Raw genomic sequence first — 274725 nt, forward strand, 5'->3', positions numbered from 1 at the left:
TTCAGCTCTACTGGTCTACCCCCTCCTGTTCTTAATGTGAAGGGCTGAAATGCTGATTTCACATCCACTGGCTTGTGCTTGCTTCTTTGAGGGCTGTCCCTAGTGACCTGGCTGTGCTGTGTCCTCCAGCTACTCTTCAGTCTCCTTACAGCTGCTGTTTGATTCTAGGCTCTCAAAGCACTCAGCTGAAGCAGCAGTGACTTTGGGAAGATGAAGCTGTAACCTCTGTGAGCAGCTGTGCTTGAGTCTGGTAAAGCTACTTTTGCATCTTGGCTACAGAGTTTTTGAAATTCTCTGGTCCCACCAGCGTGGTGGCATACTCTGATGGCCCCAGCAATGCCATTAACCAAAACAGGCTTTAAGATACCAGCCTGATTAATCTCATCCTATCGCTATCCTATTTGCCTGGGTGTGCCAGGTCCTAAACCTGGGGCCTTTGCTACCTGAGGCTGGCTGTAGGAGTAGGATAGGGCTTGAACTGCCCTGTTGCTGCTTACTGTGATCCAGAGTTCACACTGGTGAATGTAAAGCCTTGTGCTTGTAAAGCACAGCCTTGCACTGTGTTGCTCTTGCTCCTAAATTCCAAGATGAGCCTTCCACTAATTCCCACATAAATACCTACATTCCGTGGTTTTGCTTTTGTGACCTGGTCAGACACGATGATGCAACCTGGGCTATCAAGGTGCTTGATGTGAAGCAGAGCTCTGAATTGAGATGAGCTGCCCTCAGTGGGGCTGTTCCTGTGCGCTGAATTCTGCAAAGGTGCAGAAACAGCGCTGAGAATTCGCACCCTTGGGGAGTGCGTCTGCTCCTTGGGGATGGCTGTCGGCCTATTTAGGCTCGCTCATCTGCATCTCCGAGCAGTTTGCTGCTCAAAAGGAAGGTTTGAAATAGGAAGAGGATAAGATGGGATGTCTCTCTCTGGGTTTAGGGCATTTGGGTGTTTTTCTGTTTGTTTTTTCAAGCTGTAACTGTAGTGGATGATTTTTTATTTTTGTATATGAGGTTTTTGATGGATTCATTGCTTTCTTAAGTTCAAGCTGCTGAGAATTTAAGCTTTGTCAGCACTGTGAAATAGATGTGTAGAAATACTTGCTTTGCTACATTTCCTCACCTTTCATGTGTGTTGGCAGAAGGCTCTCTTGGTATCTCCTGTAGCTGTAAAAAGTTAAGAATGCTTTTTATCCAAGGATCTTTGCTAGATAACTTACAGAGTGCATCGGTCTTATTTCTGTATTTTATTGTTGCATCTCTGCATAACCTGTAACTATAAAGCTTGGAAGGTGAATGTTGAACACTTCAGTGGACATGGATAAAGAAAAAATCAGGGTTTCTTACTCAGTAGAAATTGCCACAATATTGTATGCACCTACACTTGGTTTTAACTGTTTTATTGGAAAAGTCTGAACTCTAAAAGGCTGTTTTAATGATGAGCATGGGAATGCAGAAAGGGATGTTACACTGCTTAAATACCTTCTACCCCTGCACTCATCTATCCCTTGATGTGAAGCACCTTAGCTTTTGAGAAGCTCACTGTTCCAGCTTGATAACCTGTGAACTGCCTGAGGTGAAAATTTTGGACTTTACTAATGGTCTTTACATCTGTAGGCAGTAGAAGTGTTTGGAGACTGCATCTGGGACAAAAATGACGTTTTTTGACCATGAACAGCCCATCTCATACCACTTCCTGCACTACTGGGTCAGTTAAATGTATTTGAGCTTAAACTTCCTGAAAGTCTAAAGTCTATTTGGTTTCTGCAACAAATGTGTAATTGGGTTAAGTTACCTTTTGGAAGGTAGGTAGCTGAACTTGGTGGCTTTCCTTTGCCCTTACCACGTTGTGCTTTTTAATGTGCTTTTAGTCCAGATATTTCTTTTATTTTCATCCTTTCAGTGCAAATGGACACAGCTCAATTTTCAATCTGTTCAGCTTCCTTGACACTTCTGAGCCAGAACAACAAAGATGTAGGTGCTGAGGTGCAAAAACTATGCATCAATACCCAGAAAAAGAAATGGGAAATATAAAAGTTCTGTTTAAGGACAACTGCTTTACGCATTTTAAGCTTTAAATAGGGTTTAATATTAAACTGACTATAACCCCTGCTATTTATGCTGCATGTCTTTCAGGGGGTGATGCCAAGTGCTTGTTTACCTGCACACTCTGTGCCAGTGCAGTGGCCATTGCAAGGGCTACAGCCTACATGTCAAGGCTGCATAAAGCCAGAAAAGGATGTCCTCTGTGGCTGGATGTTGGAACATGAAATAGAAGTCTGAGTCCCTCAGAGAGAGAAAGGAATTAAAATATGTTACACCACATAGGCATGAAGTAAGAGTGTAAGTTATAGTTTTAAGTAAGTAAATATATATCTTAAATGCCTTAAGGGACTGTGTTAGCTAGTGAAAAGCCCTAAAGCCTAGTTTAAATTTCAGTAGTTTACAGAATTAACTTAGTTCTACACACAAAGAAAACATGGCTTGCATTTCCAGATAGAACAGATAGTTATTTGCGCAAACAGATAATATTCTATACGTAGACTTTGGTTAAGAACTGACACTACTTTTGTACTTTAGAATTAAATTCAGACTGGTGTAGAAAGAAGGTTTTAGAATTGTGTTTTTAACTGATTGATTTATTAATGTAATTCCCCTTTATTGGGATGAAAATACTCCAACACTCAAGAAAGAATAAAAAAGGGAGCTGCTGTTGCTCAGAACGACAGGACTTTATGCCAGAACACTTTGAGCACTGACTTTAATACTCTGAACTCTTTGCCTTCGAGGCTGATGCATTCATACAATAAACAACTTTACAACAACCAACAAGTGCTCTTGTCTCCTTGAGACCCAAGATCCACCCAAAACTGACAGATGCAAATGGGCAGAGGAGCTGTGCATGTTTAACCTGGCCTGGGGCAGCTGACCCTGCTCTTGGAAAGGCGTGCTGGAGTTGGCTGGAGCACACAGAGACAGGTCCTGCTTCTGCAGGCAGTAGAACTATGTCTAAGAGAGTAATGAACTGGAAATAGAAATGTTTCTAAGAATAGCTGGGAGCTGTTGTGTATTTTCCATCTGAAAGAGATTTTATTTTTTGAAATATTGAGGTTTATTTTTTAGATTTTGATTTCTCCATTGTCTCTCCCCTGTTTTCTACTATGTTCTAACTGAAAACAATCTGGTACTCAAACAAGGACTTGAAGGGCAAGTACAAACCTTGAACAAACAAGTTACTTCAATATTACATTTGTTCAAAAGCACAAGTTTTTATAGGTAGAGTGGCAAAAAAAAAATAAAATGGAAGCTTTATACCAACACCAGTGAAGGTGTTGTATAAAGTTAGGGAGATTGCTTTTGAATCTGATGTGAATGCCCTAAAAAGCTTCTGAAAATGCTGGAGAATAAAAGCAGCCTCCCCATCCAGTTAACAGTCCAGTCTGATACCTTAAGAAGGAGTGGAGACAGCCTGATAGTAAAATTTGTTTATTTACAGTGTTATGTATTACAGGAAAATCAGTTTAAAAAGTCAATGCTTCTCTTTCTTCAAGTTGCGGCATTTTGAAGATGTTAAGACATGTCTGAAGAATTTTAAACATACCTGATTCCAGCCTTCCTGGCTGATCTGCAAGATCTGAGACCATCTCTGGTTTTTTCCTTTTTTTTTTTTTTTTCTTTTTCTTTTTTTTTTTCCCCAGCCCTTTGAATTTCAAGTAAGGCATTTATTTATTTCCTTTTCTTTCGAATGAGGTTTCAACAAAACAAAAGATAATATCTATGGGTTTGATTGCTGCAGTAAACTTTAACACTTAGCACAGCTGACGCTTTCCACCTTGATAGTCAAATGCATGCTTTGCCATCAAAAGATTATGGACTCCACTCGGCCTAAAATCCATGCTGGGCCACACAACCCTTTTGTTGCCTACCTTGGATTAATAGTCCAGCTCATTGCCTTCCTCACTGTCTTGTCAGCTCTTTCAAATTCCTCTGCCTTTACCCTGGCTTCTGGTATCAAGCTGATTTCTACAATGCTCTGAAGCTCTCCCTTTATGCTGGGCTGTCTAAAACACCCTCAGTCAAACCTGCTAATTTCTTACATCTTGGGATTTTTACAGTACCAGTCAGAAATAAAGGTTCTGGAAGAGCCAGAAGTGAGAAACAGTATATGCATGCAGTGCCCAGGCTTTGTGAATGCAGGGTTCTTGGGTTGTTTTTTTTTTTCTTTTGGCTTGCTGCTTTTCCCCCTTACTGAGTATTAAATACAACAAAACACTGACTTTCAGTTAAGTGAGGTTTCGTGACCAGCTTCATGAAGAGGGGAGCAAATGTGAATGTGCAGCAGCCCAGCTCTAGTTAGTCAGTGTGGTGATGTAAAAGCCTTTGAGTACTGCAGTTGTATTAGTTATCTGGTTCATGATGATGTAGTGCAGCAGCCAGGCTGCTAAGAGGTATTGCTTCTGCTATAGCACCATGGGACGGAATTTCACTTTTCTGCTGGGGCAGAAAAGTTTTGTCCACATTGCAACGGAGTCGGAACTGCCTGGAGACAGATGGCATTCAATGGGACTTTCAAGCACACAGTCAAGCAGAACTGTGACACATGACACCCTTCTTCATGCCATTTTCTCCTTTTGCTTCTGCTGGACAGCCCCATCTGTTCTTCTTCCCCTACTGTACCACTTCCTCACTCCCTTTCCTTCCTCTCCATGAACCCTCAAGGCTGTGGGGTCTCTGGCTGCCCCTGCTGGGGCTGCCTGCTATGAGTGTCCATTCTGCTCCCTAGGACAAATGCTCCTCCTGCCTTTATGCCTGCAGTCTCCAAGAGGCCCCAGTGGCAGACCATCTAAATGGGGATATCTGGAGGGGATAAGTGTCCTCTACAGGTGGAGAAAAATTGGACAGCAGGATTTGGGACAGCCTCTTCTACATCTGAGCCCTCTGTGGCTGCTTGGGCTGTCTGTGCTGGCTGGGTGTGTGTTTTGTCCTCCTCCTGCTCTGGGCCTCTGCAAGGTGACAGGAGTGAGAGGACATGCTTCCTTTACAGAACTGCTTCAGTCCAAGGGACTTGCTGGGCTGGAGTGACTCCAAAAGTTGTTTCTCGAGAGAGAATTTTGTACATGAGAATGGAAGAGATCAGAACTACTTCACTGTGAGGAAAAAAGTCCATGTCTATTTTTAGTAGAGGAAATTAAGTGAACAAAATGAGAAAAGGGTGAGGGCAGACCCATAAAGTTAATCCTGAGTGCTCTTCATTTCTAACCATTTGAGTGGGGGTGAATGCAGTGAACTGAAGCAACAAAGATGGTGATAAACTGTTGGGAGAAAGACACCTTTACAACTACAGACAGCAGCTATCTCCTTGCTTCCCCTCCCCTTCCACCTGCCACAGAAATTCCTATATAACCTGCTGTGCTCATTGCTGAACTCAATTCTCAAATTTTCTGCATCTTCCAGTCTATTAATAAGGGGCATGACAGTTTGCTTTGAATTAGCAGTGTTTGTATAGGATTAACTTTACACACATTTACACTCATTGGATTTATCTTCCTTAAGTTGCTAAGACCCTATTTCTTTCAAAATCCATTTACCTAGAACTCCTATTAATTTAGCACATCCAAAATGATTTGTTTTGTTCTGTGTTCAGAATACTATTCCAGGCAGTGCCAGGGGCTGCCAGCCCAGCCCCTTGAAAGCTCCTGCCAGACTTCCTGGCATTTGAATCAGGTTCCACCTTGTGTAAAGCAAGTGAGCATAGTGCACAACTGCCTGAAAACTATGGGATGGTGCACTTGGGCTCTGCCCTCTGACATGTCCTTTCCCAGGGCTCCCACAGGATCAAAGGGTACCTTGCTGATGTCCACGGGGAGGGACTATGCTTTGGGGAATTGCTGAGAAGAAGAGAAGAGGGGTGTGATGATGGAAAAGGTATGACTCTCACCTTTCCCCCCACCCCTCCTTTATTTTCCTGGCCTTGGCCACAGGTGGATTTACTGGGTGCACTGTGAAGCCTTGCCTCAAGACCTCTCACATGCACAGAAAGTGTTAGTCTGAACAGAGTCCTAACCTTTTGAAGGCATTGATGGATTTATCCATCAAGTGTTTCATAAGGCGTTTTTGTGTCAGCATTAGAGATCAGAAAGGTTTTCTTTTTCATACAAGAAAGATCTTGGCTTTCTTTGTTCTGATGGTGATCTTTGACAAGACAAGTAATTCTACTCATTTTGTTAAAACCTAAATAGCAGTACGTTAATAAGTGTCTGGTACAAAGAACTGATAAATGTAATCAAATAGGTTTTAAGCTAAAGCTTGTAATTCAGTCTTTTTTCTTCTTTTTCTCCTTAGAAAAAAAAACCCATAGGAAACAGTATACTTATTGTGCCTTCTTATTATTCTGCAATCCATTGGCAGCAGCAAAGTAGTCCTTGTGGAAACCATTCTTGATTTCTGTTGTGACAGGGGTTTCCTTTACAGCTGTTCTTGAAGGTGCTTTCCGGTATGTCTATAAAGCAAAATCCAAAGTAAACACCTGGCTTCATTTAGTGCCCGCCAAAACACTGCTTATGCTTAACTGAAAATGGAACTTGTCTGCTGTTGATGCAGATGTATATATTTGTTTCAGACTGCATTAAGACTGTAGTCTTTTCACTGCTGTGGGTGATGTTACTTTACTAGCCTTACTGTAATACTTCTTAATGTCAAAAGAGATTTCAAGCCTTGTACACTAAAAGCTTTATGTATTCAGGCAGGCTTGAGCACTCCCTGCTAAAAGATGTTGAAGTAAACAAGGCAAAGACAGAGCTGTTAGTTTCTTTTCTTTTTCCCCCCTAAGGAGGAGAGAGATTCCAGAATTTGCCTACCAAAGCAAATTCAGACCTCCTATCTACTGAATGCGGTACCTGACTTGCTATACAAGTGCAGAAGAGCTAAGCTGTAATGAGGGGCTCCTCATTACTGAATAATCTCTCTCTCTCTCAGACATGACTGTATCTGTTATTAAGTATTTTAAGACTAAAATGTTTTAAGCACTGACAATCATTCTACATCTGAGTCCACCCAGACTAGACAAAAAGCTCTGTTTTCCCCATCCTTGTCAGAGAGCTCTCAGAAGACTGCTTACCTTAATGTAGAAGTTGATGAAGAGGATGACCAGTGTGGCCATGTAGGAGGACTGGAACATGAGGCAGCCAAATGGGAATCCACATGGCTTCACAGCTGCACTGAGTGTGTGCACAATAGTGAGCAGAAACTGGATCTGCAGAGAGAAGATAATGCAGGAGTATTTGCTGAGAAAGGGTCAGTGCTAGCTAAATCAGACACAGCAATGTCCCCTATCCTGCTCCTTGAAAGTTTGAGTGCTCTTGAACACTATTCCTTTCTAACCTCTGAATGCATTGTGAAGGTTAAGTTAAAACGGTGCTCTTGTGAAATTAAATAAAACCCTAAGGGGTCAGAGGTTTCTAAAAGTAAGTTTATAGGCTTAGTTGACAAAAGGGAAGCTTTCTTTGTCTCTCAGATTTAGTAGGTGCTGCTCTGTCTTCCAGACTTTGTGACAGGTACAGGTGCTGTCTCTGTTACTGGGCAGAAACTGGAGGAAACTCTTCAGAGTCCTGTCAATAGCTTTAGAAGTCTGAACAGAAAATGCAAAGCTCAGGTCCAAGGAGTTCAGATAGGCTATCACTTGCATTAATGAAGTTAAGGAGGGGACGAAGGAAGCAAAAAAGAGACAGGGAAGAAATTGCAGAGACTTGTCTGTATTTAGAACTGTGAGCCACAGCCCTCACTGGTACACTGGTGCACCTGATTCTCTTCAGCTGGGTAAGTGTACAGCTCAATTCAGTGTACTGAGGTGCATTTCCAACAGGGCAGTGTGTTTCACCTGCAGGGATGGTCTCAGCTCAGAGAAGCAGCTTTTTGCTAAGAAAATTTCTACACAGGAATTTTAAAGCTCACTGCAAACATCTGAACTTCCAAATAATATGAACAGACCCTAAGAGAAAAAAAGTAAAAGGCACTTTATTTCATATCAAGCCTTGTATCTTGTTGATAGAAACTTTTGATCTGGCTCAGCTCTTCAGGCACAGCATTCCCATGGAACAGACTTTTAGAAGTCAGTCAATTTCTGTATTGACTAAAGTTTGTTTACATCATTTTGTAGTTTTACCACTGTGTTGTGAGTTAACCTGACTTGGCTGCCAGCTGCCCACCCAGCAGCTTTCTCCCCTCTTCTCCTCAGTAGAGTAGGGGGAGAAAATAAGATGAAAAGAATTTGTGGATTGAAATAAAGGTAGGGAGGGTAATTGACAAAACTTACCTATTACTGTTATAAGCAAAATAGACTTGACTTGAAGAAGATTAATTTCAATTATCAATTATTAATTTCAAGAAGAAAAATTTCAATTGGCAAGATTATTGCCAATTAATAACACAGAAGATGAACAAGAAATAAAATTAAAAACACCTTTCCCTAAGCCCCTGTTTCTCCTCAGGTTCAGCTTCACTTCTGACTCCTCTACTTCCTTCCAAGCGGTGCAGGAGGATGGGGTTTTCAGCCCACATTGCTTTGGCTTTGCTGTTTCTTTCTCCTCACACTCTTTTCCTGCTTCTGTGTGGGGTCCCTCCCATGGGAGAGAGTTTCAGTGTGGGTATTTCCCATGAGCTGCACCTCTTCACAAACTGCCCCAGTGTGGGTCACTTCCACAGGGTCCAGTCCTTCAGGAACAGGCTCTTCCTTTGTGGGGGCCCCTGCGGTCACAGATTCTGCCAGCAAACCTGCTCCAAGGTGGGCTCCTCTCCCCATGGGTCCACAGGAGCCTACTTTTCTGCTGGCTGTCTCTTCCTTCAGGGCAGACGTGTCCATTGCTGCAGAATGAGGTCCTCCATGGGCTCCAGGTGGGTCCCTGCTCCCCAATGGACTTCTGTGGGCTGCAGGGGAACAGCTTCACCAGCATCTTCACCACCGGCTGCAGGGGAGTTTTTGGTGCTAATTCCCTCCTTCTGCTCTGCCCTGGGTATTTGCAGGGCTGTTTCTCTCACATTTCCTGTCTTCTCTCTCAGCTTCTGTGCTGTTTTTCACCCTTAAATAAATATGGTATCACAGAGGTGCCCCCAGCTTTGCTGATGGGCTCAGCTTTGGCCAGCAGGGGAGGTCTGTCTTGGAGCTGGCTCTGTCAGACTTTTTTTTGTGACTTTTAAATAAATTTTTTCCACAATTAAGGAGCAGTCATTTTCTATGCAGTGGTTCAAAACTAACAATTTTGTGGACTAAAGATTTTCTACTGTTTGTTTTCTTCAGAAAACACTTCTGAACATAATTTCCTTTATTAAGTTAAATCAAGCTACGCTAGTGACTTATGCTGTATGATAGTTTTGTTATACTTCAATTCTATCTGGCTTAATTGTGTAAACAACAATGTTTACCTATAGTTCATTTAGTCCTCTCTCACATTTTGAGGGATTTCTGGTAGTTAAAAATGAGAGTAAAGTAGATACATACCAGTTGTGCCTGAGTGAGGTATTTCTTCCACCAGAGATATTTTCTCATAGAAGGGATGACTGACAGTCCATAGTAAGAATACATAAGCACGTGGATAAAGCTGTTCAAAGTGGGTCCAAAGAAACCTATAAAAATCCATTAGGGAAAAAAACCCAATGAAATACCAACTGCTAGAAAGTGAGAAGAAGGCATTATTGCTTGTGATATTGCTTCTATATTGAATCTCTTATACATAATGAGTATTCCTTTCATGCTTATTCCTTGCTAAAGATATTCATGATGTGTAGAGGTCTTCTCCTAGGGACAACTGGAAAACCAAATACTTCCTAGAGGGTTTTTCTCATGCTGAATATTGTATTTTTATCTCATATTTTTCTTCTCCTTCACTTTTTTCCTGTTCTGTAGTTTAGGCTATTTTTCCCCTCTCTTAAAGTTCTTCTTGCTATGAGCCTTTCCATTATTCCTGTGAGCTTTAAACACTGCTGTGGATGACTTTGCTGCTAATATGCAGCTTAGGACCCTGGGAGACACCTGTCTTTCTGCTCTCTGATGCAGTAGCAAGGGCTTTGCTCTGAATTAAACCAACCTCTTGTGGCTGTGTTTGATCATGGCTCTTGTTTTCTTCCTTGGCTCTTCTGCTTGATACACATTTACAAAATTTCATCCCAGCTAATACCTTGCTGCTCTTATTGGTTGTATTTAGAGAATACTAGTTCTAGAGGAAATTAATTATCCTCTACTTTGCAGACTGTGGAGAAGTAGCAGCACTACTCTGTGCTGTGTGCTTCTGTGTTTGGTGGCACTGCTGCAACTACAAGATGGACTCACCAGTTGTTCTGATTTTGCCACTGATTAATTCCTTAGCTACTGATTTAATTACAGTAGAGCAGTGCTAGTGCAAAATGTGGGGACCACATGTTAGGAGGTACAAACCCCCACTGATTTGTTTACACCTCTAGAAATAGCTCCTAACTGCTGTGAAATCTCTGATCCCTGCTTCTACCTCTAGCAGCGATTTACTTTGATTTTGTGCTATCCACAGTTAGCACCAACAAATGTGAATTCTGCTTTTAGGTCTGAAAGAGACCTACAACAAGTTTTTTACAAAATGTTACAATGGGCTGAGGTGACTCCCTCTAATAGGTTGCAAGAAAACTGAGGCTTTTTTATCAACTTTGAAAGCAGTTCCACAAGAAGCCTATGGCTGTGTGAAGCCCTGGAAAAACGTGCCTGTTGTGAGACAGCTGAAATAGTTCTCTGCTGTCTGGACTTACACAAATGCCAAATGACCAGCCTGTGGTATCATAGATCCCTTCCTAACAGGGAAGATGATGACAGTTACTGTAACCTTCCATAAGGATGTATTCTCATATAAAACAGAATAAATTCAAACTTGCATTTTAATTAGTGACTGTGTAAGTAAAGTATCTGGGTAAAGCAGAGATTGATGCATACAAGAGTTGAGCCTGTAAAAAGGCCATTGATTCAATTTGTTGTGATTGATAAAGGCTTTACCAGGGTCATGACTTCTTCCTGCATCTGCTTTTGGAGTAGGTCTTGTGTGTGATGGCTCTTCTGTGCTGCTCAGTACTGCTGTGCTTAAAAGTGGTTTGAAGAGAAGTAAATACATGGGTTTGTGGCAGCTAAGTGAAAAATCTAGGGCCTAACACTCGGGTATTTTTGGCCTGAACTTTTAACCATGCTTTTAACTTTCCAGTGTTCTGCAAGTGGTCAGCATTTCTGAAAGGCTCTGATGATGCCCTCAAATTGCACAGTGACACAATTCCTTTGCACAGCTCCTGGTGATATGATTCCTCCCCACCTGCAGCTGACTTAGACCCGGGGTGATGAAGCAAACAAAGACTTACTCTGCCCACAAGGTATCCAGTTCAGAACACACCACCAAATGTTAAACATAGTGGCATGGTGATACACATGAAGGAAGGTGATCTGGCTGCTTTTCTTCCTCAGTACAAAGAAGATAGTGTCCATGAATTCAATTACTTTGGAAAAATAATACCACCACAGCACTTTGGCTACCTGTACAAGCAAGAACAAAGGAGCAGGAGATCAATATCTGTCCATATAAGTGCTTAAACATTACTGTACTTCTTCACTCCCTAGGCATGCAACTTCCCAGAAGGCATTGATACGATATCAAAGGAGAAGCATGAGCTCTGTCTTCAATTTTATTTTGCTTTTCACTGACACAATGACACACATCTTTTAAGCAATTGTATAAATATATAATTTAAGGAATATAAACTTTGAGGAAGGATTTTCTAATTTTTTTTTCCTGAAGGTGCAGTTTTGTGGGTAGGTTTTTGTTTCATTTTGGGGTTGCTTGTTTTTTTTAAGGGTGCTATCACTTTTCTTCACACTGAACAGATTTCGCTGCCAGATTTTTCTTCTCTAACAATCTAAATCTGATACTCAATACGATGAACTATATCCTCCTCTAGAGCAGAGATATTTTACCAGAGCTCAGGATACGTCCTAGGATGGTTAAAGACAGTTAAAACAGAAAGGATGCTGAGGGCTGAGCTGTTTTTGTCTCTCACCCGGATATCAGCCTCCCCTGCACTGTGGAGGTTCTGGCACTGCAAGTTGTAGCCGCCTTCCCATGTGGCGAGGATGAGCTGGAACAGAAAACAGAGGAATTATGTTTGTGAGCAGATGGAATGGTTTTTCTCCCTGCAGCTGTTCTATCCTTATTGGGTGGGTACCCACTCCTTCCATGAACTGATGCTCTTGAACCAGACAACTTGCTAATATCTTGTGTTTTGAAAGGGGAAAGGCATCAGTTAAGCTGGAGATATGAAATGATGCATTTCTTCTCTTTCTCTGGCTTTAGAGCCTTCAAGGCATCCGTTAAAATCTCTTGTTACTTAACGCACGTCCAAATCCTCGCTCCAAAGCAAACACTGGAATAGTGAATCTTTGTCCTGAAGCAGAATAAGCTTGACACAGCTACTTGTGCAAAGCTGTCCTTGAGAAAAATTCCCTGTTTGCCAAGCAAACAGAAGGCAAAGGCGAAGTAGTGCAAGGGGAGAAATATTTCCTAATGCCATACACGTCTCTTTATCCTACACTGTTAAATGCTGGAGGAAGTGAAGGAGAGCGGGCACAGTGCTGAATGGAGGCGTGAATAGGCACACAAGCAGTTTCTGAGATTCTGCACATGTCACACGGGGAAGCAGGCAGAGCAATGAAATATCAGAGTGCTGCACTGGGGTGGAGCAGGTTTCTAGAAAACCATATGGTAGTTTATTGATATGGAATATTTTTGTAGTAACAGCCACCTCAAGCACTCAGCAGCCCTTTTGCAAGAGGGAGCATCATCTCTTGCTTATACATGCCCTGTGGAAACCATTGATTTTTGAAATGGTCTTGCTTATTCTGAAATAAGTGCAAAGTGGGTTTGGGGACAAACTGAGCAACTCATGTTCTGGGGTCTTTCTCACCCTCTACTGACACTGCAGAGAGTGGGAGTGGGAGAAATGCACTGCAGTGTTATGCTGTAAGCAGACTTGCAAGGTGCTGAGAGAAGTGGGTTGCTTTCAGTTCTGGGGCTACACTCACAGGGATGATGCATGTCAGCACAGAAGGGATGACTTTTCCCTTTAGTTCACACTGAAAAGAACTGTCCTGTGTTGAATCTGTGACAGTCCATACAACAGTGAAGCAGAGAGATTCTCAGTGACCAAACTGAATCAATTCCTAGAGTAAATACATTTAAAAAATTATTATTGATAATAGCTGGAGAATTAAAAAGTAGCCTAGAATGCTTATTCTATATTCATACTAAAATGTGTTGAAACCTGGAAAACCAGAGTCTTCTACTATTTTTCATCTGAATTCAGATTCTGTGATTGTCCCTGTATTATGAACTTAGCTGTTTTAGGTGGCTAAAATAGCCTACAGAAATTGCAGAGAGAGATGACAGTACAATAAATGGGTGTTTTATAGATAACTGATATGTAACAATTGAAACAAACACATTCCTTTACAACCAACTCATTTTTCTGCTTTGCTGAAGAAACTTGACCTCAAAATTTTCTGCTGCAGTAGGTAAAATGTTGATACACAGAAATTTGCCAGGAAAAACATGCAGTTTTCCATATTTTGACTAGTCTATTTTACTACTGTTCCGATTTGTATATCAGTGGATTGATTTTTGAAAAATCTTTTTCATATTGTCTCCTTGTGTATGAAAGGTCAGGAGTGAAGGCCAGTTGATCACCCAGCAGGTCCTGGACAAAGCCCTGAGGAAAGAAGTTGGTGTCTCACCACGTGTCAGGAGCTGCAGTCCTCCCCAGAGATACTCTGGGGATATTTTCAGTCTGGATTGGTCGATACTTGGTTTTTGTTTGCTTTTTTTAACAATCTGGTAAGTAGTAGAGTAAACCTTGCCAAAGGACTCTGTTGTGCTTTCGCTTCTATATTAAACCTGGTTTTGATTATACCTATGCCAGTGATTTGTTAAGTGACCTTAAAACACACATTTGCCAAAAACTGGTGCAGTCAGCGGGTTTGCAAGCAGTATCACTGACTACTTACAAAAGCATGGAAGAAGTCCAAGTCCTAAGTTCTCAGACAAATGGGCTCAGGATAACTGGTGTGATTGGAAAGCTGTGGAGTAACATCTGTAAGTTGCTAGGGGCTGTATAACGGCTAGGAGAAAGTGATTATTGGCAAAATGTTAGGTAACTGTCCAGAAGCTGCCTGCCACTACAAAAAAGATAAACAAGGACTTTAAAGAGAAACAAGGACAGAAAACTGAGATGGAAAGCAACCAAGTTACTACTGCCCTTCAAAATAGAACATAGCTCCAGAGAGACAGCTACAGGAGGAACTGAAAGAAAAACAAAAGTTGAAGTAAAAAGTGGACCTAATGCTTATGTGGGCTGCAAACCCTCCTGACATTGTGCAGATTAGTAAATGAATTGCATCCCCAGAAGACTGGGAGAGTAACATATGGAGTGGTCCCTGGGATAACAGATCAGGGTTTTGCACCTGGGACAGGACAGCCCTGGATGGACAGACAGAGTGGGGAATGAGGGGCTGGAAAGCAGCCCCATGGAAAGAGACCTGGGGGTCCTGGTCGATGGCAAGTTGAACAGGAGCCAGCAGTGCCCTGGCAGCCAGGAGGGACAGCCCTGTCCTGGGGGACATCAGGCACAGCATGGCCAGCTGGGCACGGGAGGGGATTGTCCTGCTCTGCTCTGAGCTGGGGCAGCCTCACCTCCAGTGCTGGGGGCAGTTCTGGGTGTCACAATATAAGAAGGATATAAAGCAATTAGAGAGCCTCCCAAGGAGGGCCATGAGGATGATGAAGGGTCTGGAGGGGAAGCCCTATGAAGAGCAGCTGAGGTCACTTGGTCTGTTCAGCCTGGAGGAGACTGAGGGGAGATTTCACTGCAGGCTAAAATTTCCTCCTGAGGGGAAGAGGAGGGGTAGGCATTGATCTCTTCATTCTTGTGACCAGTGACAGGACCCAAGAGAGCAACATGAAGCTGAGTCAAGGGAGGTTTAGGCTGAATGTCACTAAAAATGTTTTCCCCGAGAGGGTGGTTGGGTACTAGAACAGGCTCCCCAGGGCAGTGGTCACAGCCACCAGGCCCAACAGAGTTCAAAAAGTGTTTGGACAACACTCTCAGGCTCTTGGAATGTCCTGTGCAGGGCCAGGAGTTGGAGTCAACCATCCTGATGAGTTTCTTCCACCTTGATATATTTTATGAAGTTTACCTGCCAGTGCTGAACAGGTGAGTTCAGTAGTATCTCAAAGTTTTGGTTGTTTTCTTTTTTTTAAAAAAAGTATTTAATTCAAAGGTTCCATGTTGGAAAATGAGACAAAAACCCCCTAGAGGCTCATAAAGAAAATATTTGTTTTCAACATTAATATTTCTTTTCATCATCACAATTTTTAAATTTGGTAATTAGGAAATCTGCAACTCTTTACAAATGGTCAGCATGCAAATGGAGAGTAAGCTTTACAGTGAGAATACCACTCTGTTTGACGGCATAGTTTTATCTTATTTCTTTAGTCCATTCATCCATCATTTTAAAAATGCCAGATTTTTCAGATCATTCTGCTTGCTTATTCCCCAGTCATTTTACTTGGCAGAAGAGTTTCCTCTGGTTTATGTCTGCATTCCAAAAGCCAGCAGCTTAGACTGAGCTTAGATGTTTTTTCACTTTTTTTAACCTCAGTTTTTCATGTAGCTCAACATTTCTATTCTCTGTTTTAGGTGCCTTACATACTACTGTGTCTCCTTTAAAGAAAAGCAAATAATTCCCTTTGAGTTTTGACTCCTCTGCTTAGCAAGATAATTTTCAAGATTTCTGGCTATCTTCCTAATATTTTTTTTAAAAAAAAGAAAAAAAAAAAAAGGTTAGTGTGGAAATTTGGAAAGCAGACAGTAATTTTTATGGGATCTTGGTGATCCTAGGCCCCAACTTTCCTGTTGGCTCTCAGTGATGTGGAAGGTAAGCAGCTCACTCAGCGGTGCCAAATTAGCCAGATGCATACCTGGAACAGAAGCTGGCACCTTTACACAGGACATTTTGGTACCAGGTATCTTTTTTTCTGATACCAAACCCATACATTACTTGTCCTGTTTCAGTCATGTTCCCTTTTGTAGACTGAGCAGCCACAACTCTGCAGAGCTGATGCAGTTATTAATCCCTCAGAGATGGTGCAAGTGCTGGATCGATCAGAGAAATGAGAAATCCCCCCTCTCTTTCAAAACACAAATTCTCTCCCACTAGAAAACAATTATTCAAATGATTTGCATTCTTGGTAGCCTATCCTGAAAATAATATTAAAACAAGTATTGTTTGAAGCTATTTGGAAAAACAGATCAGATAAAGAGCAAAGTGCTGCCTGGTGAAAAATTTCTGCTAAGTAGCAACATCCTATTAATTAGCAGAGTTTTCATATTTCGCTGTTTTCCCTAATGTTCTTAACAGATTCCTGTTTTTACACTAATCAATGACTGCTATTCATCTACTCAAGTATAAACAGCATGAGAATTCACATGAGTTGTTTTGCCACATCAGTCAAACTCCTGCCTTATTTTTGTAAATGGGGAATCAAAGTGTTGAGAATGGGAAGTTGGTTCCTTTGTCTGGAGTTTCAGGAGTGGGCAGCAGGTACCAAAAGATGATGTAATCCTCTCACCTCACTGAGTAGCAGACTGAGCTCTAAGACCCTGATCCAGGGGCCTGTGCCCTGCTCATTTCAAGCTTTCAATTTCAAAAATCTCACAGCTGTAGCTTGTTTTTCATCTGTTCCCTATAGGCTAGAAAGGAAAGTGATGTGATTTTCTGAACAGATATTGCCATTTCTACTGACTGCAGGTTCTCTGTGCTCTTTGAATATCAAAAAAGTCTCTGTGTATGGTTGGACTTTCTCAGAGAAGAAGTGCCTAGAAGCAATAAGGTATTCCTCTTTGTCCCAGGGCAGGAGGAAGGCAGAGGGTGAGGCATCAGCATTGGGGTACATCTGGCTGGTGACCGGTCACCGGTGACGTTCCTCAGGATCAGTTCTAGGGCCAGTGCTGTTCAAAATATCTCTCAGTGACCTGGAGGCAGGAACTGAATGCCCCATTAGCAGGTCTGCTGATGGTATGAAACAGGGAGGTGCTGCTGACTCTCTTGGCAGACAAGAGTCCTTGCAGAGAGATAGAGTGGAGCACTGGGCAGTCATCAGTGGGATGAAATTTAACAAGTCCAAATGCTGGATCTGGCTCCTGGGATGGAGTATCATGGGATCAGGTACGAACTAGGGGAGGAATGGCTGGAGAGCAGCCCTGTGGAGAGGGATGTGGGAGTGCTGGTGGGCAGCAGCTCCCTGTGAGCCATCGTGTGCCTTGGCAGCCCCAAGGGCAAACCCCATCCTGGGGTGCATCGAGCACGGCATAGCCAGCCAGCCAGGAGAGGGGATTACCCCACTGCAGCAGCCTCACCCTGAGCACTCTGTGCAGGTCTGGACACACCATTTAAGAAGGTCACAAAGATCCCTGAAGGTACCAGAGGAGGGCAACAAGGGTGGTGACAGGGCTGGAAGCAAGTCCTGTGAGGAGCAGCTGAGGACTTTGAGCTTGTCTAACCTGGAGAGAAGGAAGCTGAGGGGTGACCTCATTGTTCTCTGCAGCTTCCTGAGGAGGGGAAGGGGGGAGGGAGGTGCCGAGCTCTACTCCCTGGGATGTAATGATAGGATGTGTGGGAATGGTTCCAAGCTGCACCAGGGGAGATTTAGACTGGGCATTAGGAAGCAATTCTTTACTGAGAGGGTGGTGAAACCTTGGAAAAGGCTTCCTAGAGGAAGCCATTGACCTTCCTAGAGGGGTGGTCAATGCTCCCAGCCTGTCAGTGTTTAAGGGGCATTTTGTCAATGTCCTTAACAGCATGCTTTAACTTTTTGTCAGAAAAGTTTAATGAAATGCCTGAAATGGCCAGGCAGTTGGACTATAGATGGTTGCTGTGGGTCCCTTCCAAGTAAAATGTTCTATCCAGTATATTGTCTGTCTAGGTGGAAACAGTTAAGGGGGAAAGCTAAAAACTAATAATGGAGTTAGTATTCAAGTAATTAAAATTCTTCTTAAAAGTTCAGAGCAGGAGTATTAGCACCAGAATCCTTCTTGTGAAAAAAAACCAGAGCAAGGTGTTATTATGGGTATGATGTTTCACTGGGTTTTCTAAGGCACTCCAGCCACCAGACCAATTAAAACAACTTGATATGACCACTATTCTCAAGCAACTGAAGTCTCACTAGACTAAGTAAAGGAGACTAATCTACCTGTGTAGCACAAAGAAAATTCTTAACTTGCAGTGCTGTGATTCACTTATTTCCCTTGGCCACTGGAGACTTTTGTTAGCCTTTGTGAATGGCAGCTCCTCCCTGGATCTATAGACTTGGATAAAATAGTCCTGAAAGCAGTTACCTGATGGCCACTTCCCAAGGAAAGGGAGTGACTCAGGGCAGTGTCTCAGGAAGGAGAGAGAAATTATATTTTCGTTTTATCTTAAATTTATTTTAGAATTGAATGCTTGAGAGGATTATCAGTGTCTAAAACCAGAGACCAGATTGATAACCGCATGTGTTCTTCCTTTTTTTGGTTTTTAAAGAGAGAAATCAGCTCCTTGCCTGCTACATGGCCCACTTCCACAAGCATGCAACTGTCTTGCCATGCCCAAGGGGCTGGGGTGAAGCATGCCACAAGGCTACTGAGGCCATCACTTTTACAAGATAACCCAGTGAAAAGAGGAAGATACCACTAATCATCTTTGACTTGTCATTCAATCAGTCTTAAAAAATACCTAGAAAGCTTTAAGGCAGGGCTTTGGGTTTGTTTGGTTTTGTTTTTGGTTTTTTTTTGGCTAAAATATTAAACTGTATAATCATCTGTGAATTGTATTTATTGAAGAATATCTCTCTGTAGAGGTTGCCTATCTTTAGACGGGACTCCAAGAATTGTGACATGATCCCAGATTTTAGATGGATAGTTGAGATGCAGAACAGCCTGTGTTTCCAGATTGATGCCCTTGTGCCTCAAAAATCTTGGATAAGCTGTAGTCTGGCATGAGTAAAAGCCTTTAGGGAAGCAGTGTGGGCTTGATGGTTCAGCCCAGGATGGGGAGATTCCAGAATGTCCCAGCCTTGCCACTTGGTTAGTGCCATGGTTTCCCCACACGTAAAAACTTACTGGTGATGTTGTGCCAAACAAATCCAGGTGCTGAATAGGAAACACTCCACAAGAATTATCACAGTGGAAAAATTTTGTTCCTCTTTATGATGCATTTGAGATACTTTTCATGGGGACAGAACTGTGAAAAGTGTGCTTTGGACTACTGCTTGGTGAGGCTCTCCAGCTCTCCATAGATCTTGTTAGAGGTCAAAAATTTGTGTGCATGGTGTCTCCCCCAAAAAGACTGTCTAATTCTTTAATACACCTACTGGAGTTTGCTATCCTGACCTGCAGCACATACAGCTGGACCCTTAATTGGATGTCTTCTCCAACTGTAGCTAAAAGGATACTGGTTATTCCAGAGCAGAGGAAATATGTGGTCCTATGCTTTCTTCCTGTTTTTAGGTCGGAAAGTTCATGACATGATGACAAAAAATAAGAGCCCCTTCCCAAGTGAAGTTTAGATAATTGTTGGAATTTCTTTTTATCAACAAAAACTCTTTCAAATGTAAAGCCACGTTATTGAGAAATATACTAGCCAGCTCCATTTAATACTCCTTAAGTAAATGGGAGCCTGATAGAAGGATTAGTGAAATAATGACTTCAGAATTACTTGAAATCAGTTGTGAATGGTAACCACTTTGAGTATTGCTGTTGTCTGGGAGAGTGGGATAGGCTAAAAGAAATCCTGTCTAGGTTTATTTTCCATGAGTCTTTGATGACATCTGCTCTGAATAGCTCCCCTATCATATTTTGTGGTACCACTGATGGCATTAGAAGCTGTGCACATATGGAAAACCTCATCATATGAAGTTTTATTCTTGTTTTCTAATAAGGTTCTACTGAATTCTGTTTGAATGTGCATGAGAGATCCAGAGCACTGCCTTTTTCAATGATCATGTTAAATGTTCTACTGAAATGCAGAGCTCAGAAAGGTCAGTGTGAAAGACAAGGAGAGCACAGAGGATGAAAACTGAGATGTGAGGACGACATGCCCAGCTGGAATAACTGCAGGCAAGGACAGCAAAGTCAGCTCCTCAGCTCTCCAAACAAATCATTTGATTAAGACAGAGGAACACCTGGTAATTTCACTCCATTCACACAAAGTTCTTACTTGATCAAAAGAGCTGTTTGCTCTTGTCCTTACATTTTTCTGCTTTACAATGCACTCTCGGTGACCTTTTGCTCTCTAGGTTTTTCTTTTTCCCACTTCTCCTTTCTTCAAATGATAGAGAAGTGCACCTGAACTCTTCAGGTTTCTCACTTTGTTCTTTTTCTCTTGCTGCCCTAAGGTACAAATAGTCTCTCAGTACTAAATAATGGCATCAAAGGAAGCCTTCACCTCAAGCACCAATACTGATGGATCTAGAATCTGTCTGTACTTCTGTACTTAATTTACATTTGTTAACTTCTGAACAATCAATGAAGGAGTAAACAATAATCTACCAAATTACCAAAATTACCAAAGAACCCCCCCAAAAAAACCCCACAAAACCCCAAAAAATCAAAACCACAAAAAACCCCCACAAAACAAACAAAAAAACCAAACCAAAAACAAACAAAAAAAATCCCAAATAAAATCAAAACAAAACAAACACCAAAAGAAAGATTATGTTGAAGGTGGATTTCTACAGTAAAATTCCAAGAAAGTTCAAATTGGTTAGGAAATTTTTTAACCTTCCCCATCGTCTGCACCCTCAAAAGTTTACTTAGAACTTTTGCTACACATGCTCCATCTTTTTAACACTTGCACAGATAGGAAGCAAATCTTTCTGATGTGAGCCATTATAGTGATGGAATAAAACAGAGTTTAAGTGCTCCTTCTATTTTTTGATTTGTTCCTTTTGTTTCTCCCTATTATGCCTAATTCAGGCACTATACTTTCTAGTAATATGTGAGATATAATCTCCGTTGCAGTGTGTAGGGCTAAAAGTGGTGGCTGATGGCCCTGATCCTTCTGGCACTCCTGGGACTCCTCACACCACCTTGGCATCGATGAATATGCAAGCTATGGCTATAATTCAGAAACTGGACTTAATGTGGTTTGAATTCTTAGCTCCTAGAAACAGCTGAAGTGCATTTGACTTACTGCTTTTTATTTTATTTAATCCTGCAAGGCAGAAGACTTTTTTTCTGGCTCCTCTAGAAAGGTTAATGCACTGGGCTGGCAATACTTGTGAGTCCTGCTCTTTTCCCTTTGCTCTGAAACGAGGGGTGCTCACATGCAAGTCCTGCTTCCCCACATGGATGTGGTTGCTTGCTTACAAATCCCATGGATTTGTAATAAGTCTGAGAAGCTACCTGGGGATACAGGCAGCTTGAGACATCACGCCACCCCTCTGCTAATGACACATATCTCCAGATCTCCTTTTTAATCTGACCCAAATGGTGCTAGTGTCCTGGTTTTCTCAGTGCCTGATCAACAGAAGGACTTGGGTGAGACCTTGATGACCAGCTGAGATTTGATTTAAATAGGGCAGAGGTGATACTGCTGGGGAAAGCAGCCTAAGACTGTGGCAGAGATTATGTCTATTCCTATTAGTGAGAGAGAGTATCCTCACCTGAGTAATTTCAGAATTCAGAGATCAGCACCAGTCTCCTGTGTTTCCAGTTTTAATTTGCCACTGAACTTGTGACAGTTTAGCCTCTGGTGCCTCAGTTTGTATCCCTGAAGTTGGTTCGTAAGCACATGAAACAATTTTAAAATATGCACAGATGAGATGTTTTTTCACAGTAAGCTGTGAAAAACTGCTCATAGTTGGTAATTTTAGCATCTTAAGCAAATATTTGTGCAGTGAAAAGACATATATTTCTTAAGGAAAATTGTTAAAAGTTTTGATTTTTGTTAAAGTAAAAAGATGCTAGCTGTTTTTCCTTATACAGAATTTCACAATGTTCTAGAAATTGTTGGATCAGTAGAGTTGATCTGGGTCTATGAGCACTTACTGGTACAGAAAAGTACACAACAATAAACAAACTTTGACGTAAGTTTCTTTGGTAGCAGCAAGGGTGGAAGGAATTGTCTTTTGCCTCCTCGGCAGCCCCCCTGCAGCCTGCCCAGTTTCAGCACAGGACCTTTGTCCAAGCATGAGGTACTTGAAAAAAAAGTGCTCCAAACCCAAGTGCCAACTTCATCATAGTCAGCTGGGGAAGGTGAGCACCCCTGACAACTCCATGGAAATCTATTTGCCTAACAAGTCTAAAGGTCTAACAAGCTGCCCTTCTGGGAGGCCTTCAGAGGCACCTAACTCCTTGTTGACTCAAAACTTTTGAGACACCTCAGCAGGATGAGAGCAGCTGGGCAGAGCTGTTTATCTTTAGACCTTGTCCTTCGGCCGTCGTAGGGGTGTCTGACCTCATGCTAATGGCACATCTTAGAGTTGTCCTGGAGCTGTTCCTCCAAGTACTTTGCGGATTGGTTGACCTCAAAGCTCAGAGATAAAATCGGCTCCCAGATAGTTCATGCCCACAGTGCAGTGCATGGAACTCTGCCTCAAAAGAGGAATCTGCCCTTGCAGACTTAAAACAGCCCTTTTGTTATGACTCTTTGCTGTAACCATCATCTTCTTGCCTTGAGGTTGCACAAATCAACTGTCATGGAGTGCCACCTATAACTAATCAGGAGATGAAGGTGAGGAGATGAAGTACTGAAGCACAGATACCCCCATCAGTAGGTTTACCACGTTTCTCATTCATATACAGCCTGTCCCACATGATGGATTTGTGATACACCCTTTCTTGTGAATGAGATTTTTTTTTTTTATTTTGAATGTCTAAGAAGCAACCCCTACATTCTGCAGCTACTGCAGGAAAGGCTGTGTGGCACCCTATAAACAAAATAATGATGGTTGGTTATGGGGGTTTCTTTTGGTGGGGTGTGGGGAATGTGTTTTATCTCTATTGCACAGCTTCTTATTTTGTGATTTCTCCTCTATACAGAGACAGAGGGGTTTAGATGCAGTGAGAGGACAGAGGAATAAAACAACTGTTGTAGATGTGTCTAACCAGGAATTGATCCCAAATCACAGTCACTGCAAGGATCAGCTGTGTTTACATAAGGAACCACTATGCAGAATGTGCTAAATATAGGTAACTCTGGCCTTAAAGAGCTTACTGTCCACAAAAGACTGAGAGAATAAGGAGCATAGAGAGAAGCTTTGGAAATTAAAGATTTTGAAATCACCATGACTTTATTTGGCAGTGAAGATGATTTCTGCTCTCCCATTTGCCTGTTTTTCTTCAGCAGGGATGTGCAGGCTACCTCAGACTGCAAGTACTAACTTTCATTCTGCTCCTTCACAGGAGAAGCTGTGATAGGAGCCAGGGAAGTAGACTAAGAGAAAATGCAGAGCCAGTATTGTGGAAGTGTGTTTTGTACAGTGTAAAACCAGCCTGGCTGACAGTCCAGAGCTAAGAGTGAAATCTGCAGTAGAACAGCTGGCAGTGCAGATCAGCCATCATGTTCCCTGGGTTCCCAAATTTGCAGAATGTGGAGCTGTGAGCTGGCACTGCCAGCCATGCCCAGTAGCAGTCTGGGAGGTGTAAATCAGCAGCCTCCAGCCTCAGAATCAAGGTCTCAAGGGACTTATCTGAGGACTAACATAACTCAGCGACTGTCTGCAGCAAAGTTGGACTCAGGAAGGATGAAGCAGGAAGACAGCTGAACAGGAGGTAGCTAAATACAGTTCCTACCAGAATGTGAAGGTGGCTAAAACCAAATTTGCTTCATTCATGCAAATGAGACCTGCTAAGATGTCCTTTGTTCTTCCATTTATTTACTTGTGGCAGGCCTAATCAGACTGTAAGGGAAAGGGGGAAGCAGTACAGCAGTATTGTTTTCTAGTCAGTTAATCCTTTTTGCTGAGTCCTGCTACTGCAGCCAGTTATCTGTATACCTTCAAGCAAAATGGGGATTTAAACATCAAAGTACTAATTTAAATTCTGGGGGACAATCACTGTGGAGTCATCAAACCTTCCAGCAATTGTGCTGGTTTCTCCTTTGCTCTAAACCTTATCCTGCACTCCCAGACACCCACAGCAGCCTGCAAAGCCAGCTGGAGCATGGGCCAGGATAAAGCTCTCTGTAACACAATCAGTCCTTTGCACAAAGGCACGAACCTAAACTGCTCCCCAGCTGTTTGATCAGGCCAGACAATTGGTGTTTAGCTCAAATCAATTTAAAACTTGAAATCTTTGGGTGTCCTGTTTGGTTTCTGAAAGGTTTCTTGTCCACCCAGCAGAAAAAGGTGGAAACTGTGGCTGAGAGCCCTGGGAGTGAGAAATGCTGTGAGGCTGCACAGGCAACACAGCAGTGTCAGGCCACACCATGAAATCAAGCACATTCTTCAGCCAAGGCTTCTTATGACCAGGGTCACTTTATTAGGAAAAAGAAAAGAAAAGCTTTTGTGGCTTTTGTCTCCTACTGTTTGTTTTTAAGGGCTTCAATTAATGTATGTTAACACCTTAATATTAAAAGCACCACAGTTATCAGCAGGCTGAGAAGGGGCAGCTCCCAAATAATACCCAAATATTGACTTCTGGCTTCTGTTCTCCTCTGTAGAGGCAAAACCACACATGTCTGCTGAGAGGCACTGTCTGAATCCTCTGCTGTTGAAAAATCATAAGGTGCATTCAAACCTCTCTTCCGGTTCCAAATGGATCCTGAATCATATGAGCATGTTCCTTTCTGATAAGTACTTGGGAAATAATCTGTGTGACCATATGCAGCCTCCAAGCCCCACAGCCCTTGCTTTTGGATGAAGTGGTAAGTTTTTAACATCTGTCTTTTACTGTCTGACTGCATGAGGAAAGCTTCTTAGTCACAAGAGCAGAAAAATAACACAGAACTGCCAATACCATAAATAAATCAGTACTTGCTCTCTTCTATAAATCTATTCATGTTTAAACATGGGGCTGGAAAAATCATTCCACAGACAGTTATACAAATAAAACCCAATTGGGTTTTTTTTTTTATGGCATTTCATGGGTGCTGAAGAACAAGGTTCTCAGGACCTTGAAGAGCACAGTATAGGCACGTTTGAGCTGAGTGACTGCTGCAGATTCAAATTTATGCTTGTGGACACGGTCCTGGTGGCAAAGAGCTGTCCCCAGGTGTGGACTGTAGCTCAGGAAGGACGATCAAAACATGCCAAGATCTAAGATGAGAAGGGACTTTTTAATATTAAATTTATTTTGCTGCTGATTTAAACTTTCCTAGTGAAACCACCTAAGATATTTCTGCTAAGAACTGCATCTTGGTCACCTTCCTCAGCCGTGCTGCATGGAAGAGCACCTACCTCTATGAGCATGTAGAAGGAGAGCAGCGTGATGCCCAGGTTATACACGATGAGGTGAGGCCTGAGAGAGAAAGGAGGCCTGTTCTTCATTAACTTGTTGCCCAGCCATATGCAGAGTAGATATGCTCCAGTAAGGAAAAACGTGGGAAGGTAAGAGTCCAAAAGGAACCATCCTCTAACCCTGGCATCTAAAAAAAAAGAAGCACATGGAGCAGGCAATTAAGAAAGCTATGGTAAAGTACTGCTAATATTAGGCAGAACACATCATGAAAAGAATCTGCTAAAAAGTGTGAGATGGAATCAGCCATTCTTTCCTCACAAGAGCTATCCATTGTTTTCAACTTACTGATATTGCATGCTAAGTCACAGAGAATGTGGGCTGAAAACTGCATGGAATTCCCTATTAATTTAAGGTCACCTATATCCCTCCATTTTAACAGTAAAGAGAAAATGAAATGGAAAACCCTATTCTTATATGCTTTTAAAAATTTTAATTAGTGTTTTAACTTAATGTTTACTTAAATCCTATCTTATTCTGCTCAAGAGACAATTTGCAGATAGTATTAAATACAAAATATGCATGTAATGTTGCCAGCTCACATGTTATTTTAATTCTGCACTTGCCATACAGGTAGGAGGGTGTATATAGCATTGACTAGAAAACATTGATACAAGGGGAAGACTTTTCCAAAATATTAAATATGAAAAGCAAGTGGCAAACATTTACTTTGATGGTTATCAAAGATTTTTGGCTGGTGAGGGCTTGCTTTCTCGCAGTTTCTGTCCCACTTGCCTGGTCCTGAAATGAAATATTAAGGTCAAATCCTGCTTGCCTTATTCACACAAGTAATCCCATTGGCAGTAATCAGATAGTTCAGTGTATATGAGCAAAGCCTAATCCCAGATGCCAAGCTGGAGGCACCGCTTTGTTGTCATACGAGCAACTGGATGCCATGAGTGAAAGGGATGTGCTTTCTTCATTTCTTTTTTTTCTTACTCCAAGATGGAGCAAAATCTAGAGTCAATTTTCCACAGCAAAATTCTTCAGCCATTTACCTATGGAAAGAACAAGGGGGCATCACAGCTAGTAGTTCTTTCTGCTCTTAGAAAGGTGTCTTTGCTCTTAAAAATGTTTTAAATTACTTCATTATTTTTTTACAAAGGCCAAGATTGTGTTAAAAATTGTAAAAGAAAAGCTATTCACAGTGCATGAAAATAAAAATTTACTATTTTTCTGCCTGTATTGAAATTGGAAAAGATTGGGCAATGGATGATGCACCAAGTAAATGTGCCCAAACACACATTTGTAATTATTGTAATTTTGCTGAACTGTATTCTTTCCAAAAATTCCTTCCTCAGAAATACATGCATACAGGTATATGTAAAGTGAAATTTTACATATGTTAGAGTAATAAAAACTCTGCATATGAGGCTTTGAACACCAGCTTCCTTTCTCATTACATTTTTCCTCTGTTTCCCCCCTCGCTTCCACTGCAGTGGCTGTAACATTCGTCTGTTGAATTTGGATTCCACGAGGGTTGCTAGCCCTTCCACAGGAAAGACTTTCAACCAGGCCACCACCACCACGGAAGCCCAATGCTCTCCTGCTTTTGACTCTCCCTCTTGGACTCCCACGAACCTCTAGGAGCAGAGAGGTGTAGGATTAAAGCAGTCACAACAGCACAGTCCTTCCTTTTATGGCAGCCTTGCTTTGTTGTGCGTTACCAAGCTAGAACGCCTGTTGTCTGTCTTCAGATCTCAATGCTTATTTGGATCACCTCAGTGTGAGAAGGAAATACTTCCAACAATCTCTTAGAGCTCACAAGCCACGTGTGAAGCAATGGAATGGATATTTTAGAAGTGATTCTGCTCCCTTATGGGCTCTCAACATGACGCAGGAGTTAAAGGACAGGTAAAGGTTGAGTGTTTAAGTGTTGATGTCTTAAAAGTGTGTGTTTTAGGAGCATAAGGATTTAATTTATTTAATTGGAAACCTAAATGAAGATGTAGAGAGCAGTCATGTTAGCAAGACTGCTATCTAAGGAAAAGTCTCCCATTCGAGGATTGCAAAACTTGATGCATAAAGATTACATACACAAAGGCAAATCGGCATCAGTAGATAACAAAACTGCCTGTTTGCTCAAAGAGGAAAAATATTTAGAAGAGTCCAGAATACAAATTAAACTACAGAAAATAAATTCTGCCCCAGTATGCCCTCAGAAAGTTTTCATTCTGCTGTGAGTGGCCACAAGCATGTGGGCTGATCCACACAAAAGCAGAATTCGTGTGCTTGTTCAGGTCAGCATGTCAAGTATTTTTAAGTTCTACAGTATTCCAGTTTCAAGAGAAATTGTTAAAGCATGTACCCTTCCTGAATATTTCCCACCATGACCTCAATACCTTGAAGAGTAAGAGTTTCTGGCAGAAAGTGGTTTATAAAGGGCAGCCAAGGAACGTGACTGTTCTGTTTCCACTTCCACTTAACCCTGAATGACAAGCAGAGGGAGGTTTTTATGTGTCAAGATGGGGGAGGAAAGGGAATGTATTTCAAAAGAAGTTATCTGAAGAATGAGAGATGAAAAGTATTTCTGTTGACCGACAGTTAAATCCCCGTGTTCAAGTACTATAGAGTTACACTGTCGATAGGAGAAAGGATTATTTTTACAGTATTGAACTTGCACAGCACCTGAAACTGAGACCAAGGCAGTGAACAAAGTCACAGTGGGAAAGCACTGGACTACAGCAAGGGAAGGAACAGGCGCCCACAAGCTCTGATCGCTCCATGAATAAGCTCATTCACAGTCACTGGCCATGATGTGCCAAACCCTTGGGGTGAAATCCTGGCTCCTTCTAAATGAGTGGCAGGCCTCCCAGGCTCTTTAAACATATCAGGCTTTTATCAATGAGGTTTAGAAACATTTTGATTCAAGTTCCTGTATAGCTTTGGCCAGTCAGTATCTGAGTAGAGTCAGTCCTTTTTAAGGAGCAGAGGGTAGATGGCTTTGCCCCAGTGCCTTGATCATAGTCCATTAAGGAAAAGTACTTTTTACTTTATTGTAACTTTAAAAAAATACATCTCGATCACCTCTGCTTCTTTCACAGGTAAAACAAACAACCAGTTAACTAGATTTAGCTCCTGCAATTCAATATTACTTAATTTTGTATAACATCAAACAATACTCTGCAGATGGAGGGTGAGCCTGGAAAAAATACCTCTTAGAGAAGAAAATTGATATTTCACTTGTTCTCAATTTGCCTTGAGCATAAAAACAATATGGACCAACACCAAACTGTAAGACCACCCCTTATTAAGAGACAAAACCCACGGGCAGGAATATGGCTGCTGTTCCCTGATCCAGTGGGTTTCTTCTACTAATTCAAAAGCAGACACAGATGTAAAGTTGTCTACAAAGCCCAGCTGATACCAGTGAATGAAGGTACAAAATATGCTGATATTTGTAAATCAAATTCAGATCTCTGACAGTCTGGCCCTCATTCTAGTCGGGCAGCACTGCAGCTTGTGTTAACCTGGTGCTCCCAATGTGACAGAGATTGCCTCTGGGAACTAGAGCGTGGCTTTCTGTCTCTTCTAGTGCCCTCAGACACAGCTGGTAATGATGACAAAGACCTGCATAGTGATACAAGTATTTCAGGAGCTACAACCTAAAATATAAACAATAAATAGGGGATCATTTTTTAAAATAATAGAGTGCTGTTATCTATCCTTTTAATCCATCTTGCTGCTGAATGAAGTGTGTATTGTGGATGAAAATCAGTAGAGAGAAAGAAGAAGAATGGTTTGTGGGTTTAGATGTTTGGGGAAGCTCTCAAATTCATTAGATATTCATCTGTGGGGTCATTCGATTTAAAACAGATTGCAGTTTATTGTGAATTATTTATGTGAATTATTTATGTGAATTATTTATGTGGATAGACACACTGGAGGGAGATATACTATTCAGGAAATGCATGATACTGTGCCATTAACCACCAGTTAAATTAAAGATCAGAGTGCAGAGGCGTGGACAAACAAAGATATTTCAGTACTGGTATCTGAAGAAGGATGGTGATGTACTTGGCAAGCAATACAAATAATACTTGTTTAATTGAAGGACTTTATTAAAACTTTAAGGGATCTTTGTGCTATTCAGAATTGGATCAGCTATAGCTTATTCCTTCAGACAATTTGTCTGAACCAACAAGGAAAGAGGAATGAAAGAGAACATCATGTCCATTTGGGAAAAAACAAAACACCAAAAAGTAGTGCTTTCATTCTTCTGATCACATTTCTTTGTTAATATTAAATGTACTATTGTAGAAGCCATTAATAAAACTTATTCTGCTTTAACCACTTCTGCTGCAGTTCCCAAGCTGTTCAGTGTTTCTTCACTAGAAATCTTTCTTTCAAACTTCACATCTACTGCAGACATGATGGAAAAGATTTTGTAGCCAGCCAGCCAGCTAAGAAAAATTAGAATTTCTTGTGTTTAAGAACACTACATCTTTCCATTTTCCTTCCAATTAAACAAGAACTGTTTCTGTGAAACAGAAACAGCGAGAACATTACTGCAACAAAATGGGAATCCATAATCAGGCATCCATCAAGCAGCATTTCTGCATTCAACCATGGGTAGAAGTTTGCAAGGCAACTCCTGAAGTTAAGCCCAGCCCTATCAACAACAAGGTGGCCTTTCAGGGACCTGCTTTGAAGACTGTGCCCTGTCCAAGCTCCTGTCTCACCCCTTTCTTATATTTGCTCGGCTCTCTTAACCCTGACTGTGATGCTTCATCGTTGCCTGCAGTCTTATTTTAGGTTTGAGGGGTTTTTTACTTACTTGTTTCAATCCTAGCAAAGCATGAGGCACCTCCAACCAAAAATTATTTAAGTTACTCTTGTTCAAACTGTTCCAGAAAGCAATAATAGGAAGTCAAAAGATGCATCTGTTCTCCCACCCAATATATTAGTTTATTGAAATTTTGTATGTGATCCCGCAGGTTGCTTGGAGCCTTCTGAATTAGGCAATTTAATAAGCAGCTGGACCAAAGAAACTGGGTTACAAATGACAATCAGTCCCAAACCAGATCTTCCACTTTCAGAAAGACCCAGGCTTTCAGGCTTTTTATTCCATGTTAGGATGTAAAATTGACTTTCTCTGATATTCTCAGAAACAAAGGAATCACAAATCATTGCATTGATAGATTTGCTATAATAACTGTGTCTTCCTGATAATACCGTGGTTCTGCCTAGTTTACATTTTTTAATAAGAAGTTGCTCAGCAAATTTCTTAGAAATTTTTTGGGTGGTAATCTCTAGAAGTATTATTTCCTTAAAGGGCTGTAAGTGGAGCAGCTTACCTCGAGGTCCAAACATATAGTCCACAAATGCATTTACTTCCCGGTCAAAAGCTTTCAGGGTCTCCTAAAAAATATGGAAAAAGACATGTGAAAAAGACATTATCTCTGGGTCACAGAGAGAATACAATTAAAAAAAACAAACCTGCAATAAACTTGCAAAAAGTTTGTCATGCACAAATATTTCCAAAGTACGCAATATCATGTATAATGAAAACACCTCAAACCCCTTTAAAAATTAATTTAGGGCAGATTGTGGTCTAGATAACAATACAGGCCTCATTGCTGGAAACTGCCCAAACCAGAACTCTTTAGCAAGGGAAATTAAGGTTTATGAGAATCAGCAAATATCACAGTAAATCTACCTGTGAATAAATTTCAGCACTGAGAAAATGCAGCCAGGCTGAGGAGAGAGATACAGAGTGATGTTGAGCCTCGCTGCAGGGCAGGAACTGCTGTGGGTGCATTTGAATGCTGGGTATCTCCACACCAGCCTGAACTGCAGACACCATTAACAGATTTGCTTTATGAAGAACTATATTTGCACACTGGAAGGTCCAGCCCTGGCCTCTCCATTCCTTTACTGGGACTGAGTTGTCATCTGGGCAGGGACAAGCTCCTGGCACTCCCAAGCCCCTTCCTTGTGTTTCTTCTGCTCTTGATTTTGGTCCTCAGATTGTTCAAAGTGGACAGATTTTCTCTGAACATGTGGTAATGAGAAGTTCTTTCAGCACCTTAGGCTATAAACCTGTCTCTGCAAGATGTTGTTGCATTCATGTTTTCTTGGAGAAAAAGCCAACAGAACCCCCAGAACTAGAAGTATGTATTTTTCTAAACACTCAAACAAAAAGGATTTGCTCAAAAGAAACTGATGGTTCATGACACAAAAAAGTTTCTCATACTTCACAGCACTGAGGAAAATTAAACTAGCTTTTAGGAAAGTGTCCTGGCTACAGCCCATAAAGAAAGGTATTTAATGAATTTCAGACAATTACAGTAGCAGCCTAATGATGGCTTCTGTCACAGGAGATGACTCAATTTCCAGGTGCAGGACCTGTGCAAAAACGTGCTTCCATTTTTATCTCCTTGAGCTACACAGTAGTTCTGTTATTATTTCATGACAATTATCCTCCCTTTTGGGAAATGCCACACTGCTGTTAGTCTGTGATGTGCCCACCTGCTGTATTAATTTGAAACAGACCTACTCCTGTGCTTAATGATTTTGTGGTTAGACTTAACAGGCTGCTTTGGAAAAAAATACTGTAATGGATTTGAGTGACTTGTAGGAATGAGCATGCAAAGTTATTTGCTTTCATGCTTACATTACATAAATAAACCTTACATGTCCAGAACAAAGTAAAACACCATGTACATTCCTTTTATGTTAAAATACTGAAGACAAACCTATTCTCAGCTGCATTGAAATGGAAATTAGCTACTGAATGCTTATAACAGTTAAATGGAGGAAGAGGAATTGTAGAATATTAAGAAGAAAGAGCAGAATAAAAGAAAAGAATCATAGAACTGTTTAGGTTGGAAAAGCCCTTTAAGGCATCAAGTCTAACTGTAAACCCAGCTTTGCCAACTCCACCACTAGACCATGTCCCCGGGTGCCACGTCTACACATCTTTTAAATACCTACAGGGATAGTGATAAAATCACTTCTCCAGTCAGACTGTTCCAGAGCTCAACCACCCCTTCAGTGAAGAAATTTTTCCTAACACCTAATCTAAATGTCCCCTAAACAAATTGAGGCCACTTCATCCTGTCCTGTCACTGGTAACCTGGGAGAAGAGACTGACTCCCACCTGGCTACACCCTCCCTTCAGGCAGTTCCAGAGAGGAATAAGGTTCCCCTGAGCCTCCTTTCTTTGGGATAAACACTCCCAGCTCCCCCAGCTGATCCTCACAGGACTTGTGCCCCAGACCCTTCCCCAGCTCCACTGCCCTGCTCTGGACACGCTCCAGCCCCTCAATGACTTTGCTGTAGAGAGGAGCCCAGAACTGAGCACAGCACTTGAGGTGTGACCTCGGCAGTGCTGAGTTCATGGGGATGATCACTGCCCTGCTCCTGCTGGCCACACTGTTCCTGATCCAAGCCAGGATGGCACTGGCCTTCTTGGCTTCCTGGGCACACTGCTACCTCACATTTCATCTGTCAATTGGTCTAGGTCCTTTTCCACAGGGTGGCTTTCCAGCCGCTCTGCGCCAAGCCTGTAACGCTGCATGGGCCTTGTTGGACCTCACACCACTGGCCTCAACCCATTGATTCAGCCTGTCCAGATTGCTCTGCAGAGCCTTCCCACCCTCCAGCAGATCAGTGCTCCCACACAACACAGGTTACTGCCTTCATTGATCCAACTTGCAACCTCTTACACCTGGTTAGGATGAGCACACAGCATACTGAGTAGATGAGCCAGTCTGAAATTAAATCTACCTCCTTATGAGTGTGCTTAAATGACACAGTGAGGACACGTACCAGCTGACAACCTTGTTCCCATCTATCATAATTAGCACCACAAAAATTCAGTGCCTGGTTTGCCTTCATTGGTAATTTGAGAACAGAACTTTTTCAAAGAGGTACAGCAGGGAAACCAATATTCTTCTTAAGAATGTCCTTTGCCTCTCTTTCAACATTGTACAGCTTATTTTAGTTTACAGGAAGAAAAATAGAGATTTACAAGATACGGATTTGCAAGATTGTTTTAGAAAATATATATATTTATATACCTAAAACCAGTAGTAATAGTTTGGGAAATAAAATTCTTACTTAAAAAAAGGTAGGTAATTTTGTGTGACTAGTCTTGATATCTTCCTGTCAACACTACTACAAGAGACTATACTGTATTTCTGGGTTTTAGAACATGTCCTTAATAGTAGCTCTGGGCACATTAGATGCAAATGTCTTGCTCAACATGATCTGTCACATTTCTAAAGAAAAGTAAATAAAACCAGTCTGAACAAATCCATGTGCTCAGACAACTCACTTCTCTCTGGCAAATCACTGTAACAGCCTTTATCAACGAAGGTATTTGGGTTACAAGGCTAAAGATTAACATGTCTTTCATGTTGTTTCTTCTTTTGTACAGGACATTGCTCTGGGTATTAGCAATGTATATTCCTTGGCAGGATTTTGGACAGATTTGTGGAAGATCTATTTACCTAAACCTATTAAAAAGACAGTAGGTTACCTGAGCAAATCAAATCACCCAAATGGAAAGATCTGGAGGGAGCATAAAGTCAGTGATGATAAAGCAACAGAGATCTCTCTGATGAGATATTTCAGTATTTCTGCACAGAAATGTAAGTAAGGGAATAGGTGGCACAGTGCACATAAGTGAATTAGTTCTCATGCCATTGCACCTAAAACAGAATTTCAAAGTCACCGGGTATGTAAATAATATATCACTTCTTGCTATAGGTTTATAAATCTTTGTAAGTGTTGGTCTTCATTGAGAGACCAATATCTGCTGGTTTTCTAGTAGTTTTAGCATAAGTAGTATAAGCTATGTAAAAATTAGGTAAATGCTATCTAAACAGTGCAGATATCAAAATAACTTTGATTTGTCAGAAGTACCAATGATCTGTCATTAGGCATTATTTATTGTCCACTGAAAACACTGCCTCTAATGATTTAGATTTCCCTTTATATAGCTCTATAAACCAGGCCACCTGGATCCAATAGAAACACAACAAAAGCCTCTGAAGCAAACTTCTTACAGATGAGTAAACTGCATTTAATCTTACTTATGCTATCTGGAAACCTTTTGTATTACTGTTGGTTTGTTTTGGTATTTTTTTTTTAATTCAAAAGCCTTGAATGTCATGCAGCACCTCAAAAATCCGAGATTGCTTGTTCTTACACAGCTACATAGGAATTAGAATACTCTGTACAAAACAAGATCTCATCTCAGACTTAAAGTGCAAATAGGTGCCAGCCTCTGCTCTCTGATACAGCTCCTGGAAGTAACAGCGATATTTTAAACCACCCTGATTGAATATACATACATGATTTTTATTATTTAAATGGTGATTTTTCCTTGATTCCCTGAAGAGTTCTGCTCTGTACATATCCAGTGTCTGAGAAGTACTGGAATGAATGCAAATTTAGCAGCATGTTTAAAGAAACTGGTATTAGATGCTACCATATTAAAGAAGATTTTGTAAATGGTAGTGTTGGCTCTAGAATGGCTGAAATAGTGGATGAAATGAAGCAAAGTTTAATCCAACTCAGAACTGCTTATAGATTAAATTGTTTAGCTTTTTATTGCTTGAAGCATTTAAAATTACGCCTTAACAAAGATGTACAATGAGGGACAATTCTCCATCACATACTGTTTCAGACTACCCTGTAGGGTTTTGTCATCTTTATGATTTGTGTGTTATATCTGTATGGGAAGCAAAAGTTAAGAAAAAAAAATAAAAAAATCCCAAAATAAAGCACTTATTTAGGGATTTACATGTGAACTGCAGAGAAAGTTGAAGCTGAAGGCAGAAAGGTGAGCCACATGTTGGTACGAATTCTATCTTATAAAAAGGGAGATAGTCAATGAAATTGGGAGGCAGGACACCCAGGAACTGACAATAAACTGTTGCTTTGTGTAATTGATATTTAACATATGAATCTCACTGCTAGATAATCTCACAGAGAGTAGGAACAAGCTGGAATGAGCTCTTGAGAGAAACACAACTAGATGGGGCATGAGACTGCTGCTATGGATGCACTGGATGGGAGGGAAAGAATATCTAGATGAGACATTGTCTTAGATCTTCCTTATTAGCATTTTAGATTAATCATTTGAACAAACAGAAACTGGAGTCCTTACTTGACATGGTAATTTCCGTGTCCCACATTCTGGGACGTTCTCTCCAGTCTGGGGGCTGACCAGGATTAGGGACTGTGCCACAAAAGCCTTACCCAGCAGAGAGGTGTTGCCAGAGCCCCTAGAAGCAGCACAGCCCTCTGTGGTAACCTGGGCTGGCTGAAGGGCTCTTCTGCCAACGTAAGATGGACCCATGGGGGAGGTTTTTGCTGCTGCAGCAATCTCACTGCCTGAATTCCTCCTCCATCCCTCCCTCAAAGGCATATAATTTGGTGTGACAGAAGTGACTGAGGCCAAGGGAAGTGAGGGAAGTCCTGCCAGTGGTCTGGGTCTGGAAAGGTGCCCATGTAATAGTGGACAATGTTTGGTAATGCTCCTGCTTTGCAGAAAATAGTGAAGAATAGCTATGAAAAGAACTAAGTGTGAACTACTCCATCTAAATATTTAAGTAATTCTTTTAGAATTCCGAGAAAAGAGAGAGCTGTACCTTTGTTTTGGAAATGCAAGCTGTGTAATACATTTTAATGTAATGTAAAAATCTCTGAAAAATACCATATGGTGGAAAAAAACAAAAGGCTCTTCCAGCTTTAGCATAGAAAATAAAAAATGAATGGTCTTTATATGTTTCTTTTCTCTTCCTATTTCTTTTAAAGGCTTTCACATTAAACTGTATGCACTCCAGGAAAGAAAGATGTTACTGCAGTCAGTAAATAATTTAAAAAACTTTACGAGTATCTTTGAATGTAGCATAGAATAGCACTGTCTGTGTTTGAGAAACACACAGTATTCCTAAAAGGTCTTACTGCGAGCCGTGTCTGGTCTGAAAAATTTTATTTGATTTTCAGTGGTTTTCAACCGGGTCATATTTTACTCCCATTAATTTTTCATACTGTGCAATATGTGATTCATTCCACTGCTAAAGCTTGCATGAATATGTGCAAGTGTCTGGACATTTTCCCAGGTGATATTACCAAATTCAGCACTTTTTGTGACAGTTTTTTTGCAGCTGAGGGTTATTTTTTGCATGTATTCAGAAATGACTGACTGCAGGTTAGCAGCCTAGGTGAGGCTGGGAGCTTGCAGGTCTGCCTGTTTCTGACAAAGCAAACTGGTGGGGGAACTGATGCATCAAATAGGTTGGTTTTCTCTGGAGGGAGTTGAGAACAGCTATTTGAACAGGAATTACAGCCAGAAGGTTCTGAACATCTTCTCATGTGCTGAATTAGTAACCAAAGAGAGAGCTGAGCTGATGATGGTGTTACTGAGGATGTAAAGATATGGGAAAGGTAGCTGCAAAGGGAAGGCAGCTGCAAAAGGAAGGCAGGCTTGCAGGTTTTCCCTGAGTAGCTGCTCAGGTTACACTGCCTGGAAGAAAATGCAGTTTTCAGGGGACTCCTCAATAAGAAGACTGGATAGCCATTTTTGATACGAAAAATGAATGGATGTGAAGCTTGATAAGCATGGAAAGACACATTTGAATGTAGCCAGAGGTTTCATCTGGCATTTGAGCTGTCTAGGTGGCTTGACTTCAGATCCTCTTAGTTTATTGCTACCCAGAGAAATTTTACCACAGGGCTTAGCAATGCCTGAAGGGAAGCAGGAGGCTGCCATTAGTATTGGCATCAAATCTGAAGCAAAAAATTTGACTGCCTGAATTACCAGGAGCATGCTATAAGATGCTCCTTACACCAGCAAACTGAATTTGATTTCATCTTCAATTTTAGTTCTGTGTTCTCTCTACTCAAACAGATCTTTCAAGAAAGAGTTGAATCATCCAAGATGTCTGGGGTGTAGTGTTGCAGTGTGTGCTGCTGAGGTGTCTCGATGAGCTCTGTGGTCCCAAGGGAGATGCATAAGCTCCATATTCAAGGCACAAGACCTGCACTGTGCAGATGGATGGGCTTGGAGAGGGTACAGGAGCTCCCTTTCTGGAGGGTGGTAGGGAAGCTGTAGTGCTTCCCTCTGAGTTGCCAGTGGCTGTTTCTGGAGCTGGGTATCTAAACAAGTATTTCCCCTTGCAAACACAGCCAAGATAAGAAAGAAAGTACCTGGATACATGCAGCAGCCAGCATGCCAGGTGTGCCTGTGATAGCAGTGCTCACACCTGCTCTCTGTTTAATCTGTCAATGAACCTTCAGCTTGCATTCTAAATCTGCCCTGAGCCTCAGACTAGCAGTTAACTCTGGAATTTATTTTTCTGCAACTACAGATTTTGTCTCCCTATGGAAAATTTAAGTATGTGTCACAGCAGGGACTAGAATCCAGATGTTGAGATGAATTACTTCACTTCCAAATTTTCCCTTTTCTTTGATGGTGGTGATGGCTGACTACCCTCAAAAAATCAGGGGAATGTGCAGCCCAAACAGTTAAGAAAGTCATAAAAAGATGTCAGGTATGAGTTCAAGTTAGGTAGATAAGTAATTTGACCTTAAAGATCATTTAGCTCCAACCCTCCTACCACGGACAGGGACCTTCCACTAGATCAGGCTGCTCAAAAAAGAAATCATTCCTCTTGTTAATACGTCTCTGCTCTTTGGGGAGTTAGAAACTGATCTTTTGAAAATGTGCACCTAAACCAAGTTTCTGTGCAGATTCCATGTGTCTCTGGTGAATAAGGTCACCTTTATGCAGTTCCATTTTTGCCAATGATACTTTTTGTGGGTGTTTTCACACCCAAAACAGACCAGAACATTAGGAATAGGAACTGTGGACCCAGAAAATTGGACCCTGTCATTGCCCACGGGAGAAGAAACAGCAGGGTCAAACCAACAGCTCCCACAGGCAGATAGAAACTACCACATTAAAGAGTAAGGCCAGAAGGGACTTGGCACACACCTCCCCTGACTTAATTCCCATTTTCTGCTAAAGCAGCTGGTGGCAGAAAGCCAGCCCCATCCCTCTGTTCCTCTGGTATCTTTCCTTCTGGTGAAAGGGAAGCAGATGACTTTGCAGCTTGAAGGTTGAGAAACTTCCACACTTTCCTCTGTGGAGCGTGAGTTTGGGTGGCCCCCAGATGAGTCAGAGCACATGGCTCTCTTAACAAGCCCTCCTTAGGCGTCTTGTGGCTCCCTGAGTATTACTCACAGAGACCTTTAAGAGAAGCAGTGGCCTACTAAAGGCAGAGCCTTTGCCTTGCTGCCCATGCGGCACTCGTGAGTACAAATTGTGGGTACAAGTGCTTCCTTCCACCCTGAGGAAGCAGATCCCGTTGAGCTTGCTCATTGCCCCCAAAACAGCAAACACGCTCTGCTTCAGTCTCTGAGCTCCAGGCCAGGCTTCAGCTGGTCACCTCAGAATGTCAGAGTCACCCAAGGAGACCTGCTATGCTTGGCCTTTCCCAAAACACGCCTGCACCCCGTCTTGTTCATGGCTGTAACCACAGCGCAGATGCACACCCCACACCAGCTATAATCCCTCTCATCTACAGCTGCAATATACACCTTCACTGCTGCATTTTTTCTTGTCTTTTTACAGGTGTGAATCTATAGACAGCCCTTCCTGCTGCTGCTTGTTTGAAACAACAGCTAAGGGATTGGTAAAACTATCACACACTTAAGGGAAAATGCAATGGATGATAACCCAATGCAATGGAAGGAAAAATAATTCAATTTACTTTTGTGTCTTCTAACACTCACCTTTCTAAAAAAATGTCATACAAAATGAAGATCAGACTGTAAAAGCTTTGCGTTTGTGCTTTCATTCTCTCTTCCTAGCTAACAAAAAATACCCTGCTTTCTATTTTTAGCTTGTTCCTCCAAAAGACTGGGTTTTAACTTGTCTGAGGTATCACAAAGAGAGCTCTTATGGCTCTCTGAAAATGCCAGATTTTAGCTGTAGTGAAGTAGAAGGACGGAATTTGTCTGTCTTGTACTGACAAATTTATAACATTTAATATTTATAACAATGCATGATGAAAGCCCAAAGCCCAGCATGTATTTCTTTAGTGCCATCACATTTGAGAAGTGAGTTGTGCAACACTTTACTTGCTGTAAAACTCCTGAAAATTGATTGCCTGGCTCTGGGGACTGCTGCCCAAAGCAGGCACTTTACAAACACCTCAGTTCTGTTTGACAGCTCTGTACAACCAGGAGATGCTGGAGGAACAGTTCTCTCTCAAGCCTGATCAGTTGTGGGTTGATGGTTGGTGACTCACACTGGAAATGAGAGTTTGAGCTGTTTTCAGCTGGGGAGCCAACATACTCCAGACTTTTAACTTCTGATAAAAGCACACTAATATTTAGCTTCCTCCTGCTTTGGGATTTTAAATTTTGTTTAACAAGAGGTCTATTATCACTTGGTTTTGTAGTCCTTCTCAGTGCTACACCTGCTCATCCCAGACATGGGAATAAGGATGGAGGAATAGGCACTTTATGGTTTCTGTCAGGATTCAAGTCAGCTTAAAACACCATTAATACCACAGGTGAGAAAGCACTAAGAGGCAGAAGAATTTTAGTGAAAACACTGTAAGTATGTGAGCTATTTCAGACATCAGTCTTGTTTCTGGACTATGCAACCTGCTGGGAGTCACAGAAAATATTAACTACTCATACAAAATGAGGCAAGACTTGTTTTACCACTCACGCTACTGTCAGATCAGTTATTGTGAGAGAAATTCCTTTCACAAAATTAATCAAGCTTTTTTTTTTTTTTTTTTTAAAGTACAAGGAAAAGGAATTTCTTGAATGACTGATTGCATGATTTCCCTTCTACAATTTCCAAACTTTTTTTTTCTCTCTGTTCTTTGTGAACACTCTAAGTGGTCACTAAAATAATGCAAGCCAATTTCAGCTCTTAAAATAGATCTTATATGGCCTTAAAAGAAGAGTAAAAAGAAAGAATTGCTGCTGTGGCCCAATTTGCAGTATCTGTCAGTCATGTACGCTCCTGAGAACCGTATCTTTATAATCCATCCTCTTGCTTGTTATCAGAATTTCAAAATGAAACTGTCACCAAAGCAGATCAGTGCAATCCTTTTAAAAGTAATCCTGCTCAATTCTACCTGCTACACAGGGGAACATCAGCTTAACTTGTAATTAAAGAAGATTTCTCTAGGGAGACCTCAGATGTGGCCTGCCAGCTCCCAAGAAAATGGTAGCAATTATTGACCTCATTTTCCTTTGCTCTAACAATCAGATTTAAAATGACAGAATGACCTGAGCTGGACCATAATTCCTGTCTGCGATGATGTGACAAGAATGTATTGGTTGTGAGGGAATAAACAAAAAGGCAATGAGTTAAAAATGAGAGTAGACAAAAATTCTGCCTCCTTCTAACAGCCTGAGTGAATACATCACTTTCTCAAGCAAAGCAACAATCCTTGGGAACAAGTTCTGGCGTGAATAACAGAAAGTTTCCTTTGGAGCAGGCAGGTCTTAAATTTACAAGGAAAGAACCCCAATGATTTTTTTTTAGAAAGAAGTTAATTCTGTTTTGGCTGCTTTCTTAATTGTCTGCTCATCTCTTGTTGACTTTCCAAGGCATTGGGAAGACAGATCAGTGTCAAAATTAATTTTACATCAGCAACACGAAAGCCTGCAGCTTAACTTACCTGCTCCCAAACAGCTAGGCTTGGTAAAGGATACACACCAAACTGTGTATGAAGAACCAGTAAACAATTTGTCCTTATAAAAGTGGAAGACAGCCAGCTGCACTTTGAGAAGCACAGGAAAATAATTCTACCAAAACAAAGGAGGCAATGATCCATTTAAGGCTTTGGATTTGCCAGACTATTTAGTTTTGGAATAGAATATTCCCCAAATATATACTGGGTGTAGAGTGTTTGCCCAAAATTTGCCACATGTGCTACTACATGGTTTTTGCAGCAAATATTTTGCATCCTACATTTAGACCCATACAATAAGTAAACAAAAAGGGCACAGGGAGCAAATGAAATGGTAGGGGAGAATTACAACAACAAGTTTACACGGCAGCTCAGTTTTCTCAGTATGCCATATCTTGATAAGTTTGTTTTCCTCACTATTTGCAGACAGATTTTGTTGCTGCTGAGAAGCTGATTTCCTAAGTTAGTATAATGCATGCAGGACTTTATTTTGTGCTTGGCATACACAATTGGTCGTTCTTTCTGGAGAAAGAAACAGGCACAAGCTGACAACATATCCTTTCTAGTACTGTGAAAATCTCTTCATTTTCTGCGGCAACAAACTTCACTATCTAAGACAAATAGGAGATCTTAAGCCTCTGCACACAATCTCATGTCCTGTTGGACAAAGAACCTTACAAAAAAACCCAAACTAAAACAAACCCCCCCCGAAAAATCCAAAAGCAAGAGCTCTGGTTTTCCCACAATCCTGGCAATGCAGGAGGACAAAGGGCACTCTATGCCAAAGAAGTAGGTTTCTTGGTTGCCGTCCCAGATGTCTGCAACTGTGTCCCCACGGCAGGGATTAATGTGCAAGGGACTGCCTGCCTCTCCTGATACAGGCAGGGCGATCAAAAAGGATTTTATAAAATGTGTTGCCTGTCTGGGGCTTTCCCCCAGTGAACAGTTTTGCTTGAGTTTCTTAAACAGCTTGTACCTTGGGGGGTCCTTGGCTGCTGGCAGGGGAGAACAGGCAGGAGTATTTGTAAATCTGTGTGGGTAGCATTTCTAGTTCCTCTGGGCACACTTAAAAGTAGGGCTGTGTGTTTTTCTCTTTAAAAGACAAGAAATTAAATAAAGTACTAAAATGTAAACATATAAAAATTAAATAAAATACTAGGGTGCTTTTTATATTTTGTAATCTTTGATGGGCAATTGTCAGCAGCCCTTCAGAAAACTGTAAGTCAAAAACTCAACTTGTAAAATATCAACCAAATAATTACTTAATTCTGACTTTTTCCTGAAGTTTTAATTCCCTTTATAGACACACTTCACACTTTTGCTAAGGACAAGAGTGGTAGAAGATTGAATACAGCCTGTGAAGCATGTAAAAAAAAAAAAAAAAAAAAGAAAACTATGAGAGATGTTGGGAAAACTGACAGCTCCCTACATACAAGTAATTAACACTTTTTTCAAACCAGTAACAAAGTCTCATAGTCAGGATGTATGAAGTCGAATGCACTTCTAACATACAAAATGCTACAGGTGCTGTCTGTAAAAATATGAATGAAATGCAGCAGATTTTGTTTGCATCACTTAACCATGTACAGTACACATAGTCAATTTCTTATGAATTTGTGAAATTCACTCCTATTAATTTCATATGCCTGAATTACTTTAAAGTTGCCATAGATATAGAATGTGTACAGAAGCCCGTATTAAATATAAAAGGTTCCATGAGTAAATAGAAAATTGCATCATAGGGTACTTCATTCTTTCAGAAACAAATAATGGCCCTGAAAACATTTTCATCCTCATGAGTAAAAGAGTCTCCAGTTGATGCAATTATTTAACTGCCCTGAGCTCCTTATAAACATGCAGAAAAACTAAGTCAGAGCTAAACATCTGTGGCATTTTAAGTACCATGAAAGCCACTGTGCTGGCTGGAGAGTTGGACTGCCACGCACTGGCTTCTCAGCTTTGCTTCCCCTGGGCTGGGAATGACACCACAGAGCTGCTGGCAGTGCTGGTTCTACAGCTGTTACCTATTTCAGATAAAGGGATTGGTCAATTGAAACTATCTAAACTGGAGCTCTTAAAATACACTGTACCAAGTTCATGTGAGCTGTGCAGGACCTGCTGCAAAGGAATGGTGCTGTGTGCCTGGGAGCTGGCACAGCTAGAACAGGAGCAGAGAGGTGTTCATATCTTTGGCTAGCTTGTGGTGACTTCTTTAGTATAGATCCCCTGAATCAAACCCCCTCTACCCTGCATTTCTACTGAACTTAGCTGCCAAGCTCTTGTTTCCATAATTTTATACAATCTAGTAGTCATACTTTCAAGCTTTGCACTGTAACAGTAAAACTAGAATTATATAAAATAAATACTTCTAAATTAAGATTTTTACTGACCTCTGTAAATTCAGAAAGCTCAGAAAGGAACAAAGTCGGATTAAAACCCACAAATATCTATAATATTGATGAATATTATATATAATAATATTATCTATACATACCTCTAATAATGTTTATGTGTTTGTTTTTTTCCCCCAAACCCCCTACTGAGTCTCTTATTTATACATTAAATCTACTAAGATGAATTCTGCCCAGCTGTTTTTCCTTTGTGGAAAATTGCACCTATAAATACTTAGTCAAACTAGGCTAAGTACCTGCCCAAAGGCAAAATCTACCCTGATGCATACTCTGTCTAACCTGCTCAAGTCATTGAATTATACAAGGACATTAAACATGAATTCCCATCCCCTAGCCCCTGTAAGAAGCAGGAGATTTATGAGATTTATAATTGTTCATAGCACAATTATAACCCAACACATTATGGGCAAGTGCCATGCTGGCTGCTGGAGAGATCAGCAGAGTTCCACACGGATATAACAGTCCCCTGGGCCAGACTCACCGGACCCACTGCTAGGAGTGGAGCCCTTGAACCATAATTTCTCTTCAAAAACAGGGACTGCAGGACTCTGGCAAGATAACTAAGTTTGAGGTATGTGTATGCATGTTTTCTATCTGTTGCTCTCCATGCAGGGACTGGTAACATAGATCATGCTGTATCCTGCTTCAGCCACATCCTCAAAAGTAACAGCAGCTTAAAAGAACTCAGCTGTTCTTGTTCTTACTGGTGGAGGAGATCTGGGTGTGTTCCTTTGCCCACTAGAGAAATGGTTTTTCTTAGTTTGCACTCATTTGCTGTGCCATTTCTTGTAGTTTGTGCCCAAATGGATAGAACCTTTCCTGAGCTATTTATAGTGATGTAAGTTGGAAAAGGGGAAGGAAAAGAATGGAGGAGGGGAGGTGTTTGTAGCATGCTGCTGAGGATTAGAGAGTTCACATCCCAGCTTCTAAGGTTTCAGCCTTAATCTTCCAACACATGCAAAGCCTTTCAATTTCACTTTGAGGTCATTACCCATGTACAAAACTGTCTGTGTGACAAATGCAGGCGCAAAACTCGCTACAGGAAGCTTTTCAATTGGGAGCATAAATTGTTCTGGAAAAGAAGCATGAAGTTTTAGGTAAAAAATATCTACTTCTAAAATCTGTGTGTTAAATTTTAAATCAAGTGGATTTCAAGCTTGTGAGTTGTAATAGACATTTATCTTCTAATTTATCATTTGATGCTAAATACCATTTACCCATAACTGCTGATTGAAAGAAAAAAAAACAAACAAACCCACGAAAAATTCTAAAATAAGTCACACTATCTAATAATATGTAAAGAAAACGTGACTAGAAAACATCCAGTACTTCAGTGGGTATTGCTGGTCCTGCAATACATCTTGTGCCTTTGTGATTATGTCCAGTATTAGAAGATCGGCTTTCTTGGTGGAGGCTTTTCACACAGCTAGCTTTCTTCAGCATTCAGGAAGATCATCTGACAGGATCAGCCTAAGCTGACCTGTAAAGTCAAGCACCAGTGAAGCTGGGAATTTCCATATGACATAACAGCTCCATGAGAGCGCTGCACCGCAGTGGCTGTCACGCCCATCCAGAACAAACACATTGCTTCTCAGAAGAAACAGACATTACAAAGATAGACATGGTTTGGAAAAAAATTGGTTCCCTTGATAGTTAAACAGTGATGAGGTGCAGTGCTGCTCTGTAGTGGACAGATAGCAGGCAGGAGGAAAACAGAGCTGCTGGCAAGGTCAGATGGGAGTATCTGAGACCTGATATACATCACAGGCACTGATCAAGTACCGCTTTCCAGAAAATGAATATCCTCACCAGCTTAGGTTTCCAAGAAGGATAAGCATCACTTCTTACTTTGCATTATACGTGTGTTGTTAGGAATAACTATTTGAAGAGATGACAATTTCTTACAAGTAAACAAAGTAATTTCTTTACAAGTGAAGTTACAAAGTAACAATTTCTTACACGTAAATAAATATGCTTGTTTTACAGGCAAAGTCAGAAACAGCATTGATGTCACTTGCAGCTGATTTAAGTTTCAGTACAGATAACCTTAAAAACAGATAAAATGAGAACCTCCTGTACTTGAAAAAAAAACCTCAAAAATCCCCAACTACGGGAGAAAAACCAACAAGCAGACACAGAATAATTGTTTTCCAGTGAAATGCATTGTCTGAAGGAGTGGCAAAGGTAATAATGGTAAATCCAGTTATTTCATATCATACAGTACTAAGACATTTCAGGCAAAAAAGTAGCACTAAGAAGCTCTCCCCTAGAAAACCAACTATAGCAAAAAATATATACTTCTCTTCAAGTCTGTGCAATCCATAAATGTAGTGAGGGAGTAAATGCATGACAGCTGTGAGAGTTAGGTAAGCATGTAAAATAAAAGAATTCCACGTATCACTGAATTTAAAGAAGATCTACCTATTTAAATTATTTCTTTTATGAAGATTATAAGAAAGAAATCAAGAGGCGATGTCTGAAGATATCCTCTGGTACTTTCCCCAGCTAGGTATAAACACTGTGTTACTTGAGGGTTCTAATTGAAATCAAAAGCTTCCTTCATTCTGACTGTGCATATGTCTCTTTCCTAATTTAAACCCAGTTACCCGCAGCATGAACCTAAGGAGTTCATCAACCGTGTATTGATCAAAATACATCCTAAACTGGCTTATGGGGTCAAATGTATGATCATTTCAGGTAACAAATTCCCAAACCCTATCTAATGCTGGATTGATGAATGGAGTGTCATAGGTATTTAATCATCTCACTTTGCTTTCTACTTTGTTATTGAGTTCAGTGTCCTTAATTTACACTGACTCATTATTTGAATGCTATTGTAACAACCACCTTATTGCATGCAATGAAAGCCTCTGAGAATTAACACTTACACCAGTGTCTTATCAATGCTGTTCATATTTGGAGGTGGAACAGTGGGGGACACCTTCGTAAAAGAAGCAAGAACACACAAAACCCCAAATATGCAAAGACCAGGGGACTGGTATGGGTTTCTCATTTTCAGCTGATCAGGTTGTTCCTTATCCTATTGAGTGCTCAGGAGCTGCTGGGTTTATTAAGTGCTTGCAGTATGCCTGTCAAACTTCAGCAAGACCTGAGGTTTAACAAGCCAGAATAATGAAATGCTCACACTCTTTTAAACTCAGGAAAACACATCTGGGGGAAAAATGGGACAGTGCTGTCTTGTTTCCCTTTTACACCTGTCTTAATGATATTGCTCTCTGTCTTGGCTTTCAACTTTGTACCTTTCCATCAAAACACTTTCTGATCTGAATTCTGGCATCTCCCAAAGGTGTCTGGCAAAAAAGAAAACTACTTCCTGAATGATGACAAAGAAATTATTTTGTGAAAAAAAATATATCAAATGTAGTCCTGGAGAGAAATTTTAGTTATAACAGATTTGAAATAAAACTATGCCACTAATTTAGTAAATGTAAAATGGGGAAAAAATGGTTCTTTTTCTCCAGGGTAGGTTATGAGGGATATTTTTTTGTTTTTCTTGAAGTTATTGTAAGCAAAATAACTCTTATCTAGCCTCTTATCTTTCAAGGGTTTTTGCAGATACTATTAAAATGCAGGCTCACAAAGTCTACAGCAGTAAGGAAGAAATAGCTGCATTAAACCCAAAAGGTTTTCATTTCAGTTTTCACTGAAATGGAGGGGCATTTCTATTTTGCAGAGCAATAAAGCTAAATGCTACCTTTTCTGTTGCCTTGCAGAAATTGCCAGTTTTAAAGACAAGTATCAAATGTGTTTCACCACCAAGAAATCACAAGCAGTAGCTCAGCTTTCAAAGCAGAGCATAAAGATCCTGTGATGCTTTTGACACATATCAGAAAAATAAAAAAATCTTAGAGAGAATGTGCAACTAAATTTTTACCCGAAACCAGAGCCCTGGAAATTGAAAAGAATGCTATAAAATTAGAGATGTGATGTACTTAATTTTTCTTGTTCTGGGGAAGGACTGATTGAGCAGTAGTTTCTCATGGTTTTTAATCATCAAGCTGCCAGATAAAGCAAATAGCTCCATTATTTGAACAGGGAAAATTTCCAAGGGTGCTTTTAAGGGTGAATCCAGTTTCTTCTAACACATTTTTCAGTGGATGTACCTAATTTTTGGGAGATTTGGATTTCTTAGGTAACGCACATAAATAAGCAGTCTACTATTTGGAGAGTGATGATCACTGCTGGCTGGAAGACATCTCTCATTTCTGCTTTCAGTAGCAGCAAGAAGTGGGAAGAAGAAAGGAACCTATAAAGACTTTGCTAATCTGAACCAGTTTCTGATACGCTTGTTTTCTAAGTCTTTGATTTTTCTTTTTCCTCCATTAACTTGAAAATATGAAGGTTTTTCCTGGCTTCATGCATAGTCTTCTGTCAGTATCAAAAGATATGTCTTGGAAAGAAGTCAAGTCAAGGTAAGTGGGTACTCCTAGGTAGGGAGGGCTGATTATGAGATTAAAATACACAGAACAGCCCAGTGTAACAGCAAAGCAACACTGAGATGCTACTCTAGGACCACACATAATACTAACAGCTGAGAGGACAGATGCAGCTGGTTCTAAAAAAATATCCCTTTACATAGGATATTTTTCATATCACACAAGCATCTGAATTTGGGGAGGAGGACAATTTTGAGTATCCAGTCCTAATGCAAATTGTGTAAACCGCACAGTACATAAAGATACTTCAATAATAAATTGGCAAGCATATAAACATAAAAACAAACCTAATGTTTTTCCCCTCTGGAATTGCATGGGCTATTGACAGACTCTAAAAAAAAATTGCACCATGTGCACAATAAAACATGGTTCTGACACAAATACCAACTCCTACCAGATCAGAAGTTGCACAACCTCACAGCTAATCTTTTAAGCTCCAGCAGAAGTAACTTGGCTGGCTGCAGCCTGCAATTGGAGAGAAAGCGGGTATGGATAGTAATATTCAGAACTGCCTTACCAAGAGATGTGCCAATTCCCTGACAAGGAAATCACTCTCGAAAGAGTTTGCCAACCATTTATTCCTTGCCAAATTGAAGGCACTTTGCTTTTTGGAACAGTTTGGAACAGTTTTATCTATGCTTACAGAAAAATGCAAGAAAATGTATTGTTTCACTTTTAGTTGTATGTGAAAATGCAAGTGTAATATAAGGAAATAAGGAAACAGAAGCTGATGCCTGTTTTCCAAAGCGTCACTTGAGAACACAAAACAGCAATTAAAAAGGGAAATATCTTCTTCTGGTAACTGGTCCTTAACTTTTTTTTCTTCCTTGCATTTCTCCCTTAAATCCTTGAGGGCAAAACCCTGTATTTGAAATGCTAATTCATGTTTTGGACTTCAGTCATGTTTAAAGAAGACTGGGAAAGGAGAGGAAAGGAAATGACAGTTGATTTTCAAGCTTAACAAAGAAAAAAACAGAATTTGGAAGTGTCCTTATGTCTCCTCCTCCAAAACAATTCTAAATTTACCTCTTTTAAAACCCTAAATGAACCCTAATGAACTCCAAGGACACCTCTTCTTAAAATTGTATGAAAGCCACATAACAGAGTGCTGTCTGCTGGCACAGGATAAGAGAGTGCACAAGCTAATTAACTCCCTTTCTCAGTCAGCCCCAACAGTGGGTATCCTAGAGTTTAATCCACACATAACTGGAATTTTAAAGCCCAGACTCTTAAACCCATTACACCATGGAAACACCCAGACCGACACTTTGCTCAGAATAAAAATGTTAATGACTGTGCTGCATGGTAATGCCCTAATGATACAAAATGTCTGTAAACTGCATCAGTTATTGTCACATAGAGGAAATAACAACAGCTGCAGAATTTTTATCACGTGTGTAAGTCAATCCCCCTGTTAGGTTGCTGTACCACATTGTCTTCTTTGGCTAAAAAGTGTCATGAATGGTGACTACTGAGTAGCATCCTGTAGGAGGTTCTTAGAGAACTAGGGGAGGAATAGTTTGGTTGTGGCTCTTAATGCTTGGGTTTAGGATATTTATTTGAAACTTGGTCACTCTACTTCTAATTTCCATTTCTTGCTGTGTTTGGCTTTCAAATGATGACACAAAACATGAACTATTTCTTGCTTCATTTCCATATCTGTCCTTAGGGTGGAAAAAATCAAAATCTCTCCAAATGATGATGAAAATTATCTTAATTTTTTATTCTTTAATTAAATATCTTTGTATACAAATTTCTACCAGAGAGGGTTTGATTTCCTTCAGTATGGGGACCTGACCTTTACCACTTTATCACAGTCAGTTTTAACTGAGAAAAAGGAAATTCAGTGCAGTTTCAAAGTCATTACCTAGATGAACTCAATACTTAAAATTATCATTCTGTTGTTGTTAGACTGACATCGAGTCAGAGTACTTTCAGTATTAATGCCAATATAACATTGTCATGTCTTGAAGGTGTAAAGAACTCTAATTACCCTCTGAAATCTGAATTCAACTAGTCCTCAAAAATAAAAATTGGCTTTTGCTGTTAGTCAGGTAGATAAGAAGCCCCACAGAAGCTATAAATATTCACTTCATTTCATACTGTACTTGTCAGCTGTGCAGCAGTCCCGTGGGTAAAGATGCAGTCACTCAGGTATTGTGGCCCATGTATTTACATATGATCAGGCAAGCCATGGAGGGTGTATGCAAATAATGGATTTACAAGCTCCGCTGTTGCCAGGCGCTCACAGATTGGCTGACAAATTTGGTGTGCTCAGTCTGAAGTGTGGCATTTATAATGTGACAGAGCTGCATGTCCTGGGGTGTTACTTCTCTGTTATGGCTGGGAAATTCTCCTTGTACCTTTCCACCACTGCCTCATGGGGCAGGCTCATCCCAGCAGCTCGGGCTGGAACAACCAGGGGTACGCTTAATTCCATCCTCATAATTTCCCTCCCTTCTCCATTACCTTCTTTAATTACAAATCAGGCTGCACTTGTGACACAGTACTTTTCATTGAATACAGACTTCAGACTGTTTGTATGAGGCTCAATAATGCCTCAGCTTCTAAATCAGTTTTACAGGCAGTGTTTAACAAAACTCTCATACAGCATGGCATGAAAGCATCAGGGAGAATCATGATGTTATTATATTTATTTACACTTGAATTTTGCTTAGATCAGGGAATAAATTAGCCCTTTATATTTGCCTTACTTTGGAGTTTACTAATACCTAAAGAAAATACTATTGCAGGTTTTTTTCCCCAACTTTTGATTGAATCAGAGGTTCAAATTTACAGTGTTTGCATATGATTAACCTTTTTCTTCAATAAAATCAAGAGATGCTATAAAGTTATATGAGTGTAAAATTGAGTGCCTGATGAGCAAGAGGAGTGTGCTTTTTTTCCAAGTCAGACTGCTTGTAATGAAGATACAATGATCAGTCTCCAAGAATCAAAGGATCTTCCTAGAGATGAGAGGGATCAACACCAAGGGCAGCATGCAGGTTTTGCAAGCAGGCATCTGTAACTATGCAAATGAATTGGTGGACTCTTAATTCATTTCCTGGAAGGTTTTTTTCCTAATCAATTCCACCATGTGCAAAAGGCTTCAGTGTCTCTTCTTGCGTTTCTGTGCAAGTAGAGTCTATTGTTTCTGTTCTATATGCAGTTTATCAGCATGTTTTCTCATAGCTTATTAATTCTGTGTCAGCTGGCAAACCCCTGCCTTCATGCTCTGGTTCTGGATGGCAGGGCTGCTGCAGTTCATTCTGCTGGGGCTGGAGAGATCTTGTGGGTGCTGTAGCATTGGATGTTGTGTCATCAGGTATTCGTGCTGAGCTGATCTCTGCTGAAAAGCATTCTCTTCCAATCTGCATGTCACTGATCAGGGGCTAGAACATTGTCTTTGCAATACTCTTTCTCGTGCAGTATTCAGAGAAACTAACAAACGCCAATGGACAATGAGACAGGGGGTTATTTTGTTTACTATCAGCAAAGAAGAGACATTTTTCGCTCTCTCTAGGGCACTTTGTGTATGTTCTGCAATCGGTGCATGCCCACACCGAGGTCCATATGCTGATATGGTGGCCTTGATGCTTATGAATGCTTAGAAGAGTTAGGTGTCTTTCTGTGTTGACTTCAGATTACAGGGGTATCAAAGCCTCTGGAGGAAATGAAAACCATATTCTAGCTTCTGTCTCTCCCTCTGCCACTGGGTACTTGAAGAGGTATAGATACTGGCACCTATTAAATACAGTCCTCATGTTTATGCTTACCTTAGTGCTACCTAGTCTGTTTGTAAGCATAAGCTGCCATGACTGCAATGTTATACACCCTCTTATTCCATAAAAGTGGGATTTGACCCCATGGAAAATACACTGACAAATCAAAACGTGTAATCGGTTTAAAGTTCAAGGGTGCAGCCAAATCCTGAGCCAGTGTAATTTGACCTAGATTCACTGAAGCAAGGAGAGCTGCAGTGAACTACATAAACAGAAGAACCAAGCCAACTGTGGTTGCTCTCATACGGTGAGGATGATGAGGAAATACTTAATGGTTTATGATGGCAGTGGTTTGCTGCTTCAGCAAAATGCAATTTCAAAACAAATAAACAAAAAAGTTTTCTTATGCAACTTTCTACAAATATTAGTGATTGTTGAACACCCAGGATGCTGAAAAAACTCTCAGTTGAGTTTAAAGGACACTAGCAACCTACACCTGCTTATCTCTATTTCTATACTAGAAAAGGGAACGCTTAGTCAATGTTCCCACCGCTTGGGCCAAAAATCTGTTTGTCCTACATTTGCTCCAAATACCTTTGGTAGTATACTCCAATGTCCCCATGACCCCGTGCCCCCAAAGCTCCAGGTCTGTCTAGAAATCGATGTGCTGTAACTTTTAACCTGCATTATCATCATTGCAACAGCTTTCATCAATAGCTCAGGTTTTTGTTTCAGTAGCTATTATTCCAAGGACACCCTTTCTGACTTTTGGAGCCAAAGTAACCTTCAGCCTTTATACCACTTCAAGGACTTTCTCAGACTGGCAATTCTTTCTTCATAATGCCTTTATCTATGAGTAACAAAGCTTGAGAAATGTCAAAAACTTTTGAACACTAAGATTTCTGGATATACAAAAGACCAAAATTTACTAATCCAAGACCATGTGTAGCTCTGAATGGCAAGTTCTGGTTATTGCTTCCAGCCATTTCAAGAAAAATGTCAAGGTTAATTGAACAGCTCTAGGAACCAGAAAGAACAGGTGAAGGGTAGGTCTCAGCTATAATTTCCACTGGTATGAGGTGGTCAATGCCTATGTTACCAACTAATTCTTCCTTGATTTACACTAGTATAACTGACTTCATCTCAGTCCTGGAAGGAATCAAAATGAAACATTTTAACTAGTTCAGGATGTTTTACCTTTCTTTGCAGCTGCCTCAGTACTCCTAAGCACCTGGATATTACCTGAACCAATTACTGATAAATAATGCACATTACTTTCTGCAACACCAGGTATCTTTGTAACCTTCGTCCTCTGTCACAAGAAAGATGTTATCAATGGCTGGTATTAACTTAAGCTTTGTGCAGCTATGGTAATTTAGCCATAGCTTTTGTGTTTATATTCCAAATTGATAGGAAACAGGAATTCAATTATGTCACTCTAAGGGGGCTTAGGCAGCATAAACTACTTTACCATTTTACATCTTTTCACTAGGGTCTTCTCACATCTATCATTCCAAAGCTGAGTTGGTGGCAAATAGAATACATAGGAGAAACAGATTCAGACTGACAGCAGGTGGATATGTGACTTTTAGAAAGAAGAAGTTAATTCATAGAATGACTATTTGAATATTATTCATCTCTGGATTTATGGGGGGAGGAAGGGTCTAAACGGATTTTTGTTCAAGGAAGGCAGAATTTACTATACATGGTGCAAAGACTTTTTTTGGGGGAAAAAAGTATTTTTGTTAAATCCTATAAAAAGAAAACTAGGCTCTGTTGTTAGTAGTGTCTCAAGCTTCTGATACAGCAAGCTTTGCCAAATTATTCATCTCAATGTGCTTCAAAATTTAAGGCTGCAAAATACTTCTTTGATACTGTCCTACTTTGTAAGGTCAGCAGTACACTTAATGCATTGCTGTTTATAAACAGGATGAGCCCCTTTGGGAAAGTTACTATGACTGCAAAGACACAATGTGCTACGGGGAACCGGCATTGCTCACTAAATAGGTGACTTTATTGTTCCACTTTAACTCTTCTAAATGCTGATCTGGAATCTAAAACTCCATTGTTCATTCATTACATGGAAAAAAAAAAAAAAAAAAAAAAAAAAAGTGTTCCACTACAGATTGCATGGCTAAAGGAAGAGCTTCTGTTAAGATAGCAAATTAACAGGAATAATCGGTTTATGTAACACGCTCAAACGCACCTCGGAGTAGAGCAGAATGCACCTGCTCGGACCGGGGCAGGGCGCAGGGGGGGATGGATGCCCAGGGGCTGCGCATCTCTTACTCCCTCTCTCCATCCCTCCCTCCACCCAGGACCGCGTTCCTCCACGTGCCTGTCCCCGCTCGCCGCCCGGCTCCCTCTCCCCCATCCTTCCTCCCCCGCTCCCTGAGGTCCGTCTGTCCCTCCCTCCTTCCCCACGATGTCCAAGCTCAGCCGCTGGACCCGACCCGCTCGGGCTGTTCTGGTGCCTCGCGTGGGGGCTGGGGGCATCTGAGGCCATTCCCCGCCTTCCCCCCCGAACAATCACGTCCCGAATGTGGCCCGTGGGAGCGGGAGCAGCGGCGAGGGAGGAGGGAGGGAGGGCAGCGGGGGCTCTCGGCCGGCCCCGGAGCAGCGGGGGGCAGGGAGCAGAGGGGCAGCGGCGGCCGGAGGCGGGCGGCCCCGGGAGGGTGTGTGCGGGCAGGGCATGCGGGCAGGGCATGCGGGCAGGGGATGCGGGCAGGGGATGCGGGCAGGGGATGCGGGCAGGGGATGAGGGCAGGGGATGAGGGCAGGGCATGCGGGCAGGGGATGCGGGCAGGGCATGCGGGCAGGGGATGCGGGCAGGGGATGCGGGCAGGGCATGCGGGCAGGGGATGCGGGCAGGGGATGCGGGCAGGGGATGAGGGCAGGGGATGCGGGCAGGGCATGCGGGCAGGGCATGCGGGCAGGGGATGCGGGCAGGGCATGCGGGCAGGGGATGAGGGCAGGGGATGCGGGCAGGGGATGCGGGCAGGGGATGCGGGCAGGGGATGCGGGCAGGGGATGAGGGCAGGAGATGCGGGAGGGACGCTCACCATGGCGGCGGCGAGGCGCTGTCCAGGGTATCGCCGGGCTCGGCGCGGCTCTGCAGGCGCGGCCCCCGAGCCCTCCCTATAAGGCACCGCCTCCTCCCGGCCCCGGCGAGGGCGGGCACGGGGCGGGGGGGACGGCCGGGGCTCCGCCGAGGGAGGGCAGAGCAAAGAGGAGGGATGGGGAGGCGGTGGGGAGCGGTGTCTGAGCAGGGGGAGCGGCTGTGCTGTGCTGTTCCATCACCCACCCAGCTGCCACGGCAGATGGTGGCCGTTTGCCTTTGTTGGAATCTACCCTGTCGGGAAGATTCCATTCACTGTTCGGGCCGCTCTGGGAGCAGACAGGGTCAATGAATATGTTGCATTCAACTTGGGTTTGGTCTACAAGCTGAACTCCTCTGACCTGAAGCCCTGAATCCTCCACACGATGTGCCAAAGTGAGATCCACCGCCTAATGGTTACTGGTTGGGCTCAATTATCTCAGAGGTCTTTGCCAGTCTAAATGATTCTATGATTCCAAATGTTGGCATCTCCCAGGAGATCTGTCGGTTAGGGAGGGATTGATGAGCAAATGTTTAGGCTGGCTAGAAAGGAAACAAAAAAAATCACACAGAACAGGAGCTACTGATCCCATCACAACTCGGCCACTGATGCACAGCAGAAAAAGAGTCAGGGATAGAAGCGGCTTTATGATTAGAGTAACAAGCACAGAATCTCACACCTTCAAAACTCATTTTTGTGTGCTAACAAAGTCTTACAGCTTTATTTAATATTTATTTAAACTGCCAAAGTTGGTTGAAAGTTTCCTGCTTCTTTATCCCTGCTTTTAATAAAGAAATATTTGGCATGTGAAATCAAAATAATATTTCTTAAAAACTATTAGTATTTTTCATTTTTATTTTATTTTCTACAGGAAAACTTGTCAAGAAATTACATATCCATACATGCACTTCCATGGCTGTCTTCTCACTTCTGTGTTCATAGTTTGGTCGACCAGAGCCCAGAGATGTGTTTCCTTGTTTCAGTGGGACAAACAGTAGGAATAAGTTAAGGAGACTCAATAAGTTAAGGAGTGTGGTGAAGGACTGGTGTCATCTTCACAAGCTAAAGCGTACTTGATCTACAGACGTGCTGTATTTGTCCAGAATGTAGCACTGGTGTTCTGGACCTCGAGATTTCCCTCCCAATTGGCTCTTTGTCCATGTACTACTTCAGCCCTAGCTTTCTCTTGGGTCTAGACACAGAGGTCCACCAAAGGCAGTGAGGATGGCAATTTTTCCAGGGATGCTGCCTGGCCAGAAATGATACTCCCAGGAGACTCACATGAAAGCGTCTCATTATGTAACTTCTAACCCACTTTTACAAACACAAACTTGTTTGTTCAAGCTTCCAAATTCCATCATGTTAATCTACACTAACTCCCACAATTCCTGAGGTTGACCTGCCAGCTTTCCCCCTATTTCATCTTCTTTATAGGTTATTAATTTAATTCTTTGTGTGTCATTACAAACCACCTTGAAATACTGAGGAATACTTTTTCATACCTATTTTGTTTCCAGAGAAATTGTTCTCTAAACAGAAAATTTGCCTCTTTGTCCAAAAAACTCTGCAGAGCAAGTAGAGGTTTGGAAGCTGACTGACAGAGGAACATAGAAGTGACCCAGTGCATTGCAATGCTTTGGCTTCACAATTTTGATTCCAATTTCTTTATAGTCTAAAAAAATCTGGGTTAGTGTGTCAAGCCAAATCTAGACCTAAGTATATGGTAATACAAGGTATTTTTGTCTTTATTCTTGTTTTGCTTTGTCTAAAACAGAAAGGAAATATATATTCAAGTTTGGTAAAGATGTCACATTTCTAATTTCTTCAGTTCTTTGTTCCTGATACATTATATTCATACTAACTGATTTTTTTTTTCCTTAACTATTTCCTTCAATGGTAGCAACGTTCTTTTTTTATAAAAACAATAGTGTCTCCAGTGAAGAATCACTAGGATTCTGGTGGCATCTAAGAGAAGCTGTAATAGCATTATGGATATTTTTAACACCTATCTAATGACCTGAATTTGGAGATTTAAGGGCTGTGGCAGGATTTGGATTCGTATGTTTTGTGGGGAGAGTGATGCCATGCATTTAGTTGTATCCCAAGCAGCAATCACAGCAGACCTCTGCAGCCAGTTTTCAGTGATTGTTGAGCAGCATATTGTCCTGAGATAAAAGGCAGAAAAATAAATGGACATATGAACAAATAGGCTTGCTTAGTTCCAGCTGAAATTCCCTGAAAAAAAGCAGAGTAAGAAGTGGCAATTTAAACAGCACTGCATTCTGGGGCAATGCTGTTACACAACCACCACTGTTCAAAGTGCAATACCACGGGGAGTTAGCTTGAGGACTGCTGGTCCAGGGCTTGTTCTAGGTTGTACTTTATCACAAACTACCTAATTTACAGAATCACAGACTGGTTGAGGTGGGAAGGGACCTCTGGAGATCATCTGGTCCAATCAACCTGCTCAGGCAGGGTCTCCTGCAGCCAGCTGCCCAAAGTGGTGCCCAGTCAGGTTTTGGGTATCTCTGCATCTTAAGGAAAGCACCTTTGAGTTGCAATGACTTCAGAGTTGATAGGTCCCACTTGGCTTGTAGCTGAGTAGGAAACAGAGTGGACAAGGTACCACTGGTCACTCAACTACCACCAACACTCAGCTCCCACTAAGTTTCAATCAGCAGGAGAAAGTTTTAGTTCAGGAAAGTCTTTCTGTCTGCCATTACCATGTCACCTAGTAGCAGTCACTGCTCTTGACCATGACCTCTTCCAAAGTTTGGAATTTAAACTCAGGACTTGCCTGTTTCACAAAATTGTCCTGTCAGCAGCATCTATCTAACTCACTGGCAAAATGTCTCTTCTGTCTCTGAGCATCTAGCTCAGATGAAAGAGGATATATTTCTTCTGTTATCCATTCTTTTTCTAATTTTTTTGGCACGGGACAATGGTTATGTGCCTGCAGATTTTGATTTTGCTAGTGACACCATGGGGAGTTACAAAGTCAGTGTGGCAGAATTTTATAGAATCACAGAATGGTTTGAGCTGGAAGGGACCTTAAAGACCATCTAGTTCCAAGCTCTCTGTCATAAACAGGGGCACCTTACTTTAGATCAGTTTGCTCAAGGCCCCATCCAACCTGGCCTTGGCCTCTGCCAGGGGTTGGGCATCCACAGCTACTTTGGGAAACCTGCTTTCAGTTCCTCACCACCCTCACAGTAAAAAATTTATTCTGAATATCTAACCTAAATTTCTCCTCTTTCATTTAACTTTTGTTAATTTTCATTAATTTTATTAAGTCAGAACTGTCAGTAATAAAACTGCATGGAATCAAATCTGAGTAATCAGGCTGAAGTGAAAATTTGGGAGTTTATTCCCTTGTTTTTCTCTGGTATGGTCATTTCTTTCTAAATGTTATTTTCAGCTTTGAAACTAAACTGGTGTGATATGTCTGTAAAGCTAAAGCTTGTGTTAAATTGCCAGCTGCAAGCAAGTAAAATGAAAACTAAGTAAAAATAAATTTATGCAGGCAGAAGCACTGAATCGAGCAATTGTGGAGCTCTGAAGTTTTTGTAGTAAATATTTTGTTTTAGCACCCTCTCTCGGATACAAACCAGCACTGCTGGTATTTACTCTTAAAAGGCTTGGCTAAAGCTGGAAAGCATTTGCAACAGGAACTCCTTGGCTGCCATCACAGATACAGCTTAGTTATATATTTTTGTATTCTATAAATTAACATAAGTAGAATTTTCTCATCCCTCTTTGGCTTATCATCTTCACACAAATAGTCTGTGCTGTTCACTTAAGTCAGCCAAGAACTGGGGAAAGTATGAGAGCTCAAAAAGCAAATCCTGAAGGTGAGTTGTTACAAAAGACTGTAGTTCTTTGCTGTCTGCATGTCTCTTGTGAGGAGTATTAATTTGTGCGGGTGTTGAATGCTGTGAATTGTGAATTGTGGATGAACCTGAATGTTCTCTCTTACAGCCACGAGTATTTGGTGTTAGGGTAGCTTGTGGAGGTCCCAGCTTGGGACCGTGGTCTTGCTATGTTGAGTCCTGCATCCAAGAGCTCAGGGTGTCATGAGGAACAGTGTAATGCAGAGGGAAAGAGGGGGAAGCTGTTTCTCTGTATTTCCACCTAGAGAAAGAGAAGTGTATTAATGCCAAAAGAAATGGGAAGGTCAACAAGTACATTCTGAAGAGCAGAAGGGGCTACAATTTGCACCTTCTCCATGAACTATACCTACCTGGCTGGCTTCTGGGGTACAACTGATAGGCAGTCAAGTTCCTATACATTATTTTGGCTCCAGTAATTGATATGGTTGCCAGTTATCTTCAGAGATACTGTATGTGCCAAGAGAAGGATTAAAAAATTAGGACACTGTAGAGCAAAAACCACCTGGATTACTTTAACTTGCTCTTCCTGCCCATATTAATTTTACTAAGCCTTATTTGCAATAGCTGTCGGCGAGGCTCCCACTTCATCAATGCAGGGTGCGCATGATAATAAACAAACAGGAGGCCATGAATGACGCAAGAATCTGGAAAAGGACAAAAAAACCCTCAAAAACCAAGTGGCTGAAATTCTTTTTCAGGACAATAAATGCCTTATGTAGAATAGTTTCTATGGTTTTTACATGTAAGTTTTTACAGCTAGTCAATGATGTAATTTTTCCTTCTGCTGTCTCCCCCTAGGTAACCAAGCGTGAGTTTGTTGAATTGCTGAGCACTTGCAGCAGTACCCGACAGCAGCAAAAGCTGTGCTACAAATAAAGGGAGGCATGATATTTTCCCCACAAGCCAGCTCAAGAGCAGGCCAGAAGGGGCAATCAAAAATCAGTTGATACTTCAAATGTGTCTGTCTGTCTCAGCCCTCTCCCAGGTGAAGGAAGAATAATAAGATCCCTCCCCTTGTCTTGCTATGCAAACACAAACAGTGGTTAACTGGCTGCTGTGAAATAACTGGTTGGTCTAGATGCATCAGCTCTCACACCCTGAAAATAGGATTTGTGCCCTCAGCATCTGCACCCCTCTTCCCTGCGCTAAAGAGTCTTTAGCTCTCTAATTCACAGCATTGTGGGGCCTTGCTGCTTTGAGGAAACGTGTCAAAAGCTGCTGCTGTGAGCCAGCCCATGGTTTGGTGCACTGCTGGACAGAGGCCCCCTGAGTGCCCCCTCACCAGTCTGGTGCTTCAGTCCTCTGCTGCCTGATGGCCTGAGCATCCTCTTTTCCATCCCCACAAAATATATCTCAGTGTGTCTGTGGTTGTACATGCTGAGAGAAGATGTGGGATAATTGATCAGTGTTGAGCATCACAGGAAAAAGTGTTCAATGTAGACTATCAATAGTATTCAGTGAGCATGTAACAAGAGGACAGCTAAAATGTCATAATGTCATGAGTGAGATTTTTCCATCCTCCTCAGGGAATGGATGAGCTATATTTCATTCTGTGACTCTGTGTCACACATAGACACTTAAGGAACTCGGTACACCAAGATTAGATTTACCAAGATTACATCAACCTTGCATCTGAACTTCAGTGAATAGAAAACCTGGTCACACATGTGTCCAACAGTAGTTCTGTTTTCTTTCGTGTGATTTAATGTGGTTTTGACAAAAAACAATATTCACATGGCAGCTCACCTATCCCAAGTGCATCATCATTGCTATTGTACAGATTTTGGCACATTAGAGCATGAAATGATACCTAGTAGGATAGAAGTGTATTTATTCATGTCATTTAACTTTCATCTGAAGAAAAGTCTTAGGTAAAATACACATAATATGTTTGGGTTTTTTCATTCAGATGGAGATCTGCATATAAATCTTAACTGACACAAAGTGGCTCAAAAGAAACGATTTATTTCATGCATTGGGAAATATAGAATAACAATGACTGTGCTGACCAAATGGCTGGAGGAGGAAGAGTTTATTCTTGTATCTCATGGCTTGGTTATGGCGTAACACTCACAATTACCTATAGATCTATCTCCTACTGAAGTGGCCCAGCCATTATGCCAGAAAGCCCCTTTTTATGTCTGTCCTGAGGACAATTTCAGTAGTTCATCCATACTGACATTTTCAGTCTCAGGCAAGAGATTAAAGTCTGGAGGTAGGAAGACTTATCCTTAGTGGAGCAGGACCAGGTTAGGGGACACTAAAACAAAACTGAAATAGCTTAAGTTCACAGGGCCTGAGAGGCTGTGTCCTCAGCTGCTGAGAGAGCTGGCTGATGTCACTGCAAGGCCACTCTCAACTAGCTTTGAAATACTGGAGACTGGATGAAACCAAGCATCTCTTCTGTCTACAAGAGGAGCAAGAAGGAAGGTCTGGAGAACTACAGGCCAGTGACCCTCATCTCAGTCCCTGGAAAAGTCATAGAGAAAATCCTCCTGGAATTCATGTGGCCTCTGAAACCATGAATGTCAAGGTAATTGTGACTAGTCAACACAGATTTATGGAAATTATGCCTAACTCACCTGATAGCCTTCAACAAGGTGACAAGACTGCTGAATGAACTAGAGAAAGGGACACCTAAATAAGTAAAATTAAGGTTTTCCAAACTGAATATACATTGATTAGAAGGCTTTTACCTGTACAGAACATAGGATAACTCTAATTGCTACGTGTTTTCATTTTTTACTTCCTAGTCTATTAGAATAATAGAATATGCTGAGTTGGAAGGGACACATCAGGATCATCGAGTCCAACTCCTGGCCCTGCATGGGACACAGGACCCAAGAATCACTGTGTGCCTAAATTCCATATAGCCTTGAGCAGTACTATATATGTTTGATCATGTATGTGTGTGTATATATATATATGCATGTATATTCAAGGCCTATATACATTGATCACATATATTTATTGCTCCAAAATAACTTGATTCCAAGATTAATTATTTCTTCAGTTCCGAATGCTGTGTGGTTCTGCAATGCTTGGGGATGTGATGTGAATTTATTTATTATTATTATTATTATTATTATTATTATTATTATTATTATTACTACTACTACTACTACTACTACTACTATACCAGTTTGGAACCATAGGATGACATATTTGGAATATTTTAATAGCTCTAAAACATGACAGCTATTTTACAGAAAAGAGAAGGTAGCAGTCCCATATCCAGAGAACTTACTCTAACTGCAGATGATAAGCAAAAAATCAGAACAGTGCAGCTAGGAGGAAGCTTATTTTTAAAAAATGATATGGTAGCAACTGTTACTACTTTGCTTTGTTTGCAGTACAAAAGAAACCTTGCTTAAGTATATGTAACAAGTACTGAGGCGAGACTTGTGATAACATTTACAGATTGGGAGTCATGTCAAACTTAAAACTCGGAAAATAACAGAAAACATGTTTCAAATTAAATGATACTTGCAAAAGACATGCTAAGTGGTTTAACACTCCAGGCAGAGGATTAAACAGGGCTTGGAATGTTGGGAAAAGACGGCTAGGATGAGAAAGAAAGAACTCTAGTTTTAGTTCTTGATGAAGTGACAGCAAATTTAGGGATGTGTATGTGGGACTGCATGTGCAGGTAATTTTGGTTTACAGGTAGGTTGAAAGGAGGATGCATGTGGCATGCTCAGAGTCCAGGAAAACAATGAATTTTTAGTTTTGCTTAAACAGGGAGTTCTTTAAATACTACATAAAAGAAACTAAGAACTGGACTAGCTTTCTCCAACGTGTCACTACAATGGTGGCATGCCCATGGGAAACTAAGCTTCTGTAGTACTGGATTTACACACGTTTCCAGTAGCTTTAGAAACATTAACCAGCACACTACCGAGGAAAGCTGTAACTTTTTTCCAGTGCTAACAGCAAAGTCCGTATCACAATCAAGATTATCTCACAGTTCTGAGAGATTCTATTTCCTCAGATTTAAGTGGGAAGGGCCAGCTTTGATGTGCCACCATCACGTCAACAGAGGGCAAGAGCCAAGGTCAGGTGGAGCTCGAACCACGCCGAGGTGTAGAACTGCTTCCTTGACTGAGGCCTGGATACTCCTGTTGTCCCTTTATACGATCCTGCTGGGGGGACGCAAGGACAGGAATGGCAAGAGGGAGAAAGAGGATTAAGAGATCACTTTGCCCCATCCCTAAATCTAAGTCATAGAGTGATGGAATCATAGAATGGTTTGGGTTGTGAGGCACCTTAAAGATCGTCCAGTTCCACCCCGCTGCCCTGGGCAGGTCCACTTTCCACCAAACTGCTCAGAGCCCCGTCCAGCTTGGCCCTGAATCCCCACCCCACCGTGCGTCCTACGGGCTCTCTGCCCCGCTCTGGGCTCCAGCCGCCGCCCCTGGGCTTTACCACAACAGCCTCTCCCCGTGCCCTCACACAGCCCTCACCGCCCCCCGCCATCACCACCGCGGGGCACACCGGGACTTGTAGTCCTCTCTGGCGGGGATCCCCCTTCCGCTCCGGCCCCTGAGGCGGAAGATGAACTACAACTCCCAGCATATCCCGCGCACCGCCCCGCGCCAGCGCGATGCCCCGGGAGCCCCGCCCCGCCTGCCCGCCGGCTCGATCGGCGGCGGCAGGAGGATCGGGAGCGGGGCTGCCGCGGCCGCCGGCCCGGCCCGGCCCCTGTCGGCTTCCCCCGGCCGCGCCATGTGGCAGAGCATCGGGCTGACCCTGTTGGTGATCGTGGCCACGCTGGCCTGCGTGCTGCTCTTCATGCTGTGCGGTGAGAGCCGGGGCGCGGGGGGGCGGCTGCTGGCCGGGCTGCGGCGGGCGGTGCTGGTGCTCCCCGGCCGCCCTCGCACCGCCGCGCCGGGCTCGCAATCTGTGGTGGTTCCCCTTGGCTCCGATTGACTGAGGGAAGGAAAAGGGCACCGTGCCCCGGCGTGTGGGGGAGCGTGTGTGGTGCGCAGCGCCCTCTTCTCTTTGTTCCCCAGACACTTCCAGCCTTGATATGCTGCCGGAACCTTACTTCGGTATTTAATTCGGCGTTTCCTCTGAAACTGGGGGCTTTATTTAGTGATGGGACTCCTGAGCAGTCACCCTGTGCGGATTCTACCGGTCTGAAATGACAGTGATTGCCGGAAGTAAACTTGGGACTGGCATCCCTCAGCTTGTGAGATCTGCTTGCTAGAATGGATTAAGGCAGCTCTTAGGAGGTTTTCTCCATCTGCTGTGCCTGCAGTGAGAGGCCAAGGGGAAATGGCCTTGAACTGAGACAGGGGAGATTCAGATTAGATATGAGAAAAACATTTTTTCACTGTTAGGGTGGTCGAGGATTGGAACAGGTTGCCCAGGGAGGTGCTGGAGTCACCATCCCTGGAGGTGTTCAAGAGGTGGATGTGGCTCTGGGTGATGTTTTAGTGATTTAGGGGTTACAGTGGCAGTGTTGGGTGAATGGTCGGACTGGATGATCTTAAAGATTTCTTCCAACCTTGATGATTCATCCAAGACTTGCTTTGTTTGTTTTATTTCAATGGGAGGGTTATTTCAATGGGAGGGATGGCTTGCAGGTCTGTTGGAGTTCTTAGAAGGTATCAGCAGTGCAGTGTGTGAATGTTGTGGCCAATATGTGGAACTTGGAGCTCTCAAAGCAAACAAAAAACACGCCAGTGAATTCAAACTATGCCATAATATGTGATGAGAGTCTTGTGAGACTTAAAACCACTTAGAATCCTACCTGGCACCTTGCTGACAGGTGGGTTTACAAGTGGTCTCTGAAAAACTGAGGGAGCAAAATGAAGACTGATGTTTAATAGTTTAAAAACTGCTAATTGTTGTCAAAAGACAAAGCATTGTGAAAATATTTTGCATTATCAAGGAACTGGATAGTGAGATGGGAAGTGACACCCAGTATTAACATGTATGAAGTAAGGCACATAGAATGTGTGACATGTATACACATGTATTTTGTGTGGAGAAATATAATGGAATCAAACTGAGTGGCTATTATCCCAAAGAAAGGATAAGCTGAAGTAATTGCAAGCATTTTTCCAAAATATCTCTGTAATGCTTTTGTAGCTAGCAAACAGGCAAATCAAACATTAGAAGCCTGAAACAGAAGAGAAAATGTCATTGTACTGCTATAGGAATCATCTTGGTGCATGTGTCTCACCCAGTGTATTTTCTTGTTAAAGTGTATTACCTCATTAAAAAATTGAAATCTTAGTTTCTTTTTAAAAAGACAGTGTTTCCTTAGCAATTCTTTGTTGAGAGCTGTGAAATTATTTCTGCATGAAGAAACTCTAAACAGGTTAGATCTGTCAAGACTGGAATAAGAAGAGTTGGAGTACATGAAGTTAAATGGTCAAGCAACAGGCTGAAAACAAAAAAATTGTCCTTTACACAATGGGAAAATAATTTGTAAGCTCATTAACAAGGAATATATTGGATGCTGAAACTTCTGTCATTTAAAGTTCCTGGAAGAAAGGTCAGCATCTTGGTCATTATCTTGGGTGAGGAAATCTGTGAAATACTGATAACTGGAACGGCAAGGCTATGCTTTGCTTGGTCTTGTGCTCTTTTCCTGCATGTCCTGTACTGTCTGTTGTTACAGACTAAACAGTGACCTAAGTAGATCTTTATTCAAGTTTCTCTACCCTCATTAGGTATTGACTGGCCACTTTTCAACTTTTAGAAGATGCAGCACGGTAATTGCTAGGGTTTTTATATTTAAGTGCTCATATAAGATCTTAGTATCTTGCTGAAAGAGTATTACAATTTTGCAACCTGCTGTTCAAACTCAGAAACAAGCATCATTTCCCTCAGGCCTTTTTGGTTTTGTCTGTATATGACAAATGGAATTGAAATGCTAAGCACTAAATTTGGCTGCTAGCATAATCATTTGCCTAGTGCTTTCTTGGTTAAAGAAAGCAGAAGTAATTAATAACTTTAAGTGGCTTGTAAATACCTAACTGTTTGGAGTTACATATTGGATATTCATTTTGAACTCCATGAATACTTTGCTTTGAATCCTTTATTATATTTTACTTTAATCAGTGTCAGACTTTATAAAATATTGCTTAAAAGTCACCTAGATTTCAGATGTACTGAACACAGGAAGGTTGTGACACATTCATTGGGTTTTTTGGGGAGGAATTTGAACCATTACCATGTTAGAAGTGTCTCAGTGGGATTTGATAGTGATTTATAGTATTTGTAATTATTTTTCCATCACTCAGCATTTATTAATTAATTCATATTGGTTATACACTTATACTTCTCTTGCCATGGAAAATATTCAAGGAAAACAGTGTCAAGATCACTACTAGGGAAAAAAAAAAAGAGTACTTTGAACTTAATTGTTTATCTGTGCCAGTGACAGGCAGTTTCCCTGGGAAGGCTGGAAAGAATAGTGACTTGTTGGTAAGAAGGTGGAGAAGAAGCTGCCTAAGTGCTGTGTGTGACAGGATATGAGCAAAGGCCAGCCAGTGAGACATACAAATTAATGTACAAATCTGACATAGGAAGGGCTGGATATAATCTGGACTAAGTCTGATCTGATGAAGAGAATAATTTCCAGACATCTGACAAGAGGTGTTGAAACAGCCTTATGAGAAGAGGGGTAAAAGTGTAAAGAGGTGGGACTTGGATTTTGAGTGGCTCATAAGAGGACTCATGGTGTGATTGCCTGCAGAGAGTAATAAATTTAAATATCCAGGAAACATCCTGGGATCATGTGGGTTTCTGCCCATTCACATATGATGTGATAAGTGCTATCAAAACTTAAATAATGAGAAAAAACATTTACTTTACCATATTTTTTCAAAGTGAAAAGACAAAATCCTGAGCACAAATTATCAGAAGTTACTTTGGCTGGTTCTTCAGCAGTGTGAATTAGGCATTTATGTCTGTAAATGTAGTTTGAATAAATGACCTGATTTCCTTTTCTTTAAAACATGTCTGGATGCTGGCAACTGCTACTTTCAGTGTTAATCTGAATTAGTTAAGAAGCAGGGAAGCTTGCAGCTAGCATTTGTAAACTGATCACATCTGACATAGAAACCATTGAGGTACTGTAAACACAGCAAATTTTCAGCTACTCTTTTAAAAGTGGGACTAAGATAACTTGCTCCTTTTTTTATTCCTACCTTTTCTGATTTTCTGGTGGTCTTATTGCTGCTTTCATGTATTCCATGTACTTCTGAGATGGGAGGAACTTGTACATAGTCAAGGATATAGGATAAAATAAAATACCAGCCAAGGTGAATTCTAGTGCTGCTTACCTCTGTGTATTTGTTTTATTTTCCCAGTGTAGTAATGCATGAAGCCAAGTGAAATTGCCAAAGTACTTTCACTGGAACAGATGGAAACATTCATCTCATTTGGCAAAAGAGGCTAATGAAATGCAGATTGAGACATACAACCTTAAAATAAAAAATCATGTAACTCTTAAGTGCTGAAATGGATGTGTGGTTCACTTCACAAGTGTGAATTCAGTTGCAGATGGGAAAACGTTTCAGCCCTAAATTCTGATTGAATTACTTTTCTTTAATGCTTTGTTTAAACAGTTTTGTAACTATCTTCAGTGAGTGATTCTTGGGAAATACCTTAACAGATGAGGAAAGCCATGCTTGATTAGACCATTTATAAAGAGAAAATATCCTTTAATTTGAAGTTGAGTTTTGAAACTGTTATAAATGGGAGATGAGAAGAAAGCAAGTTTCCTTTTGCTCAGTCAGCAAGCAGCAAGTGGTAGTGTTGCATTAAATGGGAGCAGATTTAAAGAACTGTGCAGAGCCAAGCACCATCTCACCCAATGTCCTCTGTTATCCCAGTGTCAGAGTGCTTCCTTCAGGCTGATCCTCTCCATAGCAAAGCTATCCACTAGGGCAGTCAGTATACTAGTGTTGCACTTTTTCAGAGATGTGGATGAAGTGGCTTGTGCATGGTTGCTGGAGTTGTCTAACAGAGCTCAGAGAAGAACCCTGTTCACCCAAATTTCAAGTTAGCATCCCTAGCTCCATACTCATTTTTTTGCAGCTGTAGCTGCTTAGGATTTTCTGTGATGGACATTTCAGCATTTGAATATAGGCAACATTCACCATGGTGATACCCCAATTCTAAATTAGTACCCATGTTCTGGCATGACAGAATCCTATTTTCAAATCAGTAGGGACACAGAAGTAAAATCATCTTGCAAGGCTGCACAGGAATTCCTCAGCAGGGTCAGAACTGAAAGCTCAATCTTCTCTGGGTTGTGCAGTTATTGCATCACCATCCTGCCTTTCTTGGTTTCATTTGTGTTTCACATAAGAAAAATCAAGTTGCTTTTCCCCAGCACTCCATATTAACCCTGGGGTTTTCTTTAGCTTGCCTTTCCTGATTCAAATGGAAGAGGAAAATGTGCTCCAATACAGAAAACTCTGTTAGCTGTTTCATACAAGCCAGTGAACTGTGATTGAAATAGATGGGCCTGAAACTTGTTATCCTTCACTTTTGGAGCAGGAGTAACTGTAGTTGGATCACTGTTTCTTCCTTCCCCATTACAAAGAACCAAGAGCTGATGTGGGAAGGAACAGAAAAAGTAGTTTTGATGAAGTCTAGTCAAATCATAAGATCTGTTTAACATCTGAATTGCATGGATGTTACACACATCCTCTGTGTTAGTCAAAGGCTTTGACTCACAGCCCCATCTTCACAAACACATTGCATCGTGTTTTGTTAGAGAGGGGTTGACATACTGATGGCACGGTACCAGGTGTGGCTTACATGTCTTTGCATGGCATCTGGCTGTGGCATTTTTAAGTGAGATGCTGGCTCCCAGCTTTTAATGAGTACTGAACTCTATAAAGCTGTTTGCCTAGCTGCAAAACAGTGGAAGATTGCAACACTGGATTCAGGTATGTGCTACATCAAGAGCTGGATCCCCTGCTTTGTGCTGCGCTGATGTGCGTTTGACCTGGCTTACTGCTTTGAGAGGCAACTTCTTTCGCCAATTAGTGTAGAAATATGTATCATAGTCTGCATGTCATCACTGCTTGTTTGCTGAAGGCGTGTTGTGGGTGTGCTGTTTGGCTTCCACAGCCTGATTCCTTCAATCAAGCTAAAGATGATTTTAAAAGGTAAATCAAATAGCTAAAGAAAATAAAGCAAGCCCTGAAAGATTAATTCTAATAAAATGTTTTGTGTGTGGTGAAGCTAAACCAGTAGGACTTCTCTGAGAGCAGCTTGCCTGAACAGAGTGGAGGTGTTAGAGATGCAAACCAATGGTGTCAGTAACCTGTCCAGGAAGAGCTCTACAGCAAAAAAAACCTGCAAAGGTAAACTGAGCTACAAACTGAGCTACATATAGGCAAGAATGCCTAGAGATGCCTATTTTCCTTTTTTTGTGTGTGTATTTTAAATTAGTTTACTTTTTCTTTTTAAACACAGTTCAGTATGGTACAGTGCTGGGTGTTACCATTTTGCAATGTTCTTAAGAGAATGAGAAAGTAATAGAAAATGCATTGCCTTCTGATCAGAGACAATATGAATCTTCTTCCAGGCTTTGTGTTTGTGTGTGCGGTTTTGTTTAATGATGTATTCAGCAGATACTGTTGCTGGAGAGATTTTTTTTCTTACCCAGAATGACTTATTCTTTAGTAGTCTGGTTATTTCCAATGAAATTCTTATTTATTTAGTAACAGTGAGGTGACAGAGAGGCTCAGCTGAAGAGGCAGTCTTGATTTGGACAAGTGTGTTTGTTTCGGGATTAATTTTTTTTTTTTTTTTTTTTTAACTTTTCATCCAAGCTGGCACGGTAACTAGAGCAAGTGAAAGAAAGCAATCTTTCTACTTTGATTACTTTGTACATAAACATTTCTGACACTGGCTAGGAGACCTTGTAGGGTTTTTGAAATTCTGGTTTTCAAGCCTGATTGCCCTCCCACTATTACCTTTGGCTAAGCCTGTTGCAATTTTCTTTTCACCCTGGTGCACTGGTTTGTTTCACCTGCCTGTTACCACTGGTCTCTTTGTTTGCTTGCTAGAACCAATCTTGCTGGCTGATTATTTACACTGTCTTGTTTGTAGTCTGTGGCTAGAGAGGTCCAAAGTCTATTTATGGTACTTGGGGTTTTGGATACTTAGACCATTCTGCTCTGCTCTCTAACTCAGACCAAACACTGAAAAGAAATTAATGCTGTTTTTCTTGAGAGTGTGAATGAAGTTTGTTCATTCTTTAGTTAATTTCCCCAACACACACCCTGTAGTAATTCTGGGTATTAAGTAGTCTGTTTGCAGTGATAGAGGAATCATGTGGTTCACTTTATTTAGCTTAAGTTAAAATACATCCCTTAATGGAATATTTATGTACACCAAATATACTCAAGTCATGCTTCTGTAAAGGGCCCTAAAACCCTTCTTGGGAACGCCCTGAATTTTTTTGGCTCATCCTCCTCCCTCTCCCCTTGCAGTGGAAGCACCTTTTGAAGAGCTGCTACCTCAAATTTTACTTCTGAAAGAAAAGAGAAGCCAAACTCAGCCACCTACCATCTTTTTTTATTTTTTTTAGGTGCAAGAGAATGTAATGCATTTGCAGGACGTCAGATTCAATTTAATCACAAGTCATTTAATGGCTTAGGTACTCATGGGAAAGGAAGTAGTTGTGTAGGCTCTAGGAATTAATTTAGATTATGAAAGGTTGTCATATAAAAGCTTGCCTTCAGTTTCCTCAGGAGAAGAGGTTACTGAAGTTAAAGAAACTGCAGGATGTGTAAAGTATTCCAGGAAGGAGGAGAAGGGTGTGATCTTGTTTTTATCATAAGGAATAAATTGCCTGTATTGACTGTAATTACAGAGGAAGAAGAAATACAGAGGTGCTGTGGTTATATAAATGTTGTTTATTTATTAGTTAGTTAGGCTTTCTCCCCCATTTCTAATATGTTCTGTTATCCATTCCCAGAAGTCTACTTCTGCTGGAAGCTGTGTAATTGGGAGGACAGTTTTTCCCTGTTAAAATAGGGCTCTTAATATCTGAATAGGTCAGCAGTATAGGCTTAAATAGCTGGCAAGAACCAAACTGAAAATGGGACTATTAATATATAAACCTGTGCAGGCCAGATGAGTGTTGGTGTTCCAAGCAATGTTTGTATAGCATTTGTTTTCTATGTGCTGTTTAAATTTTGCTCCACTTAACTGTATTTCACAGAGAAGTTGTATTCCTGTTTGGTGGGTTCTCTTATAATGGAGATTCTGGCTTAGGTTTAGATATATTTATATCTGCTTTTTCAAGTTTTTTTAGTTGCCTGTTACAGAAACATTTAGACAAGACAGAGGAGGAGGAGCAGCATAATTTTAAAGATAGATTCTAGAAATGTGGCCATCTCAGCTCTTTATTTGCATAATTTTGGGACCTGGAGTATTTTAACAGTGGAGCAGAACATAGTTTGACCACAGAGCATTCATTTTATTTTAGTGGGATTTAGGCATGATGAGGGATATCACTGAATTTGGGGAATGTGGTTTTCTAGTGAATATAAGGAAGATCATGTCCATTTCAGAATGGCTTTATTATAAAAATAATAAATTACTATCTATAATTTTATTTATCATTTTATTTATAATTTAATTAAAATATGATACTAACTTGAAGATATGAGCAAGTGTACTTAATAGTGATTATTTAAAATGTAATTTCTTACATTTTAATGTAATTTCTTTACATTTAAAATGTAATTTATTACATTTTAAATGTGATTTCCAGGATGGAGTGTTTGCTGAGTGAAATTCTAGTGCTTTCACAGTGCCTTTGCAATGAATCCTTGAGTCCTTGTTTGAGATCTAACCGCGGGACTTTTCCTGACAATTAAGACCTTTATATGTGAGATGGCGATGGTGAGCACTCACCCACTTGATGTGGCAGTTCAGTTTGGAATGTGTAGGGCTTTTCCTGGAGCTTAAATGTTGCTTCTGGATGAGGAGGAACTTTATGAAGTTGAGTTGGTTTTTATAGGACTGTAAAAAGGAGTGGATGTGTTGTGGAGCGCTGTTGGGGTTGGCAAATAGAGGATGGGAGCAGATCAAAATTTTTTTCTATTTTGTGATAAATTTTGCCGGAGAGCTGACTATCAATTTGTATGAAATAACTAAGCACTACCTTTTTTCTTTCTTCTGCAGGATGGTATGTGGTCTGGCAATTGTTTTTGTCTAAATTCAAATTCCTGAGAGAATTGATAGGTGATACGGGGTCCCAGCAGGGGGACAACGAGCCTTCAGAAACTGAAACTGAACAGGAAACTCCGCCCTCTCATCAGAGAGGGAGACAGAAATCGGCTCGGCAGCGAAGGGCACCTACGGAAGACACGACTTAAAAGTACTCCGCTGAACTTCTGAGTAACTGTGAATGGTTAACACCTCTGCACTGCATCCTCCAGTGGTGTGATCGCACTGAGAGACTGACCTGAGGTAACATTGATCCCTGTGAACCTGTACTTCTGAGCTACCGATGGATGATGCTGCTGCGGTAGAGGTTCAGGGGGGGCTTCAGCAGCAAGTCACAGAATACTGGAAGAATAGAGGGGTGGAGAGAAATCTCCATCACAAAAATGCTGAGCTCCTGTATCTCCCGTCTAAGCACGCAGAAGAACAGGTTCTGGACCATAGGCTTAGCCTTTACATTAGTCTGAACACAGTAAACATTTCAGACTTGAAATAGTTTATAAATTATTTTTTCTTTACAGCACTGTAACTACATATAGTGAAACTGAGTTTTATTTCCTTAGCTGTATATGAATATATATATATATTTTTTCAACCTTGGGAAAGCACGTGAACTAAAAAATCAGTTGAAAGAATATCCTGCTTTAGAATGTATTCGAAAGTGAGATTTTAGTTAAGTTCTTGTATATATAAAAAGTATAAATGAAATATGAAAAATCCTGTTAGGTGCACATGATTTGGAGGTTTTTATTTTCTCCCCCTTTTTTAAAAAAAAGGAGATGCAAAGAAATCAATTGGATGACAAGACCTGTTTTCTTGGTTTTGATATATAAGAAGGATTTTAAGTTAAACAGTCCTACTAGGCTTCTGAATGTTTTTCCTGAACCTTTTACTCCAAGTCCAACCTATGCTGGAGACGGGAAGGTACCTGGGTTATGCACTACTCACTGTTTCAAATTCTGAAGTGTCATCTTTGATATTTGGATACTGAGCACTTCTCTTAACTCTCCTTGTACACCTTTACATCAGGTATTTGGTATCTAACATAACTTTTCTCTAGAAGCAGTTAAAACTCTCTTACAAGTTTGTCAGACATCGCTGGGACCCTCTGACAGTGTTCCAGCAGGGAGTTCAGTACCTCATATTTGCTGGAGGACTTACAGATTTTTACCAGTAATCAGCAGTTGCTCCTGTTTTCTCTGAGGATGAGTTCTACAGCTATTTTGACATCTCACTTCAGAATGAAGAGCTCCACTTCTGTTTATCTAGCAGCTCTGAAGATTGATGCATGAGATTTTGGAAAGAGGAGGAACATGCATGTACCACCTCTGATGTGTGTATGAGAGAGAACGACCAACAGTTCTTGTCTTGAACAGCTTCAGTTTTCTCTTGAAGTTTGGATATGTGGTAGTGTTTGGATCACTGTTCCATGTATAAAAACTTAATCAGGACTTTAAAATTGGTCTTGTATTTTCAGCTGTTAAGAAGCTTAAACCTATGGCTTCCAGATTGTGGTTTTGTTCAGTTATATGGCTAAAACCAGCAGCATTTAGGTTCTTCATCAGCTAGGCCTACATCTGGGAAAAGAGCACTCTGTTAGTGCCTTTATGTTTTAGTTTGTCAGTTTTGAACAGTGATCAAAACCCAATAGGGGCATTAACTTGGTAAAATTATTTGGATGTTTCAGTATTAAAATATATAAAATAAGATCAGCCCTGACTTTCCGTTGGAATCTAGAAGACTTTGTTTCATTTGCTAGCTTGTATATATTAAGCATAAGGTTACATTTTGAAGCATGGTTAGGCAGTGCTGTACACATATCCTGTAAACACATGTTGAAATACTGATTGTCTCCTCCTCTGCCCTGTGTGCTGGCAAGGGAATGTCTCATGATGGTTGATTGTTTTTTCTTTTTTTGTCTCTTTTTTAGTTAGTAAAATTCCCATTTATTCAAACTGAGCAAAAGCAATCACATTCTATTCCCTGCTGCTTTCAGTTTGCCTCACACAACTTAATGCCACAGTTTTCTTGTGTGCTTTGTCTTGTCACCTGGTGAGACTTTCGGTCTAGCAGTGCTAATCAAGTACTGAGACATTTTCTTAAGAAATTAACATCTTTGTCTTAAGCTTTGCTAATATAGTAAGCTTTGCTAAGATAGGCTTACAAATAAAGATACTTACTCTGTACTGACATAGGATATTGACACTTCACTGCACTGCACTTTACCTGGACTGTAGTGCACAGAAGACAGCAAAAGGCTGATGCCTGTAGTGTCCCTGGCTAAAAAACAGTAACTTAGTCCCTGCTTCTAGGAGCTGTGAAGAAATGTGAAATTATGGCAATATACATGGCTAGTTCAGGGTAGCTCTGAAGGTGCAACAATTAAGACTCTGGAGCAATATAATGAAGGAGAAATCCGAGTGGATTTGAATGCGGACACCAATCAAATATGCAATAAGATGGATGTGGAACCTCTGGGTAGCTCATCTGCTCTAGCCAAACAACTTCTTTCTCCCTTACGTGCTGTCTGTAGGTGTACATTTCACTCCCCAAAGTTATTTTCAGTCTCTTTCTTTTTTTTAAACAGCTGATGCTATTTTTTTTAAAGTTTTTGTGATGTATCTGCCAATAACACTGTCTGCCTAGTGTATAGCTTTAATGATCTTACTAGTAGCAGGCCAAAGGTATATTATATAATGTGGTTTGGAGGACTTCTGAAATGCTAATGTCTTCTGTCAATGCATAATTTTTCTTGAAGGAAACTGTAGTGAAATCTTTGTACAGGGCCCTTCATGCAAACATGTAAGAGCGAAGCTGTGTGTATGGGATGCATACCTGTGATAAGACCTGGGTTGTGATTGCTGGCAGTCACTCATGTCTTCAGGTGTTCTTACCAGTGTCCTTCTGAAATGTTAGTGGTGGGTAAGCACTTAAACTTTAATTCACCCGTCCAAGTCTGAAACCTTATGAAGGCAACAGGTGACACAGTTGGTCTTGCTTTGTTCAGTGGGATCTGTTTTTAAAACTATTGCCTTATTGTTGCAGCCATTATCTTGAATGTATTTTGGGTTCATATTTTAAATATATCATCTTTGTTGCAGGGGCTGTGTAATTTGGATTAAGCAGTAATTTCCTGTGTTGTATGTGACAGTGTTGCAATTTGTGATCACATTGCTGCTTAATACCAGGTTTTACACTGAACTAGACCTGTGTATGTCCTTACTGTTTCATTTGGAAATGACCAGCATAAAGAATGTGTTCAGTGTGGTCATTTCCTTCTTCAGTGTTACAGAACTGTACCTAAAGATTCTGTGGTTGTCTGTTTTCGTCATTAACTGTTCTTTTAACTGACTGCACAGATGAAAAATAAAGTAACCAAACTTGATATGAATATTTGACTTGAGTGATTTTCTGATTTCCTTTTTTAAATGGACTTTTGTCTGTAGAATTAGACTGCTTGTTAGAGTGTGAAACACTACAAAAGAGGACTTATCAAAAGTCACATTCTAGCTGGTGTAATACCTGCATATGACTTCATTGTAAAGGGCAGGTTTGTGTATATGTTTGTTGTTAGTAAAGGTGTTTTTTCTGCCTTGTATCTTGAAAGTTGTAAATTCATTTTAGCAACTAAAAAACCCCAAACAAACAGCAAACCCCAAAGAAATCAAGCCACCTCCCCACTCTGCTTTTTTTGATCTTTCTGAGATTGGTTGTAGACTCTAGTTTTTCTAAAATAAGTGTCTTGGTGAAGTAGGAAGTTCTTATTTTGGAAGTGAAGATGTACAGGAGTACATCTGAAGTGAGAACATACTTCATCCCTTACTGCTTCTGTTAAGTAAAATGCATACATTGTATCCTGGGTTATTTTATTTAATAAATAGACATTAAAAGAAGATTTTGAAGAAAAATCTTAAATCTCTTGAGAAAACAACTGTTTTGCTGTTGTCCTACTCTTCTCACTTGCAAAAAAAGGCAACTAATGGAGTGCAGCAAAATGTCATGGTGTTATGTGACGTGAGCACCTGGGTCTTTTCACCTCAGAAAATTGGATTTTTATGTGATGGTGTGTGTTGGGGGCTAATATTAGTGAGAACCATCAGTGATGGGCAACTGGTGTCAGGTGCATGTGAAACATGTGCTTGCTTTTCTGCTTTGGCGCTGATCCCGAGGAACCTCTTTGTGGTCCGTTCCAGTGGGATGAATAAAGGTGCTGTTGTACAAGTTTGCCCCATGTTAGTTCCATCAAAAGCTGTTTTAACTGGTACTAAGCCTTCCCTATGGGTGCCTGTGTACTATCAGGGGTCTCCTGTGGCAGTGAGTCTCTGTGATTAAAATACACAATCTTCAAAAAATACAAACAGTTTTAAATCTTGCTTGGGTTATACTTACATGAACATTTTTTATCCGTGATCAGACTGGAAGTTGGCAGTATGTGAATATGCTGGGCTTTATGTTCAGTGTTTAAGACGTGAATATTGCTGTGTTCTTCATGTTGACCAGAAGCTCTTACGTTTTGATCATCCATGGATGTTTGTAATCACAGTGTTATCTCTGAAAGCTGGATGGAAAGGAGACTTTTTGGCACTGCTTCACAGCGTCTGGGAAAAGGCTCTCATGTGGTCTGGGGCTAATGTTGACATGTAGCAGTGTTGGACTCCAGGCAAAAGAATTATTTTCACACAGGGGGATACTGCTATCAAATATGTCTTGGGCTCTATTTTCCATATGTTTCCATTCACAGGGCTTTTCAGTTTCCATACTATGAAATGAGTAGCACAAATGTTCCTTTAACTTTGGTAGCTGAGAGACTCTAATATATAGGGAAAGATGGGATAGGACCATAATGTGGCCACTGCAGTCGCTGTCAAAGTATTGTACACGTACTATTTGTGGTGTACCTGCCTCTGCTGGCTTGTTTTGTGTGTACTGCCATCATGACTCTCCCCAAATGCTGGCAGTGTACTTGAACTGAGAAGGGGAAGAAAAAGATGTGGATCGTGGCCTGAGAGGTACGTACCTCTGAATCCTTCTCCCTGGGTCTGGGTGTGCTGAACATTTCAGGCAGCTGACTTCTGTCCACACTACTAAAAATCCAGCCTTCTGAGCTGGTCAGTGAAGTTTCAGAATGAGAAGCTGCATGAAACCTGTGTCTTCCTAAGAGCACTGCAAAGGAGAATACCTTGTTCCATGTCATATCTATTTCCTCTCCTCTGCACTAGAGTATTTTAACATCTTCTATAGGGAGTTGAAAGCCTTTTGCCAGCAACTTTGTTTGTTCATAAGTAACACAGGCTGGGGCTTAAAGCAGGTTTTGCTACTGCTGTGTTCTGAGTTGAACCACTGGGGCTGTGTCAATGCTGAATTTTTGTTAAACTCAATCTTTTAACTTCCTAGCACAGTACCCTGCTCTTTCTTATTTAAGGACTTAATCAGGAACCTTCTGTCTTTGTGAGAACTTCTTGTTTATTTTGAGTTAATTGCAGTTCCTGTGGCAAATTAGTCTTTTGATGCCAGATGCTCAGCTGTTAGCCCTTGACATGTTTAAAAATGTTAGGCAATTTCTGGGCCATGGTGGAATGCATCAAAATCTGTCTCCTGCAGACCACTTGTTTCCAACATGACTGGTCTCAGTTTTTATAAACATAAAGAGTTGCTCCCCTCAGATTCTGGAAAGACCCTGCTTTGAGAACATCCTCAGGAGAAGCAAGAGATGCTGCCTGGTGACCTGGGTGGTTGCAAGAGGGCTGAGCTTGGTGCAGGGTGCAGGTGCCTGCAAGGCACAGGCAGAGGATGTGCTTAGCTTGGACATGCCAGGTCTGCAGCATCTCTGCAATGATGATAATCCCCTAAAGCCCTCTCGTGTTGGTGGCTGGGTGATGCCACATCTGCTGTGACTTCTGATCCTGGCACAACTTGATTTTTGGTTTTCCAAGAACAGAAGCAGTCTGATCAACCTCTGGTGTCACTGGCTTGGGGACACATTGTCAAAACACTAACCAGCATGGGTACTACAGCCATGTGGGGAAACCTTCATCTTTCCTCCAGGCCAGCACAGAGGGAGATCCCTGCCAAGGCAGGGAGCCGTGTATTTCATTTTGTAGCATATTTTTTTTTTTTTAGGTCTTTTACTGAGTTTCTGTGTTAGCCTCTTTATTTTCCAAAATCACAGAATCACAGAATGGTTTGGGCTGGAAGGGACCCTAAAGATCATTAGTTTCAACCCTCACTGACATGGGCAGGGACACCTGCCACTAGACGGGGTTGCTCAAAGCACCATCCAACCCAACATTTTCAAGGACGGGGTATCCCCAGCTTCTCTGGGTAAAATCACGAGGTTCATTTAACATTTGTGGCACTGAAGTATGAGCAGTGACACTTATTGCAGCCTTAGTTTTTACATTTTCCAAAAGATTTACATACTGAGAGTAGACCTGATTTTGCTTCTCCTTTTTCCCTGCTTCCAGGATGTCCTCACGTTTCTCCTGAGCGCTGAAGTGATGTCACAGATAGGGGAAAACGCTTATCCCTGAACCGGACACTGCAGAATCGGTCTGAAATACTAAATAAAGAAATAGAGAGTAAAATCCTGGAGGGTTTTAGTATCCAGTTTGGGTGGGAAGGGCGTGTGTCACCACTAGATGGCACGGGCCGCCAGGCTTTGGGGATGCTGCTGAGCTCCTTTGCAGTGCTGTCGCGCTTATTATATTATTTTTTTATTTCTATTAATAATAATTCTGCTGTTCTTTAGTGGGCTTGGGAAGTACAAGGGCAGCTGCTTGTAGGAACTGAGCCTAGTTCTTGTTTGGCTGTATATTGCATGCCAAAAATTCTGTGGGAATGTATGGAGCCTTGTGTCTAGGGGCAGTGGTGCAGTGCTTTATTTTGTAAAGGAAAGTGACCTCAAACTATCTGCTTCAGGAAGGGAGGTCTCAAAAATGCCAAGAGAAGTCTGCTTTTCTTAACTCTCACTGTGCTGAAGAAAAAAAAAAAAAAAAAAAGCAAAAAAGAAGCCTACAAAACACGACAGCAGCACTTCTTAGAGTTACAAACATACTGTACCAGTGTTTACAGCAGCTTAAGAAAAGTATTGGTTTTGTGGGGGTTTTCCCCAGTCTGATGGCAAGGGCAAGCTACCTGCTGTCCAGATCTCTTCAAAACCAGTTCTTGACAGTGCATCCTCATGCTTCTCACAGTTGAAATGTGATATGACATTCAATCCCATCAAAGCTGGTCTAAATCCTGCTAGTTACTGAGCAGGTAAAACAAGGACTCATGATCAGCTTACTTTAAAATCTTCTCCCAAAGTCTTATATTAGTATTAGTCCAATAGAAGCCTACTATTAATATAAAATATAATATTAATAGCACAATATTAATATTAGGCTTGGGGACAGAGAGCCTGTGTAACATCTTCCATGCACTAAAGACCAAAATTCTCTGAAAAAAATAGTTTTTTTCAAAGGGGATAGAGATATGGTGGGAGCCTTGTTGAGTTACACTGGTGATGACTGTATTTAGGCTAAGGGAGGAGGAAGCACTTTGTTGCACAGGGCTTTGGAGAAACCTATTTTCCCTTTATTGAGTCCCTCATTTATTACTCAAGACTTATAGTGAGTCCCCATTAGCAAATGTAGCATTTACACTAAGACATTTGCTGGCATTAAAAACAAATAAACAACTTTTTTTTTTTTAGTCTCTGTAGCTTGCCAGGGAAATTCAGGCTTATTCCAGCTGTGCAGGTGTGGCTTGAGGAGTCTTTGTCTGCTGTTTGGATCTGAAGGGCTGCTGCTCTTGTGTTAGTGATCTCTAGTGCTTGTGAGACTGTGGAAGTCAAAACTGAGATCAAATGCTAGGATTAAAAATTGGGTTGTCTGTAACACCAAAGTAGGGTTGAGGGAGGCACTGGCTCTTACACCACTCCTCTGCCTGGCAGCAGGCAGCTCCATGGGGAGCACAAATGCCACTGAAAGTAGGTGCTTGCCAATGCTCTGGACCACTGCAGCTGTGGCCACCCACCCATCCTGCTTGGGCAGGAGGAGGAAGCCTCTGCCCTGTGGCCAGCAGGAGGAAGAGCTGAAGCCAACCTTTTGTATGTGTGGTGCTTAAGGCTGGAAAAGATAGGGCTTCTATCTTTCTCTTGTCCAGCCCATGGCTGACTAGCCAGGATCAATCTACAAAACCAGGAAATGCTTAAGTGATGCTGTATTTTGTCCCTTCTCCAAGACCCTTGCTCTCAGTTCATGTTAGGGGAGATGTGCTCATCATCAACACTTTAACCAGGACTGGAGGATGCTTCAAAAGTAATTATGATGGACAGCAGGGTGAGCCTGTCCTAAGGAAAGGAAGGAAGTGCTAGGATGAGAGGATTGTGGTGGGGGTGGTGGGTTCAGTGCATGCTTCCTGCTCAGGAAACTACACAGCAGACTAAGGACACTGTCTCAAGGTACAGGTACATGACAGGAGCAGTGTCTTTTCTAGGACCACCAAGCACTTACTTCAATGGTGGCTACAGCAACACATTTCGTGGGATGCCTCACATGTAGGTAAACACTTGACATTTTAGATAAAGGAAGTCTGCAATCTACTGCCAAAGATATAATAAAGATAAGGTTGTGAACCTGCAGACACCAACTAATGGATACTTCCATGGGCAAATCCCAAGTTCATGGGATAACGAGAGGTTTAGTCAGTGCTGGGTTTCCGAACATCCGATATCCAATGATTGTGAGCACTAGGGAGAGTTGGCCTGCAAATGTATCCTAAGCAGACCCACCTGCCCCTTCAGAAAGAGAATATGGAGCTGTGTGCTCCATGGTCTGAGCCACCTGGGAAGTTCTTCCTCTCTTAAATGTTGTCAGGCTGATAGCTAGAAATGCCCAGAGAATAAAACGAATGGAATACATACACATCCCCTCAACTGAAAAGGTATCCAACACTGAGAGGGAAGAAAACCCTTCCTTTGTTTCACAAGCAGCTGTCATATTCACTGCTATGAACAGTCATTAAGAAGCCAGCACTCAGTGCAGCACATGGGAGGAGATGGCAGCCTTTCCTCCTCGGGATGCCCTGCACATGAGTAGGACCAGCAGAGATCCAAGCTGGGCTCTGCTTTTGGGCTTTGAGCTGCAGCCAGCAGGTATGAGGCTGTCCCACCCTCCTGTAGCTGATTTCATCTGTGTAAGGAAGCTGTGAAGACTTAATGAGTTCCTACTTGCTCAAAAGGTATTATTTGTTCTTCACCTAAAATACATGAGCTAGAGACAAATCAGGCCTGGTGGACTTGCTGCTGTGTGTGTGGAGAGAGAGCTTTAAAAATAGATATCAGCTGGTGATGGAGCCACAGCTGTGGCTTTTGTGTATGTAAGGCTTGCGTCTTCATCATTGAGCCTGTGGACAAGCAGCATTGCTGAGGAACAGAGCTTGCTTAAAAAACCTTCTAGCTGCTTGTCACACAACGTTCTCCTGGGAAACCATGGATGCATTCATGTAGGAAACATTGAATTTCACTTTTCTACTTGATTGGCTCTTTTATAGGATGAGAAACTGAGCAATGATCACAGGCCATGGAGATTTTATGCTCTGTTGCCTTGCCTGGAAGTAGAGGTTGGCATTTTCTGCTGAAGATATTACTTGTGAATAACTTATATGGATCAGATAGGTTGCTTCAAAGATTTTGGTTTGCTGTAGAAGAGATGCTACTCTAGGTTCCTGTTTCTGCCTATTATGGGAATTTCAGCAGAAAAACTTAACTGTAGCAGGGGCCCTCTGATAAGCAGCTGATGAGCTGTAATGGCTCCATATGAAATGTATGAATTATGGGATTTCCCCCCCCTGCTAGAACAGCCTGAGGCAGAATCACTTGCTGGAAAACTGGTCAGCTGCAATGCTCTGGATTGTATGGTAATACCAATATCCTGTGTTGGCCTCCAAGTGGGTGCTTTTGTTTTATCCAGTAATGTGTTGTTTGTTTGTGGGGCTGAAGTAGCTTAGGAGTATCTTGACTCTTCTCTATCTGGTTAACAGCTAATGAGCACAGTGCCTAAATACCTCTTTATTCCTGTGCTGCCACTGCAGGTCACAGCATAGGCAGTGCTTGGCTAATACAAGGCTTTACTTGTGTCAGTAGATACTGCATCAAGAATAAACTCTTTAGAAGGCTGTTTTTTTTTTCCTCTCAAATATTGTGAAAAGGAAAACAAAAATGTGTAATCTCTTTCAGCTGGATCTACATACTAACCATGTAAGGTACTTATTATCTGCAGTTGTGTCCTCCTCATTCCCATATGAGGAGAAAACCAGGCAAAAATGGGATGAGGCATACGTGCTGGTAAGTGGAGAAGCAGTCAGAGTAAGTGCAAAAATACTTACACAGAGCGTTTCTAACTAGAAAAAGAAAGCAAATTCACTTTGTCAGAAAATAATTTTGAAACCAACACTTTAAAACTAAAGGTTGTTCTATCATTTGACTCTCCTTTAGCTTCTCAGTGATTCCACCCTTCCTGTGCCAAAGGCCACTTAACCTGGCATCTGGTGTGTGTTCTTCCTGGAAATGAGTGTCTGACTGCATGTTACACTTTTTCAGCAAGGCAGAGATATATACGGATTGCTTATGGAGGAGAGCTAAACCTCAAACTTCACCTACCAAACAACTCTGTGGTCTTAAGGAAATCTGCCTCATTTTCCTCTTCTCCTGTGTTTCTCTGCTCTAGTACCATGAAGAGCAACCTAACCCAGGAATCCTTCTGGCTGGGAGCTCCTAAGCAAGGAGCTCTGTAGCCACCTGGACTTTGCACTGCTACAAGAGCAGAGCTGGTAAGAAAACTGCTGGAGAGTGGAGGCATGGAGGTGTGAGTTACCTGCATGTCCAGCTTCTCCCCCATCTGGCACAGAGCATGTTTTAGTTGATGGGACTTTAGAGCCAGGGCTGGTTACAAAGCCTGGAACCATCTGGTGGGGGAGGTGGCAGGACTGGGGATACTCAGTTTGGATGTGGGTTGTGACATTTTCTGGCTTAGGCTCCAAGAGTGGCCCGACTTGCTGAGCCCTTAGGACCAGTGCTTTGATGGTACCAGCTTCAGGCTTGGTGGGCTGGGGGGAGTCCATGAGTTTGTACAGTGTTTTAGTGTTCAAGAGCTGTGCATGTGGCCCCACCAAGCTTCAGGAGGTGGGTCTCCAGGTAGTATTCATCATCCTCAAAATCTAGGAGTGTGTAATGTGGTCATTTGCATGTGAGCTGCTTGTCTTGGTTGCCCTTGAAGATGTAAGATGCAATTGATCATTGGAGCCCTTTGAGGATATATCTCATCCTAAAGTAGATTTAATCATATAGATTGGACTCTAATCAGCTTAAAGGGGGATCTGATGATATTTCACATGCAAATGTCTTTAGGTAGGCAGGGAGGATGAATTGCATCTGAGGTGTCCCACACTGAGAGTAGATACAGGCTAATCCAAATTGAGGCATTTCTGAACATCACCACCCCCACGGAGAGAAAAAGAGGGAATGAGGAAGAAGCTTTCTTATTTGTGTGTCTTGGTGTCTTGGGCAGCTCTGCTTCTTGGATGGAACCAGTGGTTCTGTGTAATGCCTGCATTTGAGGTACCTGTGGGTTCCCACCTTCTCAGGAGCAAAGACAGTTCCACCTGCTGCTGTCTCAGGGTGCAATGAGGTGTCCTGTACACTGTAGTTCTACTCTAGCAATGCCCATTTGGTCAGTGTAGCAATTCTCATGAGAGTGATACAGGTTTCCTGCTGGGCAGTTGTGCTTATTCCTTTAGTACATCTGTGAGCAGACAAGTGAAAGCTGTGTCTAGAGCAGCAAGGCCTGAAAACTAACTGCAGGTCAAGCACTGCAGAATGCACATGCTCATCCATCAAAAATTAATTTCTCTTTTTAATGCCTCATGAAGAAAAGGTAAGTTAACTTCTCCCCTTCTGGAATGCAAGTTAATTGCAGGTACCTGTTTCCAGCTCGTCACCTCCTGAGATAAAAGGCTTTTGGGTGGGCTGCTTCTAACATCCTTCATAAAACAAAGCATAGAGTGAAAAAACAGTAAAAGTCTATTTTTTCTTTTTCATGTTCATGGCTACTCACCCTTGTGGCTTTTTCTCTTTGAGCTTGACTGGGATAAAGGAGGACTTGAATCACTGTGCAGGAAAATGCTCTGGGGTCCTCTAACTGCACAAAAAAATGTAAGATTTACTTTGATTCCTTTCTGTAAGAAAATTTAAAGCTGGAGCAGGTTTTTTCTTTTTCTTTTCTTGTCCTCTGCTTTCCTCCAGATTTGTCTGCTTGTCCTTCACTGTAACTTTCATTTTACCATGGTTGAGTCTGCCTTCATATAAATAGCAGATGCTTCTGGGACATTGTTATTGTGCTTTCCTGGTTGGCAATGGTTTGGGCAGCCCTGGCTGCAGTGTTGAGCAAGATACAGCTGGCTAAGTAGGAAGCTGTGAAGGACCTCTTGAATCTGGTTTCCTGCAGCTTCACATCAAGGAAAGGGCCATGATCACTCTTTCTGTAATTAAGGGAAATTACATGTAAGGAGAAAAGTGTCCTCCTGATCTCAGAGGACAACTCCCCCCATGCAGCAGCAGGATTTTGACATCCCTCCCTTGGCTGCCAGGAGCCAATACTCTGTGGGCACGAGCCTGCACAGAACCAGTGAGCTGTGATTTTTGCCTGGCCTTATGGAATGTGTAACCCTCTGGGAGCTCACTGCGGGCAGGGGCGGCAGCTGCTGCTGCTCCTGCTGCAAAGCCGAGGCAGATGAGCTGAGCTTCGTGGATCGCCTGGAGACCTGAGACTTTGTGCTCCCAGCTCCTGGCTTTACCACAGTCAGCCTGGTGCATCGAATTGCTGCAGGTACAGAAGGAGCTATCCTTTCCCTTGGTGTTCAGCAGAGATAAAGAAACCCCTGTCAGGGCGGTGGTGCGGATGCCGGGCCCATTGCAGCTGCAGCAGTGCTTAGGCACTTGTTTCCCAGGCTCTGGGCTTCACCCTCAGCAGGGATTGGGAGCACTCACATGGAGATGGAGAGGCCAGTAGCAACAAGGTGAATTCCTGTGAGGAGCATTGACTTGGTGGACTTTTCCTGTGGGGCCAGATGTTAAACCCAGAGAGGTGCAGAAAGAAGAAAGCAAAGTGCAGCTGGATTGTGGGTTGAGCCAAGCCTGATGCTGTCTGCTGAAAATACAGAACTGCAGCACAAACTGCTGTGAGGAGGTTACTATTGCAAGTTAAACCCCAGGAGAGATGGGAAAGTGATCTGCTCATCCCTGCCTCTCCCTCTGAGCATTGCAGCTTCTGTTCAGCAGCCAACATCTGAGAGACAAGAGTTTATCAGGAGGCACAAAGAGCTTTTGCTTATGGGATGGGCAACTACTGATTTTCTTCTGCTCTCAGGGCTGAAGAGGAGGCCTCTACAGCAGCTGGCAGTGTGCATGCCCAGACTATGCCCTGAAACTTTGATCTGAAACTAATCCTTGTTGGTCCTTTGCTCTGGGAAGCCATCCCTAAGTGGTCCTAGCCACTGACCTGGGAAGTGGGGGGATGAAGAGCACCCTGATCTGAACCCAGCAGCTTCCCAGGAGATCAAATGAATGCCCTGAGGAGGTGTTTCTTCCAAGGCCAGGCAGCTGACTGCCTGTTTCATACCCTGCATAACACACTGGCACTGAAGGCTAAATATTTGAGTTTTGAATAGAGTGATGTACTTGGGTTTCCTAAATGAATCCAACAGCTGGCATGGTCAGGCCTTGCTCATGATGTGAACTCCACTCCAAATTTAGCTCTAATTAAATCAAACTAAAATTGTCTCTAGGCAGTACATCAGAGGAAAAATGAAGTAGTAGAAGTTACTGAGAGTCTGTGCTACCCCTCATGCAACCTCCCAGAAGTCAATCATCATTCCTGTGCTCTGTGAAGTCAACAGGTTTATAAGAGGGCTGGATTAGATATTTTTCCTGCTGCTGTACAATTTATGCAGGTACTCTCAAGCTTGGGCTTCACTGGCCTCTTCAAATCAGAATTTCTGAGAAGGACTTTGCAGCACTAGATGCAACTGTAGCTTTGCTGGGATGTTGAAAAGCCACACAGCTATATCTAGGCTCTTAGACAGAAAAAGCCGCTGTCATAGGTGGAATTTGGGTGCAAGTAACAACAAATAATTATTTTTAAAAAGACCCCAAATCTGCATTATTTAGACAGTCTATCTCTGGGATGGGAAAACCTTCTAGCAGAAAAAGGGCTCCACTGAGTTAAGAAAGATACACATATGCAGCTTTTGGAACAGCCAGTGTAACAGGCTAAGTTGAAATGAATGAACAGGCATATTTTGGAGTAGGGAGGAATGCTTTGAGTTGTCTTCTGTGACTGGCATGACCCTGGCTTTGCCCTGGAAATGTTTCTGTCTAAATGTTGACTAAAGCTGTGGACATCATGAGAGGACAAATGGCAAGGGAAGGTTAAGAACTGCCGTCTTGATCTGGGCATTCGTGGTTGGGTTATTTTTCCCCTTAGACTGAGACTGATGAGAGGGAGGCAGTTTTTTCTCTTGGTTTTGGATGTGGTTGTTTATTCTTCTCTCATCTGCATTACATGTATACAAGGTACAAGGAGCTATGTGCACTAAGAAAGGCACAAACTGGCTAACAAAGATCTTCTTCAAGATCTTTTATATGTCTATTTACCCAATTAACAGATGACAAGTAAATTATTTTTCTTAGTGACTCAATGACCCAACACCTGTGTGCTGCACTGTGGCATCTTCTATCCAATCACCTACTACTACCCAAAAACTTCTAGAAGAAGATAAAAAAGAAGGACGAGAGATAATGCCCTAAATCCTCTATCTTGTCTTCTGTTCTCTAAACTAGTTCAAACTCCAAACTTTAACATTTTCACCCAGTGACTTAAGAAAACTTTCTAATTTACACACTTAAACTTCTAGTTTTTCTATTTAACTTTAACAGTTGTTTTCAGGGTGTTATATGAAATTCAGTGCTTTCTTGGATGTCAGAGCCAAGTATCAGAGATTAGGGCACACTCTCTGTGCCTCTGACTCCAACAAACGACCTTTGGAGAAAATCCCAAGCTTCTAAAGCCTTTAGGTTGAGATTGAGGCATGTTAACACAGAGTAGACAGCCTGGAAGTGGAGGTTCAATGAGGAGAAGCTGAATTTGGATCTGAAAAGCTACAGATGCTTGGCTTGTAGGCAGAGGGAAGATGTCACTGGTGTGACAACACTCTGAAGAGCTGGTGACAGCTGTGGGAGGGGCACTTCTGAAATGCAGCCCAGATGTTCATGTCAGAGGGTGCCAAAAGCTCCAGGGCCTAGAAGTTATGGGGGATGTGAAGATGCTGGGGTGTATTCTGGCATCAGGTGATGGTGAGGGAAGGTGGGTGTCCTTCACCCACATTGACTGTGCTGGAACAGCAGGCAGTGGCTCTGCCAAGGCTGCAGCAGTGCATCGCCGTGGAAAAGGCAGGAGCTGCACAGACCTGGCTTGCAAGGAGTGGCAGAGGTAGCAGCAGGGAGTTGTGCAGTATGAATTATGTCTTGTGTCATATTATGGTGAATTGGTAACTCCTCTAAAACCTGCCCATTTCAAGGATGGCTTTTGCCTGCTTTTTTTCTCCTTTGCTCATCATCCTGGAAGAGGAAGGAAGCATTTTTCTAATAAACACGAAACAGTAGTTCCTTCATGTATGGAGTAAAGAGCCATGTGTGTTCTGCATTTGCCACTAGCGTGAGGCAGACTTCTTCCACACTGGCCATGAGAGTCATTTCACACTGGCCATCAATTTAGTTGCCAAACCACAGCAGTGAAAACTGCATGGGGACATTGTGGCTCGAGGGAGGGGAGCAAAGAGGCTCCAGTTTCTATTCTGAACTATTTTGTTTGTCCTGTCCCTCCTTTGTTGTTAGCTGACCTTTTTAAATTTAGCAGGGGAACAAAATGGAGCACTCTGTGGAAACATCCCTGCATCCCCAGCTGTCCCCTTGCAAGGATGTGGTGAGCCAAACCAAGCACTCTTCTCTCAAGGTTTCATTGCTCTAATGCTTCCTAGCAGAGATATCTTTCATTAGCAGCCAAAATCTGGTGCAAGGACAGCGCCAGCCCTGGGCTTTCTCTCTCCTCTTTGCACCCCTGGGTGCTTGACAGGAGTTTGTGCACTGAGTGCCTTGGCAGCAGTGCAATGTGAAAGTAAGTTTTGGAAAAACTTTGTGATCCTTAGAGCCATAGGATTGTTTCAGATGGAACTCACACCCACATAGTGCTCAACCTGGCATGTAGTAGAAGAGGGATGCTCTTATCACTGGGTGTGGGGAGAAAGGTGCCTGTACTGAGCAAAGTTGCTTTTCCAGCTCCTGTGTGGATAATGGCTTCACCAGTAAGTGCTGGAGAGGGGGAGCAGGCCCAAATGGGTGGAAGGCACAGCTGTGTCCTGCACCCCCACCTGACTGTGGGATTGTGTTGAGAGGAACTGCCCCACTCACGTGAAGGACCACTGTCGGTGCTGGGATGAGGTGGTTCGGGATGCAGCTTATGCAGCAGGAATACACACAAGGAATGGGGCAGGATTGTGGCTCAGTGTATTGTAGGCCCTGACAGTTGTATTTTGGACTCCGTAGCTTGTGTAGCTGAGTTGTAAAAATGCTTCACTTGCTGCTCCTAGACAGGCAGAGAAACTGGCCCTTCCTCTTAAACCCCCAAGTTCTCATTTCACACTGCAAGCACTGACCAGTGAAAAGACAGAAAATGATTTTGGAATTCTCATTTTAGAATGGCTTTGGTTGTATTAGCAAGCAGCAGTATTTCCTTTTAATATGCTTAGAAGACTCTGAACACAAGAAAAAATAAGACCAAGCTGCCTTTTTTATATAAAAAAAGCTAGTAATTTTAATCATTTAAAAATGACTCTCTACAAGATAACAAAATGTAATACAGGGTTGCAATAAAGGTTCTCCTTTGGAAAGCACAAACTATCAACATAATCACTACACTTAAAAACACATTTTCACTTTCTAAGAATATACAGTGAAAAAAAATGGACAAGGAAATCCAAAAGAATCCCAAATAACAATAGTACAAAACAGGTTCACACAGATTGCTTTTTGGCAACTGGTTATAGGTTAAAAAAATCACAACTGCCCTTTCAGGATGTTACACAAGCCTTGGAGCCCATCCTAAGCCAATTGGGGTTGTGCTGGCTTCCACTGAGCTTCTAGGAATGTTCTGCACTCTGGAACATTATGGTAGTGAAGAGCAGTCCTCACTCTAAGACAATGCATTAAGGCTGCAGGGTTTCATACACTGCTGAAATGGTTTTGTTACTTAATACAACAAATCCCATTTCAATAAGGCACACATTTGGCTACAAAATAGGAAAGTCAGGAGTCAAGCAGAAGAGAGAAGTGCCTCTTTTCCAGGTGCTACTGATCTCACCACCATGTAGTTACCAGCGATCCGGCAAACGCTCCGAGCACATTAATGTGGGGCTACCCTGAAGTGGTACAGTAGTGTTTCTGCTTTAAAAATGCCAGAATCACCTGGAATTTTCCTGAGCTACTGCTCACTTTGAAGCACAGGTTTTAGGCTGGGGACCACAGGCAAATGGTGTTCTGTGACTTATTTTTTGGGGGTTCACAGAAGGCAACTGTGACAAATAAGCTGAAGTGGGTTTTGGCGCGACCAGCATACATCACATTTCTAAAGGAGCCTAACAACTCTGCTAAAAATTTTTAAGGGTCTACATTAAAAATTACTAGGTGGGACTGTGTGCACTTACTGATTGGAACAGTCCTATTCACAGGACATCATTTTTGGCAACAGTGTAGTGCAGAAAAGACCAGCACCTATGCAACAGAATTCTGGAAAAAAAGCCCAGTAGTTGAATGGAAGTCAGAATTGCAACAGAAGAAATTAATTCCCAAGAATATGTCCTAGAAAATTAAGTGCTATTTCTTCATTAAATTGTGTATATGCTATCGAGATGTTTAAATATCTGTTCTTTCAAATTAGGCTATTTTCTTTCCAGACAAAATACAATTTGTTTGTTAATCCTTCTGAAACAGATTGGTAATTCAAAACGTTGCTCATCCACAACCTCAAAGATAAGCCCAATGGATCCTGGGATGCCCTCAGGATAACTCTGAATCCATAAACAATAAGGCTTTCAATCCTGACTGTTAAATTAAATTGCCAATGTAAGGAAATAGAAAAGTAAACATGTATGAAATTACATTGCTGGGAATCCTTCCATGGTTTTGAAATCCCATGTTGCACAGTTATTAGAAATATTATTTGGTAAAATATGAATGCCAAAAGATATTAAATATATACAATTCTGCCTTCCTCCTTTGAAGGTCCTGTTTCTTACACGGCCTAAAAATGCTTTTGTCCCAAATGCTGTATGCATTGCTTGACATGTTGCTCATTGCAGCTGTGCATCTATGTTGGTCAGAAAGACCATATTGTTTTACACAACAAAGTAACATCAGGAGGAGCTAAACTTCACAGAATTAACCTATAGAAAGTAATTTCTAAGAAGGGAATGGAGTTCTATGAGAACCATTACACTTGCTTCATGGATTGCTACAAGTAGGTTTCACAACCAAGTCCATGCACCAGCATCAAGATGGAATGAAACAAAAAGAGTGCAGCATCCAGTTAACAAATATGCTGAGGAAACAGGCTGTATATACAAAAGATATGCAACTGTTTACCTGACACGTAATTTTTAAGGTGCTTGATTGATGTTTTAGAGAAGGTAGCAACATATACATATACGCTGTGTATACAAATCTAAATGTGTATAAGAAACATAATACAGAACCAGACAATATTCCCAGATCCCTGATTTAATTAGACTCTCTAATGCATAAGAATGTATTTAAAATATTTAATAAAAAATATCTAAAAAAAGATAGCATTTACATAAAAATAGCTCCAGTTTGTCTGCTCTTCTGCTTTGCCACTCACGGATTGGATTCTGCTGGGTTTCATAAGGATGCCATTTGGACCAGCGAGCGTTTGAACAACTGTGCGTGATGAGAGAGCTCTGTTACTCGGTCCACCATCTTCTGCAGGGACGCTGTGTTGGGGTAACTCAAGGCAGCCGCCTTGGTGGCCAGAACAACGCTCTTGAGCAGTTCACACAGCTGGTTGCTGGAGTTCATCACTCTGTTGCACATGTCCTGAGTCGTCATTTGCCTCGCGAGCGTGTCCCCAATGAACACGAGTTTGTGAGCGCTCAGAATGATGAATTTGCTGTGTGCCACGAAGATCCGGGGGGGCTGAGAGGAGTTGACACAACTGAAAAAGGCATCGATGGCGTTTAGGAGGGAGTTGAAGTGAGTCTCGCACTGGTCGGAGTAGAACAAAAGCAGGCGGCTGTCGTGGGAGGTCTGGAGGGCTTGCGGAGGCTTCCATTTGGAGATGTCGTTCTCTACTGGCTTTGTGATCTCTTGCTCCAGACGTTGGAACTGATTGATCTGAAAGGAAAAAACAAAAGCTCCAATCAGCAAGTATTCTAGTAAGATGTTGTTATGTATTACGATCTCACTTTGTGCCTCAGGACACCCCTGGGTATCCTTGACCTTGTGGTAAGTAAAAAGTAGCAGTATGTTTTCTAGGATCAAGTGCTTTGGTTACTGTAAATCCAAACATGCAGAGTTCAGAAGAGAGAAACATCTAAAATACTTCGTTTGCATTAAGAAAACCCAAAAGCCCAAACTTCTTAATTTAGGCTGTTGCTCATTTGGAGTATTTCATCACTGAAATCACAAGTGAGAGAGATGGATCCAAGGGGCAATGACTCCTACACAATCTTTAAAAAGCTGTCATCTCTGTGGGATTTTGAGATGAAAACCCTTTAAATCTCACCTCCTCACTGCTTGTACGATTTTATGCCATACGATATGGCAACAACACATTTAAGAACTAGTATGAGGGAAAAGTGGCAGCCCTTGATCTTGTGAACCTTTTTTTAGCACTAAAAGTGATGTTCAGCACAATATTTAAGCTGATGGTATTGATGTTCACTGAGGAGCACAGAATGTATTCAGTATGGTCCAGTGATTAAGGCCCTGGATGGCAGGTCAGGAAAGCCAAGTTCTCAAGCTGGCTTTGTGACTGACCTGCTGTGAGACATCACAGACACTTGTTTCTCTTCCATGGTGAACTTCTAGAGTTTTTTAACTCTTTGCTTTTTATAATCTGTATCCTTTGCACACTGCTAAGGGAAAGGTCCCTCCTGCTCTGCTTGATCAGTGCTCCTTATGTGTGAGGAATGCTGCGTTTCAGGGCAATTATACACCTGGAAGAACATACCTGATGGTGCTCTAGCTCCATTTTGCTTTGCTTGATGATATTTTCTTTCTCCAGAAGCTCCTTCTGTTGCCTTTCAAACTCTTCTTTCCCCTGTTTTGCATAACATAAGAGACTGTGTTAAATCAAAACTGCTCCTGAGCTAAATGGCAGCTCACAGGTCAGGAAAGAGGCCACTTTGTACTGGCTTTTTCATGGGTAGTGCACCACCAAGAGTACAGAAAATGAAAGGATAGTGTGGCAGAGCAAAGGGCCATCACTATGAGAAATCCAACAGTTCTATTTGACAGGAGGTAATAACTCTGGTGAAATTGCTCTTGAATATGCTTTGGCATGGCAATTGATTGCTGCTTTCCCACAACAAAAACCACAGACAATTCCTTCATGGCCTCGTGCAGAAGAAGGTGTTGGGTTTACCTACCTGCAAGTGAACGTAATCGTAGTCATCCATCCAGCTCTTTTCTGGGCCGTCACTGGTGGCATTGTAAGGGTGCTGGACTTTACTCAGGAGCGGGGCAAGGGAGCTGCAGTGGTTCTGTGCTTTTTCTCCAGGACGCTGCATCTGAGGACTGTCATACACACAGTCAGGGGTGTTCATTATATTCTCTGGTATGTTTTTGAAATGGGAGCTGCCCAGCGCCTGCTTGAAGAGCAGCTCTGCGTTGACACTGATGGTGGTGGTCAGCTGCTTGGCATCGTCCGGGACCGTCCTTGCCACCATAACGAACCGATCCAGGTCGTCGCACTTGCTCTGCACTCTGTTGACAGCTAGGACATTCAGAGACCAGCTGTAGCTGTTCAAGTCATGACTGGTTTGGGTAAGGATCTGGTAAGAGTCCTCCAGCCTTTGCACCTCCCTCCTCATTTTGTTGAGGAGGCTGAACTCGGACAGGCAGGAAGCATTGGCTGCCGATCCTTTGGCAAACTGGAGGTACTCCAACAGCGACTGCTCTACCTTATCCACAGCAGCGTGGATTTCATTGATGTGTTTCTCCATGTATCCATAGGACCGCCAGTCTGGGGTAATGAAGGCTGTGAGGTGATTGACAGCTGCCTCCACCATCTGCTGGAGGCGATAAAGCCTCTCTATAGCAGTGTCTGGATCAAGGATTAGTCTTTTGTCCTGAGCAGTTGATGCTGAATGAGAAGAGTCTTTTGATGTTGTTGATGATGTGGACATGTTACTCCTCGTGCTTCCTGTGCTGGAGAAAGACAACCTATTCATCCCATCAGTCACGTCCTGTAAGCCTTTATTGTCTTGGAGGACTGGTGGTGGCACATCATAGACACCTTCTCTTCCTTCTGCCATGGGACTTTCACCCGTCAGCTGTCCTGGGAATGCAGTTCCCCTCGGGGTATCATATACATCTTTTTCAGGCGCAATTTGCTGTCCAAAAAAATGGTTTTGATGGTTCGTAGGGATGTCATAAACACTCTGTGCCTGCAGCGTTCCACCTGGCAATAATAGGTTCTCAGGAGAAAATCGATTAAGTTCTTTTCCAGTTGCTTTGGTGATGGGAGGAGGAATATCATATACTCCTTCAGGTCTCACATTGTGGCCCACTGGAGATGAAAAATTCTGCAAGTTTTCCCTCAGGGCTGTATCATCTTGGCATGCCGATGGGGGTGCCGCATAGACCTGAATCACAGAAAACAAAACATGAACAAAACATGAAAACATATTCTTTGACTAGAATAGTGAAATATTTACCATCTTTCATTTGAGATGGAAGATCTACTATTGACTTTCCAAGACTCAGCTACTCATCTTAAGTTTGACTGAGAGTCAGTTTCAGTATCTCACTTTTTATCACTCATCTCAATGCAAATTCCCAAAAGCAACAAAATCCAAAAAGGCATCATGCTGCCACAAAGATAATGTACGTTTAATTATCAATTTATAGTTCATAACCTTAATTTTGATGCAGTGCTTCAATTCACCAGTCTTAACAGTGTAAAAACCTAAGAAAGTTTTTCAAGTACTGAATCTTCTTTTCCTTCAAGATAGTACATGAACCCTTGTTAGAACATGTCTTTGGCCAGACACAGAAAATACAGGATCTTGTGGAAACAGAGTAAAGCTTACCCCTTTGGCAGGTGGCATTTCATACACTCCTAAAGCTTTTGCTTCTCCCATGGGAACTGGAAGTGCAGGCCCCTTAACCGATGTGGGGGGAATGTCATATATCTGAAGAAAGAATAAATTGATTACAGAAACAAGTCACCTCAGGGAAAGCTCTGCTATTAGATGAGTTTTCATAGTTTCTGTGTTTCCTCTCAGAAGGTTTGAACATGACCAGAGCTCTTCAGGTTTTTTTTTCAAATGGGAGAACATTTTGGATTTGCCTAGAATTTTGGACAGTTAGGAGGAAATGGACTTTTCTAGGTCTCCTCTGGGCAATGATGTGGACAGGAGGCTGGAGAGATGAAATCATGGCTGACTTCCCTCCTGAGAGGTAACTCAGGTCAGTCTATTACAGACACCTCTTGGGGTGAAGAGGGGAGCATATGTGACCATAACTGATCACACCCTTTCATCCAGGATGGTTGAGCTCCAGGTCCTGCCAGCATCCACTCTACAAGTCTGTGGTCCTAGGGACTGACTGCTAAGGGTCCTCCCCAGAACAAATACATATTCCAAGCTCAGTGACATGGTGCAGTCAATAGGTGGTGAAAACAACTCCCTGCATAGCAGCTGTTCATCTAGGCAATAATTTTACCCTTACTGAGTGAATTACTGTCAACCATGCAACAACAAAGTACAGGGGGGAAAAAATGTTCCCAGGCAGCAAGATTATTCTGTTTAGATATACTCTTTGATCAAAACAGAGAGAACAAATGGGACTTTTGCGTTTGGTGTGCTGCCAAATCTTAGTCAACATCAAATAAAACTTTGAAATATGTCTGTGATCTGTGAATAAGCCACGGCATCTAATTAAAACATATTTTCCCTCTGAAATGAGAGAACTTGCCTTGCTCATAAAAGTCTGGTAGAAATTCATCACCTTTTGTGCTCTGTTAGCCCTGTTGGCACTTTTATTGGTACCTACCCCTTGGAGAGGGCGAACGGGGGGGATATCATAGGCATCCTTCTGGTGTTTGGAAGGGAATTCATAAACATAACCTTGTCCTGACCTGACTGGTGTTATTACCTGTGGGTAAAGGAAAAAGAGGAAATGTTAAGTCTCTGAGGATCTTGGCATGTTCCCTCTGTAACTGCACAAGGTATAAACAATCCAGTCCTGTTAACATTCATGCTTCATTGGCAATGTTAGTAACACCAGTCTGCATACCCTTCTGAAAGCTGAACACCCTAAAATCAGTGTTAGTAGCTACAAATACACCATTTTTTCCTTACTGGACCAGCCCTGACATGACTGTTTGCTAGTGCTCTACACTGTCTTCTGTTTGTCCAGCACAGATTCTGTGCAAGTCTGAGAGCTCAGTCCTTTCTTCCCATTGACCTCCCATTAGCACAGACCACACAAGGCGATGGCTGCACCACCCACTTGCCAAGATCAGGGCTGTGTACACTGGTCCTACTGGGTATGAGTGTCCCCACTCATTGTCAAAGGCTGAAAATACTATGTTTAGGCTCTTGGAGTCTATGCCTTTGCTTGTAGAGGTATTTCCCACCACCTCCAGCAGGACTCTGTGTGTTATTGTATTCCACAGCACAACATCCTGGAGAACTGAGTGTGAATTGTGGCTTTGAAAACTCTTTACATAGGAACACCATGCTTAAACCTTTCAAAGCAGGACACTCAATTTTACTGTCTCTGCTTGGTTTTTCCATGTTAGTGGCTAAGAGATGGGAAATGTCAAGCCTTTCTTGAAGTATATAACGCAATAACAGCCTCTGAAAAACAAGAAAGCTTAGAATTTACATTTTTTGACATTTTGTAAACCATTAACTGCCATAATGACTACAAATAAAATCTGGTGAAAAAATAAATGCCTTAAGTCTTGGACAGCAGAATTTCAGTACAGTGTGGTATAAAAGAAATGTTACCTAACCCCAAAAGAGAACTGGGTTTGTAGTGGAAATGCTGACATCTTAACCTCTGTTGGTGCTATTTAGCTCTAAGGAAAAAATATAAATACAGTAACCCAAAGGCACAAAATGGCAAATTACATAGGCTCGTATAAGATGTGGCTTTGTACTCAGCTAGGGAAAATTTTATACCAGAGCTACCTAACTCTCCTTAGAAATGTATGCAAGACATACCAACAGCATTTCTACCTGAATGCTCAATAAGGATCCTGTGGCAGTTTTTGCTGTAAGGAATCCTTGCATCCTGGCCAGATTTCACAGTAAGTTTTTCTTGACTGAGGCCTCCAGGGGAAGTCCCTCATGCCAACCCCCTACCTCTTCTCTGCTGCGTTAACAACACAGGCTTTCCTTCTTTTCACTTGCCGCCCGGATTTGGCTGTGTAGCCTGTCCCTGTACCTTGAAGCAATGACTGGATCCCACCTCAGGTGGGTGCCTTGCCAGCACAAGTACAGGTCTGATCCAGTGAGCAGCCCAAGGCAGCAGCAGCCCCTGTCCTGACTGCGTGGGCCTTGGGGAGAGGAGGAACAATCACACCTGCCAGGCAGGGGAAGACCACGGTGTTTGCCAGTGCTTTTCCTTGAACTAGCATCAGAAGACAGCAACTGGAAGTGATAAGACTCCAGAGTGCTGCGTGTGAGAGATCTCCTGCTCAACTGGGCCTGTGGCTAATAGGGCTTACAAACACAGGAGGCTTTTTTAAAAATAATCTAAAAAAATTACATTTATGGCAAGCTATTCCTGTCCCACAGAGTTACCTACTGCACTGTAAAAGGTATCTATGGGGAAAACTTTTAAGGAAGTTCTTTCTGAGGTTGCTAGAAGCTTCCCATAATGGTTTACTCCAGACAGTATTCCCTCCCAGGACACTCTCATGTAATACTGGGATTACTCTGTTTGCCAGAGAAAATTCTAACTTGTATCAACATCACTTCTTCATGCTTTTTCTCCCAGTGAGGGCTAGTGATCAGACTAGAATAGTTTGCCATATATATTTTGCCTTCTTTTTTTCCCCCCAGCTGTGTACTGCCAGTCAAATACTTTCTACCCAAGTCAGGAACAGAAGGATTTGGTTTTAAGCCATGTTTACTCAGAGGTTCCTTCCAAGGGCTCCAAAATTACAACCATGGAATTGCTTCAATGAGTCATTTGGTGTGTTAAAGTGATCCTCTGGGAGAACTGACAATGTACAGTAAAAACAAAGGGCTGTTTCCTGGGTAGCCCATCTCCACCAGCCCTTCTGCTGCTGTGAACACTGTGGTGGCATTAGGCTGTTTGCTAATATGCTGGGAAACTGCTTGACCATCTCAGAGAAAAGAAACAAGAGAGTGTTCATGGCAGGCAGCCAGAGACCCCACGCAGCGCTGGAAACAGGAGGAATGGTGCACTGCTGCAGTTTGGCTCTGCTTCACCTGCTGCTTGTTGCCTAGATGGACAATGCAGGACTCAGGATGTGTCAGGCTCCAAAATGACAGATACTGGCTGCCCAGTGTGAAATTTTTATATCTACCTGCTCAGCTTTGTTCTACACCAGAAACTGAACCAGGATAAAAGGAGGCTCAGGGGAGACCTTATCGCTCTCTACAGCTCCCCAAAAGGTGGTTGTAGCCAGGTGGGGATTGATCTCTTCTCCCAGGCAATGACTGACAGAACAAGAGGACACAGTCTTAACCTGTGCCAGAGGAAGTTTAGGTTGGACATTAGAAAAAAATGCTTCACTGAAAGAGTGATTGGGCACTGGAATCATCTGCCCGGGGAGGTGATGGAGTCACTGCCCCTGGAATTTTTTTGAAAAAGACTGGATGTGGCACTCAGTGCCATGGTTTAACTGATGGGGAGGTGTTAGGCCACAGGTTGGACTTAATGATCTCAAAAGTCTATTCCAACCTAGCTCATTCTGTGATTCTGTGATAAAAGACACCACCACTCTCTTCTTGTTCAGAGAATTGATCTCCATGAACAAACTCACAGACCTCTAATATAAAAAAGGGAGTTGATCCAAGCAGCAAAGGTAATAAGGTGTAGAATCACAGAAGGCTGGAAAAGACCTTCAGTATCACTGAGTTCAACCAAAAACCCAACAATGCCAAGTCAACCTCTAACCCACGTCCCTAAGCACACACAGGTAAAACCATTTGTTCTTCTTACAGGTAAACATGGTATTTTGCTTTTGTAAAAAGAAGCCCTGGTCACAAAACAGATGATATCCTTGCACCACGGAGCCTGGAACATGGATGGAAGAAGCTTGCTCACACCCAGTACTTGCAGAGAAATTCTCCCTCGCTCTGCTTACAGGAGTTTCATGCAGCTGCAGTTACTCTTGTACCTCATCTTTCGAGGCCTTTCCCACTTTTCAAAAAATCCTGACATACCAGAAGCCACATGAAAGATTTACTGTACAAGGCAGCCGGTTTTATTTACTGTGCTATGATATAATCCAAAAAAGCTACACTAAAGCTAGATGGACCACATGAAGGAAACCAATTTCACTCAGCACTCCAGGACTTTTTACATCATCCAGACACTTCTGCTCTTTCCCAAACCTGAAGCAGTGGTCAAGCAGGATCACTCCTTTATTTGGCTGAAACAAAAACATGTTCTGGGTGTGTCTAGCTGTTGTCAAAGAAAGTGAGAGGTAAAAGCATAAAATGCTTGATTCTGGGTATTCATGAGTAAAGTCTGCTTGCAAGTGCAACCATGGACAGAAGAAATGAGCTGTCTGCAGGGTTGTGTTCAGCAGTGCACCCTACTTTTGGTGGCACTTATTTTCCAAATAAAAATGTATCAGATGCTTTTATGTCTGCTCCTCTTTAGGCTTTTGAAAAAGTTATAGGAAAGGCAGAAAATATGACTTTATGAAACCCAGCAACAACCAGGGTTTGCTGGTAACATGAAAGACAGCTTTTTTCCTCCCAGTGACTTGGGTATATTTTCCTGTGTAGAGGATTATTATCCAGTAACAACATGTCATGAGCAATTTCACAGCAAAATCTCCTGCAGATGATAATTGCACTGAGTACAAGAATGTTTCCTGTTGTACCTCAACTCCTCTTTCCTTCCAATGCTTTTCATTAAGCTAAACATGCTTATTCCTGGTCAATTCAGAACAGAAGCAGCTCATCACCAAAGCTTATCTTGAGTAAACATTTTCTAACAGTAATTAAAAGAATGCCCACACTACTTGACAAAGATAAAATGTGGGGCATTTGTTCTTAACTTCCATGACCTCACATGGGACATCAGGACACGGGCTTGCACTGCTTCTTCTGTATGAGGAAGAGAGGGGTAGCTGAGCAGGTGAAATATGAAAGATACCAAACCCAGTCAGAAGTAACTCTTGATTTGGGATATTTACCCATAGCCCTTCCAATGCATTGTTGAGCAATTTCTTATGGTTTTATTTTTGATGGTACATGTGTACTTCTGAAGATGAATTCAGAAGGAAGGAGATGACTGCAGAGGGAAAGTTCCACATTACCCACTTTAGAACAGGGATAGCAGCCCCATCTGGCACTCACAAATTTATTTTCTAACAATTGTCATTGCACTTCATACCTCACAAGGATTATTTTTCCTTTTACCTCTTCTGTTTTAAGAATGCCTGTGGTCATCCAAGTATAAAAAAATAATCCTGCATTACAAACCAGCAATTTTCCTTGTTTACGTCTTAAAGGAAACAGATGGTGTTCCCACAAACTATCTAGCCCAACATTCTCAAAACACTGTTAACCACTTAATCCGTGCAGAGCAACTAAGGGACCAGCTTTGGCTCTGGTGAGACATGTAATGAGCCTTCAAACTTTCAGTAATACAAAACAAAGACAAGTGAGGAGAAAGTTTGTTCTGTTCTTGCTGAAGACCATGCTCTTCCAAAAGCAATTACTTGGGCCTTTTCCATGCCAATGGCATGTCTCTAACCAAGAAAAAAAAGCTGAATGTGCATGTACTTTACAAAATATCCAGTCCTGTGTTTCATTAAATCCCACTCTGCTAAATATAGGGAGGGAAAAACCAACATTCTATTTCTTCCAGGATTAAAATGTATGTAAGGCTGCAACAGAGAACATTCCTAACTACGGCAACAAGTCCATTCTCGTGCTTACAGCAGATACATAACACAGTAGTTTACATTGTTTCACAAGGACAAAGAGCAAATAAACTTACTGAAGCAAACAACATTACTTTGAATTTATAGCAGTACCGTGGCAGGCAGAATTTAGCCTGTTCTCAAGGACTGCAATTCCTGATATGCAGAATGATGGGAAACAAGTGAGTTTTACAGGTTACAGAACTGATCAGAGGTATGTTGTACCTCTGCAACACCTTGCCCCACCCAAACCACAGGCAGAGGGGAGCTAAAAAGGGCTGCTTGGTATTTCCCAGTATACCCTCTCAACCCCAAGAAGCCACTGATGATTGCTGACTGCTTTTTAAATAGATTTAAAGTAGTACTTCTTGAAGGTGGGAAAGAAGGGGGCATATATTTTAAATCTGAACACAGAGCTGTATTAAAACACATTTCACCCCACGGGCAGGGCTCAGCTGCTGATGAGCTACTGGCATCCACTGCTTACCCTTTCCCCCTTGGGAAGAGTTCTGCCCTGGAGGAGGCTGAGTGGTGGTGCATGAAAAGGGGCTGGCATAAAGCCTGGGTGTGGGAAAAGGGAATCAAAGTGTAAAGAAATAATAATAATAATAATAATAATAATAATAATAATAATAATAATAATGAAAAAATAAAAAATAAGAGAGAGATAAGTAATGTCTGGTTTCTGTTGTAAATGATTTCTGTAAATTTAATATGACGCTCTAATTGTTGAAATTCTGCTGCTGAGCCCCTTAAGTGGATATATAATAGCCACCTGGGCTCTCTTACGCTTGTAACAAGTATAAAATAGACAAAGAGAATATAGGGAAATATCAGAGAGAATTAAGGGGGGAAAAAATTCCCCATTCTCTTTAGACTTTTGCAAGGCAGTGGCAGGAGCCATTGAATGATGTCAGACCAGGCAGTGAACCACCTCTTTCTTGGCCCTTCTTTCTGGTCTGCTGCATGTACTTAGTAAGCCATGTGTGTCTTTTTAAACGTTTTGAAGTTTTTTTCCCCTTGGGAAGGTTCAGTGGCTAAGCTGAACTGCAGGAAGGTTAGGTTGATAAACAGAGTCTCTAAGGTGATTTGGGTATTTGAAAGAACCTGGCTAGCTGGTTAAAACTCTTGTCATTTTTACAAAAAGCACGTAGTGTTTTCACTCACGTCTTCTGCAAACTGCATCAGGATTTCCAGATAATAAATCTCCTGACAGTAATACCTACTGTATCACTTTCTGTTGCCTGCTCTGAAAAAAAACAAGCAGTCATGTCTTTACTTACTTTATTTGCTGTATACAATAACATACAGTGTATTTCCCTGCTGCCAATGAGTAAAGGTTGGAGTTTCACAAGGGCTAAGGATGCTCTTATCACTGTTTGGGTCTGTAAGTTGCTATAGGTCTTAAGATTATGAACTTATAACACTTTATTTTAGTCCAAATAATGTATGAACATTGGGCCACTATAAAATGTTCTGGTGTAGTATGTTTTGCCAAGACTGAGCTGTTGGAGAGCTTTGGTCAAGTCTCACAAGCTGGAAGAGAGGGGCCAAGTCTGTAGAGGCATTTCTGCTGATGCACTGGACTTGTAGCTCAGCTAGGAGTAGTTTCTAGTGCTAAGGCCCAAATGTCTCTGCCAGGCAAGAGGAAATTGGCAGAAATGACTGTACTGATTTTCTGGGCTGAGCAAGTCATCAGCTGCAGCTCGTGGCAGAAAGAAATGCGGCACCAAGGCACATTGCGACACCTCTGCTTGTCTTTGAGTGGGTGTTCACCACTGAGATTTCTTAGAATATTCAGATGTGTGAAGATAAGGACATGTGACAAATACTACCCTGATACAGAACTGATTTCTTTCTTCTTCAAGAAAACCTGCTTATTTTCTCCTACAAGACCTACACCTATGAAGATTCTTCTGTAAATGCTTTCAAAAGCTAAGCAGGTGCAGATGGCACTTATTCATGCTGTGTTAAATTAAAAATGCTTAATTCTGCAGGCTCAGGCATTTAAACAGAAACTTTTAAATGTGCCTCTGAAGTGCCTCACCAGTGGATGCTCAGTCTTAAAAAACGCCCCTGTGGTACTGTCATGTAAACAACGGCATGCAATGAAAATGGGTGTTACAATTTTGAGGTTGCATTATTTCAACAAGACTTATACAAGCCTTGGGTTGTGAGTCTTGAAGATGTAGAGCACAAGCTGTGAAACAAATTTAAGATAAAAAATGTGACATCACAAGCTGGCCTAGATTCAAACCCTCACTGCTGGTGAAAAGGGTATAACCAACTGCTTTGCAACTAGCCCCATACTGACTTTTTAACTTCTGGTGTGACCTTTTCCATTAATCAGTACACAGAAGCAGGGTCATTACACTGTTTTTAAGTTTAATTTTTTTTTTCCTAAATCTGAAATGCAGGTTTATAATCTTTCTAAACAATTAACAAAAAAAACAAAAACAAAAAAACCCCAAAACTGTGGAGTTACATAAATGTCCTAAGCTTTAATAGTATAATATGACAGAGCTGTATGAAGTTGGTGGAATAGTGCTGAACTTGCATTAGCTGTAGCTTTAGATGATAGTGTTGCATTTTTTCTCACTGATGTTCATGATTGCAAATTAAATGCAGATAAAAAGATCTGTATCTCCAGATCTTACCCAATGAGCTGTACAAAGCACAAAGTAAAAAAGGTCAACATTTTTGACACTGGCAAGATTTGACAGGGTTTTTGCTTTTTTTTCCTTTATTTTATGATGTTTTCGTGACATGATCCTGCTCTCTCTCACATCAGCTCTAAGGCTTGCTGCCAGTTGTGTTATGAGCAACATTTCTGCTTGCTTCAGTGGAACAGCTTGGTGCTGGCTGGCCTTGAACTGAAAGGCTGACTGGGAAGGGGTATTTCCAAGATTCTGGTAAGAGTCATTCTTGCTTACAAAATGCAATTAAAGACAGTCAAACCAAAACTTCTGAGAATGTCCCATTTTTTGGGAGGAGAGGAAGAGAACAAGAGAGATAAGCAAATCATACCATTACTATTAAACTGTCAGCATTTTTAAGAGGAGTGAAGAGGATAGTTGTCCAACATCCTTGATAAGAGTTTTAACAGTGTCATGTCATCTTATGACAATTACTCGTATTTCGGCAGAGACATCATTAATTTTGCATGCATTGGCCAAGAGAGCTAAAAAGCTAATGTGTTAGAGGACTGGTGATAGAACAGGCATGAACTCTGAAATAATGTCTGTGGATGGGTCTTACAGAGAAAGAATCCCCCCCAATTATTGTGTGATAAGTTTTAGTGGAGAAATATGCATGTCTGCTAAAGCATTCTCTGGAAAACTGATTAAATCTGAGCTGCAGTTTTGATAAATGAGAGAGTAGGTGGCAAAACTCAGCACCTCAGCATTCAGGTCTCTTGTCCATGCTAAAAAAGAGTATCTTGCTTTGGCCATCCCAGTCTGCCAGTCTCTCCACTTTAAAAAGGTTGTCACATGAAGAACCAATTGCATTCTGGTACTTGTTTTCTGTGCTGGTAATACTATGACTGTCTCCTGTCAAAGACAGAAGCCCAAAGTTAGGGCAAGTCTGGCAGAGGAGAGGAAAGAAAGAAAAAGAATGAGCTGTTAAGACAGGTAGGGCAGAGAATATCTTGTTGTGAATGACATGAAATCCTAAAGGCTCACAAACAAAAAACAGTTTGGTTCAGCTCATACAAATAATATTAATTCTTTTGAGGTGCTTCATATTTTTTCTGTTATTTCTTTCATCCTATATTGAATTTCTAGGTTGAGGGGGGAAGCTTCTTTTGGGAATTGTTGTAACAGGGTATTTCCATCACTTCTTGTTTCCCTTCCTTTAAGACATTTCTCAGAACACATCCTTGCCTGTCATCAGGGAACAGTTTTTGTGAATTGGCATTTCCCTGTGGGCAAAAGAATGGTTGAGACGAAGCATTGCCAGAGAGTTTCAATTCCACTAGAGTGTTCTCAGAGGTGCACTTGGGCAGAAACAATGGAAGTGCCCCTAAATCATTTAAGCTGGGAACTAAGTTGCTCTGAGAGAGAGAGGCAAATTAAACTTTCCATGAGGAAGCAGCTTGATTTGATTTTATTTGAATTGTAGAGGTTCTCTGGCTCACAAGCTGTATTGGCTCCACTTCTGTATGGGTATCTCAGGGCAGCTGTACAGACAAGTGCTTCTAGTCAGTGGTGTTTGGATTAGCACAGCTTGCTTTGGCAAGTTTATGGAAGGCATAGACACCTTTTAAACAGATATAAACTCCATCCTTAATTGTTTGTTGCATCTGTGTAATAATTATACCAGACCTCAGTCATGACTGATTGTCCATATGTAAAAGTTGTGATGATAAGACCCAATGGGAATGTATTATTTCAAGGACTAGGGATGGACTGGCTTATGGAAGGCTCCTGTCTCCCAGGAACTTAACTACCTTAATTTCACTTTGCTCCCATTTTAGTCTGTTTGGGGAGAAAGATTAATTTAGAGTCATGTTAAAAAAAGAAAAAAAGATGCAATACTGCCACTGCTATATGAAAAAAGAAAAATGAAAATGTTTCATGCAAACATATGGAATGATGATACGCTGATGTTAATTAGTCATCCTCCAAAAAAAATCTAAAAAAATCATAGAATGCCTGCCAAGACTTTAGATTTCACTAGAACTGTAGTTTCTGATGGCCAGCAACCTGTCTTCATCTACCCATTTCCTATCTCCAGAAACCACACTTCCTCCTTGTGGTGAGATTCACTTTCTGAATAATCAGTTTTCCACACATGTGGAAATTTTTTTCTAAAATGCTCTGTTGCTGTGCTTAGTTTTTAGTACTTAGGGGCAATTTAGAATACCCAAATTTGGTGTTTTGTTTCAGACATAACCAAAGGTTCAGTTAGGTTTCTCACCACCAAGAAAGAGCCCATAAGCTTGCATTTTTCTTTTATCATTATTATTATTATTCCTATTGTTTTACTATTTTTAGCAAAGGTTTGATCCTGCTCTTGTGCAGACAGATTTGTGTCCCTGGAGACCTTGGCTATAGGATGGGATTGCAGGACTGGCCTGTTTTTCTGATACTCCAGGGAGAAAAATGCATGCCTCTGGTCTACAAATAGAAGTGATGAAAAAGAGCCCTGTGCTCAGGGAGGAACAGGGTGTAATGCTGAGCTCATATATTTGCTCAGCCTAATAAAATGCAGTCTTTTTCTCGAAATACTTCTCCACAAATCACATCAGTGACTACCGACTGCTTACTCTGCCTTGTGGATGAGGGATTAACTGCACTGACTTTTTATCAGTAAAATGGTTGTTCTCCAATTAACGTCACATGGAAAGTTACAAGTGAAACTCCCGAGCCTAAGAAAACGGCTGTGTGCTGTTCTAAACACTGAGCTTGCATTTTATTTGAGGTATTTTCATCCTTTAGAGCATACTTTATGAAAGCGAGCTCTGAGTGTTGAGGTATGTGTTACCATTCCTGCTGCACTCAGCAAACTTCCTGTGTGTTCAGCACTTTTAACACTGAAGCAGTATTTTGTTACGAGGGTTACAAATCCCCAAAAGTAGAGTTTGTAAAGTGAAAGCAGAAGAGGGACTATATGATCACTGTTTGGGCCATTTGTGGAAACCCCATCACAGGAAACTCTGGTATTTCAGGCCTGAGGGTAAACGGGGACATTATCTTGGAATGTAAATACATTTTACCAACAAACTACAAAACACTAGATATGATCCCATTCTTTCTGATAACAAAATAAACTGTCACACAACTCTTTACTGTGCTTAATGCCTTTCTCTTCTTACTTCCTAAGTGTGAAAACAGGTAAGGAAAAGAAAACAATGTAAAGGCAGGCTTATTTCTGGAACAAACACTATAAGGAGCCATTTGTTTCTTCCCAGCTAGGACAGTACTTGTGTAATTGGAAGGAAAAATGTCATAATGTGGCTAACTGGCTCCTGCTACTGAAGTCTGTGCCAGAATTGTCAGGGTGGTGCTGCTTGTGGGGTGGTGTTTCTACTTTCTCGTGCATTGAACCAGCATGACTCTTAATATAAATAAAAACCAGGGAACAAGGTCCGTTCCCATAGCCATGGTTTACCCAAACCTCCTGATGAAGGCAGTGACCTCTTGATAAAGGCAGAGAGTAGGATGGTGGGGTGTGAAACCCTTGATTTGTCAAGGACATGTTTATACTTGGAAATAGGCCAGGGATGAAGATGAGTTCCTTCCCTATTCCGCTCCATCCACTTAGAAAAGGTGGATAAATCTGAGTGTTTCCTGAACTGCACTGTTCCAGCTCAAAGAGACCAACAAACAAAAAAGGTGTTTTGTTCCAAGCTAGCATTAATCTCTATTTGCCTGAGTTGGTCCATGCCTTGTGGGAGCTGCAGTTCAGGGCTGGTAACTCCCACAGTAAAGGCTCTTCCCTGCTCAAACATCAGTCTCGTTCTGTTTTGCGCAGTTTCCTTGATCAACAGCTCTCCTGAGAACCACTGGTTCCTACAGAAAGCTGATTTCCAACAAGGAAATAATTCCCTTAATTTTTTTGGCCAATGCCGAAAAAGGATGGTAGGGATAGCACAACAGGTCAGCTGGGGAAACACTGAACCACAAAATGAGTGTTTAAATTATGGCAGTGCCTTTTTTTTTCTTCATGCGTGGCCTTCCCTGCCTCAAAGCTTTGGTGTGAACCAATGATTAATCACAGATGCAGAACAATCTTTGTGCTTTGGCAGCACCTTTCCCAAAGGATGTTCCCAAAGCAATCTGTACAGAATGAGTTCCCTCATAATTAACCCACATGTTTTGCAGATGAGGTGCAAAAGCACCACTCAAGACCACGAAGAATTCTCTGACAAGGACAAAATCCAGGTTTCCTGAATGTCAGATTGATCTGAAGGTTCTTTCCCTTTGCTGGCTGAAGCAAAAGAGAGTAAGTTCCAAGGCAGAGCATAGAAAGGGGGAATAAATTCTAAGATACAGCTTCCACCTCTTCACACTCCTCAGACGCTCTCCACACTTTGGGGTGGAATCGTTTTGCGACTGAACTTGCAGTAGAGCCACAAAAGCCTGGGGCTAACCAAGGCTAATTTGAAACCAACCCTCCTTATCTCTGTCGATGGTAGAGTGAGTTCTAGAAGCTGCTAGAATTTTTATCTGATAGAGGGAGCCGATACAGCTCTGTTGTCAGCAACCAGTTTGGCCAGAATCAATTAATCACTGTAATTACCTGCCTCAGGACCTCTTTTTGCCTAGCACTGCCTTGCTGGCTGAGGAGATGCGTTCCCTCAGCACAGCTTAATAACATACCTGCTGTTGATTTACTGCTGCTCCAGGCTAGACAATTCCTGCCTGACAGCAGCTCCTAGGCCCTGCCTGCAAAACCTGTATGGCAGCCAAGGCACACCTTTGCACAAGGGAAGCAAGCAGACGCGTGCAGAAAGGGATGGCACAGAAACTGCTGCTGGTCCCACGCAGAGAAGCGACCAGAGAACACAGTTTTCTTCTCTGGCTCCTGCTCTGGCAAGGGAGAAGACTTGCATACAGCAAGAGCTTGCAGCAAAACCCTTCAACATCCTTAAGGCTACCAAAATACACAGCTTGCTGAGCAGCTGATTCTGCTGATGGAAGGAGGCAGAGTGGCTCATTTTAAGCCTTTGAAGCAGGTGTCACAAGTCTGAGAAAGGATATTATTAATTTTGGAAGACAAAGGAAAGAGACCCCAAATCAAACCTTCGAGATGCCCAGCTCTTCTTAGTATTAAGGATTGTTTTTACTGATCCCTAGAGGAGGACAATTTGGAGGGCAGACTGTTTCCTCATACAAAGGAGACAAGTGCTAAAGTGCTTCCCTTTAATTAGGTTTCTCTTTCACAAAGGCATTAGCAGAGAGTTGCAGCTTTAGCTGTAAAAAAGCAGCTTAGCAAGATCAGGATGATAAAGAAGGGAGTCATTTTACCTCAAACACCTCCTTCACTAGTAAATTGTCTCTTGCCTGCCAGTTTCAATCCCAATGGGCTCCTTTTAGTGTAGAACTGAGCAATTCCAAGGAGCAAGAGATATATCTACCTCTGATCAAAGCAGGATTGCTGCCATGAGTTTTGCCAGCCACTAATACAACACAGTGAATACTGAGACTAAAGACTCTTAGGCTAAATAAATTTAAGTCAGGACTAAAGCAAGTAGCAAATATTGGCTAGGGGTAAGTGGGTTGGCATTTACTCTGATTAAATACCATTAATTAAATGCCATTATTATATTATAAAATGTGTTATAAACGTGCATGTTATTTTACAGTAAGTAGCATAGGTGGCCTTTCATAGCTTGCAAGGAATTAAATGAAAACAAGTCACAACTCCAACAAATAGATACATTTCTAAAGGTTATTTGAACTAGAAAAATTCACAATCGAGGTTGCTGAAAAAAATTCTAGGCAGAAACTTGGAGAAAACAGGTGCTTTACAGCTTCTGATTTTTGTATCTCAACAAGAACTTTGCACTTAAGACTAAAACAAAGATTTCAGCCTCTTAGTGTTTCAAGGGTTTTAACAGCCCTAGCAGCCAACCAATTTAGGCAGAATGTCCTCTTATTTTCATTGGAGCTGGAGAGGGTGGGAGGAGGGAGAAGAAACCTCTAATCAACTGGAAAATTCTTTCTGTTTGGAGTAGAAACACACATTCATTATGCTAAGCAAACTATCCAACAGTATTTAGGCAAGTCAGGTCCTAAAATGAAGGTACATAGTGCTCATTCCAAACTAATACCCTGGGCTTTCCTACAGACCTTAGTGCAGATCTTCTGTATGGTGCATCTCCTGCACCCAAGCTGGAGGCATCTCTGAACAGTGCTGTAAAACGTTTCCTACAGCCCTACCCAAAAATAAGATCTCTTCTGTGCTGCCCCACCAACAGGCGATTTACCAGGTGCTCACCAACTACCTTGGAGGGTATCCACTATGTATAGGCAAGTAATACTGTCCCTGGAAAAGATTTCAATGTATGTAGTCTATATGGAAAGAAGAAAATGACAGAAAATACATGAGTTATCAAGGTTACCCATGTAATTGCTCCAACAAAGCTCCTGTCTCTGCCTGTGCAGCAAGTGCAATTTTCTCGTGTTATCTTCCTGCACAGCCTATAAAGCTAAATATGGAAAAGCTGAGCAAGTGAACCTCCTTATAAATTGACTTGGAATGGTTTTGCAGATCTTTCTCTCTTGCTCAGAAGGCAAAAAATCCATTTATTCTTATCAAGGAAAATTAAATTGTAACGAGGAAATAAAAGCATTAGAAGATGTCTTCCGAAAGCCTGATTTGAAAAAGGCCGACCTGTGGGTGATGTGGGGGAAAAACACAAAACAGATGGTCCTGCCAATCTAAATTAGATGAAAGTTTAAACCAGTGAAGAACTTCCTGAGAGAGCCATCATCTGCTCACATAAACTGGAGCTTAATGCTGTGCTTTAAGCTCTAAAGGTAAGGAGAATGCTGATATCTGGAGCTGTTTAACTGGGAATGGAGGGACTGAAATAATTTCTTTTTGGCGTTGTAACACTTCCTTCCTTGGGTACCTTCCTTAATCCTTTTCAGTCACCAGGGTACCTGGCAGGTAGCCTGTGAAGGTTAAATGAGGGAGTCGCAGAAGATGGGGAGAACTTAAGAAGAAGAGCAGGAATAAGGGGGGGACCCACATAATGCAATAATGCAGTAATGGCTGCATCATGGAGCTGCTGCAGTTCTCACTTTCAACCAAGAAATTTAACTGCAGATAAACATCAAGTGCACTCCTAAAAGGTTTAGGTTTAGTATTAAAACATCCCTCATTATCATCATCCTCTTGTTTCCTCACTCTTAAAAATACGGCCCTTGTCAAATCAATCACTGATTCCTCTTTGTAGTTTAGACCCACTGGGACTGCTCCAGCAAGACAGTATATAATTTTTAATTAAACAAAAATTACTTGGGCAGATGATGTAACTGTTCATTAATAAGTGTGAGAGCTCATCTTGCTGCAGCAGCCCTTTTGAACATATAATGTGAGAGTGCCATAGGCCAAATGTGTTTCAGCCTGGGAGGAACCTGAATCCTTCTCTCAGCACAAGTGAGCTGCTTTGGAGCTATGAGGTAAAAGCAAACGCACACACCTTGTTAGTCACAGCTGGACCATCCATACACCTCTGCATGGAGGGTGGCACCTGGTAAATATCTTGTCCCACCAGACCATGACCAGTGGGTATCTGGTAAATTCCCTGATTCTGGTGGGAAGGCGGCACTTGGTAGACAGGGTCCCGTGCTGAGGCGTGAGAGCTTGGCACTTGGTAGATCTTTTGGTGGCTGAAGGGCTGATTCATCAATCCTGAGCTGGGCATATCCTGGCCAGAAGGAGTGTCCTGGACCACGGGACCTATCAGGAGTTTGACACGGTTGCCTGGGACGATGCCTTGCCGGCCGTGTAAGGAGCAGAGCCACCATCCTTCCAGACCCTCGGTGTTCTGCTCTATCACCGTCAGGATGTCTCCTTTGCGGAAGGCCAGCTCTTCTGCACACTCAGGGACATTGTCATACAGGGCTCTTGCCATGAGATTCTGTGGAGAAACAAAAGGCAAGAGCAGCAAATCAACAAACAAGCCAGAATTTTCCTATATCTTCATGCACATTCTACGTGATAGGAAATAAGAACTGAATTTGAAGAATAAGTGTGCAGGGAATCAAAATAACATGGACAATCATACAGCACAGGATTCCTCTGTCCCGAGTTGGAAAAATGAGAGGTTTATGCATTAGCAACACTGCTAGTGAGAAATCTTCCAGCAACAGTGGGTCAGATAGAAGCTCTTTATATGGCCTAATCACCTGAACAGACAGAAAGTCAGGAGAGTTCTGCTCCTGCCACTGAGGAGCTCTTCCCATGAATGAAGGGCTTGTACCTTCATCTCTTGACATTCATTTCCCTATAAACATGTTCTGTGTACTGCTACAGCAGCTAGCAGCCATTAAAAATAAACCTGAACAAGACTCACAAGGAGTGAGTAATCCAGAGTAGTATTTTCCAAACATTTTTATATTTGTGGGGTCCCAAAAGACTTTCCATGGAGATGCAGACCCCATTAGCGTAAAGACATTGGCCTGGCTTTTTTTAGCTGACACCTGCACGTGCCTTAAAGTGATGGATCTGTAGACCACCTGGTAAGAAAAGCTATCTAAAATACAAATTGACAAAATGTCACAGGTTTTGAGCCATGATGCTCATCTTTGCATGTAGCTTTGTGCCTTTTCACTCTCTGCAAACTTCTTCAGGGGCACAGCAGTAGCTTAAAAGGTAAAACACTTCCTCCCCTGCTGCCTCAAAACCACCACCACAATAAAAAACCCTCCAAAACAAATTCACTGAATATGGTTCCTCTTGAGTTCTACCCTTTGTAGAAAGAAGTAATGTGTCCAGTGACCCCAAGAGGGGTCATGCCTTCGCCATGAGGACAGCAGTGTCCATCTCTGTGGGTCAAAGAATGCAAGAATGTAGGTATCAACCAGCACCATAAAGAGCCTCTGTGTATAACTTAAGGGGAGTGTTAGAGCAGCCAAGGTGTGTCTGACTTGTGTCAATATAGTTTAAGCACTCTTAGATGCATTTTACTTGATTATGTCAAGTGGAGCAGTACCATTAACACAAGGAACTTCACACAGCTCTACCCCCAAGCATTTTCCCAGTGTTTCAGGCAGGCTTCGAAGCTTGTCCTGACTTCTGTCCTGTTGGGGTTCTACTCCCAGCAGTACCCCTGCTATGAAGCTTTTCAGCCAGCTCTGAGTTGATGCAAGACTGTTGGCTTGTTGGTGATGTGTTACTAGTAAGTACCCCCTCCTCTCACAGATGGAACTACCTGCCTTTCCTCTTTGCAGGCCTCTATGGCACATCCAGTTCTGAATAACTGGCCAAGGTATCCAATGGAAAGTAGGCAGGTTGTCTGCACTAACATTATTGTATCCCTCAAAAAGGCCATGAAGATTTAGTTTCTTGACTCTGGTCATATTTCCAGAGGTGTTGGAAACAACTGCCCCATGACTGCCTGATTTTCAGTGAAGGAGGTCAGCAGAGATGGTTATAATCTAATTGTAAGCACTTGAAAAAATATACAGAGCTCTGGATCTGGAGTATTCAAGCTGAAATATTTGGATTCTAAACTGAAATGGTTCTAATCCACCAAAAAGGATGCAGTTGTCTTAAAGATTTATCTTACCTATGTCAAAGGAATAGCATCAAGTACAGTTTAGCGTTTTTATTTGTCAAATTTATCCTCCTCCTTGGACATATCAGAACTTTTTTTATTTATCATCCCTTACTTGTTTTGTCTTTCCCTGTTAACACACTGATTTCCCATCACTCCTTGAGACAGAGACTTTCATTTGACCTTGCTCAGTGCAGCAGGTTGTGTTCATGTCTGACTGGTGGATAAGCTCAGATGTCACATAAAAGGTAGGTGAACTTGCATTTCCCAAGACATGCAGTGTTGAATCGGGGTGCATGAGATCAATTTCCTCTTCTCTGAATGGGAGATCAGCTTTCAAATGTATGAGAAACACTGGCTTTGCCTTTCATCAGCATCATTAGTGAGGTTGGTATAAATTAAGCTTTGGCTTGGAAAAGCAGGATTGCCTTTTTTAACTCCCTCTGATGTACCTCTACTCAGCTCATCAGTCAACAACACTAAGATACCAGAATACAGATAAGGCAGGGAGCAATTTTTGTCCATGCCTTGGCAGGACTGTAAAACTATTACTTAAGCATGGTCCAAACCAGTGGTCTCTTCTTGAGCACCACCTCTATGCTCTTGCTGTGTCAACCAGGCTGCTTAGCTGAGTCCACGAAGCTCAGAAAACAAAAGCCCCTGCCTAATCTGAATATTCAAGTTAATCTCTTATCTTTCCACATTTCTTTCTAGTATGTCTTTCACGGGGGAAATCTACTAATGGGACTAGAGCCTGTGCAACTTAAAGACGACTTTCACAGAGGAGCTGTTTAAAAGGAGGAAGATTACAGCTGGGTTGGGAAGGCACAAACCAAGCAGGCTAAGTCAATGATAAATGTGTATCCTTCTATACTTTGGTGTTTAAAGGTATTTGAAAAGCTTGATTAGCTTCCACAGCAAAGCAATTTTCAGAACAAAGCTGAAATGGTGGTAGAATTAGAGCAGACAAAAGTTCCCATGTGAATTGTTTTTTCCAGTTGCTCATTATCTCTGTCCCAGTGACCTTCTTGCCACCTGGCACGCTGCACATTAACACTTTCTGGATGTGCTTCAAGAACTTCTTTGCTGCAAACAGCTTCAGATTCTCATTGTCGGTGTTAACTCAGGCACCAGTATGTGAATTATACTAATTGGTTGCCACTCGTTTCACAGCAATTTCCCCAAGGCCTTTTAAATAGCCCAGAGCCATGCCACCAGCACCAGTCACTGATGGAGCAGTGAAGCAGGCAAAATATTCCTCCAAATAAACACTGGGACCAGAAACACTAAGCCTGTTGCTTGGTGCCAGCAGCAAAGGCACTGCTCCAGTTAGGCAAACCTTCTGTGTTTTCCCTGACTTCATTTCTCCATTGCATTGCTTAGTATGAGCTTCAGAAACAGCGCCACAGACACTTTCATGCGTCAGCAGAATCAGCCTTGAGAAAAATGAAATTGTGACCACAGAAGGAAAGCTTTTAGAAACCACAGAGGTATCTTTAACCTGCTGTGGTGATCAAGATGGTAGCCTCTTACTTTTCCACACACGGAAAGAAGTTCTGATCAAAGACGTCTTTCAACACTTGTGGGCCTTATCTCCATATATTTGACAAATCTGAATAATTTTTTGACTCTGTGGGCATTGTAGCCCATATATCAGTACTCCTTCTCCTTGGTCTCAGCTCAGAGAGTGACAACAGTTATGGGAAATGAACTGGACTTCTCTCAATAGGCATGGATCTGTCCACTCAACTGGCTGAGAACCGGCATCAAGTAAGCACTAAGATCTGATACCAGGAGACAAAAGCACAACAGTGACTTCTTTGTATCACTAAATGCAAAAAAAACCTTAGCCATTTCCTAGACAAATCAGCATTAAAGAAAGGGAAATGAGAAAATTGTCTTGGCACTTGTTTTCACAACTTGTTTTCATCACTTCATATTCCCAATAAAAAGAAAAGAAAAACGGAGGGCAACAGATGCAGAACTACAAATTCAAGTTCTTTAAAGGTAGGGGGAAAATTACCTGATCCTAGAAAGGGAAAAAAAAAAATATTTTGCTACAGAAATCAGCTGCACTTCATAAAATGAAGATACTGGCAGCTACCAGCTTCTTCCTTTTAATAAAACTAAGACTGATAGTGTCTGCTGCTCTCCTTTGGTCCAGTTAAATTAACTACAAGCTAGGTGCAGTGGTGCCCTCCTGACAATCCAGAAGTACCTGTGGTCTCATTGCAGTAGCTCCATTCTCCTGAGCTCCCTGTGCTGTGGCAGCCCTACTTCAAGCAGTGAGTGCTTCTCTACAGCTCATGGTTGATTGGAAAGCTCAGTCCAGCTTTTGTGTCAAGCCTCACTAGCAACACTGGGATGTCTGGAAGTTGAAGCCAGGGTCAGGCCCCCACTGTGTTAATGCCCTGTGCAGGCAAAACAAAACAAAAAAAACCCTCCAATGTTTGTTCTCAAGAAGCTTAAATTCCTCTTAACCTTGGGCTCATGAGTGCAGTAGAAAGCATCTTATGTAAAATCACTGAAAAACCGGAAATTTTACAGTCTTCTGTTAAATAAAGTGCTATCTCAGTTATCAGCAGGTCAAATCCAAAGGGAGCCTGACCCTAATGACTGCTGCCTGGGGATTTTAGCTGGAACATACTGCAGGAAAAGGCTCAGCAGACTCTGCTGATGCCATGTGTCAGAAACTGTCTAAAAGAAATGGCACTGAAATGGATACTCTCTTGATCAAATGCAGATTACAGTGCCTATGGTCCCAACTTTCTACACTGGTTGAGACAAAAGTAAAGCTTTCAAGCTCTCTCTCTAGGTAAAGCGAGCCTGGGATTTGAAACTTCTGTCTGAGGTTTCCTTTAAAAACATTTAAAGTCCAGTAGATAAAAGCTGGAAAGGTACAAGTTGTATTCTCTGCATGCCTTAGATTTTTCTCTCTTTTGCACCTAGGATGCATGACTCAGTAAGCAAAAGATGCTGCACTGAAAACTGTCAGCTGTTCAGAACCCAAACTAAAAAAAATAAGACTCTGTAAACAATTTTTCTTCTCAGATGTTGAAGGAATTACAGGCCAAATTCAGCTGCATAAATGAGGTCCACTACAGAACTGTCAAAGGCGTCTAATCTTTCCTCAGCTTACTGCAGTTGAGAGCTAACACGTCTGCAGCTGGATGAAGACGCATGAAAATACTGTGAAGACCACGATCTGTTTTGGCTGCCTTTCTCTGCAGTGAAATCAAATGAAAGAACTCTGTAATTCACAGTCTGGAGGTTGAAGAGGGAGCTTGTTGATGAGGCTAAGTGACAGAAGAGGGAAAAGGCAGGAGTTAAAGAGAGTAGTGGAAACATCTACCACTTCTGTTAGAGTAAACACACCCAGTGACGTGGGTAACGAGAGTGTGTGAGGTGCCCACAGCCATGGAAGCAAACTCAGGAATAATAAATTACATGCTACAAGGTTAAACACAATGGTCTCTTTAAGGGCCGAGTGCGGCAGTGCCAAGCTCCCGGCACAGGGCTGCCGACTTGACTCCTCTCAGCCGGCTCCACAATGAATGAACGCTCGAGGAAAAGGTTCAACCAACCATAAGCTCTAAGAATTTCTGCTGCATCCCTCAGAGGTGCAATATGAGGATACTGATCCCCGCTCTGTGCTTGGCTGCTGAGGCGTATTGTTTTGTTCGGCTTTGTCTTGTTTTATAATATTGCTTCCTGTGTGTAGAGTTTATGTGCAAACAGGACTGGGAAAACTGCCTCTGCTCTTCACTGAAAGAGGGTGGGACCCCTTTTTTCTATTATTGGACAAACTGTTTCTTAAAATGAGAAACAGCTTCTCTCCTATGTTTAGCTAGCTTGGGAGTAGGAAGGGAGGAACAAAGGAAGGAAAGGTGGGGGCAATGTCTGTGAACAAACCAGTAGCTTAATTTTGGTTAGATCACTTTTAGTTTTCAATCCCAGCATATTTTCTATACAGATTTCTACCTTTTAGATTTCTCAAAAATGAATGACTGCTATTCCAAAGCAAACTTAAGCGCTTACATACCCTTGTAGGGTTGCATTTGGCCCAACAGTAATAATCTGCCTGTGAAAGAAAAAGATTGTTCTGAAAACCCTCTAAAAAGTGAGTTTTATTCTGAGATACACAGTTTGCCCACAAGCAGGACTGGTAAAAGAGAAGAAAATTTTAGCTCTATTGTGCCTTCTGACAGAAGGGTTTCAGTGCAAGAGTCATTGGACAGTTTAACTTTGGTTCTTTTCAGCTCTCATCTCCTTTTCGATTTCTCACTGCAACTGCCCCTGAAATAAAGCACTCATTGTGCTGTGTTGGCAAGGAAAGCGACTCTTAAGGCACAGTAGGTAACAGGTCTATCTTTAACAAGCAACCTATCACAAAGGCTACTTAATGGAAGTTGACAGAGGTCACTGAATAAGACATTCAGCTTTGAAAAATGTCTTTTGCAGGTCTGCTTAAACCTGGAGGAAGGCAGTGTAAAGAGCAAAGGCAGTACCTGGTACACAGAATGCTGCACTGGCACGTTCTTAGACAGGTCCCCATGGGCAGTGACATGGGGAGTGAACTATGAAATGGCACTGCTTGGCCATAACAGCCCCCATCCATTTGCAGACCTGAAACAACTCATTGCCAGCAACAAGCTGTGTGCAGACTTTTGCTCTTTATCTCAAGATGATGTCTGCAGCTATGCAGAGGAGGCAGGAAATGCTACCACAGCATGTATCAAAGCGCCTCTGCACTACCAGGGTGTCACAGCTACTGCAGCTTCAGCAGGGGGAAGACCCTAAGCATCCAAGCCAGTGTGTGCCTGGCTCTGGGAACTCTGAGCTCCCTTGGCTCTCAGCTAAATCACAAAATAATGAGCCCAGTTGCAAATGCTCACCACGGTAATGCTCCAGTTCACTCCTCAGGCAAAGCCCATAGCTCTACTTTTCAGGCACTCTCTTGCTTTCTAACACCAAAACCCACAAGTTTTTGGTTTAGCGAAGATACTACTCTGGTTAAGCACTGCTCACCCAAACAATTACAAGTCCTGCTGCATGGAAATTAAGGCAGTTTTCCACACACAGATTTGGAAGACTGGCTTCACAGCTAATGAGAGAGCTATAAGCCAACAGCCTCAGCAGAGCCCAAAGGAGGACAGGTCTTCATCCACACAAGTATCCTTACTCTCTGGTCCTGTGCATCTCTGGATCAGAGGCTGTCAGTCATGCTAAAGTAGACCAAGCTGCCTGGAGGCTGAGATGCGGAAAACTTCTTCCTGCAGGGCAGAGAGGCAAGTGCCTTCCTTATTTCAGTGTTCCACCAAGCTGTCCCAGCCCCTCTGTCTGCCTGAGAGACCTGATTTTCACAGTTTGCCCTGGCTGGGATTTTTTGTCTTTGGTAGCAAGACAACTTACACAGAAAGTTAAGGAGGAAAACTAGGAATGTTCCTTTCTTACAGGACCACACTTGGGTAAGCCAAATATGGCTGTTATGCCCTGGAATATTTTCACTGCCAGTTTTTGCAGACACAATACTCCACCAAGCAGGTAGACAAGCAGTGAGCAGACCAACTAGGGCTCAGGCACTTCACACTCCTGCCCAAGATGTTGATGTGGTCCATTGGTTCACCCAAGACCGGGATTCAAATATGACATAAACATGTGAGAGACTGAAAGTGCTCTGGGTCTGAGAACCCTTTTTGGTTGCACCACAACTGCTCCATTTTCAGTAAATAGGAGATATTTGTATATCCCTTTTTTTTTTCTTTGTAGGTAGTTGGCAAAGTAGTTTTCAGAACTGAGGCACAGCAGTGAACCTGCAGGAGGGAATAGAGCAGAAACCTTGGGAGGAGATCCAAATGCATGTCTATGAAAGAAGGAATTAGGAGGCTAGAAAAAGTTGGGGGGGGGGGGGGGGGAAGTAAAAAAGGAAAAATGTGAAAATGAAGGTTAGAACAAAGATCCTAAGTGGTGCTCTGGTCTGTGTATATAAAATACTTCACTATTCTGCACTGAGTGCATCAGCTTACTGCCATGCCTGAGGTTTCACAATGGAAAAGTGAGTAGAAAGGAAAGATTTCTGGCTCTGTATCTATTGAGAGCAACAAAATGATAATTCTACATTGGCAAGAAGGAAAAAAAAAACCCAGGCTGTCTTTGTTTGCTCAGACTGCATTCTTTTGTCTGTTGACTGAGTTTTGGTTTATTGGCTTGCCCACTTTTATTTCAGTTAGAGGGAGTGAGAGGCATTACAAAGGTAATCACAGAAACATAATACCCTAGATGTTAAACATGGTGTTTCTGACGCTGTGAGGGCTGTACCATACCCCAAACACAGGGTGAATGGCACAGAGCAGGGTGAGTTTAGCAGGAGCTCCCTTTCCCTACACGGCAGCGCCGTGTTTGGCGTGCGCGCCGCGGGACAAGGCGGTCACTGCTTTGCTGGAAAGGGACATGGCCGAGGTCAAGCTGCTTTGGCCAGCCCTGGGCAGCACCCTGGCACTGATGCAGGGCATTGCTGGGCTGTCAGCCACCCACCCTGCGCTGCTGCCATCACAGGCGTCACACACGGTTTGTGACAGAGACATCTACAGTGAGGCAGAGCGCTGATACACTGATCACATATTCCTCTTATTCCTCTGCCCCCTGGGCTCTTACAGGAGTGCCAAAATACCATTCTCTTTGCTCATTCTGGGAATACAAATCACATCCCCTGACTTACCTTCAAGATCTATTAATATTTTGGGAAATTCCACCACACCTAACTCACTAAGCTTTCTGTGTATGTTTCACCCTCGTAACCGGTTTCCTTTCCCCCCACCCAAGGAAGGGTGTGATCTCGTTCCATGACTTTAAAAGGCCTTTTCAAATCTGTCTGAGGGCTGTGTGCCTTTTGTGACATCAACAGGGAGAGGAAAAAAAAAAAAAAAAAATCAAGCATGCAAACAATACCCTTAGAGTAAATATGATCTCACTGTGATTAAACCACAGTACATCAGAATCAAAAAGCAGATGTAAAACTTAACCTCTTTCCCTCAGGCAAGCAATTAAAAACTTAATGAAAGGAGATCGGATGTTAAATGCTAAAGAATTGAAGAAGCAGAGCAGAAGGGGGAAAAAAAAAAAGTATGGAAAGAAAGAATCCCAAAACGTGTGTTTTGAGTTCTCAGTTTTCCATTTTCTGGCATTTGTGTGCAGTCTTCTCCCAGACAAAGTTTCCTTAAAACAAAAAAACAAACCCAAACCCTCCTTCCAAAATTAACCCTTCCTTCTTCGGCTCTGGGGAAACAATTACAACTTGATTGTCAAGAAACCATACATAGCTATGTAGACATAGGACCTCAGTATTACTTATTTGTTTGATGTCTTCAGCTTTGAAAAGTATGATTTTTTAAATTATTTTTTTAAAATCTAAAATTTAGATGAAGTAGGACATGCTCTTCTTCCCTCAAGTCTCTCAAATAAATTTCATTAGAAGGGAAAGCCATCCAGCTCTGCCAATTTAGTGTCACCATCTGGGATACTACACAGCAGCTACAACTTGGGATGCCCTGAGAGTCTAGCTGTCTAAAGAAAAACAAACTCAGGAACTCCTCCTTCCAGGCTCCTTCCAGCCCTCAGCAGGCTGGTGTTACCCGTAGCCTGTGAATCAGAATTCCAGGGGAGCCAAGGCTGGCTGGCAGCTGATGCCAGGTCCAGTCAGAGTCATCTCCATTCTACAGGGCAGTGACCATAAGTCAAGAAGCCTTCCAGAACAGCTCCATTTTGGCAAGCTGGGTACGCTTTCGGGGTATGCTTTACCCTTTCTGGGTAAGTGTACCCCTGGAGAAGAAAGATGGGGAAGGTGTAGGTGAGTTTTAAGCAGCTCTGGTTACTGTGCTCAGTCTCAGGCTGAAACACAACTTCAGTTGTATTCTTGTTTGTGTGAGAGATTGGTTTGGGCAGTTCCTGGGCTGCAAACAAAATAAAGCAGTATAAAAAGAGAGACAGAATGCAAAAGAAGATATCTGCTTGTAAATACACCCTTCTGTAGCAGTAAAAATTGGTTTATGACCCTAAGCATTTTAACTGGATGTAAAGTCCACAGGACAAGGGCATTCATGACCCTACTTACTGCTAGCTGTATGTTAAACAGAGTGCACACTTCCAGCTGTCTTGCACTTAACCCCTTGGAACAGAAACTTCTTTAGAAAGAGAGTTACTGATTTTTAATGGTCTGTATCTTCCTCTCTCTGTCTGCAGCTAAGCAGGTCATTCACTGAAAGAACTGAGATTTACTTCTAGGCTCCTTCAGCATTTTCTAAGATTTGTTGTTACCAAATGATTCATGGTATTGCTATTGCTAAAATTTTCAACCTTGCTGCTGCTGAGGCCTGCTTAAGAAAGGGCTTCTGATGTGCCGGCTGCATTCCTGTACAGTAAACCCATACTTATTTATCTTCCTTTTCCAGGCAGGCTGATCCACTCCGAGTGTGAAAAAAGTGTTTTCAAAACCAACATAAAAATGCAAAGGTGAAAACTGGCCTCATCCCTATAGAGAAAAAATATATACCATTTTTGTCATGCTTGTGTTTCTAGGAGTGTGAACTGTAGCTTTAGCAGCCCTGTTTCACGTCAAACACAAGCTACGTCCAAATCTGCTCTGGAAAAATGAGCTCCTTAAAATTAAGACAGTTTCCACTACTGTAATGTCTAGACCAAAAGGCAAAAGAAAACAGGCACTTGCCAAGAGCAGGCTGTGATAATCAGGCAATAATATGCAGAGGCTGCACTGTGAGCTGCTATAAAGTGACCCAGCTTCACTGATGCTGAGAGCTGAGGCCATTTACAGGGAGAAGTACCTCTACATGCAGCTTTACTTAGCAGCAGCCTGACTTAATAAACATTGCTCAATACCTGCCATAGATATTATTTTCATAGTACAGTCCCAGATGAGTGTCTGATCAAGCCTACTGAAGGCTTGGCATGAAGCACATTTCAGGGGCCAGAGTACTGCTCTAACAGGAGATGTCCACTGCTTTCATGGATGCTCAGAGAGCATCTGTTATGTAAAGAAGCCTCTTGAAAAGTGACTTACACATTTGTGATTCCAAATGCCACTCAAGTGGGTTCCTGCAGAGGCATGTGGACTTTAATGTCCTAAGAAGTTCAGCTACTTGTCTCCATCAAGTGAGGCCAGAAATGGGAACTGTACAAAAATAAGGGTCCTCTACAAATGTTGCAGCCAGGGCAGAGACTGTGCATACACTACTCTTAGGCACTCATGTTGCTTTAAAAATGGAATTAAACTCTAGACCTTGGGAGACAGGTTCATAATTGCTGTTGGTATGAATGGGATTTAAGTACTTAAATGCTGTGATAAGTTAGTCCAAATAAAATAAGCACAGCAAAAGTGACTTCACCTTGGCCCTTAAGCAATCTAAGTGCATTTATTGTATGCAGAAGGCGCTCCCATGCCCCTAACACCTTTGATAACAGCAATATGACACGTAGGAAGCTCTGTGCTCCCGGTTTTCTACTTTTTTGTATGCACTAAATGCACCTGGCCTTGCTGCAATTACTCTGGTACTTAAAATGGAGCACAGGTAACACACTAATACAAATTTCTCCTCAGACACCACACACAGGACAATAAGCCCCACTTGTTGCTGGGCTTGAGATAGTGAGATTCCAAAGGTGAGTTTGTCTTCAGTCAAAGGAAGTGTGCTCCAAAACTTTAACTAAAGTTCACAATAACACTTCATGAGAATTCTCATGAAGAAGCCTATATTCTGCCAAAATACAGAGTTCTGCAACCTAAGACAATAACCACTGAAATGTGCTTTCATTTTCCCTTTGCAGAATATGTTTCCATAACGTCTTACTATTAGACAATTTTCCCGCTCTCTGATCTGACAGGTCCCCCTTGATGAGGTATTTTGATAGTATGGCACTGTTTGGAATCAGTAGAGTTGAGTCAAGATACCTCAAGGCCAAGGAATAGTCTAACTTGCAACCTGCAACCCCTAGCAGAACCTTAAAAGCAAGAGTAAAACCCCCAGACAAATATCTAATGCCTCTTGTACTATCTAGAATCAAACTGAATTTGAACTATCAAAAAAATAAGGAAGGCTGTTCATTTGGTAGTTCTGCTTCCCCATCAAATACTAGGAACTACTGGACAGAGACAGATTAGGCTACCAGTTTCTGATTAAACAGATTTGCAGCTGCATTACTCAGGAGCAGCTGTTAACATAAAAACACAGAAGTTTAGAATTCAGGCAAAAAACCTGCATGCTGTTGGCTGTAACGCTTTGTGATGGCTCTTCTTCTCCCTCTGGAATAAGCCCTGTAACATCCCTAGGTCTCAGCAGCTCCATCTGTAAAACAGAGTTAAAGGCACTCTGCTGTCCCACCAAGACTTTGGTAGGGCAAGTGGACACGATTGGAGGAGTTTCTCAACTATTCCAGGGTACTGGGGCACTCACCTCTTTAAGTATACAAATATAAATCTTCAAGGGGGTGTGGGAGGGGAAGGAGGGCACACAAAGGCTACAGCCAGAGCCTGGAAATGACAGTGGACCTCCAAGCTTTGTGAAGGGGACGATCCTTCTGGCTACAGCGCACTGGTGCTGCTGCTGACTTAGGCCTGACCCTGCTAGACCTCACCCACCTCACCCTGTACATGCAGAGGTGAGAGAAAAATCGTGAAACTTCCATTCTAAACTCATGACAGTAGGAGAGACGGCACAAACTTGGACAGGTTTTCCCTCTGTCACTTTGTTCCTCTCCTACTACATTTTTCAAGGCTTTACAGTTCCTATTTACTCCCGAGTTTGATTGCCACCCTGTGACTGCTGACATACTGGAAAAAAAAAAAAAAAAAAAAAAAAAAGTGAAACGAAGAGGAGTGAGGAATAAATGAAACAGAGAGGATTTGGTTAATAAAGTACAGACAGTTCTCCTTTTACATGGTCCAACACTCAAAGTCTTTCATTGCCAGGGTTACAAGCAGCTTTTCACAAGCACTTCTGGTTGGGAATATTGTATTTCTTCCCAGGGACACTATTTTGTTTGTCTTGGCGCGCAGACATTGTAATCAAGTCTATATATTACAGGACTGTGCCTTAGCACAAATGGCAGGAATTTCGAACCCTATTTAGGTTTCTTCCTTGCCCAACAAATTATCTAAAAATAGATAATCAAGACCTCATAGTTTACATCTACGTCATTCCTTTTGGCTTAAATGAGGTAAGGAATTCAGGTTTTTTTTTCCTCTCCTCTTTCACTAACTGTTTGGAAGTTCTAGTAAACAGATAAGTCCCCTTTTCTTCCTTCCTTCCCCCCCTTACTTTGTCCTGCATGTGAACAGCCACCAAGCTGCAAAAGCCTTGTTATGATAATGTCTTCTCCCTTTTGCTTCTGTTGCACTTTTATTGCCTAAGATAACAGCGTTGGGATTGGTGGCCAGATATACCCTCTCCCATCCACCTCCTTCCCTCCTCACAGTGTTTCTGTTGCTACAGAGTGTATTGTAGCTGTAACTGCTCCATCCTTGGAATCATAGCCTGGGTCTGGTTTCAGAAAAGGCTGATCCTACCTACCTCCCGGATTACAGAATATGGGAATGGAGTCCTGTGAGAACTTCATGGGATCCAGTTTTGTTGTACATGGAGATTTAGCTCAAAAGCAAGCGGATGTCATCAAAGAACAGAGGTGTTGCCCCCATGCAACTGCACCCCTATTGGTTTCTGAAAGCAGCTTTTAGAACAGTAGGACTAAGAAATGCTCCAAACCAACACAAGTATTTTTTATATTTAACCTTTCCCACCTTTCCATAGCCCAGTTAAAATAACTTCTGTGTTCACAGGCATTTAAGTAGTGCATGAATGGGAGACACAAGACCTGACCGGGGTTTAAATTTCTCTTTGCTTTAAATAGTCATATAATCACTGAATTTCACACAGTGTGCAAAAGATAGACAGTGGTGTACAGACATATGTCAGATAAAATTATGAACTTGCTTAAGTTCACAGGGATTTTCCCTTTCAGAAGATTCAGATTTGAGTATTAAGATGGAAGAATGGAATGGACAATAAAAGAAGCTTAGATGAAGGACGAGAGGGAGGGAACAAGTTTTGAAAATGTCTGAATAAAAAATGTGTAGACTGAGTAGCAGATTTTCTAGACCAGAAATAACCTTGGGTTTAGTCACATTGAAAGCAAAGTCATGGGTGATGGAGAGACATATTCAGGGTCTCACCCATGAATCAGTTCCTGTTCTGTCCTACTGTTAAAACTTTGAATTAAACTATAATAGGCATTTCAATTATTTCTTCAAGTGAGGCCTTATGGACTATCACAATGAAAGTTAGGAATGACAGGCCCCAGTATAACACCAGGAGCAGTTATACAGAGCCAAATCTGCACCTGGATGCTAAACCTCTTCTGAAGTGATGGTATGGCCCCAGGCAGGCCATGAGCATTCTCTGTTCCTTTATTTCATGTATACAAAAAAAAAAAAAAAAAAAAAGTTTTCCTATAGGAAGATAAAAGAAAGAGAGAAACTACAGAAAGAACAAAGACTGAATGCGCAGGTATTTTCCTTGTGTATTACTCTAGGGATAAGAAATAGATCTAAGAATGTTTGTCTCAGTTAAACAGTGTAACTACTTCACATTTCCCAGGGAAAGTAAACACCATAATCCACCAAGAAGGTTTATGAGGCCAAACCCCTCTCTTTTTAACTTCTCTTTTTATTTATTTATTTATTTTTAATGGCTTGCTCTTTCTCTGTCTAGCCTTCTCTGTCTAGAATTATGTAATCACAAACCAAACCCAAAATGCTCATTCCCACAATACAGGGCAAAGGAAACATTTCAGAGCAGAGAAGACTTCCCCCCTTTGAGCCACCTTATCTGTCTCTATTTTTGCAGTGCCCCTGGGTTACATACAGGAAATCAGGAATCTGTGTAACTATGCAGGACCATTATTTTGCTACTGGGGTACAAGTATTGCTTGGCCCTGGGAAGCCTGGAAGCAGGCTGTGAGCTTTGGACCAACAGTGACACTGCTCTTCTATCCTCGAGTGCCTGATGCTTTCTGCTCAGAGTTAACAGCTTCTCTAGGCAGGTATAAAGTCTACCTGGACTGATTAGAGGTGGAGTAGATAGACGAGAAGAGATGAATTTTATCTCAGACTTCAGATCAGTCAGTTATATGAGACACAATTTAAAAAAGAAAAAAGCCATGAGAGCCACATCAAAATTTTCAAAGCCATGGATTACCTTTGTCAGACCACATCTAACACAACTTCTTTTACCCTTGTGTGTAACATCTCATCTTTCCATGAGATGGGATAAACTGGCAGTTGCTTTGGAAACTTAACTCTCATCTTTCCCAAAGTTCGGCTTGAGAGACCCTGAAAACTTGGTCTGAGTTCCGACATGTACAGAAGAGCATAAAGACCTGAGCACGCTTTTTACCTGGGTATCACTCGTACTTCTCACACACACTGCCACAGCATCAGCACTCTTTCACACCATGCTGCCCAAGTTTAGCAAGGAGATGGGCTTCACTTCCAAAGCAGCTTGGTCTCCAAGTAAGCATATAGCGTGTGACATTCCCAGAATCACCTTTTTATTGACGCTGAAGTTATTTTTGGCAGGGGAAGGAAAGTTTTTCCCTCCCTCCCCCTTTTTTCCAATCGCACAAGATTACGGTATGTCTGTACAGTAATCTAATGCCCCGTGGGCAATTCTGTACCTTGCCCAGACGTTTTTGAGTAATATTAGGTTTAAAGGCTTCATACTTATGTCTTTTGAAAAAAAAAAAAACAAAATAAAAACTACCAACCAACCACCACCCCCTCTGGGAAAAGGTCACTAAAAGCGATTATTTAATAAGAGGGGATCCTAGGATATACAGGGGATAGACTACCCATTTTAAAAAAATGTTAGGGTTTTTTTTCCCCTCGCTTGTGAGCCATCAGACCACACCGTGATAAGGAAACATCCATAAGCGGCTGGAAAGGGGGTGAATGAGCTCCCGGGGAGGATCGGGGGTACCTGTCCCAAACGCGCCTGGCCATCACTCACCGCCCCGCCACCTTCCCCGCCATCCCGGGCTCACCCCGTTACCCAGGGCCGGCACCAGCGGGAAAAGCGAGTGCAGCTCCTTCTCCCCCCACCGCCGCCACAGCACCCGGGAGGTCCCCGCAGCCCGTCCCCCTTCGCTGCCCCCTCGTTTCCCACTCCCCGGACACCTTCCCTGGGGCTCCGCGCCTGGAGACAGCGCAGGGGAGGGCAGAAGGGAGACGTGGCCGCCCCGCGGGCGTACGGCTCGCCTTGAGGGGGTGCGGAGGGGAGCCCCAGCCCCACCCGGCCGCAGTCCGGGCTGCGCTCCCGGCCGAGCCCCGCAGCGCTCACCTTGTACTTCATGGCTGCGGCTCCGCGCCCCGCCGCATCCCCGCGCGCTCTGCGCGCCCCGCCGCGCGCCGCCCCGACAGCCCTACGAGCTCATTTGCATAACACCGCCTTCATTTGCATAGCCCCGCCCACGTCTGCATAGCGGCCGGGCGCGAGCCGGCCCCGCCCCCGCGCCCGGAGCGCGCTGGCGGCGCCGGGGGAGGCGCGGGGCGGTGAGGCCTGAGCGCGGCCGGTGAGCGGGGGCGGTGTGCCGGGCGGCCTTCAGCCGCTGCCCTCCGCCGATGGACAGCGAGAGAGAGCCCGCACAGAGCGAGGGCTGGCGGCCCTGCTCCCCGGGACCCCGCCCGCCCCTTTTCAAAGCTGCTGGCCTCGACTTTTCCCCGGCGGGAAAGGACCTGGGAGCACAGGTTGGCAGCGGCTGAACAGGAGACGGTGTGTGCCCAGGTGGGCAGGAAGACGAATGGCATCCTGGCCTGGATCAGCACGAGTGTGGCCAGCTTATTACAGGGCAGTTATCCCTTGTACTGGGCACCGGTGAGGCCACACCTCAAGCCTTGTGTCCACTTCTGGGTCTCTCACTGAAAGATCCTGAGGTGCTGGAGCGAGTCCAGAGAAGGGCAGTGGAGCTGGTGATGGATCTGGAGCACAAATCCTTTGAAGGGAGACTGAGGGAACTTGGGGGTGTTCAGTGTGGAGAAAAAGAAGCTAAAGGGAGACCTTACAGCTTTCTACAACCACTGCACATGAGGCTGTACCCAGGTGGGGTTGGTCTCTTCTCCCAGGCACCCTGGAACAGGACAAGAGGATATAGCCTCAGGATGTCCAGGGGATGTTCAGGTTGCACATTAGGAAGACTTTCTTTATGCAAAGGGTGGGTAACCCATTGGGATCAGCTGCCCAGGGAGGTGGTGGAGTTGCCAGTCCTGCAAGTGTTAAGAAACAGCTGGATGTGGCACTTAGTGCCATGGTGGCGCCACTTAGTTTTCACATGGTGGTGTTTGGTCAGGGGTTGGACTCGATGATCTCAGACACCTTTTCCAACCTGATTGTGTGATTCTGCAAACCTTTTCTGCCTATCTCCCCCATAGGAGGATGCAGCTCTTGGAGGGGCTGAATACTGCTTTGTTCCTGTCTTTGCAATTATTTTTGTTCTCATCTGTCCTCAGCAGATGACCTTTTTTAACTACTACTGCTCAAATCAATCTGCCAAGAGTTCTCTATGCCTGGCTGCTGTTTTAACACTGATTAGACACCAGAGGCCAAGAATGCTTTAATGGCCTGGAGATGTCCATTATAAAGAGTGACCATGGTAAATAAGGATTATTTGGAAGAGAGTAATAATTAACTCTGGTATCTTGGGAGCAAGAAAGAGCGGGGAAAATAGATGTGTGGTGATCCTCCATGCATTTCAAGTTAGATCTCTTAATCAGGCATGATTAATACAGTGCACATAATAGGAATCTTTGTGTGTGGGACATACTCCAGGCTTGTTTAGAAGAACAGGAAATAAATTCTCTCCTTTTTGTCCAAGCTGGATCTTACCCAACATTTTTAGGTCACAGATGGACTCAAGGCTATTTCTAGTGGTCTAAGGAAAAATAGCTAAGAATAATCTTGTACTACCAGATTACAAACATAACTACATTCCATAGTACAATGTTATCCTTAAATTCTCATATGACTAATCCTCTAGAGAAGGATCCTATTGCTAAAATGGCTTCTTGACTGATAAAGAATGTCGTACTTTTATCTGCAATCTCTCTCTGTTCTCCAATTCCAGCTGTACAAATTTACTAAATTAATACAAAAATGCTTTTTTTTCCCTATGCTGTTTTCTTGACTGCACATGCCCTAATAGTTCATGTGTGTGTGTCTCTGTCAGCACAAAATAAGTCTGGGAAATTTGTCAGAAGAGTGAGCTCCTGCTTTCTGCAGTGCAGAAGAGCCACTGTGGCAGGGCTATACATTTGCTGCTCCAGCCCCTTGTTGGAGTTTTTCTCTGGGCCTTTCTTTTGCTTTTGTTGTTGATTTTTCTGATTTCCCAAGAAGAAATGCAGAACAGATGATATTTAATACGCACTGGGTTTAGGGTAGCGTTGTTTTAAGTCCAGCATCAAAATAAATTTGGGTCATTTCAAGAGAATAATACTCCCTTGTATGCTGTATCCTTAGACAGTTCAATTAAGAAAGGAATTCTTCCAGTGATTATGTATAGCCAGCTTACTATTAGGAGAGTGCAAATCTCTTTGGAGCATTTCTTAATTGAAGAGTTAAAAATCAGAGAAACACGGGTTTTCTTTTTCATGTTTTTGCTCTTCATACTCCAAGTAGAAAATTACTTTTAAAAAAAAGATTGCAATGGCTAAAGTGTTAACATGGTATTGGACTAGCATCCAGATCCCCTTCCATGAATAAGCTCTGTATAATCTCTTCCTGTGGCGCCATTTCCATGAAAATAAATGCATTAAGGATTGGAAAACCACATCAGCAAGAACCAAATAAGTATTGACGACAAAAAAAAGAAAAGTAACATCATCTGACTTCACCTATATTTAAACTCAGAGAGCATCTGGTTTCCCATCATCCCACCAATAGTGGTACTTGTCTTGTAACTGGTGTTTTTCCAGAATGCTTTACAATCACATTATGAAACTTAAGCACATTTGAGAAGTGATGCCTTCTGCTATTATTTTAGCTTGCATTGCTTTTAATATGTGCAAAATGTCCCTGACTGATTTTAATATGAGGTAACAGATGTGTTAATATGAAATTCTAGTTGGAGTGTTGCTCTGTGTGTGTATTGTTTTTCTTTTATTGTTCTCCTTAACTCTTATTAAATACTTTTACTTAGATGCCACTGGAATGACACTTTGGGCACCAACCCACAGTCTGTCAGCGTTGGTAGCTGTACTTTACAACTCTGAAGGAGCAGACACAAGAACTGCTATTTTACAGGGAGAAAAAGAGATTGCCCTCGCACACCACTGCGCAGTGAAATCCCACTGCTCATTTTACCCTCTCTCACCTACTCCATTTACCCTGAGGGGGTTTTTAATTTCCCCCAGGGTGAAACACCCACTCAGAGGGGCACTTGTAGCAGAGCTGGCAGCATGGCGGAGCTCTGTGGCCTATCACGGATATCGGGAATTGGATATACCTTGAAAGAGAGATTTGTAAGCGTGATCCCCTAAGCTGCTGGAGTAGCTGTAAGAAGTCGGGATTGCGGCAGGCCCGTCTGTGGTTAGTGCAAGCACTCTGCTCTTCTTGGTGACCTTGGCGGCGGCCGTGCCTTTGCTGTGTAATATTGTATTTCAGGCACAGCCTAGGGAAGTTTTGAGTCGGTTGCCTTGGATAATCAGCTCAGTTGCAACAATGCAGCTTGCTGATGAGGAAGCGGGGACCAGGCATTAGTGATGTCTGTGTTTCAGAGGCAACTCGAGCTATATTGCCAGGATTTATAACGACAAGGTCCTATTGAAGTTCTCAGGAGGGTAATTCACGTAATGTGCCTTTTTTGCTTCGCAGCACAGCAATGGCTTGATTCACTGCCTCATATTTATTCCACCGCAATTCTAGCAGAGTAGCAAATGAGTTCTGTGACTTCGTCTTGTGCCTCTGTCAATGGCTTTTGTTTGTTTCTTTTGCTGAGGGCAATTAATATTACTCTCTGCTCATTTGGGCAATCTACTGCTTGTCTCCTGCTCCCATACTGCATCCTGCTGAGCTTATTGCTTGCTTTATTTCTTATCATGTCTCTGCTCTGTGTCTTCCCATTGCCCTCCTGGTTGCCAGCCGGGGTGCTGAGGTGTTTGGGAGGTGGCAGCAGGTGAAGGGATAGGGCAGCCACAGGGACTGCTTGTCAGCTGGGCTCTGCGGCTTGCCCACCACAGCCCAGGGGTACAGCGTGGAACAGGGCTGCCAGCGGGCCGGGAAGGGAATACCCGCTGGAGCACATCAGCCAGCTATCACCTTGCGACAATTGATAGGGGAACACGAGACAGATATCCTGCTCGGAAAGGTTACTCAAACAAAAACCCCCTTGTTCCTGTTTCCCCATTGACACAATCTGAGAAAAGAGAGACACAGCAGAGTGTCTCCCTCACAGTTGAGAGTCTTTTCAGGAAAGATCTGTGAGCTCTGTGTTTGGGAAACATTGAGCTGTCTTTTCTTCTTTTCCCCCTCTTCACAAAGGCCTAACTATCTCTTGCATAATGTTGTGTGGCATCTGCATTTCTTCTTGCTGAGATACTTGGCCAAGGTATTTTGAATTAAAATGAACTTAGTTGTGCTGCTGCACTTTCTGAGCATAGGAGTCATAACTAGCTTCATCCATCAACTATATAGTGTTACCCAGGCTGGTTCAGCAGATATGCAGTGGATGGAATTTCTTCAGTGTGGAGTGGTTTTGTACACACACTTAGAGTGGTGGAATTTGCTTGCTTGGACAAATCTGTTTAAAAAGATGAAACACAGCTATTTCTTGAGAAGAACATTAACAAAAGTTCAGCACTGACATATGCAGGATTCTCTGCCTGTCTGCATAGAAAGGCTCCCTCTCCCACCTCACTAGGCGATAATAAGAAAAATACTTTGTTCTCACCCAAAGAAGGGAATATTTTGCATTTCAGCAAACCAAAACAAAGTCAACTCTGTTTTTCTTTGACCAGTGATGGAAATCTTTTTAAGCAAGCTTTCTATTCCATTTAACAGTATGAGAAATCTGTCCTGGCAGACAGACGAATGGGTTGCAGTAGTGGTGAGATTTAAATGCAAGGGTCAAATTGTGAGAGTAAAAATTATGACATAGAAATATCTTCTTAAGTTTGCCTGTCCTTTGCCACTTTCCCTAAGATGCCTTTTAGCCACAGGGTTAATTCACTTGCCTTGCTTTAGAATTTTAACCACAGGGTTAATTCACTTGCATTGCTTTAGAATTCTACATTTACTTTAATATATACTTACTAATCTTACAGGCATCCCACCTCCTTTCACAATAAGGCACAAAAGCTGTTCACATTCTTGAGAAGGGCATTTTATGCAGTGTTTCATCAGGAATTGCTCATTTAACTTTGTAAGTCAACCATCAAGGCCCTGTTTAGTGACCCTCCTTCAGATAAGGGGAATAAATGCAGCTCCTTCTGTCCTCTCTGTTTTGCTTCAAATGCCAGCCAGAAAGAAACATACTGGTGTCCTCCCACCCAAAAGGTTTTGAAAGTGAATCCAGCCTTTGTTAGCTTGAGAAATCATGGAAGGCAGTTGGAATTTAGATATTCTGGCACAGGCTGTCACTAAGCCTGACCCAGTGAATAAAACCTGAAAAGTCTGCTCAGTTTAAAACAAAACATAAAAAAACAAAACTAAAACCAAACAAACTAACAAAGAATCTATCAAAAAAACAAACAAACAAAAGAAAAAGGGACACATCTTACTCTGGAGAAAAGAAAAAGAATGTAAAACTGAAAAGAAGTAAATTTATCTCTGTTCCAGCACTGGAAATCAGTGCCACAGAAATGATTCTCATCAATGGCAAGCTGAACACGAGCCAGCAGTGCCCTGGCAGCCAGGAGGGACAGCCCTGTCCTGGGGGACATCAGGCACAGCACGGCCAGCCGGCACGGGAGGGGATTGTCCTGCTCTGCTCTGAGCTGGGGCAGCCTCACCTCCAGTGCTGGGGGCAGCTCTGGGTGTCACAACACAAATAAGACATTGAGCTATTAGAGAGTGTCCAAAGAAGGGCCATGAGGATGGTGAAGGGCCTTGAGGGGAAGCCTTCCAAGGAGAGACTGAGGTCACTTGATCTGTTCAGCCTGGAGGAGACTGAGGGGAGATCTCATTGCAGTTACAACTTCCTCGTGAGGGGAAGAGAAGGGGCAGGCACTGATCTCCTCTCTGTGGTGACCAGGAACAGGACCCAAGGGAACGACCTGAAGTTGTGCCAGGGGAGGTTTAGGTTGGATATTAGAAAAAGGTTCTTCCCCCAGAGGGTGGTTGGGCACTGGAACAGGCTCCCCAGGGAAATGGTCACAGCACCAAACCTGACAGAGTTCAAGAAGCATTTGGGCAGTGCTCTTGGGCACATGGTGTGACCCTTGGAGTATGCTATGCCGGGGCCAGGAGTTGGACTCAATGATCCAAATCAGCATATTCTGTGATTCTGTGAGAAGCTTTTCCAGGTCCATGCAGTAGCTCCCCATGGAGATGGCTGGTGTAGAGCATTTCAGTCAGGGGGACTTCATGTTCACAGCAGTGTTGCAAGGAATTTGTGGAGGACAGCACAGACTGTAGCTGAGCTGTCATGCACCCTTTGCAGAGCTGAGGCAAAGTGGGAGCTCTGGGAGCCTTGGTACATGCACTGGTACAGATTTGGTGCACCATTGGTGAGGGGAGAGGTGGCAGAAGCCCGTGGCTTCAAGGTGGGTGCAGGGAAGTGGTAGATTGGGTCTCCAGTGCCTGCTTGCCTAGGATCTAATGTTATTGGGAGGGGAAAAAGAATGTGAGGTATGCAGGGAAGACTGGAGAGGGAAAAGAATGTCAGCATGGAGCACGCACTAGCCTATTCCTTCCAGAGATACCGTCAAAGGGTTATTCATTTCCCAAACAAACAAACCAGTCTAACAGTCGTGCTCACAGACTCCCTTATTTTCCCCTCCAGCACAAAATATTTTTAATGCACGGGTTAAAAAATACCAGCTTGCTTTCAGACATGTGGCGTGCATGCCATTCAACCTACTGATGCCAAAAGAGTTTTTCTTGTTTTTCCTAAGAAAAACTGAGAAGTAGCAAAACTCTGGAGACTGCAAAGCACTTCTGTTCTCTCTGGTTCACAATTGTGTGGATGAAATATGATAAATGTAATATAGGGAGGTTGCTCAAGAGGAAATGTATGTTTAGATACCACAGCCTGTTTAAGATGAAAGGAATCCAGAATTCGGACCGGAATTGCCTCAGACAAGAAACTTGGGCACAAAGTTTAGGCATGTTAACCTTTTCATGCAGTTCTAAGAAGTCATAGTGCTGGCATCCAAAAGCTCAGATCTTAACCTGAACTTTCTACTTGAACTTTCCCCACCTTGGGTGAAACTCCAGAGCTGGGATTTTATTCACATGGAACATGTTGCATTATTCCAATAGATATTAAAACTGTTAAAATGGGAATGAACTGAGTAAAGTATTTGTTTTCTTTTGAATACATGCATCTAGCATACCAGGTTTGTGGGAACAAAGTCCTGACTCAAGTAGCACATAGCCCACCTGCAAAGGAGTTTATAAATGGAAGCGGGACTGTGAGTGTGGACAAGTAAGTAGGAAACAGTGGTCAGGAGCAAAAAGCTTCACTTTCCTGAGACGCCTTGGAAAGGTAAGGTTCTGTAGAGTAGGATCAGCAAGTTTTTTCTCAGGAGGTATGACCTCTCTCACCTCCTCACATACACACAGAGTGATATGCAGCAGCTCTCATCCCCAGAAGTTTTCTCTTGAATATGGTAGCACACAGCTCTGCTCATTCCAGTCTGTGATGCCCTGCTCCTGTCTGATTTTCCTGCCTACCTCTCCTTCTCCTCCTGCCTTCCCAGTCTGGCAGTTGGCAGGCAGGAGAGGCCCAATTCCAGGCACATATGCTAGCAGTTTGTTCTGAACTTGTGTGGAACGAGCTCGTACAGACACAAAAATGGTGTATAAAGAGGGGTGTGTGTTGAACTCCTCACACATGTATTAGATAGATTTTAAATACTACGTAAAAACCCTTGAAATCCCATGAATCCTCTGTACAGAGCATTTGTGTGTCTTAACTCCATTTTGGGAGTCAGGACCGAAGACAACCTTGTCAAAATACTCTCTCCTTCCTCTGATTTGCAAAATGCACACTACTTTAACTTGGAAAAACATCAAAAATTACCCAAAAATACAATCTCTCCTGACCATAACCTGTCCCTCAGATTTACACACCATTCAAGGAGTTGTCCTGTGACTGGACTAGCCAGCTGTGTCCATTTTGCTTGCAAAGCTTGTTAATATTTGCCCTCTCTGTTTTTAAGAATGTTTTGTTGCAAATCTCCCACACTTTTTTTAGCAAAAAATATTTGCTCTTACTGTATTTGATATATTCATGTTTTCCCTCTCCCCATCTCTCATCAGCAACTCTTTCAAACCAAAAGCATTTCTCTCTGGTAAGGCCATCAGCTCAGTGGTTGTTCACTAGCCAGCAGCTGATTTTTTCCAGTAGGCGGAGAAGCAAAAATAAAACTATAATAAAAGGCAAATTCGGGATTAAAAAAAAAATACAAAGCTGAAAGTTCTGTTTTGCCTTTACAGCCAAGCTTCCCATGAAGTCTCAGCCTAGATGTGTTTTGAAGCTTAAAGAATTTCAATGAAATTTCCTTCGTTTGGAGGTGTTTGAAGTGAGGATATAAGATAGGAAAGCAATATATTACTTCTACATTTATATTTTATATATATATATATTTATATATTCTAAACATCTTTTCTCTCTTTTGCTTCATACAGATCTGTGGAGATCAGTTTATATCCTTAACAACAGAGAACAGCATATGAAATGTCTCACACTGTCTGACTTATTTTTCTCTTCTTTGGGTGTTGGTGTTTAAGCTCTCATCTCAGACTCAGTGTAAATTTGCATCTCCACAAAACTGCCAAAAATGGTTTTCTTTGCTGCCATCTAAATCTGTTTATGGTCTACCCTCCCAAAATGATTATTTAAAGGAAAATGACTGACTTTCAAACCCCTCCTCCCCTTCTGTTATTTTTAACAAGCATTTCAGTGTGGTGTCGTTTAGAGAAAAGATTATTGCATTGCTGTGTCTTGCAGGACTCTCAGGAAACAATGCTAGAAGAGAAGGAACGTGGGAACTCTGTTTCCTCTCTTTTCTGTTTGCAAACTCTGAATGCTTCCAGCAACGGGGTAGCCAAAGATGGGTTGAAAAGGACAGAGCATGCTCCCATTGGCAAGGCTTCTCTCATCTTCACTGGGACAAGGATTTGGCCATGCCATGCAGCATCCCAGGCCTTGGACTGAGCACTTCACTGGCTCCTCACAGCAGGCTGGCTCTGCTGAGGGAGGCAGCACTTGCAGATAACTTGGCCCTCATAAGTATCCACCACTGTTATTCTTCTGCTTCCTTCAGCCTGGATACTTGCACAGGTGATGGAAGCACCACTCTTGGGATCATGGGAAAGGAAGACTGCACAATTCTTGCTGGTCTCACCTTCAGCACCTCTGTTCTTGTCTTTGTCTGCCCTTTCCCTTACATCCCAGCTGACTCATGGTGTTTGCTTCTCAAGTCTGAAGAGGACTTGAGTCATAAGAAGAGACAAGAGGATTTGACACTTCACACCCTCAGAGTTCAGCCTTGTCTGGGAGCTCTAAAGATCTGTCTCCACGTGTCCTTAGGGCTTTTGAGGAGTGGCTTAGCTCTTTTGTTGAGTCATAACGCTGTGGAGTACATTTGTCTGGAAGCCATGAGTTGGTACTGGACAGACTCTCTTTTATCTGCAAGTTCTGAGATAGAGGGTGTTGGCTCTGGCTCTCTAGACAGTAAGGATGCTTTGTAAAAGGACCTTGGTCGTGTTTTCCCAGTCACTGTAGCACCGTAGTGAGCACAGCTGCTGTGGGATGGCTCCACAGTAGCTCTTCCAGAAGCTGTTGCCTCCAGTGAAAGACCTGGTATGGATGGGTGCTTGCCCAAAAAGAAGACCTAGGGGGACATATGCATGCAATCCCCTCTTCTCAGAACATAAGCAGTGCTCTGACCTGACTGTCTGGTGACATAAATGTTGGAACAGAAATTAAAGTCAAAGGCATGCTAAGAGAGCAGGTTTTGGAGATACATGTGTAGATAGGGCCAAAAGATTTAGACTGAAGCTGGTGGCATAGGCTCCTTAGTCTCTTCTTATAATTTAATTTTCCTTGTTTCTCAGAGATGGATATTCTGGTGCAGAGTTCGAAAGTGTAATAGCATAAGAAATGCAAGGTCCCAAATGCTGACTCCTGACCTAAGCACATGGGTGAGGGAGAAGTCTGTTGGACCAAGCTGCTTTTATAGGAGCTGTAACCGCTCTAGAGAGTAATGGAGGGAGACATTTCCTTGAATTTGTGAGGAAAGGGAAGGAGGGCAAAAAAGGGAAAATGAATCGTGATACAGACTCTTACTAATCAAAATAATAGGAGTGAAATAGTCGGGGGCATCAGGGATACAAAGCACCCCACACCTTAAGTGGATCAGTACATATTATGGCCTTTTCTGTCTTTTGAGAAATCTGTTCCGTTTCTTTCTTTGATATTAAAATATTCTACACTTGATAAATAACAAAATATATGGTCCTTAAAGACTGAACCACATTTTGGTAGCAGCCAAGATAATTTTATGAAGACAGACAAACTTGTGTTAAATTTAAAAAAAATAAAATATCACGCTAGAAAGTTATGTAAGGTTCTATTTTAAAATCGTCTGGTCCTAATTTACTAAATTTACTGCCTCAGAGCTAATGCCAAACTGCTACATTTGATTTATAGAAATACTTTAGCACATTTTTCCATCAGGCTATTGTAGAATACATTTACTGCCTTTTTATTATAGTTAAAAATGCAGACTTTTTAAAGGAAAGGAACATTTTTGAAGAGCCTATTGATAGTTTCTCACAGGATGCCAGGAGACATGCAGATAGTAAACAATGCTGTGTGCTTAGGAACATTCCACTCGATTTTCAACTCCTTCACCATCTTTTTTTTTTTTTTCTTTGTAATTGAACAAAGTGATCCATCTGGTAAATGGATGTTTGAAAATGTCCAGTTTGTGCCAAACCACTTTTCTTAAGCACAGACTACATTTTTTTCAGGCAAATATTTAAACAGCAGCTGCACTGTGATGCATTGCTAGCCATTAAAAAAACACACACAAAACCCAGACAGCAGGCAGGGGGGAGTCAGGGTGGAAGAAAGCTTAACAAATATTCCATTAAAAATCTATCTAAAATTATTGTGCTAAACAACCCTCCTTCTTCCCCTTTCTCTTCCTGACAGGGGTTTCCAAATGGGAAATGACTGCTAGGGAGTAGAACCTACACTCTCTGATCAGCAGAGCAACTGAGCACATGCTTAATTTTATACATATGCTCAAGTCCTTCTTTATTAATTTGTGTGTCTGTGCTTCACAGACTGGGTCCTTGATTAAGTCTCTGTCTGCTTGTACAACAGAATTCTGTTCCAGAAGAGTTAGTTTTTCAACGTTTTTGAGAAAGCACTGTGGTTTTTTTTCTCTCCTACATCTATCTCCAATTGAACTTACCCATGAAGTTTGATCCATGTTCAGTGAGTTCTCAAATACGTGGATATTGGATAGAGTTCTGGTTCAGGTCTTCCCCTGATTTTTATTCATCTCTGTGTACTGATTATCTGAACTCAGAAGTGCCAAAATGCCACAAGCAGAGGGAATTTTTCAAGTATTTCCAGCTTGAGCAGAAGCAGTTGGTACAAGACATCACCTCTTTTTCTGTGGTAATCTCAGACTTATTCAGATCTAATCAAGCAGTCATACCGATAGCACTTTTCAGAAATCCCCATGCAGTTACCCAGAACTGGCACTGCCTGCTTTCATTTTGATATCTCTGTTCCCTCATCCACCTCTACAAGTGCTCTCTGTTCAGTCTGAGATTCAAATTCAGGGTCTCCTGAAGTCACACAATCAACTAAACATCTCCAAGGACTTTTAATTTCAGCCTTGTTTTGAGTCCATAAACTCCCTCCCATTTTAAAGCTCAAATCTCTGAGTAATTTTGCAACCGAAGGAGTTGATGTTTTCTGCCTTGATGCAGCAAGGCATTGGACTCCTAATGCCTGCTCCAAAAAAAGTATCAAGGCTTTTAAAGTGTCGGGTTTCAGTAACAGTGCTTCCAGATGGGCTGGGTTTGCACGGTTGAAGAGTGCACCACGACCCAAATGTGGCTGTGATGCCACTGTACCATCACTTTAGTCTCAAGGTAGGGAAGACTTAATAAAAATTATATTTTTTTACATTGCCAAGACAAAATTGATGTCCTGTTTCGTATCCAGTTGATGCTTTGCCACTCTGTAACATCCCAAGATTTCTGGGCGTTGCACTTTTGTGAAACAGGTTTCTAAGCCGTCCTGGTGTTTGTGGTTGTTGCTGTGGTGGTTGCTATGGTTGTTGAAGGGCAGTCAGAAAAGGGGTACTGTGTTTGTTGCCCAACATGAAAGGCTCCTGGTTGAGAAAATGTCCCTGCAGCTACCCAGTGCAAACCCACCGATTCTTCCCAAATGCTTCTGTGATACAGATGGGGGAGAGCCTCTCATGAAGAAATGGTCTGACATGAAAGGGAAGGGGGGTAAAAAGGTCGCAGCAAGGAAAAGAAATGATTCAGCACTAGTTTTTGTGGGCTGCCATTTGTGTCTGCAGGTCAAAGTCAGTGTAAATTTGTAAATGTTCTTCTGTGCTCTGCTCTGGAAAGGAGGTAACAGCGCAAGACAAGCAAAGCGCTAAAGTCTAAATTTAATTTGACACACCATGAAAATGAGACAATTGTCTGCTGGCTGGTTGGGGTCCAGAGATGTCACCTCACATTACTATCATTTGTTGAGCAGTTGCCAACATTTGTCCATTTTCACAGCCCTGTTCAATATAGAAGATTTCTAGGGCTTCTCAGCAGTCTGAGGAAGAGTGGAGTTTTGTTTTTTGGGAGCTAATCCCCTTAAACCACTTCCTCTTCCCACTGGAGTGAGGTTTTCTTAATGCCTTTTTGTGTGTTTTGTTTTGTTTTAATGACCAGCTCTCTTGGGGCTGTTTCCAGGTCTCCCTGAAAGGTCAGGTCTGCTTTTTTCTTTGCTTGCCATTCATATGGTGAGTAGCAAGTGCTCCTCCTGCCCCTTTCCCTCAGGCTTTGAGGCTGCTCTGTTTTCTGACTTCAATTCTCTGAGTATGACAGTAGATGTTTTGTTATTTTACTCTCTAGAAGAATTAGAGTTCCATAAAAACTTGTGATTTTGTGTCACTTTTTGCTATTTATCACCACCCAGAAATCTGGGTGAGTAAAAACTGCGCTTGCATCTTTCAGCCTTTTCTTTGCGTGGTGAGACAGTGAAAGATACCTGATGCCAAGAGGAATTTTTCCACCTGCAGCTCTGGACAGCTTTCAGCTCAACTTTAGCATTTGTTGTTTTCTCTCACAGAAATGTTTTTCATTTCAGAATGAAAACAAATGTGAATGTGACACATTTATATAGTTGTGGTTCTAGATTTTAGACGTATTGTCTGTAAGCAGGTGCCCCAGAACATCCAAACTATATAAAGCATGCCAGTTTTAAAGACATACCTGATACAACTGCTTGATTAAACTAGCCTTACATCCTAAAGATGGTGTGATGATTGCTTTAAGATCTTGGTGGTGTTGAGAACCCACAAGCTACACTTTAATGAGCCATTACTGTTTCTTGACACCAGTCCAGTTGATAAAGCTTGTGCTGAACTAGCTGACAGTTGCAATCATATGTGTAGGGTAATAATTCTGATTTATTACCTATAGATGAGGCTTCTGTATTTTCACTGAATCTCGAGACCCCACTATCTCATTGCCCATGTTGTAGCACAACAAATAGCAGCAGGCTGGATTTCACTTGCTTTAGGGCCTTTGTTGTCCTTGTCCTCAAAAATCAAAGTGGTTTGGATGTTTGGTTCACTTAGGCATGTGAATATCAAGGACTAGACTTTCAGGAGTAAATGTGGGTCCACCAGGAATGGTACTGGGTTATCTGGGCATGGAATCTATGGACACATCTGTCTTGGGGTACCCCAGCTGACATACAGGAAGAGAGAAATAGTGAATATGTCCAATTGCATTATACCCACCCTTGCATGGATAGTTGAGAATGGGGGGCCTGAGCCTTTTGAATCCAAGCCCTGAATGTTTATTTGGATCAAGGCCAAAATACCTAAACATCCTGGCTCAGCAAAGCTGAGCTGGAGTTTGAGACCTGCTTCTCCTTCTCTTCAAATCATTCCTTCTGGCAGGAGCCAGACATGCAGAGGAGAAAACATAAAATAATAATAATCACATCTTCAAAATATGTTTGAGTTGTTTCCAGGTAAAAATTTGGTCCAGGAATTCTGGGAGCAGGAAGGATTTGGTAGTTAGAGTAGCAGTGGTAGAAAAATCGGGGCCAGTTTCCGGTCCCTCAGGTTCAGCCAAGTGAAAATTCATCCATTGTGAAGTTGTCACTGCCTGCTTGCTTAGGCGACCACGACCTCTGCCACTTTGATCCTTTAAATACAAAGTGGCCTCTTCCCTGGTTCAGCAAGGAACAGAAAATGATTCATTGCAGTCAAGCATCTCAGTGCTCAAAGTAGCCAGTAAATTTTTCCCAGGACTTTTGAAAAGCCTGTTCATTTGATGGAATGCACACAGAAGGCAAAGATACTTTAGAGGGAAACTACTCTCCTTGGGCTTCTGTTTCTACTAATTTGTACGATATGTAAAAGACCCTTAAATCCATCCCTTATTAACTAACTCATGCATCAGTATCCTGCTCTGTGCATCAGTAGTCTGCTTTGCTAGCTGCCATGACAAAATACATCAGTTTTTCAGACTGAAATCACACCTCACACTGGGAGTTTCAAGGTCATATACTCACATTCAGGATGTGGTTTTCAGCTTGCAATGCAGAGCGGCAAGAGCAAAATGTACCCAGAAAGTTTGCTGTATAGTGCCAGCTGTGACCCCTGCTTTGCCATTATTCTTCACAAAGAGATGAAACCCACTCTTTTAGTCCTCTGACCTGCAACTGGCATGCTGGGAAGGCTAGACTCAGTTTAGCTTGCTTGCTGGATACAGTAAGACAATAACTAGGACAGGCGGACAAATGGAAAATACGCAGCATGATGATTCTTGCCCAAATAATCAACATATAAGTTGCCCAAATACAACTGGCCCTAACCTTTTGCTTTGGCTTCCACTTAAATTGAAGGTATCACCACAATAAATCTCAACTTTTTCATCCTCCTAGGTGGGTACATAACTAAAATTTGCATCCTGGCTTGGCTCCATACCTAAAGCTACCCTATTCAAGGAATCCTTATATGCCATCTTTTTGGTTGCCAAGCATCTGCCAAGTCCTTGCCAGTGTTTAAGACTCAGCCCTTTGGGTTTGGAGTCTGCAAAGGGGCTCACTGTGTGGAGCTTATGGGAGCTTTCTGCAGCTTGTTCTTACTCAGTTATGAGAGACTTAGTATGGACAAAATGTAAGTAGGGACATTTACTCCTTAAACCAAATGATAGGGAAAAGCAAATGCAGTGGCTGTCCTGAAACTTCTTCTAAAAGGGCTAGTTTCTAGGAGCACAGGGCTAGTTCAGCAGGGACTAGCTGTGCTGTTGAAGAAGCTTTATTAATTTACACAGCCCAATCCTGCTGAATGTCATAACACAGGAAAGGAGACTATATTTCCTTTTTGCTGGCAGGCAGGCATCACCATCAGAGCAGTTATATCTTCAGGGAGGGATACAGCCTTTGCTGGGAGCTCAGCAGTCTGTGGGTCTTTATACAGGAAGACCAAAGGTTTTCTGTCCTCCTTTGTGACAGATTTGCTATAAAATTGAGAAGAAAGAGGTTTTGCCACACTAATGACATTCCTCCACTCACTGGCAAATGACAGAAGCCATTTGTGCAGTGTGCTGAGGACAGCCCTGGTGTGACCAGGAGATATTCCTGGCTGTGCAGCATCCACTCTCATCCTCTGGGCATTTGCCACACTTGCCTTTGGCCAGAGGGCCAGGGCTTGCTAATTGTCCCTGATAAATCTATATCAGCATCACATTTAACAGAACTGGAGTGGTGGAACATACTCAACACGGGGTTATTTACTGCTAGCACTGGAACCAGGTCTCTGTCTTTCTTCTTTAGAGAATGCAGGAAAAAAAAAAAAAAAAAAAGCTTTATAATCTAAAATCCCTCAGAATCATGGTTTGAAACTGCTACCCAAGAAAAGTTTGAAGGAAATATTTGCCCACAAGTCAGGAGACTGATCTTTAAGGACAAGCTTTTGAGATTATTGCATAATTTGTGGTCTCTGACCTCATAATGAAAAAAAGCCACCCTTCTCTAAAACCACCACCTAGCTACAAATCATGACTTCATTTCAAAGAAGAGCTATTAAAAGAACAAGACCAATTCTATGTATTACATTCTAATAATCTTCCAGACTATCTCATTTTTGCTGGAGTAGCTTCTCTTTTTCCCAAAGAAAATATGTAGAGCACAGACATCATGCAGGGTGGATTCCTTTTCCCATAAATGTTTTGAGTGTGAAACACAGGCTTCACAACCATTTACTTTTGGTCCTGATTTCATCTGGGATTTTAATGAGTTGCACAATGATGCCAAAAATGACTTCTGGCTTAAGCAGCTCATCCTTCCACTGGTATGGCAGGAGACCATGCAGGGTAACTTAAGAGACGGTAGTTGCTGATGGATCTCATACAGAAGATGTTACTGCAAAATTTCAGCCCATACTAAAAAAAAAACCCAACTTGAGTTATGTGGTAATGTGGGGATGCAAAAGTAAAGGGCCAGCCCAGGGCATGTGTTCATTAACCTAAATAAATAAGATTAATTCTCCAGTTTTTTTTTTAATTTTGTTTGTTTGTTTGTTTTGTTGTTGTTGGTTTTTGTTAAACATAGCCTCAGGTCTGCTGAATCATTCATAATATTCAGAGTTTCTAAAATCTTGCATTAGTTGGATATTCACAGTGCATCTTCCAGTTCCAGTCATGTCAACACCCAATATTTATGTCTAATTTAATACTACAGCCCTGTGAAGCTTCTTCTGGAACAGTGAAAGGGCTTCAAGGGGGCTCACACTCATGGGTGGAACTTGTGGTTATTGAGACAGGCCCTCAGTTTAACAGCAAAGCTTTTGATGCACTAACATGTGAGCATATCTCTTCTCTCTGTTATAATTTTCTAAGTTCAAAGAATATCAAACCCAGGTGAAAATGGCCCTGACCTTTCTACCAAACTGCAGCATTGTTCCATATTTGCACTTTAGAACGTGGTTCTAATAATCCAAACCCTGCCTGATTCTGTGTATATTTAGCTATGTTTTGTTCTGCTAATAGTGTCATTTATTTCACGTGGAACAAAGTTTGCCAGGGGAACTGGATGCTCTTCCCTTTAAATACCACTCTCAGGATCTGCTCCCAGGACATCCTTTTCTCTGAAAATTTTCTGAACACTTACATTTCAAATCATTCCTACCTTCCTGGCATGCAAATATCTCAATGGTGAGGACTGCAGCAGCTCTCATAGAAGTTGTACAGAAGTCCATGGGACAGACTATTAAAACTGTCTCTAGGGGAGAATTTTTCTTCATCTGTGAAGTGTCATGACTGATTTCAATATGCTACTCATCAGCCAAGTTGTTTTCAGTCAAGATAACCAAATACTGGATTCTGTACTTCCTGAAAAGAATAACTGCTTTCAGTGGGCTACTTCCCAATTGATAATGGATATTAAAATATCTGCATGTGTGAAAATTATATCTAGATGTAAAGATACTCACTTGACAGTTTAACCAGTTTACAACTAATATGGTAAAATTTCTCTGGTTTTTAAGTACCAGAGGTGTACCACAGTCAGTAAGTACTGAATGCATGCTTCATTCAAAGCACTGGTACTGGGTAATATAATTCATCTTAAGTTGTCTGTCTCCTTTCATAAATGCAAGTGAAAAGTAAATATTCTGGCTAAGAAAGTATAACCAACTCTGACCCAAACACCTCTGCTGATTAATGTACTACAGAGTTTTGCAACTAGTACAGCATTTTGCAACAAGCACCTCAAAGAGAAAGGAATGTGAAATCAATTTGATACTTTTTTCCCTATTTTATGTCATTTTACATCAATTATTGAAAGGTTGAGTTGAAGAGCTGGAGATTCCAACTTAAAAGGTATCCTCCTGAGTAAGGAAAAGGAATGACTAAAATTTTCTTTTTAAAAAAAATTTAAACAGCAGCCCCTGGAAATCAATTTATCTGAAACATAAAGAAATCCCCACTTGGTGTGAAGTGCAGACAGAAGAAGGAGTGTAAAAATTTCAGGCTTGTCCCTTGGTTTAGCACAAGTTGCCCCAGATGCACTGATTTGAATGAGTCAATTCACATCTTCACTATCAGGGAGCTGGCCTTTCAAAATGGCTGTGAGAAGTGACCTCTACTTCCACAGCTTTCATGACCATTCATTTGCACTGGATTAGGGTCCAGTATCTTTCTACTAGATTGCAAGAGGTACCAGACCTCTAGTGCATGCTGCTTCCCACCTTTCAATTGTCTCTTCTTAAAGAATCAAGGAAAAGCTTAGTTTCTACATTTATATAGATCTCTGACTTCTGTAGTTGTTGCTAGTCCTCTGCAAAAGGACAAAAACCAGATCAATAAGAAACATAGATGATTCTGATTGGAAGCTCTCTCTCTTTCTTGAGGGGATGGGCTTCTGGGTGGCTACTGAGAAAAATTTGTCCCACTCACCCCCTTATTCTCTTTCTGAAAGCTGAATCTAAAAATCCTTCCATCATTCTAGTTAAGCTTAAAAAAACCCCAAAACCCAAAAACAACAGTAAATGGACATGGAGTAATTTAACCTCACCCCCTTCTGGGTGACAGAACAAGGGAGATCTGGAAATGTCAATCTTAACGCAATTTTCCCTCTATTTTTTCTTGAAAACTGAGAATGTGTTTCCTAAAAGTCATTGTTCCCTACCTTCCTGGGCTTCTTCAAAACAGGATATAAAATTGCAATTCTTCTAGCAAAGATTAGTATTAAGGATCTTGGGAATTTCCTCTTGCCTCTACAGGTGTTTTTCAGAATGGGAAGCCTTCATTTCCCCTGGAATACAAGCCACTCACATCCAACTGCTACATAATTTTGGGATTATACATGTATGTGTAGTTCTTCTACACGGATTTATAAATGGCTGCTAGTTTAGGACTGTTCTTTCTTCTTTCTCTTAAGATATTTTTTTCTATGAACTAAATTAACTTTATAGAAATTATTTTCTAGTTTACCATTGAAGGAAACCTTTAAGACAATGAAGAAAAATGTCCTTTTTTATCCCTTCTGTTTTGTGCTGTACCTGTGAATACTGTACTGCCCACTAATGTTGTCCTCTTATAGTGAAAATGCAGGTGGATGAGAGCTTAGCTAGGGACTGTAGTGCATGAGATTTTTGGTTTGTGAAATCAAATGAACATTGTATCCCAAGAATAGTGACATGATGGCAAATACATTCTGTGAGTTGAAAATTACCTGTTTATTGTGGGTAATGATACTCAGTCAGATTGACAAAAACTGCATGCCTTTCTACATGGAATTGTTAAAGTTTTGGTGGCAGAGATTTTAAAACAAAGCCAAATTACCTTTATTTCAATGTAATTATCTAGTTTCCAGGAAGAGGCACAATGTGCTTATATTTTGGGGTATTTCTGACTGGTTTACATCCTTTTTTTGTCATGTACAAAAGGAGGGTAAAACTTTGTGGTTTCTAGTCTGAGGAAGTGCCCTGTTTCCAGTTGTGAAGAGAGTACAGCTGTTGTGTGAAAGTGTTTTATTCCCCTTGCCTCCTAAGATTATAAAAATGTTTTCCTGCATTTTGAAATATAACCTCTGAATAAAACTACTGTAATAACTGAGGAGGTTAATTTTTATTTTTATTTTGTTTAACATATAAAGAAATTTAAGCTCTTGATCTACTTCTCCCTCTTCCAAGGAGCACTTGACTGCTAGTGCCTCTCATTCCTTTAGGCCAATGTTTTTATGAGTGTCCATTACTGTAAACACCTTCTACTAGAAGACTAAAAACTTCATGTTTATTGCTTATCATAGTTTTGCTTACAGCTGAAGTAGTTTATTTCTTCACATAAACAAAAGAAGACTGAGACAACCCAGCAGAACAGTTCTTGCTCTCTCAGATGGTGCTGTACAGGAGCATGTCCATAAATTAAGTATCTCCCAGACCTGAAAACCACATCTGTTGCCAAATTTAATCCCAAATACCAAAACTGCAGAAAGAAGCTGTCTCATAAAGTGTGCCCAGACACACACAGGTGCAGATAGATCATCTCCTTTTGCAAAATCCCTGACCAATCCCCAGAATTTTCAGTATGCAAAATCAACTTGCAGCTGTGTGTCTGCTACAAAGGGGATTTCTGCACTGCAAAGAGATGGGTTTTCTCAGTGGTGTTCCTATATCTACATCAAGGGCTTTGCAGGCAATTTGGAATTCCTTCTCACTGGGACAGGCTGTGGGTGAGCTACCAGCCTTGGCTCCCTGGAAGTTGAGAGCTGGGAGAACTCAACTTAAGTTTAGATGAAGGGTCATCTGCACACAAGTGAAGTTTCTAATAAATATGTACACATGCATCCGTTAAGCTTTCATTTCCTTAGGAAACCAGGCACAGCCACACTCCACCCCCACAAGTGCACACACACACACACACAGATGGGCATTTTGTAGGTCACTTTAAGGATCAGTTTGACAAGCTTAACAAACTGTTCTGGTCCCTCGAGTGCTTTTTTGACCTGTGGCACATTTACACGGACTGCGCTGGTAACTGCCTTTCAGAAATGAGCACGAGGCAAAGTGTAATGCTTCCAACATACAAATCTCCACCTCTCTACACATTAACCAGGCTTGTGGGTTTGGGAGTGCTTTTGCATCACTTCTATTCATGCAGCTGAAAATCTCTCCTCCTTTTGTATATGTGAATCCTGACCATTAAAAGCAGATCCCAAAGAAAAAGGTCCGCTTTTAACAACCATCCACTGTAAAAATGTCCCTTGTTTTTTCCTATTCCCACCCTAGATAACCACAATGATTCTTTATTTTCTGCCTGTCAGTTAACATATATTCACCATATAGTTTGTGTCTGCATGCGGGTATTTTGAAAGTTGACTTATTGAATGCTTTTCTGTAATTTATTCACTGTAAAGAAACGAGAGTCAGACTTTTCCACCTGTTTCTCAAGAACGAGCTTGTTCTTCTGTTGCTGCTGGTGTACATGGCTGCTTCTCCTGCAGTGAGGTAAGACCTAGTTAGACTGTTCACAGTTAGAACTGTTCAACTAGTGTTTAATTCCTCAGATCTTTCCAGCTAGTGAGATGTGCAATTCCTCAAGCATTTAGTAGGATAACACTATGAAATCATATATTATTTTTTTACCAGCCAGCAGATGAAATGGCAGCTCTCCCTGTGCTCTGGAATGTCATTGTGGTGACCTCTTTTACAAGTTTTGTCAGCTTAAGTAAAACAAATACCCTACTCATTTGCCTGAGGTCACAAAATAACAACTAAGCATTTAGCTTTGTTAAAGGGAACCATAATTATTATCAATTACCAAGTATTTTGTTTACCCAATGGATTTAGACCTATTTTCATTCCAGTCTAATTAGAAAGCTACATGGTAATCTCCAGCCTCAGGCTTTTCCTACCCATCCTTGAGTGACTGCTTAACTTATCCTTTCAAAATAAACAACGAGCTGCCACATCCACAGCAAAGCTCCAAAAGGAGGTTCTGTATATAGTGACACAGCACTAAGATACGACTTTTTTAGCAATTTGAAAAATTGCCTACTAATTACTAGCTTCAGTGGAGGAGATTTAACTTCAAAATTTAATTTCAGTATTTTTACATCGAGTTAATATTTTCTTTGAGACATGTTGGGAGAGGAAGCAAATAAATTTGAAGGAAAGATTAGTTAGTTGACTGTATAACAAAAAAGATAAAATCTGTAGGGATAAAGTAATGAAGTAAGAATTTGAATGAGTTTTTGGGTTCTCCTTTCTCATACACCTTCCAGAACATAAATATGTGTTTGAGTTAGCCCACAGGTATTAGATCCTGCCTTGTGGGCAGAAAATGATATTAGATGATCTCAGCAGGTTTCTTTCAGCCCTAATTTAATCAGATAAATTTTGCATTAGACAGGAGGCTGGGCTGTGTGAGTCACTGAATGTAATCCCCTCCTGCTAGAAATCAGGGTGCCCACCATGCACCCTGAAAGGGAGGAACAGACCCCTGATATGAGAACCATGCTGCTGTAGGAGGAGGGGGACATGGAGACAGGAGGTCACTGCAGTCCCTCCCCAGGGTGGAGGTTGTGAGCAGCACCATTCACAGCGGGTGCCCACCCTGGCTTCTGAGACTAGCAGGGCAGGGTTCAAAGGGAATCTGCCCACTTTTCCCCATGGAAGACAAAGAACTGAAAGAAGAGGGGTCCTACAGTTTATGTCTCCTTCTCCCTGCTGGGACATTATGAGTGTCCCTGATGTAGTTCAATGTTGAAAGGCAGCTTGATGCCCAGCTTCCAGGTGAGCATCCAACTTGCTGAATTTCTGATGTACCCTCTTACTTCCTGTGTTCTCTCTCCCAGTTTTGGTGAGGGAGCAGAGTGGAATAAGCCCCTCTAGTGAGACAGTGGGAGGATTGCTCCCAGGTAACTTGTAACATAGCTGCTAAGTCAGCCTCCTGGGAGTTTGAGAAGCCAGTGTCAAGCAACATTTTGTTTCATATCAGGCAAAGAGAGATATGTGAGCTCTTGCTTCTGCTGTCCCAGAAATCGAATTTAGCCATTGGCTCCCTTTATAAGGAGTGCCATAGTTCTCATAGCCTCCACTTGGGCATGTGTTTTGGGGGAGTGTAGTTAACAAGCCTGCTGTAGGGACCAGTAGTTAACATTTATTAGGCACAAAGCAGTTTGGAGCTAATGGAAGAGAAAAGAAAGTTCAGTGTCTGCAGGCAGAGGTTTTCAGGGTTGGAAGCACAGGCTTTGTGCAGAACATGGCAATTAGGCACCCAAACCACCCACACAAAACTCATCCCATAAAACTGTGGTGTGTTTATGTTTATAATTATGGTTGCAATCATATTTTAGACAAAAACACAGACAAACCTCTTTAACAAAAGAAAAAGATCTCATGTTGCACAAACAACATTTCTGTCAGGAGGAAGGGGCCCCATACAGTAGAGATGGTCACACCACCAGATACGCAATCAGGAGGTCAATAGCACAGCAGTGATGCTTCCACGAGATTTTGGGTAGTTTAGAATAGAAGTTTCAAGATTTCAAGTGAAGGCCAAGTGGGTGTGTGTATCCCCATGTTCACTGTTGTGTGTGTGACAGCACATGTTCAATTGCTCCCATGTTTCATGGGAGAATCCGGAGTGTCTCATGTTTTTTACAAGGTTAAGTAGCCAGACTCTGGCAAATGGTTGGACTCTGTCCCTCTCTATCATGCTAATATTTCCACTCAGGGATATACAGTGGCCTTAGAACCTCAGGAAGAGATGTTTGTGCAAATTACCAAGCAATTCAATGGTATGTGCATTCCAAAGGCTCATAACTCAGGCAGAAAGAAAGGGAAAAAAAAAATCAACAAATTCCTCAAAGGAACTTGTTTAGGGTAGCAATTTCCTTGCCATATTTTAGCTCTCTGTCTCCAGCTATTCAGGCTGTCTAAAATAAATCACAGAATTCTTTTATTCTTCTTTTTTTCCTGAACAATGGGTTAAGTGTGATAATTTTGTTTGTGCTAACTCTTCTCATTAATTCTCATTTTCCCTACATCCAAACAAAACCTGTGACTGTTTCTGTTGACAGCTCTACTCTAAGACCCAAACAGGCAAAAACTTTCAACAGGCTTAAAGTAGTATTTTAACCAGGAGAAGTCAAAATAGCTCATCTGGTTTACCCACCACTGGAATGTAATGCAAGCTGTGTAGACAAACCAGGACTCAGATGTTAAAAAGCATCAATAACGAGTTAGATCCATTCCCTCTTTAGAAGCTACAGATTTCATCCTATGCTGGAAGGATGTTAAGGCCAGACTCCTATTAGATGGCTCATCCCAGACAGTGGAGAGTCCACAGAAAATCATAACCAGTTGTGGGTTGGGTATTTTTTTTGCCAAAGCTGTATATATTTCCCTTTGAAGTACTATTGGTGAGGAACATGTTTTATTACTCATGGTGTTAACAGCAGTTCAAAATTTTAACTCATTTTTCAAAGTAAAATAAGAAATTGTGTCCATGAGAGCTTCAGGCCAGCTCTTTAGCTACAAGCTGAATTTTTTTCTAAAAATCTCAGATGAATTAAAGGCACTGTTTGAAAGCAAGAGACCAAAGGGATGTTTCTAAGCTAAAAGGCAGACAGAATAAGCTTGGCTTGTCACCAAGTTGCATTGAATTTGACAAATGAAATTTCATTAGAAGTGCAGGGATGGTTGTGAAACTGCCAGTAAATAACTGTCTCCCCAGAGTCCCACACTTTTTCCAGAGTCTATTTTCCTCCTTGGACTCCATTCTGCCAGGGACAATATTTTAAAATGAAAAAAACAGAGTCAAGTATCAGAGTTAGTAGATAATAAAGGTCAAGTGTATTTCTTCCAGGAGCTACTGGAATTTATGCCATTGTGTTATCTTTTCTTCCTCCCTTGTGCTTTTGCTCACAATTGTTACCACTAATGGGTCTAAGCCAAAACCATGAATCTAGGCAAATTCGGGAATGATTCCACAGCTAAACTGTGTAGCTGACCATTTTCTCTCCAATGATCCAGAGCAAAACCCAAGCCCCAGGCCTGGTACCCCACGCTCTGCAATGTTTCAGGCTGCAGAATGCTTCTGCTTCAGACCTGAAACAGGATCTGAACTTCATGGCTCATGCCCCTCTCTGCTCATCATTCTCCAGTAATCCAAAATATGAATTAAATGCATATCATCATTCATCCCACCAAACCACATCGGTGCATGAAGCTACTTTTGCCCTTTCAGGGCATTACAAAACCATGAAGTATCTCTCTTGGCTGTTAGCAAGCAAAGAAAAAGGGTTCTTTGTCTTGTTTCTTGCTGCTAGAGAAGGAAGGTTTTCTCCTCTTTCTGGCTTGGGGATTTAAGACATTTCAGCTTCCAAACAGGAGGCCCTATCATGACATGAGGTTGTGTTTTCTGTAAGGATTAGCTCTTGAATTTACCCTTCTGTACCACCCCTCACTGCTCCTCAGCCAGAACTTTGGCTGGGGTGGCCCTGACAATGCAGCTTCTTTTGCTCTGAAGCCAGGGCAAGATGCAAGGCCCAGAGATGGACAAAGTGCAGAAATGAAACTTTTCTGCACATACGCTGTAGCTTGTGATTGACTCAGACTGGCTTGAGGGAGCATGTGAGCTCTTTGCACAGGAGGCTCTGAGCTCAGTGACACAATCTGTATCTCTTTTTACAAATGGCACCCCAAAGGATGCCTGCTTCTGAAAACACGTCTGCCTGTGTCTGTCTCTGTTGTTAGATGCAATTTTGATCATGCTACAGATGGTCTGTAATTGAACTCTTTCCTACCCTGAATGCAAGGAAAGACCTAGCTTTTCCTGGTAACAGGTGAAAACCAGGTATATGAACACCTGTTCCTGAAGCGCACAGCAGTGTCATCAACAGACAAGAGATGGAAAAGGAGGTGCCCTCTGACTAATTTTCTAGTTTTTTTTTTACAAACTCAACACTATGTGCTTTGGGCAAAATTTATACCTGTCAGAAGAGAAGAGCTGGAATTTCAGCTCCTTAATTTGGTTGCTAGTTTAATTTGCTGGGAACCAAGTCCTGTGCATCACATGCTTCAGCTGACAAAATCAGCAGAACTTTGCTACCTCCCCTCTTCAGACCACGTCACTGATGTAAATTGAAGTCATTACCCCAGCAATTTATGGGAAGAGGATTTAGAGTATTGAGATAATAGAATGCTAGTCTTTACTTTTCCAAGTTTCATAAAGTTGTAAATGCTTGCAGAACTAATATATGCTTGCAGAACTAATATAAAGAGTATTTCCAGTGCAGATGAAGTTGGAGGTCTCAATTTCTTGGTAAAACTGTTTTCTAGAACCTTAATTAGAACTCTTAAAAATCACTGATAACCAAAATACCTTGCCACTGCTTTTAGTAGAGTAATCCTACGTGACTTTCCACAAATTCTTTTTAATTAGCTCCTTTCCCAGGGTGTGTCATGCCAGCAGATCATTATGGCATTAATCTTACCATATTTGCAGCAGATTCTTTATTCTTTCTCTACAGATGGAGTATTATCTTGAGGCCCCATGAAGTTTTAACTCTCAGTCATCCTCTTTAAAATCTATTCTCACCCTTAAAGAGTCTAGTCCCATTTTGGGGAGGAAGGGGGGGAAAATGTTCTAAAATAAAATGTTGCAGATGATGTTGCACAAAACACCACAGGCAATTGCACACAACATACACGGTGCTGCCAGCAGTCCTGCTGCTTAAGAACAAAAACTCTCTCATGAAATCTGAATTTGCAAGTTCCATCTGTAGTGCCAGTGAACAAGCTAACAAATGCTACACCACTGTACAAGGTCACACAGGAGGCAGTGCTAATGCACCCGTTAGAGCCACCAAACTGTAGATTTTGACATCAGATGAACTTTTAAGTCTTGAGAAATAAGAATTTATTTATGGTCCTTATTATTGAGAAACAATACAGAATTTGTCATATGAGAAAAAAAATTCCCATTGTTACACTAGATATGCACCACTGTACCGGATAGGAAATAGTCATGTGAAAGAAAACTCAGGGATACTTAGCCAAGTAGATTTGCTAGAAATCATGCCCTGCATCATTTGTACCTGCTTCAAATTTGATCCAAGTTTGGGTCATAAGTCAGATGTTAGTGGGCCTGTCAGATGGGTCAGCAGAACATTGAGCTTTGTACTTATATATTACAATTTATGCCATGTGTTTTCTACACCAGCTGCTGTATATGGCACTATGGAAAGCATTTTAACACTGTTCTCAGTAACTCCCTGAAAACATTTCCAGTGAAACTTTCTCTTTGGAGATAGGAAAATAAAAAAATACGTAATTACAAAATACATAATTTTGCCTTCTCTGGGCTTCGTGAAAGTATGGCTTCATGGATGGTCATGTGAAGTGAGGATGGCAAAGTTCAGGGTGGACCATTTATTTTTTGTGGTCATGGGGTGCCTGGAAGGACAATCTATCAATCTCTTTGTTTGAGTTTATCCATCCCAGTGATAGCCTGGGTGCCAGCAGGTATTTGATGGCTTTATGGTCAGTATGGGCTAGAAGCCAGTGGAAGGGCTATAAATTTTCAGACCTGAGGCATGAACTGACTTTAACCAATGGAGGTCAGGGACAAGCATCTCCTTTGGGGGCACTGCTAGGTTATTTGTATCTCAGCAAGACAGCTGGTTTTACACCAAAACCAGCACCTGGATTAGAAGGGCAGTTAGTTGTTCCAAACACGGTGGTTCCTATGCACTCCAGCTGTCAGGCTCGGTAGGGAAGCTCCATCAGATGGTGAGGGCACACAGTGAAAGGGATCTGCCAGTAAGGCCTTACAATTGCTCTGCAGATACTGAGTAGCTAAATGCTGAGGATCAGGCCCTACAAGACCCTACCTAAGTGCTGTCATTTGCTGACATCCCTCTAAATGGATGGTACCTTGCAGAATGGGAAGCTGGGGCACCTGTCCTTTGAGTATCAAAGGGGAAAAGTCACAGAAAGGGGAAATGTGAGGCCAAAAAGTCTGAGGCAGGCTCCAGAGAAGATTTGCAACAGTGGCATTTTGCCCTGTTTCCCACTATGTCCTGGGAGCCAGTAAAAATTTCTGAAGCTATTTGCTTGATAGAACACCCACTGCTTGTTTTAATTAGCTTGGTCTCATTTTTAATAGGCACCAGCTGAAAATTTTGAGTGGGATCTTGTATGCATTCACCGTTAATGTGGAAAGATGGGCCTGACAGAGCTCAAGCTTGCATCCCAATTATTGCCCGTGTAGTTCCACGAATCTGACCTGGTACAGCATAGGGGGAATGGCAAGGCCCAGCCAAACTAAACTGGGTGAGTTGTAGCTATCTTCTGTGTTTCACTTGAACGACTTAAGATAAGTAAAAGCCATTTTTTGCCCATTTCTGTTCAAGGCTGCTGAAGTCTTCTGTTGAAATCAAGTAATCATCACCTGTAGTGGATAGCTTTTTTGTTATGAGATAGTTAAAGCATGTCAGCAATCTTTGACTGATAACAAACAAACCAAGCTCTACTCATGTTCTCTCACACAAAGCCTTTAAGACTCATTGACATGCCTGGAGCTGAAAAAGCCAAAATCGAGCTCTGTTAAAGGCTTGTAAACACGGAGCGTGGCCACACCTTGTAGTGTCTGCAGCCTAAGGGAACAGATCTGCCAAACTAGATCTGCTTTTAAATCCCAGGAAACAAATCATTGGTAATAAAACACAATGGCTGCTCTCCATCTGCAATCAATTTCTGTTTAACTAATGATGTTAAGTGGAAAATAGCCACAGTCATCTCTTATTAGGTGCTTGAATAAACAACGGCTGTAGCTCAAATGCTTCATTAGCAGGGAGGGAAGCAGTCAGTAGTTCCTTTTCCAGGTGTCTGTAGCTGTTAGGGTTTGCATAGCTGTGGGCAGGCAGGCACGCCCGTGTCACTGCCATCATCCTTTGTGTGATGGAGGGAAGTGTCTCTGTTTGCTGCTTGGCCTGGGCAAACGTGATTTTAACAGCAAGGTGAGCTCTGCAATCCAGTGAAGTGACTAAATCCTTCTGCTGCATGCAAATGGCTTTGGGCTGGAGTGTGAAAGGAGTCACCCAGGGTGTAGGAGAAGCTCTGTGTCACCGGGAGGAAATGACAGAGCTGTGTCTAGCTCTGAGCTCTCATGCAGAAAGCCTGAGACAAGCCACCTTTTTGTTTCCCCTGTCCACTTGAGCAGGTTTGGGGTGCCACTGCTGGTGGTAGTGCAGTCCCCTAGAGCAGGCCAGCTGCATGGAGTCCAAATTATTTTTCTGGTTTGATAGCAGTGAAAGGTTCAAGGTGTAATATTGGGTTCAGGGCCAAGGGCAAAAGTTGTGTAAAGCTGAAGCTGATGATATTTCTTCAATTTGTCTTGCCAAAAGCCATGCACAGATAACACCTCTCAACTTTCACTCCTTAAGTTAGTTTTTTATGCCATCTATAAATTACAGAATCCAAGTCTCTTACAGTGGAAATTCTGTGCTATGTATGCACACAAGGCTTGGCTGTTCTCTTACATCAAAATGCCATGCCAAATACATAATCATGAGCACACAGAAATGTCATGAATGAGAGAAGGGAGAAAAAGACTAAGTTAAATAAGACTTCTTAAAAATATTCTGGGAAATGAACAGGCATTGTGAGCAAAGGCAGAATAATTTGTGGGCAGATGAGTGAATCTGTTCTTTAATGGCATTATAATGCTGCTAGTAAGAAATGTATGCATTCGTGGAACTTAAGTAGATGCTAGATCCTCTTGCTTTAGTATTAAAGTAAATAAATCTTTAAAGTGTTTTCAGAGAGCCCCTTCACTTCTACCCAGCTCTTTGTTAGTTTAAAGAAAAAAACAAACACACACAAAAAACAAAACAGAAGAATTCCCAGAGAAAAATATTTATGTTCATTTGGGGCAACCCAAAGCGTTTCATTTGTTTCTGTTGTGAAAGGCAAATGTTTGCCCTGGGTCTGAGCCCAGCCTGCAGGTGTGGTGGCTGGTCCTGTGTCCCTGCATGTGCTGGCTCATGTGTGGGCGGCTCTCGGGGTGGCCCTCGGGGGCCTTGCCACACTCCACTGAGCTGTTTGCATTGCTGGGCTTGTTGTAGATCTGTCTGTCTTGTAAAACCAGAGTATTTTGGGCTTAGGTGACATTGGAGAAACTGTGAAAGGTAGGGGCTTTGCTTTGTTTTGTTTTTCTCTTGTGCTCTTCAGAACTAATGGCTTCAGCCAGATGAAAAAGGAGTTCTTATCCCTGGTACGTGACTGCTTCTGACTGTCAGAGCACTGGTTCCATGCATTTAATGTTTGCCCTGACCTGTTCCAGCCCTTTTATATATATCTGTATTTAGTTAGCTGCTCTGGATCCACCCCCATCTCCAGTGGAATAGCAATGGTGATCATGCCATAGGCATTTATACAAGGTGGCCACTCAAAGAAAGTGTGCTTTCTATTGCTACAGAGAGCTTTTACTTTGGCTGTTTCTTAGGTGAATCCTGGTGTTCCAGATACACACTGTGGTAACCCCACACAACAGTGAAACATAACAAGTTGAAGCTGTCTTTAACTGGCCAAGGTAATATTAAAATTTGTACACTGGAAGAGCCCAGCCCTTATATACCAGGTTGCTCAACTGATAAACTTGTCATCTAGACCCCCGTGCTCTCCCTTCTGCACCCATCCTTGTTAACTCGGGAACACTTTCTCCAGTTGGTCCAGGATGCATTAATCCATAATCTGAATTTCACCTGTGTCTCTGTATCTCTGTTTCTTGTTACTCTCCTGTTGGCTGGAGCATGAGATATGCCTCGCTTGCACTTTGGCATACTTGGAAAGGAAGGAGGACTAAACTGGCTTTAAACTTGCACCTGGCTGCATTTTAGGACTTACTGGGTTGGATACAGGCATGAAACAGAGCAGGCTTGGGCTTTTTTCCACACTTTGCTTTATCTGCCAGCATGTCTTGAGGACTGCTCTGTTTTGTATGAGGATTATCAGGGGATAGACTTTCTGCTTAGGAGTTGTCCCTGAGGTCTTACTGCTGCTTTAAAGAACAGTAAATGCAGGAGCTGCTCCCAAGGCCAGGCTTCCTTTAGATAAACTGTGGCCAATGTTGATGAACTAACTATTTGCACAGCAGATGGGAAACAAATGGAAAACTCTCTATCTACATTACATGCTTGTATATTTTCTGCCTCCATTGCTAATTTAGTCTGAAGCTCCTTTTTTCCCTTAAATATATATGTATATATATAATATTTATATATATTTTCTCTTAAATATATATACACACATATATACATATATATGTAAAGAAAGCAATTGGTACTTTTCTTCAAAACCCATTCGAAGGTACTCTGTTTTTCTTGCTGCCTTACTCAACCTTATACCCAAATTTCTCCACGGTGATTTTTAAAGACGTAAAGCTCTATGCACAACATCTCTGTAATTGTCTATATTTTAGGCAGTTGCTACTTAAGGCCTTTATCTTTCTGTGTTTCAATGGAGATGAAATAAATCATCTCTTTCAAGTAGAGGTTGTAGATGGAAAAAATGAATGAAAGTATTATTCATGGAGTGAAATGTAATCCCCAAAATCTAGTCTGGGAGAACTGCTGCTCAGCTGAGGCCAGTTTAAAAACCTTTAAGGCAACCTGCTTTCCTTGTAAAATGAGGAATTCGGTATAAATATGTTTTACTGCACCTTGAAGTACAAAACAGAACAGAGGGTTGGAAGGTACTGTGCTCTCTTGTTGACCCTCACCCTCTTTACATTGAGTTCTTCTCCGTGTAAAAAAAGCACTCCCAGTCTTTCTCTGGGTCTTAGTACAAGTATTAATCCCTCCCCATTGGCAGGGGGCCTCTCCCATTGCTAGCCTCTGGTCAGACAATACTACTGAATCCTGATTCAGAACTTGCAGCTGATGCCAAACCTGTGTTTAGCTATAGTTTGGAAGCCCTAACAATTAGCCAGGGTGTATATGTTCAGCCAAGGATGAAGTGCAGAAGGTCAGGGGCTGGGGATGAGCTGCTGAACAAGTGCCACAGCTCAGTTCACTGTAGAGCAAGGCACCAGGGAATGTGGAGAGAAAATCCACAGTGGCAGGCTGGGAGAGGACATCCTCAGGAAGGGCATGCTGCCTGAACAAACCAGGTGGATGCGTTTCGTGGTCTGAACTGCAGGAGCAGATAAAGCACTGAGGGCTGAGTAAAAAAATACATATTTTTTTTTCTAAAAAATTAATTGAATACTGTAATCTTGCAAAATCTGGGAGCTGGTGGGGCACAAAGTCTTGTTCTCTGGAGAATGTATCATGAGCTGGACAGTGGAAGGCTCATAAGGATAAAAAAGGAATGCTGTGTGCTTTCAGGTGCTGCATGTCAAGAGGAAGTACACCATTCAAACATAACTTGCCTGGGGGTCATCTGAGCCTGTGGAATTGTTTCAGCTTGTAACTCACTGCTGTGTCTTGCTTCTGCCATTTGCTTCCAAATAAGCAGCTGAGAGGACAATTTAATTTACTTATGCAGCTTCCCTGAATCCAGGTGTGGGCTGGGTTGTGCAGAAAGAGGAAAATGTTGTCCTTGCCCCATTATTGTGCAGGCATTAAGACATGTGGGCAGAGCTTAGTTAGCTGGTTTTTGGAAGGTGCTAGTGTTAGGTACAAGTTATATTTCTCTGGGCAGGAAGGCTGAAATGTACCCTGCCTAGCTGAGATGCTGAGGGTGAGGTGTCTCCGGGGCCTGTTAAGTCTACCATCAGATTCTATTGGCTGTGGAGGGAACAACCAAAGCTACTTGTCTTTGTTAGGTGAGGTGGATGCTAATGCCCCAGGTCCTTGGGTGCAGGCCTGCCTGGAGAAATAAAACTCTGTGGTGCTTCCTTTTGTAAATCCCAAGTATGGACTTGGGGGATGTGTTAGGAGGGGATGTCTGAATGGGCAGACTCTAAGACAAATGTGACATCTCATAGCCCAGCTGAGAAGAACTGGATCACTCCATCCTCTGTCCATGGGGCAATCACCTCTGCTGGGCAGCACTGAGAGGCAGAGACTTCCCTTCCATCATGGGGACTTTGCCTTTTGGCCAAAGTACAGGGAGGTGGTTATGGGCAGTTTCTGAGATTAAGCAAAAAGGCTGTATTTGAAGCCTGCTCTCTGTTTCCAGGCACGTTCCAGATGCAAGCATGCCAAAGTTCTCTATCTGACCTCAATTTACACCTTCCTAGAGGGAAATAAGGAAGCTCTGCAACTGGCACTCCTGACTGTAAGAAACTAAAGTGTGCCACAAGCATTTCTCTACCTGTCTTAGTAGCCAGAGAGAAGGGAAAGTTTCTGCTTAGTGGAAGAAAGTGAGCACAGCTAAAGCCTTGTTAAACACAGAGAGACACTTGCTACCTTTCAGCTTTCTCCCTGTGATTTGGCACCAATTCATTCTGCCCACACAATTTCTCCAGTGTGACTTGGCTTTGCAAAAAGCTCCTTAATCCACCACAGAAAGGTTTTAATGCAATTGCATCCAGCACAGTCCTATTTGACTTGATTTAAATGAGAGAGTTAAATCTCAGTCTAGACGGAGTGCTCTCTAGCTCCTGTGGATCTTGTACCCAGCAAGTTGTGTACTCATCTCTGAGTATGTTTCTCATTTTCCAGACGAGCCCAGGGGATCTGCACACCCCCTCCATAAAATTCCTGTCTGTGCTAAATTGCCTCGTCGTCCTGATTTATCCCTCAATAAAACATATCAGGAGAAGGAGAAAATAAGTTTAATTGCATAACTGACATACGTATGCAGGACACGTTTTTGGTGGTTCTTTATGCACTTATCTTCTTTAAGGGGGTATAAACAACCATGACTTTCATGTACAGTGAGAACAGCAGAAGGTGAGAATAAATGTAATGAGCAAGGAGTAAACCCTAAATAAGTATGGCTTCTGGAAAAGGACCTCTGTTAAAGGGTTCACTGAAAAATATGAAGAGATGCATTTGGGATTTTAGGGGATTTCAGTAAAAACGTGGAGATTGCTTCTGTCCTTTATTAAACCAAACCATTTGGACTATTTGATGTTGAAAGTTGGAAAGCGTTTCATTTTTTAAAACAGTAACAAGTGGAAAAAAGTCTTTTATATTGCTTATGAAATCATCAATTCCAAGTTCTTATTTGATTTCTTTTGCCCAGACCCCTTTCAAAGTTGCACTGTGGTTTTCTTTTAAAATAGTTTCTCAAGAATGAATGCAGTGCTGGAGAACTGGAACAGGTATGCAAGCCTGGCTTCAGGTTTGGGCTGGGAAGTTTCTACTGGCAACCATGTCCTACTGACAGGCACTCTGGAAGCACCTTAAATGAGTGTTCAAGCAGCACATGCAAGATAAGATGACTCCAGGAGGATTGGAAATGGGTTCATTACTGGGAGACCAGCATGATTTATTTAATTACATCATAAATGGGCTTCCTTATCTTTTCTAACACCCATGTAAGGATGTAGCTTCTATGACTGTTCTTTGGGTGTGAAAGCTAAAGAGCAAAGTTAAGATTGTAGTTCAGCTCTAATTTGGTCTCATTACTGATAAAGTGTTTATTATGGCATGGAGTTTGTCCTTTGTTCTGCATGACTTGATTCTTGCCTCAAGGGTCATCTAGACTTCAAATGCTGAAGAGTAGGTGTGTGGTAATGCACAGACATGCCTATATGTTTGTGTGTTAGGCTGACAGAAAGAAGAAATACTTCATTAAACATGTAGGTTAGCAGCATTCTTAATCTCCTTTTCTTTCACTGCGTGTGCCCTGTGGTGTTGTCCTCTGCAGGGAAATTTGTCTGCTGTGGTGCTGTGGACCAGCAAATGGGGAGCATGAGTTTGGGAACCTGTGAAGGTTTTGGAGTGGTGGGGTACAAGGCCTCCTGAAGTGTCTTAGACTGTCTATAGGAGATTGTCAACAGGAAAAATTGACTTTTAGAACTTTCCCTTAAATATGAAAAATGACTGGTGTGATCTTCAAAAGTTCACTTCTAATGGGAAGATGGACAAATTGTTCATGACTTTTTGTTTATTTACTGCACCCCAATAGGCTGTACCAATCGCCTGAGACAGCATTTAATAGAGACAAGCTATCCCCTTCTCTGCCAGAGAAAATCTTCTTGGAAGTGTTTAGTGAAAATGCATTTACTACCAAGACTTGCAGCATTACCCCTACCCAGGATTCCAGCTCTTGCTAGCTTTGACTCCACAACTAATTGCAAGCTTAATAGGGAGCCCTCTGCCTGGCTTCTGAACAACGTGGGTGTTCAGTCAGCCTCTGAGAAAATACTCTCTTTCTTGCTGAACTGAAAAGAAAGGCACTTAAGCTTCTATTAAAACAGCTTTTGACTTTGTAGAAAGTGAAACTTACCATTATCCAGTGTTTTTGGCTTCCACCTACAGTATGTTAATTGAAGGAACACAGGAGCTTTGTGCTTCGATGATGGTTATCTCCATAGGAAATCCAGTATTACACTTACACTGGCTGGTTTTTTGCCTTTCCCAGTTGTAGGACTTCTATTCACTTGCAGAATTTCCTTTTTCCAAATATTTCTTCACAGACCCAAGTGTTTTTTTTCCACCCTCTGAAAGAAAAGGTCAGTGAAACAGAGATGAGCAAAGGAGGAAAATGTCCTTCCATTTACTTACCATCCTGCCAATTCAAACACTTTTGTTCTGCACAGGGTTTCCCCTCATGCCTCTCCTGATGGTGCACAAGACTTTCCTCAGGAAAAGTCTCTGATTATCTCCAAAATGTCATTAAATAATTTTACCACTGTCAGCAGTGTTTTTAATCAGTGGCATGGCTTTTTTTTTTATCCCTGTTAAGGTCTAAGGAATTTTGGCAGGTATCATAAACTGATGAATGCTGCACAGCCTTACTTTACTGCTCCCTATACATTTATGGGGGAGGCTGATACCCAGAGCTGTTCAATAGCTCTGGGATACTTATTTCAGCAGTTCCTTCATCAGCATCTCTGCAGCCTATGTTGCAGCTTTGTGCTAGGGGACCAAAAGGAAAAACAGACCTCATCCAGGGTAAAATCAGCTACTTTGTGGGCTTTGCTAATAAGCTTTGAGAGAAATGCAGCTGGTAAACCAAAGCACAAACGAATCACAATTTTGGTTTGAAATTATAATGCTTTATGAGTTTGAATAACTCAGACTTCTAAAAAATATTTTTCTTGCTCCTCTTGTTGGGGCATTGTCTAGAGCCAGATCCACCATGTGGATTATGCAAACATAAAATCAAGGGTCAATCTCTACACTGAAGATCATTAATCTAGCTTTAAAATGACCAGTCGTGCTGTCACAACTTTCAAAGGTCATTTTGGTTTGTTTTTTAAACCTGCTTGTTGTCTTGGGTAACATAAACATAACATAAAGTGCTGAGGCCCTGCCCTAATTCTGATAAGGGACATTGAAACTGTGATTCTGCATGGAATTTGCCTCCTGAGCAAATTCCTCACTCACCTCAGTGAGTGGCTGTCCACCAATGACCAATTACTCAGTGTGAATTTCTGAGACACCTCAGGTTTCAAAGATGAACTACTACATGGAAAAAACCACCAAATGATCCGTGGGAGGTGTCAGGAAATACCTGAGCAAGCTAGTGAGAAAACTGTGAGTTAAAGGAATATGCAGAGTTTGTGCTGCTCATGGAGGGTGTGAAGTTTTAGGTGAGCTCCGGGTACAGCTGCAGTAAGCCATAACTTAATCCTTTGAGCATGCAATGCGCAGGATGAGGCTGAGCAGAGTTACTTGGCTTGGGGATCTTTTCTGTTTGCCAGGAGAATAAGTCTGGAGGAAACCTTGGAAACAGAATACACTTGCTTTTTTTTTTATTTTTTGAAGAGCTTGGTAAATTTCACTATTTGTACTTCCAAATCCAGGAAAGTGGTTGTAACAAATGCCTCTGTTTCTCTTGGCTTGCTGCGGCCAGGGGGTCTCTGAGTTATTGACGGTGGCTCCTGCACTTCAGATGCTTTCACTATCCTCTTGGTAGCATGTGGAGAATTCAGGAGGTATGACTTCCTTCCTGCCCCAACGTCCTCTAGACAACATTAATACTTTGTCCAAAGTTACTGCACAAAATGACTGCTGCCCTAAAATATGCTTCCGTCACAGCACTAACAGCTGCCACAACTCCCAACCAAAATAGATTTATAACAAAGGCCCTGAGTAAGCTGTAGGGTCCTTCAGCTGACAGCAGGACTGCAGGTAAAGGTTGCACAGCAGTATCCTTTCTCTGTTCCCACAAATGAGGAAAACTGGTGTCCTGGCAAAGGCTTTTCCTGTCTGTCTGGGTCTTAAGCACAGAAGCAGAACTTCCCAGGAAAGAAAAAGAAATTACATTTTTTGTGCTGCTGGCTGCTGGTTGTATTTTTTCTTGTTTACTCCCTCTGTCCTCCCAACTTCTCGAATGTTTTCAACATTTTGGACCCAACTGCTTACCCCACATCCAGCCTGCAGAAGATATAAAGATCAGGATCAAAGACTTCCCTGTACATCCAATACATCAAGTCCAGAGGAACGAAGGGGCCCGAGGTTGTTACCCCAAACCCAGCGTATTTAGTTCAATATATATTCACAATTGTGATCAGATATTGGCCAAAGGTGGCCAGGTGAGAGACAGCTTTGGGGGAGCACCTCATGAAAGCAGCATGTTCTGCCTTGCTGCAGGACTGCTGCTTTTGGAATTACTTAGTTCATCTCTCATGCTCACTTTTGCTCTCCTCTTCCTCCTCTCTAGCCCCTGTGGTATGTGACCCATAGGCTGCTTTTGGCTCCTCCTCTTGAGGCAGAGGGCAGGAGCCTTATTTCCCTCTCTTGTATTCCCTCCAGGCCACCTTTCCTCTGCAAGGTGTGACCGTGAGGAAGGGCACTCTGTGCCTGCCTTGTGTCCCTTCAGGGCAGTGATGGCCAACCAGCTTGGGCAGGATTTCTTGCTTCTGCTGAATATACATCTCTCCTGTGACCTGGGAAGAGTGCTGGCACTGCTGGAGTTTGTCTAGGTGGTGGGAATCTTGCAGGCATAGCTATAGGGTGAGGTTATGCCATTGCAGTAATGCCAGTGTCAGTTCCTTTGCTCATGGATCAAGAGTGTAGCTCAGTCTCCTTGAGATATTTATGAAGTGATAACTCTCAGCTATGGCAGGACAGGCGATGTGTTTGATCCCTTGCTTTCCTGAGATGTGATACTGACCTGCTGGTGCATGCTGAGCCTGGGAAGGAACACAGAACTGGAGGGAGCTATTGGCTGAGGGATCTGTACAACAGAGTAAAGCAGAGTGGCCTTTTGTTTAGGGCATCAAGTCTGAAGCCTGTTGATGCGTTATTTCATCAGTTGGTGTGCGATTTTGCCACTGCCCTAGGTAAGGCATGAAACCAGTTTATGAAGTGTCTTGAGCATTCATTTCTCTTGCTTACTTCAGAGACTCTTGAAGGGGATTGCATTACTTGCCACCATGTTAGGAAGCAGTGACCTCATGCTAAATCCTATGAACCAAAAGCTGCAGCATACTTGAGCTTGACTTTATAGCTTAGGTGACCAAATAGAACTCCAGAGGTAAAAAAGGGTTTCTCAAAAGACTGCTTTGGGATCATTACCCTTAAATTTCAGCTAATACCTTCAGTTCTGTAGTTCAGTCTGAGGCACACAAAAAACTTTTTTTTCCCCCAAATGGTACCAAGAGCAAAATACCCTTCTATGATCCATGTGGTTTATGAGGGTAAACCACAGTAGTAAAGATGATGGAAAGACAGCTCAATTAAAATACTTTTTTAAAATAAAAGCACTAAAGAAATCCTTGTCAAACGCAAACATAAAATCTTAAGCCCCCCTCTTTTAAAGAAGGACAACACTGTACTGAGAGAGCTGACTGCTGGTCTGTATACTCCATGGTTTTATTTTGTATGCTCTCATAGCAGTTAGGAAAGAAAATAAGGCACAACTCACATGCCTTCCAGAACTACCATAAGACATTTCATCCCCTCCTCTGGCTCCGTAATGAGTAAATGCTCTCTGCCTTTGCTTCACAAACAGATTATTTATTCCTTGACACTGAATTCACCTTTTATTAGGTATATTATTTTCACCAGTGTATTTCAAATTGTTACCTTTTCAGGTACAGATGAAGTGCTACAGGAAATTACTGAATTCTAATTAAGAGAAGAGTCTGAGGAACTGGCTGCAAAGGCAACCCTTGTGAGCTGAGCAGGTAACAGGGAGTGAGCCCTGACATGAGGACTTGAAGTTACTTGTAGTGGTGGCTTGAGCAACAGAGTCCACATTTCAGGCATCACAGGAGGGTCTCATCTTTGACAATTCTCTATGGCAGAATTCCAGCTATCGTCCCTTGCAGCTGGAAATAGCTATCTAACATACTCTGTTCACAGAGGAACCAGTCAGAAGAATTCTAGGTGCAGAAATGCAGAGGAAAGTGTTGGTCGGTAGGAGGGGAAAGTACCAGAAGAAGCTGGCTAAATAAAGTGATAGATCATAGAATCAAAAAATGGTTTGGGTTTGAAGTGACCTGAAAGATCATCTATTTCCAACCTCCCACCAAGGGCAGGGACACCTCCCACTTCATGGCTGAGACATAGGCCTTGATTAATTAGAGTTTGGTTTTGCTGTTCAGAACACGCATGGGAACTGAGGACATACCCTACACACAGAGAATGTTTCCTAATTCCCAAGTAACTTGCAGTGAGATTTTTGCTAGATTCTTCTGGCTTGGAGGATCCTGTCTGGAGGTGTTTACAGGTCTGCCAGGCTTAGGCCAGGTGTGCAGGTGGCTGTGGGGTCAAACCACAGGCACAGATCCTGTGACCAGTGCCAGTTCCTGAAAGGAGCCACTCCTGATGTGGCTGCATGGGACAGGTCTGATGGCTGTACTGAACTGCAACTTTAACCTCCACACTTAGACCTGTTAAGCAATTTGGAGAGTAACTGGTTGAAGAGCATTACCCCAGAGCTCGCTCTCCTTCAGGGCTGCATTTTCTTTCTCAGCAATAGGCTGCAAACCTGCTGGAAGCTGTCTCACCTTTTGGAAGGAGGACCATAAAGGGAATAACAATGGGCTATTGCACTAGCTCTAGCAGAGAGGTGTAAATGCTGCTCAAAGAGCCCTTTTCATAAGTGAAAATCTGTTGTGTCAGTATATTTATTGCAAAACATTAAGAGAGTGATACTGGAAGCATCCTATTAATGTGAGTTTGTGCTTTTAAATAATACTAATGGTACTTTCAAAAGTGGATACATACCAAAGTCAAGGTCACCTCTATGTCCTTTAGTTTAAGTACATAGAATCATAAAAACTTTTCTCCTTGTCAAGCAGCATAGTCAGTCTGTTTCCTTTTCGCAGTGTGTGGCTCCATGAACAAATGTAGTTATTTTTATGTTTGGCTCTCAGGTAGTGCTGCTTTTGTAGATGTCCATACAGTGCTTTTCTGTCCAGTGATGAGAGGTGATGTTTTGGGAGGAGCAGAGGAGCAGAGAAAGTTAATTCATTATCATCCAGGGCAGGATGTTCTGCACCTGCCATCAGGCATCTCATCTGAGCCACTTCTCAAGAGATGAGGAAAGGCCTGTCTCTCTTCAGATGAGTCTGTTACTTCCAATTTTTTATTTTTTTGGGAGGAGGGGCGTGAGTGGTGTAAAAATATGCAATCTAAAATATTTTTTTTTCATTTCCACTTAAAACCTGTTTTTAAGCAAAAATTAGATACTTATGTTCTTAAACAGTTTTGTTTTGGGAAAGAGTAAACCCAAATGTTTGATTTTTTTTATAATACTTGCTGACAACTCTTTTCTGATTTTGACCCAACTTTGCTCACAGGCTGGCTTAAATGAAAAACAGATTTGTTTAAGGTCAAAATGAACTGTGAGATTAAGAGGAAAAAATCCCAAACCCTTCTTATTTGTACATAACATTTTTCTTATGCTACTTGATTGATTTAAGTATAGCTCTCTGCTTTTGGTTGTTGTTGCATGTACCTACCGTCTTAGCACAGCAGGCCAAAAATGTTTCAGTGTAATTAATTGAAAGTAGATGAATATGAATTAACTATTTTTAAAGCCTGGGGTTACATAAGGTAATAGGCATTTTGCAGGAGCTGTGCAAATGTCATGGATGCAATCTGAAACTATGGAAATTTTTTTTGGTATAAGAGACCATAATTTTTATTTCAATACAGTGTTCACTACTTCAGAAGCATATTATGACTTTTTGCAGAAAATAAAGCAGGGTTCTTCTAGACAGGATACTAGAGCACAGCCCCTGACTAGCACTTGAAGTACTGGCACTGAAGGAGGTAGGGGATTTTTGGGTAGAGAATATCTGATAAAAGGCATATGCATTTTACTAAAAAAACTAAAAAGGACTAAAGCTAAATATACAGATACAGTGGCTATTTGTACAGTCTGGGTTCAGAGTACTCAACTTTGTACCTACAGTATTCTTTTAATTTGTAAACATTTTTGATGCTAATAGTGCTGGACTGAGATGTGGCAGGGAGAATTGATATGTGTGTGCATATATACATAAATATATATGTATTTATAGCATATATACTGATGTAAATCCCATGCTTGGTTTTTATTCATCCAACCTTTATTCTGTCTGTGAGAGGACAATTGAGGGCAGTGAGGGCCTAAAGCTTCTCAGCCTTTCTGACAGGTATAAGCAATAGGGGTTGTGCAGGACCCTGCAGTACAGCTAAACATGGCATGCACGATGCCTCTTGTGTCAGTAGGGAAGCTTCACTTGGACAAGGGAGAAGAGTGGTTTTGGCATCTGCCTCTGTTATTTTGCCATATTAATTCACAAAAAACCAGTGGGCTGCAGCACATATCCTGCTGACGCAAGGTGTTGGTTTTGGCATAACAAGTTGCAGCAGGATGGTAACTGCCTTGCCTGAGGTTAGCAAGAGGAGGAAAACAAAACTGAAGATTAGTTTTTCCAGCCTTTTGCTCCTGGAGGTGGATGAAATTTGTTTGCGTTTCCATGTCAGGGGAGTGTGGATGCTGCAGTTTTTCTCTGTGGGGCACAGCAAACGCTGCTGACACTCTGTTGACAGCATGCTCTGTGGCTGCTGGGTTGAGCTCTGTCAGCTCCGTGAGCAAACTGTGCCAGGCCTGTTTTTCAGTAGTGCTAATTCAGTGCTCAGGAAAAAAACAAGCTGGGCGAAGTCTTGGAAGTGTCTGGCAGCTTTTGTCCCATCTGTTGCAGATAATAGGAAAGTGCTGGGAAATTCTGCATGGGCAGTTACAGCAGATGGATGCAAGAGTTGTAATATACTTCTGTATTTTCCAGTTTTGAGAACTTTTAGGTTAAAGTTGTTGCTTTGGGCCTCTCTCAACATATTTGCAAGTAGGGAACAATGATAGAGATTGATAGGTGTCCTGGTTTTGGCTGGGATAAAGTCAATTTTCCTCCTTGTAGCTAGTACAGTGCCGTATTTTTGGATTTATTATAAGAATAATGTTGATAACACATTGATGTTTTAGTTGTCACTCTGTAGTGTTTACCCTAAGTCAAGGATTTTCCATTTTCCCATGCTCTGCCAGCAAAGAGGTGCACAAGAAGGCAGGAGGGAGCATGACCAGGACAGCTGGCCCCAACTGGCCAAAGGGATATTCCATACAAAAGAGCATCCTGCTCAATCTGTCAGCTGGGGGAGTTGTCCCTGAGGGGCTGATGGCTGCTTGGGGACAGGCTGGGTATCGGTCAGTGGGTGGGGAGCAACTGTGCTGTGGATCACTTGTCTTAGTCATGTTTTATTTCTCTTTCTCTTCTGGTTGCCTCTCTTTCCAATACAATTATTATTTCATAATTATCATCTTATTTCAGTTGTTAAACTGTTCTTATCTCCACCCCTCGGGCTTTACCTTTTTTCCAGTTCTTCCCCCCATCCCACTGCAGGGGTGGCGGAGTGTGCGAGTGGGTGGCTGCATGGTACTCAGTCACTGGCTGGGATTAAACTATGGAACAGCAGGGATCAGGTCCTGCCCCAGTGAGCACTCAGTGGGCTCCAGGCCCTGCCACTTTCCCATCACACTTTTGGAGGTACAACCCTGGCAGTGGAAAAGCTCTGCCCCACTGCTGGGGTTGAAACCTGTAGCCTTGCTGAACGAGTTGCCTGGGGAAGATGATTACACCTTCACTGATACTCACTCCTGGGCAGATCTACAGACTCACCTAATCCTGCTGACAGTGTTGTGAGCCTGGTGGCTGCCACCCACCGAGCCCTGAGGTGTGCGTGGGGGTAGGAGGAGGCAAGTCTCATGGAACAGGGGGTACTAAAGAGCCTAATGAACAGCAGGCAGAGCAGACATGAGTTAATGTAAAGTACTGTAGTTGAAAGCTAATGAAAAGTAAAGCTTGGCTGTCCTGTTGGAAGTGCGTGTATCAGCAGGAGTCCTCATGTTCTAATTTAGGTGAAAAATTAGTCACAGGCAGCAGAGCCTTGGGGAGGTGCTAAAGTCTGCCCTCCTGGAGTCCCACTCTTCCCATCAGCATGCCAGGAGCCCCCCTGGTGCCTGATGGGATGCAGACAGGCATCAACCCGTAGCCTTCCGCAGCCCCTGGGCGCTAGCTCAGTTTATCAGGGACCAGCTTGGTCCCAGGCAATGAACAAGCAATCAAGGCTGGTGTGCCAGTGGAGAGGAGCTGCAGGCACTTTCCAGGTTCTGCCTGGGCAGCTGTCAGGAGGGTGGTGTTCCACCCTGTTCCAGCCCATGTATTTGGAAGGGGGATGGGACCCCTGTGATGGCACCAGTGGCATGCAGAGAGGATCCTTGAGGAGGTCACTGTCACGGACTGCTCTTGCCTGTGCGAGCATAACGCAGAACAGCAGCTCTGACCGTACCTGAGCTTACACTTGCTGTGTGCTGTGCCAGAGGCAGGAGAAAAAGAGTAAATAAACCCCCAAGTATACCTTTTTATTGAAGCTAAATGTGTTTATGTGAAAGGCAGGAGTTACCTAAGAAAGATATGTATTTAAATGTGCATAGTTAACTATCAGTTGTCAGCTACTCATTTGAAGCCCTATAAATAGTACCTCATTCATTTTTATGTTATGACGTGCATGTGACATTTGGAGGTTAAGTTGGGTATGCTTTCCTCTAAGTGCCAATCCAGTTCTGCATCAAGAATATCAGTTTGTTCCCTTTCATGCTTATTTTCCCCTGGCTTACGTGCAGCACTGTCAAATAAACAGAATTTGAAAATTTGCCAAAGGGTAATTGTTTTCAGCATTGGAATAAATACAAAAACATTGCTGGTGACGTTTTTGTAATTCATTTTTGCTCTGTGTTTTTGTGGGGTTTTTTTCTTTCCCCCAGTCACAGCAAGTTACATCCCTAAATAAACATCTCCTTTGCATCCCAGTCAGGCAATCATCCAAGCCCAAATGTATATGTTGGTTTTGCTGACAAAAAGAAGGGCATGCAACTTGGCAGCAAATGCTTCTCCAAGTTCAGAAATCCTCTGACATAAATTTTTATATATATATATATATATACACACAAGGGGTTTTGGTTGGGGTTTTTTTTGTTTGTTTCCCCCCCCCCCAAAGTTCTGTAAGCTGTTTTTCTTAAGTTTCAACAATAATGAAAAACACTTGTTTGTGGCAAGATCTGAATTGCTGCATTTGCCTGGAACTCACTGTCTTGGGGGTCAGATGATCTCAGGACACAGATGGGGAGGTGGGTGCAGGGTGGCAGCAGGGTGGACACCCACTGGCAGGATAATGGGACTGTAATGCTGTGTGAGGTGGCTCAGCCGCCCATGCAAATAACCCCAGTATTCAGTTTTCTCATGTACAAAAGCAACTCTTGAGACTTTCATGCTCCAGCAGCTCTGCCACAGGGGTTACCACCTCTAGGAGATGGTATGAGGAACTAAAGCCTGATCTTGACTTGGGTCTTCTCCAGGGGAATTTAGTTTGTGAGAGCCCAGGCCATGGTGTGGGGCTGGGACTGCTTTGCCCACAGTGCTGCAAATGTGTCGTCATTCAGAGAGTCTGATAATCAAACCAGAGTGGTTCCCTTGCAAGGGCAATAACTCCAGAATGTAGTCTTAGCAGCTCAGCCCAGGGGTGTGCTGTGTAGTTCTGACCATGGTTTGGATGTCCTCTGCCCCTCCTGTGGGAAAGACCATCCCTTTTCCCTGGGGTGTTCAGGACCACAGACAACCACATTATTTTGGGTGGACGTAAGAGCTGTTGTACCTGTTGCTCTCACCTCTGGGCTGTTTGGATGGCAAGATGCCTGTGGAACAGTTATTCCATGCTTTGTGGCTACAGATAGATCTGGTAAGTGATCACTTTCATTCACTGCAGTGTGGTTGCACAGAACTAACCTGGGCAGAACCTTGAACACGGTGTCATGTCTTCACTGCAAATAGCTCAGTCAGGAAAAAGTCACCTACTGGAGCATCAGGGAGAGTTGCAGTTTCCCAAGGCAGGTCTCTGGAGGGAAACCACTGAACAATTTGCAGTGAAGACCTGACAGTTCAAGGTTCTTCCCAGGTAAGTTCTGCACAACAGCAACAAATAATCTTTTTCCTTTGATTTTAATTGAGATTTTTAATCTCAGTTGCAGCTGAGACTGATTTCAAAGGGAAAAGTAGCAAATGAAAAGGAAAGGGGTCATTCTGTTTGCTGTATCCATAAAAATATGTGGATGCCCTTACATATAACAAATGAGAAGCAGGTCTAAAATACCATTCCTTCAGTTTTTTATGACTTGGTCCCCTGATTCTGTGGGAGCCACCTGCCTTGAGAGGAGTAAATCCTACTGCATGTGCCAACTCTCTCAAATCTGACAGCAGATTCAAATGCTGGGAAAGAGGACATGGGTTTGCCCTTCAGCAGGTGACACATATTTTAAATGTGCTAAGTGATTAACACTGGACAAGACTGGGATTTGTTACTTTCTGGTGGCCCTAGTAGAGCTCAGATGCACACAGGGGCAATCAGAAAGCAGTTTCAATCTATTTGCTTCAGTCTGCCAGCTGTCACAAGCATGACATATAAACTTTTTTTTGTTTCATATAAACTTTTGTTGTTGTTGTTGTTGAACGAATGACAGAGGAGTTTGTGCATCCAAAGGAGTATTACGATAGGTCAGTTTTTTCTGGTGGCACTGGAACGTGCTTTTCTAAGCGTGGAGGCTGTGGAGGTCAGAGGAGTCTCTTCCTGCTTTTGCAATAGCAATAAGTTTCAGTTTACAAAACAGTTTCCCTGGGACAAGAACACAAGGTATTTGACAGCCTGGTTAGAGATAAGCTGTTTGGGAATGGTTATTTTCCAGATCATTTTTGTACCAAAGCAAGATCCTACTTTGTCTAAAACTAACCCTTTCTATGAGCATTAATAGTTCTGAGAGACTTGCCTATAAAAATTTTAGATTTTTTTTGAATTACCTGTTTTGATGTTTTTGCATAGTAAACTCTAGCTCAAAATGAAATATCTACCTCAAAATTACCTTAATTTTAACACTTAGTCATAAGGAGCCCAAAACAAGAAAAAAAAATAAATCAATATATTTTGAAGTACTCAAAGCTGAGGGAAAAAACCAACAAAAGCAATGAGAAAAAGGCTAGGTGTATTTTAGTTTTTTGGGGTTTGTACATTTAGGTTTTTCTCTAGAATAGTTCTGTCAAAGCCTCAAATGTTTTCTCCCACGCAGGAGATTTATTTCTAGTCCACTTTATTATGGATTCAGTAGTAAAGCAGTGTTCTCCATGACAGACAGTTTTGCAAATGCTGTTTGAGAAGGGAAGGAAATCTGGCCCAGTCAGTTTCTTAGTGGAACTACTCAAACCAGAGGCCTTTCCCACATGATGTTAGGGGTATTTTCTCTCTGATGCTTTCCAGACAGAGCTGATAAAGCAGAAGGGTTTCTGGTGTCTCTGAAGATGTGGGCAGCTTTGGGCTGTGCAGTGAAGTGCCATTGAACGTGCAAGTGTGTACCCAGAGGATGGACAGCATGAAAACTGTGTTTTGTTGAGCTCCACCCTGACCCTACCTCCACTGCCCTCCTCTAGTGACTCCAGCTTTTTCTGACATCCTCACCCTGCAGGAAGGGAGGAGAGACCTCTGTGGAGGAGGTGGGGGCCCAGCCATGATAGCTGTGCCCAGACCCTCTTTTGCCACACCGAGGAACTGGAGATGTTTCCCCTAGAGACCACTAAAGATGTGTATTGCTAAGGTGGAGAATTTTTTACATCTCTAGTGATGAACATAAGGCTTTTCAAGAAGGCTGCAGTGCCTATAGCGTTTTCCAACAACACAGGGTCACCAAGTAGGACTGAAATCATCCACCCTCCTTAGCCATGGCTTGTCCCACAGCCACTAGCAATGCTGTGTGGTCTGTAGGGCTGCTGACACTGACACTAAATGGGCTTGGAAATAATCTGGACAAGATCCTGTGAGTGATGATTTGTTTGCTGATAGGGCAGGAACTCTTAGAAGCTGACCTGCTCTTCTGTTCTCCCGCCTCCTATAGATCTTAATTTCAAAAACTCTTCTCTGTCTCTTTGTTTTGGTGCTTTATTCCACTGGGTTTTCCTCCTTCAGAATTTCATTGTTACCTTTTTTATCTCCCCTGCTCTCTGCTGCTTTTGAGAGCCAATGAGGAGAAGAGATACAGCCTAGGGTTTGCCATGAACAGAGTCTGAGCAAATCCATCCATTGCTGCCATCAGGGGCAGCCTTAATACTCATCTGTTCTGTAGTGATATTTTGAAATTTCTAATCTGAAATTGTAGAGAATTATCTCAGAGGTACAAGCACTGCAGTAGAGCTGCTGGGGAAGTTCTAGAGGACTTGCCCTGAGAAAACAGCATGGGCTGGGCTGAAAGAGGCTTTATGTAATAATTGTTGCTCCACCTTCCCCTGACACCTCAGACAAATGGTCCTCGCCCTTTCCTGAACTAAAAAAGGCTGACCAAAAAGGTCCCTTCCAGCAGGTCAGCTGCCTGCTGATTCTTGATAAATATGCTTTATGTCAAACAGCTTAGGTCAGTGCAAGCTTTCTCTGCCCTTGAGCCACTCTGCTGTCGTGACAGCTGCTACTGCCCTTCCTGCTGGGTGTCAGTGTGCTTGGCAAAGGGAGAACAACATGGCAGGTTCTGGGAGAGGAAGCACATTGCTGACGAAAAGGGAGAAAAAGGTGGAGTCCAAGACTTTGTGCAAGGCCCCCTCCCAAAATCTTCTTAATCATTTTTTGTCACATCCCTGTTTAATTCCAGGAAGTCCTTAACTCTTACCTAATTTTCCAAGTATTGGCATCAGCAAGAAAATGGTGCTTAGATGAAGTGCTGATGAGGCCTCTGGAAACCTCAAATGATCTTTGGTGGCTTGACTCCAGAGCCAAGGCACAGAGGATCACATCTTGAAAGTTGGCCATTCCCAGAGTAGCCCTGTAAGCCAAAATCAATGAGCAAATTGGTGTGGAATGGCTCCATCCTGCAAAGGCTGCTTCATGTTGTTTGAGTTCTAAACCCGAAAGCTGGAAAATTCTGGGCCAGCACTAAATATTTGTTCCACTTTGAAAGCATCAGGGAGCCATTCCTTAAATAGTGGATGCCTGTTCTCTGACCCCTCTCACTTATAGTGTGGGTCTTGCCAGTGTTTTCCTTTCCTCCTGCTTCCCACATGAATGCGTGTGCAGATTCCAGCCATCCGTCTTTGCCCTTTAAAGTTGGTGTGAGGGGTAGCAGCTGTTCCTTCTTCAACAGAGGTGGAAATAACACTGGACAAATTGTTTTCAACCTTAATCAGTAAAGCTTGCCACACAAGTGATCCTATCTCTTGCCAGAAGTGATAAATAGGACTCAATTTTGGAGCACATGAAATGTTAGACAAAATACATTAGTCAAAGACACTTCAGAGTATCAGTTACTTTCCTGTGGTATGTAAGTAATAATTCAGTTCTTAAAACCTTCCACCTGGATTTGGAAGGTCACCTGAGCTCCTGTTGCAGGCATTTAGCAGCGAGTTAGAGTGTGAGGTAGCACTGAATTGATAGATTGCCCTGTGTTTCCATTTATGTAACTAGAAACAGCAGTAGACTCCTGCCTGAAATTTGAGATACTGGTCTTTACTAATCTGTTTTGCTGGGTCCAGGCTGGGATGCTTCTGTTCTGTTTCTCACTATCATTTTACACAGACAGCTAATCTCAAATTGTCACAGCTTTATACCTTCTTTAAATAGCACGAGTTGTGCAGACCTATGGTAATGACAACGCACAGAGATGCACCAAGCAGAGATGCTCATCTCCTGATGGCCAGTTGTGCCTTCCTTCCTCCCTCCTCTGGTGTCTGCCTTTGCTGTATTGTGTGTGCAATGCAGAGAAGTTATCCCAAATCAGTCAGAGCAATCAAGAGCTAATATGCTTAGAGAGGGGAGCTTTTTCTTTCCATATTGTATTTGCTGTGTTTCCTTGCCCCGAGTTAAACCTGTTGCTCCTTTCAGGGAAGGAAGGTGCTGAAGGAAGGCAGGAGGGTTATCCCCTCATTACTGGTCATGTGCACTGCAGTGCTGCTGGAGGGATCAGTCAGATTTGGCTACGTTTGACTTAGGTGCTGCCCAAAGCTTAACAAATGATGGGGCTTGGAGTTCAGAAAGAGCTGTGATAAGGGAAAGATTCCACCTGCAACTATCCCAACAGGTTTTCTTCTTCTCCTGACTAAAAGAAGAGAAAAGGTGAGATTTTTGAAAGTTTTAACAAGGTTTTCTGCTTTTTTTTTTTTTTTTTTACCCCTAAGCAATCATGTTTGTGCTCATATGCATAAATTTTCTTTCTAATCCAGCAGAGGAGACATGATGTGGAGGAATTCAGAATGACCAAGAAAAATCACAATTTTCTCTGCTTTAGCCTGAGAAGAAAATATGTTCTCATTTACTGCACTCATACGTACTGCCATCATATTTCAGCACCATGAACTGGAAAAGAATGAAGTCAGTTGTCAGGACATTGGAGCCAAAAATAAGGAAAAAATAGGAGTTATGACTCAAATAGTTGAAAAGTGGGTAGCAATCTGATAAATTCTGGGGCAAATCAAAGGAAAGCCAATACAGAACTGAAGTTAGGAAGGGATTAGGAAAAGATGATAAAATTCATGGTAATCAATGTAAAAGTGCCTTGTGAACTAATTGCAATGTAATTTAGGTAAGATAGTGTCTGTTTGATTGCTAAAGTTTTTGATACCAATTTAAACATACACCTATTGAAATTTCTTTAAGACATGGTTTTGTTCCATATGATGCTCTGAGTAAAAAAACCCCAAAACATCCACGCTCTAGCAATATAAGACAATAACAATAAATAAAAGCATCAAGTTAATTGCAGTCTGGCTAATAGTCATGCTTTCTAAAGCAATTGTAAATGAAGAGGCATTCACAATTGATGTTCCTGAGCAATATACCAAAGGGCTCATTCTTTGAGGCTTCGAGTACTCAGTTGCTTGGGTTTTGACCTAGGCACACATGACTTATTTCATTAGACAAAGACGATGATGATGATGATGCAACCAGAGATGAAGTAATAAATGACAATGTCAAGGACAGGCCAATCCTTTAGCATCTTCTGCATTGTCTGTAAACCAATCTGATCCCCAAAATTTGAATCCTCAGCCAAATTCCAGGTGCTAACAGACCAAAGATGTGCTTTTATAGCTGTGCTGTTTGTCTGGGAGATTGTGTTTTGGAAACCAGTGACTCATGCTTGTTTATAATGGACAGTCAGCTAAATACACACTCCCTGTGTGATAGATACAGTGTACCTGAAAGCAAATGTTACTGTCTCTGCTCAGAGCAGATTGCCGGGTAAAGGTCAAGGAGGTGATATTTCCATGTGTACGGCATTAATGAGACCATTTCTGAAATGTTTATGGTTTTAAAAGGATTTTGACAGATGGGCAGAGAACAGAGACTGCATGAGCTGCATGAGCATAGGCTGAACTGTGCTGTCTAAAGAGAGGCAACATAATCTAAATCAATTTGTTTTGTCAGAGATGATATTTTATATTTGTCCTCTAACAACTGAAAGCAGGGAGAGAATTCATAATGGCAGATTATCTCTGGACATCACAAGGTGGTTAGATGCTGGAGGTGGACAAATACAGCTTAGAAAACAGGCAACTAAAAATGCCTTTTGCTTTCAGTGTCAGCAACTGACCACTTAACTCAGGATGCAGGGTTTGCCTGTTACATGAAGTGAGCATTGAATCCTTTTCTAAAAAATACAATTCTGGTAAACAAGAGCTTGTGGTAAAGGCACAAGAGCTTGTGGTAAAGGCACAAGTGAAAACACAGTGAGTGTGATAGTTCAAGCAGGCCAGGCTAAGTGAATTCACAGGTTTCAGAGGCTCTAGACAGGACTGATTTCTCCCATGTCCAGTACTCTGTGTTCAGATCAGTTTGCTATTCCTGGTGTGTGCTAAGCAGGCAGGATAGACCCCTGTCTCCGTGTCTTAGGGCTTTCCCTTGGTCCCTTGGGGAAGGGTGCCTTGTGCTCGGGGTGTGAGAAGACCCAGGCCAGCATAGGGTCACTGGGGTGGTTCTGTGGTAGCAGTGTGGGGGCCCTAATGGAGGAAGGTCTGGCCCTATTGATGCTTTAAACTATTCTAGTGATGAAATTCCCTGGAGGGGAAAGCCAGACTTAGGCTCACTATCACAAAAGGTCATTCAAAACACAAACAAGGATGAATTACGGATCTAATAATAATTTTCACCTCGTGGCTACCAATTATTTGGGTCTGCAGTCAGGATGTTACTTTTGGGTTTGTCTCACTTCTGAACACCGCAAGTACTGAGTGAAGGTGAAGGTTTTCACAGCAGTTTTGGAGCTGTGGGCAGCCTTTTAATAAGAATGTGAAGGGACAAAGTTCTTAATAAAAAGGATGGGGTTTTTTGTGGGCCCAAGAGGCACTGAATTTTTGCATCAGAACTGTTTTTCAAATTTTTTATATCATCAGTATATAAATGATGTAGATTAGAGTATTAGGCAAACTATACATAAACACATTAAAGGCTGAGTAGTAACAAATGTACTGCACATTTATAAGTAACAAAGTCTGTATCAGGACGAGTTTCTCGGTCAACTGTGGGATCTGAATCCTAGTTTTGGGATAGCAGGAACCTGTCAGTGACTGAAAGTACTGGCTTGCACACACGTGAATCAAGATTGACCATTGCCAGCTTTCCTCCATAGGTGAGTAGGGATGGAAATGGACAGACATTTATGGCTGCACTTGGACGTAAGAGGAGGCATCCTATGTGAGGTAGCAGGCACACTGCACAGCCATTCCCTGCTAACTTAGGGGACTGAGGGGAGAAGGGCAGCAGGCACACCTATGGTTTACATGAAGTGACTGCACTCTGCAGAGTGTGAGGTGTGGTGGGAGTTAAGTAGGAATGAGAGGTAGGGCTTCACTAAGCTCTCTGAGAGGGAGACAGGAGTTGAAAGAGAGACACAGAGAGTCATTACTCAGTGTAGAGGTAACAGTCTCACCAGAACGATCTGCCTCCAGCACCTCAGAGGTCAGCACTGGCCATCTATGAAGCTTGTCTGGCATGTATGAGCTGCAATGACGTGGTAAAATGTCTGTGTATGAGTGTCCATCCTCTGTGTGAGTGTTTGATACCTGAGCAATCCCACTTAACATGCCATGGGCCAGGAGGAAGTGCCTGCAGAACAAATACACTGAAAAAGCTTCTTGATTCTGTCTGTAAGGCCTTCCTCTTCCTTCCTTCCGGTACCAACACTGCAGAGCGAGGCTTTTTGCACAAGCAGTGAGTAACACATCTCATGTTTCTTGATGTACTTGGACTTCTTGGAAGGCTGAAAGAACCTTGACTTTACACCCATTTGTGGCCCAGATTAATTTCCCAACTGGAGTAAATGTCACCATCAGAAGGACTTGTGACATTAATATCATTGTGTCTATACAGGGGCCTTCCCTTTGACCAGGCTTTAGATGAGGTGATTTTTAACACATATTTATTTTCACAGCTATGCTAGCGCCAAAGCACAGAGTAGGTTTAAGAACCGGGGTCCTAGTTTTCATAGAGATAGTGTTGCCCATGTGCTTGTTCAGCTTTGTGGGACAGATTTAGAAAAGCCTGTTTTGATAAACTGTTTGCTTGCTTGGCTTGGCATTCCCAAACACTGTGTCAACTTTCCACAGAGCTGTCTCGGTTAGGTGGGTTGGGGAATTCAGCTCGCAGCGCTAAGCCTGCAAGTGGTATGATGCAAGGACAAGATAATTGTCTTTATCGCTTTTTGGTTTTTTCTTTCCTGAATAATTACACAAGAATTGCAAAGCTACTTTCCAAAAGTGGGCAGAGAGAGCCTGAAATGGATCTGAATTTTCTGTTACGTGTTTGGGAGTTGAGATGAGATGTTAATTGTGATAATTGTGAGAGTGATGGTAATTGTAATGCTTTCCTTTGGGTGGGAGCTGTTTTCTGGATATGCAGCTCATTCAGTGTGGGTTTTTCTGTGGCAGCTCATGCAGCAACAGCTGCAGTTTCTTGTGTGCCTGCTGCCAGCTAGAGTGCAAGTGTTGGGGGTCTGCAGGAGGAGAGGGGTAAAACATGCCGGGAGAAAGCTAGAGATGAGGCCTGAATACTCAGGGACTGATCTGCATCAAAGGGATTCCAAAGCACGTAGACAAGCATGTTGGCTGCCTGGAAGACCTTCAGGGCTCATGCTGTCCCTCATGATCATCTCTCTCTTGTTTTAACACTTTGTGTCCTGAGCTCCACTGTGTAGATACACAGGTGGTGAGTACCTGGCTTAGTAAACATAGGAAGAATACAAAATAAAGTGGAAATAAAATAAAGTGGAAACATGGACAGTGTGAGCTGAAAACTAAACAACACAGAAAAGAGTGGGGAAGGCTGATGGGGGAAGTTCACACTTTCTTGTAGGCTGGCATATTTGCTAAGAGGAAACAAATAAGGTTTGGGCCCATGACATTTCTTCAGACCTCCGCACTTGGAAGCTTTTCTGTTGTTTTCCTAATTTCATTTTGCCTGATGCAAGCTATTGCTTCTCTGAGACCTGATTGTCATTTATATCCTCGTAGCAGTGTTGCTCTGCCCATCATCAGGGTGCAGACAGAAAAGTCATTTTGCAGGCATTTAGTAATGGAGGGTGGATGCCGGAGGGATTCTGGTTTGGACATTGTTTTATTTGTGGAGACAAAAGTGCTGAAGAATGAAGAAAATAAGTGAAATGAAGAGGAAATGAACCTTATTCTAATTTCCAACCTAAACACATTACTGACCAGGATAAACATATTTTCAGTGTGTGGGAATGACGCTGTCTTTCAGCTGTTGTCACTCACTCCTTTCTGCTCTATTTCCCCACTGGGAATGTTTTGGGGCAGCAGTCAGACCCTTCTTCACCTTCCTTCACCCTGGCTCAGCTCCTCAGCTGGCTGGGCTTCCACTAGAGGAGGTCCCAGCCAGCATGATCTAATGCTTGCCAGGAGCAGTAGTCCTACCCTTCATCCTGTGCCACTTCCCAGGCACTTGCCTGTCTGGAAGCAGAGCTGGCCACTGCCCTTCCCTCCTCACCCTCCAACAGCCCTCTCCTCCTTCCCACGCTGTTATTTTTAACCCGGACTGGAGCCTTGATTCACTCGTGGCCTCCTCCTTCTGCCAACAGAAACAGTCTGTGAAACTACAGAGTTAACCCCAGCTTTTTCAGGCTTCTCAAAGCCCTTCTCAGTCTGGGCAGCTCAACTCCATCTGCTGGAAACATTCTCCCTGATAACGTGGAAGGTGGCACCAGCCTTTTCCTCTGCTAGGGCTATCAAAACAGGCTCATATAGCCTTTGTCCTGGACTTGGGAAGAAGCTTGGCAGAATGTATCTAGGTTTCAGGGAAAAGTTATCAGATCCCACAGCACATTCATAACTTGTAAGATATAGTAGTAGTCAGGCATTTTTCTCCTCAGCTTTCCTCATGTTTTCCACTATAAAATTTCACCCGGTGTCTTGTTATCATCTTCATGACCGTACCACCCATGGTAGTGAAGATGGAAAATATATTCTCAATAAACAAATGTTGCAATTGTAAAGTCGTGAGACTAGAACTCTTAACTGGAAGATGCACCAGTAATACATTTCTGCATGGACTTTATACATTTTTTTATTTCAGAATCTGACTGTGCTGACCTCAAGAGACTTCAAGCATAATCCATCACCTTACCCCTTCCTACTGATGTCAGTAGGGGCAGGAACCAGCTGATCTAACTGCACAGGTGTGCACTTTACATAGCTATAGCTGGGGTAGTCAGACTCCCTTTGTAGGCAGGGGAGAGTAAATGTGTTTTGGCATTAATCAGTCTGACCTATTTTAGCTTTCTGCCTAAGTACGTCTTTTCACGGAGCGTAATTGAGTTGCCAATAATGAGTTCAAATTTGGACATCTACATCAGCTGATGTACCCTCAAACTTTCCAGTTACTTCACCTGGCTCCAGACCAGGTCTTGGCAGATCAACATTTAGTCATGACTGCTCACGTAGTTATAACAAAAATCGCTTTGGAGTTTTTTCCTCAGAAGATCCTTCACTAAGTGGATACAGCCCTCTTGGAGAGAAGGCCCACAGGTCACTGTAGCTTAGCTTCCCTATGTGTCAAGAGATATCTAGTGATGATTGATACTGTTTCTTTCACAACAAAAAGCAGTTTACGGTACAAGAATGTCAGAATAGTTCAGGTAGGAGAAGGACCTTTTGAGCTCATCTAGCCCAACCTCCTGCTCAAAGTTGGCCCCAGATCACTCAGGGCTTTGTCCAACTGATCTTGAAAACTTCCAAGGATGGAGATGCTGTGGTGTCTCTGGCCAACCTGCTGATGCTTTGGCTGTCCTTGGGGAAAACTATTTTCCTGACATCAAGTCAGAATTTCCCCTGTTTTGATGTACAGTTTTTGTCTCTCATTCTCCCACCATGTACCTCTGAAGAGCCTGTCTTGGTCTTCATGGTGACCTTCTCATAGGTACTGTAGGGCCACTGGTAGATCACCCCCAAAGCCATCACTTCTCCAGGCAGAATGATTCCTGGTCCCTCAGCCTCTGTCCAAAGGCTGGCTGCTCCAGCCATGGCCATGTGGTGGGCCCACACTGAATTCACCCAAGGCTATGGGAGCCTTTCCTGTATTGGCAGAGGGGGATAGGATGGGTGAAACTGGACACTGTCTCTAGATATGCTCCAGTGAGCACAGAGCAAAGGGGGAAAAACCACTTTACCACATCTGCTGGCCGTGCTCCTGCCAGTGCAGCCCAGGGCTCTGCCAGCTGTCCCTGCTGCCAGCGTGTGCTGCTAGCACACACGTAACTTATTCCCTGCCAGCACTCCCACGTCCCTCCCAGCAGCTCCCCAGTCTGTACAGTTCAATTAGCAGGGTTTTGGCAAAGGTTTTCTATGACTGAGAGCTGTGATAAGAAGCGGCAGTCACTCCATTATCATTAAGCTATGCATTCAGTATAGCTTTAAAAAAATCAAGTCTGTTGGTATTTATTTGGAATAGTTTTCTAAAGCAAAATTCTCACTGGGATTCATTATTTAGCTGAATCCTGACATGAAATAGAAGTATGAAACTGATGTGTGTGAACTTTCAACAGCTCACATAAAAAGAACATTTAATTCTGTTTCTAGGAGGTGCTGGTGCTGTTTGGAGCAAAAGCCATGAAGTGCTGCAGTGCTCAGACTGCTGCTCAGCACAATATTGGTGTGCACAATGTTGAATTCACCCTTGTGACTCTCTTGTGAAGCAGGAATGAGTTTCATTCCCTGCTTAAAAGGGAGAAGTCATGGTGCAGAAACCCAGACACCTCTGATCTAATTTAAATTGCCATAAAGTTAGATATACAGTCTCAGGCTAGGAATCCACAGTCCTAGAAAGGGAGAAATCCAGGGTTTCCTGGATTTCACCTCTTCCCTACTTGTTTTCAGGGTGAGAAATAGCCTGTTTTCACTGGCGCTGGCACAACTTGAACAGCCCATCTAAATTATTAATTTTTAAGTAAGGCTTGGGGCTAAAACCCTAGTTAAAGCTAAGCCTTGGCATCACAATTTAAATGGTTCTTCCCCAGACAAGTCGCAGAGAACTGAGAGTACTTCCAGGTTTCCCTCCAAATTAAACAAAGCCTCCAGATCATTCCTTGTGTTGCTTGAGGGGTGCCATGGAGATTGGCAGGGGGTGGAGAGTGGGAGGGGAAGCTTTGGGACATGGCAAACACTGTTCTCTTCCTCCTCTCTCACTCCCACCTTTGGCAGGGCTTTTTCCCTGCATTGGTGTTGGTGTAGATTTGTTGCTGCTGGAGAGGTGAACAGAGAGTTGTACTTGGTGTTTCCATTCCCATCTCCTTTTCACCTGTGGATGATCCAGGCAAAGGGGACAGAGACTGCCCTCTGCTCCTGATGAAAAAGGACCTACCTTACTTTGTGGAAAAATGTTGCCTTTTGGCTGCCAGAGTGCTTGGAGGTATTCCAAGTTATTGCAATAGAAATAGCACCGAAATATCTCTAATTTTCCCCTCTGTGTAAGGATCTTGTCTACTAATTTCAGTGTCACAGCTGAACCTCTTCTTTTCTTCAATACCTTTGAAGAGGCCTAGATAGAGCCCTACCACTAGTGACTTTTGTTAGGGGATGGAAGATGTTGGCTTTGTACAGCTCGAGAGATAAGCTGAACTTTTGTGCTGGAGGGAAAAAGAAATCACTCGTGTGTATGCAGCATGAAGCAAAATGGCATCCCCCAGGGACACAAACCACCAGCTTTATTTCCAGTCTGTGGGAATTCTGGCTGGCCTGCCCTGCTCACAGGTGTGAGTAGGAGAACACTTCAAATGAAGGAACATTCTTACTGGCAAGAAAGTTTAATGTTTTTTTTCCCTACATATTAGAGATCTCTCTTGCACAACCAGCTCACACTAATGAGAAGTGCTGAGGGTCCCCATCCCAGGGATTGTCCCAGTCTTTCTTGAAATGTACCCCAGTGCTTTTGTTGTCAGTCATGTAGTTACCTAAATGACAGCTAGTCTCAATTAAGATTTAGTTTGGAGGCTGAAAACTATTCAATGATTTAGTCTCAGGGATTAAGGAAAACAAAACCTTACCGACGGCTGGATAAAATTCACATTCCTTTCAATTGTGATCATCCTACATCAAGGAAATGTTTGAAATGTTGGCAGTCTCCTGTGATATGCCTGTGAAAGTTATTATATTGCTTTAAGTAATTTAAGAAAAAAGAACCAAGAGCTATAGAACAAATGTGTTATATAAATCTTCATTTTTACAAAAATGATTTGATAGATGTCAGGTCCCAGTTGGTGACATTTAAAAGAGACCACATCAAATGAAGGGACAGAGCTGCAGCTCTCCACCTCCACACTGGCTCTTCTCCCTCTCTCTTCTCCTCACCAGAGTGCCTCTAGACAGCTATGTCATCTGTAGCCATAAAATAAATTGAAGAATATCTGTCTCACGAAAGGCAAAAACGGAGCTATTTTCTCACCTCCATTGAAGTGGGCCATGTCCCTACCTGGGCTGAAAAGTGAGCTGTGTACCTGCATGGGGGCTTAAATGATTGTAAAAAACTTTTCATCTTCCCTCATCTCAGATCAACACATTCTGTGTTAGAAGGGATGTTTTTTTGTGGGGCTTGGCCAGGGTATGACAGGAGTTCTAACTCTGTACCACTTTGAAATTGCTGTTTAATTAATGCAGAAACAGCATAATTTACTGTCTATCAGTGTTCAGCTGTTAATTCTAGAGGAAGGAGAAAGCCTCTCTGAAAAATCACAATTTCTGAAGTTCTTTGGTTACAGAAAAAAAGCATTTTCTGTACTACTTTGAGTCAGGAAGCAGTGTAGAAACAATCAGTGCTGTCATTACACAAGGGTGTCTTATTTTTAGAATGCCATACAAGAGTACATACAAGAGTAGTGTAGGGCAAAATAAAGTCCTGCTGAGGTGTCCTGCCTGAGACATTTAGAGATGCTGTATTGGCAGACAGGAGTTCATCCAGTCAGAGAGAAATAAGCCATTCTTTGGAGAGAGGTGAAGTTTAGTAAAAGTAGATTTGCTTCCTTGTGGCCTGGGGCAGAGAGAGGATAGGGATGTGGGTGATTCAGAGTCATCTACCTCCTATAACCAAGTCCCATCACATGATTGCCTGCCTCAGCATGTCACGTGAAGCTTGTGAAGAAAGGACTCATTGGTGCCCAGCAAGCCAAGGCAGCATCCCTCAGCCTTTGAGTCTCGGCGACAAGAGGTCATTTCTTCCACTTCAGATGATGTGTAAAGATTAACTTTCCCTCCATGAACACATGAACAAATAACCTCAGGTGTTTCAGTCCCTGATATTCCTCTAGCAGAGCCTTTTGGGCCCTCTCTAGGGTCAGACAACTGGTGGGAGGGAGACAGCAGGTTGACAAGCTACCTTAGAGAAAAAATGTCACAGAAATTAGACCAGCTCTGGTCTAAGCATCCCTAAAGGTCACAGAATCCTTTTCCTGTTCATGCTGGATGCACGGATATTTCAGTTGTTTCCACAGCAAGAAGTAAGGTCCAGAAACAATGATTACATTTTCTCTGAAAGGTAAGTAGAAGATCAGAGAATCATAGAATGGTTTAGGTTGGAAGGAACCTTAAACACCCCCTAGTTCCAGCTCCTTCACCTGGGCAGGGAACTCGTGATGCAGCAACAGGCACAGTTTGAATGCCCTTTTTGGGCAGGGAGCCCAGTGCTGTTCAGGCACAGGAGGACCTTGATCAGTAATTAGGCAGAGGGAAGAGCACAAATATATATATGGGTTTGATCCCTGTTTGTTCTTTACCTGAGGGAAGATGTCTAGGCAATGTATTGAGAGTCTCTCCAAAAAGAATACAGGGTGCATCAATTATGGGGCATATCAAAAAACATTCTAACTATTTTGTCATGCCATGTGAACACAACCACTGAGTTTTAAATCAGAGGGATTGTGAAGATTAATTGAGGACCATTAACTGTTGTTCTGTAATATCCTGATCTGCCTAAAACTTCTGGGAATCTGTGTAGATCTCTTTTTTACTGCTGCCTGAGAAGAACTTGATGTGATTTTGGACAGAATGTCTGAGGGTCTGAGCACAGCCCACCACATGCTCCAAAACAAGTAATGGCATATATTTCACTATTCATTGTATCATTCACAGGCAGAAGAGAGGCTCTGCATTTCAGGCTGTTCCCCAGACACTGTTAGAATCTTTTAAGCATTTTATATTCATGTCATAATCTTTGGTTAGTATGTGATTAATTCAAAATGTTTTCCCACCGAGTGGCAAGAAAAATAGCTTCCAGTTTTGATTCTTAAAAGTACAACTTTAAGATTTTTTTTTTTTTTAAATGCCAATATTTCCTTAAAATATACTACTTCTGATAAAATGCTGACACCAGCTTGTATGGTCAGGCACTTAGAGAATGCTTTGCTTTGAAAGAGAAAATTTAAGTGAGAGTAAGCTAATGAAAATGATTTTCTTTGCAAATAAACAAGCCATAACCTACAACTGAAGTTATTCAGAGTAACTATAAAATCATCTTAACTGCCATTATCAGTTTGCCCACTTTGATTACTGAGGGAAAACTCCAGGAGCAGAGAATAGTCCTCAGTTTGGATGTAGGAGGACAGGCTAGATATGTAGTAGGGGATTTCTAACAGGAATCTACAGTTTTGTGTAAAAGCTCCTTCAAGGTTGTGCTCTCTGTGGCAAACCATGCAGGTTAAAATGCATGGTGTAGTGGTAAGGAGAAAAATTCACTTTTGGGAAACGAGTAGGTGGGATGGCTGGCAGAAGGAATTCATGTGGACTATTCAGAGGATGATGGAGAATGCCATACCTTCCCCAACCTACTTCTCCCTTCCTCATCCCCCTTCCTACTTGAAAAACAAGATTCCTCCTTCCCTGTTTCCACTTCTCTCACATCCTCTGTCACAGACCTGAATTATGAATGCTCCTGCTCTGAGGTGTTTTGGCTCACCCATCTTCAAAGCTTGGTGCCCACACGTTCATTTATTTCTGCTATCCAGTTGCAGACTATATCTCTCAGCCACAGTGGATCCCCTGGCTCTTCCAGTGTGAGAGTCACAGCTCATCCCAAGAGCCAGTGTGGCTTGTCTGAAGGAACACATGTTGCTATTATCAGCCCTCTTTTATTTTCCTGAGAAGCAGGCAAAAAAAATTTCATGTTCCATGCACTTAACCTCAGCGCAACACTCCCATGCCCATCCCTGGTTAAGCTTTGCCTACTGTTTATACCACACTTTTACCAGCAAAGATTAATTTTTTAGGTGACCCTGTGAAGCAGCTTTGCTTCAGAGGAAGGCTCAGCACTGAGATGTTATTTCCTGGCTCAGGGAGGTCCGTCAGTCGGATGTGCAGCTGGTAGATACCAACTTCAGCAACTTACAAGGACATTGATGAGGGTTGCATTTAGTGAGGTCAGGCTGCTGCACAGGTGTCTCCAGCCTTGCCTTGTCTTTTTGGCAGAATTGTTCAGTTCAATACAAATTCCATGGTGGTACAAATTACTTAGCAAAATTTACTCCACAACCTTTTTTTCCAAGTGTATTTTTTAGCCCAGGAAATGAGTCCTTCAAATAGTCCGAAAGAGGGCAAAACAATGCATTTGCTGCTTTCAATACAAAATGTGGCTCAATCATATCCTCATTAACCTTTTGTCATATCCTGTCACGCCCTGATTTGTGTTATGGAAGGAGGCTGGGCTGCCTGTGGCAGGTCACCACGTAATATTTCCTGAGTACTCGTGCTTGTTCTCTGAACAATCACAGATCAGTTGAGAACAGCTGCAGAAAGTGAAAGAGGGGCAGGTACTGCTGGCACAGCTTTGTAGTCGTTATTCAAATAATATTCACAGATGCTTTCTTACCAAAACATATTTTACTTAAGAAATCAAATGGCACTAGCTTTAGGAAACAGCTCACCCACCACCACAAACTAGAAAGTACAGCAATTACATTATGTTCCTCCATCACTGTGAATTGCCTAAATAAAGAAAAGAAAAATTGTGATGTAAATTCAGCCACATGAAAATCTGTAGGCTAGAAAGCCTTGGAATGAACAGGATAGACTGAGGCAGACCTATGGTGAAATCTGCACTTCCAAAGAGTGCTATCTTTTGCCTTTAAAATTCTATTTTAATTATATTTTAACTTTTTCACATATTTGACTTCTGTTTAGAGAACTATCAGTGGATCATGATGCTTCCAGGACTGACTGAAGTGTAAACTCAGCTGTAAACTCGATGTTGAAAAGAAAATTGAAAGTTTCCTATCTGATAAATATAATCAGTGATATAATTAAGAGATAATGATCTGTTTGATAACGCACAGCTCGAAATAAGGTCCAAGGTCCTTTGGTCAGAAGTTTACAATGTATTTCCTCTTGGCAAACACCAGGTATATGGATTTTGACCCCTTTTCAAACAGGAGCAGCAAATAAATTCACTGCTACCAGCCAACTTCCTGGTTTGCCTTTGGAAATGAGGCAGGGCTTCCCTGATTACTCATGAAACACATCTTCATTAAACAGCCTACCCGGATCCAGACAGCCAGAGGAGTTAAATTGCGATGGTCAGTTGTCACACAGAAAAAAACTTTTTCAACAAGAAAAGCCCATGAGGGTAAAACAGCAATTAATTTGTTAATTAAATTAACAAGCATGGACTTCAAAACTGTGTTACTAAAAAAATCAAGAGGGTCGCTACACATCTAAATGGAGAGAGACCATGTTGTTTATAGGCTTGCAGGCTCAGGCTCAGCTACTGGACAGCAGCTCCTCTCCAGAGCACCAGCTATCAAAACAGAGAGGTTTTGCTGGGCAGCACTTACCTTGCAAGGGGCACTGCTCCTGATTCCCTCCTCTGACCCTTCTCATCAGGTTTCTTGTGTCCTCAGTAGGTCAGTGCAGTCCAAGGAAGCCACATCTGCCCATTGGCTCCATCTGGAAGGCTTGGTTGTAGGAGTACATTTTTACCCTGTCTACCCTGTTGTGTCTTTTTGTTTGTTTTTGGTGGGTGTTTTTTTTTTTTTTTGTAAAAGAGAGAAACCACAAATGTTTTTCTTCCGTTTTTTCTTATTTCCTCTCCACTTAGCAAGCCTTGTTTTTAACAGAGTTTGTCAGGTATTTGGGCTGAGTAGTCCTTGAATCAGAGGGTCCACAGGGAGAGTCCAGTGGTCATCTGTGCCTGTCCTGTAGTCACCAAATTTGGTGGACCTGTGATGGGTAATAATTTCATTTTATCATCATGATTTACTTGGCAGTCCCAGTTCCAGAGGATTTTTCAAACCTTGCCACAGTGCTAAAAAAGAGCCTTGCAGCTCTGAAAAGCCAGATCAAGGCAGGGGAAAAGCTAATTAACTCAGAAGAAAGGCACTAATGTCCAGCAGATGGTCATGCTGGTCTCCTTCCTAAGACTGTATTTCCCTTCTGCTTTGTGATCCAAACTGGCTGCAGTTCCTAGCTCCATGGCTACTATTGCTATTGCAATTCCTTTTGAGGTGGCAATATTGGGCCTTCAGATTCCACAAAAACACGTTTCCTGCCTTGCCCTGGCCCAGAGGTTGTCACCTCTGCAGGTGCAGAGGCCTGGCAAAGGTATCAGCTCCTACTTTTTTAAGTATGACCATGTGTCCCAAAATGACTGGTATCAGTTTCAACCTGGCCACAGAGCCGTAGGCTGAGCGCTCTGGCTTGTGATCCAATCTGTGCTGGACTGCTGCAGCTGAAGCAGGGGCAGACACCAAGCTTTAGCTACAAGGACTCCTGCCCCTTTTGCACCTTTTCCTTGTTGGAGGGTGATCCAGAGGCTGCAAACACCTCGCTGCCACTGTGGGCCATGTTTGGAAAGCCTGCTTCACACAGAAATAAACCTTCCTTAGCAAAGGCAGGAGTTGCAACCATGTATTTGGGCTGAGAGTGTGTGTTACTTCCAAATTAACAGGGCAGACAGAAGGCAGACATTCAAGCATTTGAAAATCTTAGCAGATCCAGCTAGTTAGACTACATCAGGCCTGAACAGGCTGGATTTGTTGCTCTAATGAGGCAAAAGTGTTCTTTTCTTAACCTGCACAGTCCTCAGAGCAAACTGTGACATATTGACAAAAGATGCCTCTTACTGGTGAAAATAATTTCTATTTTTGTAGATGTTTTTAACCCCTTTCATATTAAATTCTGCTGCACTGAGCAGATTGCTTTTTCTGTGTCAGTGTTTTCCGTGTCAGTGGAGAGGTGAAGCATTTGCCTGATCCTCAGAAGTCTCATCATAGGTTTGTATACTCTGAGCTGTAATTTCAAATAGGAAATTCCATCTGGGATGTGGAAAGATGCTCCTGGAAAAGTCAAATAATAGAAATCTTGCAGCAAGTGTAAGGAAACATGTCTGAGGACCTTTCTTCCTCCAGAAATTTAAGGTTAACTTTAGATGAAGAGGAATATCTTCCTCTTTTGATGCTTTTGCTGCAATTTGTTTAATGACTTAGGTTTTCCCATCTCTTTCAAGTCAAAGCCTTCACTCCCAGCTTCTCACTTTCCAAAACTGATGCTGTGTGTCCAGATTGGTGCCAGCTGTGTGACTTCTTATTTTAAATGGACATGAAAATCAGTTTGTTCTTCCGTGTATGAAACCCATTATTCTCTAAAAATTTTGGTTGCATAATAAATTCCAAGCTTACTTGACCTAAAAAAGAAATTTAACAATCCTTCCTGATGGCCACAGAGTTGGTGAGAAACACCAGCAAGGTGTTGCTCAAACACCAAAAGGAAACAGACTCTTCCTTTCAGGCAGCTTCAGCTCGTTTCAGAGTGCATCCACATTACAAACATCAGCTGCTGTTGCGTTTTTGGCTCGCAGAACCCCTTCCTCACAGAAGGACTCCTGGTATAAACACCAGTGGCTTTACTACTGAATAATTTGCTGTCTGTTCATTCTTTTATTCTCTCACTACCTACAGTGCTGCTTGGCCAAAATTTCTGGAGGTGTTCCTCATTTAAAAGAAATTTTTCTCCTATTCAACATGGGTCAAACAGACCCATTTATTTTCCCAAACAGTATCTGTAATAATTTTCCCCAAAGTCCAGTGGCAAATTTTTCTTTTTTTTCCTAGATAAATCATCTTTCCACAGCCCCATGAATCTCTATGTTTATAGCCCCCTTTGAGGTAATTAGTGTCTTGTAATGTTTAGACTCATCAGGTTCTGTTTGAGCTTCAGCCCCCAGAGCTGTATCTGTATCTGCATCCTCGTTCCTCAGGAAAAGGTTGTTTTACACAAATTGTTTTTACATAGCACAGTTGCTGCATGAGACATGACATGAAACAGACATTGCACAAAATGACACAGCAGGCTCAGAGACTTCTGTAATTGCTCCTTTCCCATTTTCACAGTCTCTGGAACGTGGCTGTCATGGCAGGCAGTCCTGTCTAGCCCTGTGCCCCTCTGAGACAGGGTCTGCAGTCCCTCAGCTGCTCCTGGAGCTCTGCTTAGCTAATTAAGCTTAATAGAGCAAGGCTCTGGTTGTGCCTTATTAGCATTTTTTTCCCCCCAATTTTCCTATGCCTTGATGTAAGTTGACCTGTGACAAAGCTTGCAAGCAGAACATAACCTCAGGAAGAGGTGGGTGTGCCACTCCAGCAAAAGATAACTGTTCACAAAACTGGGATAGAAAGTTAAGGCAGCAGACTGAAAAGAGCTTGAGGCTCTTTTCCCAGCTCTGCTATGGAGTGTGGTCTCTGATAAGAAATTCTGGCATGTTTTTAATACCCTCTTTCTCTTCTTCTCCTTGGCACTATCAATTGCAGAGTCTCTTTGTGTCAGGATTGACTTTTGGCTTGTATTTTTTTCAACATCATTACAAACTACTTCCTCTCCCCCTGGCCACTACATTAGATGGATACATTTGAAGTGATCCTCTGTACAAACCTTGAAAAATTATAGCAATAAAGAACGAAAAACTAGGGAGACTTAGTCCTAAAAAACAGGAATTATACTTTGTGGATGTCTGCATCAGTGTGTATCAGTGAGGTCCTGGGAACAGCTTCTTTTGGTTTTCCTGAAAAACATGTATTTCAGATAGATTTGTGTTTTGGAGATTTGATTCTAACTCTGCTAAGCATTCCAAAAACACTTTTCTTATTTCATTGGAACAACAATCTATGTTAAAATATTCCAAATATAGAGATATTGAAACCAGGTACAAACTGTCTCCATCTCATTTTGCCACACTGGGTTAATGCCTTTGCTGAGGGAATGAAGCTGTCTTAAAGCATTGGCAGGTACCAAAAAGTAAAACAATCCACTGAGTTTCAACTGGGCTTGTGTCAAAACTATGTGAAATGATAAATCTCATTGGGTTTACAAGTGAGGCTATAATTTCTCCAAACTGTGCTCAGGGCATTAGAGATTTTCTGGACGATTCATAGGACAGAAGAAGCCTTTTACAGTAAATCTGGTCCCACATCTGGTTTGACATTGCAGTCTGAAAATGGGTATGACTTAGAGACTTTTGTGTCTTGCCAGGATGGCTGTAGCACAAAGCACTTGATGTATTTTTCACCCAGCAGAGACGGAGTATTCCCGACTTCTGTTGGCTTGGATGCTGACTTAAGTAGTGGCTCTAAGGGGAAAAGGCAACTGTGGCTTCTGGGTGTGTTTTACAAGACTGAAAATACATATCCAAGAAGTGGATTCTGAGCGTGGTTTAAGTACCAGTGTTGCATGACACACAGCTGGGTTATAAATGGGTAAGCTGAACCCTTTCTGATGCACCTCAGGGTGCAGGAGAAGGTTGCAGGAAGCGGTGCCAGCAGTGCACAGCGATCACCACCAGAGCCAGTGGCCCCTGTGTCTCTCAAACGAGATAGATCTGAGATCACTGTGAGGGGAAGGTATAGCACAAACTGAGCCATTGCAATGGGCCTGATAGATCCAATCCAGCTGTCCTCAGGGTCCTGATGCACCTCCCACCTTTGGGATGCTTGCAGTCAAAGAAAGAATAGAAATAAGTAATGTGAAATGACCAGCTTAATAATGTACAGTCAGCTGCACTTCAAGTTCCTTTTTCTAACTGCTTTCTAACTGAAAGCAAAGTCATGACTTTCTCTCAGGACATGTAGTTTATTGTGCTAAAATTTCTCTGTGATACTTTGTTTATCTGTGCTAAGGTTAGGCTGCTCAATGCGCACTTAAGTAAATAACACAAAACCCAAGGACTATCTTTAGCTACTGCAAAACGTTCTCCCTAAAATAATGAAGTACGTAACTGGCAATGCCTGAGCAAGAGTTTGTTGCATTGTTACAGTATTTTTTGGTGTAGTAGGAGGAGGACAGAGCAATAGAGATTATCCGGGAGTAAAGCACTTGTCCTTTTTTCTGGGTGCTAGGAAAACCAGCCAAGGTTGGCCCTGAGGCAGTATAAAAGCTGGCTCCATGGAAGACTGAGCAGTGCAGAGGCTGATGTGTGTACAGTGTCTTGACAAGACAGGGGTGAGCAGGGTTGTTGGGAAGCCTTTTTGGGGAGAAGTGTCAGAGAGTGGTGCACAGGGAAGGCAAAATGTGAAAGGTGTAGATGTTGCACTCATTTAAGGTCTGTGGGTTGTTGACAAATGGGAGGTGTTCAGAGGCAATGTTTTGTTTTGGGTGAAACACCTTTCATCCATTCATAGCTGCATTTCTGGGCCAAGGCTGGTGTAGGGGACAAGAGGAGCTTTAGAGGAAGGAATTGCTGGGTCAGCCTGAGTGTGACTTGTGCAGTCACTGTGCTTGGTTTGTATACTGAGGGGAAGGAAAGATGCCAGTTCTGTACTAATTGATCACAAGACCACCCAGGGTCACTAACATTACCTGCCCTTAAGGAAAGGGAATTAAACTGCCAGGCAGGGCATAGAAATATCAGCAGTATTTTGTAAAGCACCAGCAAGATGCTATCTAGAAATTTAGTCACCTACTTCCAAGCAAAATCAATTCATACTGGGACAGACGCCGAGAGAGGTCATTAGGTTCATTAAGCAGGTGATTAGGGACTGTTTTTTTGTTAGGAAAAGGTATTCAAATGCCTATTGGTTTGTCTAGCTTTGCAAAACAAAAGCTTCAAGGGGATACAATTGCTGTTTATATAAACTTCAGCAAATACACCCCAGAAAAAAATGAAAGCTTTAGGTTTAAGAACAACTCTGACACGAGAATAAATGAATCTCAAATGCTTATGTCAGCTCTGAAAGGAGACCTCTACCCATGAGAGGGAGGGAATGTTGGTGGGATTAAAAACAAACCTCCTTTGAAGGTGCAGATGGAAAGGAATTGTATGATGAGGAGTTGCAAAATCCTTTCCAATCTTCTGTCCTCATTTGCAGCAAAGATTGCAGTATCTGGTGGTGAGAGCAAAAGCTTTTTAGTTAGTGGGCAGTTTTACACAGGAAGTATTTGAGATCTTCCCTCATATTTCTAGTGCCTCTAGTGCACAGGTCTCTGCTTCTGTGGAAGGAGCTGCAGCGCCATTGCTCTGACTTTTGCTTTGGGTTTATTTGGACAAGGGTAAAAGTCTTCATTGGGACTGAGCTGTTGGTTCATATGGAGACCAGCTGTGAAGAAATGGAGAACTTCTGTGAAGAGCTGAGCTATGAGCAGGGCACTTGCAGCAGTTTGTGCATTGCGTGTCTTCTTAGCCTCTGCTGTTTATTGCCCCGTTGTTTAAAATTAATGGGAATGGTATGTATCTTGTAAATGAACACACAGGATCATTTCCAAAGTCTCTGTCCATTTATTTCTCTCTTAAGTGGAAACTAATGAGATCTGCAGAAACTTTTCATTGTAAATAAACTTCTTGTCAAATATTTGAATGTTTTTATTTTATAAGTTAGTTGTAAATATTTTTGTCATAGTTCAATTGTTACCAGAAATAACTCAGTCCTGGAATTCACTCCTTGATAATATGTTACATCTTCCTGGAATAACTACATTCCAGGAGGTCACATTCTGAAAATAGTTTTCCTAACTTAAATTACTAGCCAAATAGTCTGAGGGATCCTATATGATTGCTATTGCGAAACCCAGCTTTCCTGATAGCCATCTGCATTTAATCACTCTCAGGGATAAAAGTTACGTGCAGTGCTTTTGGACCCATGTTTTTCTTCTTAAAGCACATACTTGCAAGTATCTTCATTATTCACATTTTATGCTTGTGTGAGGGATGTTCATACATCCCATTCCCAAAAAACACAGTGGGGTACTGCACATTATGGCAATTCATTGTAAAATTATACTTTGGCAATAGCTTCAATGTTATCACTATTGTAAAGAAATTGGGAAAATGCATTTGGGCTTTGTTTATAACAGAGCTCTGCAGTTTTCATATATGTTTTTTTCAGTAATTTAAAGACTTCCAAGCTTGGTAAAAGTGAGAAACCAACCGAGAGTCTGGAAATGGTACAGATAACAAAAGGAACAGTTATTTCTTAACTCATAGTAAAGTTATTACTATCCTTAGGGTGGGATTCTATTGGCAGGGAGAAGGATGAGACCTAAAAAAATATGGATGGGGAGCACTGAGGGTGTGGTGTTCTTCAGGGGGTGTCCTCTGAATTTTAGAGAACCATTTCACATTTTCTCTTTAGCAAGAAGGATATTCAACTTGCTAAAGGAAAACTTTACAGGATTAAGGCCTATTACCTTCCTTCTCAATTATGCCACCTAATTCCTACAGCTCTGCAAAGTTAGTGAGGAAACTGGAAGGCAGAAGAGCAGGGCCTTGGCATATGGGCAAATGCGGCCCCTGAGAGTGGAGAACCCCAGAAGGGCATCAAGCAGAGTAGGGCATCGCTAATGGGAAAATACAGGAAGTTCTTCCTGCAGGCTCCAGGGAAAAAGACTTATTTCAAGATCAGAATAAAGCAATTATCTCTGTTTTCTTTGAGTTTAAAAATATCCACAATCATGTATCATCCCATCTCTTCAAAGTGCAATTTATCATGAATACATGAACAAACAGGGAAAAAGTTGTTTCTGAACTGCCTATACAACTTCTTTATTTTACTGTTAACAACAAAACAGTGGTACGATCCTGACTATTTAATGGGAAAATAGGAAGGTGGAGGGTCCCTCTAAAGCAGACACTCTTTTTAAAAACATTTTGTAAAGAAAACACTGAGTTGGGCTGCATATTGAAATCTACAGTCTTTTGATTAAATTTCTTTGAGTTTGGGAGCATATAAGATTTTTTTTTACCAAGTGATTACATTTTACTCTCTATTGGGTGTACATGACGGATCATTTCATTTAACTAGCATCCTGTTTTTTCTATAGGAAAGCATTTGCAGTGGAAAAAGGTTTAGTTTCAGCTCAAAGAGCAGGTGATGGGCCACCCAGCAGGATCAGTGCCAGGTACTTTACACAGCCTCAGCCTGAGCAACAGGGCTTATAGGGGAACATGTTCTCCCTGCAAACTTTTATAACCTTCTAAAAGCACGCAGCTACTACCAGTACTCAAAAGCTCTCTGGTGGCTGTCATGTTCCTGAGGCTCTACTTGACTGCAGAATGACTTTATGTAGTAATTTATTCCTTAACAGCTACAGGGATCAGCCACATTGAACAGCATCCTCAGAGCCAGCACTGTGCTGGCTCTGAGCCTGTAAGGCCCCCTAATTTCTCCTCTTACATCCTAAGGTGGCTCTTTTTGGAAAGCCCAGGCCTGTCCCACCAAGCCTGGTGGGATCAGTTTCAGGGCAGCTGCTGCCAAACGCTTTGTGGGGCTGCTCAGGAAACAATCCTTGAAACAGCTGGCTTGGCTTGGCTTGGCTTTTTTAGCGGAGGAGAGTGAGGGACCAGTGCTGGACTGTGTTCCACAGGGAAAGCAAGACAGACCAAGACATAAAGAGAGGTTTCTTGGTTGTAAAGTGATGTTTCTGTTGAACACTGGTATTGCAGGGACACATCAGACTTGAAGTACACCCTTGGGGGCAGCCAGGAGTTGACGTGGGCTGGTGTCCTCAGGATCCCATGTGAAGGGGTCTTGGGCATCTGTCTCTGCCTGATGGGGCATGGTTGGCTGAAATACCATGCCACAGCCTGGTATGAGGAAGGGTTTTCTGTCTGGCAGGCCAGAAAACATCTGACAAGCTGGAGTCATACCTTCCCTTCTTGTAGTCCATGTGCAGAGGTGCAGAGGTGCAGTAGTGGATGGCACCGCCAAACCTGGGACCCTGGAGCAGGCAGTATCATGTTTGTTGTTGCAAGACTCTGTAGAGCAACCACTCATCAGTATGTACTTGATCATCACCAGGGAGTGACACCTAGATATGATGAGTGGTCCAGTCAGGCAAAACCTGCAGCACAGGGTTTGTGCTGATTCCACACTCTTTTGGGGGCTTTGTGCTGCTGGCAAGGTCTGCTCTGGTATGAATTCTGCCAGTGCAAGGGTAACCATCAACACTTGAGCCAGCAGAATTATTTTTTATCAGATTAACTCTTGCACAACATGGCCAGGCAGTTTCCCAGATGGAACTAGCAGTATCTAGAGAATTTACTGTTTCTCTTAAATGGTGCCCTTCCTGCGAAAAGAAAGCGGTCATATGGGTTATCTGCCCTTGTGGGAAGGATGGGGAGGAGTACAAAGAGAAGAAAGTTTGCCTGCTGTGAAGTGAGGACAAAGAGACACAGAGCACAGAGCAGTCCTAGGAGAGTTAATCTTTGGAACTCAGCCCTGGCTGTCCTTTGCTTTCAGAGGAGCTGGTAACCCCTGGATGGAACTGCATCTACAGGAGATGAGGGAGGACAGAGGGCGCTTTTATTTAAGAAACCTTTCCAGAAAAACCTGCCCATGAGGTTATTCTTTTGCTGTTCAATAGCATGCATTGAAAGAGAAAGAGTACAATGTTCTCCAGATTAGGGAGGAGGACTTTGTGTTTTGGACTGATTCAGAGAGGCCCCTTACAAAGACTTCAGAACAAAACTAAAAATAGCTTACTCTACTAATACCAAGGAAAAACTTTTTTTTTTTTTTTTCCCCCAAGAAATTGCAATCCTATTTTCTATGCCCACTGGTTTTAGAGGGCAGAGTTATACATCCCTTTGTGTTGAGTCTCTTTCGGAGTAAAACCAAAAGGTCAAGGAAGGTCAAGGTTGCTTTATACTTCGTTTGAAGAGCTGTCAGATAGCAGTATCAGATTATGTAGATTGTCATCTTACAGCTCTGTACAATTTTATGTGTTTTAATTACTGGTACAGAAGGAGTTCTGTGGAACAGCTGAGGCTTAGAAACAGACACTAATTAAATAAGCAAAATGCGCTGAGATCTGTTTTCCTCAACTGTATCAATAACAAGATTCTCTTACAGGTCAGCACAAACTTCCTCCTCCCCCTCTCATCTGAGCTGTGGGTATTAAACAGTGTAGTGTTTTCATAATAATCAGATTTACAGAACAGCAGATATACTCAAAACACAGAAAGAAATTGGGCCAGGAAATCCACAGCGGCTGTTCCAGTAGCTTTCCAGAATCCCTGACAAACCTCACATCAAATCCCCAGCTGCAGCTTGACACAAAGAAAGCCTCTTTTTTCCTGTGAATCAGTGGCACTATGAAAAAGGCAAAATTCAACATTATTAAATCATAGGTAGAAAGGGTGATCTGTTCAGGGCAGTGTAGAAACATGTCCAAGCTCAGCCTGGTCCCACTTCATCTCCCTTCCAGTAGATAGGGACTAGAAGGAGCATTACTGCCTGCTGAACACACCTTAGAGATTTCAAGACCATTGATTACTTGCCTAAAATAATCTGGAAGCCTAACAGTTTACTCTAGAAGCATGGAAAAACGGCCCTAAACTATGATCAAGAACATACTCGGGTTATAAAATATGCCCACATGTAGAATATTGGGTGAAGGGTTTGCAGTTTCTTTCAACAGCATTGTTCTTTTGCAAAATTATGACATTTTAGCTCCTTGGCATGTGAACAGGGTTATTTTTAGTGGCCATTTTAAGTTGATTTATCAGCTGCATGCTGGTTATAGAAACCCAAGAGCTAAATACAGTTCCTGAACCTTTGTCATCCCACGCCTTATTCACTCCCTTCCTTAGCAAAGCCAGGTCTCTGGGGTCTGTTGAATGCTGTGGTAATGGGTATTAAAAATACTTGACACAGAATACTACAATATTCCCAGGAAAAGAGCTCTCTGAGGCACGTGGTTTCCAGTGTGCATGTATGTGTGCCTGTGTTTGTGTCCATGCTTGCTATACTGTTCCCCAAAGCAGGGAGATAAGAATGGAATTATCCCATATCTGCCCAGCTGCAGGCTTCTCAGACCTTTCTCTCAAGCATCTGCTGCTGGCTAGCATCAGAGACGGGATATTGACCCTTGTTGCTAAGCAAGCCTGGCAATTCCCATATTTCCAGGTGCTGGACACAAACAGGCTGTTTCCTAGTAGAGAGAGGATGGCTCATATTTCTTGGCAATGCTGACAGTCAAATGCCACTTTTGCATTCTCTCTTACTCCTAATACACAACCTCAGGCTGAAGGTCAAAGGGTAGATCCTGGATGTTCCCATGCAAGGAAAATCAATTTAGATTCACAAAAGACAGAACAGTCAGTGCAGGAGGTCACCGGATGGTCTCAGTTGCTCCTCAGGTTTAGAAATTTGAACTGGGAGGAAGGAGGGGGATGAATAAGGGTGAATTGATTGAGCAGGATTGCTTGAGGACTGGCAGAACCACAGCTTGAGGTTGAGAGACACAAACAGAAAGGCCATCTTCAATACAGACAGACTCATCCCACTGTGCCAGGACCTGATCTGTCCCCAAATGGCAGAAATATTTAGAATTTGACCTGAGTTCACCCATTGTGAAGCAAGATGTCCACCAAGTTTTGTCAACATTTCAGATCCAATCTGAGACCTTGAACTTTAAAGGAGAAATTTGATACCAGATGGGTTGCCTTGACTGAAGCAAGGGATTTGGACAAACCAATTCCTTTCACAAGGCTGAGTGGAGATGATTTTGAGCTTAAAGCACTGGGGCGAAACTGTAATTCTGCTCTCTTGGTGTAGAAGGAAAATCTGCTTGGCTTGTAACAGACAATTTGACTGCAATTAGAGCTGAGAAACACTATCTGAGGGCTTCTGGGGCAATTTTTTTGCCTTATAAAGATGCTCAAAGCAAGAGTCAAATTGCTTTTGGAGGCGCCAGAGCAAAAGACTTGGAGTGAGAAGCAATGGGAAAAGCAACTCTGACAGCAGTGTATTTCTCCCCTGTCACACAATTTGCAGAGGAAGTCTTGGTCCTCTCTACCTCTGTTCCCCTCTTGCCTCTGCTTTCAGGCTGCTGAATGCACTGGACAGAGTCTCACCAGGACAAGCTTATAATTTGCTTTAGGGGTGTTGGCAACTCACTGTTGCACTGTGTTCCAACTAAGTGTCAAAGGGGAGACAGTCTGTTGCTCCTCTGATGTCACCATCTGGTAAAAAGCACCAAATGAGCTAATTCCCCCTCATTACGTTTTTGAGCCCTGCTCAGTAATAACACCATGCACAGCTTCAAATTTAAGCAGCAAGATCCCTATAGGTATAGACAATTCTGCAGTCTTAGTGTACACAACAGAGCGTGACAGCTCCCCAAGGGCCAGATTCTTCCTGCAGAGTCTGATGGCCCATCAAATTGAGCAGGGTTACATCAGAAGTAGAATATGAATCAGGATCTTCATTTGTCATTTAGCTCATATTTGGTGTGGCTATAAATAGGCCATTGGGCTGCAATTCTTCTTTCCAGATTTCATTTTTATTTTTTTAACCTCAGCTTTGCTTTTTTAGTCCACGAGCATGTGATGAGTCTAAAAAATGTCAGATTTGGAATTGGAGAGAGCAGATAACTGAGGCATGGCTCACTCCTGTCCCAGGCTGCTCACTGCCTGCTGACTGTGGGCAGAAAAGGGCCAAATGATCAGTCTTGGCACAGTCACCAAGGGTTGTTTTGAGTTCCTAGGAATTTAACCCTATGACTTTGACCTTTGACAAGAACACTTAATTATTTCCAGCTCTCCAACCAGGTCATAAACTGGCCTTTTAAGAAAGTTTCCTGATCTCCATAAAAGAGAGCTCTCAGCTCCTGTAATAGCAGAGTTTACATTCTTTGAATGGAGGGGTTTCTTGAATCAGCAGGATACTGTGGCTGGGTTAAAGAGTTCAGCATTTGGTTTTGTTTTTAACAGGAGATGTCCAAAATGCCATGCTGTGTCCAGGCTTTGTATCTCCCAAACTTTTCCTTTTGCTTATTGTTTCCCCAGGTATTGGAATTAGAGATTGTTCCATTATAAAACCAGAATTTGTGTACAAAATCAGAAAAAAACCTATTCTACCCTTTTCTTATTTTCAGGACATAAATATACAGTATATGGATCACAATAAATTTCTTTTTTTTTTCATACAAATACCCAGCAGTGACTGCCTTGTGGTCCTGTGAGCCTTTAAGTTTTGGTTACAGCTTATGAGTTCCCTCAGCTGACAGATTAAGCTGCATGTGGCATGCTTCCTGTGCAAGGTAAGAGAAACTTTTTCACCTTTTCCACAACACTCTCCATGCATTCATTTTGTCAGGGGGACATTCCTCCCTCAGTCCAAAAATAATAAGTGCAAAATCTTAGCTTTTCTGGGATTTTCAATAAATCGGAAGGCACGACCCCAGCTGCAGCCTTAATGAAGAAGTATTTCATCCCACGCTTTCTCTGATTTCTGTGAGCACCCAAGACAACCTGGATGCAGCAGGGAGCAGAGGCTCTGCCTGGCAGCCTGGCGAGGCTCCTGCTTTCAGCAGCCCTCGGCTGAGCGAGTGGGTTTGGTGCTGACCTCCGCGCGTACGTCACTCCCGGCAAGCAGCTGCCGAAACCATCGAAGCCTCGCTGAAATGACAGAAGATTTAACAGAGAATGTAATTCTGCCTTCCCACTTAACAGCTTTACCAGTAAGTTGCTGCTTTTTCCTTACATGGGGATGTGGTTGGTGGGGACATTCTTTTCTAATGAAAAGGCAGCTCTTTGTACCCAAAACCACTTGCCCAACATTTCTAGCGTGTAAGGCAGAAAAACAGAGCTGAAAAACAAACCTTTACTGAAACACGTATTTTTAGACTCATTTCTCAGCTTTTGCAGCCCAAGCTTCTTCCTGACAGATCTGAAGCAAAGCCCAGTGCACTGGAGCTGTCCCAAAACACGCAGCTCTGGTCCAAATCTGTGTTTGGATCAGCCCAGGTGTGTGGAGCCTGGGATGAGACCAGAGTAAGGGATCACTTGGAATGCCCTCCCTCCAGGAAGACCTGATGCTGCCATGCCTTCACCTCTGGATTTGGGATCATTGAGATGCCACAGTAAGCTCCAGGACCATCATGCTGGCAAAGCCTGTGAGACGTCAGTGAGCAGAGAAATGAACAACACCCTTTCCTTGACTCACTGCAAGGAGGAGGAATGGAAATGCATGCATTGAAGATTGCCTGCGGTAGCAGTGATTGTATTTCTTGCTCTGCAGAGAATGAATTAATTTAGACAGTGACGTTTTTAAACTTGTCTTGGAGAACAGAAAGCAGCTGTAAGCACCTTTCCTGCTCAGAGGTTGTGCCCCAAGCCTGGGAGAAGGCTGGAGTCCTGTGTGTGACCTGGGAAATTCCAACCCTTCCCCTGCCTCTTAGGGACTGCCAGCTTCCACCTTAGTCAAATGTGGGAATAAAGGCATAGCTGGGCAAAGGGAAAAAAAAAGGCAGAAAGAAAGCTGTGCAGGCCACAAGCCCTCAGGAAAAGGGCTGCATTTCAAGATAAACCCATTTAGCTCTAAACACAAACAGCGTGTTTGTAAAACGTCACAGAATCACAGAATCTCTGCCAGAAACAGAACAGCAAAAAGTGGCAACGTTGAAGTCTGTCCTGAAGGGTTTGTCTTTTTTTTTTTTTATATGTACTTTGTCCCTTCACAGTCTCCTGCCTGTTCACAATTTCCTGAAAATATCTTCTGCTGCCTTACCCTCGCCAATATCATTTTTTCCGCAGATGAATTGCATATTCTTTCCTACAAGTATTTTCTTCAATTCCAGCTTGCAAATGATTGACATGTTATACTGCAATTCCCTGCTGCCTGAACCAGATTCTCAGCCAGAGGCTGCTTTATACTGCTCCAGCAATGTCAAACTGCTGAACTGCCAGTGTGGTATAAAAGAGACCTGGACGTTGAAAGGAACATTCTTTCATGTCTCTAGAATATTTTCTAAACTCTATAGAAGTACCAAATGTTTTTGTAAAATAATAATAATTTAAAAAGCAAATTCACCCATTTCATGTTCCTACTCACCAAGTATACCATATGGTATTTTAAATGTCATCTTTCAGGGCCCTTCTCTTTGAAAAGCTGAGAAGTTTTATGCCATAAATATTTTCCCTGTGAGGTTTGGAAACCAATGTGTTGGACACTATATTTTTTCAACAGTTATGGTATATTAGATCATGGTCTTTTGTGGTTAGGTGTATGACATGACGCCACCACAAAGCCATACCAGAGGAATCACTTGGAGAAAAAAATGTCAACTTAATAGCTTTCAACCTTCAAGGGAATTCAGAAAAGCCAGACCTGTGTATGTGGAATGATCAGTTGTTATTCTGACAAAGCTAACCTGGGGTGACTTGCAAGCATGCGTACTTACAAGAACTTTTGAGGACTATATAAGGAGAAAATAATTGCTATGTGCATATTCCAATTTCAGAAAAACATCAGCAAGGCTTCCAGGACAGCCACTACCCCCACCTTACTCTCCAGTAAATACCTGATGATTCACCTACGATCTGCAGCTCTTGGTACCGGCTTTCCCAAATGAGAAATGCATTCCAAATTACTAACAGACCCACCTTGGAATCTCGGCGTATCTGGCCTACTGCTTTCGTAATGTTCCCACTTATCCCTTTCATTTATCTGTTGTTTTGGGTTTTTTTCCATAATGCAGCTCCCACAATCTTTAGATCTTTCAGCCAACACCATGAGGAAGCATTCTAGAAAGATAACTTTTCTTGGAAGACAGATCTGCGAGAGGAAGGGCCAAAATGCTGACGGGCAGCTGGAGCACAGTGATGCCTCAGGCTGGCTGCAGGTGATTTGGGTGGGGAGGGGAGACCCAGACCTGGGTGAATATAATCTACCTTGCGTGGTTTCCTGTTTTGGGGCTGGGTGGTGGAGCTGCCCTGACTTGCCATGGGTGCAGAGGGATCAGCTGCTGCCCTGTGCTGCCCTCATCCTCCTGTGGCTTGTGCCATAACTCTTCTCCCACCCAGAGCAGTGGGGAAGCCTGGTTTTGCCCTACCTCTGCAGCCATGGTCAATGATTGCCAGAGAGGAAGGGCCCCTCCAGGATATGAAACAACTGGGGGAAAAAGCAGGTCTCAACCCTTGTGACAGACAAGCACCCATCTACTGGGATTTGTATTATCTGCTGAGGAGGTCATTGCCCTCATGGGGCTCAGATCCCGGGGTTGGAGAGGGGGATTCATATTTTTTTGTTTGTTTTTAATTTATTTATTTTTTATTTTTTTATTTTTTTCCCAAAGCAAATGCCTGCAGCTTTATTGAGAATTTGCTGATTCTGTTTCTGACCTGTAAAAGCACTTGTCTGCCTAGAAGGTTTTTTCCTTTTCCTAACTATCCTAATTGGGCTAATGAAAAATATTGCCTCTACCCCTAAGATTTTTTCTTGATTAAGATGTACTCCATCCTGTCCCCAGCAGATAGCCAAGTGTGGTTCCTGATGCTGGCCTTGTACTTTGATGGACAGAGACAACATCTGAGAGATTCTGTATCCCTGCTAGGCCTTGGAGGGCTATTGCTACAAGCAGTCTCATACTGAGGTTTGTGCATGCCTGCATTGGTGAGAGGAGAGATCTCAGATTGCAAAGGCAATCCTCACATTGACATTTCTTAACTTTTAAGTCCTCAGTTTTGTAAGGCAAATGATGTCCTATTAGCATAGACTTGCACTTAGGCATGCACTAAAATGCCTCCAAATGTGCAGATTTATTGACACAATGAGTGCATTTTTTCCTCCCTGAAATGGAAAAGGTAAGAGGAACTGCAGATTCAAATGTATTGCATAGACCTGTGTTATTCTGCTCTCTATTTTATTCTTTTTCATCTTTGTAATTTTTATATAGCTCTTATGACCTTCTATTCTTAATGGAGCTTTCCTTTGCAACATGCAGCTGAGATGTATAAATGTTTTTTTTCAGACACGATTCCATGTGATCCATCAGGCCCTTCAGACTTAGCCAGTCTGCCTTGTATTTTGAATACCAAATATTCACATCAATGTGATTACAAACTGTATTCAGCTTGAGGACTCCTGTTAGAAATTTTGGGGAAATTATTCTGAATAAGGAACGCTCTCAGATTTATTTTCTTTTCAGCCTCTTACAGACTATCTACAAATTCAATGAGAGAATGCATTTGTGGATTTCATGACGTGAAACTGTAGCAACTATTAAGTTGAATCTTAACAAAATAGGAGGAAGTCAAAATCCATTTTGTCATTGTCCTTGCTAAAAGATATGTACAAAAGCAGTGATAGCAAATGTCACCACAGTGTTTCTTATCAGCCCTTGCACAGGGAGATGAAGAAAAGATATTTCTGATAACATTTAAAATTACTCTTTTTTTTAGATCCAACATGTTCATAACACAATAGAATAGGATATCAGTTCTGACTGCACATGGGACAAACCCCTAAGAGCTAATCCATTGCTTTGCTCAAAGGGAAGTGCTGCTCTCCACTCTGGATTTCATAACAGCTTGACACTAACTTAGATATTATCCTTTTAAATTGCCATTAGTGTGCTCAGGGATTATTTTGTTGCTGTTACTGCTAGCTGGTTATGCTTTGGTGGGGGATTTAGAGGACTTCTGTGATCAAAAGCAGTGACATAGGTGTAAGTACCTGCATTGCTCCACATCCCCACAGCCTGGGGGAGAGAGGCTGAACCTTCCCTGCCCTGCTGCTCTCCTGGGTGAGTAGTCATGGAGAGCAATTGAGGCTGTAGGAGGTGTGAGGCTTGGGAAAACAGAGGGATCCCATTTTCATTGCAGTATGACAAAGAAATACAGCAGGCCAAGCTCCTAGGTGTGTCCTGTGTGCTGCACCAAACACTGACCTCCTGTAGCTTGAATCTAGATTTTCAAAGCACTTTCCTGAGTGATTCAGAGTGGGGGAAGGTGGATTTCAGAAATGCCTCGAAGCTGTGTTTTGTGTTTATCTCCTCCAAGACAACCCCCAGCTTGTACAGAAGAGAGGGGAGTCCCGTAAGGAACACACGTATCTTCAAGCCCTCTGACAAGGGCAGATACTCCATGTTTGCTTAATGTGTCACTGGGCTGGGCATGCCTGTCTTCTAAGCCCTGGGGAACAGGAAAATGCTACATCCCTGCCCTGGATTGTTGCAGAACACAGTTTTTAGTGGTTGTCAGATATTTATCAGAGAGCAATGAGGAACTTTCTGACTTTCCAGGGAAACATTTAGTGCAGCTTTTCTTAAATGGCCAGATAACGATGATGACCATGATTTTCCAAAGAAAACCCTTTGCTAGGCACTGGAAAGGGAGGGTTTCCAGAGGCTAGCAGCACTACTAGCACAACTAGTACAGGGGGCAGCCGTGCCAAGCAGCCCAGCAGGGAGGCAGCTTTGTGTCCCGTCTGCAGGTGTTGTTGAGAACCCCAGCGCCCTGGGATGGCCTAAAGGAAGAATCACAACAGAACCTTTGGAAATTAGTGGAGTGGTAAGCTTCCTTGTCAGTCTAGCAGCAAGATCCTCTCCTTCCTGTGTTCTGTGACAAAGACAGAGAATAAATACTCTGGGCTGAGAATGGTACAAAAGAACCTCTTAAAAGTTCTGCAGTTCCTGGTTTCAGGCCCTTAGCAAGGGCTTGCTTCAAGCTGTAAAAAAGGAGTTTAAACATTCCATAAACAATTAAACATAGTTAACCTCTTTTCTTTGAGCCTTCTCATGTCTCCAGCTGCTGTATTCATGTGCTTCCCCAGCTGGAAGGGAGCCAGGCACAGGGCAAGGGAGTCTGTAACCTGAGAGCTTCTTTCTTCCAACATTTGGAGTGCAGAGTGAAAGCATTAGAGAGAAGCAGCACAGGCCCTTCTGGACTGTTTTGTCCCCTTTTTGTATGGTCTTTCCCCAAAAGCTGATGATTACTGGCATATGGATGGCCATGCTGGTGCTTTTCCATTCCTGGTGGAGGGTTGATGTTCTGTCTGGCCTAGTTCATCACAACTATCAATAAAAGCAATGGATGAACGTGAAGTCCTTGGACTCTGCATTGTCTAGTTTTATTGGTATGCTACAATATATGTTATATATCTCTGATCATAAGCAGAGTTTAGATAAACATGGCTGAGACAACTGATTATGGCCAGGTATATAAAAACCCGCAGTTGTTCATTGTAATTTGGAGGAGGAAGTGTAGTCTTTTTTCTAATGTTAACAACTTTCTGTGGAAGAATAGTCAGCATTTCTAAGAGCATAAATGTGGCTTTCACTGTACAAAACCTGTGTCACTCCTACTTCGTGTGTTAAATGCTGTGTAAAAGACTGCTCATATCTATACTGCACAAACATGTTTAACCTCATTGAAGCTGATTGAGGAGCAGACTTCACTAGTTATTTTTCAGGCAGCTCTTGGCTAGTGGGTACAAAAAACATACAGAGTACACATCACCCTTCCTCCTCTCCCTTGCTTGTGAGCAAGATGGGCTTGATGTTGCAGAAAAACATGTTTTCACCCTGTAAGCAAGCTGTGGTGCTGTTCACATGAGCATGGTTTAGAGAAGCACGTCTCTTTCAGATGGCTTTTTTTCAGAGACTCCCTCTAAGTGGACTTCTATTTTCAATTTTAAAAAATCTTCTTCTTAATCTTTGTAATGGAAAGAATCATAATGTAGCTAATGCTGGACTAAATGTAGTTGATACTGCTTCCCAGGAAACTCAGAGTGGAGCTATTCATAAAGCTGATGGCAATTCTAAACTCTCCTGGAGGCAGCACAGTGAGATTTTTTCCATTGCATTATCCATGCTTGATGGGAAATCTGTCTGATGCAAGAATCTGGACTGGAAGAGATGGAAACAGTAAATTGAATTAGAAAACTTTGGGGATCACATGAGGTAACACCTGTTGGAGCAGCAGTGAAGCTCCTGAGAAGGACGTGTTTCACAGCTACATGGAGATAATGGAGCACCTTGCTTGTGCATGGCAATCTCCCACCATCACCACCAATGGATTCTGTAATAAGGACTCCAAGAGACAAAGCAGACACATTTAAACATTTTGCTGGCAGATCACATGGAGTTTGTTTAATCTGTGTTCCTGATTTCAGTAGCTGAGGAGGACAAACAGAGTAGACCCATCCTTCACCTTTCAAGCATCTTGCTCAATAGCATTTTTCTCTGCATACCCCAGAGAAGAGGTCTGTGTGGGAGAAGAGGGGTTAACTGTGGGGCAAAGTATAGGATATTCTCTGAAGCCAAGGTTGTGATCATTTGCCCCATCACAGCTCCTGCCTTCTCCCTCACGGCTCAGCTGCATGCTTCCATTAACCTGTAAGCTTTCAAACCAGCCTTTCCCTGGCTCACATTCATTTCCTTGGGGACTGTGAACTGATGGATTCCTCCAGTGTCTCCTCTGGCTTCTGCAAAGCCCCTTTGTTCAATGCTGTAGTGTCAGCAGTAGGATCATATGAATTTTATTCAGAATTTGGGTAACAGGGAGGATGGGGCCTTTTAAATATCAAGTGTTGGTGCTCTACTTCATGGACCTAAGAACTAATTACAGTGGGACTAATTTTGGTTTAAACAGATTCTCTCACAAAGTTGTTGGGGTTTTTTTAGTATACATTTGATACGGGAAAATAATTCAAATTTGAGTAATTGGATTAAACAAATTAAACGCATAATTAATTCAAAGCACAAATCTGAAGTTGAAACAACCTCCTTCCCTCCCCACCCTAACAAAAGAGAATATCTGGATTTTTAGACTGGAAGGTCACTGGTGAGTGACAAAGGAGACATTTGTTCTGCCCTTGGCCACACTTCTTGCTTGCAGGCTGCCCCTCCTCAGGCCAGCCTCTGTCACCCTGCTTAAAAAGGGAGGGTAATGATACCGACCTACTTGGCAAAATGCTTTGGGATCTATCTGTGGAAGAGCCAGGGCTGAGCTGCCTTTGCAAACTGTGCATGTTTCACGTTGGTACCCTCCTTCAGCTTGGAAAACACTACGTGCTAAATTTGGGCAGGTTTTAGTGTTTATGATTCATTCCCAGGGAATTCCAGACTTCCTTAAGCTCTTCCCTTATTTGTAGGTATTTGCTGTCTGGTTTACTAAATAGGCTGTTCTGAGGCTGTTTGCTGTGCTTGACACCACTTACCCTTGGCAGGGCTGAGTCATGCACCATGAAATCTTACACAGTTGAGATACGGTGAATGGAAGCAAGAGCCCAGCCCTGAGCACAGCCCACTGCTTGGAGTGGTGGGGTGACAGCTCCAGCTCCCCACGCCTGGGCTCTGGGTGTGTGAGTCAGGGCTGGCTGAGCAGGCAGCAGTGTGGCTTCTGGCTTGATAAGGGAGCAGGACACAGAGGAGCTGTTATCTGGTGTGCACACACAAGTGCTCTCGGTGCAGACAGCCTACCTGGCACGTAAACTCATGAGCTAAGCACTACAGGCAAAAGGTAACTGTAATAAAAATATATGGAGAGCATTTCGTTTATGGCTTCTTCCTTGATAAAATAATCTGCTAGCTTGTGGCAGTTCTTTCCTTAGTACTTTGCCTTTCTCCTGTAGTTCCTATTTTAATAATATTTCTAATCTATAATCTGAAAAAACCCACAGAATTTCCAGAATATGTCTCATTATTTTGAAGTCTCCTGCAGGGAACAGAAATGCAGTTGCAAGCTGCTCATGCTTTCCCATAAACTGATTTCAAACCTTGCACGTGAACACACTGTGATTTCTTCTTGGTACCCAGAGTGACATCTTCCATGAAACCCCACAGCTGCCCCTTAATGGGAGATTAGTGCTTTAACAAGATGTCTTTTTATTACTGTTGTTGTTTGCTCACTAATGAAACAGGCTTGTGCTGTGTGCTATCAATTACATTGCAAATCATGTAATGTAATGACTCGGTACTTTTTGTTCTTTTAAAAGAAAACGTAGCTGTGAGTTTTATTCAGTCTGGTTATTTTCATGGCATCAGAATTTGTTGTCCAAGTTCCTCATTACCACAGCTGTAGATAAAAGCTTGAAAATCTGAATCTCTCAAGGCTCAGGAATGCGACAGAAAAGAGCCCCCAAAAGACCACATGCAGTTTGGTTCTGTGGGAGAGGAGAAGGTGAGGAAGAGGAGGAGGAGATGCAAAAGGTGGTGCAGGATATTTGCAGCTAACACTGTGGTCTCAGTAGGGGTGCTGGCAACATGTGGCTCTTGGGGCTCCTTGGAAAGTTTTTGCTGTTTAGCCTCAGATTCTTCCAGCATTGTTTAGTCTTTCTGGGCTCTTTTAAAGGTCAGCTGAGGGAAAACATGATTAGCTCTTCAAGAGGGAGCTGCTGCTCATCTCTCTCTCTGTTTGGTGATGCAGGCGAAGTATCTAAAGCATGGTTTTGTGAGATAAATAACTGCTTCTGCTTTCTCCCCTTCCTCTGTAGTGAATATTGTTCCCTGAATGAATGAGACAGATTTAGCACTGATTTTATTCCCAATAGTCCCCAGTAGGCAACCTAAAAATACCTCCAACCCCACACACATCCCTTCTAGTCCACAGCTTTTTCTGGAGCTGAGGCAAAACAGAGCTGATGTCATGGGGTATTTTTATACAGTGACATCTAAAATTACTTTTATAATAGTGAAAGAGCGCACTTTACTTTTTGGTAAATAATTTCAATATTATTGTTTCCATTTATGTAAATTGATAGCTGAACTTGGAGCAAGTGGAAGCTTTTTCGTTGCTTTTTTTGAGGGGCGAGGGGGGTTGGTGTTTTGGTTTTTTAAAATTATTTTCAGCTTCTTAAGCAGCAATTCCACCCCTGAGTGTCCTCCAACAGCAAACACCAAGGTAACACCTGCCAGGGGTGGGTCAAGACAGCGGCCTTTGGTCTCCAAATAAGAGCAGGTGAGTAACTGCACGCTTACTGCCCCAGGTGTGAGCAGGGAGTGCTGCAGCAGAGCTGGCACCTTCAGCCACAGTTCCTGTAGAAAGATCCTGTGGCCCTGTCAGCCTCACATCCTCATGCTGTCCTGGCAGCTGTGATAAGCCACCAAAGCTTCACAGACAGAGTTCCCGAGATGGTGGCAGAGAGCAAGAACCCAGATGTCCAGCTCTGAAACACCATGAACAGTTGTCACTAGCCATGTCAGATACAGGCTGGGTGCTTTTCCAGCTTCTGGTTTTCTTCTCCTTCAATGCTGCTGAAGTGTTTGGGCAGACAGTCTGCTCCCTGTCAACTCCCACTGTCACTTTTTTTCTTCAAGCGTCATATCAAAAGTGCTTGTACTTTTTTTTTTAATATCAAGAGTATCCCAGTCTCTTCTGCAGTGTTTATGCTTCTGCCAGCAAATCACTGTTTCTGTCATGAACTTGGCACCCATTTACTGCTCACTAGCAACCCAGGTGGGCACAGCACAGCCTTTGTCTCAGAGTCCTCCATTGGAGTAAAAAGGTTTTTTTTTGGCAATTCAATCCACTGCTAGTCTGCAAAATTAGAAAACAGAATTTTGCTAAATGGAGCACAGAATGCTGCTGAATGCAAAGCTGTTTCAAAAAAGAAATGAAAGCAGTGCATGTTCTCTCCATTTTCTGTTTTCTAAAAGTCAAATCAAGGAAATGAAAATGTTTAGGGTTTTATTCAGACCATGCTTTAGCAGCATCTGTCTTACCTGGGGGAAACAGGTAAGTTTCCCTACTGAAGTGGTAGGAAAAAGGCTTTCCTCCAAAAGGATTCAGGTGCCTAATGTCACTTTGAGATGCTTCTGTCTAAAAACATCCCCAAACCCTCCATGCTGCCCTAGGGGACCTGAAAACCTAACTCCATGCTTCTAGCAATTATTGCAGAGATCTGCGTGGGTGCTGCATGAAATGGTGGTGGCGGCTTTTTAGCCACCCATTTCCAAAAGGGGAGATAAAAATATTTTGTATTTTTTTACCACTCAAAGACATTTGAATTTGTGGGTTTCACTTCCCCGCAGAACATCCTAAGCAGCTAACTGGAGCATATCCTGGAGTGGTGCTCTCTTTGTTACAACTCTTCCTGGTTCAGAGTGATTACACGTGTAATTATGGGGGTAGTGACAGCCATGGAAGACTGACTCTGCCTGGGTGGTGGCTAAACACTGCAGGCCACAGGTCTTACTCCAAGGATTGTGAGGTTTATTTATCTAACTCTAGCATTCAGTGAATCGTTCTGTTTCGAAAGGAACAGAGCTTACTGAATCTTCATAAAAGCTTGTATTAATTCAGATGCAATGTTTGGGTCCTTTCTACATACAGAGCACACAGACTCTAAAGGCCAAGGTCCTTGAGATTTAGCTGAGCAATAAGTTTTGAGACAGCTGTGTTCTGCTGCAAACCAGCACTGGCAGTAAGCACCAGCCTCATGGTAGAAAGGAAATGCCCTTGTTGCCTGCCCGTCCTCAGGTGTGGGGTCAGACTGGGGTGTTTTCATAAACACAGTGTCATGCTTCATTACATCTGCGTCATTTAAAGGAAAATAAAAGGCTAATCGTCTCGTTGCCATCTTCTCTGCATCCAGCTTCCTGAATTTCACTGATTTCATGGCAGGAAATGCTGATCCTGTGTTGCAAGATGTAGCCCAAGCTGGAATAGTAATTTAATTTTGATTCCTCAAGGCAGAAAAAATGCCATTAATGTCTTGCCACCTGAAGGGTCATTCTAACCAGCTTCTAGCAGTTTCTTCTTCAAGTCTTCCTCAAATAGTTATTAATTAATATATGCTTTTCCACTGTTTTTTTGATATAAGTTTTTGTGACCACTATTATTAAACCATCTGCCTCTGCAGTACAAATAATTTCTTCAAACCTGCACTGTTTGTGCATGTCTGTGGAAAAGCAGTCACAGACAACAGCTGCTGAAACCCTTGGTGGTCACCGAGATGAGCGTGCTGTACTTGCTTCAGACATCACTGGGGAGCCTGCCTACATCCCCCAGCTGCTGTGAAACAGGGAAGGGGAATCTGGTCTGGGAGAAGTGGAAACAACCTGAAAAGGTTTAAGCATTTCTGTCCAGTGAGGCTGAAGGAAGAGATGAACCAGTGACTGGCAAAGAGCAGGCCCATCTGCATCATGAGGGAACAAGAGGGGTCTGCAGACCCAAGGTCCATATGATTTACACAGTTTGTCACATGTACCTGGCAAAACACTGTTTAGAAGATCTTGACCACATCTTGCCCGCTAGAAAGGTGGCTTTAGTATTTTTAGTTCAACCTGCTGAGAAAATACAATCCCTCAAGCAGGGCACTGTACCTAACCTGCAGAGCCAGGGCACACATAAGGCAAACTGTGCAATTTCACCCTGTTCACTCTGGAACTAAGATAGTTCCTTCCCTCTTGGGAGTTCATCCTTTCAAGTGCAGCCTCAGAATCTCCATCCTTCATGGGCACTTGCAGCTGTGACCTGCCCTTCCCTGTGTCTGCTTGTTTGATGGAAATGAGCATACACCCACACGGTGTGGCTGCCCTTATTTCTCTCTCCCTTTGAGATTCAACAGCAGTTTTTTATAAAGAACCAACCTGTCTCTATAGGCTATTTGTGGTTGGGTTATTTTTCCCCTTGGACTGAGACTGATGAGAGGGAGGCAGTTTTTTCTCTTGTTTGGACTTGGTTGTTTATTCTTCTCTTATCTGCATTACATGTATACAAGGTACAAGGAGCTATGTGCACTAAGATAGAAAGGCACAAAAATGGGTAACAAAGATCTTCTTCAAGGTCTTTTATATGTCTATTTACCCAATTAACAGATGACAAGTAAATTATTTTTCTTAGTGACTCAATGACCCAACACCTGTGTGCTGCACTGCGGCATCTTCTATCCAATCACCTACTACTACCCAAAAACTTCTAGAAGAAGATAAAAAAGAAAGAAGGACGAGAGATAATGTCCTAAATCCTCTATCTTGTCTTCTGTTCTCTAAACTAGTTTAAACTCCAAACTTTAACATTTTCACCCAGTGACTTAAGAAATCTTTCTAATTTACACACACTAACAGTCTATTAACTTTTCTATTTAATTTAACTGTTGTTTTCAGGGTGTTATATGAAATTCAGTGCTTTCTTGGATGTCAGAGCCAGGTATCAGAGATAAGGGCACACTCTCTGTGCCTCTGACTCCAACACCAACCTTTCCTTTTTCCAAGCCTAGCCCTTCTGCCTTGGAGAAATGCCCTCTCCTCAGAGCCATGCCACCTTCCTCAGAGTGTTTATGTCCTCTCCCCAGGAAAGGATTACAAATTACGTTGAAAATGCATTTTTTAAAACACACAACTGCTTATTACACAGTGTTTTTAAGTAAAACAGCACATAAGCTTGTTAAGTCTGTTTGTCACTCTTCTCATGGATGACATGTTTTTTAAACAAGCTTTAATATCCTTTACTAAATAAAAGTTGTTTTCAACAGGAATACCCTGAGCATAATCATGATATACATATGTACCTTTTCTTTAAATTAAAAAAAAAAAGAAAAAACCCCAATAATTGCCATCTGCCACTTTCTTAGTAAACATTGCAGTATGTCATGAACTCAATTACACAGATCACTGGGGTGTGGACAACTGGTTGCTGCTTTTTGAAAACAAGTGTTGAAATAAAACTTTGCTTTAGGTGCAGCAAATCCATTACTGAGTGTCCATCAAAGAGAACGGGCTCCTTTCAGCCAGCTGTGTGTGTTCCCTTACGTCAGTGGAAAACTGCCTGAGTACAACCAACTCATTCCTTACTGACTGGGGTAATTACAGGCAGGGTTAGTAAATGGCACCAGTTACTGCAAAGGCTGCCCCAAATTCTGCATCCTGTCTTTGGCTGAGTTGAGAAACAATGATGAATTTCACCAGATCTGCTTTTTGGCCAAATGTTCTCTGTGGCAGGGGAGGCCACATTTCCCTACTGAGGAGATGCCTTGGGCTGGTTTTAGAAAAAGGTTCATTTATTTTAAAAAGTCCAGACTGAAGGGCTGAGGCACTGCTAGTACAGGGGATAAAGAGGAGTCAAAAGAGAGTATGAGGAGAAAATTCTGTGATCCCCTTGAAATCTGAATTTGGAAGATGCCGGGAAAGATGAGAAATGGGACTCAGAATTGGTGGAAAGGTGTTTAAATTAAGTGAGCAAAAGCAGTGGACAGAGGTAGAGAAATGAACTCTGAAAAAAAAAAAAAGCTTTTTTTGCTCATTTGTAAAAGTCCCTTTTCCCCAGCTCCTAAGAAATCACAGTTAACTTATTAAAGAAACAGTGGAAGCTTGAAAGCTAAGAACTCCAAGGTTAAAATTTGCTTGTTTTAATTTGAGCCTTTTTAGACATCAGCTGTTAAAAATAATTCTTAATTGCACAATAGATGAAGTGACCATGAAGTGACCAACATCTGCTAATTGAACAAGGAGAAAATATTTTAGAATGGGAAACAAGTTACAAGTCCAGAGGCAAACTATATTGCAAATCTAAGAGGTCAGTCATGGTTATGATTCCCAATTTATCGTTCACAGGGCATTGAATCATCTTCTCTGAGAAAACCTACAAAAATCTGCTGTCTTTCACCAGATTCTGAAAAAATTGTATCCTTTTTCAGATTACTCCTGGCATCAGTTTCAGCTGACACTTCAGGTGCCTTTAAATATCTACATAATTGGCTTATTTTGTGTTTGTAGAACGTAGGGGGTCAGACTCCTGTCATCCTGCTTCAGTATTCATTCAAAGTTGATATTAGGCTGGTGAAACAACTTCTGGGAAACTTTCTTCTTTCACCTTCCTATGCAAACCAACCTGGTCTCTCTTAATATTTTGATCAAGAGATACAGGGGGAAGGAAGCCTGTCTGTGGGAGCTTTGATACACACAACAAAACTCCTACTGACTTTATTGGAGGAAGGATCAGTCCAAAACCTGTCTCTTCTTTTTGTGTTTGTTGTTGTTTTGGGGATTTTTTTTTGTGTGTGTTTTGGGTTTGTTTTGTATTGGTTTTTAGATATTTTATTTCATTTTGTGTTTCTTTTTGGCAAAAACACACCAACATGCTCTGAATATGTGTCTCTTGCATTCAGTAAGGCACAAAAAGACAGCTTTATAAGGTTCCCATGACCTGTTTATCATTCAGGAGCTGTCTGTGTTTGATGTGATGGGCACATTGTGCCCGGTTTGTTACACCTGTTCCCTTCTCATCTGAAACCCGCTGGTGCAAAGCTGCAGCCCATTGTGCTAAGCACACTGGCCTCTTGTGAGTAAACTACATGTATTCCCCTGGCTGAGCAAGACCTGGATGGACTTACATCAAAGGGTTTTCTGAACTCATTTTTAGGAGTATGATGTGAATTACACGGAGCAGGTGTGAGTGCCGGGGGAAGGTGGAGGTCAGTGTCACACTTCACAGCAGAAAGCCACCCACCATCAAGGCTGCTTTTCATGTGCTCAGTCAATGTGAACCCTACTGGAAATAGAAGGCCCTCTGAGGCTATGTGCAGGCCTGAAGGAACAGAGCAGGCTTTTGAGGGAGGAAATCAAAGACATTGGAAAAGTTCCTGCTTCAAATCAAGGTAATTTTTAATGACTCATAAGTCAAGACTGGACTGAAGTAAGAAAAACATCATGATTTAGAAAAATCCTCTCCCTTGACTTCAAAGTAAGTAGGACACTTTCCAGGTCAAATTGCTCACCTGAGGCACCTCAGCAGAGCAGAAGACAGCTCTGCAATGGGAGCTGGTTACAATTCCTGCACTGTGGTGCTGCCTTCTCTGAGGAGGGGCATGTGTTGTCCTGCCAGACTGTGCCACGTTGTAGGCACTGAGGGAGCACCCTTGAGGGTGGCAAACAATTGCTTTGACTGGGGAACAGGGCCACGCTGTGTGCTTTTCTCCCAAAGGGAACAGTGATGCTGGGATTTGACCCTTTGTGTGCTGTTGGTGTTGGGTTAGAGCTACCCAACCCCTGAAGTCTTTCCTCCTGGAGATAGTATGTCTGATGATGCCCTAAGGCTACCCTGCCTTAGGTAAAGTGCCTTACAAGGGAAAGCCTTTGCCTTTATTGCCAACAAAATTCATGAGCTACTACAACAGACAGAACCTTTTTAAGTATGGGGGATGTTGCAGCTGGGGGAAAGTATGTAAGGGTTGATGAAACTTTATTTTGCCAAAGCAATTTTGGATGGTTCCCAGTGGTTTGAGAATGCTTATATTGTACACATTCAATAATGTCAGCTGGGAAGTTATTCTTGTTACTGTGTTTCCCAGGACACTGATTTCTTAATTGTTGCTCTTGGGATAATGCTCCTGTGTATTCAACATTTGATGCTGCACAAGACACCTCAGCTTACAGGAGAAATTCCTGTGGCTTTCATGGAGACTTCATCTCTGGTCCAGTGTGAGATAAACCAGAATAATGAAGTAACAGAGCTTTGGGTATCCATGCTTGGTGAGTTGCTCTGGGAAAGTATTTGGATTTTGTATTTTTTTTTTTTTAACTGAATTGTCTCTTTCCTCCCTTGAGGAAAGGAAGCCCCAGGAAAATCCTGTCATAAAAGGTTTTGTTGCAGCAGTCCTAATAGGTTAAAACAGAGACCCTTCATCATGAAATTGTTGTGCTTCTAGGAGAAGTTTCACCTGTTAAATCTGAGTGCTTCCAGCATATTTTGATGTGCAAGGCCTTTACATTCTGCTTTGAAGGGAGTTAGAAAGGGGGGTTGCCTTAACTTTAAGTGGTTTAACTGGTTATGACTTAATTTTTTTTGATTTCAGCAACTGGAATTGGGGGTGGAGGAAACAAACAGAAAAGTAGAAGTATTAGGAAAGGAGTATGTTACCAAGAGTGGCAAAAAGAATCTGAAAGACTGCCATACAAGGCAGACTTCCTAGAAAGTTAGATAATTTCTTTGTTGGCATATATCTGAAAGGTTTTATAAGCTTTCTTATATATTTCTGATTACTTAAAAAAAATGGGGAGAGCTGGATGACAGTGTTACCTGGTATCAGCATGCATTATGTAATTCTAGGGCAGTAGAGTTACAAAATCCCGAGACAGTTTGATTGAGGTTTTTTTTTGAAGATGTTAAATGCCACAATGTGCAATAACAGTCGTTGCCTATGAAGGGGGACGGACATTTTCTGCCAGTTCTGAAATCAAGGGTTACAGAATTTGCAGAAGTGGCCTTGGTTGAGGCTTTGCACTTCAAAGCTGTTATCTTCTGAAGTCACTCCTAGTGGAGCTGGGTTCTGTCAGTGCAAACTGTCACACCTACATTCACAGCCTCACGTGCAACAGGTAGTGTTTGAACAAAGCCTTCTGGCTGGACTGAAACCTCTCATGATTAGCAGATAATTTAAAAAAAAACACCAAAACAATCCAGTTTCTCAAAGCCAGCATAAACCGCCACCCATCTTATTGCTTAAATAATGCAGGAGAAGATCTCAGGTAATGCACTGACATCTGCAAATCAGAGTTAATTAATCTTTGCAATAGTACATTTTCCAGAAATAATCTCCCTTATCACTTCTTGGTGAGAGGCATCAGCTGCCAGTAGAAAGAGCAGGGATAGACCACAATCAAGTATGACACACACTGCAGCAGCATGGGGCAGGAAATAGAGTTGAGTTAGCCAAAACTAAGTCTTTCACTCCTCTGTAGCCTTCATTTGGCACCTTGCTTTAACCTTCGACAGCAGTCAGTTGTGCCGTGCAAAATCCTCTCACTTACTCTTGGCAGTCTGGAAATACCATGAAGAATATTCTTACTTCTCTGATTATTAAAATCCTCCTAGCAGGGCTCATTTGAAAGAACACAATGTCACAGCAGAATCCAGACAATGAACTAGCAAAAAAAAAAAAAAAAAAAAGGTAATAGAATAGCAAAATTATAACCATGAAGTAGGGGGCACTAGACATCAGTAACAGTCTTGGGATGCTAAGAACGATGACTCTAATTCTCCTGGTGTTTTATTAAGGATAGGGCAGCAGAAAGGACTTGAGGCTACCATAAGAAAGGTGGGAGCTAATGCTTTTCCAGGCTAGCAATTGCCAGCCAAGCAACCTGCACAGGATTTTTAAGAACATTGGTGAGTGCAAAGGACACTGAAAATAACTGCCTGGGGGAGGGTTAGGCTCTTCATTTTTCCCTCTTTTGGGATGAAGATGTGTGATATGCACCTTCATCACCACATGTGATTTGTATTTGTTTGCATTGTTGTCTCTTAACCTCACCTCTCACCAATCTCTTCTATGTGAATGCACATTTATAATTTGATATAGTAAGAACAATAAGAACAGTAAGAAAGAAAGTAGTAAGAAAAAGAAAGAAAGGAAGAGTAAGAGTAAGGTCAGAGAAGACTTTTCCTGGCCAGCCTGCTGCATTCTGGAGTTCTTCAAACTTCATGGTGGCCTGGTTCCATCCCTGGTTTCTTTTCCGTGTAAGTGTTGAGTGACACTGTCCATGATGAAAATCACAGTTGTAAGCCTCTTTAACACCACCTTCCTCCCACCTCCATTTAACAGTCCCTCCCTGTCACCTCCACCCGTGGTTTATGGCCAGCTTAGTTAGGTTCTTTTGCCTCTTTTAATGTAAAAAGTGGTAGGCGTTGGTGGTCTAGACTAAGGAAGTGTGATGTAGCTTTAAATATGATTTATGTCTTCTGGCTATTCTTTAGGCTAGCAAATTGTGCTCCTTCTTGCATCAGCCTAAAACATAGTTGAAAACTACAGCTATCCATCAGAAGCAAGGACTAGGAAAACTAAAACCAGTCATTTCATGCTCTTTTGCTTTATCCTCCTCCACACAGCTTATTTCTGAGTGGATAGTTTAGAGGTACTTCCTTAGATTCCTCCTCTGGACCAGACACCATGAGCTGCACTCAGGTTAAATCCTGTTTCCAAAGTAGCTCCAGTCACACAGGCACACAGCATGGCAGTGCTTGGAACGAACACGTATGAGACAGAAGCAAGGCTTTCTGTATCCACTGTAAATGTGTCAACATGCACCTTGACCATTTTTTAACAGTGATTTAGTCAAAAGTGGGGAGCACTGATGAATACGAGGAAATCAAAAAACTATGAGAGCCTTCTTCTCATGAGCATGTAATGGAGTCCTTTTCACGCTTTCAACCTTCTTTGAATTCAGCTGGATTGAAGCAATGAACAGCATTTCATAATTGTTTGCCAGGAGTGTGGTGATCCATGACAATGACAGTGTAAAAGAAACAAGCTGAATGCCCAATAACCTCCTCAACACCCAGCAATTACACTGGTACATCACAGAACATAACTGAAGTGCTGGTTAATAAAACAGTTAATGAAGTAATTCTAAAACATTTTTTCTACTTTTCTGCTAAGCAGCATATGAGAGGACCCCAACCACCAGTGGCTTTACAGGAACAGAGATGAAGGAAGGGGAAATCTAGAGAAAAGAGTCTAGATATCTGAGTATAGAGTTTCCCCTTGAACCTAAACAAATATTTGTATTTTTTTCCCTTTTCATTTGTTTTCCTAGAAATGTGAAAGTTTTAGGATGCAGTTACCTGAAGCATCTTCTGTTTCTCATTTAAGGAGACTACTGATCTCTTGCTCCTGTGTCTGTGCTGACATGTGCCAGCCTCTTGTTCTGTCAGTGCAACCATCTGTGGTGCTGCATGCTGGATAGCTTCCCCTGCCAGAGCACAAGGACAGCCCCTGACCATCCCTGTGCAGCAGCAGATGCTGTACTGAAGATCCTGACTGGTTTTTCTGGATACAGACTCAAAACCAGTAGCTGATAGTGCAGTAATGGGCCATCCAAAGAAACAGAAAGTAGCTCTAGGAACTTGGAACAGAAACCCTTAGAAGGGCATGGACCTTTGATTTCTATTTACAGATGTGTTATTATTTTTTGAAAGATCACTTTACTTTCCAGAACACTATTCTGATCCTTTTTGCCACATTTTTAGAAGTGAAAAATATCACATTGGGATATCTTAAAACCTCTGCTTCCTGCCTTCCTGGTAAGATCTTTGTGAACCATGTTTGTCCCTTCTTTTTCCCTTTTTTCGAGAGACTGAAGCTGCAGATGTGAATGAAAGCTTAGACATGTAAATATTCAGCAAAATTTCATTGCCCTGCAGGAAGAAAACCTGCCTGACTGTCCTCAGTTCCTGGCTTCTGTGCACAGACTAGTCCTTTACAACTTCAATGCTTTGTCACAGATACTGCACTGATTAACCTACACCTGTTTGCTAATAAATATTCAAATTGTTCTGAGGTATAAATTGGGAGTGGGGGAGGATTGCAGATCATATCTTACATAACTGCCAAAGGATATGCAAAGCCTTTGATGGCCTCCTGAATAATGTAAGGTACATCTGCATTTTCATTAGGGTAACCTCCTCCTCCTGAGCGAGGCAGAAAGCAATCTGTGCCCTAAGGAAAGGTACGTGACAGAGGTCCGTGTTCTTAGAAGGCAGCAGTAAGCAGTGCCAGCAATATCCGGTAGATCAAATGTTTTTAGGCTCTCGTGTTTCTCGTCTGTGAAATCAGATTCAACTGCTGGCTCCCAGGGAACTTACAGTGTAGCATTCCCAGCTAAATACTGCTTTGAAAACCAAACAGCACTAAAAGCATATTACATCTCCTTCATCGCTACTGCTGGGCACCGCAGCAGGCAGTTGTTAATTCCAGCTGCATTTGTAAGTGGGCTCTTGGGCAATGAAACGTTAATTCTCCAATGTCATTTGCTATGCTGGCCACAAAGCCAATGCTGAATTACTCACATGTCTGTCAGTGTTTGGTTACTGTACCCAAAGAGATTCTCATAAGCTCAATCCCCTTGTTGTCTTCACTGACTAAATCAAAAAGTAAAATAAAATTGTCTTTCAGCCAAAGCCTACAGTGGCATATGGAGGATCTCTTCCTTATGACTAGTAATAAAGGGTGCACAAGGACAAGTATGTGATATGGATATATATATATATATATATATATAATGGCTTGAAATTTGAACTTTGCTCCCAGTTCAGTCTATGGCTGAGCCAGCAGAGGAGTCAAAATGAGTTGTAGCTGAATGTTATGAAGGTTAGAAGTAAAGGGAGCAAATGGCTGTGCCCAGTGGTATAGTACAAGAAGCAGAAAGGAAATCAAAGTAAATTCAGGGGATTGACATTATAACACTGAAAGCAGCAGGTTATAGTCACTAACAGGCTTTTTCTGGGCTTCTGGTATTGTTATGTGAGTCACATGAAGATGTGTTTTGGACTAGTCAGTGTATTGGCTATAATAATTGTGGTGTTAATTACACAAAGAGCTCACCCTTCACATTTGATGCACATCTGGTGTTATCTCAAAGGCAACTTTTTAATTTGCCACTGAGACCTCCATGATCCTGAGCATATTGAAAGAAGCCTGACTGATTGTGAAACCCAGTAGGGCACTGCAACAGAAAGCAGTGTGATAAATGGAGTGATTTGAGAAATGTGCTTTTTTGGTTGTTATTTCTGTTTTCATCAAGGGTGACATTTCAGCCTTAAGTGGATAGCCTGACTAAAGCCCAGGCAACACTTATGGGCCATCTAAGCTTTGACATATTTGGAACACCATCAGAGCACTGTGTTTTTGGACTACTCACTCTGGTGTGGAATTTCAATCTTTAGGTTTACATTATCATGCCTCATTGCAAAAACCTGGTAAAAACTGAGCCTAAATATGACTACACTCTCCAAATATGCCTCCCTGAAGCTGAGCTCTTTGCATTCCTTACCTGGCTACATTTAAAGGTGCTGACACGTTTGTGTAAAATTTAGTATTATCTACCTGAAATAGAAGACCAAATCCAGCTGTGTTCTGCAGAAAATAAGAACAGCTGCTGTGACTTACTTGTCCAGGTGGTTGGACAACACCCCCTGACCTTTTGTTAGGTTTTCTTGTTAGGCTTGTCCAATTAGCATCCTAGAATGGAAATTTTGTACTGAAGCAAATGTTTGAGCACTAAGGATATCTCCTCTTTAATACCTTGGCAGGTGGAAGTTCTGTTGGACAATTTTGTTTTTCACAAATGGCATCACTATCAATACTGAAGTCTGTAACAGAGTAAAGTAAATGGGGTGTGAGAACCTTCCTTCCACCACATGTTCCTTTGGAACTTTTTGTATTTTCATTGTATTTATGGTCCACTCCATGGAGATCAGAGTGAGCAGAGGTAATGCTGACATTGCAAACCACTGGATCCAGCATCAGTGTAAACCTCCTGCTTAGCAAAAAGACTCCCACGGAGGGTAGAATCAAAAAGATTGTCTGTTCTGCTAAATCCCATCCCTGCAATCACCTGACCTAACCAATTTCATCTGGTGCACCAGAAGCTACAAAATTTCTCCCAGCATCTTGCAGCAGCTATGATGTCTGTGGTGAAAAATAAAACATAACATACACCAGCCTGTTTACCTTTGCCTGCCTCTTTTTTCTCTGTCTTTTAAGATCTCCCTAACATTTTGTTCTTACAAAATTAGTCTGAATGTGATTAGCTTTTGCCACAGTGTGGCACATTACAAAGGGGCATAAGGTGCAATTCACCACTGTGAGGCATCTGGCCTTGCCTGTTCACCATTTGCCAGTGACATCTCAGCTCAGTCTGGAAATGTGAGTGATGTTCTAATTTTGAAGTTATGTCTTCATTTAGCAGTGATTTTTTTCTTAGAAATCCTTCCAAAACTGCACTATCAAAATTTAATACAACCAGCAAGCCCCTGGCCTAAAAAGCAGATTGCACTTGCATTGGTTAAAATAAGAGTAATACAGCTAAGAAGAGTCAGTGATCAAAGCACCTTCCACTATAAAACTGTAGGAATAGGCTATGAATTTGTCAACTAAAAGATGCTTTAACTTTGCTTTAAAGCAAGGATTGTTTCTCCAGGCTCAAAGATCCTCTGCCTGCTTATAGATGCTGCTGGACAGAGTGGGTTGCCTCTGAACATGTAGAAGAAGAAGAGCTGAAGGTGAGGGAGGAGTTGTAGGGAGGATTGCATGCAAAAGGAAGGCAAGCAGTGACTTTAAGGTACACCTTCAGTGAGTACCTTTCCCTGGGCAAACCTTGCAGTTATCAGCACAGTGCCCTGCAGACAGGAAAGGAGGGTGGGTGAAGGGAGGGCAGCCGTGAGTCTGGGGCAGCTCTCCAGGGGGACTGTGGCAGAAGGAGCTGTGGGTGGACAGTGTAGAACCATTCCAACTTGGCAGCACAGCTCTCCTCAGCCAGCACCACCGGGATCCCGAGCAGCTCCGGTCTCCTCTGGTAGCTCTGGCTGCAAGAAGGTTACAGCCACTCTCTCCAACTTCCTCCCCAGACAGACAGTCTGTCTGGGAGGCTACGTGCCAGGGTTCGTGCTGTCCCAGGGGTTCAGCCCCTAGTGAGGAGGATTTAGTTGCTAACACATTTATAATACTGATGCTGTTAGTACTGACAGCACTGTTGTGGGTTTTACAGAAGCTGCATTTGCTTGCTCCTATGTGAAGGAGTAGAAACAGAAAGGCTAAATTTTCTTTTGTAGTGAGAAGTAGAAACCAACGCTTAAAACCTTTTCCCTGATGCCCTCACCCACTGTGCTGCTTCACCATGGAGGCTGACAGAAACAGAGAACTTGGGCCAATATGCATTTCTCCTCGTTTTGCAAACTGACCGAGTTCCCCTTTCAGATGTGAGGTGGTACGTGTGTGTACGCACTGTGAGACCAAACAGTTAGCTAATCCTCTGCTCTGGAATCTGTCTGACAAAGCAGTAAAGCAATGGGACATTTTTCTTTTCTAAGTTGTTTAAGTAAACAAAATTAAATCTCTTCTTGGCCAGTTTTTAAAATCAAGTCCTAAAAGGAATAGTTCTGTTGTGTACATTTCCCTTGGAAAGTCTGATTCAGTTTTTCTCTTTGTTAATCAGGTCTGAGACCTCCATTAGAGAATAGTTTATTCCCAGCTTTAGTTAATATTTTTCAAGTGTTCTATATTTGTGTACGTTAATTCCTGACCTCTCTGCTCCCAAAGACTATCTAAGGACAAGACAGCTAATGGATGTCTGAAACCGGTCAACTTTTTTTACCTGATGTCTGAGTAAGGACATGTAAAAAAATTACCTGTGGCACTTTTCCCTTTTGTAAGACTCTTTCTGATTTTTTGTGTTGTTTTCCTTGAGCTGTACATTGTTTAAAAGTGGGTTCACTATTCAGTGCATGTAACAAAAAAACCTATTTAAATTTTGATGTCTTTGGGAAGTTTATTCACATTATGCATTTATCTTGTGTTATCATTTCTGTGATAACTGCTACCTGAATTCTGCTGTACTGATTCTGATGCTTACCAAGCAAGCATCAGGTGAGGAAAATGTTTGTGAGATGGTCTTTATAATCTTACCAGGACTTTAGTTATTTTTCGAGCAGGGTGATAGCAGCTGCCTCAGTTAAAAGCTGACTTTTGTAAACTTGTGTAAAATTGTGTAAACTGTGAATATTACCATTGCATTTGTTGCCACTTTGGGTCAGATCCCACCCTTCCTAGCAGTAGTAAGTTTGTTTTACTTCTTTCTCTTCCACTATTGCCACAGGAAGCAAGGAATTAGGACATACTCATGTACAGTTCCATCTACAAACATTTTCAGAGTGCTGCCACTTTAACTGCTCATTCATTTCCTTTCCTACAGGTGTATTTGTTTTCAGACCACTCCGTTTATTATTCTAGTCTCAGAATAATCTCTGCAGGGCTTTGTCAGTGCTGTTTTGGGGGAGGACCTGAGGGAAGGGTGGGAGGATGGTCATTTTCAGGGTCAGTGCAGCCTTGGGCATCCTTACACCGATTGTGATCTACACCTCTAATTAGGGCTTTGGACAGGGTGCCTGGCCTGCATTGAGTACATTTGTTTGCAAAAGCCCCTGACCTAAGGCACTTCCATGCAGGCAGGTGCACATTACTTTCATGTAGTTCAGCCTGAGTTATTCCTTGAGCTGTCAGAGCAGGAGAATGAAATGCAGAAGGCAGAGCTCCTCCTGTTGGGCACAGCCCCGTGCAAGCGTGCCCAGGCTGCTTCCAGACCCGGGGTGGCAAGAGGATGTTGTGCTGTGTGCGCCTCTCAGCTCAAGTCTCTATCAGCTCTCTGTGCTCTGCACAACCAAAATGGCAAAATTTTCCCGTCCTGTAAGAAAGAGATTTCTTAGATTAGATCAAAGAGGGCATTGTAGCCCAGGCTTAGTGACTTAAGTTCATCCTTTGAGTGAGAGAGCACACTTCCCATCCTCACCTGGCTCTTTCACCCTGTTCTTAAGACTACTGAGTATCATGACAGCCCTTTTTACAGGGGACTGGAAGAGTGCATCTGGACAGGTGTTAAATACTGGCTCAGTCAAGTACTTCACCTTTTTTTCCCCCTCCCCACTTAAGTTTTTTTTTAATCAGCTAGAGCTTACAACTCTATAAAATCAAATATTTCTTCTCCTGGTGGTATTAAATTGCATGCAAAGCTCTGTGGGCAGGTAGCCAGAGCAATAACAAAGCCACCTTGAAAGTATTTATCTCTGGCAATACCTTGTACTTCTGATTTCTGTCTGTCTGGAGTTTTCAGTGCATTTCAAACTGTCCATGAATTAAACCCCACAAGTAAGGTTATCTCATTTTTCCAGTTGTAGAAACCAAAAACCAAAGGGGTTACAAACAGAATTAGGCGACTTCTTTGTGTAGTGAGCACTTCCCAAGGCCACTGGCGACAAGAGGGCTGTGCACAGAGTGTGATACTGCCTGAAGTGAATCTGGCTGTGTGACTCACCTGTCAGCATAAGGTTGGTCTAGAAAGAAATGCTGTGTCTCCTGATTCTTGGTTGTGCACCTCAGAGGTGCTGCTCTTTCCTTTCTTTAGAAATAATGTTGCTGAAGAGTCAGGCAGTATTCAGGTACAAACAAGAGGAAAATCTTTGGTGTCATATTGGATCATACATGCAGAATTTTATGAAGTATCAAGGCCTGATCCAAAACTGTTACAATTACCTGTTGTTCCACATGATTTTGGTTTTATTTTCCAGTGGTTCTTTTGCTGTAGGAGTGAGCAGAGGTAATGCTGACATTGCAAACCACTGGATTTTTCCCTCTTTATGTCTACCTTGAGTTTTTCTCAGCACTGTAGAGGGAGGTATTTTTGAAAGCATACCTCTGTGACATATTTATATGATCAGCTTGAACTATGAACTAGGAGAGGAAAATCTAAAGGGGATGACAGGAATTCGAAGACTTGTTAAAATAGTTTGAAAATTCCAGGAATTCAAATGGGAATCTCACAATGGTCGGAACGGTGGTGCCAAAAATTTCAAATTAAACCATAAATTAAAACCAAGAGTCAGATTTTGAATTTCATGGGATTGTGGTAGGGCTGAAGGAACCAGCAGACTTTAAAAAATGTTGACAACACAGGTGTTTTTTAAAAAAATGAAGGAGATGCCCTCAAAGACATTCTCTGAAGTAGATTGTATGGATAAAAAGGACAGTTAGGACTGTAAATCAGTGCTTCAAACATACTGGGATAATCAAATAAGGGGGTAGGACTTGTTAGAACTGGCCTGTACTGAAGAGGAACAAAAACACACGGCAGAACAGAATTGTTTCTGCCCTAAGGCAGCTGAATCTCTAGAAACACCTGTAACAGTTCTGCTAAACATAATTATAGTTGTCAGATGAAAAGGAGACACGATAAGATCAGATAATTCCACCTTTTAGAAGTGCAGTCCACTGAAATCAATTAGGTGTTTCCAGGTTACTTTAGAGGATGCTGGGGCAGAGGGAGAAGGACCTGCTTAGGAACTGAAAATTTGTGGTTTTGCAGGTTTGTGGTATCGAAAAGCACTGCTATAGGGAGGGAGAACTGGAATTTTTGAGGAAATGTCCTGCTCTGTGATGCTGATGTGTCCCCTCCTGCCTGATCAAGAACGCATTGATTGAGAGGCAAACAAGGGGAGGGGAGGAGCTCAGTGTGAGGGTGCAACAGGTCATGGATAAACACCAGCAGATATGGCTTTAATCATGAAGCTTGAAGTTACAGGTACTTCAACAAAACTCAGATGTTTTGAAGCTCAGTTTTCTTCGATTCTGAATCAGAGAAAAAATGCAAACATACTGCAAATCAGATGAGCCAGAGCTTAGGGCTGTATGTAGAAGCTAAACTTAAATAAATGCCTGTCTACTATCTGGACTGTAGCATGCTTATGTGAGGGGTAAACAAAAATTAGTTTAATGAAAAAACAGGGCTCTCTATCCAACTTCCAGCAACTCCAAACCAATCTAAAAATAGGATAATTCAAGAATAATAGCTTGACAACGTTCTTGCTAGCTAATGACCTAAGCATATGAGAAACCTGATGTGGCTACCATGCATCAAATTGTTGACATGGACTGTGAGAGTCTGTCTGTTATTTTAAAAATAATTGGGGGAGGGAGGGCTATTCTGAAAGAAATAAGTTTTGCTGAAAGCAAGATTTTTGCATTTTAGCCAAACAACCTTTTTGAATATGACGATGAAGAGAACAAGGAGCAAAAGTTGTTCCTCACCTTATCTTCAGAGGGAACAGTGAAACTGGTTTCATCCATGTCTGGAAAGATGGTTGTCCCTGCTAGGCTGTTCCAAATGCCTCCTAATGACAGTTTTAACAGATAATTGCCAGCTGCGAGTCAACTTATAAAGGAAAACACAAACGATAATTTAGATTTCACAAGAACCCTGATAACATTCTTAGTCATGAGAAAGGATTCCTGTGAAGGAGTTCACAAAGAGTAATTAAATTCTTTAATGAGTAACCACATAGTTGATATTAACAGTAGTCCTTATTTTAAACTGCTGCAGGTGTGTGATTGCACACGTGTGTGTGTGTGTGTGTGTGCACGTGTCAGTGTGTGCAGAGCAGGAGAAAGCTTATTGTGCTGAATGATGGTATTGTTTAAAACAAATGGGTGAGTTGATCTTTTAGGCAGCGCAGATTTAAATGTAAAAAATAAAAAAATTAGATCCAAATTTAGGTAATTTTATTTATGACCGCACTTGACAAATCTTTTTAGCATAGTCAGTGGGACTTTTCTATTTCATGGTGGGTCCAATCCTTCAGGCATTTTAATACATGTGAACTACTGGCTGAAAAATCAATGTATTTCACAGAAAGATACTCTCTAAACAGACTAAGCAGACTCTTTCCTTATTTTTTTTCCTCCAAAGCTTTAACTAAAAAAAAAAAATAAAGAAAGAAAAAATCCTAACTGCAGTTTCTAAGTATCCACAGGTATGTTCTTGCAACAGCGTGGCCAGCAAAGCCCCGGAGCGCTCCGGAGGCATCGCCCGTGGTGGCACAGGGTGCAGCTGGCTGTGCGGAGCGCTCTCGGCACCGCAGCGCTCCATCTACCGGGGCGTGGGGAAAGTCTCCCGTGCACCTCTGCCTCCCTCTGCCGCCCCGGGAGCGGCTCCGAAGGATTTTGGATGCCTTAGATCAACCTGTGATGCTGCTTTCACGCTGGGGAGAGCTGACATATTTAGCCCGTGGTATCACCTTACTTCCTTCCTCTCCTGCATGGCTGTCCAGGCATCTTCATCCGTCATCGAGGTTAGCGGCTGAGATCGTGTTTCAGCCTTTTAAGAGCTGAGATTTGGAGGCCAGGGATCCCTGAAAGACCCACTTCTCAAGCCACAGCTAGCTGTGACTGCCAATTCTTCTGACTGAGTAGTAACTGCTGTGAATAAATTAGTGGCCTGGAAAAGGGGCAAGTAGGAAGAAATCTATTGCTAAAGTCAGATGCATTAATTTATTAATTGAATTTGTAAGGTCTTGTCAGTGACTTGGGTCAAAGGCAAAAAAAAACAACCCTTTGAAATGGGGGAAAAATGTCTGCATATATGAACAGGGCTGGGGTTATCCATTGAGTTAAAACAGATCTTTAACTGCAGTGCCAGACAATCTACATGGCCAGCTCTGGCTAGAAGATCTCAAGTGAGAATTCTGTTCTTCAAGGGGACCAGGAGGGGTTGCTACTTGGATTTTGATGTTTTACTATGATGAAAAGCTGTATTCACTATGGAAAATCAAATACTCATTTCAGAGCATGGGAATAGAACATATTCAGTCTCGTCTGTTTCTCTAAAAAGATGTGACTTAAGAAATCAATTCATTTTGAGAAGCATTACCTTTCCAAGTGGAAAATTATTCAGCCAAGGGCTCTCCAATGAAATTCATCATTATTTCTTCAGCTTCTGAAAACAATACCAGAAGTTAATAACAGCTTATGTAGACGTATTCTGATCTTTTGCAGGGCAGAGAAACTAAGCTGACCCTACTTTTCCACCTGTAAAACTGATTTCCTTTGGCTGAAGTCAGCGTTTACAGCTGGCTCCTTGCAGTGCTTTGCACACACGCAGCACGGGGAAGCTCCCAAACCTCCCAGCTGCTATGAGGGAACAGGGCAGTGGGGCAAGGAAAATTAGCTCATCTGGGATGAAGATCAGTCCCTGTATAAGCTCTCAGGTGCTCCCCATGGACCCTTTCACCGGCAGGTTTGGATGTGAAAAGGAGGCCTGGAGTCTCTCGGGTGTTTGTGGTGGCTCAGGGCTGGCTGTCAGGCAGACCATGAAGGTTGTGTCCCGGCCTCTGGAATACCACACAGCAGTGGAAGCATGGGATTTGTATACAAATTGTGAAAGCTTCTTTGTCAGGTTGTCTCCCCTCCCCTGCTGTTTTCCCTGCAGTTCCAAGGCTTCTCCTGATGCCTGCTCTGCAGAGGGTTATCAGAGCTGGTCATGCCCCAGCTGCCAGCCCTCCCTCTGCCACCCCACCAGCAAACCTATCTGACACCGTCACCTTCCCTGATCCATCCCCACAGTCTCTGCTGTGCCTGTCCTCCCCACGCTCAAGGTGCCACAGAGGTGGAAGTGGTCTTACCAGGCCCTTGCTAAAAGACTGCTTCTCTTTTCTGAACCATTAGTAATTTAAGGAACTACTTTATCTGATGAAATTCTGAGATTATGTTCTTAGGTATTTTTCTTTTCTTATTTTCTTTCCTTCCTGTTTTAATTATCAGGACAGTGCTGCCCACTGTGATTTCTCCTCCCTGAGATCTTTTCAGCCCTCACCACCTTTGCTTGCCTTGCTCAAGCAGCTGTGGTATATCCTTCCCCTGAGTCACATTTTCAGCAGCAACCTAAGCCCTGCTGGGAATCCCTTGCCATCATCGCTGTGCCTCTGAACATTGCTGCCTACGGAGCTCATAAAAATCCCTGCAGGGAGCTGGTACACTCAGGACTTCTGTGGCAACACCACCCATGTGGGACGTCTTGCTGAGGACAGAGTTGGCTGCAATTCCCTGCTCCTACGAAGCTACAGTTTGCAAAAGTGAATTTTGGTTGTTTTCATTTTGGCTGCCTCAGTCAAGGCATTCTGTTCCTCCGGAATGACCTCCTCCCAGTATTGTGCTACTGGGAAACATCACTGCCATGTACCAACCCTGTGGGGTTTTTTTGCTTTAAAGTCAGTACTTTAGCAATATTTTCCTGAATAATCCAGTTAGCCTTGTCTTCACATGATGAATTTGTATTCAAATTTGTATCCAGCTCACCTGCTGGATAATGGATTGAGGATTAAGTTGAATAAATTATATGAATTATGTCCCCTTTTATGATGAGTCTCTGTCCCTTTATCACTTGTACACTGTCCCAGTGTGTTGGAGGTTTTTGATAGAAAAGGTCAATTTAGATGTTGCATGCCTGAGATTTGATAACCATTTTTAGCCTCTTACAGGGAGTTTCAGTGGAAGCTGGACTGTGGTTTTGGTGGATCTCTCTTCAGAAGAAAGCTGGTTTGTTCTCCTAGGGCTTGAGAGGAGCAGCTCTGTGTTCCCACTGTCCCTGCACTGCTGGAGAATGATCAGCCCTCCCTCAGGGAATCTAGTTTCCAAATCTCTGTCTCTAAGGAGGAAGCATGTGCAAAATCTTGAAAAATGGTCCTGAGCAAATACTGCAGACAGAGATACCCTCTCGACCTCTATATGAATGTGTGTCCTGTACTTCTACTGTAAAACCTTGAGGAAGGTATTCCAGCAAGTTCTGAACACAAGTGGTTCAAAGCCAGTATTCCCCATGCGCTCTTCCTTGTATGGAACAGAAGAAAATCATCCATGTGCAGGCAGAAAGGTCAGCAGGCACCATTGCAGCATTGCTTACAGATCCATGCATGTTTCCATGCATGCCTCTGACCTATCAGGTAGTCTTGCTGACATCTGTCAGTAGGAGATTCATTAGAGAAAATGGTCACCAAAAGTACTCTTCCTTTTTTCGGTAAGTTTGATTACACCACAGTGTCCTGCAGAGTATACCTTGTTCTTGGGACATTGGTCTACAGCAAAAAATAAATTTTGGGGCTGGGATGTTTTTTTTTTTAAAGGGCATTTAAAAATGTTTGTTTTCTCAGAGTTTGGCATGCAAAAGTTAAAAAGAATAAACCAGAAAAACTGTTCCTAAACAATTCATTGTATGTTTCACATTCAAATTTAAATTATATGCTATTTTCTCACTTAGCCCTACAAGTATGGAATAATTCTGCCCTAAAAATGAATCACTACTGTATAATGAAGGGAACTGTTTTCTGTAAGGCCTGAATTACACAGCTGTAAAGCAGTGGGATTACAGGAAGAGGAAGAGAGAGGACCTTCCCTTGATCATGGAACAGGGACCTGGCCCAGCAGCTGAGTTCTTTCTCCATCAGTGATACATCCCATGCTTAATCAGTGAAACCCAGAGCCCCCTAGGGAGCTGTTCCCTGTGAGTTTCTCATTGCCTACTTGCAGAAATGCCAAGCACTGTCAGCTGCAAAAGGCTTTGGGAGCATTCCCCTGAATCAGACATCCTGCAAAAATCTATCTGAAAAAAATCGGTCATTGGCATCAAGCAGCATATTAGTTGAATTTATCCGTCATGGCTCTTCATCCATAAATTGCAAATTTTATTATGAGTTGCTTTGCCTCTTCAACACTTTCCATCAAAGGATGCTGACATAAAATGATGTTAACGAAGTTCTGTAGCAAGCACTGTTGAAGAAATGCCAGCGAGGAAGCGTGTGCACTAAATGTGGCCTAGGGATGCGAATTTAAGAATGGATGGGGGATGATTGCTGGCTTTTACATCGGTAAGCACCGTGCACCCCGTGCTTCGAAAGAAAAGAAGTTTTGAAAGAAGCCGCGTCCAGCTTAAAGACGCTCTTTATTGCATAAAAACCACAAAGGCACGGAATAAAGATTCGCTCACGATTTCTGACGTTTTCTAACCTTCGGTGGCTTTAATCTGCGGCCACAGTGACGGTGGAGCTACGAGGCTCAGAGGGACAGCAGGGTGAAAACACTGCTCCCATCAGAACTCAGATTCCGCATTTTGCTCTTCTCCGATGCTTAAACGCCCTCAGAAGCATCAGCTTATATACCAGCTTTAATACCATGGAGGGTTATCACTTTATTTTCCCCTTTAGATCTACACGTGTGTGTGTACAGATTTTATTTGACACACTTCTTGCTAACGCAAGTTTCTTTGGGCTTCCACGACATGCCCAGTCTTTCCCGCTCTCTTTGAGTCAAATTGTGATTCCGAATTCTGCTTCTCCGTTCGGTGGGAGGAGGCCGCACTCCTCCTCCGGCTGCTCCGGCCGCGCCTGCGCGGGGCCGCCCTCACGCTCCCGCGCCCTCAGCTCCCTCAGCTCCCTCAGCTCCCGCCGCTCCCCTCCGGGAGCCTCCCCGCCGCCGCTCCCGCATGGAGCCGCCCGCCTGAGGGACGGCACGCCGCCCCGCCCTCGCTCCAGGTGATGCCGGTGACCGGGGTGACGATGCCGCCGGCGAGGCGGCGGCGACCACAGCTGATGGAGGTTGCGGCGGCGATGATGATGATGATGATGGTGGTGATGATGATGGGCTCCGCCGCCCGGCCCTGCCCCTGAGCGGCGGGGAAGCGCCAGCGGCCGGCTCCCCTCCTCTCCCGAGATCGCCCGGCTCCCCCCGGCCGCCGCCTCCCCCACTCCGTCCTCGATGTCTCCACCGCGGCGCGGAGCTCCCTTCGCCGCCTCCCCGCCCTCTCGCTGCTCGCCGCCGCCGTCTCCCTCTCGCCCCGCGGTCCGGCGGCTGCCGGACCCCGCCCGGCGGCGGCACCATGAAGGTGGAAGCGGGGGACAACTCCATGATCAACCTGTCGGTGCAGCAAGTGCTGAGCCTGTGGGCTCACGGCACCGTCCTCCGCAGCCTCACGGGTAACGGGGCCGTGCGGGTGCGAGGGTGCGCTCCGCGGGGCGGGCGCTCCGGGGCTGGAGCACAATGGAGGGCGTGGGAGTGGCGGTGGTCTCCCTGTGCCGCGCGTAGGGAGAGCCGGGGCTTGTGCTCCCGAGTCTCTCCGGGTGCCTGCATGCGTGTTCCGTGAGATATATCGTGTGTGTGTGTGCGTGTTTGTGCGAGTGATGGGTACCTCTGCGTGAGTGAAGGATTGTAGAGAAAGTGTGTGTGAGTGTATAAATAAATATGTATGGAAGGCTGGAGTGTGTTTGTGGAGGTGGTTGGTTTTTTGTTTTATTTTTTTCCCCTTGTGCATATATGCTCACTGGCATTTGACAGCTATAAAAAAACAACTAGAGGACCGTAAAATTGAATGTGGAGAATCACAGACTTCCCCCACTACCCCTGTGGACGACGAGACCCATGGGAGTGAATTAGGTGACAGTTGTTTTCTGACAAGTAGCTGTAATCTTAACAATCTGTGATTCTTAAAGACCGAGTTATTAAGAAAAAAATCCCGTGAACCAAAGTAGAGCCAGGTCCTCACCCTCTGTTAGGAGAGTGGAGCTTTGGCTGGCTTTTGCCAAGAACTGCTTTTTTCTGCTCAGTCTCAGGCTGACAAATGGGTGTGGACTACCGTGAGACCCAAGGCATACAGAGGAAAGGGGTATCCTCCCTTATTCTGTCCGTGTGTAAAGAAAAACGTAAGCTCCCAGCTCTGAACAAGCAGGGATTGGCTGTCAATAAAAGAGATGTAACTGAGTAAATTCTTTCTACTCGGTTGTAGGGGTGTATTAGGTGGTGATAGATTAGTGGAAAATGTTGAGTAGGGGTGGGTTTTAAACAGCTATGGAAATATTCCAATATTTATGAAAGAGTGTTATGTCATCTTTTTGTATGTAACCATATATTAATGGTTAATAGATACATTCTGTTCTCTTTTTTAATCTTTTAAAGGTGGAAGAAGTGAGATGAAAACAGAGGTGTAGCTGAAGTTGAAGCTGTAGCAAAGAGAAAGTGACCATCTTTCTTGTTCTTTTAACTTCCAGGATGCATCTTAGTGTAATAAAAAAAGATTAACCTTTTAATATTTATCTTATCTGTGAACTTTGTAGTGTGTGTCTGATAATTAAAGTTTCCAGGTATTAGTGTGGTGACACACTAAATACAGCTCACTTCCTGAGTAGTCACTTTAGCGTACCTGCTTTAAAAACTTGTGCTCTTAAAGGAAAAAGTTCACAATGGGTTTTGCTTTGCTTTGTGCCAGACATCCTCTATAAACTTCTTCCTATTAGATCATTATGCAGCATAGGCATTTCTATGAAATTCAATGCCTAGAGTTAAAAACAGTTCATTCCTCAGTGCTTTTGCAATAAGATGAGGGCTTGCATAAGGCATTTTTAATGTGGATTTCTTTCTTCTTAACTTAAAAATATGAAAAATAATTTTTTATCCATCATAGTGTTGTTGGAGAATGTGTCACTGACAGTTATAATTGCAGTTTCTAAATTGGTGCTTAAATGCAGGCTGCTCTTACAGCCATAACCTGTTGAGCTCAATGTTCTCATGGACTAGCAGCAGTCCAAAACTTGCACTGGACTTAAAAATAATTTCCATAGGACAGAATGTATATTGATATAATAATTATTAACCAAAAGCTGAACTGGTTACATAAGCCCTTTCTTACTACTTATTGGAGTAAACTTTGTTCAGAACCTAAGAAAATTGGTTTGTGAATGCGTTTATCTTCTTTGGCTACTTAATCCATTCCCTTTTGCACCTCTGTGAGGTATAAGGAGAACCTTCTACACAATACTGGGAAAAGAAAATCATTAATATACCATCTTCCATGAATATTCAAGACTGCCTCTGACTGCTTTTGGACTTAAAGTTGTGGTCTTTTTAGTTGCACAAGTAAAGATTTATCTCCTTGAGATAAACCATATTGATTATGTTTTCACAAATACGTTGCAAAATTTTATCAGCATCCTTCTTAAAAGTATGTTAATTTTCTGAAATTTTCAACAGGGTCCTGATGTGAACTCCAGCCTAAGCCAGGGATGCTTCATACCCTAATAGCTTAGTTTTGGTGGGTTCTTTTTCTTGTCAGTGCAAAAGATTATTTTTATACCATATTTGTGAATCAGGTTCAACATAAAGAAAGGAAATCCTGTCTTTCACTTGTGGCCTCAGATGCTCAGGAGACTACAGACAGGTTCATTGTTGCCACATACACATCACACCAGTAACAGCTAAAGCTGCAAGCGTTGCTCCTTTTAGCTCAACATAGGTCCACCACCATGGTGTGCTTGGTTCCTGTCTTCCTGACCTCTCCTGGGAGGTGAAAGTAAGGCTTTAGGAGACATTGGAGAGGTGGAGTGGCTTTTGCCTCACTCTTTGTTACATCCTCCAGTAAATCACAAGAACACCTCTTTTATGTGAACTGTTGTGTTTTAGAATTAGTGCTAGACCAGGGTTTGCTAGAGCAAATCAGATAGCTGAATTTGAACTGCAAAAGCAGGGGAAAAAATCCCGTTATTAGTATCCAGTAAAATAAAAATTGTTTAAAGGCTGCTTCCACAATAAAGGACTTGACAATAATAATACTAATAAAATACTAACACTAATAGAAGCTCCTAAGCTCCATCCTGTGCTCCTTTGTCCCAGACTGTCTGGATTTTCTTTGCTCCCTATGCTGTTACTTGAGAGGACTAGTCTGTAATTTGAGATTTAAATGCTCCTTTAAGTCCTTTAAGATTTAAGTGCTTTTTCCCCACTCAAAGAAGCAAAAATGTTAGCATCTCCAAACAACAATTTGAGTGCATTGTTGATAACTTTGAAAGTACAAGTTAATACAGTAATTAAGGACAGGAACTGGTGCTGAAGAAAAAAATGCAGCATGTAAAGAGCTGAATTACATTTGCAGGTATGATATGCTGTCACTTCATCTGAGTGCTTTGAGTTTATAAGCTACAGGAATGTAACATTACTGGGTTTTTTTTAGTTCTAAATTTGATGTGTGCTACGTTGTGGACTTAAATTTGTATTTTTGTATTCTTAGCAGAGGTGCTTATTGCTTGACTTACTTCTGTAGCTAATAGTAGTAGGCTGGGTACTGAGTTTGGACTGGACATAGAGAGACACTTTGTTTTGGAGTAAATCACTTGATTTATGACATGTTGTGGGCAATCATTATTCATCTGGCCAAACAAGCTTAGAACTAGAGGAAAAATGCTGAAGATGAAGGACTAAGGAGATACTCAATGTTTGCTGAAACTGAGTGGCAGTAGGGCAGCATATTGATATATATAGATAATATTTGAAAATGTTATCATTTATCTACTTTCCTTGTGTAAGATGAAACTCTTGATGGACTGCAACTTCAAGTCTTGATAAGATGAAAGTGATATTAATATCATTATAAACAATAACATGCATTAAAAAATATTTTCCTAATCTTTTATGTTGTGAATGCCTACACTAAGATATGTATAATGTGTATCTGTAGTACATAAGCATAATGTATGCATGTTTTCTATCTGATATGTGTGAGTATCAAAATTAACAAAGTACACTAAAACTGGTGTGATTGGGCATTAATTACAAGATATTTGAGCGTTGCAGCTTTTCTGATAGGAAAAAAACTTCCCCAACTAAGGCAAACCAGAGTAAAGAAATATAAACACTGTCTTGAATCTTCTATTCAGTTTAAGCACTAAGAATTTTAAATGTGAAAAATGTATCTCAGTGGCTCTTATTAGTAGAACATCTTTGCAATATACTGAATGTCACTGTGCTTTTAAATTACTGTGCCTTCCCTAGTTCCTAGGGAGCTAGTATTTCTCTAGGAGCCGTGGCATTTTGATATAGGTTTGTTGTCTTTTGTTGACTTTAAGGAATCTGGATACACTAAAAGTAAACTCTGACATTTTCTTAGGGTCAACCAAAGGAAGTTGCAAGCGTTTTGTTGTTTTTTTGTTTTTTTTTTTAATTTTATGCTAGTGATGTCTCTTTAGGGATGCTCTTTGAGGACATGTCTAAATAAACTGAGGCTAGGTGTGTATTTGAATCTCTCTGATAGATAGAGGTAAATCATTACCTCTGTAACAGCAAAGTGCTCTGTCTGTGCAGTTCATGTTGTCAAAAGAGCCAGCTGATTAGAATAACTGCACAAAGACTGAAGTTGCTTTTTTTGCTAGGGTAGCAATACATAAATTTATGCTGCTTAAAGGATCAGTCAGTGTATGGGACATAAATAGCTGAGACACTTCAGTCTCACTTCCTCTTCCTTAGAGATGTTGCAAGTCAATTAGCAATCAAACTACTCAGTCATTTTTGAACAAGTGAAATCTTGACCATTTGTTTTCAGAGATCCATATTCTCTTTCTCTATTATTTAGTGGCACCTCTCAGTGTTTTTCCCAACCCATTCTTTGTGTCTTTCAGTGTTATTCTAACACATTGTTTTTGAGAGTCATCTCACTTCGTGATTCAGAGGTTAGATGATATTGAATTTTACAGAACATGAATAGTTCTTTGCCCTCACTGTATCAGGGTAAGAGTGTCTACATTGTCCTCTAAGTGAATAGAGCTTAAGGTCTCCTCTAATTTGCTGGAAATATTGTCTCTCTCTTCTTACCTTGTTCATCTCTGTTAAACAAATTACTTGGCTGGCTTCATCACTCACCCTACGAACAGGAGTAAATAAATGACTGTAAATAAATTGTAAATAAATGACTGGCAGGCACAGAAAGAGTAAATAAAGGAGGATAAGAAAGGATAACTTCTGGCCTTTCCTGGGGAAGGTGCTTGGAAGTGATTTATCCTGTTTCAGCTCCTAAGACCTGGGTGATGTTTTAATGAAGGGAGGTCATAGTTTAACAAAGCTACAGCTGGTTTTGTGTCAAACAAGGAATATTTCTGGATATTCTCTAATTAACTTTTCAATATGCCTGCTGCTTTAAAGAGTAGGAGGAGAAAGTGTGTTACAAAGAACTGAAGTTTATATTCCTTTAGCCAACAGGACATTTTGGTCCTTGTTCTATTCCCAAGCCTCCTGCCCTAAATATAAAGTGAGGGGTGATGCTAATTTTCCTTGAGCCTTATTTGGAACATAAATAAGACCGAAGATAGTTGCTCACTGTGGAGCTATTTTGTTGTGTAAGAGTTTGTAAATATTTTTGGTTTCTTAGTTACAGGGGAGTAGTTAACCTTCCCATAAGCTTTCATTTTCTTCTAAAAATACAGTCATCCTAGTGAGTTTTCCTGGGACTGGAAATCATTTGTCTTTTCTACCTGAAAAAGGTTGACAATGCCTACAAACACCAATTTCCTAAAAGGTGATGCAATGCCTAACAAATCCTGTAGAAATCACGGGGTATGACTGTGTCAGATTCCCGCAGACTTTCTTGGTCCAGATTGGTTAATAAATCCTAAAGTTTGTTTCCCTGTTGTCAAACTGTAGGTCTGACAGGGCTGCAGTGTTCTGTTTTGGTAGATCTTAGGTTAATCCTCTTGTTCACGTGCTTCCACTTGAATGAAACAATGGAAACACCCAGGCTGTGCTAGTAATGGACCAGGCCTGTTAGGACAGCAGGAGAGGTTCTCCTCCCACACATTAGCTGGGTCAGTCTTTCTTAATTTTAGTCAGGGGGTTTGTGGGGTGACTACCTGACATTTCTGCTACTGTTCTGTCACAGTAACTTTTGAGAATGATGAGACATTCATTTAGGGGAACAGTACCCTGGTCATTATCCTTTTGCCAAGATTTTTGAGACCCATTTTGGGGCCTGGGCTGAAGGGATGGAGGATCTCAGGAGAGCTGCTCCGAGCCTCCCTCAGGATGTGGGTGCATGTATCCAGGCACTCAGAAGGAACAGTTGCCCCTTGAACTACAGTTGAAGTGTTAATTGGATGCAGATTTGCTGGCCACTTTCCTTGCTGCTCTCTCAAAAGTGCTTTTGGCTATCATGATTTAGAGGAGTTGTACATCCTTGGGCAGGCATAGTGTTGCCATTTATGCCTGTGTGAAAGGGGAAGGGTTGAGCTACTCCCAAAGTACTGCTAAATAAAAAAAGCTTAAACTCTGTATCTGTGCTATCTATATACATATCCTACTGACAATGGGCTCCCAGGGCTGTGGTTATTGTGTAGCAACATTTTTTTCTCAGCATCTTTTCACAGTATGTTTTGTGCTGCTCAGTATTTTTAAAATTAGCTAATTGGGTTGTATTTTTTCCTCCAATAGTTGATATGAGTCAAGCTACATTAATACAGGCTTGCCTCATAAGCACTAAGTATCTTGCTTTTGTAAGGAAGCTGGCGTTTTTTGTTTTGTTCTATTTTTGAGGGGGAACTGCAGCAAAAACTGAATTAATGACAGTGTCATGGGATTATGGAATATGTACCCTAATTTGCTAAATTCTGTAATGATACATACCTACTGTAGCTGACTTAAAACAAAAGAGATTTTTTTTTTTAATTTACTTACCCTTTTGATTCATAGAATGTTTTCAGAAACATCAAGTGAGAAAGGTTCTTGAGTTATTCTGTAGCTCCATAGATGGTTCCAGATCTTTTCTTTGAAGGTACTCATCCTGTCTGCCATTCTTCAAAGAGATGTGTGTGCTTCAAACATGTTCAAGATCTGATGCTCATTTTAGTAATTTAAATAATAGTCACTACCTCTCTCTGAAGTTCTGTACTAAGCAATTAGAAGCAAGGAGTTGTGTTAAAATTTCTTGTTGAAATGATAGTGTTTTTATTTGCATCTTTGAAGCTAATTTGATGAAACAGTCTAATGCAGCTCCTGGGTGTAGATAAGCCAAAGTCTTTAATCTCAGTTTTCCCATCTGATGTTACCTGATGCTGTCTCTTATTTGTGAGGGTTGGGAAACGACAAAAGATCCACACCCACCCCAAAATAAAAACTCACGACCCAAACAAACCCCAAACCTGTTCTTGAGTTTTTCCTCATTCAGTCTTTGAGTCAGAGAGTATTTCATTCTACAGAAGCAGTTACAATGCCTACTAAGAAATTGCAATCAGCACTATTTAAAGAAGCCATTAAAGGAATTATGGCTACTTGTAAAAATACATCTGAATTAAGATTTTTGCCAGAATCCTTTTTTATAAATTTTAACATAATACAGCTAATCCTTTCTGACAGACTGCTGAAATGAGGAAAGAGTCTTGAACATGTGCAGATGGTGTCACATGTATCACTTTTAAGATGGAAATCAGTATTGCTTTTCTCTTACTGTTGATTGTTTGCAATGTTTTAAAGTTTCTTGCTTATAAACTTCTTGTCTAAAAAGTATTAACCCTTTATTTGACTGCTTTCTTTCAGAGATGTGGTACTGGGTTTTCCTCTGGGCGCTCTTCTCCTCTCTCTTTGTCCATGGTGCTGTGGGAGTATTAATGTTTGTGATGCTGCAGAGGCATAGGCAGGGGAGGCTGATCTCTGTCATTGTGGTCAGCATTGGATTTCTGGGTTCTATAACTGGAGCAATGATAACTAGTAAGTCTGCCTTTTGTTCTTGTTTGGGGGTTTTTTCATTGTTTGGTTTTTTGTTTTTTTTTTCTGTTCCTATTTTACATCTAACTTCTAAAACAAACAAAACCAAAACTACTTTTCTGAGTTAATTGTTTATTAAGGATTTTGCAATAGTTATAGAGTGACTTCCCCCTCTCCTAAAAAAAAAAATAATTAAAAATTAAGCTTTGCTGATGTTCGAGGTGAAGTACTATTTGTCAAGGGCATCTGTTACAGAGTTTCTTTTGGCATTAGATGAATGACTTCCACTCAAGATACATTTTTTATTTCTTGACATTGTATCCTCAGATAGATGCAACCATTTTTTCTGTTCAAGCCGGAAGGTTCACGGAGCTGTAGTTAAAAACCACACTCGTCTTTAAAATATTGCAAAAAGTAGGAGTGTGTTATGTAGTTACGCCTGACCAAATATGACATGAGTGGTGCTGCCAAGAATGTTTTGAGGAAATGCTGCTAATCTGTCTTCATCTAGAGTTATTGGTTCCAGATGCTGCTTTTCCATCTTTCCCAAGAAATTTCATTATCTATGTCAGCACTGAAATATGGGCCATAAAACCTGTAGGACACTTTATTCATTCTTTGGTTTTATCATGTCCAACTCTGTTTATCAAACCTATAAAAGGACTACAGTAGCTTTCCCAAGCAAGTAGGAGCATGCTGAGTTTTTTGTTGTGGGGGCAAAAATAGTAAATGTTATTTTTTCAGGAAAGTAGTGTGTTTGTCTGAAACAGTGATAGTTAGGAGTTCTCAGCATTAAAATCCATGTGTTGAATGGTGCCTATGTTAACTGAGCAGTAGTTTCTGCCCCAAAATCTTCAGTGTTGCAGAAAAGATTGCCTAACTTGAAAGGTCTCTGAGGGTAAGGAGCCATAAATCTAGCAACCACCATATAGTCTGAAGGCAAGACTTCCTACCTTTCATTTTGGTTTTCCTGTGTTCTGCCCAGGCTATCAGAATAGTGGTATCACTATCAGCTTTGGACACATTCAGAGAGGATTTGTGACAGATTATTTCTTATTGCTGCTGAAAGACCTTCCTGACTATTGTTTTTCAAGGTTAAATAAAAATACAAATGTCATGAGAAGGTTCACTAAGACTTTCCTCAAAGGCTTGTTTTAATTGCTACAAATTTGTCAGCTTAGAATTTCTACCATCTAATACAGTACAGTATAACTATTTTTTGTTGGATTTTTGCAGGGGGTGTTGGGTTGTTAGTTTTGGGGGTTTTTTCTAAGGTAAATTGGAACTAGTTGAGTGCCTGATATGTTTTCCTGATTTTTGTTTTAGGATTAAAATGGGAGTGGCCTGTTACAAGGTCAGGCATGCATGAGCACTTCTTAAGAACTGAAGTTAGGAAATATGGTGCTGAGAGATCTGAGCAGAGACTTTCACAGCTTTCTGTGGTGGTGGGGAGGTTTCAGGATCAGTGTCTCTCAAATGAAAGTACTTTGTGTCTTTTATCTTTGCATAAAAAGAGGAGCAACACAGTTTTATTTTTGGCATCCAGTTTTTCAGGTCAAAACATTTAGCACATAAGCAGTCCTGTTTGTGGGCATATTCATCTGAGAACTTCTCTAAGCTTAGACTGTAGACTTGTTATGCTGTTCCCAAAGGTTTTGCAAAGAGCATTGCAACTTGGTTAGGCAAGTACTTCTACCTTGAAGTATTTTTTCTGGCCAGAACTCAGTTGTTTCATACTGAAAGAAATTCTGTGGGGAGCTTTTGAAGGCAAATTATGGTGATCAAATATTAAAGAGGATTTTTAATAGCTATGGTGTTGCAAACTGGGAGATGTGAATTGAAATATCAGCTATTTGAATATGCCTGGTCCAGTGCTTAAGAAGTTGAAACAGCAAACTGACTTCAATTTCCACTTTGTATTTCCAGTCTTCAGCATTGTTTGTGTAGGAGAATGAAGGTAGTATAGACTATTCACAATGTAAGTTTAATTTTGCTCAGGGAGATCTTTCAGACTTTGTGATGTTTGGGACCTTTTTACCACCATATAGAAAGGCAGGAGATTCCTCCATTTCTAAGCTTTGAAAAATCATGGAAATTAAAGGTCATTAAAAACAGTATGAAAAAATTACTTATCAACAGGGGATACAGTAAAAAAAAAAAACCAACAACCAAAAAACCTGAAACCAAAACCCAACAAAACCTAACAAAAACAAACCCACAAAACAGCAACCAAAAAAATTCCCACCAAGCCAAACAAGAATATATAAACAGCAGGCAGCTTAAGGCAAGGACTTCAGCTGTATTTGATCCAGAAGGGTCTGTCCTTCCTCCTCTTCCCCAGCACACTCCTTTTTGGTGACAAATTCTCATTTCCCTCATTGGCAGCCTATTGTACATACTTTTGGCTCTATACCAGCTGTGCTGGGTTATGCATTACAGGTTGTTCTGCACACTGTTATTTCTGTAATAATACATAATTAGCAATCTACCAAATTTTTATTGTTTTATTCTGGATGCTTCCCAGAGTATCTCTGTTTTCTCAAAGCCCAAAATTTCTGTTATTGATCTAGTAGTGACAATTCTGGTATACATTTCTGGCCAATTTAAATTTGCTTTAAGAGTTCAATCTGAAAAATAATTTTAATGTCAGTAGTGGGCTCAGTCTAAAGGATCTCTTTCAGTTTTTAACAGCAGCTAGCCAAGGAAGAAATGGGAAAAGCTTATGAAAGGTAGCTGAGTCAAATACCATAAGGCTAGCCTTCTGGTGAGATATTTCAGACAAAATATACTTTACAGAATATGTGATTTTGGTTTTTTGGTTGTTTTTTTTTTTTTTTTAAAAAACAACAATAAAAATAAATTAACCCAAAAATTGCCTAACATTATGATTAATAGTGTTTATAAATACTGTTATGGCCACAATCATTTGTGAATTCTACTCTTCCTAAAGCTACTGTAAAACTGAGATGTTACTTTTTGAAGATGTCAGATGATTCAGATATGCTGATTGTACTTTCAGAAAATCTGTTGGAACTCACTGTATTTCTGTGTCGCTAATGGATTTTTGATCACTCCAGCAGTCTATTCCTGTTAGTGACTGTGCAAAACAATCAAACAAAAAAATCCCCCTTTTTTTAAAAACCTCTTGCATATTATTTGAAAAAAAATTGATGACTTTTCAGTTCTCTTTGAGCCTGAAAAAGCCTCTGTGATCTCTGAAGGCATTTAATTATGACTAGATAGCATCTGAGACAATGCATACTGAAGGTCTACAATTAAGTTTTGGGTTTGGTTTTGGTTGATCCTGGCCTCTTGATATTATATTTCAAATATTTCAAATATTGTACACAGCTGTAGAAGAAAAATGTTCTGTTTAGTTTGTTTTGGTTTGTTGTTTTTTTTTTATGTGCTATAGCTTAAAATCTAATTGTACTGGTTAGAAATTTCCTGTCATATACATTTATGGAAAACACTGCAATACTTTGACATTTTTGCTGGATTTGCTAAACAATTGTTTCCGATTCAGTAGTTTAAGTCAAAATAAATTCATATGGTATGACCAGTTTATTCATCTGAAGTATTAAATGAAGCTGGTAAATGTGTGTTTACAATTGTTTTGTTGACACTAGCAGCTTTATTGTTCTTGTCTTCTCCCTGCCTATACAAACAGTACAGAACCACTCTTCAGACTTGGTCAATTTTTAGAGGACTGCCTTGCTACCTTTTCAAACTGGTGTAAGGCAAAAAATGTTAAAAAAAATAAAAAATAAAAAATTGAAGATGTGTACAGGGAAAGAACAAGATTTGATTTTCTTAAACTGATGATGGAAAAGTTGATCAGGTTCAATTGGGAAAATCATTCCTGAAGGATATATTTAACTATAAAAATACAAGCAAGGCTGATAATTGTGTAATGCCATGAAGTAATACAGTGTTTGGTAATGTTCTATAAATAGCTGACACACAGAGTAGATAATTTGTCACATATTTAAACCTTGGCTTTTTCTGTGATTTGATCATTGTTTTCCTTGTGTTTCTTAGGTGCTGCAGTAGCTGGAATTTACAGAGTAGCAGGAAAGAATATGGCTCCCCTAGAAGCTCTTGTCTTTGGCGTTGGACAGACAGTACTGACATTAATTATCTCATTCTCAAGAATTCTTGCAACGCTTTGAAACTTATGTAGAAAGGGGGGAGAAAAACATCTTTGATTTGAAGAGAAGCTTCCTGAAATTGGATTCATCAGCTTATGAACTCGAATTCTAGTGCAAGAGGAAGGAAGCTATGTGGAAAGCGCACTACAAATCTCGAGGCTCAGTCAAATGATCAGGCTGTCCTCTAGCGTTGGAACTGCTGCACTCCTGCACTGCGCCTTAACGTGCCTCCATCACGGGTGAGGGGGGATCCCTGTGTGCCAAGCAGAGATGGAGTACCTCCAGCAGCTGCCAGGCTTGGTGATGGGATCACTGTCCTTAACACCTTGGAATTAAACAGAGGGGCCGTCCTGAAAGTTGCTGCGTGTGCCAAACTTGGGGTTTAATTCTGAGCGGGTGGCTGGGTAAGCTCTGGAATGTAGAAGAATTCTGTGAATGTGCACAATTCTCCTTGAATTCAGGTGAAATAGCAAGATATTTCATATGACTTACGTGTATTAGAAGAATCTCTCTGAATGCTGAATAATCTTGTTCAGCATTCAAAACAACTTTGTTTTTTAACTGTTTTTTAACAGATCTAACTTTGTTAGATCTGTTTCAAAATGTAGATTTTGATGGGGTTTAAGAACCACAGCTTTAAGAACCTTGATATAATTAGCACTATGTGAAGAATGGCTCATAGCAGTTTTCTTTGGCACATTTCTTCATGATTTTAGCCTGTCAGAAATCAGGAGTTTAAGGAGACTATATGAAGGTTACTAAGTACAAGCTGTTGTATATGCACAAACAAATCCTAAACTGATGTTTTCCTCAAAAATATTTTGTCTTAAACATACAGATGGTTACCAGCCCTTCTGCAAACCTCAGAAAAAGAGTACTCATTGCAAATAAACTCCCTATGCTTAATTAAGCACTGGTAGGACCCTTACCCCTACATGTATTCTGTAAGGAACACACAAATATAAAAAACTCTCAGAGAATACATCTATGATGAAAATGGAGAGGGGTAACAAAATGATATATTGGTTTTCTACTGAAGAAAAATATTAAGTGTAATAAAATAGTTACCAAACAACAAAAATTTGTAATTGGGGCAGCACTAATGTATTTACTACCTTGTTTCTGAACACTTTTTGTCTTTGTAAAGATTAAGATACCTGGAACTTTCAAATGCTTAAGCTTTCAGTAGATTGTGCTTTTCTAGTTTAAAAGGGACTGAGTGGTGTTGTGCATGTGAAATGTCATAAATGAGTGTTTGGAGTAAAGAAAAAATTTAAGTCTAATGACTATTTATGAAATGCAAAATTTAAAGGGCATAAAGTTCTGTGAAGAATAAGGAATCTTTTACATTTTTTCTCAACTAAATGCTTTTCAGCAGTTGTCTCTTAATGACGACGGGGAGTAAATCACTCAAAGGTTTTGCTGTTATGATGTCAAAAACACTTTCAGGACTGTCACAAACACTGGCACCTACTGCACACCTAAAAGAGTATGTTTAAAATATAACTTGCAATCCAGTCATTGCTTTGTACTTCAGAAATATAATTAATTAACCTGTCTGGCTTTATCTTATTCCACATACCTTTCTTTAAAGTACTGGGAATGCTAATGTTATTTGTTTTCTTTAAAAGCATCAAAGTCTTGTTTGAAAAACATACAAAGTTATGGGCTTTGCAGGGAACAAATTAAAATACAGGTTTATAAATATGTTCACTGTTATTTTTACTTTTAATTGCTTTAAAAATGTGGCTGAAAACATATGGTCTCGCTGTTTTTGAATGTTTTCAAAAACTTCTTTGTGGTTTGTTTTTTTTTTTTGTCTTTTGTCTTTTACTTTCTGCTTGTACTTTTTGGCACACAACCATTGCACTTTAGTAGACAATGAAATTATGACATCTGTAACAATTTAAACTTCTCCCCATTGTCTTAAATTGTGAGAAAACTGATTTCAGGTATTTAAGTCAAATTGATTAATAAAGTAATTCAAGATATTTCTCCTAATGTGCCTTGTTACATATATGTTCAGGGGAGAGGATTTAAAACAAATTGTTACGTCTTCGTTCTTGTTCTATTTTGATTATTTCTAATCAGTTTGGTTCCTTGCTACGGGGTCTTGTTCAACAGACTTTAAAACATTTTATTTGACAACCTGGAAGGTCTTGTCTGGATCAAAACCAACCATATCATGAAGCACTGTGTTCATTAATTCAGATTGTCTCATGCCTTTATCTCACACTGAAAGTTATTCCACAGGTTCCAAATGTCCTTGAACATCTCAATTCTTGTTTTTAATAGGAGGCTATTATGCTGCCACTGGTCAATGGCTTTCTGTCTTTCACCAAGTTAAACTACAGCAGACTCCTGCTATAACTGATGAGATACATATGATTGTGTTGATGAACTTCATTCTTCATTTTAATTACTGTGCCAATACAATTGTTGCCATTCTAACTTTCCCCCTTGGACCAGGAGGCATCTTTGCAGGTTTTAAGCTACCTTTCTCCAAATAATTTTTATTGCAAAAGGTCATTGTATTCACTTTTAAAATATTGTCGTGTGCTTAGTTTTCTCTGCATTATATGGCATTATTGCTTGGCAACAAGGGACAGGCAGATAATATAATGCTTAAGTGGCCTAGCAGGGATGAGGCTTTATTTGACAGAAGTTTGTTTTCAGCTGTTTCTTGTGAGGAATTTGTAATGATAGAAAGTTTGTCTGTTAGGTGCTCTTTGATCACAGCACGAACATACTGCTCAACAACTCTAGCAGTGAAAGAAAGTGTAAGTGGCTTTATGTCTGCAAAACCTGGAACTTTCATTCCATATCCCTAGAAACAGCATTGTTAAGCATAAGGTGCTTTTGTCAGTGTGTGTATGTGTATATATGTGTGTATATATATTTTTATATATATATATGAATGAATGGTAGCTTTGTGGAGTGTCCTGACACATGCTAACTGAAATAGCTTTTCCAAGAAAAATAGAATTCTTTTAGATAGCCTCCCCTCCCCCTGCCCCTCTTAATTAAGCTACAAAGATATCTTGGGTGTGAATGGCACTGATGGTACCCTGGTTCCCCTTGGACAATAGTGTTGTCCACACAGGATGTTTGAGCACTATCTTGAATCAGCTCTGCCTGTCTCTGCCTTGTATCACTGGGCACATTCTGCATTATGCAGAACAAATAATACATCGACACCATTTAATATTTGGAAGAAGGGGGAGTACTGAATATATTATTTAATGTGGAAAAGCTGCTGTTTTTTTTTAGAAGCTGCTGCTATCAAAGATTTAAACATTCCACACACTTTCAATTTATTGGTATGATCATAGAATTATAGAATACCAGGTTGGAGGAGACCTCAAGGATGGTCTGGTCCAACTGTTCCTGTCAATAGCACAGTCTAAACAAGGTAGCCCAGCACCCTGACCAGCCAAATCTTTAAAGTGTCCAGTGCTGGGGAGTCCAACACTTCCCTGTGGATTTTGTTCCAGTGTCATTATTCCAGTGTCCAACTGGAATATCACAAAGTAATTTGTACACGACCCCTTGCCTTTTCCTTGTGACTGCCTGTAAAAAAGGAGTCTCTTCTTTGTAGCCACCCCTTGAAAATTGGAATATGGTGATAAAAATTCTCTTCAGCCTTCTTTCTTCAAGGCAGAATCAACCCAATTCCCTGCCTTTCCTCATGTATCAGGCTTCCCAGACCTTTGATTATCCCTGTGGCCTTTCTCTGGACCCCTTCCAGCCTGTCCATGGTTTTGCGGGTTTTTTGCATCTCAAGGACCAAAGCTGAATACAGAGAACCCAGTATTGCAGGTGTGGCCTGACAAGTGCTGAGTGAGATGATGGTGATTTTATCTCTGCTGATGATGCCCTTGTTGACCCAATCCATCCTGTCAATCATCCCGTTGGCTTTCTTTGCCATAGCAGCACACTGCTCACTCAGATGGAGCTGCTTGTCCACCAGGGCCCCCAGAGCCCTTTCCACAGAGCTGTTCCTCACACAGCTCTATCCCAGCCTGTGCTGCACTCCTGGATTATGTTTTGTCAAGTGTAAGATCTTACCCTTGTCCTTGTTGAACTTCTGAAGGTTTTCTGTACATCCTATCAATGTCCTTTTAGTTCTCAATGTGTATTTTCCTGCTTTTCCATCTCTGGTACACTTCTCTTCTGCCTTTGAGAGGATCCAGAGGTTCACAGTTAAACCAACAAGGTCTCTTGCTCTTCCCCTTTCCTGACATTGAAGGTGATGAACCAGTTTAGTGTTTTCAGGAGACTGTTGGTGGAAAACTGCCAGCACTCACTAGCTTCTTTTTCCTCCATGGCATCCCTTCCCATGGGCTCTGAGCATAGTGAAGTTTGCTCTTCTAAATTGAATATCCTTGTTTTAACACTGACCTTCAGTGTGCTCAGTAGGGTCCCCCTACTGTGGTCACGGTAGCCAAGGCTATCTGATTGGGATTTTACAAAGCAGGTTTTCTTGGCTTTTGTGAGTAGCAAGTCCTGCAGTACCTCACCCTTGGTTGGCACATTAACCATCTGTACTCCAAGTATGTCCTCTATGTACTCCAGGAACTTGATGGATAACGTGTGGGCTGGTGTATTGTTCTTCCAACAAGTGTCTAGGCAGCCAAAATCACCCATAGAAACAGGTTCTGTTGACCCAAAGCCTTCTTAAGTGACCCAAATATTGTTTAATTTGTGTTATTTCCTTGATTTAGAGGTCAGTAGCAGATGCCTACTTGGAGCCCTTGGAGTTGACTTCTCTGACCTTGACTCAGGCATTCAATAGAGCTTCCACAGTCTCTGTGCATTGGTATGCATATACTGGAGGTGGTTGCTCTCTTGCTTCTCCTCTTGGGAAGCAGCTAAGGAACATTTGGCATCGCTCTGGTTGGCCTGACATTCCCCAGATGAAAAAAAAATTTGTTTTGATTCAAAACCTGCAGCTATGTTTCAGGAAAAAAAAACTTCCAAATAATTATTGCCTTTAATTTTCTGAGTAATTCTGAGTTTATGATACTAAGCTGTGTGCTGTGGCAATCCATGATTTGCTGTTGACTTTTTTTAAGAAACCAATAATGTAACCAGTTTTGAACATTCAACATGGATCTGATTTTGTCTAAAGTAGCTTTCTATTTTTGAAATACACTCTTTTGATGTTGATAAAAGAAATAGTGTTTCCCTCTCAACATACTGTACATTGATATTTATTTTGCTTACATTTTGTATTTGAGTTCTGTTGCGGGGGGCACATATATAATGGCATTTGAGCAGAAACTGTAATGGAGTGTGAGCTCTATTAAGTATCAGAACTGTTCTTTTTTTGTTTTAATTTTTGTATTTCATGCACTAGGTGTATTTTAATAATGCCTTGCCTGCATTAAACCTAAGTATTTATATCATGAGTATATTAAACTGCATGCTTTTGAACACAGCCATCCAACATCACACGTGTATAATTCCAAATAAGTAGACACAATAGTATTGCTTGGTGTAATGAATTGTGGATTAATCAGTTAGCTTCCCTCTCCAGAAACTATGTGACTCTAATAGGGCCTAGAAATGCAATTGTGAACCTGAGAATTATTTTTAAGTTCTCTTTTGTTTCTAGAAGTAGGTTTTTTCATCATATGTGTATTTCAGTTAAGGGGGAAAACATGGAGATAGGTCATAGTTGCCATCCTAATAACCAATCTAATTCCAAGCAATTTGAGACAAAATGGAATTCTGAATGTTGTTCATAATTTGTTACATACACAAAAATGCTAAAGCATAACCTTTTTTCAGTGTTACCAAAATTTAACATACAATTCCATCAGCATATTGATGGGATACCTTAAGAATTACAACATTTTTTTTAATCTTTAAATTGGGAGCAGCCCAAGGTAGAAAGACTGTTCAAATCCTCAGCTGTTGCTTCAGAAGGAATAAATGTTCTTTGAGTAGAGATGAATTCATCAGAGCTGAACATTTGTTTTGGGCTAAAGGTCAAATATTTGGTCGCACTTTGATCATCACCATCACAACCTTTCAGGTCAGTGGGAAAAGTACTATGTACTCTGTTACAACAGTGAAATTTTCATCCTGGTTCATTAATTTGTGTATGTAACTGCACATAATTTTGGGAAAGTGAAGTTATAGAAAGTAGAATTCCACCTGAGTACATACATTGGATTTCCTAAAATTGTGACAGATTGTGTCCTGAAGCATGCTGTTTCTGCTGTTTCCCACAACTGTGCCTGAAGTTACATATGAAATTCAGGTTGTACATTAATTCTAAATGTAATCACAAGGACATCTCAAATCCTTAAGATGTATTACTGTTTGGGGTATTTTCCCAGTGTATTGGGTATAGAAAAAATTATTCTCTAAAAAGTATTTTCTTTCAAGAACACACATTTTGTCACTTGTAATTGTCGTCTTGTAGTTACTGATGACTTTAGGAAGCTACTGCATGAATCCTGGCAGGATTTGACAGCTGTAGAAGGGAATGGGTAGTATGTCCTTTTGTGCTTCTTCTGTGGACTGGGAAACACCAACTGTAAGGCAAAGTAAATACTGAAGAGACAATTTCACTAAAACAAGCAATACTTGATTGATACAAATGGCATTCCTTTTGATTTGAGACCTAACTCTAGGTTTACTTGAGATATTTAGTATTAACACTGTAAAATCCATTATGGATTATCCATCAATATAAGGTATATGTGAGCTAAAAATCTAAAACTTTTTAAAATTGCTTGGGTAGAGTTTTTGTTTGAAATGTGTCTAAATTTTGTACAGTTAATGAAGTTCTGAAGGACCTTAATATTTTGGGTGTTTTAGAGAATAATCAGGTATCTACAGAACTAAACTTTTGACTGTGACAATATATAAAATAGCACACAACTCTTCAGAAGTGCTTATAGAAACCACTCACAATAAATACCTATTTTACAGTTAGAAAAAGCATTTAGCATATCTGTATTGATAACTTCAACAGTTATACTATAAGCTTTACAAATACAACTATTATAACCATTTGGATTTGTCTGAACAAATATCAGGAGAGAAAAACAGGAATTTGAAAGTCTTTAAAAATGACAAAGGTAAAAAATATCCATTAATCCACTGGCATACTTGTGCTCTTTCAGTGCAGCTTTTCATCAAGCATGTCTTGAACAAAATAACATTGTTGGTATCTGACCATAAACTGTCTTGTTTATAGAATGCATTCTTCAATCTTGTATTAGAAATAGATGTTCATATATTCACTTCATGAAGTTGCCTAAGCTGAAGTGTTGTGACCTAGGCATTGTTATGAAGCTCAAAGATAGCAACAACAGTGATGAAGAAGAGTGATTTAACATTTGGTTGATTTATACTTTGTACAGGACTCTATTATAGTGTGCAAAAGGTACTTGTTTTGAGTTGTGGATGTACTGCATGCTCACGTAATAGTTTAGCTCCAGTTAAAAAAAGGATGGCTTTTAAGCTGTAAATACTGTATACTACTGTATTTCATTTTTTAAAGCAACTTTTTTATTTCCCTGTTTGTGTACAGTTCTCTATGTGCATATTAAAAAAACCTGAAACAAACAAACCACAACATTTTGAGAAACTTTTGTAGTTATCTTTTTTATTTTAGTTGTGTTAACAACCTAAATATGTGCATTCAGCTGTCTGTTTAGTTTGAAGTCTTCATTGCATGCTTTCAGGTTCTTTGAAAAACAGCAATAACAGTTGGACACTTAAAGAAAAACATTCTTCTGCACAATTTCCACTTCCTTTCTTTAGAATGCAGACACAGTGAAACAGTTGTCCAATTGTAAGATTTAAAGAAGCATTAAGTAGTTATTTATATTTCTTTATTTTCTTTTTGGTGGTAGGAAACGTCTCATAGTAGCTTATAAACAAAATTTGCAAGTTAAACATGATTTCTCATGCTGATTTATTTAACTAAAATTTTCTATTAAACTATTTTCATAAACTTTATGTAGCTTGTTGCATGTTCTTCTAAGTAATCATGAAGTTATGTGTCAACCTCTGTATGAAACACTCTGATAACACAAGTTTTACATTTTGTGAATCTGGTTGAAATGTACAGATGTACACATACAATAAAGCTAAAATTAGTAATTAAATGATGTACCTTCTTGTAGACCACACTGGTGTGTTCCTGCAATTGTCTTAATTGTGATTTATAGATAGAAAAAAAAACCCTCACTGTTACCTGTGTTAGCACAAGACTGAAGTGTGTTGTGGCAATACCTTAATTTCTGCATTGTTTCCACACACAGTTTTTTAACCTGTGGCCTCTGTTTCTTGTAGTTAAACTTTAGTGTGTGAGAAAAAAAAACACCTAAGCAAATGAAACATCTGTAAATGGCTAGTTACAGCAGAAACTGAGGCAGCTGCTTCTGTGGTTATAATAAGGATTTGTTTATGCAACTGAGTGTATGTAGTTTAGAAAACAAATTGGTTGCAGAAATGAGAACCAGATTGATGTAGATCATCAGGTTAAGCCAGCTCACAAGGGAAAGCTGTTTGGGGAAAATATGCTTAGTCAACATGATGTAAATGTTTTTATATTTTTTCTTTGTGGTCCTGCTGAGGTATATAGCTGCTAGTTATTCCTGCTTTTGTCCCATGTACTTAATTTTTAAGGAAGTCTAATTCACCATGACTAGTTATTATCTCTTGGAGATGTGATTTTGTAAGCTTTGTATTGCTTATTTTAAAGGAAAAAAGTTCAATTTGCTTTGTATTTTCTTAAATAATTTGTCTGAGAACATTCACTAGTATGTTTGTGTGTCTTCCATGGAGACTGAAAGTACTGCTTTTAGAGATGGCATCACAGAAGCTGACTTATGAAGTGCTTAAAGGGCTTTAGAGCGTATAAAACCAGATTGCTATGTCTCAAAGTAGCGGTGGGTTGTGGGGTTTTTTGTTTGTTTTGGTCTTTTTGGTTTTTTTTGGTGGGGGGGGGTGTAACTTGTAAGTTAAAGTTGCTTTCAAGATGAGCTTTTACTGTGAGTGATGGAGGTGCAAAAAGGGAAATCTGTTGAGAGGAAAGGATTCAGAATACCTGAACCCTCTGATTATAAACTCTGGAGGAGCTTTGTGTAAAGCACAATGCAATGCTGTGCGAAAGTATCAGCTTTCAGAGGAACTGCCAGAAGCAAGCAGCTCCTTTAGTTTTGTGCCCTGTGTGGGATACCTGCCTCTGCAGAGCAGCTGGGTACCCTCTGCATCTGCCTCTGAATGGAGCAGGGATGTTCCACTGCCACCCTGCTCCCTGGCTGCCTGCCCTGGAGCTCTGCGGGAGCATCTCTGAAATCTGAGCTGTGTCCCCAGCGGGAGCTGAGAGCAGGAGAGCTGCTCCAAGGTAAGTCATCCCTGTCCAACCTGGAGCCCTCACTCTGGGAAGAGCAATGTCCAAATGCTATTTCCAGTACCCCACAATGGCTCATTCACAACTATTTTTTTTTTTTTTTTCCCTTCTTAAAAAATGAGATATACTTATTTTTAAGACACATATTCTTCCAAAGAACAGATTTTCTTGTTTTCTGAGAAGCTTAGTTTCAGGGAATGCTATTAAGCATTGCATCTTACATTGCTTCACAGAAAGGTTTTCAAATAAGTTTCACTCTTCCTTACACACAAGAGAAATAATATGTCAGCTTTAGAATACTGTAAGTAATTAACCTGGTGGGTTGGATGCAACCAGAATAAAACTGTGTTAAAGTGTTCTACATATTATGACATACATAAAATATCTAAAACCATATTTGTAAATATAGACATGTAAATATGGATATCCATATTTACTTTAGCTTGTCTTCCTGGCTATACTTTGTAAATGGTGGTGGGGGTCTACCTTTTCTTTTAGATGTATTTGTTATTTTTCACAATAAAAAACGCTTGGACACAGAAGTACAGTGTAGGTAAAGCTTGTTCAACTGTAAAATAGAATATATTTTACATATTTCTGGTTTAAATTATTCAGGGAGCATGAGGACACAATTTTTATTTCAAGTATGTTCCTTTTATCCAAATAAATGATGGCATATGTCAGCTCAGCTTTGTTGATGGATAATAGAACAACACTGATTACTGACATTCCAGGCATGCTAGAACCGCTGGCACTATCAGGGGTTTTTAAAATTGTTAAAAGCTGACTGAAAATATTATTGTAAAATAGCAGCTTGAAATGTTATCAGTGGAAGGGGAGCCAGAGTAATCAGTAGTCTGAGCATATAGCTTCCTATTTAACATGGAATTTATCCCAACACAACTGTTTCAGAACCAGACAAAGCTGTCCCTTTGCACAGTGCCTGACTATCAGCTGACCAGCACCTCTGTACTGTGGCTGCATTTCACTTTAGAGCTGCCTAAACTGTCCCTGCTGCTATCTGAAAAAAAAATTAAATAATGATGCCTTAAAAAAGAATGTTTCTGATGCCCTCTTTATTCTCTCTTTAGTGTTGGAGCAGTTACAGCCAAAGGATGCCTTTCCATTTCCAAACTTTGCCAGGCACAGCTTCTGTTTTTAGTACCATTCCAAGCACCCTCCCTCATCAGAGGTTATTTGTTGTTCCCTGACTACCCTGGGAGAGGTGTGCAGCCCTGCTCCTAGCACTGGACAGCCTAGAGCCTTGACCCCTGGCTGTTTCCCTCTTGTGCAGGCATGCATACACAGGACCTGTCCTAAAGAGGCTGTAGCTAAGTGTAAGACTGTAGAAAAGTGATCTAAAGGCAGGATGGGAAATAAGAGACGATAGCATTATTCAGCATGCTAAAATGCTAGGATTTAGGAAAATGTTTTATAAAAAGTCAAAATTGAGGCTGTTATCACATAGCTAACTTGAGTGATTAGGGATAAAGCATAACAGTGCTTGAGAAGTCAGTCACTGCCCGACAGAAACATGTCAGGCTCATTGGATGTGGGTGAAAATGCCCTGATAGTGCATTAGATGGCTTGAGTGGCACATGCTTTTGGAATACCTTGAAGTGAAAGCATGGAACTGAGCTAGGATGGGGAAGCCAGAGCAAGAGACAGCGTGGGCAAGACTAGGAAGCTTTGAATTATGGTGAGGATCTCTATAGAGTGTGCAAAGGGAGCAAGGTAAGGTGTATTTCTCAGAATGGGGGAAAAGGACACTGTGATAACAAGGAGGGAGGCAGCATAAGCTTCATCTGGAAGGCTAGGAGAGTTTTATTATTCTGAATATGAAAAGGTAGACATCCACATAAACATGCCTCAAGTTTAGCATTTTTAATTATGGCAGTTCTGTACAGGAAGCAAAAGAAAACAGTGAGATATGAAAGCAAAGAATAATGTTTTGTGCTGGAAGAATTAAAGACAGATTCCAGAGAATCTTCATACTTCACTCAATTCTCCTTCAGAGTCAGGTGCTGCACAAAGGTACACACCCAGGGCTGTTCCCCTCATGCAGAAGGAACACTTCCTCTTTCATGTAGTATTTATTCCGTGTTTTTTGGGATCCCACCAGTTTAGAAAACTCATGCCTTTATTAACTAATGACAAAATAATTAATTATATTCCAGTTCAGATAATATTTAAGTTATTTTTATCTAAATTGTTACTTTGGGGAATATTAGGACAAGTGCTTTGCCACATTGGTTTTCCACAAATATAAGAAAAATATTTTTCTTTAAAACAAGCAAGCAAAAAGAACCAACAAGTACTACGTATTTCACTGTACCAAATCATATGCTATGAATTTTTTCCCAATCTTGTAACAATATATAAGCCTTCCTTTAGAGGACTGCTGTTGTAAAAAGGTTGGATCATTTGTTTCTCTGACACCAGGGTTTGTCTGATATTTCAGCAAACCCTCTGTAAAGCAGAAGTTTTGTCACTAGGTGGTGATCTTGTCCTGTTCATGATTTCCCTTCCTCCTCCTCCTTTCTCTCCCCTTTCGTCCCACGCTGCACTTCCAGATAATGACCAGAGCAACAATCCTATTTTAATGCTGCTTCTGAATATTATGTCTACAAAAGTAAATAGTCTTAGCATTTAAAAGCTTAGGACAGACTGAAACTATTCGTTCTCACAGTTTTCCTCTTAACTTTATCTTTGCTTATGATGTCTGGTACTCAAGGTATTATTTATTATTTATTCCTGGTTCTGTGTTTACCATTGTGCTATATGACACGAATATTTCTAAAATTCCAGCTAAAAACTACAGGAGAAGATGAGAAAATCCAAATCTTGAACACTTAAATGTTAAATTGCTCTTCACCTGACTCAAAAAAAAATGTGGTTTTGGTGGTGGTGGGTGTGTTCCCAAATAAAGGAAAAGGGCAGTAATGTGTTGGCTTGGGAATTCAGGGCACAAGATTTTGCTAGTGAGAGGTACTAAGGAAGCAGTAAAAGTGGGAGTGTGCAACAAACTGGGACAGAAGGGGATGTCTTCTTGAGGCTCGGCTTGCCACAGCAGGTGCCTTCTTTGGAACAGCTCCCTTCTTTCCAAGCAGTACAGCTCTAACTCTGCACTAACTTTTGCAGGCTGACCAAGTGGGCCAGTAAGACTGGGAGTTTTTCAGGAATTGAATGTGATGGTTTTGCCATGTGTGTCAGCTCCTGCAAGCTGGGACTCAGAATCCCATAGGCCAACTTTAGGCTTGCCTCTCTCAGTGCACAGCCATTGCATTAAGTGCTCTCATTTCACGGTGTGTTTTGGAAACTGAAGCCCTCCTTGGCTTCCTAATTTGTCAGATTGAGATATGAGATACTTTAGGAAGAAGCACTTTAGTGCCAAGACAGGGTTTTGCATTTAAATCTTAGCAAACCACTTCCCAAGGGTTTGGTCAGAGTAATTACTTTGCAGACAGAGAGGATCTTGGTCAACTAATGCCTTGACTGGCATGTCTAAGGAAGATCAGCCTGAAAACAGACAGATCATCCAAGTCACATTAAAATCTCAGTCAACTGCAAGAGAAACTTATCAGTTCTCACTGGAAGTAGAGCTGTTTCACAGAATTTCATGTCCCATGGGAAAGATTCCAAACAGTTCTGTGGTGAACTTCAATAGCTTTACAGTAGAGAGGGAAAGTACCTGAAATTCCTCATATAAGCATTAAACCCCCCATACTTCCACTTATCTGCCTAAACAGTCTCATAATCACAGTGACTGGATATGCCCAGTGCTGAGCCACCCATTTTCATATTGAAGATTAACAACTATTTTTATTTATTTTATAATAGTGTATTATCCTGGAAACAGTCAGGGGGAAAATAAGAACTTCAGCCTATGACAAGCCTTTTAGCTTCAAATTAATTAATTTTTGAATCAGTAAGATAGTCAGTTTATTATATTGAACTTTGTCAGTTTCTGAGTACAGATTTCAAGTAGGTTAATAAGATAAAGAAGACTTCAAATCTCCAAATTTAAAAGCTATGGGGGATTGTTGGGGTTTTTTTCAAAGCCCTTTTTCTTCTTCAAATGGGTTAAACAGTCTTTGGAGTGCTTCTTCTAACTGAAGTCATCCAACTAATTCTTTCAACATGGTGAAATCTGTTAAATCTAAGCTACAAACATCTTTTAGATATCCCGTGGAAACTTCCAGTTGAAAAAATAAATGGTGAGTCCCTGTTGTAAACTTTCAACAATGCCAATAACAGCAATATTCTGCCTTTTACCGTAAGTCTGAAGACTGAGTTTTCTAGTAAGTTTACAATTCAATAGTTGAATGCTCTTGCTTTTGCGGAGGGGCCTCTAAGCACAAACAATGTAATGTGTGGATCATGTGCTTGGAAGGTACTTTAAATAAACTGTGATGGAGAGATTTATTACTCCTGTAATTAACCAGAAAGAGTAAAGCAAGCAGGTATTTAATGCCAGAGGTTGCATGAGGGATCATTGTTCCATGTCAAAACATGAACTTGCAAGTGGTAGAACAATGATTAAGTTCACACAGTTCCAGTTTTGAACCTGAAACTTGTAGAGCTATGAGTTTTGAAGCTATCACGCCTCAATTTAAAAACAAAACAAACAAACAAAAGGCTAAATAGTCTGACCTATTGCAAAACACGTCCATACTCAAAGGTCAGACTGAGTTCGGGAAGTGCCGGAGGAACAAGCATGGATATCCATCTTCTGAGAGCAAACAGCCCAGCCTAACCCTCTGAACAGCCAGTACTCCTCAGCACAGCAGCCAGGGTGAACATGTGCAGCTATGGCTGGTCAAGAGCTTGTTTCTCTGACTTCTCTCTCCACATGAGAGAAGGGGACAGCCCCCTTTATGAAGTCTCGGTGTTAGCTAAACAATGAACCCTATTCACCTGTAAACATGTGCATTTGAGGCCTTTAAAAGTATATATGCTTTTGATAAAATGCCTATTACTAATCTTATAGCACAGGTCTGCAAGGTACAGCCTACTCTTAGGCTTCTTAAGTGTTCTCTGCTCTGATCTTCCTTCAAGTGTTTGACACTGGTCTTCTTTGGTTTGTAAAGGTTCAACCTACCAATTTCATCCTATACCTAATTCAGGGAGTGAGGGCTGAACATCTCATAGCCCCATGCCAAAAAGAGCAGAAGCAGATGGTGCTACACCTGTGTGTAAGTATTAATGATTGTAACACTCTCTGCCCAATTGCTTCCTATGAATAACAGATGGCTCACAAACAGGTTATATCAGTTGATCTTTCCATCTTCTCTTCTGTATTTGCCAGCAAATTTCCCTTTCCAGGCTCAGTTTCATAAACATGTAATTTAATGGGGGCATGGTTGAATTGCTTGGCTGCTATGGTTATAAAAAATAAAAGCTGAGAGCTCAACACAAGAGCATGCATAGTTAGGGGGGACAAGGTGGAGTGTCATAACATTTATTGTTAGTTTGTAGTGAAAAAGAGCCCTACAGAAACCAAATACAGCGTAAGTTTTGGGTGCTCCTTTCTGTGGCAGTGAACATTCTGTGAAATCTCCCCACTGCCTGCACGGTCTCTGCTTTTGTGTAAACAGCACAGGGAGTGGTGTGTAGGCAGTGGTCAGTGGTAGGCTGGCATAAGTTCCAGGTATGAATGTCTTTAAAGCTCGTTCTTTCTCAATAGTTCCCTCTCACTAACAGCTGCTACTCTGTTGCCTTCTCTTTTACAGGTTCTTGATGTGATTTTTGCAGCAGGACTCTTCTAAAAGGCTGCTACCTATCTGTACTTGTTCCTGCTCCTTATTGGTCCCCCTGGCCTCCAGTAGCTCACCCCTTACAGTGAGCATGAGATTAAGTAAAAGTATGGGATCCATTCCTTTCATTGCCATAGTCATCTGAGATATCAGTTTTGATACAAAGCAATAATCCTCTAGGTATATCCTGTCTCATTTTGAGAAACCTCATCTCTCATTTGAGTAACTCAAGCTGGGGTGAAGGAGTAATTCCCAGTGTGTATCAGTCCTGCAGCACAAACAATGATATTCAGTTGCTCTTAACAGAGCATTTAAAGGGTTCATAAGTTTCAGTAGTGTGCCAGGTCATATATATGTTGTATGTTTGCTGGCACCCATGCCAACTATGTGCCTCTTTTTCAGTGAGAATAATTTTCTTTCGAAGAGCTTCTAATACTTCCCACAGGTTTCTCTCTGACTTCCTGTTTTTTATTTAGGATGACACTTTTTTTCATGTTCTCTTTTGTGTTCTGATGTGAAATTACAGCTGCTTTTGTATGCCATTGCATTGTTTTCCCCTCTGTCCCCAGTTCCAGTAAAGCTTGCTGCAAGATGCCCAAAATTATTTGTCTGGAACTGCCTGGGATAGCTGATATTACAAATATCATGCTATGTGTAAGTACTGTCAGATGTTCCTTTTCTCCTAGGTTTACTTTTGTCTGCATTCCTTAAAGGTGCTATGGAAAAGAGAACTTTACGTTCATGCAGCTGGAGGCCGAAATTATGCAGCTTATAACTACCTTTTAAAAATATATTAAAAGATTAATTAAAATTTTAAAACCTGTCATTATATTATGGGAAAGTAGAATTGCTGTTTTCTCCCTACCCCTGGGTACCTTTTTCCAGGTGCTTTAAGGACATGTAGTACCTGTCTGACTCTATGAATTTATGACTCATTTTAGTTGTCTAAAAGAAATAACTGACTTATGCCAGACAAAAAGACACCAGTACAGGGAATGTGCCTCTTTGATTTTAGGAGTGAGGGGAAACATATGGGTGTACAACAGCAAAATCTCCTCTCCTTCTTGTTCTGTGGTGCTCTAGGAAAGGCAATCTGCCAGGGAGCAGTAAGGAATTTCAAGCTTCAGATGTGCAAGATTCTTGCAAATGTGTCTATCTTACAGGATATTGTTGTTCATTTGCTTTCCTGCTGTGAGGACTTTGTGTTGCAGTTAGAGTGGAGAAAGGGGGAAAGATGCACTGGTGTAGTCCCGTCTTTAATTCTGAGACCCGGGGTTATTTTAGAAAATGACAATTCTAGGATAATAGCTTAAGTTAACAATATTCCTTAGCTAGATGAGCACTACCACAGCTTTAGTTAGCACATGTACAGGGTTTTTAATTTACTTTTGCCAATATGCATATCTTAAAATCTCTAGTACGTTTTTCCGAAGCCAAAAGACACTTAGAATCAAAAGAAACCAAACCAAACAAAAGAAGAAAAAAAAAACCCCAAAAATACCCCAAACAAACCCCCAAACCCAGAAATGGCCATTTCAAAACTTTTCAATTATGCAGGATATATTTAGAAGAATATTGATGATTTCAGGCTTTGCAGATGGCTGTTCATATTGCAAATGCCACCAGAACAAGCTATTAGTACAATCTGAAGGATGACGTGTATTGAACAGGCTTGGCAGTGGAACAATTTTCTTCCTCTAAGTGTTCATCATTTTCCTGGAGCAATGATATCACGAGAGAAGGAGTGAAGGCGTAGGAAAGGAGAATATGAAGAAGTCCTGTTGCTTTTTTCTGTGGCAGCTTGGTTTATGGATAGAGTGTTCCTTGTCTCAGTATCAAATAGTATTTGTCAGCTCTTCAGGAGAATTACAGTTATTTTAAGGATGCTCTGATTTATTTTCATAGAGAAACTTTTGATAGATGTTTCATGCCACTGACCTTTGTAAGTAAGCACTCTGTATCTCACTGAAGCAGTAGTAAAAGCAAACCATACATTAGGAAATTCATTTCACTCATGATTCTTCATTGCAGCACACTTCACGGGGGCATCGATCCAATGTCAAAAGAAGGGGTCAGTTTAGTTTTAAATCCTTAGCCCTGTGACAACAGTTTGGGATCTGAAGAAGGATAAGGTGTACCAGGTGCAATGGCTACAGAAACAAATTGACTATGGACAGGCACAATCTCAAGCACTTCAGAAACCACAGAGGCTTGCAAGGCAAGATGTGTAAGGCCTGTCTTCCTACGGATGGCTTTCATAATATGAAGTTAAGGTGGAAGAATATTTAGTTCTGAAGTAAGAGGGTCTACAGAAAGTTACATGGCAGTGGTTAGCCTAGATTAAGTGTAGACAAGTGTTGTTAAAACAGGCCTCTAAAACTCACGTGTAATGTGAAAGTTAATTGATAGGTCCTATGTGATATTGACAGAGGTATCTAAAGACCCTTATGACTTAAAAAAAAATGATCACGCTAATTACTGGCTAAAGCAGCAGTGACAAAACCCTAAAACTTTTCCCCCTTTTTCTTTTTCCCCCAGAATCACAATATTTAAAGAATACAGTGAACATGAAGTAGCAGTTGTTCAGCATCCTACCTACCCTTGCCCACAGTGCAGTGACCTGTTGCACACCCCTACTTCTCCTACGTGAAGCAGCAGCCTCTTTTCCTGCAGAAGTAACTTCTGCTGTCAACAGCAGTATGTTATGTCATATCTGGGGAGAAAAAAATCTCAGTGTGTCCATTAGGATATGTTTTGTTATGGGCAAATGAACAACTGGTGAGAGGAAATGTCCTGTGGAAAAAGTTGTTGAGTGATGTAGGACAGTGAAAGGAAGCAAATGAGCAGCTGGCGATTTAGAGAGAGAGCAACAAAGATGTTACAGGTCAGTTCTGGGAGCAGCAAAAAGTATTTCAAGCTAATTAGCTGAAAAAATATTGGCAGTTTTAATTTCCTGAACAATTAGGACAAATAGAAATGTCTTCTACTTGCTCTGAAAAACACCTTTTAAATAACACTGTGATACAAAAAGAATTAAGGATCTGCAATAACAGAAATGGGAAGTGTAATAATCAGCTAATTACACCTGGACAATAGATCCAGGCCTCATAAATAAGATCACTGTCTGTCTTCTGATTGGCATTGAATGAAATCAAACCTTTTGCAAAACATGTTTTGAATGAAGGCTAATTCACTTCCGTACAGTGTATGCTTATTTTCTCAGGAAAAAAGAGAATATAATAAAACAAAATACCAGGGAGTTGATCTTGTAAACTGGAAAGAAAAGCGTGAAATTTCAACAGTGAAATTTTACAGAATGCCAGTAATCCTTGGGGGAACAGGTCTCCAGTTGGTAAAAGTACTCAGAATTTCATTATTCAGCTTCATTTTGGAGGTGGCTTTGCAGAAGCTGTAGGTTGCCCCTAGGCAGCCCAGATGCCAAGTCAAATTGTTCCACAAATGGTATAAATGGATAAAATCATTAGCTCTGTGTCGAAGTTATGTGGGAGGGAGCCACTGCTTCTCTTCACATCTTAATGGCTCGCCCCCCATTAAATTCTCAAGCCCCAGAGCATCCTCATGGCAACCTCATTATTACTTTGCCAGGAAGTTAATCCTAAATGTACCTTTTGGCTTCCTTGAGTATGATCAACTTTCTGTCCTTGCAGGACTGTCCCCCCTGTCACTGTGAAGCAAGTGGAAAGCAGAGCGATGCACTTGGCTCTCTGCGCCGTGTCAATGCTACCAGCCCTGCTCAGAGGCCCCTGTACTGGGCTGTTTCCCTCTTCTTAAATTAATCATTTTGGGTTAAGCTTTGCCAGAGTGAGTTCCTGGGATAGGTCTTGTTTTTCACCTTTGAACAATAACAGAACTGGCGCACTACCAGGAAGGGCAGTGGCTGGGGTGGGTAGGAAGGAAAGAATCATATGGGAAATAATTGTGTAGGAGGTTTTTAAGTATGAGGAAACAGAAAATAAGAGCCAGGACTTATATAGATTTGTGATGAAAACATATGTTCAGCTATAAGTGATATCTGCATAGAAAATTGGTTTATTTTTAGTTGGCAGGCTTTGAATCACTGTTCTAATATGCTATTCTTGTTTTTCCCAAATGTACTAATCCCTGCAGGTGAGTCTAAACTGGAAGATTAAATGTGAGTAATTTAGGGTGATGGGGAAAATTCAGGCTGCAAATCCCAACAACCCAAGATTCATACTTATCTCTGGTATGTATGAGACTCTGAGAGATAAAAATCACCTGGAGATTTGAACTTTGTTGGAAACCTGGATGATTGCCCAGGATAGGGATGGGATGGAGGAAAGTAGACCTGCGATTCTTGCACTACTCAGATACAAAGACTGCATTTTCTCTAGCTGCAGAAACAACAAAATATCCTGGCTTCCCAGACCCCTGTAATGCTCTGGCCAGTTGATGGGTAACTTTTTCTGTCTATCCAGAGTGCCAGCAAACATTATTTGGGAGGAAGGGGAAGTCTGTGAAAGTAAATGACTGACATTGCAACTATCCTATATTTCTAAGGCTCTGTGTTTCCTCAGAAGCACAGATAGGGCAGAGGAGAAAGGGAAGGCTTTTTCACTATGTGGACTACCAGTGAAGCAAAGGGATGATTGTCTTAAATGCACTTCTGAGAAAAAGTAAGTAAAATTAATGGCAACCTTTGGATTTTTCTTCAGGAGACAGTTACAAAGGCACTTGTTAAAGAGCTTATTAGCACTCCCTGAGATCCAAATGATACTTTATTCTTAGTTAAAAGCTGCTGGAGTGTTTGAGGATAATTTTTGGTCCTTGCAAGACAAGAATGATTGGTAGCTTGCTAGCCTTTATTTAAATTTTTAAAATATGGTCATCCAAACAGTTCCTTCTGAAGGCTGTGAGAGGTTGTCATATAATTGTAGTCAGAAATAGAGCACTACATAAACAGTAAGACGGGCGGAAATATGCCTTTAAAACAGTGCCAAAAATGGAAGTCATTATGCAGGACGTCTACCTGGTTTTGAACGCTCTTGGTTTCCTGGTTGTATGGTGTTACACTCTTGCACTGCAGATCCTATTCTAGAGGCTCTCTGTGTAACTATTTTTGGATGTGGATGTGTATTTCATGTTCACCTATGCATAAATTCTGGGTGCCTTTGAGAATAAGGAGTCAGTGCCTACCTTAGCCTGACTTAACAGCCCTTGGGGATCCATGTGAAAAACACGGCTTTGCTACAGACAGCTCAGCTGTGACCTTGGCAGTCTTCCCAGCCTTCAGTTTTGCTATTTTTCCTTTTTTTTCTTCTTCCAGTTTTCTACCTTTTTTTTCTTTGCAATTCAGCTAATCATCTCTGGCTCTAGAGTTTGGCACAAAGGCCTTTATCCCACTGCTGAAGTGGAGTGCTGTGAGGTGCGCTGTGATACTCTGCTAGGGAGAAGGGACCTTTGATGATATCAAAGAATTTTTATGAAGCAGCACCACAAAGATCTGTGTTGTTTGTACTGCTGTTGGCAGGAATATCTGGAACAAAAGATCATATGAGCTCAGATATCCTTCAGATCTGAAAGAGGAGCAGCAAACCTCAAAGTTGAAAGCAGGGTTAGGCAGTAAGCTTGGTCTGATTCACAAAAGAATGGTGTAGTAACTTTCTAAATTCTGGGACACACTTGATCTTTCCTTCTTTGATTCTCAGGACATCCTAAGTTATGCTTTACCTGTGGAATCTTGTGCTTCGTACACACATGTCAGAATTTTTCCTGTCACCTTAGCAAGGGTGATATCTTTGGTGTCCCACTGTTGTTCCCCTCTCCTGCAGACCATGGAACTTGGCTAGTCAGCCAACATCATTAATTAATAGTAAATAACATCTCCTCAGCACAGGTATTTCATTATCTGTTTGCAAAGACTGGTGCCTGAACAATGCAAACAGAAGGAGTACATATCTTGAGCTGTTTGCTCTCAATTTATGAGCAGCAATGAAGTGACTACCTATTTATGAAAGCAGTGTAATATGCAAATGAAAAAGGTAAGAAAGCAATTAAAGAGATGGCTTCATCTAGCTGGTGGCTAACATTACAATTACATTCAAACAGGTAATTATTTGTAATGTCCTGTGGAAATATCTGTTTACCACCTCCTTATTGTGGCATTTTCTTCATTTTCAGTATGTGGCTGCATATGCATATTAATTTTTTTCCTTTTAAAGGTTAGAGACTCTTACAGCTCTTTTCTGCTGTCACTTACCTAGAGGCTTCAAGACAGACTCACCCTAAACCATTCAGTGTTGTTTTCAGAAAATAGCCAGAAGTGACAGGACTTGCCAAATCTTTCCTTTTCCTTGAAAGCAGTTGTCTTGAGGGAGTGCTGCTTTGCAAGGATTTTTACAACCTTTGTTTTTGACTCCTCTGGAATGTGACACATTGTTATCACACTTGCCTAAGAAGGCTTTGGTTGCAGGTTTATCATATACTCCAGGCTCATGAACTATTTCCCTGGGGACCACGCTGCATTCTTGATTTACATGGCGTCTAGTGACCAGCCAGCACCATTCAATTCCTGTCCTCTTGGCATCCTGTCTTAGAAAATGACCTTCTATTCTCCCTCAGTATCTCCAAGCTGCTATTGAAAAAGTGCCTGCTGTTCAGGAAGACCCACAGGCGAGTCTGGCAAGAGAAAACAGCATTTGAGTCTAGGAAGTTTCAGTGATGCATATACACACACACACACAGAGACACAGTCATCTCAGGAAAAGCTGAGCTGTTTATGTTCCTGTCTTTGAAATGATGAAGAATACAGAAAAATTCCAAATATGTACAGTATGAAGCAGGTGCTGAGAAGCCCAGTAACAAACAAAGGGCAACGCAGAAAACCCTTCCAAAACACGGGCTGAGTTTGTGCTTTACAAAGTGCTAATTCATAAGTTATTTCCAACATACAGCTGGGCAGATGCCAGGTTTTCTTTGATTCTGACTTTATATTCTTTCTTTTTAAGAACTCAGTTTTGAGGGGAAAACAATAAATAATCCCTTTTTAGGAATTCATTGCCAAACCATCTTGCAGCTCTCATATGGTAATACTGTAGACATTAAGGCATCTATACAGTTAGCAGGATCCCCTTACAACATGATTTTTAATCCAATATGCACTTAATCAACTATCTTTTTTCAGGACACAGAGAAGCTGTCACATTTCTGGAAACAGGTGCTCACTATCTCTTCTCCACCAAGTAATGACCTCCTAAAAATCACATTCTGCTGACAGGAAAGGCTCTTCTTTCCTTAACTACCTCAGAAAACGAATATCAATTGTAGTATATTTATTTTAATAGATGAGAATTTTCATAACAACATGGAAAAACATTTCTTTCATCTTGCATTCATTAAATTCTCATTCCAAATTTTAACAGCACATTCCTAATTGAGAAAATGGAGCAATATGTGCCTGATTTATATTGTAGCAGTCCCTTGTAGATCTTACCCTTTCCAATTTAGCAAGATGGGTAAATGCATACTCTGCTGCACACGGGTTGTTTTCAACGAGTTAAGGGTGGGGCACACACTGAGTTCCTTGCTGATATGCATCTGTCGTGTGCAGTCCACACAGTTTGATATTTTTAACAAACACAGCCAAGCTACATTCCAGAAGAGCACTGCTCTTATGGAAAGGCAGTCTGTAGGGAGGAAAGGAGCAGTTTTTTCCATCTGTTGCGGTCCTAGCTGGGCTCCACATGTGGGGTTAGAGGCCCTGTGAAGTAGTGACCCTAAAAGAACTTGGTTGGGCAAGTTTCTGACTGCAGCCCTTTCACACACATGGAGGACAAAGGGATTTCTGAGGCACAGAAACAGGTGCCTCTGGCATGGCTGTGTCTACCCTGAGTGTCCCAAAGGTGAGCAGCTCCCAGTGCTGGAGCAGGGGGTGCCCTGCCTGCTTTCAGCTGCAGTCAAGCATCTCCAGGTCTGGTTTACTCTTATCAAGGAGCATTGTACTGTGTATATTACTTTTTTTTTTTTTAAAAAAAAAAAAAAAAAAAAGTTAAACACAATAAAATTTTTGAAGTGTTTTCTACAATGTTTAAAAACCCAGCTGAGGAACAGTGCCCTAGGAAACCTTGGCTCAGTACCCAAGCATTTTTCACCCATGTTTCAGATTCAAAAATAGCTCTTGTTGTTAAGGCTGATCTCAAGACAATAACAAAGTGATGATGATGATGATGATGATGATGATGATGATGATGATGATGATACTAAAAAGATATCCACTTCCCTCAGAGATTTGGCAGTAGTTCATGTCTCTTTCAAACCTTTCTCTTAAATGTAGCCCTTTCCCAACATAGCCCTTAAGGCAATTTGAATGCTATTAGCAACCAAAAAAATCACATCACTGTGGAGCAAGAAGCAGGAGCTTTATCCCTTATTGTTTTAACAAATAAAAATGAAAAAATGTAATTTTTTATCTTAAAATATTTATCTTCAGCACTGACAAAACTGATATTAAGAGCCAGAGGCATATGTCCACAGGTATGTGCTTTTCCAACCCTCTCAGTCTCAGCAAGTTTTAAGCTGGTGCTGCATTAGTGGCAGGGGGCAGATTTTCGGATGGGATTTTTGGGATGTAAAACTACAACATCTTTCCCTGATTTCAGACTTAGAGGGCACTCTGTTGCTGTTCCATGTCAAGTTGAGGCCTCTCCAACTTTCTCAATAGCTCCACTCTCAATGTTATTCTGAGGTCTTTGCATCAGACACTGAAAGCCAGAGATGAGTGTGCCTAGGTCTGACATGGCTATATGCTCCTGTGCTGATTTTTATGTTAATCCTTTGATTTGGTTTAACCACGTAGGTTCACACTGATTACGCAATAAGTTCTTCTGGGAATGCTGAATCAAATTGCAGTGAACAATCACCACTTTAGTCATTAGTAATATTGGTTCTGACAATTTCTCAGGACTTGCTATCAAAACAGACCAGTTGTGTTTCTTCTTATTAAAATAAAACAACAATAAATTTCAGTAATTCCTCTTCCCTCAAAGAAAATAGATGGATGTGATTGAAATTTGTTGTTCTTTTTTTTTTAATCTCTTATGACACTTAAATGTACCTGTTGAATAGAAAGATGTAAATAAAAAACTTGTCTATAATGTTGCTGAAAAATTTTGTAACAATTTGAAAGAAAATCTTTGTTATTTGAAAACCAAACAAAAAAAGAAATATTTTTTCTAAAACATGGGGGTTTTTTGACTGAAAAGTTTCCAGCATAGAAATATTTATAAAGTTTCCTTAACAGTTCTTTTTCATTCAAGTAGTGTTAACAATAGCAGTACAATCATTTCTAGTTATCACTGATTTTTAGAGTGAAGGCATACTGAAAGACTGTCTGAAACATATTGCAGTTTCTTCCCAAAACAAAACTTTGCTTATCTGATAATGATACAATTTTAAAAAAAATATGATAAAATTTTACTGAATTACACTGTTCATCTGAAGTTTAAAGATATTTGAAATCTGGGAGATGCTTTACTAAGTGGGATAGAAAGCCTAGCTGACACGCATCACATTGGGAGACTGTTAATGAAAAGAAAAAAAAAAAAAAAAGACAAGACATTGCTCAACTGGACTAATATTGGCTCAGTGTACAGTAACTTTTCATTCCTGACTAGTTAGATGATGTTTCTTTGCTGGAGCAATTGCACATTCACCTCCCCAGGGGCCCATGTCCTCATGGAAGTGTTAGCACACATTCCTCTCTAAAAGTTTTTGGGCATGTCCAGCTGAGGTCATGGTAATTAGAGATAGAAAAGACCCTTTGGATCACCATATCTTTGTCCCTGCCAATGCAATTCTGTTTCTTTAGGAGGTGTATTTACAATTGATTTGACAAAGCTTTGGAAAAGTGACTCAAGATGAGGCTATGGAGACTGTTACACAACCAAGAGATTGTAAGAATACTCTCCCTTTTTTTATTGTTACATTTTCTTGCATTTTCCTTGCTGCAATTATTTTTTTATCTGATAGGCACCTGGGAATCCCCAGGAACAATCTGGTTTGGAGCTTGTCTGTCATTAGCAGCTTCCTACTTTGTCACATTGGACATTACCTCACTCCTTGAGCAGACATTCAGAACTTAGCACATGATGTGGACTTCCTTACCTTTTTATTACTCTGTTGTTGAGCCACTTTCTTTCCTGGAAGTCCTTAAGCTGTTTTGGGCTTAAACTCAAGTTTGCTATATGTGAACAACAGCATCAAAGTCAGACCTGAAAGCAAAAATTTAACCTTGAAGGAGGTGTGGGTGGGGGGAGCAATAGTTTTTTCTGACTACTTCTGCTACTTCTTGATCATGATACTGTCTCAATTATACTTTAGTTACTTGTCAACAACACCTCTCCCCAATACCTCCTTTAACTAGATTGAAAAGTTTGATTATGAGCTTGCTTATTCTGGGTTTACATCACTGTAATTCCATATGGCAAACTAGCTAGAGATGTTGAAAGCAGTTGTGGTTTTTACCTGTTTTTCCCTGCAGTTAACTAGTACAAGTCAGATGTCCATATTTCCATTGTCTCCACAAATCCCTGCCTGTGTGTGTTGGTGTATTTATTTACCAAGAGAAGCTTTTCTTCCCCTGCCTTGCTCACTGCACGATGGAAAAGGCTTCATGTTCTGTCATATTAAAATAAATACCTTTGTACTTAAAGAAGAAAAAGAAATTCATATGTAATGAATCAAAAGCTTGATGAGGAGGAGGCTGCCTTCTAGTCCTAAGTGGTGGCTAAGATAAAAACAAAAATAATTGGGGTATTTGTTTTTTAAAAGCCCAGTGTTCACAGCTGGCTCTGCTTTATCAGGAGGCTGGACTGGGTGATCTCCTTAGACTCCTTCTAACCTGGCTTAGTCCATGATCCTATGAACCTGCTTGAGGTGACAGCAGGTAATCCAAATGCATCACTTGAGGAAATTTCAGTAAAAAAAATATTTGGTAGAAGTTCATTTTATGCTTCTCTCTTGCACATCTGTTTTTTCACAAAAAGCCACAGTATTTTAGAAGTAGGTCTTTTAAAATAATTTTTGGAATTTATCTCCATGTTTCATTTGTTCTATTCTGATATCAGACACTATGTGAGACCACGGTTTTGTTACTTGAGAGATAAATTGCCTGCCAAACTCTGCTTTAATGTCAAACTGTTGCTTTTACAGAGAAGATAAAAGCACAAAACAAACAAAAATTTAAAAAAAAAATCACACAAATCCACAGCAACTTTTGAATAGCATTCAGACAGCAGGGTGCTTTATAAACATCCCTGCTTACAAAGTCACCTTTTGAAATACCAGCAATTATACTGCACGAGGCACAGTTACTTCTCATGTGCCAGTTGTCACTTTTTAAAAGATGGCTATTATTTATATTTCCTCCCTATGAGACATTGTGAAGCTGCTTAGCATTTTGAGGAAGCAAGTATGTTTTCCAAAATGCATATATCTTAGAAAAAAAACCCAAAACCCAAACCCGCAACCAAACAACTTGGCATTTATAAATGGCATAGGATATTTATGGCATAAATAGAAGCTCATTTTCTGTTGCAGGTGAGGGCTGCTGTCTGCACTCTCACTGCAACCTCACCACTGGAAGACTGCCACAAATACGTACAACATGTAGGAGACCAAAATGGAAGAAAGCAGGAGCAAGTTGTGGATTAGAAAGTAAATATTAAAGTATTTTTGTATCCATTACACAGAGTTCTGACTCCTGTCCTTGCAACACTGTGTTTTTTTTAAGCACTTAAAAAAAATTCTAATGAAAATGTGTTTTTTAAGTTCATCTAACATTTTCACACAAAAAGATACTAATTGAAAACCTGTCTCAAAGGCTGTGAAGTAACACGGGGCTTTTAAATGTCTCTTCAACCTCATGTTGGTCTCAACCTGTACTCAGAAACCGGGAGTGCAGATTTAGCAAAAGGGGTTTTTTGTAGTAGCTTCCAAATCTCTTTCTTGTATCTCTTTCTTACTCTGTGTCTGACATTAGAGATGGAGAAGTGGCAGAGACAGAAATAGAAATACTATTCTTGGGGTGAAGCAGGGGGAACAAACCCAACCAAAGACCTTTCCAAAATGCCAACCAAGGCTTTATATTGCTGCTCCTTTCTGCTCTCTATGTGTGTAACAGCAAGTCAGCTGAACAGACATGGAACAGGACTCAGGGTCATTGCCAGAAGGGGCAGAAGGTGGGCATGATCTTTCATCACCTTTGTTTCAGCAGTAGAGTGCCCTTGCACAAGCTGTCTGGCGCAGTGATGGCATCCTACCTCCCGTGTCACCTGCTGTGTCCTGCTCAGCCATCCAGTGACTGGAAGCCTCACATGAGGACAGCCTGAACTAGATTAAATAAACAAATGGTATTTGTGCAAGAACGTGTTCTTGCCACTGCTCCTTGAGAAGCCACAGAGGCCTGGGGTGGGAGTGTCTGCTGTTCTGGCCTTCCTCAAGAGCTCTGTGTTGTGTGAGCCTAACATTATGTAATCTCTTGTGTCTGCCACATTTAATTGCAAGCTTTTTGAGAGCTTGGGAATGACACAGCTAGCAAAAAGTCTCCAGTGCACAAAT

General features: G+C 41.8%; 4 protein-coding genes and 5 long non-coding RNA genes across 14 annotated transcripts; 5 read left to right on the forward strand and 4 right to left on the reverse strand.

Moving 5' to 3' along the window:
- Positions 1-6279: 6279 nt before the first annotated feature.
- Positions 6280-55346, reverse strand: ELOVL2 (ELOVL fatty acid elongase 2). Of its 2 annotated transcripts, none has more exons than XM_086901866.1 (8): positions 55257-55346; positions 30828-30891; positions 25473-25660; positions 12046-12123; positions 11353-11524; positions 9485-9609; positions 7109-7243; positions 6280-6490 (listed from the first exon to the last, which is right to left on the reverse strand). In XM_086901866.1, the coding sequence occupies exons 2-8, from the start codon at positions 30841-30843 to the stop codon at positions 6362-6364; spliced, it is 843 nt and encodes a 280-aa protein (XP_086757992.1). In that variant the 5' UTR covers positions 30844-30891; positions 55257-55346; the 3' UTR covers positions 6280-6361. The 2 variants fall into 2 exon arrangements, with proteins under 2 accessions (XP_086757992.1, XP_086757981.1); XM_086901855.1 differs by lacking the exon at positions 55257-55346 and adding an exon at positions 54860-55119.
- Positions 55347-61910: 6564 nt separating this feature from the next.
- On the reverse strand, positions 61911-63143 carry LOC147655717 (uncharacterized). Of its 2 annotated transcripts, none has more exons than XR_015290430.1 (2): positions 63051-63143; positions 61911-62927 (listed from the first exon to the last, which is right to left on the reverse strand). It is a non-coding gene; the product is annotated as an uncharacterized LOC147655717 (long non-coding RNA). The 2 variants fall into 2 exon arrangements; XR_015290429.1 differs by having other exon boundaries at positions 61911-62924; positions 63051-63139.
- A 122-nt stretch (positions 63144-63265) lies between these two features.
- SMIM13 (small integral membrane protein 13) lies at positions 63266-75391 on the forward strand. Its single transcript, XM_086901892.1, has 2 exons — positions 63266-63586; positions 71959-75391. Exons 1-2 carry the CDS (start codon positions 63340-63342, stop codon positions 72150-72152), a joined length of 441 nt encoding a protein of 146 aa, XP_086758018.1. The 5' UTR covers positions 63266-63339; the 3' UTR covers positions 72153-75391.
- Positions 75392-81453: 6062 nt separating this feature from the next.
- On the forward strand, positions 81454-87984 carry LOC147655718 (uncharacterized). The gene is made up of 3 exons (XR_015290436.1): positions 81454-81486; positions 82220-82327; positions 82478-87984. It is a non-coding gene; the product is annotated as an uncharacterized LOC147655718 (long non-coding RNA).
- An 896-nt stretch (positions 87985-88880) lies between these two features.
- NEDD9 (neural precursor cell expressed, developmentally down-regulated 9) lies at positions 88881-189820 on the reverse strand. Of its 3 annotated transcripts, XM_086901943.1 has the most exons (8): positions 189659-189820; positions 162113-162326; positions 110632-111072; positions 95387-95488; positions 94423-94524; positions 92758-93975; positions 92340-92429; positions 88881-91501 (listed from the first exon to the last, which is right to left on the reverse strand). In XM_086901943.1, exons 2-8 carry the CDS (start codon positions 162113-162115, stop codon positions 91010-91012), a joined length of 2448 nt encoding a protein of 815 aa, XP_086758069.1. In that variant the 5' UTR covers positions 162116-162326; positions 189659-189820; the 3' UTR covers positions 88881-91009. The 3 variants fall into 3 exon arrangements, with proteins under 3 accessions (XP_086758069.1, XP_086758059.1, XP_086758078.1); XM_086901933.1 differs by lacking the exons at positions 162113-162326; positions 189659-189820 and adding an exon at positions 127113-127207; XM_086901952.1 differs by lacking the exons at positions 162113-162326; positions 189659-189820 and adding an exon at positions 117893-117985.
- Positions 155456-177102, forward strand: LOC111923800 (uncharacterized). 2 transcript variants are annotated; one of them, XR_015290435.1, is made up of 5 exons: positions 155456-155727; positions 165049-165116; positions 165870-165962; positions 176227-176457; positions 176565-177102. It is a non-coding gene; the product is annotated as an uncharacterized LOC111923800 (long non-coding RNA). The 2 variants fall into 2 exon arrangements; XR_002861302.2 differs by lacking the exon at positions 165049-165116 and having other exon boundaries at positions 155538-155727.
- Positions 189821-216733: 26913 nt separating the features above from the next.
- LOC147655719 (uncharacterized) lies at positions 216734-218498 on the forward strand. Its single transcript, XR_015290440.1, has 3 exons — positions 216734-217308; positions 217390-217624; positions 218318-218498. It is a non-coding gene; the product is annotated as an uncharacterized LOC147655719 (long non-coding RNA).
- Positions 218499-223468: 4970 nt separating this feature from the next.
- LOC147655720 (uncharacterized) lies at positions 223469-230492 on the reverse strand. Its single transcript, XR_015290439.1, has 2 exons — positions 229601-230492; positions 223469-227204 (listed from the first exon to the last, which is right to left on the reverse strand). It is a non-coding gene; the product is annotated as an uncharacterized LOC147655720 (long non-coding RNA).
- A 3326-nt stretch (positions 230493-233818) lies between these two features.
- Positions 233819-248997, forward strand: TMEM170B (transmembrane protein 170B). The gene is made up of 3 exons (XM_023947523.2): positions 233819-235311; positions 242678-242848; positions 246887-248997. The coding sequence occupies exons 1-3, from the start codon at positions 235215-235217 to the stop codon at positions 247015-247017; spliced, it is 399 nt and encodes a 132-aa protein (XP_023803291.1). The 5' UTR covers positions 233819-235214; the 3' UTR covers positions 247018-248997.
- Positions 248998-274725: the final 25728 nt, after the last annotated feature.

This window comes from Cyanistes caeruleus, chromosome 1 (genome assembly GCF_971803275.1).
Source record: "Cyanistes caeruleus chromosome 1, bCyaCae1.hap1.1, whole genome shotgun sequence".
Taxonomy (NCBI): Eukaryota; Metazoa; Chordata; class Aves; order Passeriformes; family Paridae; genus Cyanistes; species Cyanistes caeruleus.

Coding starts and splice junctions, on each gene's coding strand:
- TMEM170B (XM_023947523.2), top strand. CDS start 235,215: ATGAAGGTGGAAGCGGGGGACAACTCCATGATCAACCTGTCGGTGCAG. Junction 235,312..242,677: donor CGTCCTCCGCAGCCTCACGG/GTAACGGGGCCG, acceptor GCTTTCTTTCAG/AGATGTGGTACTGGGTTTTC. Junction 242,849..246,886: donor AACTGGAGCAATGATAACTA/GTAAGTCTGCCT, acceptor TGTGTTTCTTAG/GTGCTGCAGTAGCTGGAATT.
- ELOVL2 (XM_086901855.1), bottom strand. Junction 11,525..12,045: donor CAGGGGAGGCTGATATCCGG/GTGAGAGACAAA, acceptor TTGCTTGTACAG/GTAGCCAAAGTGCTGTGGTG. Junction 7,244..9,484: donor ACCTCACTCAGGCACAACTG/GTATGTATCTAC, acceptor TTCTCTCTGCAG/ATCCAGTTTCTGCTCACTAT.
- SMIM13 (XM_086901892.1), top strand. CDS start 63,340: ATGAACTACAACTCCCAGCATATCCCGCGCACCGCCCCGCGCCAGCGC. Junction 63,587..71,958: donor GCTGCTCTTCATGCTGTGCG/GTGAGAGCCGGG, acceptor TTTCTTCTGCAG/GATGGTATGTGGTCTGGCAA.
- NEDD9 (XM_086901933.1), bottom strand. Junction 92,430..92,757: donor ACGATTACGTTCACTTGCAG/GTAGGTAAACCC, acceptor TATGCAAAACAG/GGGAAAGAAGAGTTTGAAAG. Junction 91,502..92,339: donor TGGAGCTAGAGCACCATCAG/GTATGTTCTTCC, acceptor TTTTCCTTTCAG/ATCAATCAGTTCCAACGTCT.